A 288,358-nucleotide genomic window follows, 5' to 3' on the forward strand; every position below is an offset into this window, starting at 1 on the left:
CCAACAAGAAAAAATAAAAACACCCAAGAAAACCTCCAGGAGCTAGAGTTAGACAGAGTTAGTAGACTTAGCAAAACCACAATCTATAAATGGGAAAAAATGATAAATTAGACTTTATAAATACAAAAACTTTACTCCACAAAAATACCCCTTAAGAAAATGAAAAAGTAAGTCACAGGCTGGGACAAAATATTTGCAAATCACATATCCAAGAGTGAACTAGTATCTAGAATACATAAAGAACTCTGAAAACTTAGCAGTAAAATGTCAAGGAAGAAGAGAGGAGGAGGAAATGGAGGGGAAGGGGAGAGGGGTGGAAGGGGGAAAGGGGAAACTGGGCTCCATGTCTCATTATCCAGGAGGTTCCAGATGTAGTCACATGGCCGTGGAGGTCCAGGAGCAGCAGAAGGGGAGCCCCACAGGGCAAGCAAGTCTCCGCTTGCCTCACATGAGCTGTTACCCCGCTGGCCAGAAGAAGCCTCAAGGCCAGCTCAGGGTGCTGAAGAAAGACCCCAACAATGGATGGGAGGAGCGGCGAGTTACAGTGCCATTTTGTAATCTACCAGAGGAAACGAGCTTAATAAAAATAGCTGCAACCCAACAGCCCACTCAACTGCATCTCTGCTGGATTTCTGGGCCGCTCTGCCCTTCGCTTGCCACTGGCATCTCTTCTTGCCTCTCAGTATTTATTAATTTTAACTTGACCTGGGGTCTCAGCTCCCTCTAGCTTTTCATGCTTCTATATTTATTAGAGGGCTTCTCCCTTTTCTCGGGTTCCTGCCTTCTCTAGGCACGGGCTAGGTTGCAAACCCTCACTCACACAGGGGGACCTTTCTCCAGGCTGCTCCTCCTGCTCTCCTCACTATGAGTTGGAGCTCAAAAGGAAGGTTGGCAGCCAGGGATGCCAACATGAAAGGACACAGATACCAATTTTATGTGGATTATGTACCATTAAAATGCTCTCTCCCACCCTCCTACCCCTCTAATCATAGAGGAAGTGTGTCCATGGTTCTCAGCCAGGCTTTTGATGACTGCAGAAATGGATGTTAGTAAAGCCCTAAAACACAGACCCACCTTCCACCTATCCCCCACTGGGCACACTCTAGGACCCCAAGCCTGAGTGCCTAGTGGTCAACAGGGATCTAACTGCAGCTGCCCTTTAGATGCCCCAACTCAGTTTAGCCTTTTAAAGTTATACTTCCGGTACACGATTTCAAAAGTCCCCGATGGCCACGACCCACATTAAAGAACGCACCCTGTATTCCGCCTGGCTAGACCTATTTTCTGCTGGGTCTCCGTGCCAGGGAAGCATACGCAGTCATGGAAAACCTATTCGGTCCACAGTGAGATTCTGGATGACAGAAATCAGCACAAGAAATTCCCACAAAATACAAACAGCATGGAAAGCCCGAAACGCAGCCAGTCGCATTTCCGCCTGTTTTCCCAGGTGCCCAGGTATCCCTGCTGTTGTCGCCACAGAGGAAGAGGAAGGTGACCTGCTGTGCTGTGCGTTTCTGTATCCATGCCCCTGCTTCTTGGAAAGCCCCTTGCTGCTGCTGCTGCTAAGTCGCTTCAGTCGTGTCCGACTCTGTGCGACCCCGTAGACGGCAGCGCACCAGGCTCCCTCGTCCCTGGGATTCTCCAGGCAAGAACACTGGAGTGGGCCGCCATTTCGGTGTACGAATTCCACAGTGGAGAAGTGATGGCAAAATTCCTCCCTTTCCAAAGCATTCTAATGCTTTTGAGATCCTGGCTTCAAACAACACCACCTCACCAGCAATACCCTGAGCTGGGGGCGCGGGGCCTCCTGGGGGCTGTCACTTGATTGCTGACATGTGTGAAGGCCCAGAAAGCTGCTCTTTCCGTAACTTACTTGGAGAGATGAGCAGTAAGTTGAGCCAAAGTCCTATTGACAGCAACTTAAGAAACTGTGGGATGAGGGATCCTGGATGTTCCCTGATTCTGTTAGCAGGTACCAAAATGTGATCTGTAGACAAACAGAGCCTCGTTAGAACTCAGACCTCTGCCAGAGAGCTTCCTACAGCCAGCTGGGGCCTAGGGACTGCTCAGCTGATATCCAGACCACCCTGGGAATTAGAGGCATGGTGAGGGGCTTGCCAGCACCAGGACCACACCCCCAGACCTAAGTAAATGATGATGTAATTAAGTGCTTGGTCAAGGGGCTTCACCCTTCAGGTTTCTCACATGGAGCTGAGCTTCCTGACCCAGCGTTAAGCAGTTGGTGAATACGAAACTGTTTTGTTAACTTGTGAGAATGTGCTTAGAAGGGAGGATGATGGAAAGCAGATGAAGGCAGGAGTTGCTTGATGGCTGTCCTCCTGGGGAGCATTCCACTTGGGCAGCAGGGCCCGCCAGGCTGGGGAGGTCTTTGCGTCTCTAGCACCAGCTCCAGTTTGGCCAGATGCAAAGGGAATGTTCCCGTGTTTCCATATTGGGGGAACATCCCAAGAGCAGGACGGAGAGTTCCAATGCTACAGCTTGTTTTACACACCCCCGGACGTCCCTGACTGCAGTGTGGGCAACGGCCAACTCCTCCCTGGAACCATCTGTGGTCACAGATGGGCTCAGCCCCACCCCCTGGATGGAAGACTCTTACTTTCACAAAATGTGAAATAAAGACAGCTGGTCATCGCCTGACACCTCATTCCACTCCGAACAAGCTCTCATTCACTTTACAATGCACTACCCATGGACACCTCCCCTGGGAAGTCTTCCTTCCAATCAGTCCAGGCGTGTTCACTCCACACGGATCGCATGGCTTCAGCAAAGCTGACTGAAGTGCTTCCTCTGACTAGGTATCCCTTGCAGGCGGATCAGTGCTGAGTCTCTCTGTGTCCCCAAAGTGTAATTCTGGTTTTGGCATAAAGTAGGTGTTAATATGAAGAAGGCGATGGCACCCCACTCCAGTACTCTTGCCTGGAAAATCCCATGGACAGAGGAGCCTGGTAAGCTGCAGTCCATAGGGTCACTAAGAGTTGGATACGACTGAGCAACTTCACGTTCACTTTTCACTTTCGTGCACTGGAGAAGGAAATGGCAACCCACTCCAGTGTTCTTGCCTGGAGAATCCCAGGGATGGGGGAGCCTGGTGGGCTGCCGTCTATGGAGTCACACAGAGTCAGACACGACTGAAGCGACTCAGCAGCAGCAGCAGGTGTTAATAAGCATGTATTTGATCCATAAATATATATTTTTGCGATGGTTTCCTTGACTTCTAAATAATGGAGGCAATTCATAAGCTTGATGTATAACATGAAATCTTACTGCTTCTAATATTTACATTTTAAAATTGCTTGTGTTTGCCCTCCTCTCTCCCTCCCCAGGAAGCTTCCTTCCTCCTGGGATCAGGTCATCATCCATCCTTAGAACTCAGGGAGGCTGGCCCAATCCCAGGTCCTCTTGGTCACTTTCCCCCAGTCTGTCCTCGTAATACTCTCTTCTGGACATTGCTCTTGCTGCTTCCTCCATTTCAGAAACCCTTGTCGGATGCAGAAACTCATGAATCTGGTGATCTGGGGACACAGAGCACTAGGTCAGGGCAGGAGGCAGGGAGGGGCTTTCCTCATCTGCTCCACAGTGGACCCATATTCGGTGGATCTGGGCCTCTCGTGTTCAGTTACTCAGATAGACAGCTGCTTTGACTTACGTACACGGGGGTGCATACGACACCCACAATCACGTGCACCCCATACATGTTCCCAGACATGCTCAAGTGGACCTGGCAAGAGGATGTCCAGCCTCAGCCATAGCCTTTCCTAGGCCCTATGTTGCCCAGGGTGACCAGTTCCACCCTCTCTGCCCTCACAGTGCACCTCCTGTTAGGAGCTCTTCTATCCTTTCCCATCAGCTCTACCAGTAGGGACCCCCTAATTCTACTCTTTAACATTAAACCTCAAAAAGGGAGCCTAGGAGCTTGTCTTCTTCCAGGACCAAGAATAATATTGAGAAGAATGACCTTCTCAATGCAAAACAATAAACATAAGCAGAGAGCATTTATTTGCTACCATCCAGTAACCAAGAACAAAGGAAGTCAGCTCCAAGGTGATGTGGTGTCTCTACTGATGGCCGGGAGTGGATCTCACTAAGATAAGCTAAAGTTCATCCTCACTGGACAACCTCTCCCATACACTCATAACATATAACAGAGATTCAAGAGAATACTGGGACACATGTACAAGAGACAGTGTTTGTGAGCTCTGTATCACAAAAGACATCATTTTATTGTTGTTAAAACCATTGACGAAAAAAAGAGAAATACCAAGTGCATGCATCTCTATTTTCCGCACTACTTGTTCTGTTTGGTTCTGACACAGGCCACACTAAAAGGGCCATGGACTGAATTGTGTCCCCCTAAATCCATACGTTGAATCCAAACCCCCGATCTGATTGTGTTTAGAGACAGGACCTTTCAGCAGGTCATAAGAAGGGGATCCTAATCCTCTGTGGGCTTCCCCAATTGTTCAGTGATACAGAATTTGCCTGCCAAGGCAGGAGATGCAAGAGCTGCTGCTGCTGCTGCTGCTAAGTCGTTTCAGTCGTGTCTGACTCTGTGTGACCCCATAGATGGCAGCCCACCAGGCTCTGCCATCCCTGGGATTCTCCAGGCAAGAACACTGGAGTGGGTTGCCATTTCCTTCTCCAATGTATGAAAGTGAAAAGTGAAAGTGAAGTCGCTCAGTCGTGTCCGACTCTAGTGACCCCATGGACTGCAGCCTACCAGGCTCCTCCATCCGTGGGATTTTCTAGGCAAGAGTACTGAAGTGGGGTGCCATTGCCTTCTCTGGAGATGCAAGAGACTTGGGTTCAATCCCTGGGTCAGGAAGATCCCCTGGAGTAGGAAATGGCAACCTGCTCCAGTATTCTTGCCTGGAAAATTCTCTGGACAGAGGAGCCTGGTAGGCTACAGTCCATGGGGTCTCAAAGAGTTGGGCATGACTGAGCATCTGAGTGTGCACACACACACACACACACACACTGATCCATTACAACCGATGTCATGAATTAGGAAAAGGAAGAGACGTCAGAGCTCTGTGTCTGAGCTCCATAAAAAATAAAATAAAAAAGGGAACAGCGTAGTAGAAAGTGTGGGTATTTGAAAAAGAGGTTAAGATACACAGGAGGGCGTTGGAAATCTTCCATCATTTATTTCATGCAAGCTCCAGAACTAAGGAGTGGAGGGAAAGGAGAAGGGGGGATGTGTGGAGTGACAATAGACGAGTTGTGACAAGCACCGGGTTTCTGCAAGAGCACGTTCTCATCATCTGCAGAGGCAGGGGCTAGTGGCTGCAGACAGACTTTCTCGTGTGATGCTGCCTTTAAGGTGTTGTGTCCCTCAGGTAATTACTCATCCGGCTGCTCATTCATTCCTTCAACCTTTTCTTAGCACGTGCATTGTGCTAATCCTTTGTTTGCCAACAGGGAAATGGAGAAAAATAAGACCTGGTCTGTTCTCTGTGGATTAATTGTTTAGACTGGAAAACTGGCACATGACTAAGTGGTGGCCATAGAATGCAGTGGATACTAAAGTGCAACCAGTTGCAAGGTTTCTGGGATGTGAAAAGTGAGCTGGTCACTCCACGTGAGGGAACCACGGAGAGCTTGCTTGGGGAAGCAGCATTATAATCGCTGAGTCTTGAAGAATGACGAGGCTCTAGTAGAACACAGCTAGTGGAGAGACCTTCATACCAATGTCCAAATGCATGAACCCATAAGGTCATTGGAGGGTCATAAGAGTTAAACAGAGGTGGCTTCATCTTTCACGTTTTTCACAGGTTTGGAAATTGAGGACTAGAGAGGTTATGCTGATGTGAAGGCAGAATCAAGGTCTCCTATCCCCAAGGCCTTTGCTTCTTTTACTATTCCAGCTACATTCATTCGTGTCTTACTTTAATTCAAAGAAATGATAGTGAAAAAGCCTAACTTTCTGGAGTAAGGCATTCAGGGTGTGTGCCTGTACACGTGGGTGTGGGTGTAAATGTGTTGCAAATGACTGTGGTTCTGGGTGCTCTGTGAGCCAGATATCCATTAGCCGACCTCCAAAGCCATGCTGCTGTGGGTGACAGATGTTTGGATTCAATTATGATGATGAGAAAGTTGCTTTTCCTTCCAAGGAAAGAAAGCATTATTTGAGGGTGAAAGACAACCATATATAACATCGGTGATGAATATTGTTCACTGTGGAAACACTCTTTAAAAGTGCCCTGTTTCAAAGAGGGTAATGCATTCAGAAGCTTTTAACCCACTGGATTTAATTGCAACTGAGTGCCAAAATAAACCCCCTGTTAACAAACCTCCAACTTTCTGCTGACTTCTCGGGCTTGCCCCAGCTGTGAGTGGAGAATGGAAGTCAGATGCTTGGATTGCTTGCAGGGCATATAAAGAATTCACATGTGAGCCTCCGGCTGCTGTACAAGCAGCAAAGTGTCCTTTCGTGAAAAGGACGTCCAGGCAGGGGAGGAGGTGAAACAGCACCGCAGCGTTATCCATTGACCAGCTCTGGCTTTTTACATGTAATCAAGACTTAGCTAAATAACCGCCAATTACTGAACTGAATATGAGTAATTTGCAGGTCACCTAAGGTTCATTAAGGGTAAACACTTTTCCTTAAGCATTTGTGTTCCAAAGTTGTCCCAAAGGGCTCGAGTTTAGTTCAGTTTGTATTAAAGTACACTTTGTTCATCTTAGCAAATATTCATCAGGATCTAATATGTGCCAGACAAACTGAGCTGCCCAATGCTCTTCCTCAGAATTACAGGGGATTAGGACATAAAAACCGAGCACAAACTCTCTTACTGTCCATCTTGATTAGCTCATAAACTAGCATTTTAAGGAGTAAGAGTAGATTGAAAAAGTCGAGTGGGAAGTCAGTTGGTCCGATGTCACTGTTAAGCCGATGGCCCTCCATGCTTTCTGGCAGCTACAGATGCATGCTGGCATGTTTAGTGTGGCATTTAGGGTGATATCAGAGATGGTCTGCCTCTGGCTCTTCCTCTTACCTCATCTCCATTCTCGTCTATGTTCTCTTCCCATCCTCTAATTATATGCGGTGTCTTTGCTTATTTCACTCCCCCTGTTTAGATACACTTGTGTTTATCTTCTTAGATGAGGCATCCCTCAAGACACACGATGTGACCTTCTGTGTTTCCTTGCGCTAGCTTCTTAGAGGATTGATCCCTTTTATCATTACACAGTATCCCTCTAGACCTCTAGAAACATTCTTAGCTATGAAGTCTTAGTGATCTTAATATAGCCACTCCTACTTTATTCTGATTAATGCTTGCATGCTATATCTTTTCTCCATTCTTTTACTGTAAAGTTGCCTAGAGAAACATCTACTTTACTCAGTCTACTAGTTCACATATTAATCTCATTCAGAAATACCCTCTCAGATACACCTAGAATAATATTTAGCCAAATATCTGGGTGCCCCATGGCCAAGTCAAATGGACACACAAGATTAACCCTCACAGTTGGATGCCGCCAAGGGGTCATGTAAGGTGAGAACTGAACAGCACTTTTTGGATGGTCTGTGAGCCAGTCACTGAGGACCTCTTCTAGGACAGTTCTCTCAATGCCATAGGATGAAAATTTTAATTGCTATGGCTTGTAGGCTGGCCGAAAAAAAGAAAAGAATTATTATTTTCATTTTGCCGACTAGAAAGCGGAGGTTTTAGAAGGTTATCTAAGATTATCTAGATGATGTATCTAATGTTATTCAACTGATAAAGTGACAGCAAGAACATAAATTCAGATATTATAAAACCAAGCTTAGACTTTTTCCCGTGCAGAACAGGAAGAGAAGGAAAGAAGCATCAGCGATGAAGTCGTCCCGTCACTACGGTGACTGCGAGTCCTGAAGAATTCCAGTTTATGCTCATTATTCTGACATACAGATTAATAGCGTTCCCTTTTTCTTTTAAAATTATTCCAAGCTGAACAATAAATTATGTAATCACACCACCCATCTCCCAATTTGACCTTCAGCGTTGCATTATCTGAACATCTTTGCGGCTATCGCCATTTTCATTTGCTCTTTGATAAACCATCCAAGCTCAGTGGTGTAAAACAAGAGCTGTGTGATTATAGTCACAAATTTGTGGGTGAGGAATTTGGACAAGGCAGAAAGGGGTTTATGAGCGGTTTATACTCCCTGCTACCCGGGACTCAGCTCAGGCTCGAACCACCAGGAGAATTCTTCACTTACGTGTGGTGCCTGAGTTGAGATGACTAGAAGGCGGGGCTGCCAAGTATGTAAATTTTGGTTGCTGCAGCTGTCAACTGCCTTTTGTTTGGGTTTGGACTTCTCACAGCCTGGCATCTGGATTCCAGGAAAAAATGTTCCAAGAGGCAGTGTTGGAGAACAAGACAGGAACTGCAAGACAGGACCTCTGTTAACCCGTCACCGAGCCACGGAGCCTCGCTTCTGCTCCATTGTATTGGTTACCAGCAAGTCACTATGTCCAGTGTGGACTCAAAGTAGAGGGGGATCGACCTCCACGTCTTTATGAGTTCGTGCATGCTCAGTCATGTCTAGCTCTTTGAGACCCCATGGACTGCAGCCTGCCAGGATCCTTCTGTCCATGGGATTATCCAGGCAAGAATATTGGAGTAGGCTGCTATTTCCTCCTCCAGGGGGTCTTCCAACCTAGGGAAGGTTGACTCCTGCATTAGCAGGCAGATTCTTTATCACTCAGTCACCTGGGTAGCCCCTACCTCCTTTTGGGAGGCCAGCAAAGTCTCACCACAGAATTCTAAATGGGACAGAAACTGTTCATGCACTGAGGAAATAGCACCCTGCCACCACTTGATTCTGCTTCCAGAGCCACCAGGAAAGAAGATGAAGTGGGAGTGATGAGTCTGCCTTATGGGTGCTGCAGACCAACGTCAAAAAGACCTTGTGTTAGAACAGCCTGATGGCACAGCTGTCATTGGGGAGCTCGTAAGCATTTACATGAAGGAGCTCAGAGCAGGCCCCCCGCCCCGACCCGGCCTGCTTCGTTTGGACACTGTGTCCAGAGGAGGTATGTCCTCCTCTGGTGAAGGTGAATTTATTCTCATAGAAAATCTTTTAAGATGTTATAAAGTGACCTCATGGTTTGGTGTTCATATAACAAGTCACCTTCCTAAACCCAGTGTAGATGGGATGAGATCACACACCAAGCCCCGTGTGAGGCACTAGTTCTTGGACATGACCACTGCCTGTTCCACGAGGAGGGAGAAACACGGCCATGTGCCCAGGTTACACGTGAGGGATGGGAGGCTAGACTGTGAGCTCTGAACCTTCAGTTCTTAAGTGTTACTCTTCTGGGTAATGGGTGCAGCTTCCCAGGAAAGAATCAAGAAATTCACAGAGGCTCAGGAAGTCCCTGAGAGGCAGTGACATGTTTATGGGTAGCTCCAGACTGTGTGTGTGTGTGTGTGTGTGTGTGTGTGTGCACACGTGCATGCATCCCTGGGAGTGTGTGTGTGTGTGCACACGTGCATGCATCCCTGGGAGTGTGTGTGTGTGTGCACGTGTATGCATCCCTGGGAGTGTGTGTGTGTGTGTGTGCGCACGTGCATGCATCCCTGGGAGTGCGTGTGTGTGTGTGTGTGTGCACACGTGCATGCATCCCTGGGAGTGTGTGTGTGTGTGTGTGCACACGTGCATGCATCCCTGGGAGTGTGTGTGTGTGTGTGTGCACACGTGCATGCATCCCTGGGAGTGTGTGTGTGTGTGTGTGCACACGTGCATGCATCCCTGGGAGCACATTTTGCTGTGAATGTGTCCCCAGATCCCAGAGCCTTTTCCTCATTTCAAAAGCCCCAACACACAATCGGCACATTCAAAGGGAAAGCAGTTTTGGGCTCCAGCAGGGACTTCAAAGGGTTTTACAAAAGTTCTGTTATTTGGTTTATAGGCCTCTAAGGCTTCATGCATTTTTGGTTTTTTGTACCAAAGGGTGGAGAATGTAATTAAAAGTGAACATTAAAATGTCAGGTAGTAATTAGCAAAGAAAAAGAGCTTGTGCTGCCCGCTGGGGGTCCTTCTGCTTCAGGCAGGCCAGAGTGTGTAGGGCATGGCCAACGGGGGTGCAGACAAGGCCTGGACCTTCCAAAGAATACTACCCCAGCCCCCAGGGAGGAGCTGTCAGGACCCACGGTGCTGAGGCCAGAAGATCATCCCTTCCTGTGTGAGGCTGATAATTACCAAGCATCTGCTGTGCTGTGTGGGAGGCCTGGACTGGACCCTGAGACATAAAGGTCACAGACCTGACTCCCACTCTTGGGGACCCAACTCAACAAGCTCTCCCTAGACCTCCCCAGAGCCTCACCAGACCTAATGAGGGTCTCACTAGGGCCATCCAGGCCTCACTGCCTCTTTAGCTTCCACTCCTGATGCTCCTCAGGGACAGTGCAGCCATTCTGCACTGCCCACTCCTCCAGGCTGGTGGGACTCACCTCCTCACAGGCTGGTCTGTGCTGTTCTTTCTGCCTTGAAGACTTTTCCAGACTCTTTACCTGACCAGTTCCTACTGGTTTCAGAATTCAACTTTAAATCACCTGCTTGGAGATTCCGTTCTCTGATTCTCAGTCGCGTTATTAATAAGTCCCTCTGCCCACCCCTGCCCCCATCTTCCCATCTTTTTCTCTCCTCTGTTCTCTCCCCACACTTACCAGTTTGCTAAGTTCATTTTTCTGTGTGGTCCCTGCCTGCTGCCACCCCTCCAGGGTGGAGCTTAATGGAGAGAACCAGAGCAGAAGTGTGTGTGCTGTCTGGACAGATAGCTATGGGCCCTGCTGGCAGGACTGCTTGGCCCTGAGCAGGCCGTGGGCTTGGTCACTTCTGCGTCAGGTGGCAGCTGGGTGCTGGGCTCTGTCTTGCCTCCCTGTCCCTGCTGCCCTCCCGTGGGCTGGCCTTGATCCAGGCCTCCCCTCTCCTTGCTGGAGTGGAGCCACAGCCTGTTCTCCTTTTCCCACTCCAGGCCTCTCCTCCCCACACAGGAAGAGTTCCCTATGGCTGCCAAGGTCATCTTTCTTGCAGCAGAGTCTGTTTTCAATCCTTCAGGGGCTCTTCCTCTGCTGCTACCACAGAGTCTTAGCCTCTTCTCCTTGAAGGCCACCAATTATGATGTCCTGAATATGCCACTTCTGTCCACCCTCTGGGCCTTTACCTGCACCCCTCCCAAACGCGGCCCTGAAACATTGCCAGAGGCTGTCCTTCTGCTTGAAGATAAGTTCAAGCATTGTTTTTAATTGGGACTCGCTTGAGCTGTCCCTGCTCTGCAGAGAGAGCTAGTGGGGGTCACTGTTGGTTACTTCCCTACTCACGAAGCCAAAGGAGGTCAAAGGCCTTAAAAGCAGGCTGGCCCACTGTGCCGCTTTGGTTTTGGAATCTGAGCTCCAGGTTGTGGTTCAGGCTCTGCTTTAGGGAGAAGGTGAGGTGTAGCTCAGGGGTTGTCATGCACACTGTCACAGAGGGTGGATGCATTGCTCTGACAGGTGGTGTGATGCAGGGAAGGCCTCCTGCTTCTGTTTCGATTCCGATGCAAACCAGGAATCCTCACATCTTCTCTGGACACCGAGAGGTGCACCCAGAACTAAGAAGTGTTGACTCCCTGCACAGCCCAATGAAACACTATAGCTACAAGACATAGAAACCACTCTTCTAAGATGACAGAAACTTCTAGAACCTGAGTGCTTTAACTAAATCCCCATGGGCCTGGCGTTCCAGCATTTAGCACATGTTCCTGCCTCTGGCACGAGGCCCTGGGGTACCAGGGCTCCTGCCCTCACAAACATCACCCTCTAGTATGGGAGGGAGGCAACAATTATATCAGAAGGGACTCTCCTGCTGAAATTTTTTTAAAAGTATAGTCGTGGCGTGTGTACACAACGCACTTTAGGGTTGTTTGCTGGTCACAAAGACCATGTATCTGAAGGATGAAAGAGAAAACCATCTGGAGGGAGAGGAAAGACAGACTAAGGGACGACCGCAGCACGTGCAAAGGTTCTGGGCAGATGGGAATGTGGCGGGTGATTCGGGAAGGAAAAGACCAGGGTGTCTGAGGTGCGCAGGGCCAGGGAGGAGGCTAGAAGGGAAGGTAGGGCTGTTCACACATGGACGCTGGCCAGTCCAGAAGTGACCAAGCCTTGGCCTCCATCCCACAAGCAGCAATAAACTCAGAAGGGATGGAACAGAGGTGTGGCTGCTGTAGGGGAAGGGGGTGTGGGCCCAAGATCGGGGGTGGGCACAGCGGGAGATAGACGGCTTTGGCGGGCTGGAGTGGCACATGGTTCAAAACTGGACTGAGCGTGGAGTGCAGGCGAGCAGCTTGTGAATGGCGGTCTCTGGTGCACCTGTTTGTGGATGGTGGCGCCCTCTACCGACCTTGAAAAAAAATACAACTGCCTGGTTTTCCTTCAGTAGTTGACTGTTAACTCTGACGGAAGAACTTTCTCCCATCTCTCTGCTTCCCTCCTTCTTCTCTGCCTCCTTCCTCTCCAAGACAACGACCATCTGGGTTCCCCGTTCCTCTTCTGCCCCTACAGCAGCGTTTCAGGAACCCTCCAGGGAGAAATCATGATCCTTGCTTGACAAATGAGGAAACCGAGGCCCAGCGAAGTTGTCACCTTAGCTAAGTCCAGCCAGCCACGCAGCAGCAGCTCTGGGGCTCCAGTCCCCACAGCACAGCGCCCCAGGGAGGTGTGCAGGACCCTGGCAAGAACAGGTCTTTCTTGCTCCCAATCCTGAAGACTCAGTACAGATCTCAGTGCCCGATGAGCCACAGCCTGGGCACTGACCATCCTGAGTCTGGAGGCTAGAGTGGCACACTGACCCCTGATATAGTCCAGCCTCAGTGAAAGAGGCTGAATGGCAGGGGTCCCAGACCAAGAGAACCAGGCCAGATTGGGATGCTTTTTGGTTGAGAATTTGAAACTGGAGTTATTATTTCTGGGACATTGTTTAGAGAACACACGCTTTTGAAAGGTATCATCAGAGGTCTGTGGCATGCACTCTAGTCCTGTGGGGGTGGGGCGAGGGGAGTGGCCCCTCACCCTGCCCCGTCCTTCATGTCTCGGAACCACGAGGGTGACGTTGTCTGACCAGCTCATATGGCCACAGCAGCCTCAGGAGGGCCTCCCTGGATTTCGCGTGAAGGACGTCGTGTGCACGACCTGGCCTTGCACTGCAGGTAAGCCCCCCCTCAGCCCCGCACCCCGCTTTCTTAACCTGCTTCCCCTTCTGCTTCAGTGTCAGATTATTCGCCTGGGATGGCTTTTGAAGAATGTGCACTTTCACCACTTCCTGCATCTGGAGACTGTCAGGGGAGGATGTTAAAAGTGAAATATGTCAGGTTTAAAATTCGCTACATCCTCTCACCTCCAGACCCTCCCACAGTTCGTGGCATTCTGCCCTGGAAGATCTTTCTTCACATCTGCCAGTTTGGGGCTCCCTCCTCCCTCTGCTCTGCTTCCAGGCTCCGAGAGAGGATGAGAAAGCCATGGGACCCACCAATTGGAGCTGGAACCCTGGGTTCAAGTCCCAGTGTCCCAGAACTGCAGACCAGATCACTGCTCTGAGTCTCAGGCGCCTCATCTGTGATATGGAGATGGCAGTGGTACCTCTCTCACAGAAATGAAATGCTGAGAGGAGTCAGTATACAGAGCACCAAAACAGAGCCTGGCACGTGAGGCAACCAAACACGCGTGTTAGTTCCCTCCTAATTTCTCAGGTGCCTTTTAGGTGTCGGTGGTTTTGTCTTGTTTTCTACAATGCAAAACAGAACACATGTATTTGCACGCACAGCAATGATTAGGATCCAAGATGTAAAAGAAAAAGAGAGCAGTCTTCTGTCTATCAGAGAAGATCAAGATTCTTAAGCAAAGCGTACATGCTCTACTTATCCTAACAAATGTTCTCTACAGTTGGATGAGGTGAGAGCTGCTGCTGCGATTCTGCTGATTGGGATCCCCTGGTTGCTCAGTGGCTGGGTGAAGTCAGCACTGTCACCTTAGAAGGTTGGGATGACCCGACCATCAGCTTTGCAGAGAATTGTAGTCACATGTTGGGTGAGCTTAAACTGTTTTTGATCTTCTCTGAGGCTCAGTTTGCCAATCCGCATAATGGGCAGGTTATGGAATAAGGAGTTGGTATCATGCCTGGTCCTTTATAGATACCCATACAGATTCCTGCCCAAGGCTTAGAGAAGGCAGGGCCCCAGTGATTGCAGAGTCCTGGACAATGGACTCATCGGGACTCCACAGTGCTTCTCGTCCATAGCCTCTGATCCCAGGGAAGGTGGAACAAAGCAGAGTGGAGACAGAGAAAGTTTGTCTGCAGTAAAGAGCACACCCACATACCATCTGCAGGATCTCTCTTGGAGTGGGCCTTCTGCTCCCTCCCAAGTAGGCAGCTTAGGAGGTGGTCATGGCCCTCTGGGTCCACTGGCTGGATGCCTGGGGCATGTGACCAAACCTCTCTGGGTCTCATTTTCCATACTGCCCTCACAGGGCTGTTGTGAGGATGGCGTGTGTACCTGGCACAGGGCATGAGCTGATAAACACTGGCCCTGTGTGCTATGCTTGAGGGAGGCCTCTCCCTGCTCGCTCACTGCCCTCTGAAGATCCTGCAAGGTTTATGGGCTGAGCCCTGCTGGTAGTCTGCTCTCTTTGCCAGGGGAAGACTGGCAGGTGCCCAGGATACCCACAGGTCTCGCGAGTGCAGGAGGCAGAAAAAAGACTCCTCCAAGGCAGAGACAGTATCTGGGCCCCATTCTCACCAATGGGACAAAGGAGAAAGAGAGACCAGACACCTGCCTATCAGTTTTCACTGGGATTGTGATGCTTTTCACAGTAGGGAAAGTAGAGGATCAGAGGTGACCTGTCACTTGCTCCAGGCCACACATGTATCAGTTGCAGGGCTCAGCAGATCCCAGGCCTCATTTCCTCGCGCCGGGCCCTTCCAGCTGGAGACACTCCCAGCATCCTGTGTCTGCATTCATCCGTGCCTATTCTTGGTCCTTGCTGCACTGTTTTCACCAATGTCAAGGGTACTGGAAAGTCCGCCACCAGCCTTGCGGAAGCCCTGCCTTCCCTGGGACCAAAACCTCACAGCCCAGGAATCCTGCTGTGGGAGGAACACAGTTGCATGCTTTCTCCTGAACGTGGGTTAAAAAAAATTGCACTTGTATCTTCTCTCCTTTCTTTTTTTGCCCAGGAATAGACATATGTCAACACAATATATATACTTTTTAAATCACTGAGTTACTATCATAAGCTTCAGCAGCATAGGGCAGAAGAGGCTGTTGTGTTTCTTACAGTTTGATTACAGGATAAACTTTCCTGTGAACTGTGGTAAGTTGTTTCTGGAGCTACAGCACCTCCTGGGAGAATTGCTTTAGGAGGCATGGACTGTTTTGACGGCCTCCCGGGGAGGGAATTTCAGCTGGGCTACACACTCAGGAATCTATGGTCTTGCAGCTTGAGGCCACTGAGCCCCAGGCTCCCTTGCTTGAAAGAGAGCAGTATCCTTGGTCAGGGGCATGAGGAGGTGATTACTGAGTGATTGTGGTTGATAAGAACAGGAAGAGAGGAGTCCTGTATGTACAAAATGTGCCTATAAGGTGCTACACTCTACCAGGGACCTTCCTCATGGCTATGATTGTCTCCATTTACTTGGAACATGAAGGTATCATTCACTTGGCAAAGGAACCCAGTTATCAAGTGAGAGAACCTAGATTCAAATCTAGGTCAAAAAAAATCTAGATTTGACCCAAACACTGTGCCCTCATGAAAAGAGGTCCACTGGTTGGTGTGGGAAGAGGAAAAATTGCTTGAGAAAAACCATCTTTTTCAGGACATATGAGGCAGCAAACCAAGTGGAGTGAGGTAGAGTGGGAGCATTGCAAGCTGAAGCCAAACTCTGCTTGCCTTCCCAAAGGGGTCAGGGTTGGGAGGCTGGAGAGAGGCACGGGAGAGTGATGGGAAAGGAAGAGGCATCACAGCTGCTGTCCTGCCGGCCCCAGCAGGTCCCCTGGGTGGACTGGCACGGCCCAGGTAGGAAGTGGTGTCCTGCCCATTCTTCCTGATTCTCCCAACAGAGTGCAGCATTTAGGAGAAGCTCGGATAAATGTGAAAGGAAATGAAAGTGTTAGTCATGTCTCTTTGCGACCCGATGGACTATAGCCCACCAAGCAAGAATAGTGGAATGGATTGCCAGTTCTTTCTCCAGGGGATCTTCCCGACCCAGGGATTGAACCTGGGTGTCCAACACTGCAGGCAGATTCTTTACCGCCTGAGCCACCAGGGAAGCCCAAAATCTGCCTTTAATTATCTCCATAGTAATTGTCTAGGGACAGACATACACTGTCATAGACGCAACAGTCATTCTAAATGACTATCCTGGCAATGCCTGATGCAGAGTCAGAGCTTATAGTGATACTAAGCATACATAAGTCAACCTCTAAGACCTCAGCTCTGCCCTCTGTCTTTCTCCTCTGGGATCTCAGAAATATCCTTTGAATTTTCTTGGGATCGTCTCTCTTGAAAGAGATTTTTGTTCCAAGGTTATGAGAGTCATTAAAAGCATAGGAGTAAGCAGTGGAGAGCTTAACAATTGTAGACAGTGTACATATGTGGCCAGTGGCCAGAAATTAAGGAGTCTGGGTGGGCCAAGGATAAAGTGAGGTTTGGACTCTGCCTAGATTTGGGGGTTAGCTGTTTTTTTCAGGGATCCAGAGGTCAAGTACTTAGTCTTACTGCCTTATTGTTATAATGAAAAAGTCTGAAAGAGGGCTGAACAATTTTCCTGGGCAGATAAATGAGGCCAAAAGACAGAACCACGGGCCCTGGATAGCAGTAGTAAAGAAGCATATCAAACGATGGGTCCATTTCTAGTTCTCTTTTTACATCCGTCTGTCAGAGCCCTGAGTCATGGGGCAAGACTGGGGTGGGGGGAGGGTGTGAGGGTCTGGAATGTTCACTGACTTAGGAAGCCAGTTAGCCACAGAGAATCAAGTGGAAAAACTCAGCCAGCTAAAGTGGCTTCACTATGCATCCATTCTGGGAGTGAGGGGGTGGGTGAGCAGGCACGGCTTAAGTGAGGCAATGTCATTGCCAGGCCCCTGAAGCCCTCTTGCAGCCAAAACCCACTCAAGGGGCAGTGTGGAGGCTGACAGGGGCCCACCAAGCCTGGCATGTGTGATGAGTGATAAGGAGACAGAGGAGGCTCAGCCTGGCCCGGCATTTAGACTCCAGGCAGAAACCAAACAAATCCAGAGTGGGTTAGTTTCTCCTATGGCCAATCTCTCCCTACTGCGGGCAGAAAAAAACAAAGTGTGCTTGTGAACTCAGGCAAGAACTAGGGGTCATTAATAAACATGTTTTGTCTGAGCCCTGTGTGAAGGGTTTGTGACAAGGACTTAATAAAGCGAAGGTCTCATCTGGGCAAGTCCTACGTGTCCTACTGAGACAACAGGACTAGACATAAGACAGGCAGCTTTGGAAAGGGCTCATGCATTCCAGAGCAGCACATCTGAAGATCCCGAGGATCTCTAGGCTGGAGAAGAGCAAATGCAGGCAGAGGACTGATGCACAGGGAGGAAAATGTGTTCCTTATGACACGTATGGATGTGAGAGCTGGGCTACAAAGAAAGCTGAGCGCCGAAGAATTGGTGCTTCTGAACTGTGGTGTTGGAGAAGACTCTTGAGACTCCCTTGGACCCCAAGGAGATCCAACCAGTCAATCCTCAAGGAGATCAGTCCTGAATATTCATTAGAAGGACTGATGTTGAAGCTGAAACTCCAATACTTTGGCCACCCGATTTGAAGAGCTGACTCATTGGAAAAGACCTTGATGCGGGGAAAGATTGAGGGCAGGAGGAGAAGGGGACGACGACAGAGGACGAGATGGTTGAATGGAGTCACTGACTCAATGGTCATGAGTTTGAGTAAACTCTGGGAGTTGGTGATGGACAGGGAGGCCTGGTGTGCTGTGATCCATGCGGTCGCAAAGAGTCGGACACGACTGAGTGATTGACTGAACTTAACTGATGACACCCAGAAGTCAAGTTGGGGCCTACACGTGCAAGTTAAAGGAACCTCAATTCTAAGTGTAACGTTGGGGTTCACCCAGAGAAGCAGAACCAATAGGAGATTTTATATATCTATATATATTTATGCTCTGTTGTAGGGAACTGCTCTAACCCAGTCATGGGAGGTGGTTTGGCTAAGCAGTCTCTGCATGGCTGTTGTCCTCCAGGCTGATGCTGGAGCTTACAGTCCACAGGGAAGACTGTCAGGGAGGGACAATCACAAGGAGGCTGGAACCTACAAGTGGGAGGCTGGGCTAAAAATGTGTCCGCTCTTGTTGTCTCTGCCCTGGTGACAAGAACCTGCAGAAGCTGGGCCCTCCATCATGAGGTTAAACACATATATTTGGCCTTGAGTTTAGAGGAACAGATCAGGCTATGGCTTCATACCATTCTGGTAAATCACTAGTCAGCACAAGTGTCTGCTGCTACTTCCCCATCAATCCTCCTCAGTCAGTCAGTTCAGTTGCTCAATCATGTCTGACTCTTTGCAACCCATGGACCACAGCATGCCAGGCTTCCCTGTCCATCACCAACTCCAGGAGCTTGCTCAAACTCATGTCCATAGCGTTGGTGATGCCATCCAACCGTCCCGTTCTCCTCCTGCCTTCAATCTTTCCCAGCATCAGGGTCTTTTCCAATGAGTCATTTCTTCTCATCAGGTGGCCAAAGTATTGGAGTTTCAGCTTCAGCATCAGTCCTTCCAATGAATATTCAGGACTGATTTCCTTTAGGACTGACTGGTTTGATTTTGCTGTCCAAGGGAGTCTCAAGAGTCTTCTCCAACACCACAGTTCAAAAGCATCAGTTCTTCAGTGCTCATCTTTCTTTATGGTCCAGCTGTCACATCCACACAGGACTACTTGAAAAACCATACTAGATGGTTTTTACTAGATGGACCTTTGTCAGTAAAGTAATGTCTCTTCTTTTTATTATGCTATCTAGGTTTGTCATAGCTTTTCTTCCAAGGAGCCCCTTGTCAACCCTCCTAGTCTCCCAAGAATCTTCCTGTGACCCATGGTACTCAGAAACATAGCTGAAAATGAATTCTGAGAAAAGGAGTTGGACTCATCCAAGCTGACATCTTCCAAACTTATAACAGTAGGGAAGATTTTTCTTACTGTCAGAGCTATCCTGAGGTGAACTGGGATGCTTCTGAAATAAGGACCTCCCCTTCCAGTCCCGTCCAGTCGGAGTCTGAGCATCTGCTTGATGGGGATCATTTGGTTTGATTAGGAGGTTGTGAGGGTCCTTTAATGCCTATGACTGTGAGCAAGAGGAAGGGAAAATGAGAGCCAGGCACATAACACAGACTCAACCTCTGGAAGCCTCAGCCCCAGCCCCCCATATCCATCTTAGACCAAATTTCAGGTCTACAAGTAAGATAGTCTGGTGTCAGGGTGGGAGGAGAACTTCCTTTCACCTGCTGGGATCTCACTGTAAGTTTTGCTTCTTAGGACTGGCCCGTGTGGCACAAAACTGCTCTCATAAATAATCTCCTGAAGTGGTGTTTGGTGGCAGAAGTGAAAAGAGGGCTCCTGGCGTGACAGTCAGGTAGAAAGCAGGGGTCCCCACTAGCTCTCACCATGAGCATCAACCTGGCGGTATGGACAATGCAGCCTCCTGTCCTAGCCTTGAGATGTGTGTGTGAGAGCAGCTCTGGGTGCCCAGAGTGCCTACATGGGGATCCATATCATGGATGATCCATATCATCCTTGAATCTGGGGGCTATTATACCAGTTATTGTATAACTTGGCTATTACCCCTCCCCTGTTTAGTACCGGCTGACTTCGAGTTCAGCCAGTCCTAGGATGGCAGGCAGCGAGAGGTTTGCTGCTGCTGGAAAAAGGCCTCAAAAAGGCCCATCGAAGGAACCTTAGGAAGAGACTTTCCTGGGGAGGGGAACATTTATTTATTGTTTCAAGGACAACTGTTTAAGTTATTTATATCTCTCCCTCAGACTCACATATAGCACCGGCCAGACTGGCCCCATCCGTCTTCCACTTCCCAATTGCAGGTGATGGCCACATTGGCAAACCTCAGTTTTTACATCTGCCAATGAGGAAAAAAGACAAATAGTCAGTGCCCCATCTACAAGACTGGCTACAAAATATGCAGGACCTTGTGTGAAAAGAAAATGTGGGGTCCTTTATTAAAGAGTTATTAAGAAACTCAAGACAGAAACACCAGAGCATTAAGCTAAATATGAGACCCTTCTGAACATGGGGCTCAGTGGGGTTGGATGGGTTCTATGCCCGTAAAGCTGGTGTTGCCAACACAGTCCCACTGCCCACCACGGTGTTTGTAAAGCTTGTGAATATGTGCTGTCACTCAAAAGAAAAGAAAAGAGACAAAAATGCATCAGTGTATTGCGTCACACGTGCGTCAGTATATTGCACTGATGTGTGTGTATGTACATATATGTATCTGTATGTTCCCTACAAGCTTACATACCAATAGGCTTGACCTCGCTGTGATCCTTCTATCACATACGCAGTGTAAGAAAATCTGATGACAAGTGTTAATGGCCCCAAAAAAATTTGTTGACCTAGTATACAAATGGATTAAGGTTTATATGATATTGTAATCATTAGTCAACTTAAAGCAAAGTGAAAGTGAAGTCGCTCAGTCATGTCCAACTCTTAGCAACCCCATGGACTGTAGCCTACCAGGCTCCCCCGTCCCTGGGATTCTCCAGGCAAGAACACTGGAGTGGGTTGCCATTGCCTTCTCCAATGCATGAAAGTGAAAAGTGAAAGTGAAGTCGCTCAGTCGTGTCCAACTCTTAGCAACCCCATGGACTGCAGCCCACCAGGCTCCTCTGTCCATGGATTTTCCAGGCAAGAGTACTGGAGTGAGGTGCCATTAAGTTTCAAAAGTAATTAGGAACCAAAGAAAGCACGCAGTCCTGATTTTTTGACAGAAGTTTTAACTTTTTATGCTTGATGTATCTTTTTTCATTGGCTAAAATGAAACTTCATGGTTTTGAAAATCTTTGTTATAAAAGATGGAGTGAGACATTGACTGAAATGGCAGTCTTTTTAGCTATGAGAGTCTTAAGGAGAAAACATGGACCGTACATCCAATAGACGAATAATCATTTTAAAGTCATGATGGTTCTTTGGCAAAAACACTTGTGAATGCCAGGTGCTGCCAAATGAAAGTGTGGCTGATATGGCTCTAGCTGCCTTGGTGAAACCTACAAACATAGTGTAGTCAATAGGGCCTAATCCTGGGGATGTACTAAAATTTTCCTCCTCATAATTTATTATGTATGAATAAATGACCTCCTTAGCTGATGAGATGTGCAGAAGCTCTTGACAGACAGCTGAGTGGGTTCTCTATTCCTTTCCCCCGTCTCAATGCTTAAGCACACATAGAAAAGTAGTCTCAATAACCTCATATCCCTGAGAAACTACAATGAGCTGGATTCCATGCCCTGAACTCGACATGTAACAATGAGAAACAAGCTTGGCACTGACTCCCTGAGATTTAGGAACTGTTTGTCATTAAAATGGAACCTAGACTACACTGACTCATGCAACACTTGAGGTTTATTTAACAGTCTTGATCAAGAAAGCTGCTGCTCTCTACTTTGCTAAGAGAACAGAACTCAATGATGCAATAAAACATTAACTAAGTCCTCCCTTCCATAACTTATTTAAACTTTTAATCATTCAAACATTTAATTGCACTACAAATATTACTGAGAAGTTGTAATGGGTATAATCCCATTACCAATATATTCATGTAGAAAACTAGCAACTAACATCCAGGAGTCATTCAGTCATTCACGCTTCCATGAGGCTTATCGTTTCCCTTGCTGTTGGTGAGGACAAAATGTCATCACCATAATGAGGACTTAGTACCAACCAATAATGCTTAGGCAAAGATTGGCCATTAGGGCTGTCAGATCTACTTGAGTTCCAGAATCTTTCATTTTTCTCTTCCCATGCCCCAGGCCCACTTACACATATCATTATGTCTATCCTCGCAAAGAAACTTCAAGTTGAAAACCCTTAGCAAAATTCCTGGCACAGACTGATCATTCTATAAATGTTATCTTAAAGCATCAGTATTCATATTATATTACTATCCCCATTTTCAGATGAGAAAGCTCACACTGATTAGTTAAATTGGCCTAAAGTTGTAGGCTTACTAAAATTAGTAAACTAGGATTTGAAGTCAGGTTTTCCCACAGCCCATGTTTTTCCACAACACTAACTACCTTTCCAGTAGCTCATGTCTGAGCTCGTCAATGACTGCTCTCCAAAAACAAATGTCAAGGAGCCAAAACTGAAAGGAAAGTGTAAATAACTATAAAATAAATTATTGAGCCCTTGAACCAAAATGTAAAAATGATCAATCAGGATTTCTGCTTCTAGTCATCACGAAGTAATTGGTTCTAAAATTGTCCTCCTAATGAAAATAACTATAAGACTGCACAAAATATATGAGGAAAATGTTTACGAGTATTGAGCCAAGGAAAAGACAGGTCTGTGATCTTTTTAAAAAAGGAATCACATGGAGTGAGCTCCACATTCATGCTGGTTTTCTGCCTAGAAGCAAATTTTAGCCATCATACAAGGAGGTGGAGATGGAACTCAAACAGAGGATGTTTCACTGAGCTGAGGAGGCATACATGATATATTTGGGAGATTCTTGCTGCTGCTTAGGGGAAAATTTATATCTTTTAATATTTATATTATGGATTAAAGATCTAAACGTAAGACCAGAAACTATAAAACTCCTAGAGGAGAACATAGGCAAAACACTCTCCGACATACATCACAGCAGGATCCTCTATGACCCACCTCCCAGAATATTGGAAATAAAAGCAAAAATAAACAAATGGAACCTAATTAAAAGCTTCTGCACAACAAAGGAAACTATTAGCAAGGTGAAAAGGCAGCCTTCAGAATGGGAGAAAATAATAGCAAATGAAGCAACTGACAAACAACTAATCTCAAAAATATACAAGCAACTCCTACAGCTCAACTCCAGAAAAATAAATGACCCAATCAAAAAATGGGCCAAAGAACTAAATAGACATTTCTCCAAAGAAGACACACAGATGGCTAACAAACACATGAAAAGATGCTCAACATCACTCATTATCAGAGAAATGCAAATCAAAACCACTATGAGGTACCATTTCATGCCAGTCAGAATGGCTGCGATCCAAGAGTCTATGAGCAATAAATGCTGGAGAGGGTGTGGAGAAAAGGGAACTCTCTTACACGTTGGTGGGAATGCAAACTAGTACAGCCACTATGGAGAACAGTGTGGAGATTCCTTAAAAAACTGGAAATAGAACTGCCTTATGATCCAGCAATCCCACTGCTGGGCATACACACTGAGGAAACCAGAAGGGAAAGAGACACGTGTACCCCAATGTTCATCGCAGCACTGTTTATAATAGCCAGGACATGGAAGCAACCTAGATGCCCATCAGCAGATGAATGGATAAGAAAGCTGTGGTACATATACACAATGGAGTATTACTCAGCCATTAAAAAGAATACATTTGAATCAGTTCTAATGAGATGGATGAAACTGGAGCCTATTATACAGAGTGAAGTAAGCCAGAAAGAAAAACACCAATACAGTATACTAACGCATATATATGGAATTTAGAAAGATGGTAACAATAACCCTGTGTATGAGACAGCAAAAGAGACACCGATGTATAGATCAGTCTTATGGACTCTGTGGGAGAGGGAGAGGGTGGGGAGATTTGGGAGAATACCATTGAAACATGTATAATATCATGTATGAAACGAGTCGCCAGTCCAGGTTCGATGCACGGTACTGGATGCTTGGGGCTGGTGCACTGGGACGACCCAGAGGGAGGGTAGGGGAGGGAGGAGGGAGGAGGGTTCAGGATGGGGAACGCGGATATACCTGTGGCGGATTCATTTCCATATTTGGCAAAACTAATACAATATTGTAAAGTTTAAAAATAAAATAAAATTTAAAAAAAATAAAAAAAATAAAAGTCAGCAATCTAAGTTTCCACCGAAAAACTTGAAAAAGTATAAAAAAGTAAGTAGGAGAAAGCCTTGAATAGATACTTTTGCACAAAGAAGTTCAAAATGGTACAGCTACGTTGGAGCCCATTTTGAAGTTTCTTCTATTATTAATCAGCAATGGCTCAGCAATTGGATTCCCAGGTATTTACCCAAGGAAAACGAAAACGTATGTTCAACGAAAGACTTATGTAAGAATGTTCATAGCAGCTTTATTCACCTCCGTTCAAAAAAGCATAAAACTGGAAACAACCCAACTGTTTACCAATAGGACGTGGTAAATAAACGGTCACATATTCATGCAATGAAATTTACGCATCACTGAAAAAGCATGAAGTTCTGATCCGCACAACGACGCAGATGAATCTTGCAGGTATCCTGTTAAACAAAGGAAGCCAATCATGAAAGAATACATGCTGTATGATTTCACTTTCTTAAAGTTCAAGAGCAAAACAAATCAACAGTGATTACATTGGTTATTTATTGCTGCATAACAAATTATGCCAAAAGTTATTAGCTTAAACTGTCAAGCATGTATTATCTCATGGTTTTTGAGGGTTAGGATGTCTTTAGATTCTCACAGGCTGTTTCAAGGTATTGGCCAGGGCTGCAGTCATCTCCGAGTTTTACTTGAGGACTGCTTGTTTCCAAGCTCACTGGTGTGGCTGTTGGCAGATCTCAGCTATTTGATGGTTGTGGGCTGGTGAAATTAGTTCCTTGCCTCATGGGCCTCTTCTAATGGACCTGTCCCATGGCAGCTGGCTTCCTCCAGAGATGGGTGTCCAGGAGACAGTGCAAGAAACACAGAAGTTGTAGTCTCTATAACCCACCCTACCCACAGAAGGAGTAAGACGTCACTTGATCCAACACATACACCATTGGAGGGGATACACAGGGCATGAATGCTAAAATGGACGTCTTTGGGAGGCAATCTTACAAGCTGGCCGCCACAGTTGTAGGAGTCAGAACAGCAGCTGCTTACAGATGATGGAATTTACTGGAAGGAGGCACAAGTAAACTTTCTGGAGTGATGGAAATATTGTATAATGTGACTGTATTGTTGTATATGGGTGTATACATTTGTCAGATATCCTCAATTTATGCACTTAAGACCTGTACCTTTAACTACATGTAAATTTTTCTTCAATTTAAAAATACTTTAAAAGGACGATTTGTCATTTTAGATATCACTCTAATGAATGCAGACTCTTATACAGCAGACCAAATAGAGGTAAGCACAGAAAAACACATTCATTTATCATGCTACACTTCAAGTGTGTAAACTTCGTAAAGTCAAAGGAACACAACTGCTGTATTTTTACAAGGCTCTATTTACTCTCCTCTGGGAAGAGTGTTCAAGGTTTTTAGCCAAACCTCTAAGACTTGGTTGGGGATCTGAGGACAACCAGCCACAGCCTCTTCTTTTAAAGTCCCTGTCTACTTCTAAAAGAGGGGGAAAGACAGGCAGTACTCTTTAGGACCTTGGAGCCCTCCAGGGTGATGAGACATAGATCTGAAATGAGGGCAACTGCCCAGAACCAATTCCTGACTTAGGATGCAGACTTCCAGCAGGGGTCACAAGGACTTCTGGACAACAAATACCTCTTAAAACAAGAGTGTTTTGACAAATCAAGTATAAGTGAATCAGAAACAGGCAGCTTACATTTCTCTTAAAATAGACCAGGATTTAAAAATTAAGACAGGACTTTCTTGGCCAAGTACCTTTGAAGTTTTCCAGACCTAAAACATTTAGAAAAGCAGTTTCATCTACTTTGAAAACCCGGAGTGCATGCAGATTGTCATCTTTTGGATTGGATCCACTGATAATGAACTATTTTGCTCCTTTCCCCTTTGCCATTCTTGAGTGGTGACAATGGATAGGTCTATTATCATGGGTTCAAGTGTTCCCCTTTAGTCACTAAAAGTCATCCATGTGTCAGGTACCATGCTAAGCATGGTAAAAACCAGGCAGCTCCCCCACTCCCTATGACAGACTTACCCAGAGGAGGGGGCTTGAACCCTCCTCCCAAAATCAGATTGGTTGAACATGCAGTCAGTTCCCATGGTAACCTTGAGATTTTTTTTTCCTCTGGTGACTTGGTTTTAGCAGGAGAGACTTCAAGCACTGGTCTCCAGTACACTGGTGACCTGGGGACTCACGGCATAAAGATCAAATATTTCCGGGGTTATTGAACCCATCAGGTCATGTATCAGAAAGGAAACGTACAAAGGCTTATGTGTGTGTTTGCTGAGTCTTCAGCTGGGCTCCATCCTCCGCCTCTGAAGCAGTAGGGAAGGCTGCCTGACAGTGATACAAACTCAAAGTGAAGCGTGGTTTTGGAAAATCACATCCAATATCTGTGTAACACAATCCTGGGGCTGTTTGAAAGCCAGAGACAGTTCTGACTGGAGGAGAGTAGCCCCTCTCAATCTCAGTAGTGGTGAAAGGAACTGCAAGAATCACAGACAAGTCTCCTGGGACAAACATAGTCCCTTCTCTGATACTCTCTCAGGATCCAGTCCTTTCAGCAACTATAGCAGACATGGGGCAGTCTGGAGGCAGTAAAGCCCCAACTAGTGTGTTCTCATCTTCCTCCTTCTCCACAAACAAGTGCACACGTGGCAAAATGTGAGTAATCTTATTTTCAGTAGATCCTAGAAATACCTTCAGCGCCAAATTTCAAGGACCCTCTTATTTTCTATAACATTTTTTAACAGCTCTGTGTTGCACCACACTGTAGCAGAAAAATGCACGGACTTTGGACCACTCCCTGATGAATTTCCTTAAGTAGGAGATGTATCTTCTCTGAGGCTCAGAAAAGTGGTACTTGTAAGAAGTCAAAGACAAGAGAAGGGGCATCTCAAGACTGGAAATGGGTTACCATGAGGGCCATCTTATCGCACACTTCTAAAGGGCCCTGTTGACATTTTATTCCATGTAAATGGTGTCCCTAGGATTGTGTAACTGGGTGCATTCACAGGCCCAGGGACCAGGACTTCCTCTTCCCAAAGGGTAGGAACCCTGAGCCCTTTCATAAGACTGTTCTGAGATGCAGACCACAAGAAAGCTGGCTGAATTTGGAAAACCACCATGCAATAAGAAGAGAATTTGGAAAAAAAAACTTTAAAAATAATAACCAGAAAAATAAAACCCACAGCAAGATGAGCCTCAAAGCCAAAAGTATGAAACAAACAAGAAAGTATAACACTGTGAATGACAGTTAACAAATCCAATAAATGGGAGAACTAACCTCTAGAGAAAATGAAAATAACAAAGTCATTTGAAAAGGACTTTGAAATTGGTAAGCTTAAAATTCCCCTAGAGACAAAGGAAGGAATAAATGTAAATTTTAAGAATTTACATTCATAAAATAAGAATAGAAGGTTATGAGTCAAACAGCAGAGGCTATACGATAGGATAGGAGCATACAAAACAATTAGAAATCTGAAAGCAGAAAGTACAGTTGTTGAGACAAAAACAAATGATGTTAGAAGAGATAAACAGAGAAATAGAATGGAAGAGAAGTGATGGTTGAGAAAACCAAACTTAAAAATCTTTAATAAGCTAGTTAGTAAGAAGAGCCAAAAAAAAAGAGAGATGGAAAATATGACAAAGAAGTCAAGACCATGGAGGATAGATTAAGAATCTTCAACATACAACTAACAGGAGTTCTATAATAAGAAAACAAGAGAGACAATATTTCAATATTTAAAGAGATAATAGCTGATAATATTCTAGAATTGAAGAAAAAGCTTACAGAAGGCCAAGTTAGATCATTTTTTAAAAATCAATCTGGTACAATTCCAAGTACCCACAAGGGTATTTCACAGAGGAAAGACCACTGAAACAACCAACACCCACCAGGATAGTCTGCCTTATGCTCCACACATAGTCAACTCCCAATTGTATACCCCACTCATCCTCTCCACTGGGCACCCATATCCTGTATCTCCTGACACAAGCCATCAGTCATCCTCATAGTATGCACCCCCTGCCATCACTCCCCTAGAGCATCCCTCAACTGTGCAAACCCCACTTAGTCACTCATGCTGTACAGCATTGTCCGCGTGCTGGCCACTCCCTTTCAATGACCCACACAGAACCTCTCTTTGGCATCACCATCTTCTATTCCCAAATTCTATATCTCCCTTCATCAACCTCATATATTCCATGACTATTTCCATCAGAAATGGATCAATGATCATGAGGTTTAGTTGGTAGAAGGAGACATTTTGGAGTCAGAAAATTTCAGACTTCCCCCGGAGTCTTTCTTGGCAGCTGTCATCTTTCTATCTATTAAATTCATACAATCATAGAATTTCTAGGTGGGCCAGTTTCTGGACGCTGTGTGCATTTCTTCTAAGCGTCCTCAGCAAAGGTTTATCCAGTCCCTTCTGGAATATTTCAGTGACAGAGGACCTCTACATTTAGTACCTCTAGTGTTAGTTGCTCGGAGAAGGCGATGGCACCCCACTCCAGTCCTCTTGCCTGGAAAGTCCCATGGACGGAGGAGCCTGGTGGGCTGCAGTCCATGGGGTCACTAAGAGTTGGACACGACTGAGCAACTTCACTTTCACTTTTCACTCTCATGCATTGGAGAAGGAAATGGCAACCCACTCCAGTGTTCTTGCCTGGAGAATCCCAGGGATGGGGGAGCCTGGTGGGCTGCCGTCTGTGGGGTCACACAGAGTCGGACACGACTGAAGTGACTTAGCAGCAGCAGTGTTAGTTGCTCAGTTATGTCTGACTCTTTCTGACCATGTGGACTGTAGCCCACAAGCCTCCTCTGTCCACGGAACTCTCCAGGCAAGAATATTAGAGTGGGTAGCCATTTCCCTCTCTAAGAGATCTTCCAAACCCAGGGATCAAACCCAGGTCTCCTGTATTGCAGGATTCTTTATCATCTGAGCCACCAGGGAACTAGTGGGCAAAAAAAAATTGTTTCTTAACATAGAAAGCAGACTCTCAGTCTATAAATCCAATTCTACTTAATTTCTATTTGAAAGTCTCATGCTATTAAGTTTATGAAAAAAATTAAATTTCATCAGTTGTCCTTTCTTTTCCCCACCAAGGTCGTGGTTGTTTAAGAGGAGACTAAAAGCTAAGCAGCGCCCAACCCTTGAGCTCTCTGTCTACTTGGATGTCTGCCACGATGAGCATAGTCTCATCGGTTGCTGACCCTGGGTCTCCACCGTCTCCATGGAGGCCCTCTCCTGCTTGTTGCCATGGCTCCTGCAGACCTCAAGCTGTCCTCAGCTCATCTGCCCCATCACTGTGCCTTCCATCACTTGGAGTCTGCCTGTGCCTCTGAGGAGCATCCTGGGCACAAGAGGCTTGTGACATTCTCAGTTACTCTTTGGGGCTTCATTGCCTCCTTGAAACTCCAGCAGTCTCTGCCCAGGAAGTAGGCATGTCCATTCTCACTATGCATCCTGGTCTCTCCATGTGCCCACTCCCTCCATGCCTATATCACCAACCAAGATCTTTTCTAGCCTCTAGAAGAAGCCCTTTTTTTCCTTAGCAGTAACAGTTTTCTTCTCATAGGCACAAGATATTGCTTCTATACCAGACTAAGGTTTTGAGAAACATAAAAGTCAAGCCATTTCTTCATTGCTCCCAAACTTGGAAGCTGAGAGAGAAAGGGGAAAATACTCAAGAAAACAGACATTGATGGTTAAATGTGCAAACATTTAAGTTAGCACACTTACACTGAATTGAATGTATTAGTCATGATTCTCCAGAGAAACAGAACAAACAGGATAGATACACAGATACATCAGTTCAGTAGCTCAGTCGTGTCCGACCTGCAACCCTACGGACTGCAGCACGCCAGGCTTCCCTGTCCATCACCAACTCCAGGAGCTTGCTCAAAAACATATCCATCAAGTCGGTGATGCCATCCAACCATTTCATCCTCTGTCATCCCCTTCTCCTCCTGCCTTCAATCTTTCCCAGCATCAGGGTCTTTTCCAATGAGTCAGTTCCTCACATCAGGTGGCCAAAGTATTGGAGTTTCAGCTTCAACATCAGTCCTTCCAATGAATATTCAGGAATGATTTCTTTTAGGATTGACTGGTTGGATCTCCTTGCAGTCCAAGGGACTCTCAAGAGTCTTCTCCAGCACCACAGTTCAGAAGCATCAATTCTTCGGTGCTCAGTTTTCTTTATAGTCCAACTCTCACATCCATACATGACTACTGGAAAAACCATAGCCTTGACTAGATGGACCTTTGTTGGCAAAGTAATGTCTCTGCTTTTCAATATGTTATCTAGGTTGGTCATAGCTTTTCTTCCAAAGAGCAAGCGTCTTTTAATTTCATGGCTGCAGTCACCACCTGCAGTGATTTTGGAGCCCCCAGAAATAAAACCTCTCACTGTTTCCATTGTTTCCCCATTTATTTGCCATGAAATGATGGGACTGGATGCCATGATCTCCATTTTCTGAATGTTGAGTTAAGCCAACTTTTTCACTCTTCTCTTTCACTTTCATCAAGAGGCTCTTTAGTTCGCTTTCTGACATAAGGGTGATGTCATCTGCATATCTGAGGTTACTGGTATTTCTCCCAGCAATCTTGATTCCAGCTTGATTCCAGCTTCATCCAGCCCGGCATTTCTCATGATGTACTCTGCATATAAGTTAAATAAGCAGGGTGACAACATACAGCCTTGATGTACTCCTTTCCCGATTTGGAACCAGTCTGTTGTTCCATGTCCAGTTCTAACTGTTGCTTCTCGACCTGCATACAGAGAAAGAGATTATTATAAGGAATTGGCCCATGTGATTATGGATGCTGAGAAGATAATGATCTGCCATCCACCAGCTGAAGGCCCAGTAAAGTGGTGTCTTAACTGTCTAAGCCTGAGGGTTTGAGAATCAGGAGCACAAATACTGAAAGGCAGGAGAAGATGGATGTCTCAACTCAAGCAGAGAAAGCAAATTCATCCTTCTTCCACCTTTTGGTTCTATTCAGGCCCTCAGCAAATTGGATGATGCACTTGCATTGGGGAGGGTGGATCTTCCTTACTCATTTCACCGGTTCAAATGCTAATCTGTTCCTCACAGACGCACCCAGAAATAATGCTGTATAGCTCTCTGAGCATCCCTGAGCCCCGTCAATTTGACGTGTAGAACTAGCCATGACAATGTACCTCCCTTTAGCTTCCACTTGTGATGTCAGCTATTCCCCAGGGCATGCCACCTTAGGGAAAACAGACTCAGCTCTCTCAACCCTGTGACAGCTCTACGATCCTTCCCCAACTTGGAAAAATCTTTCTAAGAAAGATTGGCCCTGAGAGGTCTTTCTCTGTAAGATAGGGTAAGACTAGTGCAGGCCTTGTGGGCTGCTTTGAGCTCTGTGACTGGCATCACGTGGCATTCAGACGGCTTCTCTCCCTGAAATGCTCCCGTAGGTGACCTGGATTAACTCACTGAAACTTTGCAAAACCCACGAGAGGAAGGCTATCATTATCCTCCCTATTTTACGGAAGGAACCAGGCAGAACGGAAGTCAAGTAGCTTGGAGAGACGAGATGCAGATCCAGCAGTCTGGTTCTGAGGGCACCCCCACCCCGGTCCTCCCCCCCACCCCCCACACCAACCCCACTCCCCCACCCCCATCCCTGGCCGTTGTGTTTACTTCCTGAAAGTGTGTGCTGAGGCCTCAAACCTTTATATTGCTCCGAATTTTCATCAGCCTTTTTTCATCTCTAAGTATGTCAGCTTCTATTTTCTGTTAAAAATTGTTCCTGTGGCTTTGTTAAACATTTTTTTCTAGGAATTAACCCACATTGATTTGCTCTGTCTCTAGCTCAGTTTTTTCCTTGCCATTGGTCTTTCTCCCCCACCCCTCCTCTTGTTCTGCGAATCAACATCTTTGTTTCTTTGTTAATTTTTTAGGTCATTAAAGCTCCTTTAGCTTTTTTTTTTTCAAATTGGCATCTAAAGAAATGACTTTCTCTCTGAGAATGGTGTGGTCTGAGTCTGCACACTTTGTTAGAGTATCTACATTTTAGTTATATTCTCAAATGCTCTTACTTTCTTTGAATTTCCTCCCTGCCTGGTTGATATTTAGGAAACTATTTTTAGATCCTTTGTGGTTAGGTGCTTTGAGGTCCTGGTTTTTCTGCTTATTTCCAGGTTTATTGTTTGAAGCTTAGAATGCATGCTCTGAGAACTTCTTGGAAAGTTCCCTTGAGCACATTTAATCCCTTGCAGAGTCCACCTCTGGCCTTCACCACTTCATATTGGATGGCAGGGGGCCATTTCCCTGTGGATTTGTCCCAGCTGTATTAAGCCTCCTGAGAAAGGGGTAGGGCAACCACCAGGCAATGCTGGGGCCATAGTAGTGGACGAGCCAGGGCTGGACACACAGGGCAGCAGCGACCAGGACATGCCCAGTGAGGGATGAAGAGGCCGAGCTGTAGTGCTGCAGCCACAGAAGCCTGGGTCCCTCTGCAGACTGTGGGCAGATGACCTGGGACAACTGTGACTGTGATTAGGAACTGAGTGTTTGGATTCTGGGGGAGTTCAAGTGGCAAAGATGACGTGGGCTTCCCAAGGAGCCCATGGTCATCCTGGGAATCCACAGAGATGAGCAAGGACCTGGCCAAGCCTTTGGCCTCTGACCCGTCTTCTCATTTACTGACTTACATCCATATTCCCACATGTAAATAGTGAGTGCGGGGTAGGGGAGGGGGTCCCACCTCTCAGGGATCTTATAAGCATTAAACTGGAGATGAAAGAGAGTAGAGTGAAGTATCCACAACCACAGGCTGAGTGGCTGTTTTCATCAAAGTAGAAGCCCATGATCAGACCCAGCCATGCCATGACAGGTAATCCAGAGTTTGCAGATAGAGCTAAAGGCAATCCATGCACAGCTTGAAAATCCTCTTTGTCCAAGAAGGACCTGGCATGTGAAGAAGAGCTGTGGTCCTTCTCTTGTGCTCTGATTTCATTTCCAAACTGTCAAGCATTTTAAGTCATAATCACCTGAGAAGAGAAGCTGGATGCAGGAAGGGTGTGCCTGACCTGTTTCAGCCTGCCTCTGCCTCTCGCTCTTCACACCCTAGTCCTAGTGTCAAGTCGGGGCTTTGAGGTAGTCCTAACTCTTCACTTAGGGCTGTGTTGAGGGTCACAACTGCTGCTGGTCTAGTTCTGGCCTTGTGTTCTCCTTCTGGCAACTGAATTTCTGCCTGGTTCCTAAAAGATGATTCTCAATGAATCCCAGCTCTTCTTGAGTTAGAGCTAATTTTGGCTCGAGAGAGTAGCCCCCCAAGACTGGAGACCTAACTCTGAATCTTGCTAGGGGTTTAGGACAAGCCTACCACCTCCCAGCCTTCCTGAAAGTCTAAATGTCATCCACCCTGGCCACCCCGTGGACAGCCATCATACACTATCTTAGGACTCATGCATCTGGGAGCCAGGAGTGCACCCTTATGGTCTGTCCGTTGCTGCCTATGCCTGCTGAGCCATGTCACCTGGGCCTGTTGTTTTTCTTATAAAGCCAGATTCACCACCCCACCCCCACCAACCCTCATTGTCTCCCCATCTCAGTTTGGCAGGTGAAATTATAGATCTAGGACATTTCTGTCATAAGTGATCCCTCCATGTCCAGCTAATACAGAAATTGTCTCCATGTAAGTACCAGGGGGAACCTGGAAGTAGCCAATAGACAAGTTTTAAGAATTTCAAACTCAATAGCTCTTTTATAATTTTCATAGCTGATTTACAAATGGAGGTATGATTTATAGCAGTCTGAAGGCCAGACAGGGAAGTTCTGTGACCACACCAGAAAGGGGAGCTGAAGAGTGAGGAGGCTTAGTTACCTGAGACCTTTACTACAGGAAATAAAGGAGCAGGGGCGTTAGGCATTCATTCATTCTCCCTTTTAACAAATATACCAAATTAGAACTGTATTCCAGGTTCTAGTTGGATACAGTAGGAACAAAACAGACAGGGCCCCTCCAGGGCCTTCTGGAGCTCCCAGGCCAGCTGGTTTCTTTCCCTCATGGAAAGACCAGAAGGAAGAGGTAACGCAAATGTGGAATAAAACAAGAACCAAACCTGAAGCCCATTACTCAGAAAACCTGAGGCACAAATCAATAGCTTTGAACCACTGTCGCTAAGACCTCCATTGATTTTATATTTGGGTTTACTGCTAAGACCCCAGACACTTTCCTAGGTAAGCTCCTCTCTTAATCTGATTGTTTGAGACTAATCTGAAAACCATCTCAGCAACACTAAGACAACTGCAGATCACTGGAGGCTATAGAAAAAGTCAGAGCCTGCCTTGATTTCTAGTCCAATTCTAAACCCACAAAGAAACATGAGACAGGGGGAATTTGCCCAATTTCAGATTTCACTGCAAAAACGTTTATGTACCTCTGTTGAATTGTGTTGGCAATTTGGCCTTGTAATGGCTTTTTGGAAAAATAAATTAATGATCCTTGCTGAGTTGTTTCTTCAAAGGGACATAGAATCTAAAAGAACCAAAATGTAAGTATTGGCTAAAGAAGGCACTCCTTCTGTCTGTTGAAATCCTGCTGGATTGGGGGTTCTGGCCCTTTCTCAGATCTTTGGAAATCAGAGCTTGCTCACAGGAAAGCAACGCAACTTCCTGTCCTGAGAAAAGCGCTGTCCAAACCTTCAATAACTCTTTCACAACAGCTTTAGTGACCGAAGGGAAAATGGGTTGGAAACATACGGCTTGCATTTCCCTTGAAGTACAAAGGGGTTTAAAAATTAAGAGGCGGTCTGGAGGAAAAGGATTTGCTGACCCTAACACATTTTTTTTTTTTCCAAAACAGTCTAAAAAGGACCATAGGCCCAGAGCCAGCTGAGCTCAAGCACCTCAATTTCATACTAAGCAGATTAAGTTTGTAAATTGTACTGTTTACTACATTTTCCATGTAGATAAGAATCCCCCAGAATCCGTAGGAAGAAAAGAAAAGGAGCCATTTTAGGGTCTGCCCTTGGAAAGGAAAGGAGAACTGCTCCATAGAATGACGCAAGGCGTCTGGTTGACAGTGCCCACCCTCGAGAGCCCAGGGCCAGAAAGGGCCTGGAAGATGCCGGGCTCCACTGGGCCCTGGCATGGGGAGGGCTGCATGGCCAGCCATCTCTGATTCCATTTCAACTGGACCTGCAGAACAGTCAGAAAGACCCCCTGAGCAGCATGTACAGCATCTCTTTGGAGCCTCCAAGAACACTTGGCAGCATGTAGCACTGGCCCATTACACACGGAGGGAACTGAGGCCCTGGGAGGAAGTCAGTGATTCTCCACTGGCAGAGGTCTGTAAGTCCCGGAGCTAAATTCGCTGGTGTCCAAGAGCATTTTCTTTAAATGTCAATTTTAAGACAGGTTCTCAGGAACCATCTGTCTCCAGAGTGTGAATAGGAGGCATTTGCTGAGCCAGACCTGGTCCTGGGAACTCAGTGAGAAGAATCAGAAGGACTGGGTTTGATTTTCAGCCCCACCTGCTTCTAACACACAACCTTACACAATGTATTAGCCTCTTTGACTGGTTTTCCTCTTCAGCAGATTGAGGAAGACAGGACTTGCAGAGTTCGTGTGGAGATTAAAGGCAGTGTGGCCCCAGGCTGTGCCAGCACAGAGTGGGCCATCAGTCACTGAGCACCATGGTCCCCTTCTGGGCACCTGCTTGGCACCCACAGCAGGCCTCAGTCCCACCACAGGACCCCACAGCCAGGCTTTCCTACCTGGTCTAAATAGCAACTCAATCACTTTGATTTTGCAGCAGGAAAAAAATCTCTGCCTAGCTTTTAGCATCCTTGTGGCATTTGTCTTGTAATTAAGTATATTTTCAAAAATAAGAAAGAAGCCAGTAACAAAAGGTGTTTTAATCCATTTATGCGACAATCTGCAAATTGCCTGCAGATTTATGTGACAATCTGCAAAAGGAAAAATGACAGGGACAAAAATGTAAACCAATAGTTGCTGAGGCTGGGTAGGGGTCAGGGATTCTTCAGGATGTTGGGATTGTTCTATATCCCCCGTGTGATGATGGTTTTAAGAACCTATCTACGTACATTTATGTACATAGAACTGTAAGAATTATACACCCAAAAGAGTTAATTTTACTGTGTGCAAATCTTAGTATTTATATGATAGGGAAAAAATAAACTCATATACAATAAAAAATAAAAATTAAAAAAAAAATAGTTTTGACCACAAAGCTACATAAACCAGTCCACATAATCTGAATAAAAGTACTTTTAAATGACAGAAGCATGATTGGAAAGCTTGCTGAGATGAACTGCACTTCATAAAAAACAAAATTCATGACTCAACCCAACTCGGAGGGTGGGGACTGAGGAAGGGGTAGAAATCAGGGCCCAGGGAGAAAGAAAATCTCTCCTTCTTCAAGGGAACCCTGGTCAGGACAAAGAGCCCATTAGAGGCAGGGGTGTTGGGGAGCGGTTGTCACAGAGGTGAGGGCTGACAGGCTTGGCCTGGGACAGTCTCAGGGGAGCCCCAAAATCCTGGCCACAGGAAGCATCAGGGAATATGACATATGATAGCAGGCTTTGCAGATGGCTTACTGAGGAACTGGGGAATTGTGACTATGGGGGAAGCAGACATTGGGGGCCAAGAAAATTCTCTTTATAATGCTGAATTCAAGAGCAAGGGGAGTCCATAAAACACACAGGGGCCTCTGATTTCCGACTGCTGTGTGTTCAAATGTGAAATAGAGCGGTGTTTTGTGCAAGGCAGAGAAAACAATGCATTCAGCCAGCACTTCTCAGTTCACAAGTCATCTCTGACGATCACAGGTCAATGGATACCTTGGGCTCTCATCTTGAAAGTGTGTTTAAATGAGATGTATCGCCAGATTCCCAAGCTGTGTCGTCTAGCTCCCTCTTTAGGCATGTGTCCGTGTGTGGCACTCTGTTAAGTAACTCTGCTGTAGTTGCATTATCACATGGGCCTTTGGGAGGGTATCACGGCTCATCGTTCAAATGAAGAAGTCAAGTTTACAAGAGAGAGGACCTTCACTGTGATCGCTCAGCTAGTAAGGGGCTTGGAGCTGAGCTGCTGACTTACACGTGCCTAGCTCCATAGGCAGACCTCTTGCCTATATTCCAAGTATAACAAGTGTGAGGATGATGGGGCGGGTGCGGGTTGGGAGATGCTGTGAGGTTTATCTCCCAAGAGGTTTCCTGGCTTAGTTCAGGCTGCAAGGCCAGACACACTGAGGGGATATGAGTTCAGGGCTAGAGACAGGCTGCCTTAACTCAGGTAGACAGATAGATTCAACCTCCATTTGGCTAACTACAGTGCAGAAAGGACTTCGGAGTGCTACCAGGTACAGGATCCTCCCTTTCTCTAGAAAACTCATGCTCTTCCCATAGGAAATAAGTAGGAGCCTCAGTAAAATTAGAAGGTTGCCAACTAGCCTAAGGCTTCGATATTCATTGTCTGAATTTACATCTCCCCCAGGGACATGACGGATTGTGACCTGAACCAGCACCATCCCTCCCCAACGCTTTCTTCTCAAGGGCATTCCTTGTTGGATGTATAGACTGTAGGGCCGCCTAGGGCTGCTGAATCAAGCCCCCAGGAGATTGAGAGGCACCAACTTAGTTGGCACAGGAATGGACATGATTTACAAAGGGCAGCAGGATAATGTTCAGACTGTTATAAACCCTCACTAAATGCTCTCGACAGCCTAGTGGGAACACAAATTGTGCAGAAAGAGTTTTATAAACCTGGATGATAGGGGAAACCCTTGACATTTGCAAAGGAGTTATCTGGAGCTCTAGTGAATCCCATAATTCAAAAACAGTATTACAACAAGAACACTTTTTACGCCGTTCCAAAAAATGTTTATATATGGTGACAGAGGTATAATTTTTTTAACTTGGAAGTCCGACAGAGGGCAGGCGGTTCTCACTCTTGTCTTGTAATGCTCCAGACTTGCCAGAATGGTAAGAACGGTTTGCTCAGAGGAGAAGGCTGTCAGGTGGCAGTCAGGGCTGGGGCTGGCATCTCCTCATATTAACGTGCCTCAATTATTGAACCCTGCATCAGTTTATATCTTTTTCTTAGATGAGCTTCATATGAGTTGTCTGTAGCTGCATAACAAATTGCTCTCAAACTATAGTGGCTTAAAATAACAACAGTCCTTCATTTTGCTCATGAATAAGTTCAGCTGGACAGGGTGGCTCATTTCTGTCCCTAGCATAAGCCTAGGGGTTAGAAGGTCAGCTTTCAACATGGCTCATCCACAAGGCTGGTAAGCTGACTCTGGCTGTCAGCTAGGAGTTCAGCGGGGGCTGTGGGCTGGGGTCTCTTCATGGAGGCTTTTCCACAGGCTACTTAGGCCTTCTCACAATGAGATGGGTAGGTTCCGAGAGTGAATAACACCAGAAGAACCTGGAAGAACCTAGTTTTGTTACACTCTAGCCCGGGTGTCACATAATGTCACTTCCTCTGTAGTCTATGGGTCACCATATAGGTCCCTTGTTACTGGCATTTTGCTGTTTCTTCAGGCAGATCTACGGTAGCTGTATGGATGGATTGACAGGTGGCTACACATAAAATTATGAATTTGTTGTGATTTCCCAATTCAAATTTAATGAAATAGGATTTTTATTTTAGTTTTTACCCATATTTCCTTTGACATTAGTGAAAATCTTAGTTCTCAGTATTAATGTACGTACCTATTTGTTTTACGTTATAATATCCATTCTATTCTTGATTCACTAAGTATAATTAGTATCTTGGGATTCCAGTATCCTTGGGATTTTGTGCCCCTGAACTTCTTTCTACCTTCCTCAAACTTCCACCTCCTAAACAGAGCATGGCTTTTACATTTTCAAAGTTTTTATCATTTATATCTTGTTTGAAACTGCCATTGTGTCTCAGCTTTTATTTATATGTTGATTCTGAAAGTCAAAGCCCAACAAAAAGAACTTTTGACAGTATAATTATGTATTCAGTTGAATCATATGAACCATATGAAATTCCTTATATTCAATCTGCTTTTACCTCCCAAAAATGTGGCAATTTCCTGTGGTTCAGCCAGATATTTTTATTAGAGAAACATCAACATAAGGACAAGAATGTTTTCCTAGGTCACTGAATTTTTGCTGTTCTATTGAGAATATTCTAAGGTTTAAAGTCAAATAGATTCCCTTTTAAAAATGCCATTCTTTGCTTAAAATTATGCCAAGTTTTAGCTTGTCTCATGTTTGCACCATGACTTTCTTTCAAGCCTTTTGTTTTGTCTGGAGAATCTGGTTGTCTTTTTTTTTTTTTTTTTAGACAGGACGTATGGGAGAGAAAATTCCTGAATCCTTGTTAAGACTGAAAATATCTGACTTTCACTCTGACATCTAATTGACAGGGTTATAAGTATACAATAATTTTCCTTTAGGACACCGAAGTCCTTTCTGCCTTTAATTCCAGTTTGTAGTGATGCTGGCCAGAAGGCCTGTTGGATTCTCCCTCCATTGTAGCTTTCTCCTTTGTTCTCTCTAGAAGGAATTCGACTTTCCCTTCATTCTTCCCCCATCTTTCCTGCTTGGCACTCAGCAACTCCTTTTAATTTGAAGATATTTGTTTAGACTATGGAAACACTATTACTTCTTTACTTACTTCTCTTCATTTTCTCTGTTCCTATTTCCTGGAACGGATAGATGGCAACTCTTCTACATTTCATTTTCCAGTTCATTTACCTCTTCTCTAACACATCTGCATCTTTCTTATTACATTGTTCCAAGTCCTCGGAGAGTTTCTCTGCATTTTCTTTTAAGCTTTATGTGGAATTTTGAAAATTGGGAATAATAATGCACAATATTATTTTAATTTATGTATATGTTTTCATTTTTGTAAGTCTTCTGAAATTTGTTTCATTGAGGTATAATTGACATACAACATTATGTTAGTTTCAAGTGTACAATATAATGATTTGATATAATGATATATATCAAATATAATAATTTGATATAAACAGTATAATGATTTGATATTTTTATATATTGTGAAATAACCATTACAAAAAGTCTAGTTAATGTTAGTTACCACACATAGTCACACAAAATGTTTTTTCTTAAGATGAGAACTTTAAAGGTCTAACTCTCTCAACACCTTTCAAATGTGCAATATGGTATTAAATATAGTCACCAAGCTGTATATTACATAATAATTTTGACATTGGGATAATAATATTATTATTTTCACTTCTGTGTATACTTTCATGCTCTCTGCTAACAGACAGAGAAGTTTTCCATAGAAAATATTTTTCATGGTTTTGGGATGAAGTATCTTAATATATTCTTTGAATGTTTCTGAGAATAGTAGTAAGAATTTTATAGCTCATCCAACTAAATGTCAAGCAACTGACATATAAGACAGATCTGTTTGAAAGCAGATAGAAACTGTTAAGAGAAGATAATACATAAAGACAATACAACGGGGGGAAATTGATATTTCAGAGAATCATAATATAGGAGCAAAACATGTATTTGAAGATACAGATGTTTTTAGTTTACTGAAGTGAAGAAAAATTTCAATCTGCACATAAAAGTAGCTATCGTATAACAGACAAAATAACGGCAATCTAAACAGACCTTTCTAAAGAAATGAAATATAATGGCTAACGAAGGAATAATTCAATCCGAGAAACAAACAAAAAATCAAGCTATATATACCAAGTACAGTTCAGTTCAGTTCAGTCGCTCAGTTGTGTCTGATTCTTTGGGACCCCATGGACTGCAGCACGCCAGGCTTCCCTGTCCATCACCAACTCCCAGAGTTTACCCGAACTCACGTCCACTGAGTCGGTGAGGCCATCGAAACATCTCATCCTCTGTCATCCCCTTCTCCTCCTGCCTTCAACCTTTCCCAGCATCAGGGTCTTTTCAAATAGTCAGTTCTTTGCATCAGGTGGCCAAAGTATTGGAGTTTCAATTCAACATCAGTCCTTCCAGTGAAAATTCAGGACTGATTTCCTTTAGGATTGACTGATTGGATCTCTTTGCTGTCCAAGTGACTCTCAAGAGTCTTCTCCAACACCACTATTCAAAAGCATCAATTCTTCAAAGCTCAACTTTCTTTATAGTCCAACTCTCACATCCATACATGACTACTGGAAAAACTATAGCCTTGACTAGATGAACCTTTGTTGGCAAAGTAATGTCTCTGCTTTTTAATATGCTGTCTAGGTTGGTTATAACTTTTCTTTCAAGGAGTAAGCGTCTTTTAATTTTGTGGCTGCAGTCACCATCTGCAGTGATTTTGGAGCCCCCAAAATAAAGTCAAAGACTGTTTCCACTGTTTCCCCATCTATTTCCCATGAAGTGATGGGACCAGATGCCATGATCTTTGCTTTCTGAAGGTTGAGCTTTAAACCAACTTTTTCACTCTCCTCTTTCACTTTCATCAAGAGGCTTTTGAGTTCCTCTTCACTTTCTGCCATAAGGGTGGTGTCATCTGCATATCTGAGGTTACTGATATTTCTCCAGGCAATCTTGATTCCAGCTTGTGCTTCATCCAATCCAGCATTTCTCATGATGTACTCTGCATATACGTTAAATAAGCAGGGTGACAAAATACTTAATGTACTCCTTATTTGGAACCAGTCTGTTGTTCCGTGTCCAGTTCAAACTTTTGCTTCTTGACCTGCATACACATTTCTCAGGAGGCAGGTTAGGTTGTCTGGTATTCCCATCTCTTTCAGAATTTTCCACAGTTTGCTGTGATCCACACAGTCAAATGCTTTGGTGTAGTCAATAAAGCAGAGGTAGATGTTTTTCTGGAACTCTCTTGCTTTTTCGATGATCCAACAAATGTTGGCAATTTGATCTCTGGTTCCTCTGCCTTTTCTAAATCCAGCTTGAACATCTGGAAGTTCACAATTCATGTACTGCTGAAGCCTGGCTTAGAGAATTTTGAGCATTACTTTGCTAGTGTGTGAGATGAGTGGAATTGTGTGGTAATTTGAGCATTCTTTGACATTGCCTTTCTTTGGGATTGGAATGAAAACTGACCTTTCCCAGTCCTGTGGCCACTGCTGAATTTTCCAAATTTGCTGGCATATTGAGTTCAGCACTTTCACAGGATCATCTTTTAGGATTTGAAATAGCTCAACGAGAATTTTATTACCTCCACTAGCTTCATTCATAGTGATGCTTCCTCCGGCCTGCTTTACTTCACATTCCAGGATGTCTGGTTCTAGGTGAGTGATCATACCATTGTTATTATCTGGGCCATGAAGATCTTTTTTGTATAGTTCTGTGTATTCTCACCACCTCTTCTCAATATCTTCTGTTTCTGTTAGGTCCCTACCATTTCTGTCTTTTATTGTACCCATCTTTGCCTGAAATGTTCCCTTGGTATCTCTAATTTTCTTGAAGAGATTGCTAGTCTTCCCCATTCCATTGTTTTCCTCTATTTCTTTGCACTGATCACTGAGGAAGGCTTTCTTATCTTTCCTTTCTAGTCTTTGGAATTCTGCATTCAAATCAGTTTATCTTTCCTTTTCTCCTTTGCTTTTCGCTTCTCTTCTTTCCTCAGCTGTTTGTAAGGCCTCCCCAGACAGCTATTTTGCCGTTTTGTATTTCTTTTTCTTGGGGATGGTCTTGATCTCTGTCTCCTGTACAATGTCACGAACCTCCGTCGACAGTTCTTCAGGAACTCTATCAGATCTAATCCCTGGAATCTATTTGTCACTTCCACTGTATAGTCATAAGGGATTTGCTTTAGGTCATACTGAATGGTCTAGTGGTTTTCCCTACTTTCTTCAATTTAAGTACGAATTTGGCAATAAGGAGTTCATGATCTGAGCCACAGTCAGCTCCCGGTCTTGTTTCTGCTGACTGCATAGAGCTTCTCCATTTTTGGCTGCAAAGAATATAATCAGTCTGATTTCGGTATTGACCATCTGGTGATGTCCATGTGTAGAGTCTTCTCTTGTGTTGTTGGAAGAGGGTGTTTACTATGCTAACCTATGGGTTCTCTTGGCAAAACTCTATTAGTCTTTGCCCTGCTTCATCCCATATTCCAAGGCCAAATTTGCCTGTTATTCCAGATGTTTCTTGACTTCCTACTTTTGCATTCCAGTCCCCTATAATGAAAAGGACATCTTTTTTGGGTGTTAGTTCTAGAAGGTCTTGTAGGTCTTCATAGAACCATTCAACTTCAGCTTTTTCAGCATTATTGACAGGAACATAGACTTGGATTACTGTGATATTGAATGGTTTGCCTTGGAAACAAAGAGAGCTCATTCTGTTGCTTTTGAGATGGCATCCAAGTACTGCATTTTGGACTCTTTTGTTGACTATGATGGCTACTCCATTCCTTCTGAGGGATTCTTGCCCACAGTAGTAGATATAATGGTCATCTAAGTTAAATTCACCCATTCTAGTCCATTTTATTTTGCTGATTCCTAAAATGTCAATGTTCACTTTTGCCGTCTCCTGTTTGATCACTTCCAATTTGCTTTCATTCATGGAGCTAACATTCCAGGTTCCTATGCAATATTTCTCTTTACAGCATCAGACTTTACTTCCATCACCAGTCACATCCACAACTTGGTGTTGTTTTTGCTTTGGCTCCATCTCTTTATTCTTTCTGAAGTTAGTTCTCCACTGATCTCCAGTAGCATATTGGGCACCTACTGACCTGGGGAGTTCATCTTTCAGTGTCCTATCTTTTTGCTTTTTTATGCTGTTCATGGGATTCTCAAGGCAAGAATACTGAAGTGGTTTGCCATTACCTTCTCCAGTGGACCATGTTTTGTCAGAACTCTCCACCATGACGTGTCCATCTTGGATGGCTACATGGCATGGCTCATAGTTTCATTGAGTTAGACAAGGCTGTGGTCCATGTGATCAGATTGGTTAGTTTTCTGTGATTGTGGTTTTCAGTCTGTCTGCCCTCTGATGGAAAAAGATAATGGGCTTATGGGAGCTTCTTGATAGGAGAGACTGACTGAGGGGGAAACTGGGTGTTGTTCTGATGGGCGGGGCCATGCTCAGTAAATCTTTAATCCAATTTTCTGTGTTCCCTCCCTGTTATTTGACCTGAGGACAAACTATGGTGGAGGTAATGAAGATAATGGTGACCTCCTTCAAAAGCTCCCATACAGGCACTGCTGCACTCAGTGCCCCCGACCCTGCAGCAGGCCACCGCCAACCCCGACCCTGCAGCAGCCACCGCCAACCCATGCCTCTGAGAGATTCCTGGACACTCATGAGGAAGTCTGGGTCAGTCTCTTGTGGGGTCACTGCTCCTTTCTGCTGGGTCCTGGTGCACACAAGGTTCTGTTTGTGCCCTCCCAGTGTCTGTTCCCCAGTTCTGTGTAAGTTCTGATGGCTCTATGGTGGCTTAATGGCGACCTTCTCCAAGAGGGCTTACGCCATACCCAGGTCTGCTGCACCAGAACCCCTGCCCCTGTGGCAGTCCACCGCTGACCCGTACCTACTCAGGAGACACCCACACACAGTTCTGTCTCAGTCTCTTTGATGTCTCTGGGTCCTGGTGCACACAAGGTGTGTTTGAGCCCTCTGAGCGTCTCTGGCGGGTATGGGGTTTGATTCTAAATGCTATCTTGCCCCTGCTACCATCTTGCTGGGGCTTCTCCTTTGCCCTTGGGTATTGGATATCTCCTCAAAGTCACTCCAGCACCACGCAGCCACCATTCCCATCTTGCTGGGGCTTCTCTGCCCTTAGACGTGGGGTATCTCCTCACAGTCACTCCAGCGTCACGCAGCCACCATTCCTGTGTCTGTCATCTTGCTAGGGCTTCTCTGCCCTTAGAGTGGGGTACCTCCTCACAGTCACTCCAGCACCACGCAGCCACCATTCCCGTGTCTGTCATCTTGCTGGGCCTTCTCTGCCCTTAGAGTGGGGTACCTCCTCACAGTCACTCCAGCACCATGCAGCCGCTGCTCCAGAGCAGTGTTTTTAAACAATAGCAAGTATGGGCTCCCCAGGTGTCTCAGTGGTAAAGAATCTGCCTTCTCCTGGTAGACTGGTAGAGGTAGAAGAAAGCAGATATTGTGGAAAGGTAATTTCAATTCACAGATTTTAAGTAGTTTTAAATTTTCTTTTTCAAAAATTTTTGTAATAAAGTACACTAAGAGCTGCTATAAAAATAAACTTAAATAGATAACTGACAGGAAGAAGTTGTTAACTTTTGGCAGTAGAATTACAATTTTTTTCTCTTGTACCTTTACGCATTTATCAAGATTTTTGGTAATCATGTAATTTATCTAGATTTTCGTGATTTTGAATACTAGACTTGCCACTTGGGCAAGTTAATTACCCTCTCTGTGTCTGTTTTCTCATTTCTCTTTAAAAGCCTCAATTTACTTGAGGCTTATAAAATGTGGTTTATAATGAGATCTACCTCCGTAACACTTTAATTCTTATAAGTGTTATAAGAATTAAGGAAAGTGATGCATGTTTGAGTGCGTAGAAGAGGGCCTGGTAGAGCATAGAGAATGCTCAATGACCAAACAGATGTACCTAAAGGAGTTTCTTTCTTGGATTACATTTTCTTTCAGAATATCTTTCTCATCTATGTTTTCCAAGCTCTATCCCCTCCCTCCCTTCTTTCCTTCCTTTGTTATTTCTTTCCTTCCATCTTGTTTTCTTGCTAAAGTATGTTTGTATCGGTGCCTGGATATTTGTTAAATCCTTCCCATGCTTTATGTAGTGGCTTTCTCTAGATAGTCTATTTGTTCCCATACAGATGGTAAAGAATCAGCCCGCAATGAGGGTGACTTGGGTTTGATCCCTGAGTTGGGAAGATCCCCTGGGGAGGGCATGGCAACCCACTTCAGTATTCTTTCCTGAAGAATTCCATGGACAGAGGAGCCTGCTAGGCCACAGTCCTTGGGATCACAAAGAGTCAGACATGATTGAGTGACTAAGCACAGCCCAGTATGGATAAATCTCCCTGACTTTTTCGCCACGTAGTTTGAGGTCTTTCTTCCCCTATGAACTGCAGTCAGAGGGTTGGATTTCCTGCAGATTTACCAGAAGAAAGGCATATCTGGGCCAGCACGCAGCCTTCACAGGGTAGGTAGGCTTGTCGCTCTCTTTCGTAGTTTTACTGTGGCTCGTGAGCCTGGATTTCTGGTACCTCGTGCAGTCTGAGGAGACCTTTGAGCTTCCCCCTAGCTCAATGAGGGTTTTACTGACATTCAGAGGAGCCCATGGGCTGTGGGTTTCACACTTGACTTCATCCATCTCTCTCCAGCAGCTACCTCACGAGTTCCAAAGACAAGAAGGGAAAACGGGCAAGGCTCTGCGGGCCTGTGTGTGAAGAGTGCGAAGAGGGCAAAGGGGGAAAGAAAACTTGGGGAGCTTTGCAGTGTCTTCTCTCTGCTCGCTCCCTTCCAGGGGAGCTTAGCTCTTGAGGTTTCGGTCATCACTTTGGCTACAAAGGTTCTCCTTGCTGGAGAAACTGAGCTCTCGAGTCCACACCCGCTCTGGGTCCAGTTTCCCACCTCCCTCCCAGCCGGAGGCCGCCTCACTGGGGAACCCGGGTGTGTGCCTTTCCAGGGTGAGGCTGCGGGAAGCTGGGGAGGACCCTGTGTTCGAGCTCTCGAGTCCACACCCGCTCTGGGTCCTGTTTCCTGCCTCCCTCCCAGCCGGAGGCCGCCTTACCAGGGAACCTGGGTGTCTGCCTTTCTAGGGTGAGGCCGAGGGAAGCTGGGGGGACCCTGTGCTCGGGGCCACTGTGGCAGATTCCTGGCTGCCTTTCTTTTACTCTGTTCCCCTCCCAGCTCCTTTCTCTCTTGACATCCTGGGTCAGGACTGGCCCTGCAACAGGTGGAGGCCAGTTTCCTCTTCCTCTGGCCCCCACAGCCTCCCCTGAGGACTGAATATTGCATGTCCCTTAGGATGCTGGAGACCACCAGCCCCCAACTCAATTTTAGCAGGTCAAGTGGGCCTCTGGCAGAATGAAAGGGGGTTGAACGATGGGATTCAGGACAGTGATGAAAGGCCTCCATTCTCCCAACTCTCCCCCAGCAGACCCACCCTAATGCCCAGAGCTCGCTCCCAAGCTTTCCTGTCCAACCTAAGTACACTCATCCCCACTAGCTCCATGCTTCCATGCCTAGCGGCACCTCTGGTCTCCTGACCTGGAAGTTCTTCCCCTTCCTCATGGAAGTCAGGAAACTCTCCTAAGCTTGGTTCAAACAGATTCTGTTTTGCATTAGAAACTCATCTTTCTTCTTCTGGGAGTTTGGCCTGTGTTGTCAGAAAGGGAAATGGAAATTGAGAGCGAGGCCAAAACCTGATTGAGGGCAGGCTGCTGACTCCCAGGAGGAGAGCAGAGTGTGAGTGAGAGGAGTCCTCTGTCCTCACTTTTCTGGTCCTGCTCAGGACTGCCCGTCGCCAGCGGCCTCCCTCCCAGGGGTGGGTCCTGGATGAACAGCCCCAATCAGGGCCATGGTCCTGGCCTTGGCCCCACAGCAGGAAGCACAAGGCCACTTGGTTCCACCTGGTTTTGTGTATTCTTACTACAAACACACAGCATCCAATTAGCCTTCTTTTACCAGGACTCTCAAAGAAAGAGATTATATGGAAAAGAACATAATCACATCTTGGATAAACTTCAAAATGAGATTTGCTGGGCAGTTTAAGTTCAACAGAAATGACTAATTAGGAGAAGAATTTTCCAGCCTGAGTTCGTTGTGACTAGCAGTCTCCACACACTCATAACGAACTCACACACACCCACCTGCTCACACAGCCATCAGCTTCAGGGAAGAGATGCCCAGGGGCTGGACTCAGGCTTGGTCTTCAGTCCTGTGTCTATGATCAGTCCCCATGTTGTGGTTCAAATCCTGTTATGCTACTCCTGGGCTTCCCCACCCTCATTACCAACCTTTTCGAAAATGCTTTTTCTCCTGGCTATAATTTCTGGTCTCTAATCATAGAAGATACAATGACATTGCTCCTTCCCTGCCCATAGCAGATACGGTGAACTTGGTGCATGCTGGAGCCCTCCTCTGTCTGCTCTGATGCCATCTGCCACAGGGAGAAGGCCCTCAATGTTCCAGGCATTTCTGATACACTATTTCATTTAACCTCCATGGTGGCAGGAGGCAAGTAGTGTGTCCCCTTTCTAGACAAAGAAACAGAGGATCTCAGACGGACCTAGTGGAACCAGATGTGCCTGGCCTGCGGGAGCAAGGGGAGTGGACACTGATGCTCCGGAGTCACCTCTACTTCTCTTTCCCACTTCTATGGCTGCAGCTCCCCAGCCTCAGCACACCCTGGACTTCTGCTAAGGATTTCTGCCTGGCTTCCAACGGCTCTTCCGTGCTGGTAAGAGCAGTCGTGCTGCCCCTTGGGTGGCAGAAGTGAACCTCCTCTGTGTCTGGTATCAGAGAGCCCAGTCTCTCAGGACCCAAAATAAGCCCTTCCCCGAAAAACGTTCCAGACCCTTGACCTGTCTGCCTCCCAGTGACCTGTGAGAACTCGGGGGTCCTGGGTCACCTACCTCTGGGACCTCCCTCACGGGTCAGAGTGATATCTGTGACACACAGGCCTCGGAGATCCTGGGTCCCAGCCATTCCCACAACTTTCTTTCACATGGAGGAAAAAAAAAACAAAACTGAGAATTTTATAATGATAAGTTCGGGAATGAGCCTGGCTTCCTCCGCAGACCCACCGGGCAGCGTCCAGAAAGCAGCCCTGTTGCCTCGATGGAAGCCCGTGTGTTGCTGTTCTTTGGTCACCAAGTTGTGTCCTATCCTTTGCGACCCCATGGACTTAGCCCGCCAGGCTCCTCTGTCCATGGGATTCTCCAGGCAAGAATACTGGAGTGGGTTGCCATTTCCTTCTCCAGGAGACCTTCCTGACCCAGGGATCGAACCCACATCTCTTGTTTGGCAGGCGGATTCTTTACCCTTGAGCCACAAGGGAAGCCTATGGGAGGCCAGTAGTTTGCATTAAATTCCTTCAATCCTTCACCCAGAGGGAGGAGAATTCCCCACAGAGATATTGGGATGAGGAAGATACGTGGATATTGGGCAGGAAAAATGATTAAATATGTACTATTGAAAGAGACCACGTTCCCAGCTGGGACCGTGGGTCACAAGTAGAGGGGCCAGTGGTATGCATGGAAAAGTGACAGTGAAAAAGCTGCTGGCGTGTCCTGAGCAGCTCCAGTGTGCACTGGAGGTTTATCTACTGAATCCTTGTGGAATTGCTGTTATGCTTACCTTGTAGGCTTAGAAACTCAGGGCTCAGCAAGGTGATAAGATGTATACAACCATGGGCTCCAGTCTATGAAACCAAGCATATTAGAAAATGACTGAGCAAGTTGAAAGTGCACATGATTTGAAAAGCTTGGTCATGTGTTTTAACACATTACACACGTGTCAAGAGTTGCACGTGCATAAGGAGCGTGACAGTCTTGCATATCAGAGGACCGTCTTTGAATTTAATATGTGCCTTCCTGTGGTCATATTAGAATGAAATCTATCAGTAGGTTGTGGTATTCTGAAGAATGAGCCCATGTCTTCCAGGACCTTTGCCACATGAGCAAGTTTGAGAATCACCAGTCAACAGGATCCAGCCCCAAGTCCTTCCCAGATATCCTAACTCCCTCCCCATCACTCCTGCCCTCGCCCAAAGCAGGGCACAGGAAGGGTGTTCCAGAAAGCAGTCACAGCGTGTGCACAGGGAGAGATGTGTGCACAGATTTCCACCTTGAGAGACCTTTCCAAAAGCCATGTGGAAGGTGCACTGGTGGAGAAATATGGCAGAAGAAGCTCTTATGAGAAGTGGTAAGAGAAGAGATAAGGATGTAAGCTGGGCAGAGCTGGGACTGGCAACCAAAAAGTGGCACTCACCAGGATGGGAGGGTGGCATCCATGTGGGCTTCAGTGGGCCTAGGAGGACTCTGGGCTGTTCTAGGATATGGCTGTGAGGTGACATCTTTAGAAAACAAAGATAGATTTCACCTTGTGTCTTTGGGAGCCATGAGGACTCTTCTACCCTGGCTATATCACACTTGCCCCTATCCTGACCCTCCCCCAAAGGGATGGAAACAAATGTGACTTTGCTAATGGAAAAGGGGCTTCAGTTCAGTTCAGTTGCTCAGTCATGTCTGACTCTGCAACCCTATGGACTGCAGCACGCCAGGCTTCCCTGTCCATCACCAACTCCCGGAGTTCACTCAAACTTCTTTTCTTCGAGTTGGTGATGCCATCCAGCCATCTCATCCTCTGTCATCACCTTCTCCTCCTGCCCGCAATCCATCCCAGCATCAGAGTCTTTTCCAATGAGTCAACTCTTCACATGAGGTGGCCAAAAGTACTGGAGTTTCAGCTTCAGCATCGTTCCTTCCAATGAACACCCAGGACTGAGCTCCTTTAGGATGGACTGGTTGACCTTGCCTTTTTTCCCCCACATTATGGAGGCAATCTGGGGGGTAGCACTGACCTCTTGGCCTTCGTCTGCTGGGAAGTAGATGATTTTAAACCCATCCAGTGGGGCAGTGGGCCTGGCTTGCCCTGAACTGTGCTCTCCTCCACACCTGGCTGTCATGGCTTCTCCCCTTCGTCTGATTGCTACCCCCAGATTTTCTATCCCCCCACCCCAGTGACCATTATGATTCTAGTCACAGTGCTTCTCTTCCCTTGGCACTGCAGCTCCTGGCATCTAGCACGACCTCTGGGGTGGAGCTGTTCTGCTCAGCCACTGGAGGGGAGCAGCCTTTGAACAGAGACCTGCTGGGCCTTTCTGTAGAACATGGGTTTCTTGGTAGAGCATTAGTCCGCACCCAGAACATGAACCAGGCCACCTGCCCACCATGGCCCTTGTCAGAACTGTGCCAAAGTGAACTTTCTGAAATGAATGACTGTAGCATGGTGCCTCTGGAGGTTTCTGACCTTTGAGAGAGAGAGCTGGAGTGAGGAGAGGACCCCAAGTGTGGCTAGGTCTGGGCTATGTGTGTGGCTGAGACCCCAGTGGGCATGGCCAAGGGTCGACAAGACACAGAAAGGAGTCAGGATGGGGTGAGGGCTGTGCTTCACGACTGCACAGCTACAAGGACAAGCTCCCCACACACATCCAAGGTGAGAGCAGCTCGGTCCACCTGGAGGTACTTCTAAAGGCATCAGAGGGCACCGCAGGAGAAGTGGCAAAGCCTCCACAGGCATAGCTCATCTGATCCCTGAAGCTGAGATTTGCCTTCCTCTTTTTTTTCTCGGAGACTCGCACCTTTGACACAGATGTGAGTACTCATGTATGTTCCACTGGGATTACATCAGACAGCACTCCATAACCTGCCCTGGAAGAGCCAGATAAAGGCTCTCCGTCCCCTTGCACAGGACTCAGCAGATAACCCCAATCGCTTACCCTGACCAGTTACTCCTGTCCTTGCTCCAACCAGTCACCCTAGTCATTCGCTCCAATCAGTTAGCCAGCCTTGCACGGGAGCCACAACCCGAGTGCCTTCTCTGGCTTCGGTTTTCTTCTCTTTCACAGTATCTTGTCCTATTCCACCTTCACCCACTACCTCAGAGATGCCAAGCTTTCTGGGGAAGCCACATGTAAATCCAGTGTGAATTATAGCACGAGTCCCTGTTCTTACAGCATTTATTCATCTGCTAAACACCCTCTAACTCACTGTCTGCACCAGGTCCCTTGGGTGGCCAGCAAAAAGGAATGGAAAGAAGATGAATAAGCCATGGTCTGTTCCTATGGAGCTCCGTGGAAGGGAGGTGTGTGAAGCTGCCATGACAGAGGCACAGATACCCATGATGGGGCTACAAGGAAGCAGATGGAATGTCACAGGCGAGGTGAAATGGGAGGCCTATGGAATAGGAGGCCTTTGGAATAAAGGCCTTGGAGGATAAATACACTCCTGTAGACAGAAGTAGGAGATACCAGGGAGTCTGGAAAACCATGAACCAAAGCAAGGAGCAGGGCAGTGCCAGAATCATTGAGAAATAGCTGGATGCTGAATTGGTTAAACACAGGGTAAGTCGATGGCAGAAAGAAAGAGGAGATGATCTTGGACACAGACTGCAAATGGCCTGGAATGGTCAGCTAAGCTTGGACTTTACTGATCAATAGGAGGAAAGGGAATCATTTGCGGTGAGGCAGGGCAGACCCCAGGGTACTCCAGGGAATGGTCCAGAGCACCAGCCCCTGAACAGGCAGACGAGGGTTTGGGTGGCAGAAGATCCCATGAGAGTGGCAGGAAGCCAGGAAGGCAGCGAAATCTCTCAGCACCCCTGCATTTCCTTCCGTGTGGCCGAGCAGGAAAGGGTGGCATGAGGAGCTCTTATCAGGAAGATTGGGCAAACGTCTTCCTTCCCCCGTAGACGTTCACCCAACCATCAGAAATCTCAGTTCTTTGTTTCTGATATATCCCAATGTATTGTTTTTGTTTAAGCTAAATCGTATTTGACTCTTTTGCAATACCATGGCCTGTAGCCAGCTAGATTCCTCTGTCCATGGGATTTCCCAGGCCAGAATACTGGATTGGGTTGCCATTCCCTTTTCCAGGGGATCTTCCTGACCAAGGGATCGAACACGCGTCTTCTGCTTTGGCGGGTGGATTCTTGACCACTGAGTGCCCCATTCCAGAGTATCTCTGCCGAGGAACAGATAAGGCAATCTCTGTTTGTTTTTATTCTGTCTTCTCTGTCTTAGTCACCTTAATTCGTTTGAGCTGGCCACATTCACAACAAGGTTGAGGAAAGGATATTTCATCTTCTAAGCTGGTCTCGGAGCACATGGTCAGATCCAGGACTCATCCCGTCTCCAGCCTGCCCACCATGCTGTCTGTGCGGTCTCCCTCCATCTGAGAAGGGCACGTCTAGCCCAGGCAGGCCCAGCTGCAGCTCCACCACAGGGAACCCTCTGCTCTTCACGCTCCACTGAGAGTTTTCAATGGACTGTAACTTCCTTTTCAGAAATCCTATTTGGCTTCAAAGTTACAGAAGATTGTTCTCCCTGGGGACTGCAGAGATGTTCAAAGTTTGCCTCCCAGAGATGGCCGGAATCTGCTTGAAGTGTTTTTAAAGAGCCATCATAATACCACCATTGTCCTTGTTCCTCAAATGCAAAAATTAAAATCCTCAAACATCAAACGATCTTGAAAATCTGTTGGAAATGTACGCTAGAGCTCGGGCCAAAAATTAAATATCCCTTCCTCAGGAGGGTATTGATCAGTTTAGAATGGGAGATGCAGAAGGCACAGATTGTAAGAGATTACCCAGGTACTGAGACAATTCCAGGCCCCTCAACCCAAAACTTTAAGACCTCACAAACTTAAATATGGAAGAAGATGGGAAACACGCAAATGAATAAAATCTGTATTGTAGTGTCAAGGGCAGAGGAATATGACAAGGAATGCAGACAAGATTGAGGGGTTGCTATTGTAGGGGGGATCAGGCAGAACCCTCTGAGAAGGTGGTGCTATCAGAGAAGAAATCAGCCATTCATTCCTGGAATAAATAATGTTAAAAAGTGAAGGAAGAGGCTTCCAGGAAGAAGGGTGGAGTGTGCAATGGTCCTGAAGTGGGAGGGACCTGGACAGTTTGGGAAATAATAGGCAGTCCAGGATGGCTGAAGGGAGGTAGCCACAGGGAGTGAGAAGAGATGAGATTGGGGGTCGGGAGAGGCAGAGTCCAGGTCTTTCACAATAGGAGTCAACAAGCTGTCTCTGTAAGGGGGTAGTTAGATATTCAAGTTTTGCAGCCATACAATCTCTGTCATATCTACTCAGCTTTGCCGCTGTTTCATGAGAGCAGCCACAGGCGATGTGTAAATGAATGGGTGTGGCTGTGTACAATAAAACTTTATTGACAGAGACAGGCTGTGGACCAGATTTGGTGAGAGGACTGTAGTGTGCTGACCCTTGTTTTGGAGCCTTGTAGGCCAGGGTGAGAGCTTTTATTTTTACTGTTAATGTCATGGAAGCTATTTAGGACTCTAAGCCTGAGAGGAAAGTGATCTAGGTTTTAGATCATTCTATCTTTACATGAAGAAAGCCTTGGAGGGCAAAGGCAGAAATAGGGGGCTGGTTTGAGGTTGTTAAAGTTCTCTGTGCAGGAGAGAGCGCAGACTGGACCTCCAGGGGCTGCGGCAGTGATGCTGCTGCTCTCCCGTGTCTCTAGGGCTCCCCTGGGGCTGTGATAGAGCAGCAGCCCCCAGTCCTGTGAAATCAGGCATGGACATGTGATTTGCTTCAACCAAAACATGCGAGAAGATACTTCTAAGAGCTTGCACACACCTTGCCCTTTCTTTGCCACACTTTCTGAATTCTAGAAATTCTGTCAACCTGCCTCCTTGAGTAAGGATAATATGGAGCAGAGCCCTATCAACCAGCAATGCATGTAGAACAAGAGCAAGAAAACTTTTGCTATTTTAAGCCACCAAGAATTAGGATCTACTTGTTACTGAGGCATAACCTAGCTCTTTCTGACTGATGCAGTGGCAGGTTGGGGGATAAGGCTAACTGGCCATGTTGAAGAGAAACTTTGAAGGTAAAATTTATGAGACTTGCTGATAAATTAGTTATAGAATGTTTACAAATAAAAGGACTAAAGGCTGACTCCTAGAAGATTTGGCTTGAGCAGCTAGGTGAAGGATGGCACCCTTTAACGAGAAAAGGAAGACTTGGAGAGGGGCGTAGGGTCTAGTGTAAGACTGGCCAAGTTTAAATAATGGTTCACCACTTTCTGGCTATGTGACTTGAAGAACTTACCCAGCCTACTCATGGTAAGTTTTCTCTTATAAAGGATAAAAATAGTATCTACTTTAGAGGTTTATGAAGAAGATTTGCAGAGATAGTTTATGCAAACTACTTAGCCTAGACCTTGGCACAAAGAAGTTCCAAAGTACATGTTAGCTATGTCATCATCATCATCATCACCACCATGATTGTAATTATCATCAATATCTTAACAGCTTGTTTATTTTTAGTCAATCCCTTGTGCTCAGACAGTCCCAGGTACCCTGAGAAGTTAGATTTCTGTATCTGTATCATTACCAAAAAGAACCCTGCCTGGCATGGCCTTCCCTGGCCCTTCCTTCAGATAGACCAAACGCAGACACTAGCCAGCCCTCTGGCTCCCACTCTCTGGCTAAGCTTCAGTTGGCTGTTGCTTGCTGTCTACAAGGGAACTGGTGTTGCTTCTGTCTGCTTTTCCAACTCCAGATGCCCTGAACAGACCAGCATGGGGGATTCTTATTCCCACAGTCAATCCTGAGTGAGAACAATCCCACTGGCATGAGGCTGCCATTGTCTTCCTTTATCCTGGATTGCCCCTGTTGGGAGGCAGGTAGAATTACAGCAGAAGTTCTAGAAAGTAGTGGCAGCTTCTTGGTCATTCAGAGGAGTGAAAATATGAGCACAGGCTTTGTGTACTGGTCCTCAAAGCTGAATTAAATGGTTACTTTTCTAGGTCAAGTGCTAGTTTGAAGGATTTTCTAGTAGAGGCTGTGGTGCACCAAGAGCCCCCACCTTTTCACTACCAAGTCCCTATTGTGAGGGAAATTAGTACACCATTTAACGGCTACAATAGCTATTATTGTTGTATTACTGTTATTATTATATGTTTGTGTAAATAAATGAGCACACAGAAATGAATAGGTTAAGTAGATAAATTTGCTAAAGACCACAAATTTGTCATTGGGTAAGTTGTCTTGCACTTTCTTTCCAAACATCTGATTATTGTAAAACATATCTGTGGTTTTTAAGTCAAGATGAATCAATGACCTTATGTAAGATAAAACTACTGAGCTCTTAGAAGAAAACACAGGCCTAAATCTTCAAGGCCTGTCATTTGCAAAGGAGTCTTGGATATGACACCAAAAGCATTAGCAACAAAAGAAAACAACTGATATTTTAGAATTCATTGAAATTTAAAACTTTGTGCTTCAAAGGATACCATCATTAAAATGAAATACCAACACATAGAGTGGGAAGAACTTTCTACAAATCTTATATTTTATATGATGCTGCTAAGTCGCTTCAGTAGTGTCCAACTCTGTGTGACCCAATAGACGGCAGCTCACCAGGCTCCCCCATCCCTGGGATTCTCCAGGCAAGAATGCTGGAGTGGGTTGCCATTTCCTTCTCCAATGCATGAAAGTGAAAAGTGAAAGTGAAGTCGCTCAGTCGTGTCCGACTCTTAGCGACCCCATGGACTGCGGCCCACCAGGCTCCTCCGTCCATGGGATTTTCCAGGCAAGAGTACTGGAGTGGGGTGCCATTGCCTTCTCCGATTTTATATGATACTTGTATTCAAAATAAACAAAGAACTATTACAACTTAATAATAAATTGACAGATAACCCAATCAGAAAATGGGCAAAGGATCTGAATAGACATTTCTCCAAAGAAGACATACAAAAGGCCAATAAGCATGTGAAGAGAGAGGCAACATTAGCCATCAGGGATATGCACACCAAAACCACAATAAGACAGCACTTCATAGGTACTAGGTTTGCTATGATCAAAAAGTCGGATACTAACAAGTGTTGGCAAAGGTAGAACCCTCAAACATTGCTGATAAGAATGCAAAATGGTGCAACTGTTACGGAAAATAATCTGGCAGTTCTTCAAAATGTTAAAAATAGAGTTACTATGTAACCAAACAGTTTCACCCCTGGGTATATACTCAAGAGAAATGGAAACATATGTCCACACAAACATTTGCATATAAATTTATTAAAGCATTATTCATGATAGACAAAAGGGGTGAAACCCAAATGCCCATCAAAAGATGAATGGGTAAAACAAGATTCAGTATATCCGTACAACGGAACACTATCCAGCCACAAAAGGAATGCAGTACTGACACACTCTACGGTGTGGGTGAATTTAAAAGACACGATGGTGAGTGAAAGAAGCCAGTCACGAAGGTCCACGCACTGTATGTGTTCATTTATATGGAATACCCAGGACAGGCAGATCTACAGAGACAGAAAGTAGCTTACTACTTTGTTACAGCTTGGAGAATGCAGGAATTAGAGCTTAAAAATGAAGTATTTCTATTTGGGGTGATGAAAATGTTCTAAAATTGATTTGAAATTTCATAGCTTGTAAATATATCAAAATCATCAAACTGTACACTTTAAATGGGGGGATTGTGTGATATGTGAATTATAGCTCAGTAAAGATATCCATGGTTTTATTTGACAAGGTCATTACTTTTATGCCTTCATCGATCCTGCTACAGATTTTATGTACTTGAGAGCCAACTAGACAAAATGCTCTAACTCCCCTCATATCAACTTCTCTGGTGGCTCAAATGGTAAAGTGTCTGCCTGCAGTGAGGGAGACCCAAGTTCGATCCCTGGGTCGGGAAGATCCCCTGGAGAAGGAAATGGCAACTCACTCCAGTATTCTTGCCTGGGAAATCCTCATGGACAGAGGCGTCTGGTCGGGCTACAGTCCATGGGATCTCAAAGAGTCAGACACGACTGTGCGACTTCACTTTCTTTCTTTCCCTCATATCTCTCCGCTCCACTCAGTCTTCTATAGTACAAACATTTTTGTATTTATTCTCTTTGGTTCCTGGAAACCAAACCAAGCCCACCCACCCCCTATGTTGGCAAAGGCAAAATGTAATGGACTGTGAGTCTTTTAGAGGCAAGGGCTTATCAGTTGCCCAGGAACATGTCTGACCCCAAGGTGTGAGGAGAGCCTGTCTGAGGCTCACTTTCCACTGCTCTGGCCCATGTGTTCTAGGCTTCAAATATGTCATGCCCAAGGTCAGGTACTCAGGCCCTGGAGCTGGCAAACCCAGGATGGATTTGGATCCCACTACCCAGATGATGTAATTCAAACCTCGTGATTTAGGAAGAACCCAGAGGAACAGTGCCCATGTCCCATTATAAAGATGCTCTGTCATTACCAAGGAAGACCTCAAGTTCATTCTCGATATTGAGGAGCCATGCCTCCCAGCCTGCAGATGCTACAGCGGCTTGCAGAGTGTGCAGAAAAACAAGTATTTACTAACTTCTGAGAAACCTGGATTTGAATCCAACCCTTCTCTCTGGATTGTCAGTGAAAGAGTGGGTCTCCTCTCTCAGGAGTGAGCCCTTGGCCTTTCCTTGCTCCTCCACAACTTTCTGCCATAGATCAAAAGGCATCAACTTGCTCCTTCATGGAGCCCAAGGAAGTCAGGACAGATCCGTTAGTGAGGAGGGCACACCAGGAGCATTATCCCAGCAATAGCTGAAGGCTGAACGGGAGACACCTCAGCTGTGTAGGGTCGGATTGTAGGCTCTCAAATTCATGTCCTTCCTGGAATTTCTGAATGTGGCCTTATTGGGAAGTATGCCCATTGCAGATAGAGTTAGTTAAGTTAGGATGAGGTCATACTGATGTCAAGTGAGCCCTTAATCCAATATGACTGGTTTCTTTACAAGAAGAGGAAGAGACACAAATAGACATAGGGGAAGAATGTCAGGCAACAGTGGAGGCAAGGACTGGAGTGGTGTACCCACAAGCCGAGCAACGGCAGGCAAGGGTGGCCACCAACCTCAGAAACTGAGAAGCAAGGCCGGATCTACAACCTTGAGAGGGCACACAGCCCTGAGGATACCTTGATAGCAGACTTCTGGCCTCCAGAATTGGGAGAGAATAAGTTTCTCTTGTTTTAAGCCCCACAGTTGTGATGATTTGCTTCAGCACCCTAAGACACTGACGCATTCTTTATTCTTTAAGCAGCAAGATGAGCATAGACGAGCAACTTTGATGGATCATCCAGGCATCAGGTCTAGGCTGGGCTTTGAGAAAAGTGATTAACAAAATGCACAGTGTTTCTCTTCTCCTGATACAACTATACGGGGAAGACAGACACCAAATAAATAATCACGAATAAATCTATACTTAACAGCTTTCCTAGGAACTAAGATTAACCTCCCAAGAGAGTGTAACTGAGTTATGGGAAGCAGGGAAGCCTCCTGAGGCAGCGCCATCGTGCTGAGATCTGAGGGAGCAGGCGCCCGGGCAGAGGGGAGACTTACTCAGCAACACATGTGTTTGTGTCCTGTTGGGGTTTTGAATGCTGCCCAGGTAGTAGATGGAAAACACAAAGCCAGATGTTCTCCAGGTTAATACCAGGGGAAAGCTCTGTAGGCACACGAGCTGTGTGCCTGTGTGTGTGAATGTCCTAAACAAAGGAGCAGGATGCAGGGAGGAACTGAAACTTGAGAATTTGTTTAGAGCCCAATGACAGATAAGAGACTAAACTCATGGAGGCTACAGAGGCAAGTGGGGGAGAGGGTCTATAGGACAAGACCTCCCTATGTCTGCTTCCCCTTCATCCCATGGTCATGCACTCAGCACGGACGCTGAGCTGTCAGCAGAGAAGCTGCCCTTCCCAGCTAACATGGCCACACCCAACAAGTGCGCTACATGTAGGCACTGCAGGCACCTCTGCTCCCATCGTATCACAAGGAACCCTTTCTTTCAATCTAGCTCTCTGCCCTGCTGCTGCTGCTAAGTCGCTTCAGTCGTGTCCGACTCTGTGCGACCCCAGAGATGGCAGCCCACCGGGCTCCCCTGTCTATGGGATTCTCCAGGCAAGAACACTGGAGTGGGTTGCCATTTCCTTCTCCAATGCATGAAAATGAAAAGTGAAAGTGAAGTCGCTCAGTCGTGTCCAACTCTTAGTGACCCCATGGACTGCAGCCCACCATGCTCCTCCGCCCATGGGATTTTCCAGGCAAGAGTACTAGAGTGGGTTGCCATTGCCTTCTCCGAGCTCTCTGCTCTACTACTTGGTAAATACTGTTTATTCCAACTCATAAAAGCTGAAAGTAGGGACACCTTTATCCTTATTCAGTGCTCAGAGTGTAGTGTAGCACAGGTCTTCCTCACCACATGCCCTGAAACAGCAGCCCAGTTTAACACATAGTCATCTACTAGTGTTTTACAGATGATATTTACATCTACTGGTCCCCTTAGAAGTGTGACTGTGACTTATCACTCTATAGACCCAGACAGATAGCAGCTGAAACTTGTTTTCCATCTTAGCAGTCATAACATGTTTCCCCATCTCCTGGAAATAGGTAAAGTTAGTCCCTCCCCATCTAGGAAAACTTACACATGCAGATTTTGCTATGGCCTATTGAGAGGCTTCTCATTAGAGGCAGACGGGATTTTGCCCGAGGTTATGTTATGGTTAAATTATCACCAGTGACAAATCCATATCTATTGAGACTATGGACAAAAGACATGGATTTACAAAAAAACAGCAATCCTTCCCAAATCCCATATTAAAATGTCACACATCAATCTTCCCTCTAATCTTCCCTAAGCTTCCTGTCTGTGGACAGTAGCTCTCAGGAAAAAAAGCTATGTCTCTGCCCTTTTCTTTTACATGGAAAATCAAAACCAAAGCAGCACTGATTGCTCAGTCCTTTGAAGGAAAGAAACAATGGTTCACAATTTGAGGCTGCAGCTTTCCATGCAAAGGTGTGACGGCCTCTTCTCTTAAGCTCCTCTTTCATTTCTACATCTAGGAAATGGACACTACAGCACATGTCCGAGGCAGCCAGCGTCACTTCTATCTGGGTCTCCCTCCCTTCACTGGCCTTGAGGTGGCTTAATAGTGCCTGGCATGTTTCTCGCAATGGTTGTCTTACTCAGGGTCTTCCTGCACATCTGAAGCACTTGCCCCTAATTAACCCTCCCCTCACATGCCAGCCTTTCCAAAAAGACATTTGGTGTGCTTGTAGGCCATAATGAGGGCATCCCTGGTGGCTCAGTGGTAAAAAATCTGCTTGCAATATAGGAGACTTGCAAGGGATGTGGGTCCCATTTCCGGGTCAGGCAGATCTCCTGGAGGACGAAATGGCAACCCACTTCAGTATTCTTGCCTGGGAAATCCCATGGACAGAGGAGCCTGGTGGGCTGCAGTCATGGGGTTTCAAAAGAATTGGACACGACTGAGCGACTGAAGGACGACAGCAGTAAGCCAGGATGAAGGGGAGGCAGCCTCTTGTGTGCTCAGAGCACTTATCATACCTTGTGTGAACACTGATCGTTGGAAGCTTCTGAGGCAGGAGGCCCTGTAGTTCTTCTCACTGGGATGAACAACTTTCTTTTCTCCCCCAGCCCTGGTTCACACTTCAGAGTTGATGCCAGTATCTGAGTCCAGGGGATCCCCATTCAGGTAACCAAACAGACCGGGCAGCACTAGCCATCCCTCAAAGGGGAAAATAAATATCTTCAAATCCCAAAGCAGGAAAAACATCACTTGAATGTATAGTTACACATTCTTGCTGCTACTGCTTCTGGAAATAATTCTGCATTGTCCCTGATTCTTTACATCACTGGCTCCCAGTTTGGGATGTCAGACAAGTGATTCTGGGCCATATAGCCTAGCAGCAGGGAACCTGGAAAGGCAAATTTACAAAATGATCAGCTTGTATGAGGGTTGATTCTGGGCTAAGGGAGCCAATAATGGTGCACAAATCTTACTAGGTATCAGATATATTATAATGCTGTAGGAATCAGAACATAACAGCTTTAGGTGAGGAAAAGACAAATTAGTGAAAGGGAATAGAGTCCAAGAAAAAAGTAGCTCCTCTCTGTTCATGAAATTCTCCAGGCAAGAATACCAGAGTGGGTTGCCATTGCCTTCTCCAGGGGATCTTCTGGACCCTGGGATTGAACCTAGGTCTCCTGCACTGCAGGCAGATTCGTTACCATCTGAGCCACCAGGGAAGCCCACAAATGAAAAAAGAATAATGAAGTAAATAGAACTAGCAGAATTAGGTATCAACATCTGTGTAACAGATCAAAGATGGTTATAAAGTCCTTGATGCTCTTCCCATTGAGAGGCGGAGTCTCTGCTTCCACTTGTGAATCTGGGGTGGATTTTAACCGCTTTAACCACTAGAGGGCGGCAGGAGTGACGCTATGTCCGCTGTAGTCCTGGACGTTTAAGAGACTGCTGGCTGCTGCCTCTCTCCTGGAGCCCGGAGCTGTCGTGTGAGAAGTTTGATACCCTGCGGCAGACATGCTGTGAGGAAGTCCATGCTCACCACATGGACAGCCAGTGAGAAAGAGAGGTGGAGGAAGATCCTGGGTCAGCCCCCAGCTGTATGAGGCATCCTAGCTGAGTTCCCAGACATAATGGACCAAGAAGAAGTCATTGCTGCTATGCCCTGTCCCAATTTCTAATCCCATAATCAGACGATGTAGTAATAACAAATTATTTGTTTTGGCCACTAAGTTTGGAGATTAGCTTGCCATGCAATAATAGCTAACTGGAAGACTTTAGGGTAGGAGGGTAAAGTTAGACCTCTAGTCTATAATGCACTCCAAAGTTAGTTCCATAGGGATTTAAATAACTTAAAAAATAAAAGATTAGAATAAAATTAAGACTGACAGTTTACACTACTAGCGAGGAAGTGGGGAAATGGCCAGTTTCACACATTGCTTGTGAGACTGTGAATTCCCATGATTTTTTGGAAAGAAATACGGCACATCTACTAAATCTATCAATTCTGAAAACCCAGCCTGTGGAAATCAAGGCCAGTGTGTAAGACTCTCTGTAAGAGGAAGCGCATCACAGCATCACTGACAGCAGCAAAATACCAAGACAACCCGAATGGTGGATTCAGCTGCACGACATCCACACCATGAGACAGAGCTGCGAGAAACAAAAAGGCTCGATCTGCGTTTAGGAACCCCGAAGGGTCTCAGACAATATTTTTAAAAATAGTTTCACAGTCTGGAAAATGGAAAACGGCAAATTTTTATAAAACTAACCATGCATTACCATACGACCCACATCTTTTCATTCCTGGGCGTTTTTCCAGAGAAATCAAACTCGTGTTCACACAGAAACCTGTACTCAAGGATTCATAGTAACTTTATTCACAGTAGCCCAAAACTAAAATCCAAACCAGATGTCCTCTAACAGGTGAATGTTAAACAAACAGTGGTCTGTCCATTCTATGGAATCCTACTCAGCAGTAAAGAGGAAGGAGCTATTGCGAGACCCTGGATGATCCAAAGAATTACGCTGAGTGAATAAAGCAATCCAGAAAGCTACTACACTGTAGGTTTCATTTATATAACGTTTTGAAATGACAAAATTATGGGAATAGAGGAGTTTACTGTTGCCAGGGGTTAGGGACTGGAGGAAGGTGGATGAAGTGTTGCTGCAGGGAGCATGCAGGAGGGAAGCGGATGTGCTAATAAAAGGGAGACAGAAAAGGATCCTGATGGTGATGAACTGCTCTGTATCTTGACTGTGGTGGTGGATACATGAACCTGCCCCGTGGTAATGTTGCACACCACACACACAGAGAAGTGCAAATAAAGCTGGGAGAAGACCCCTGGGTCATCCTTGGAGCCACTACCCCGGCTGTGGCACTGAGCAGCTTTGCAAGATATTACAAGATATCTCACAGTTTTGCAAGATATTACCGTTGGAGGAAAATGGATGAAAGATACACAGTACTGTTTACAAGTACATGTAAATCTATAGCTATCTCCATTAAAATTTTTATTAAACATGTTCTTAAAGTGCAACAACAGAATCTATAATAAATAAAGCTTTAAAATTAGTTTCAGAGATATTAAAGTGCCATCTTCCGATTTTAATAAAAACAAAGCAAAATTAAATCCCATAAATCTGAATTTGCATTGGAGAAGGAAATAGCAAGCCGCTCCAGTGTTTTTGCCTGGAGAATCCCAGGGACGGGGGAGCCTGGTGGGCTGCGGTCTCTGGGGTCGCACAGAGTCGGACACGACTGAAGCGACTTAGCAGCAGCAGCAGCAGCAGCAAGAGAAGGGGTGGAGAAGGTAATGGCAGCCCACCCCAGTATTCTTGCCTGAAGATTTCCATGAATAGAGCCTGGCAGGCTACAGTCCACAGCGTTGCAACAAGATTCGGACGTGACTGAAGCATCTTAGCACTCAGAAGAAGGGTGTGGATGACCTCAAACTGCTAAGGCTGATAACCTGAAGAAGTTGACCTGGAAGTAAAAAGGGAAGGATTGTTAACTTATCCTGTGACACGTCTCTGTGTTGACTATTGGGGTACATTAGGATGCATTCTTTGACGTGAAAAATTGGTATTTTAAAAGGCTAAATAAAAAAGCCATGAAAGCTTTAGGGAGAGAATTATTTACACAACTTTAGGGTGGGGGTGCCTTTCCACAGAAAGGAAGATTCAACACCCAGAATCCATAAAGGAAACAACTGTGTAATCTCACAAAAATTAAAACACATCATAAAGAAAGTTTAAAAAAAAAACAAGCATTTGGAATTTTCTAGCAAGCACAGGATTCATAGCCAAAAACAACTCTTACAAATCACACAAAGAAAACAATCTGATGGAAAAATAGGTAAAGGATTGGAAGAGACCATTAAGACGAAGGCGATGGTGCTGGATGCTCCAGGGGGCTCTTTCTTTCTTGGTTTGTGCAGACGCCAAAGGTCGAGCACAGCACCGTGGATGCCAACTACCCGCCAGGGCCCAAAGGCTGGGTGCAGAGCCTGCCAGAAGTGCTTTCTAATCACTCATTTCCCACCCACCTGCGAGGCAGAGGGAGACAGGGGCTCGGTCCTGGGCTGGTAGGGGCAGGGCAGGGCGGGATGGAGGAGTCTCCAGAAGAGAGTAAGCAAAAGAAGATCCGTGGGCTACCCAGGGTGTTAATCCAGTCTCTCCCGGAAGTTTCCTAAATGACAGCGAAGGAGGGAAAATAAGGTGAGGACAAAGAAACGGAGAGGAAGCAACAGAGACAAGAGCTTGGAACCCGGAAACCAGCTGCCTGAGTGGCCGTGATGCAGCAGATGTGAGAAGCCGGAAGCCTACCCAGGTGACAGGCGGAGCCTGGAAGCAAAGCAGGGTCTGCCAGTAAAGGATCAAGATCCAAGCGGCAAGTACTTCTGCAGGTGGTAATATGAGTGAAACCAAAAACAAAGGGCTAGTTAAAAAACAGTATGAGAATGTTTCGGCCCATGGTCCCTTGCCCTGATTTGTACAGGTCAGGAACTACTTCCCCGTTATCCTGGCAGAAGATGGGGCTCTGCTGTCTAGCAAGAGGGAACTGGGGGCTCTGGATTCAGGAGCCATGGGCGCAGATGCACGTGAGGGTACCAGGCTGACCACAGAGATAAAGTGAACGTGCTGAATGCTGAAACTCACACCCTATACCTCTTTCTCCTTGAGAACTAAGAACTCAGTGGGATTTTGGATGACTTTTCTCTTGGGGATACTGGGCCAGCCCAATAGAATCTATTCAGAACTGGCAATTCAATCCCTCACCCCCATCCAGTAAAATGGCCCAGACTAGTCTTTCTCCAACAAAGCCCCACCCAGACACACAGAACTTCCAATGTGTTTGTTACAGCCTTACTATTACATCAAGTCACAGGAGAAAACTATCAAACAGCAAAAAAGAACTTAGAAGAAACAGAGACACCTCAAAGAGTGGGGGAGAAAAAAATGATTAATATATGTAAATTACAAGTGCTATATCCAGGAAATAAGAAGATAATTCTTGTATCCATGAAATGAGTGAGCAGGATGCTTACAAAATAAAGATGGTTTTAAAAGAATCGTTCAGAATTTTTAAAGTGTTTTTGGAAATTAGCATGGCAAATATGTAAAACAAATTAGCATACAATAAGCTTCAACAGAAAGGTTAAGCCATCTTTCAAAAGACAAAACACAACCAAAGAGATGAAGCATAGGAGAGAAAAACTGCAAACTCTAGAGAATCAGCTCAGGAGGTCCATGACTATGAAGCAGAACGGGTTAGAAATGAGAACCAGAGAGAAAAAATTGGGAGGATGAGCTGGAGGGGTAGAAAATAATAAAAGAATATTTACCAGATTGTGAGTAACAATCATGAGTCTCCAGTTTGAAAACCCCCATGTGAAATGATACCCCACACCCGAGCAGCACAAGAATGAAATATCTGAAAGATTTCAGAGAGGAAACTGGCCTGAAGAGAACAGCCTCTGACTTCTCAACAGCAGCTCTGTGAGCCGGAAGGCAGTGGGTGACAGCTTCAGAGTCTGAGGGTCAAGCATCTCACCCAAGCTGCCAATAAAATGTGAGGGTAGAATGGCTAAGTTTTGCCTGAACAAACTCTCAAAACACTGTATTAACATAAAACGTTTCTCAGGAACCTCTTGGAGGAGGCAGTTCATCAAAACAGGAGAAAACCAAGAGACTCAACTCGGGGAAGTCAAAGGGGTGCCCAGGACCCCAAGACCATGAGGTGGAGGGGGTCAGTACAGGGAGTGGCCAGTCCACGCTGGAGAGCACATGAATCTGTACAAAGAGCAAGGAGAGCCTCCTTGAGCCCAGAGTCTACGAATGACTAGTAATCAAACACTAAACAAAGAGAAAGCTTGGCAACTCTTTATTCCAAGCAAAACAAAATGCTGTACAAGATAGGAAATGTGCTCTACATGGTTTAGCTGTGAATAATATGAACATAGTCATAACTACATAAAACCGAGTATTGATTTGGCCAAAAATCACGCTATAACTACCGTGACGGGAGGATGAAGAGAGTGTGCATTTGCAGGGGGGGAGAGGTGGAGGGTGGCTTTAGAGTGCTAAGTCCTCCTCTTCTATAGTCAGAATTCATCAAATAACATTTAAACTGGAAAATCAAGAAATGCAAGTCTAAGCATGTTATTTTAAAATTAGAAGGAAAGCACCAGAAGGATTCAAAGTGATGGCCTCTGGGGAGGAGGGTCGGCAGCGGGGAAGGCAAATGCTGGTTTTCATTATAAGTCATGCAGAACCCTTTAACTTTTAAAACTATGTACATGTATGACTTTGATAAACATAAATTAAAAAAAAAATCTACCAAAGAAACAACAAGGAAATGATTAAATGGGTGAAGTCAGCACATTTTGAACTTTTTATCCAACGAATCTCTAGTGAATGAAAAAGTCACTTGGGGCATTTGGGGCACAGACAGAAAGAAGCAGCAATCCAGAAAATTATTTGAAATCTTGTTTATAATCCTTAAAATTCATGCACAAGTTTCATTCTCCCTCATGATACATCCCTGCTTGTTTTTATAGTATGTGGAAGATTTTTTTTTCTTTTCTTCTTTCTCCTCTTCCTCTGAGTCAGGAACACACCAGGCTAGGATGACAGAGACGGACACTTGGTTAGCATAATAAGGTCCGGGGGCTGGCGTAGGGGAGCTCCAGGTGCCTGGAGGATTGCTCACCAGGGAGAGTGAAATGTCTGAGCATCTTTCCATTGCTCTCGGCTGAGTTTGACTGCTCTGCTGGCCCACACAGTCCCTCAGGTGGGCTGCCCCTCGATGTGACCATGTGATGGGGAGGATGCTGGCAGGTGCAGACAGGTGAGCACCCCATGTGGACTGCAGAGCTAAGCCTGCTGTCCATCAGCAGGGCCGCAAGGGTGCCATCGCTCATCCACTTCTCAGTTGATCTGGCCCCAGTGTCTCATTTCTCAGTTGGATGTGAGCAGAGGAGGAGCGTAATGGTGTGTTATTTATGAGTCCCTTAAAGCCTCAACAGCCATGTGTCAGGCACGGTGCCTGGTGCTTTATAAATGCAGCATGTCATTGGATCTCCACTTCTCTCAGGGGTCAGGATTAGTACCCTGTGAATCAGACCCTCGGCCTCTGTGATTCCCGGCCCCACTCTGTCTCCCCTGCACTGCAAAGCCTCCCAGTGGGTACAGGCACGATTGCCTCTAAGGGTCTGGTGAGGAATCACAGCGACATGGTTTGGTGTGAGGCCTTTGTCACCTGGAGAGCAAGGAGCAAATGCAGGCTCCAGCTTTGGTTGCTGAAGAACTGATGATGTCTTGACAGGGGACGGAGGCGGCCGTGGGGGCCCTGTTCCCTGCTGGTCTCAGCCCACACGTTCCCCTTAGATGATTTCATCCGCCGCATGGCTCCAATTACTGTCTATCTGCTCAGAGTTATGTCTCCAGCCCAGACTGCACGTGGGGGTCTGGCTACAAGCAGCCCATCTCACTCGGCAGATCCACAGCGACCGCCTCATCCTCATTCCCAGGTCTCCTCCACTCCAGCGTCCTCTGTCTCAGGATATAACCCCATATCTCTCTGATGCTGTCCCCTGTCTAAGAAGCTCTCCTGGCTCTGTCCATTTCTCTCTCACCACACTGGCCAACATGCTTTCCTGCCTCGGTCACTGCGGTGTCTCTTAACTAGTCTTCCATATCCACTCTTTCCCCTACCTGACCCATTCTGGGCATTAGCCAGGATAATATTTTCGAAACACAGTCCAATCATGTCCACCCCTCACTAAAGCCTTTTGAATATTTCTGGTCCATTTGGAGAGAAAGCAGAGCCCTGGTGCAGCCCCTGGCACAGCAGGGCTGGCCCTGCCCCTCCGCAGAGCCCTGTGCACAATCACCCGCTCTGGACAGCCACCCCCTTGCAACTTGAGCTGCAGCCAGACTCCTTCTCTCTGCACCTCAGAGCCCCAGCCCCTCCCTGCTCAGGGCCTCCTACAGATCTTTTTATTCCCCTGGCCTCTTGCTGCCGCTCTCTTGACCTGAGTGACTCCAACCACCCTTCAGGTCAGATGTCACTTCCTTGGGAAAAATGCCCTCATCCTGTAGACTATTTCGTGTCCCCCGCCCCCACCTCGCTCATTATTTCTGTGAAATACAGATAACTGAAGAAAACACTTATGGCTATTATGATTATTTCGGTTATTTTCATTTCTGGATGATGGTCTTTCTGCAGAATTATATTGTGACCCTAGGAATCTCTTCAGCCTGTTTCTTGACTATGTCCCTTGGGCCTCAGAGACCGATTAATAAATATGGATTGAATGAATTACTTAGAAGTGGCTTTTAAGCATAAAATCATGGAATATATTGTTTTTAACAGCTTTTTATTTTTTAGAGAGGTAGGTTCACGGCAAAATTGAGCCGGGAGTAATGTAGAGATCTGCCATGTGTTCTTGCGCTCATGTGCTTACCATCCCCATTATCGACACCCACCCCAGCAGAGTGGCACCCTCATTACAATCGACGAACCTATACTTACACATCTGTCACCCAAAGTCCATGGTTTACACTCGGGCTCACTCTTGGTGCTATACATTCTATGAGTTTGGACAAGTGTACACAGGCATATCGTGTTTTATTGCATTTCACAGATACTGTGTTTCCTACAAACTGAAGGTTTGTGGCAACTCTGCAATGAGCAAATCTATTGGTGCCATTTTTTTTCCAACAACATTTGCTCACTACTTGTCTGACATAGTTTGATGATTCTTGAAATACCTCAAACTTTCTGATTATTATTATATTTGTTGTGGTGATCTGTGACCAGTGATTTTTGATGTTACCGTTCTGACTCACTGAAGTCTCAGATAATAGTTAACATTTTTTAGCAATAAAGCATTTTTAATTAAGGTATGCACATTGTTTTTTATACATAATGTTATTGTACACATAATAGACCACAGTAGAATGTAAGCATAATTTTTATATGTGCTGGGAAACCAAAAAATTTGCGACTTGCTTTTTGCAAAATTTACCTCATTGCATTGGTCTGGAGCTGAATACACAGTACCTCCAAGGTCTGCCTGGAATGACATGCATCCACCATTGTCAGTCATCGGATCTTCTCTAAAAAGCCTCTGTGCTTCCCCTCTTCATCCCTCTCTCCTCAGAAGGCCCTGACAATTACTGATCTTTTTTTACTATCCCCTTTTCTACAATATCACTTTCCCTTTTCTAGGGTATCACTTGGTTAGAATCATACTGTATATACAAATTTTTGCCCATTTTTACTTGAGTTGTTCACTTTCTTACTGTAAACTTTTAAGAAGTCGTTGTATATTTGACATTGTCCTTTATCAGATATGTCTTTTGAAAACATTTTCTCCTAGTCAGCGGCATGCATTTTCTTACTGTTGTGAGAGTTCCTTGTATAGTGTACATAAGTCTTTTATTAGATATACCTTCCAGTCATAAGCTTGTCTTTTCTTTTTCTTGAATTATATTGATTTTTAAAGACAAAAATAACCTGAAACTATTTTAAGGAATTTATAAGAGATATAGATCCATAAAATATCTTCAGGCCTTCTCCCTCGCTCTTGAACCCAAGCACAAACACAGATTGGTACGTATTCCTCAACATGAGAGAGCAGGTTTGTCGGGATTACAGAAATGTCTTCTTAGCTCCCCTGGTGAAGCTGAATAACGAACATGGTCAAGTCCATCTCACCTGGCCTGCTAAGCCACTGTCATCAACTCAGGCTAAGGCTTTGGAAAGACTGAAAGTCCTTTGAATAGCGATTCCAAAGTGCACAGGGATGGCAATCCAAGATCAATGCCACAGGTGGCCTTACCTTCAAGCTAACAACACTTGTAAGCCAGGCTCTGAGTTTGCAGGAGCCCCTTTCAAGGCCCTGTGTTAGTCGCTCAGTTGTGTCCGGCTCTGTGACTCTATAGACTACAGCCTGACGGGCTCCTTTGCCCATGGAATTCCCCAGGCAAGAATACTGGAGTGGTTAGCCATTCCCTTCTCCAGAGGAGCTTCCCAATCTAGAGATCAAACCCAGGTCTCCTATATTGCAGGCAGATATTTTTACCATCTGAGCCCCCAGGGAAGCCCAATACAAAAAGTGAGATTGCCTTCTCTTTGCACGGGGGATGCCCCTTTGTCACGTACATCCCCACCCCCACTACGTGGCCCTGGTGGGACTCCAGGCATTTTCATATCCAGCTAAGGAGAGATTCAATTGGGAATACATTGTTTAAATTATAATTTAAGAAGGCATCTTAAAATGTTGCAATAAAACAAATAAGTTATTTGTACAAATAAATTTTTGTACTTAAATTTTTAATTAAGAAACTTAGAGATGAGGCATACTCACGATATAGAAAACAAACCAGTAGTTACCGGTGGGAAGAAGAATGCAGGGGCAGGAGAGCAAGAGGCACAAACTACTAAATAGAAAATAAGCTACAAGTAGGCATTTATCAGACAGCATGGGGAATATAGCCAATATTTGATAATAACTATAAATGGAGAGAAACTTTAAAATTGTGAATCACTATATTGTATATCTGTAACATATAAAATTATACAGAAACTAGACTTCAATTTAAAAAAAAAAAGAAACTAAAAGACACAGATGTATAGAACACTCTTTTGGACTCTGTGGGAGAGGGAGAGGGTGGAATGATCTGGGAGAATAGCATTGAAACATGTATATCATATGTGAAACGAATCGCCAGTCCAGGTTCGATGCATGATACTGGATGCTTGGGGCCGGTGCACTGGGATGACCCAGAGGGATGGTATGGGGAGAGAGGTGGGAGGGGGGTTCAGGATGGGGAACACGTGTACACCCATGGTGGATTCATGTTGATGTATGGCAAAACCAATACAATATTGTAAAGTAATTAACCTCCAATTAAAATAAATAAATTTATATTTAAAAAAAAGAAACTAAGAAAAATATCACATTAAAAAATCAAATGGACTATGACAAGTTTTAAAGATGTGCAATGGAATCAATAAAAATATTGTTAATCATATTAAAATTTTAAATGTTCAGGTTTTACCATGAAGAGGAAGAGCTAATTCTCTAATGAAAAGCATAAATAGGGTCTTGGAATGTTGAAAGGAGTGAATTAAAAGCAGTGAATCCCAGGAAGATAATGGGAAGATATTTAAATTTCCTGCTGAATTCACTAAGACTGACAATGAAAAAAACACAAAATAGTGAAATGCGGCTATAACACGGACGAAGATGCGAATATCATCATCCAAAGACTATTTAAGAATAAAAACCATGCAAAAGCTTGCAATGCCCTAAAATTTTATTCCTCAGATACAAACAGAAACATAAAACAAATATTCCCCAAATCTGATAATATCCTATAATTTACATATCATTACCAGAGAGTTATGAAATTGAAAGCAATTTTTCTAAACTACTCAAACACTTTTACTATTTTTGATCAGCCAGGCTCTGAAGAAAGACTAAATTATCTTTTTATTATGACTATAGAAAATCATTGTCACGTGACGAGAACAAAGACTGCTCAGCCAAATGTAAGGAAAGTGTTATAGAAGGATGGCTAGAAGTGAGTCAAAATTATGTGTTTGAAGGGCTTAATGGTATTTATGTTATTTATCGCCTTTTAAAAATGTCTGATTTATTGTGATTCTGGTCACATTGGAAACGTTCATTTTTTAGATCTAATTTTGTGCTCATACTCCTGTGTTTTTTCTTAAAGAAGTTTCCCAAATTGAAGAAGAACTACTAGAACCCAGGTCTACCGTGACTGACATGGCCGGAATGGGGCTCACTTGCCCCCAGACTCGCCATCGCCTCAGTCTTTCGTGGGAAGTTGCCTGGTTGCCAAAGGCACACAGAGCCAACCTAAGAACCTGCAGAAGTGCAGGCTTTTCTACAGGAGGCCAGCTCTCTGTCCCTGACACTTGAGCAGAAGGACCCCTGCCAGGCAGCTCTGCGTCACGAGAGGATCGGATTGGCATCAAGTCACTAGATAACTAGGCACCAGGCTCACTTCTGAGTCATCTCCAGCCCTAATCCTTTCTTAAAGACTGGTGGTGGTACTATCACCCTCCTGGAGACAAAATAAAGTGGCTCACACTTTCTGGAAGACAAATTGGCAGGATATAGTCAACATGTTCACACCCTTCAGCCCTGTGATGCCCCTTCCAGGAATCTATGAACAGAAATGATTAGAAATGCAGGCAAATATGTCAGCAAAATGAAGCTCCCATGGCATTACATGGCACAATGGCGATATGATAGCAACAGTGTTTTAAAAAATTCCTCTCCTGTGTGCAGTTAGGTGTCTAGAACTAGAAGAAATTTACCAGAGTATTGCTAAAATGCTTCTGAGTGCTGCCATTTGTGATTGTTGATTTCTTCTTTATTTTCTATCCGTTTGTGTGTGTGTGTGTGTGTGTGTGTGTGTGTGTGTGATGAGCATAGGTAACTTTGATAATTAGAAGAACATGCTTTATTAAAATGAACCAGTCATAGAAGGAAATCAGACACCTACACTAAGAGACTTACACATCTGCTCCCACAGGAATGTCTGTCATCTGTCTTTCTTTAAAATAAATTTCTTTAGTCATCAAAAAAATGATGACTAAACCCATCTCGTTTCTCCAGGATACCTGAAGCCTTTGCCCACTTTGATTCAGCAACTCAGGTAAGTTAGGAGCCACTCTGCAAGATTCCTTGCTTCTAATGTGGGCTTTCCCCACTGTAGGTAACCTATTGAATGCAGCCCCCAGGCATACTCTTGGTCATCACTGTCACAGGAGTTATGGACATACCTGGATGGGAATGTCTAAGAGAATATAATCTGAAAATGTCTTTCAGCTGTGGCGTTCTTTAGACCTTACAAAGACCAGGAAGCAGAAAAAGAACAAGAGCCCATGTGATGGACCTCATTCCCCTCTCCGTAAAGTGAGGGACTGAGTTATTTCTGGGAACCTGGCTCTGCCCCTTTGGGTACTGCTATCACAGTGGTACATCATGGTAACTATAAAGCGAGGACATAGACTCCACCCCGTCCAGTGGGATTCTCATGGCTCCATTTTAGGTTGAATGGTTCAATATTATTCATCCCAAACTCAAACTAGCTTCTCTAGGCTGCTCAGTCTTTAGAAATAAGGCTGGGATTATGGAAATATATAAATTAAACATGCTGTACAGTTATAAGCTTTTAAACAGAAATAAGCAAGGGGAAAGGAGGCAAAAATCCTACGTGTCTTTGTGTGCCTGGTCCATGAATGGCACCTGTGTACGCGTGAGACGAGCCCATGAGCTGGCTCATCGCCCCTGAAGCCAGGGAGGAGATGGGCAAACACGGTGGTCAGAGCAGGGGTGGAGCTGGTGCCACTGGCTGGTCCTGCCATGGGCGCCTTTGTGCAAGGGCCAGCCATGAGGAGATTCTTCATGGGACTCAGGGCCATAGGAAGTCTTCACAGGTCAGGGGAGTCCTGGGGCCCAATCCCAGGAAGAAGGGGCTCCAGAGGGAAAAAGGGGGGCCCAGAGAGGTCAAGCTAGATGCACAGCTCTGCCAGGTACAGAGAAAAGCCAGGAAACCCCAAGGGCAGCGTGGGCTCAGGGCACTTTGAGGCCACCAGCCAGGTGCAGCCCGGGAGGAAAGCCCCCGGAAGTGGGTACCTGAACATGGTGTGGCCCACAGACCCTGTCCTGCCAAAGGCTCTGCACCCACACCCTCTGATCTCCCTTATCCTGGTATTCATACAAAAGGAGTTTCTATATGTCTACCCAGCTAGCAAAGGCCATGAGCAGCCACAGAAATGAGGTGAAACAGAGCCCTTCCAATGCCTGTAAGTTCTTTGATCCTTTACTCAGTGTTACTCAGGCCGGTTCATGACACAGGGAACCATCCACTGCAAAGGCTCTACCTCCAGGAAGCCTTGGGTGCCTCCTTCGAGCCTGCTTGGAAGAATGTCCGCATCACAGAAGGTTGGCCGATGTCTTGGAGAAGCTGGGGAAACTGAGATCCACGGGGGGAGGCGTACCACACAGTCCCAGCTGGCCAAGGCAGACTTGGAGGCAGCTGGAAACCACACTGAATAACCATGGTCTGTTTTGGCCACAACTCCCAAGAGGGCATTCCCCCCACCCCAACATGGCCTGCTCGTGGGCTTCCAAACCATCCACTTGGAAGCGCCCCCCCACCAGCATCTAGTGAAATGCACTCAGCGTTCCCAAGCACGGCCCCACCTTAACCGATTGGAGCAGCCCCTGGTCCAGGCCACACACAGCTGGGGGCAAGCCACTCCGGCTGGTGTGCTATGAGATGCCGGGAAATGGTCTGCAAAGCTCTGATATTTATTACTTTCCAAATTTATCACAGCTCAGTCTTCCAACACAGAAAAATATGGTTTTAATTTTGTCATCAATGCCTCCCAAAACCTCTGTCTGTGGGTCCTCAACAACAAGCCCCTCTCGGTGGGCAGGGCCTGAGACTGGGCTCAGACAGGTTGCCGAGCCTTCCTGCCCAGCCCAGCTGCTTCTGAGGACAGCACTGGCCTCGCCCGATCTTACTGGGCATCAGCAGAACCCACACAGCCCCCGCGGTGCTTTCCCAGATGCCTGCAGGCTGGCTGAAGCTTCCCTGGTGTGCTTTCCCTGGAGGGCAGGGATCTCCTAGCAGGAGACAGAGCTGCAATCATCATAAGGAGAGTTCTTGGACACCTGGAGCACGCCAGCATCATTAGTACAGGACAAGCCCTGACACAGGCCACGAGCCAGGCCTTGGAGGGGAGACGAGAGGACCAGCTGTTCTCAGGTCTTCAGTGCAGAGGGGTGGGCCCCCAGCTGCTCCCAAGTCAGGTCGAACCGACAGGTCCCAAGAAGCTCATTCAATTTCCTTTTCTTTCTTGATCTAAATCTATGTCTCCCTGTCTCTGCAGATCTCTGTCTGTCTCCATCTCTCACCTGTGTCTCCCTCTGTCTGTCTCTCTGTCTCTCTCCCTCTCCCCTTCTCGCTCAGTCTCTCTCTCCTGTCTCCTCCCCACCCCGTCACCTTCAGGCTCATCTCTGTGCCCGGGGTCACCTGGGGCCTGCCATGGTGGGTCCGGCTGCGTTGCTCAGCCCAGGCTGACCCAGCGCATGCCTCTGTTCCTGACACCAGGGAGCTCTTCTTGTGCTTCCCAGGCATGCCTGCCCCAGGGAACTGTGGAGCTTCTTCTCCACATTCCTGCCTCCCCCTCAGCTTGGGGTTAACAGCAGTTGCTCCCATGTCTGTTGTCTGTCCTGGAAGCTTGTGATCTATCTGGAAGCTTCTGGAAAGTTTAGGAGCCTCTTTCTGCCCTTTCCCTTCACCTCCCCAGAGTCAGTGGAGCATTCCTCCCTATCACTGTGACTGGGGTCACTCAGCTCCAGCCTTCTCTCCCCCAGAACGAGAGAATCAGAGGTTGAGCCACTCACAGGGTCCTGGGGTGGTTCCTCCCATCAGGGTTTCCAGCCCAAACCTGAATCATTAGTTCTGAGGTGGGGAAGCCCTCTCTCACTGCTCCCCCATTCACTCCCTACTCTACTCTGGACTGCTGAGACCAATGACCTTGGGCACCTGTCACCACCCCCATACTCCTCTCCAGAGCAACTAGGATCATAGATTGAGGGTCCTGGGGAGGGGCCAAGGGCTGGAGGAGGGCACCCCATCCATAGTGGGGGCTGCTAACAGAGTGGTCCAGTGGGGGACATGTAAGCAGTGAAGAGGGGCAGTACAGAGAGCAGTGCGGTCTGCAGGAGCCCTTTCCCCAACTACAGAGGCTGTCTCTTCTCTCGCAGTGTGGTTAGATCCTCCATTTTTTCAAGAGAAACTTCAAACCTGGATTTTTTGATAGCAAAATGTTGGGTGGGACATAACCAAAAATTTTTTGAGACGCACTCTGTAAGTGAAATCAAATACCTTGACTCGACAAATTTGACCTGCACACTACGTTTATGCCCTACCTCCGTTTGGTATCCCCTAACACCCATCCCCTAACCTCTAGACCACCCTGAGGATTGGCAGGAAGGCTCCTCACATATCCCACACTCTTCCTTTGCCCCCACCTGGGCCTCATGCCCTGTGCCCCAGAGCCATCGAGGTACTCAGATGCTCCCCACGCAGGGACCAGGACAGCCTGCAGCCTCCAGGCTGCTCAACCTGCCCTTGGCCTGCAGACCCCTGGGCTGCTCTTCCTGCCTCTCACCCAGCATGGCCGACCACAAACTAATCCAAGGCAGCAGGATGGTCCAGGGCACAGGGGGTCCCTGGAGGGCCAGGCTGCTGATGACATGCTTGCTTGGGTTTCTTTCCCCTTCTTTGCTGCTACCAAAGATGATGTTTAAACGCACAGCTATCTTCTGTCTCCACTCAGGCAACCAGGTCTGAGAGCCTGCCAGGGGCTGAGTCCCACAGCACTCGAAGCTGGTCCTGCCACGCACAGCTGGCCCCAGCGAGGCCTACCCCTCAGGTGGTGAGAAGCGATGTATGTGGGTCAGTTACCAGCTTTGCTGAGCTAAGGCTGAGTGGCCAGGGTAAGTGACTAAGCTCAACTGACCTTCATCTTCATCCATAAAACTCATGCTAGATAAAAAGACACAAAATTAGATACCATACTTAAATTTCGTCCCAACTTCCTAACTTGCAGAAACCCTGGAATAATAATAATGGTTAGCATTTGTTGATCCCTACTATGCGTGAGGTGCTGATGAGTGATTATGAGTGTCTCATCTAACCTTCACAACTGCCCTGTCAGGCTTTATCATCGCCCCACCCTACTCCCATTTCCCGTTTACAGTTGGAATTCCCAGCTCCAGAGAAGCTGGCTAGTTGTCCCTGGAAAGGCTCAGATTTGAAAGTTTAGTTTGTCTTAATGTTGACTCTAAAAATACCCAGGTAGGATTCGGGACCACCCCTGCTGGCTTCAGTGATCAGCCTCCATCCCTTCCAGCCCCCTGGTCCTAGGAGTGAGCCCCTCCCTGAGAGTCTACCGTTGGTCCTGGGGTCCACCATGTGTGAGTTCAGCTGCCTGAGCGCCCCATGGCGGTGGTTGGCCTCAGCTCTTGGCACGGACCTGTGACCTTCTACCACCTGCCCCCAGCCACCCGGCTCATTCTTCCTGCTTGTGCAACACAGGCCTCGATCGTGGAACGCAGCCCAGCCAACTCTTATTCATCCTCCAGAACACAGTTCAGACAGACCTTCCACCAAAGCTGTGCCTGACAGCTCCCCCAACCCCCAGCCGAAGTGAACCCCTCCTCTGGGCCATCTGACACCCACACTTGCCTTGTTGGTGCATTCTTCATGCTGCATGCACTCCAGTGTTCTTGCCTGGAGAATCCCAGGGACGGGGGAGCCTGGTGGGCTGCCGTCTCTGGGGTCACACAGAGTCGGACACGACTGAAGTGACTTAGCAGCAGCAGCAGCATGCTGCGTGAGTCCACAATACAGTGAGTACAAAATTAGCAGAGGCCAAGCAGCCCCCTCCAGGTGTGACCTGAGGGTCCCAGCAGCGTTCCCAGGGCCCCATTCTTACTGTTTGCCACTCCCAAGAAAACCACACCCTGCCAGGCGGCCCTGAGGCCCCCAAATCTGGGAGGACAGAGGCCTGGGTGTCCTGCTCCAGAGAAGCCCCTGGCCTTCAGGCTCCCTGTTGCTCCTCCTGTGTGGATGGAGGACTTCCCTTTCTCTGACTTTATTTCATACACGCTTCAGATGCCTTTTAACAGGGACTGTCTGTCCCTTCCTCAGGGCTGAGAAGGGTTGAGGGGACCAGGAACCCCAGGCTGCTCCGGGTGCGACATCCTGTGGTATTATTAGCACAGGAGGCAATGAGGTGTGGACGGCTTGCCAGCTAGGACGGGAGTTAGATTACCATCCAAGCGATGCCAGAGATGGGCACCCACTCAAAAATGTAAAAGTATGTATTTCAGCTGTTGGAAGTGTTTCCTGGAAAGATTGGGGGGAGGGGCCACTCAGTGGCATAGCTCCCCCTGCTGGTCATGATGAAGATGACGCTTCAACCTTGGCCACAGGGAGAGACGAGTGGTGCACACATACACCACTTCACTCAATCACACACACATCCGTCTTGAGCACCCTGTGCCCACTGGCACCACAAACCAACCAGTCACATAGCCAACAAGTCTCTAAGAACCTACTGCATGCAGACACTGCCCCAGACTCACCGTGTCTGGGGTGCCCCCAGCCTTCACTCCCTGTCTTCACTTTGCTGTGGGGTCCCCTGGCCCTCCTCCAATGGCCCCCGCCCCACAGAACTGGCCCTCAGCCTCTTCCTTCAGGCCATCGCCCTCACAGAAGGAGGGCCTGGGGCCCAACTAGTCACCCTGCCTCTGCGGGCTTCTGCACTCCACCCCACACTCCACAGGCGTCCGCTGCTTCCTCCCAAGCCTTGAGGGCTCCCCATGGCAACTAAAGCCTTGCGTCCTGAGACCAGCCTGCTCACCGGCTTCCTACTCGCTCACTCATCCACCCTCCACTCAAACCGCAGCCCTGTTTCCTGGGAGCACCTCCTACCCACAACCTCACAGACACGGCTCGCCTGCCAGGCACGCCTACTTTATGCACCCCTCACAGCCCCCAGCCCTGCTGCCCGCAGACAGACTCACACCGCTTCTCTTCGCTGCTCTGTGCCGCGTGCGTCCCCCTCCTCTCACCTTTCTGCGTAAGACCCCTGCTCCCAGAAGTCCTTTTCCCTGACACCCTCTCATGCCCAGTCTCTCCCCTGAGCTCAGGGCTCTGCGGAGAAAGGAGGAACATGGGGCAGCATGAAGGTCCCAGGCCCCAATGCCCAGTTTCCCAGGAGGAGACTTTCAAAGGCACTGCATTCAGAGGGCAGTTGTTGGCCGCCAGGGCCCCTCATCCTGGTGGTGAGCCGGGCAGCCAGCAGGACCATTGTTCAGGCCTCAGCTGCTGGAGCCCCTTTTCCATTTGTAGAGGCAGTGGGAAAACGAGACCTTGAACCCAGAGGCCCAGGGGCGCGTTTGAGCAGCTCTCCTCAAGCAGAAGTTTCCCACATCGCCTTCCAGCTGGGGCGTTGCACCAGGCCCTCCTGCCTCCCCAGCAACGCCCGCCTCCAGCTTGCTTGGCCTCGGCACTGGGCCCATCAGAGCAGGGAGGGCTTGGGAGAGGTGGGTAGGTAGGAAGGTTTAGCAGCCTGGCCGGGCTCCTGGATGGTGGTGGTCCTTTCTGGCCCCCAGACCACCTCTTCCCATCACCCAGAGATACCTCAGCCTGCATGGGCTCGAGGGGTGCACAGAGCCAAAGTCCACATTACCGGGTCCCTTCCAAGCCACTGTGTGACCCCAGTCAAGCGAGGGGACCTTTCCTGCCCTGTCTCCTCACGCTCTCCCCACTAAAGCAAGCTGGGAGGGCCCACGTGGAGATTCAGAGAGCAATCTTGTGTACAGGCCCCAGAGCAGCATCTGGCACCAGCGAGAGCTCCTTCTCAGATATTTGCTTGCCCAAATCTGAGCATCCTCAGCACTCAGAGACCCCCACACCCAGGTGGAACGGGCTGCTGTCTCACTTTCCCCTCTGGGGGCTCTGTTCCAGCTACACTGGGGAGGCTGTGTCCTCAGCCCTTACAGTGCCCACTGCCCTTGGCCTGCGAGACTAGACGCTGGCTCTCTGTGTCCCCACTCTGAGCCCACCTCTTTGCTCTGGTCGCCCCAGCCCACTTGGCCACCCAGGACTTCCTCTGACAGGTTTGCCTCCAGCCCCAGGGTCTCACCTCTACACCCAGCCCCTCAGCAGGGCCAGGTTGCCTCAGCAACAGCTTGGCAGAGGGCAAGGTGGGGGCCTTTAACACACAGATGCCTTCTGTGTTACACTAAGGAGAGGGGACCCAGAACGTACTAGCAAATCAGCTTTCTTGTCCCCAGGCCCTTTTGGAGAAACGCTTTCTCCCATGGGATATCTTGGGACCCATCCCCCATGGCTGTTTCCCATTCAAGCTGTAACCTAGCCATCCCAGTGGGTCCTTGGGCTCCCTGAGCCCATGATTACATGGAGGCCTGGCTGCTGTGATCCTTGGAGGCTCAGGATCCAGGTGCCGAGAGCTCAGGGCCACCTCCTGAAGTTCTCTCTGCAACGGTTCCTCCCATCAGGCCTGCCACATGGGTGGCTATTCACAAGAACATAGCCAGGCTATTCCTGCCTGGCTGGTCCCAGGACCTCTGAGCCCACCCCACCTAGCCAGGATCAGGAGGCCCTGCGATAGGCTAGAAAACTGTGCTCCTCCAGGGTCACCTGTCACCGTGGGAAGTACCACCTGTGAGTGCCTGGCGCACAGTGGTGCTCATTAAATGCTGGGAAGTGTCCACCAACTTGAGGTCAAGCGGAGGAGTGAGACCTCCCTTGCTGGCTCGAGTCCCATCTGTGCCACGCCCACACGTGTGCCTGCCTCATCTAAAGCCGAGGAGGGAATTGCGTCCGGACAACTGGAAGGTTTCTCCCCTGTCCACGGCCAAGTGGACTGATGCCAGAGCTGCGATCCAGGGCATCCCTGCCAAGTTTCCAGGCTCTTGTCATATCCCCCTCTTACCCAGGAGGAAAACCCCTGCACGTTCTCACTTCTTCTGAGACAGATCAATTTGAAGAGAGTTGGCTCGCATCTAAGATAAGGCCTATTTTTTCTATACCTCTTTTGGAAGAGCGAACAAATTATTTTCCTTATTTTCAATGGGTTGCTTAGGATGGGCTCTGGGGCACACATTCCAAGGCACCTGTCGCTAAATCCCGGGGCTGGGAGGAGATAGTGCAAACTGCCAACTGCCGTGGGCTTTGGGATTAAAGAGAGAAGGAACCACTCAGGTTCTCTGTAGTCCAGCAGCAGCATCTTTCAGGAGATATGGCAGGGGTGCCCTGAATGTGCAAGCTGCAATGATGAGGCTGAAGGGCAGGTCTCCACTCAGCCAGGAGACCCTGTCTTGGGCCCATAAGAAATGCACCATAGGTCAAACCCACAGTGGGTAGAAGCAGAAGTGGGGTTTGAACCTAAGACTATCTGGTTTCAAAAATGCACTTATGAACCACTTTGGTTCACAGCCAGATGGTGCTCTCCCGGGCATCTGTCTGGCAGGCATGGGTACGGAGGCTGTGCTGGGCTGGCATGTTTTCATCCTGCCCACCTACAATGGACCGTTGATGTTCATGTCACAGCTCTAAAATATTATCACTGGAGGCCATGAGATTTCAGAAAGAACTTCCTTTCCAGAGCCACGTTGCTGTCTATAATTAGCACAAGTTTCCATAAGCATCAAGAAGAGGTGGGAACAGCTGCCCCACGAGCTAGGTTTGTTAATGTAAGGCATTCCTGGGGCTTCTGTGCAGTCCAGGCTGTGCTCTTCCATCCCTCCCTGCTTCCCTGGCCCCTGCCCTCAGCAGCCACTAGGCCCTCATTAAAGGATTAGCAACATCGGCTGTGCAATGCCTTGGCCGTGGACGCGAGAAATGCTGGGCTTTCTGCTCTGGCCCTTCTGCCCCTTATCAGTAATCCCTGAGCCATGTTTGTGCTGGAGAAATCATAGCAGGGCTTGGGCGGAAATTATGGACAATTGGTGTCACACACTAATTAAGCACTCCAGGGTCAAGCATCACGGAGGGGACCGGACTTCAACCTCAGTCCCTCTGCTAATGGGATGTTGAAAAGCACAGCTGGGGCTTCAGACTAAGAAAGCCCACTTTGCCAAGTGAGAAAGAGAAAAAGGTGATGCAGCCTGCTGTGCCTCAGGAAAGATGACAGGTCTTCCTTAACCAAGTCCAGAAGAGGGGCTCTCCTACCTGGACCCCATGCCTGGGTCACAAAGGATGCCACTGCCAGAGCCTAGCCACATGCTGCGAACACCACCACCGTCAGCGGCCCTCTCCTCTCAGTGCAAGGAGACTGGAGGGGCCCTGCGGGATATTCTCACGTTGATCACAACACACTTATGACCTAATAGGATACTTGGCGGAGAAGGCAATGGCAACCACTCCAGTGTTCTTGCCTGGAGAATCCCAGGGATGGGGGAGCCTGGTGGGCTGCCGTCTATGGGGTTGCACAGAGTCGGACACGACTGAAGCGACTTAGCAGCAGCAACAGCAGGATACCTGGGATAATTCTGAGGGTCTATATCGCTGTCATTAAAAACAAAACAGATTAAAATTCAAGGACAATTCTGAATAATGGGAACTAGCCAAACATACAGGGGAGAAATAAAAATGTAATCCTAAATGGCTTCTCTTGTTGGTTATTTCCCAGACTCTCAGCCCCCTAGATCATGAGCAACTCCATCAATATGATCTTCCTCTGTTCCTATACCCAAGAAGGGCAGGTGAAAGGTGAAAGCCTGGGGCCAAGTCAGTTGCTGAGCACAAATCCTTGCACAAGGGGTGAATAATACACCCAGGTATCAGTCATATCTCCTTTTGCCTCCCAAACTCACTCAGTCCTTCTTGTGACCGGGGGCCCTTGCTCGAGCCTCCTCCCAGCTCCCAGCCCTTGCTCTCATCTTGCTCTTATCTTGCTCCAGATCCCAGCTGAGGACAAACGGACAGAAGACTCCTTTGCTGATTGCAAAACAAAGGCTATAAATATGAGACCACTAAAGTTAAGACCTGGCAATATCAGCCTAGATGAAAGAGTTGGCATGAGCTCCTGCATAGAAAGTATTTATATGTTCAGGAACTAGCTCTAAAGTGTCCCATGGGCCCGGAAAATGTCCACAGGGCATAAGCAAGGATGAGCAAAGATGCTCACTTCCAGGACAAGGTAGCACGGGCAAGGCTCCAGCTCAGATCCCCTGCCCCACTCACTGTCCTCTGGTCAGGACTCCCAGTGGTGGCACTTCCGTTTTGGAGTGATGGTCAGCCCTGGCCCAAGACTTATCCCTACTCAATGCAGCCATGTGGCCAGCCTGCATCTACTGGCCCAGGATATTCTCCAGCCTCTTTCTAGACCCCTGTAGGAGAGACAGCGTTCAAGTTAGGCCTGCCTGTGGCTGGTGGTGCTTATGTGTCAGGGCAGATGCTCTATGGTACAATCCAGTCATTCTTGAGGAAACCTTCTGAACCCCTTTCTCTTCCTCCTGCCTGATCTCAAGCCCCACTTTTGTTGAACACGTTATTCAGCTTCTTTATCATCCAATTCAGCTTCCTCTGATAGAAGGGACCTCACTTTTATTCAACACCTACTATTTTCAGTCAACTAAGGCCTGCAGGTTGAATTCTGCCCACTGTCGTTTGTCAGTCAAGTTTTATTGGAACGCAACCAGGTCCATGTTTTGTCTTTGGGTGCTTTCAGGCTACAACGTCAGGATTAAGTATTTGCGACAAAGACCGTATGGCCTGCAAAGCCTAAAATATTTCCTATCTGACTCTTTACAGAGAAATTTTGCCAACTTTGTTCCAGGAAGTTTACAACAATGGTTTTGTTGTATCTTCATAGTCACCCTGAACACTAGACCCTGATTTCTATTTGGAGAGACGCCTCTGAAGCCTGGCAAAGTCAAGTAAAACCCACAGTCAGTAAGGAGGGGACACAAACCTCAGTCCACCACACTCTTGGCACTTGGCTTTTATTTTGTGTCTTTGGTAGAACAAGCTGAGGGTGAACAGTTGCCTTGGTCTTGTTTGGGCAGCTAAAACTATGGCTCACAAACCAGCAAAATGTCTGGTAGCAGACTCCAGCTTTTCTCCATGGAAATCTTAATTAAAAGAAAAAGATAAATGACCTCCTAATTATCTCCCAAGATGCCCAAATTAATCACCCAGATGACTAAGTCCCTCCTTTTACCCTTGGGTTTGTGACATAAAAGTCAATCAATCAATTAGCCCCTTTCGTTTTCCCTCTGATCCAGGTATTAGGCATTTGGACCCCAAACCAATTGGGTAAGGCTAGGCCACACACCCCTCAAAATCTTCTCCGGGAAAATCAGAGGATTCCCCACGGGCCATGAGACTCAGCCTGAGGAAGTTGATGGGGAAAGGGCCTTCAGGGCACCCAGAACCCTTCAGACCTTATCTTTAATCACCAGGGTCCCCAGAAAACATGTGAATTGACACCAGGCTGCTTCTCATTCTCTCAGCTGGCTGCCAAGCCTCTGGATGCCCTTTCACGCTTGGAGAACCGGCCTTGGCCTGAGGCTCAGGGGACGCAGGGCACAACCACCACTATCAAAACTGAGCAATTCACGCACAGCTCTTCAGCCTTTCTCCTCCCCGCCCATAGGCCATGTCCCCACACTCCTCCAGCCAGCAGTGGGAAAGGGCGGGGGCGGCAGCACGGGGCAGTGGGGCCAGCGTGGTGGCAGCAGTGGCCTGGGCCCACACCCTCCCAACCCACATGCCAAGGTCATGTAGCTGACCTTGGCAGCGCCACCTGCCTTGATTCCTACCTGTTCTCCAAGCCCATGCACCAGGCTTCTTTGGCCCTGGCCTGATCTCTTCCAGTAAATTCAACTTCTGCTGAAGCTGACTCAGGTCTGCAGAGAAACAACTTGAAGAGAGTAGATGTCTCTCCAAAGTGACACCAATAGTAACAGGTGGATCTGGGACTCAGTCCCCCAGCTTCTCTGGACTGAATAGGCCATGCCTTTCCTCCAGCCCACACTGCCTCACAAGGAGTCACACCACTTACTGTAGAACCTTAGGAACCGGCCACCACCCAGATAAGGCTGGGACTGTCTCATGTCCCTCCTCACTCAGCTCCCAGCCACGGCCTCCCTAACAAGTCTTTTCAGGTCCAGGGCAGCCTCTTGACCTAACTCTGGACTTCTCAGGAAACACAGTCAAATTTCTGGACTACCAGGTAGGTTCCAGAAATGAAAATGGAATTTTTAATCATGTTTGGAATGATGAAAGGAGGGATGGGCTTGGAAAGTACCAGTTAGCTTCAAGATCGGCAGCCTCACCCACGGGCAACAGCCACGGGAGGAGCTGAGTGGGGGATGGAATTCCTGGAGGGCCTGAGACCAAGACAAAGCGTGGAGAAAGCGAGCCTGTGGTGGCTTGTGGTCGTACTAGAGCAGCATGATCAGGGCTTGGCCACTGGGTGGGTTGTGCAGGTTGGGAGCTGAGAGTGACCTGGGCAGAGGCCACAGTGGCTGCATGAGACAATGCCTCTGGCTTGCACCCCAGCAGGGCCCCTGTACGCCAGGAGTCTTGGGACTTCGGACATTTATTTTTTTTAACCCTCTGAGCCTAAGTTGTGCGGACAGGACAGGTCTGGACTTTATATCGTTCCTCTTGCTCTTGTCCAGACACTGTGGTAGGGGGAAGGGTGGCATTCTGGCTTCTAAGTTTGGGAACCCATGGGCATTGATTTTGCTGTCCAAGGCCAGGCATCTGGGTCTATTGGATTTGACTATGTTCGCTTGGGGTGCTCCCTCAAAAGGTGAGCGTGACAGCCCCATGCTGAGTACTTCACATAATTACATGATGGATCAGACAGATATATTTGCTGGTCTTCTAATCATCTCATTTTTATATCACAAAAGTGAAAATAAATAGGCTTTTAAAAAAGAATTTCCTTATCTTTGCACAGAAACTTAAGAAATGATCACACTACCTCAGGCCTCCAAGTTGCCTTAAAATTTCTGTTGGAAACTTGAAAGGGGACTCGTAACATCCTTGTCAGACTGACCTGATTAACTCAACATTTTATTTAAATTGCAGTTAGCACCTGCCTCCAATTACTCGGCTCGGGGCAGAGAGCAGAGTTCTGAATAAATGCTTGGCCCCGTTTTTGCACACCATTACCCCAGGCGAAGGCCCGGCAGAGGAGGCGTCATCTGTCTTCATCAGGCCCGTGCTCCCACGCTCTGACAGCAGCTGCTCAGGCGGTACGAGGACCATCAGCCCTGGGAGGCCGAGATGCTAACGACAGCCTCCGAGGTGGCCAGGGAGCGATTTGTATTCATTACTGTTCCCCCCAATCACTGTCCCTAGGTTAACGTAGAGAACAGACCGCAAAGACAAGGAGGTGGGGAGGTTAATGACAGCAGTGATGCTGATGATGGTGATGGTGAGAGAAGGTGGCGGCCACCGACGCCAATGCCCATGAGCCCTGTCACTTCAGGGGCACCTGCCATGACCAGGTACCATGGCCATTGTGTGGTCCAGTTCTTCCCAGGTCACACCCACACCAACTCTGTGGGATTAGGTTCTTGGGTTCTCCTTCCATTTTATAGCCAAGAAAAGGAAGATGGGTGCGTGATCACTTCCCTGGACAAATTCAGCCATGTGTCTTGGCTTGGAAGCCCAACTGAAACTGCTTCAAAGCCTTGAGCGCTTGAGCCTGCCCCTCATCTTTTCCTGCCAGAAAGTGATCCCTGGGCCAGTGGGGCTGGCTTTCTGAGGTCACAGAGAAGCAAGTACGCTTGGTGACTCTGGTCACAAGCTGGCCCCTCAACCAACCACTTGTTTCTTGATTCAAACAAAGCCGATTGTTTAGTGTATTCAGTGTAGTTAGGGTGTGTGTGTGTGCGCGTGTGTGTGTAGCTGCATTTAGAGCTTCAACGCTGGGAAGGCTGTGGAATGAGTGAAAAACATCATGATTCATGAGAGCAACACAGGTTGGAGGCAGAGCTCTGCTTTCAACACTGTGACCTTGGGCAACTCACCCCTGACTAACACCTGCCTCAGAGCCATGCCCAGGAATGAAGCCCCAGGGCTCGACTCTACCACCAAGGGAGCAAAGATCTTTCTCTAATCTTCCAGGCCAGATTATGCACGTGAGGAGCCAAGCTTCCCATCAGCTTCAGAGTACCGCTGGCCCCACCTCCTATCTCTGCCCACCCTCTCCTCTCCTGACCCGTTTCCACTGACCTGGTTGCACCTTCCTTACCCATTATCTAGACCACGGCTGCTGAAGCAGTCTTGAGAAAATGCCCATGGTGCCACTTCCCTGCAGAAAGTCGTGGAAGAGCTCTTGTCTCCACCAGAGCAGAGCGAAGCAGGGCATGGGGCACGTCACCTCACCTCTGCCCCTACTTAGCCCCTGGCCTCCTCTTTGCTACTTCAGTCACACTGAACCACTGGAAACTCCACAAACCTGCTTGAGGGCTCCACCACCTGCACATCCCAACACCAACTACTCCCTGGCTTGGAAGGGTCTTACTGCTTTTATTTATCCATCAATTATCAGACAATATCTAAGCACTCTGTGCCCACCGCAACCCATCCACCACACCAACCCTAATACCATGCTTTCTGCCTGCTGTTTCCCGTGTCCATGTGTCTCTCATCACCACCAGTCTAGAGGGGCCAAATATAGGAACTGTGACACACACACGTCCGCATGTCTGCTCGGCACATGCCTTCTCAGGGCTCCCGGCTCCCGACTGGCCCTGGGCCACCCTTGCATCACATGCTGCCACTTAGCACGTTCACCTCAAAGCTGTATGAATGGCTTTGGAATTGCCTGTGCCCCCTTCTTCATCCTCAAAATAGTCACGGGATGCTTATCTCCCAGTTTCTGATTTCCTTTTAATAAAAAGGCCACTAAGCAAATATATCTGGAGAACCAGAACCATAACAAAGAAGCAAATGAATGGAAAGAAAATAGGATCAAGTCTGAAACCCTTGGCCCTTCATTCGGGGAAAGCTGTCCCAAGGTGCCCTCCCAGCCAAGAGCCATCCAGTAAGCTGTCATGACCACCACGACCAAGACCACAACCTGGACCACCTTGCCAGCCAATACTTGGTGTACAGCTGCCTGGAGAACGAGTCACAGAACCACCCCCTTCTCAGCGCAGAGGCAATTTCCAAGATCCATCGGAACCAGTTCCTGCAAGAAGGGCCACTTCTGTATTATCCCCTAAATGGAGTCCAGCTTCTCAAGACATCCCTGGGGGACGGGGTCCTGGGAGGGACTGCAACTCCACAGTCAGAAGGCTCCTTCAAAGTCTTGGCAGCCCCCTCCTCTGGCTGCCTTCTCCACGAGGTACAGAGCCACCCAGAGGAAGTGCCACCAGGAAACAGACGCATCGGCTCCCTCCCTTTACCCTGCTGTGTGGGCAGCACCATCCACTCAGCCACTACACTGGGTGGGTTCCGGGCCCTTCTCTTTTTCTCTCAGGCTCTTCTGGGACACCACCTCTGTGGGGCCTGAGCGGCCCTGAAGAGGCCCCATGCCCTCATTCGAGCGGTTCCACCTCTATGGATACAGCGAGCATGGGGATGGGCTTCTGGCAGCCCTGATTCACACTGAACCTCGTCTTCATCCCCCGGCCCCACCCAATCAGAGGAGCAGAGCCTTGCTCCCCAGCCTCCACACGAGATGTCCCTGACCCTTTCACATCCTTGAACTCAAGCCACAGTAGATTTGGTGACGTGCAATGGTCTCAGGGGCTGTGCTTACAGAAGGCCCAGCCAGGGGCCCCTGCTCAGCTTATCCCTGACACTCCCGGGGGGTCCTCCCACCTCCCTCCACACCTCCAGCCCATCTCCTGTGGCGCCAGACCTGCATTTCAATCCAGAATTTCCAAGGGCCGTTCAAACTCACCATGTCCCAAACTGAACTCATTACTGGTTCTTCCAAACTCACTCCTGTTCCTTGCTCCAAAGAATGACATCACCACCACCCAGTCCCCTCGCCAGAAACCTGGGACTCATTTGAGATGTCTACCCCACCAGTGAGTTCACATTTACCTAATTTTTCTCAGCTCCAGCCACCCTCTGCCCTTCCCACTGCGCTTCCCCTAACTCAGACTCTCGTCATCTTTGGTCTGGATTATTCATGCACCAGCCTTCTAACCGGTTGAATTCCAATCTGGATCCCCTCCAAGTCACCCTCAACACAGTACTCAAGAAGCTGTTCCTAAATGTCCAGCATGGACATCAGTGGTTTCCCATACATTTCAAGGAAAGTAAACTTGCTAACCTGGCTTTGCGCCTGCTTCCCTAACTTGGTGCCTTTCTTCGCTTTCCCGCACTCTTAACTCTCTTTTTATTTCCCTATGACCCACTTTGTCCTCCACCCTCAGCACGGAGCACGCTGTAGGGAAGTGACTGTCAAACCTAAGCGTGCATCAAAAGCAACTGTAAAGGCCTGTTAGAGCACAACGCTGGGGCCGCTCCTGTTCACGGTTTTTGATGAGTGAGTCTGGATAGTATCTGAAAATCTGCATTTCCAACTTCAAATCTTCTTAGTGATGATGCTGGTGGCCACATTTATAGCAGCACTGCCCCAGGGCTTCAGCGAACACTCAGAAAGGACTCAGAAAATGTCAACTGAGTAAATGAGTTGCACACACGCTGACCAACTCAAGTTTTTCAGCCTATCACGAGGACTCTATTGATCAGGTCTTACACGTATAAGTAATCTGGGGTGGAATTTCTGAATAAGTTAAAAGAGACAAACTACATCATGCCCTCTCCACATTCTGGAGGGCTCATCTGAGTTTCTATGATTGGAGCCTTGCTGTGTGCCTGGAGGAGTCAATATCTTTCCCAGGCACAGGGATGGGAACTGGAGGGTCTAGGCCTGGGATCTGTGACTGCTTCCCATTACACCATTTGGAATTCTTTATAGACTGGAGAGCTTACAACAGCATCATCAAAACACGTTTTTGTGATTTTCCAACAGCCCTGATTCTTGCTACCGTGTCCTGTTCCCATTTCCAGCCCACTGCCAAGCTTGGAGGACAAAAGCCAGCAAGCCTCAGAGCTCTCAAATGCCCACAGCAGTCCCTTCTCATGGAGGGAGTCTGGAAAACAGGATGTGAAAGACCCAGAAAATGCCAGAGAAGGTTCTTTAGTGAGCCAGCCTGTAACCACACAAGCAGGAATTGTGCAGACACCATGCCTGCCAGAGTCACGATCAGTTTAAAGAAGACCTCAATGTCCAGAATAGCCATGCCAGCCAGGCAGGTCCCCTTGCTTCACTCATCATATGCCCTCAGTCCCAAGCTGGTCCACTTTGATTTTGAAACGGTAAACCTAACTGGAGGGACATCTGTTATCACATTCCTCAGTTTACCTTGACTCCAGGTGCTGCCAACCACCCTGGGACTTCACAGAGGGTGTGCGGGTGTGGCTGCTGTATCCATGGCTGCGTGTCCCCTGGGCACCACGCAGCAGTCACTGTGGGAACCCTTTCCCTGGCCTGAGATTTAGTGCTGAACCCTGGGCAAAGGGCGCTTCCCAGGTGGAGCAGTGGTAAAAACATCTGCCTGCCAATGCAGAAGAAATGAGAGACAAGTTCAGTCCTTGGGTCGGGAAGATGCCAATGCAGAAGAAACAAGAGACACAAGTTCAATCCTTGGGTCGGGAAGATCCCCTGGAGTAGGAAAGGGCAATCCCCTCCAGTATTCTTGCTTGGAGAATCCCCATGGACAGAGGAGCCTGGGGGGCTCAAAGAGGGGGTCGCAAAGAGTCAGACATGACTGAGTGACTGAGAACATGAGACTGAGCACTTGGGCAAGGGAAGCCCTCCCCAGGGAACTGTCTCCGTTCTCTCTCCCTCCTCCAGGTAACTCCAGATGACTCTACCACAGAAGGATGTGTTGCCCTTGTGCTCCCTGATTTTTCTCCCGTAATACTTGGGAGTTCACTTTGCCTCAGGATGGCACCTGGATCACACACCAGTGTGTCTGGAACATCGTCATGGAGGGGATGAATGAAGGCGGTGAGGTTGGTGAAGAAGGCTGCAGGCTTGCACCGTTCCAACACCAGCTCTCCACATTGATGGGGTGCCTACAATTCATTTCATTTCTGATGCTAACTGCCTGATGTCAGAGCAGACCCCACAGGATAAGGACAAGGACTTAGTCCCCCTGGACTTCCTCTGTTGCCGATGCCGGCCCCAAGTTGGCAGGTGTCCTTAGGCTACCCGCACTTCTGCTCAGCAGACCACACACTGGGGATTCTCGTGAACCACCCCCCAGATTTGATACTTTGCTAGAACAACACAGAGAACGTGGGAAAATCCTATGCTGACTAATACAGTTTAGAGGCCACAAATGAACAACCAGAAGAAGGGCACAGGACAAGATCGGGGTGGGGGGACGCAGGGGTCCAGGGGTCCCTCATAGCACGTCCACATGTTCACTAGCCCACAGACTCTTCAGGCTGCCTTGGTTCAGGATCTTTTCTTGGGGTTTCATCACATAGGAAGATTGAGCAAATCACTGCTCAGCCCCCCATGCCCACCCTCCAGGGGTCAGAACTGGTAGGACTGAAAGTTCTCAACCTCTAATCTCTTGCTTGGTCTTTCTGATGGCCACCCCCCCCACCACCACCATCCTGTAACTCTCTTGAGGGCCCACCAGGGTGCCATGTGTCTCCGAGACATAATGCCAGGTACAGTCAAGGTGCTCTTTACAAATAACTAGAGACATTCCTATGCTCGGGAAATTCCAAAGGTTTTAGAGCTGTGTGCCGGGAACTGGGGGCAAAGTCCAAATGTATGTCCAAATTTATTTTACCTCAAGGCCCCAAAGACAAATGTCGGGGGCTTCCTTCCCTTGCAGGGTGACCTCCCAGGTCCTACCACAGCCTGCACGTTCCCACTCCTTGACCCCCTGGCAAGGCCCATCCAAAGCAGAGGCAGGAACCCCACTGTGGCTCATGGCTCAGATGCAGACCGTCCAGGCTGCTGGGATGCTGGGGCGGGGCACAGGCTGCAGAGGCAGGCAGGGGCCAGAGGGCCTGGGCCTTCGGGGCCTGGAGAGACGTGCTAAGGCGCCCCCACTTTAGATTCTAAGTGGCAAGCAGCCCTGGGAGCAAAGGTGCTTCAAGTGCAGAAAGGCCCCTTTCCTGCTGCGTGGGAACCATTCCTTGTGGGAACACGGAGCATGGCTTCAGGACACGTTCCCACTGAAGCTGTCTTGAGTGGAACTGGCAGTTAAAGCCTGAGAGAAGTGATCCTGGAGTTGGGACACCGACTAGGGAAACGTCCCCCTGTTCAGGCAGAGCGGTGGGGAACAGAGCGAAGGGACTGCAGTGTTTCAGTCAGAAAGCCAGGCATAGCTGGACAAACGCTGTCGGGGGTGGGCAGGCAGAGGGCACTCCAGGTATCCAGCATGGGGCTCTGTGACAGGCCCTGGGGACACAGAAGTGCGAAAGGAAGGGTGGCAGTGCAGCTTCCTTGCAGACAGGCTGAGGATGAGGAAAAGGGACACTGAGCTTGGGTGGACAGGGCCAGGGGAACAGAGAGCCTCACACGGAGACCTGAGCCAGGCGCTTACCCTCCTCCAGGGCAGTACGTGATCTTCTGTTGTCCGAGTGAGCCTGGGCGGCACCCTCCCCACCCTTCCTATGCCGTCCCTTCCTGGGGTAAGGTGGCTCCGTCATCAGGTTTCTCGCAGGAGTTAGCCAGGCAACCTGTCCTGCACACCTGGCTCAGAGGTGGGTGTAAATCAGGTGTTCCCTCCCCTCCTCCAGCAGTGCTTGCTCAGGCTGGGGCTGGGTCCTGGTCACCCACCCCCCTCTGCCCCCTGCCATCCAGCCACCTTTGCTCATCTCAGGCAACTCAGGGGAAACCTGGATTCCCTGACTAGGGGACTGCAGAGTCTTCAGAAACGCAGAGGGATCAGCCTGCCTCTCCCCCTCCCCCAGCCCCCACCCTCAAACTCCCCAAGAGCTCCTTCCCAGCTCCACTGCCTCTGAGCCCAGTCTGCCCGTGTGTGTCCCACTGGAAAGGGTCCTGCCTTGCTAGACTCAGGACTTCAGAACCGTGTGTCAGGGGCTTGAAGGGCCGCCCATATGGCAGGAACTAGCAGCTGTGGAAACACGCTGGGCAACCCTAGGGCATGCCCATGGCTTCTTCCCCTTAAAGAAAGAGGCCATTAATGTCCACTCACACTGCTCTGGGCTCACAAGCCCTACAGGCACTCCCACCCCAGGAGGCAGAGGAAGAGCAAAGCCCTGATCACAGAAGCCCCTCCGCCATCTGGCCTCAGTCTTCTCTTGGCCCACGACCCTCGATGCGCCCACAAGTTCCCTGCCCTGCCCCCAGCACAGCCCCCTCCACTGAGCCTGGAGCAGGACCAAGGTGAGGCCATAGGAAGAGACTGAAGGCAGTCCAGGTTTCCTTCACCTCCCGGCTGTGTGACCCTGGGCAGCTGCTGAACCTCTAAACCTCAGTGTCCTCACTGGACAGGTTATTTGTGAAGATCCAAATCAGTATTGCCTGAAAAGTGCTTTCCTGGTGCAAGTGAAGACTTCCTTCCTCCCTGAAATTAACAAGTGCAGCACTGGGAAGTGGACTATTAAGCCCATCCTCAAATAGAATTCGGGTGGGTCTGATGGCAGCAATTTCCAGATGAGGCTCATTTGTTGGCCACAGACTTCTGACTGGGAACACAGCTGGGAGCACAGACCTGATACGCCGCAGTCAGGACTCACCGGCTCTGGCCCTGAGCTGCGGCTGCACAGGCGCGCAGCGCCACCTCCTGGATATAGTTGGCACCACGCATCAGTGCGCAGCTTTCTGGGGTGGGTGTTCTAAGCACCCTCCTATCCCACCTCTCTCACGCGTGACAGGCACACATACACCATAGCGAACGCTTACCCCAACCCTTCCCCACACCTGCACACACACGCAGATGTTTCCCAGCCTGCCCCCTGCTGGGTCTCGCCTTGGGGCTGGCCATCAGCATCTGTAAAACAATGCTTCCTTTTTCTATCCAAAAACGGATTCTGGGACTTGTGAGGACAGCCAAAGTGTCTGAAAGGGAAATGGGGTGAGGTCACATTTGCTAAGGGCCTAGCACTGCCAGGCTTCAAGCCGTGACGTAGGCGTCACCATCACACAGAAAGGACGGCTTATCCAAGCCCACCCAGCCAGGGAGGGACTCCAGACACCGGGCCCTGCAGCTGATGCCGCCGCTCCTCTGAGCTCCAGAAATTACTGCATTTTCTAAAATGTTGCTAGGGAGCCTATAACTTCCTTCTTGAACTAATACTTTTATTTGTGCTTGGCCCAGCATCCTATTTTTGGTCCCAAGGTGATTTTCTAAGTGACAACAGAACCCCAATTCTCAGTGCTCATTGCTATAGCTGCCTTGTCCTCAGCCTCCTCCTGACAACGGGGTGTGAGTGTGAATGTGTACATGTATGTGGTTTGGTAAGTGTGTGTGTGTGTGTGTGTGGTTTGTGTGAGTATCTCCGAATGTGTGTAGGTATGTGTACATGCAGATTGTGATAAGTGTGTGGTATGAGTGTGTGGTGGGTGGGGTGGGGTTTATGGCACAAAGGCTGCAGTCAGAGACAGGTGGGGTCAAACCCAGCTCTGGCTCTGGGTATCCTGGGTATCCCATCTCCTTTGTGTAATTCCTCTCCTTGAACAGAAGGTGCCCCTAGTGATTTGCTTCTAATGAAGAGAATATGGGAAAATGATGTGATATCACTTCCAAAATTGTTACAAAAAAGACTCTGGGTTCCATCCTGAGTGCCCACTCTTGCTTTCTCGCTTCCTTGTTCTGAAGGAAGCCAGCTGCCAGGCCCTGAGCTACGCTATGGAGAGGCCCACGTGACAAGGAACCTCACAAGAGGGGCTTCAGTCAACAAACAGCACGTAAGTGAATGGTGCCAGCATCACTGGGCGAGCTCGCAGGCAGGCCCGCCCCAGTCGAGCCTTGAGATGATACCACAGCCCCCGGCAACACCTGAATGAAGCCTGTGAGAGACCTCAGCCAGGGGCCAGCCAAGCCACACCTGGATTCCTGCCGCACATAGCTGTGAGCTGATAAATGTTTAAGTTGCCAATTGGAGTGATTTGCTGCGCAGCCTTGGATAACTAACACCTGGACCTTTCCTTTGCCTCTCTAGTGCCAGTTTCCCTGCTACAAAATAGGCATTGGATCAGAGGACACATTTAGCACAGTGCCTGGCACGAAACAGACTCAACAAAAGTTTCCTTTTTCCTTTCCACACCGAAGCCTGGCTTGGTGTATTGCTCTCCCAAACAGCTTGAAGTGATGGAAAACTCTAAATCAGACCCTGTTTGGGGGCTGGAGGCTGATGGAGAGCCCACCTCTTCCCAGCTGGCGACTGGAGTGCAGACTGCCATCTCTGGAGAATCAGGACCTGGCAGCCCAGCCGCCAGGAGAGCAGATCTGATGGTGTCAGCATGGGCCTCCCTCCGCTGAGTGGGGCTGTGGTGTCGCCTCCAGCCACAGACGCCCTTGACCTCTGCCCTTACTGGAGGCAGCAGGACCCTCTCCAGGATGAGGATGGGGCCAGGGCTCCAGCACTCTGATGGTCTGCTGGGAGTCCCCTGGACCAGGTGCTAACAGCCCCACTAGCGGGCTGACTCTGCCTTTCTCCCAGGGAGCCCAGGGATGCACTCAGTCACCACCCACAGCTGTGGGAGGCACACCTGTCCAGCTTCTACTGCCCCAGCAGCACTCAGGCATCTCTAAGTCCCTGTCTGTCCTCCTGGCTAGAGTGGGAGAGTGGGAGGAAGCCTCCCAGCTTCCACCTCTGCTGCTGCTCTAAAGCAGCCCACTGGCACGCTGACCTGCGGCCTCTCTGCAGGCATCCCAGGACGTGGCTCTCCAAAACAGGCCCTGGGAGCCATGTTCAAGGCGGCTATTGGGTCTCCCCTTGTGCGCGCCTAGCCAAGCCCCTTTTCTCCTGTGGCCCCTCGGATCAGGTGCAGCAGCGGCACAGCTCTGCAAAGCGCAGAGAACTCGCCTCTGAGTCCCAGGCTCCCAGACGGGGCTCGCACCAGCTTCGTCCTTCCTCCCAACAAGAGGAGGAAGTGTTTGTCCTCTTTTCTAGATGAGGTTCAGAGTCTTTGGCTAGGTCACACAGCATGGGTGGCCCTTCTTAAACAGTCTTTGTTCCCCCAATTTTATGATACTCCTGGCACCTAGAGGCTGGGATTCTGCCCTCTCTCCTTGAATCTGGTCCTGGAATGGCTCGACCAAGAGAACGGGGCAGGAGCAATCCTGTGCCAGTTCTTCGGGTGGGCTGCAAGGAGCTGGTAGCCTCCACTTCTTGGAATGTTGCTCTTGGAACTCAGTCACCATGTGTGAGGAAGCCTGAGTGGATGCACAGGAGGAACCCAGACCCCGGGCCTCAGCTGCAGCCCGGACCCTGCCACCAGCCAGCGCCTGCTCATCAGCCACAAAATGAGACTCCTTTGAAGCTGACCCTTAGTCCCAAGTCAAGCTGCCCCTGCTGACACCTCCATGCGGAGTCCTGTCCCAGCTCGCCCTGCAGTGTCCGAGCTAAATAAACATTGGTCTTCAAGCCAGTAGGTTCAGGGTGACTTTAAGTAACAGATACAGCAAGAAGTGGTGAGCACAGCTCAGCTGACAGCAAGGTCCAGGCTTCTAGATTCCCAGCATGACAGGAATATCACCAAAATCAAACTCCACAGCTCACCAGGGGCCAGGAAACTCCTTTCTGGCTCAACCTGACCATTTCACCTCCAAGCCCTGTGGGAAGGGTAGAAGGCCGAGGTGGGCCTGAAGCCCCTTGCCCTGTACAACCTCTGTCCCTTGAGTGTGGGTAAGACTTGTGACTATGATGAAATACCCCTCCCTCGATGAAGTTACTTATATGGCAGAGGGACTTTACAGATGGCACTGAGGCTGCTAATCAGGTGACCTTAAGACGGAGACTTGGAGGGATCTCGTCAAACCTAACATAATTGCCTGGGACCTCTAAATGCGGTTTTCTCTGGTTGGTGGGAGACAAGGCACTCGGAGAGGTCTGACATGTAAGGGGGCTTAGGCATGAAGGAGGGGCTCCCTTGCTGAGAGAGAGGAGCAGGGGGCCAGGACCTGAGGACGGTTACTGTGAGCTTAAAGCAGAACCCAGATCGTGGCCAGCAAGAACATAGGGACCTCAGATGGAAATTCACAAAGACCTAAATCCTGCCAGCAACCTGAGACAGCTGGGAAGCAGAATCCGCCAAGAGCCTCCAGATAAGACTCTGGCCTGGTGATTTCAGTCTCGTGGGACCCTTGGCAGGTGACCCAGCAGAGCCCATCTATACTTCTGACCTACAAGAACTAAGATATGATAACTGGGTGTTCAGTTGCTAAATTCGTAGCCTGTTACACAGCATAGATAATTAATATACCCCATTCCTTTAGCTTCCAGACTCTTCCTTCCCTGGAAGTAGCCTTTCTTTCTTCACTGAAAATGGAGTGTCATGTAGGCCTTCAAGCATTGGCTGGGGTGGGGATCTACCCCACCTGAACCAGGGCCCCTGAACCAGCTCTCAGGAGTAAGTGGTTCCACGCATCGGTGGGTTCAGGCGTGGGCCCAGGATGGAACCCGTTAGTGTCCCAGGGCCAAGCCTCTGTGGCCTGGCAGGACCTCAGGGGATGGTAGCATCAAGTCCGCTGGCCTCCAGCTATCAGGCTCCCAGACTTCCTGTTAGGGTGACTAAGTCCAGCCTTAATTAGCTGGGCTCTGATGACCTGGACACTCCCAATTCCCTCATTTCCAGGACAATAATAGCTCCCTGTTCAAACCAGGCTTTCCTCCCAAAAGACCAATTTCAAACTCTTGGTATGGCTGATTTATTCTGCTCCCTGTCTAACTAATCCAGCCATGATTTGTCTCGTACCTTCTGTGAACACAGTAGCATTCTGGTCTGAATCCACAAGAACATCTCACAGCATCAGGACACTGGCATATGCATGGAGCTTAATGGGCTCAAAGCCTATTCCTTTCCTCCCCTCCTCTTGCCAGTCTGTACTCCCAGTTAGCAGACCACACACGGTTCCCATGCCCATTTTCCAGATGGGAATCCTGAGGCTCAGAGCACTAACCCAGAACATGACACTTAGCCTGCCACCCAGACAGGTTTCTAGTTACTTCATGTCAGTGCCATTACTTCTTAGGTTTTGAAGGACAGTGATTTTTGTCTTCTGTTACCAAGAAAGCCATCTCCATCAGAAAGAAGTGCCAGCCTGGCTGTCCACCAGAGTTTTCAGAGAACTGCCCCAACAATGATTCCAAGGTGGCGTATTTATTTATCAGATTATGCAGGGGGATAGTGTTTGGATTCTCTGTCTACTAATTTTCTTATCTGTTTATATAGAAGTGAATTAAAATCTTACATTATGGTTATCGCTTTGCAATTTTTTATCATTCTGTTCGCTTTTGCCTTATGCATATTGATACAATATTGGTTTTGATACTCCAGGGCTATGCTATTCAAGAACATCCAGCTCATAATTGCAGACAATTATTTTAGGATAGTGAATTCCCATTACCCCCAAATGCCATTTGCCTAAATTCTATTGTATCTGTGATTAATATTGCTTCACCATCATTATTGAGGTTTACATATGCCTGATATGTGTATTTTTTCTATCCCTTAATTTTCTGCATAATTTTATTTCAGTTCTGTCGCTTGTAACAGCATATGGATGGATTTAAAAATTTTTTAACCTGATGGTATCTATCTTTTAATAAGTAAGTTAATCGGTTTGCTTTTTTGTGATTACTGATGTAACTTGGACTTACTTCAGCCATCTTATTTTATAGCTTCTTTTTTCCATACCTTCCTATTGCTTCTCTTTTTATTTATATTTTTCCTGCACAGGCAATTTTTGCTTTCTTGATGGTTTTGAAATGATGACATTTTTCTGTTCTTGCAGTTGTTACCCTGGTCTTTCCAATCTGTATCCCTGACTTACCTTCTCCTTTGAGCTGAGAATAATCTGCATTGTTATTCATCTCAATCCTTCCTCTCAAGTACAATACGGATCTTGCCAGGCTCAGCCACCCAGCCATGGAGCCCTTGTCTTCAATTGGTTATTTTTGCCGAAGTCAGTTTTACCTCTTATCCTGAGATATAAAATATGACCTTTAATTTTTATAATCAAAAGTGCATTATAGACTCTGACATGCGTTATAGATTCCATGCTGTATGACTGATGTGTTGTTTAAATTATTACCAGTTTCCTGGCCCAACAGATATTCTTAGTACTACATGTTCACATTTTCCTAACCATTAACTCTTGAGCCTTTTGAGATTCAGGGGAGGCCTGAAGCAAAGGCTTTTACTTCAAGAGAGGGGGGATGTGGTTGGGGGAGAAGTATTCTTATACCCAAGCGTGTCGCAAAGTGTCCTGTTCAATTTCAAAGCTAACACATCTGAAAACTAAAAAAAAGAAAATCTTGAAAGCAGGGTAACAGACATTCATGCGTATTAGACCATGCAAAGTGAGGGCTACATGCACTTTCATGGAGCAAAATTGGCCTGAAAGGGACCCTTGGGGTAGCGAAGACTTAGGTGAGCATAGAATCTTAAATAGTAAGAATCACTCCATCACCAGTCCCTCTGATGTAACCCTCATTGACCACAATCTGCTCCTACTTCCATCTCTCCCCAGTCCTCCTTCATCTGCTCTTTATCTCCCTAAAGATCACCCATTTTCTCATCCCACAAGTTCCGTTCGAAATCAGTTTCAGCTCTAAGCTCACATATGGTTCAAAATCCCTGGCTCTCCTGGCATTTTGCCATTCCCACCTTGCCAGGCTCCAGCACCGGCAGAGCCAGCACCTCGCTTCCCCTGTGCCCCTTGGTCCGTGCAGCGCAGAGAGGGAGGCTGTGGAACTGCACGCCTCGGCTCAGCAAGCCAGGCCTTGCAAACCTCCCGGGTCCCTTGAGGCTGCTGCATAACCCAGTTTTTCCTCCCTTGCTGGCCTCCAGCAGGTTCCTCCAGCAGCTGTTCCCAATCTTTCTCCTCTCTCCAAGCCCACACACGCACCCCCACTTCCTGAGGAATGAGCTTCGTAATTTATTGAGATTTCATCTGATAATGACGTTCTTACTTTCTCTCCCCTTTGCCTCAGAATGTCTCTATCTTCCCCCAGTGGGTCTTTATGGAGAAATAGTCTTCCTCTTTTCAAGACAAACTTTTCCTCCTGGACTCTGGATCCCTCACCTTCCTGATTCCTTCTTGACCTCTTTCCACATTTCTGTCTTATAACTTCTTTTTTTCTTTTTTAGCTTTACTGAGATATAATTCATATACAAAAGCATGCATATATTTAATTTATACATCTTGATGAATGTGGACATATGCATACTCCTGTGATACGATCCCACAACCACAGCACCAAGGCACTAAAAATAGACATCACTTTCAAGAAAATTTCCTTGTGTTCTTTTTTTTCAGTAAGAATATAACATGAGATCAATCTTCTTTACATATTGTAAAGAGTACAATACTAAGGGGCTTCCCTGTTGGCTTAGTGGTAAAGAACTTGCCTGCAATGCAGGAGATGCGGGAGACCCAAGTTAGACCCCTGGGCGGGAAGATCCCTTGAAGGAGAACGTGTCAGTCCACTCCAGGATTCTTGCCTGGAGAATCCCATGGACAGAGGAGCCTGGCAGGCTACGGTCCATAGCGTTGCAAAGACTTCAACACAACTTGAAGTGACTTAGCAGCAGCAGCAGCACGCATACACACACACACACAATACTATATTGTTAACTAACAGGTAAGATGTTGTATAACAAAATCTCTAGAATTTATCATCTTGTATAATAAATTCTATACCCATTGAAAACAACTCCTCACCCCCTCCTACACCCCAGCCTCTGACAACCACCATTTTACTCTCTGCTTCTCTGAGGCTGGCTATTTTAGACGGCTCATATAAGTGGGATCATGCAGTGTGTGTCCTGTGACCAGCTTACTTCATGTGGCATAATGTTCTCTAGGTTCATCCACGCAGTCACAAACGGCAGAATTTCCTTTTTTAAAGATTCAGTATATACATATATATGATACATATCATTTCTTTGTCCATTCATCTGTTGATAAACATTTGATTTGCTTCCATATCATGACTATTGTGTATAACGCTGTAGTGGACGTGGGGATACAGGTATCTTTTAGGCTTCTTGATTTCATTTTTTTGGATATACACCCAGAGGTGAGAGTGCCAGATCATAGTTCTGTTTTTAATTTTTTTGAGCAATCTCTGTGTTGTTTTCCATAGCAGCTGTGCCATTCTACATTCCCACCAACATTGTATAAGCATTCCAATCCCTCCACATTCTTGCCAACATTTATCTTTTGCTTTTGCTAATTATCATCCTAACAGACATGAGGTAATATCCCACTGTGGTTTTGATCTTCATTTCCTTGATGACTGGGGATATTGAACACCTTTCCATACGCCTGGTGGCCATGTGTACGCCTCCTTTGGACAAATGTATACACAAGCACTCTGACCATTTTCTAATTGGATTATTGGAGGGGGTTGCTGTTGAGTTGAAGTAGATGTTTATGTTTGGGATAACCCCCTGTTAGATGGACGGTTTGCATGTATTTTCTCTCATTCCATAGGATGCCGTTTCACTGTTGTCTGCTGTTTCCTTTCCATTTTTCCACTTTGATAAAGTCCCACTTGTCTGTTTTTGGTTTTATTTCCTGTACTTTTGGTATCAAATCCAAGAAGTCATTGCAAAGACCAATGTCAAGAAGTTCCCCCCACCCCCACCAATGGTTTCTTTGAGGAACTTTATAGTTTCAGGTCTTACACTTACATATTTAATCCATTTTGCTTTGATTTTTATTTATGGCATCAAATAGAAGTCCAGTTTCATTCTTTTGCACGTGGATATGGAGTTTCCCCCGGAGAAGGCAATGGCACCCCACTCCAGTACTCTTGCCTGGAAAATCCCATGGACAGAGAGGAGCCTGGGAGGCTGCAGTCCACGGGGTCGCTAGGAGTCAGACACGACTGAAGCGACTTAGCAGCAGCGCAGTTTCCCCAGCACCATTTTTTTTAAAGAGACGATGCTTTCTCGCTATGTTTTCTGTCTTGTGACTTCTCTTCTTCTACAAAACTCAGGAAAACCGAGTTTACCCCCTTGAAATAAACTATGTCCTTAGGCTTGTTGCCTTTCGGATTCCTGCCCATCTCCATCCCAGCTTCTCTCCGTGATTCTAACGCTGAGCAGTGAGCTGTGCAGTCACCACTTCCCACTCTGCCTTCTGCGGCTGTGCTCACTTCCTTTGGCTTCTTCACGAATTGTTACTTTTGTAACTTTCCAAGTCTCAGTTTCTCTGATGTGACAAGTTCTCCCACTTCACATTGACCCTGTTTCCTTCTCACAAATCTCTAGGATTCTGCCGTTGACCCTCCTCTTTTGCTCCATATCACCTAGGATTCTCAATGAGGAGACACGGCCCTTTAAAACTTATCATCCAGACTGGGACACTTTGGAGAATTATAGAAATTACGTAGAGCAATAGGTGTCAGGAAGGACTGTCCTGGTCAGACTACCCATAGAGCTGTGTAAGGGTACTGGGACTTGTTTTAATCCGGTATGATAAGACACGCAGACTTGGAAATGATTGTCTTGAAAGACTTTGTTGTATCCACAGATCCCTAGAAACAGGAGACACAGCCTGCCATGTAGGGCCACCAGGGTCAATCAGGAGGCAGAGGAAGGGGGAAATTGTGGGCAAATGCCTCTATTGTGGTTTTCGTGGGAATGACTAGACAGGGCAGAATGAGGTTGCTTAGGATTGGCTAGTTTGAACAATTTTAGTAGTTCTGGGGCATGTTTCAAGTATGTGGCCCTGGGTGATTAGGGCAGATGGATACTGGCCCAAAGTGTGAGAACCACTGAAGGAGGTAGTCGGGTATGGGCCCTGGGCTGGTTGGTTTGCAGTTGAAAAACATACTCTCAGGTAGGTTGTTTACTACCTTTGGGAACTGGCAGCAAGGTCCCAAGGTGTCCAAGCATCAGAATACAGAAGCTAAAAGACAGGATCAATAACTTGATTCTGGGTTAAACAGTTACAGTTTTGCTGAACCACGACTTCTCACAGCTTTAGCTACCAAGGAGACTTTAATAAAGACAGTCCTCCCAAGGAGAGAAAAAGGGAGTTTGGAGGCTGTTTTTGGTTTTTGTTTGTTTGTAATTTCCTTGGCCTTTTTTCTCAGACTCATGGGATTGATGATTCTGAAAAGCACTCTAGTCTAAGAGCAATGCTCTCAGGAGGCTGTGGGGCAGGTGAGTCCTCCTGCATCCTGCAAGTCACATCAGCTGGACCAGTTCACTGGCGTGCAGTCATCCCCAGCCTCCAATTAAGGTGACCTTTATCCTGAGAAGCTAATATGACCCATCTGTTCCTTCTCTTTAGTTACCCTCGGGACATAAACTAAGCCAGCCCTTCCCCCTCATCCTTGGCTCCAGTCAAGCTGATTAGCTTGCAGTTTCCAGAATGCAACACATTTCTCTCTTCTGCTCCTTTTCTCATACTACTTGCTTCAACTAAAAAAAAATATACATATATATGAAGAGCATAATCTTAATATATATAAAATCTAATATATATAATCATATGTGTTCATCTGTATAAAGAACCGTATATATGAAGTTTGAGGTGCACATACATATGGAGATGTTCAGAAAAGGAAGAGAAAATGGACTCTGCTATGGACCCACATTTCAATATCCCAAAGTCCTGTATTTCACACCCACCATGTCTTTCTTGTCAACTTGCCCTCCTGCTAAACTCTCCCACTGTGTACAGTCCCCCTCACTCCAAGCAGATGACACTGCCCCTACTTTCCAGGAGGAGCCTTCTGGAAAGGTTCCAGGAGAAACTGTCTGGTACACAGCCCCCAGCTGAGCCCCTGAGCCCAGCCACTACCCTCCCTCAGCTCTCACCCGCCACCCTTGCTTGACTAGCTGCACTGGTCTCTCAATTCCCTGGACACAGCTCGCTCCCCCTGCATAGGCCCATTGCAGGCAGCTCTGTCTCTGCCATTTGCCACATCTGGTGGGCCCTCAGCAAACTAACTCTTATTTGCGCTGCAGATCTCAGCTCAGACGTCACTGCCCCCTTGTCACTAGCCCTGAACCCTAAGAACGGATCCCCTCCCTCTGTCACATTCTCCAGGCGCCTGCTTCCTTTCATACCTTGCATCTCCTCAAATAATCATCATGAGACGATGTTTAAATTATAGGCATTGTAATCTTCCTGAAGTGTTTGAAAGCACCGTGGGAACAGGCACCTATCTGCTTCTACTGCTTAGGCTGTCTCTGACACTTAAGAAATACTCAGTAATCTTTATGACATGAAAGAAAAGGAAAAGAGAGTAAGTCAATGAATTAATGAATGAAAGTAAAGTCTTTAATACCCATGTTGGAGAATCTTGATCTGATACGAAATAGAAGCTGTGGCCTGGCGGAGACTCCCTCCTTAACCAGACTGTAGCCAGGCCCCTCCGAGCTCTCCTCTGGACTAGGCCTTGTCTTTGGCTGGCAGAACCTAGGGTCATGTGCCGACAGACTCTGAATGGGATGAGGAGACTCGGGACCAAATTTTGGGACGAATTTATACTCGCTTACAGTAAACCCACCTGTCACGAACCCAAGATGGCCCTGGAGAGAGAGCCCTGGCCTCTTTCTGCCCCAGGTCTGGCTGGCCCTGGCCAAGCAGCCAGCCTGCCAGTTCAGAAGGTGCCTGGGGACCCGTGGAAATGGCCGTTCTCATGCTCTGGTAAGGCTGACTGGGAGTGGAGATGTATCAGGCTCCAAACCTCACCTTTCAAGCTTTCCTAGAACAGAGCCTCTGAGGCAAAAACACCTCCTGGTTGTTCTCATTCCCTAAACGGCTGTGTTTTATGATGTGTTAAGTTTGGGGGGAAAAAAGAAAATTCCTCCAGCTGTGCAGTTATCCCAGCTGAAGGCCTTGCAGGACGGTGATTTATGAACTGCTGAGTGCCAGCAGCGTGCTCAGCTCCACGAGAGAGCCCGAGAGGGGAGGCTGGGCCAGGGTACTGCACTGCACCCTGCTCAGCAGGTACGCCCTCCATGGAGACCCTTCAGCCTGAGCGGCCCCTGTGGGCTCAGGGCTCTCCGCACACTGGGACTGTCTCCAGGCCTGGGAAACTATTGGAGACCCTTCAGCCTGAGCGGCCCCTGTGGGCTCAGGGCTCTCCGCACACTGGGACTGTCTCCAAGCCTGGGAAACTACTGGCTATTCCAGTCACCCTGAGAGTCCAAGCCTGGCCTTGGTTCATGGCGCTTCTTTGGCTTGAGCGATGGCCTCCTGAGCTGAAGGCCCCGTGGGCAGCTGTTCCTGGCCTGGGGCCCTTGCAGCTTTGCCCCCCTCTCGGTGCCTGGGCCCCGGGTAAGCAGGGCCTGTTTGTCCTGGAGGCTGACCTGGCGACCTCAGAGCAGACTTGGTTTGCCAGCACCCCATTTCCAGACCTAGATGTGAGGGCTGCTGTCGGCCAGTTTCCTTCCCCAGGAAGCAGAAGGCTGTGCCAGTGGAGAAGGCTTCACAGTTGGCCTACCCAGCCGGTTTGGAGCTTTCTGGTTACATGGAGGGGAGCCAGGCCAGGCTTTGAGCAGAGTAATATCATTAGAGGTAACAGACTCTCCTAGATGGGCACACACTGTGACTGCTGGCAGGGGTGAGTGGGTGCCCTGTGGTGGGGGGATGACAAAGGTGGGACTGCCTTAGTGGCAGGAAACCATTTCGAGGTGGTTATAAAGGATCCAGGCAAACACTGATCCAACGGCCTCCCACCTTCCTTCTTTGATAGAGCACATCCCACCCTCTCAAAGCTAACTGTAGAAACTGCCTGTCATTCCAGGTCAGCCTTTACCAGGGAGCGGGCTGAGCAGCCCAGAGGGGTGAGAACGTGGGGCTTCCGGTCACACAGAAGCCACCTGAGTTCAAACAATAGGTGCCCTGGGCACTGTGGGCTCTGGGGGCCAGTGCTGCTGCCAAGTGGAAAATCAGCCCACACAGGAAGTGTCAGGGTGGCTGTGTTTCTGTCCAAAAGGAGGCTCATTGTCAGCTCCAAATCCAAGCAGAAAAGCAGGGAACCCTGAGCCCCAGTGAAGAGCTCAGGGAGTGCAGAGGGACGGAGAACCGTGGGGCCGGCTCTGGGTATAATTCCATGTGACTTAGAGTCTGCCTCTCCAACAAAGACCAATTAACCTCTCTTTCGGGGGTTCCTTTGAGCTTCAGATGGGGTAACAGACCGAAGCAGTCCCTGTGCTGGGATCTTGCTCAGCAAGGAGACACTGCTATCACACTCCAGGGTGGCTGTTGCTGCTCTCCCCGGCAGGTCACACAAAGAACAGGCTTTCAACTACATTTAAAGTTGGAATAAACTCACCTCTCTGCCTCTTCTGTCTTTTATGCAACCGCTCATTTAATTAACGCTTCGGGGCACAGAAAATACTTTAAGCACTGACAATACAGAGTGAATACAATGAAGTTGGAAATGTGTTAGACCAAGGTTAATCCAGAGGTGAGCAGTAAAATTATCACTCCAACAATAAACTTTTAATATTGTGGTCTGTTTTGGTTTTTTTTTTTCTTTTCTGTCCTCAGGTGGGATGGATTGTTTTGTAAGAGAAAAATCACATGGAAAATTAGAGCATAACAATTCTGAGAGGAGCTGTGTCTGTTCTAAGCCTGACCCAGTGCTGACCTATCCTCTCTGAAGGGACCCTGAGTTAGAAAGAAGTTGGGAAACAACCAAGAAACAGACAAATGACAGCTGATCCCAGCAACCGGGGCCTGCCAATTCTGGTACCCACCCTTCCTTTTCAGCAGCCTGGAATACAATGATGGCTTGTTCTCAGCTTGGATCTCTCAAGCCAGGAAAAGTCAGTACAAGGAACAGGCCTCAGGGTCTCACTACTGTCTGTGGAAAGATGAACAACCACTTCCACTTAAAAGATGGCCGTGATCCTCCTCTCGTAGCAGGAGGAACGACATATGCACCACACCCATGCGAGAGGACGCCTGCACTGCGCCTGTGCGAGGCCAGAAGCACACAGCCGGGCCGGCGTGGACAGTGTGCCGCAGCCAGCAGCAGGGTTCTGAAGGGGCCTGGTGAGCCCCTGTTCTGATGCAATCCTTGTTTTCCTTCTGATCATTCTCTGTGAGTGAGTCATGTCTTCCCAGGTTCCAGGGTGAAAAGGGCTCTGAATCAGAAGCTCACCTTCTTACCCCTGTTTCTGGGACGCACAGGGCTAGGCACTTTCAGCATACCCAAGCACTATGCATGTGGAGAGAAGACTCTGGGGTTGACCAACACTCTGACTTATCTTTAGCCAACAACCTTTGCTTTACCTGTTATCAACAGAAAAAGCTAAGCAAAAGGGAATCCCCAAGTCCAGAAGGATTCGCTTAACAGTGGTTCCCAAAATGCCTTATACAAAAGAGCAGCAGCAGTCAAGATGGTGGTTGTTGTTCATTGTTACCAGACTGCTTCTCTTGAGAGATGGTCTGGGAGATAGTGTCAAGTGTTATCTACTAACAATTCTAGTCTTTAGCACTGCAGCATGAGAAGGCAACATCTCTTTTCACTTCATGAAGAAGGAGAACTCCTGAGGGCCCTCTGTGACAGCACTAAGCTGCTTATTCACTTGGTTTCTCTAACAGTAAACGAGCGTTTGTGGTGACTGGCTTCACCGAAGCATTGGGAAAATGCACCCGAAAAATAAGGTATGGACATTCATTCACTCATTGAAATATATGAACTACTTGAAATTGAGGAGCAGGGACATACGAGAAGTCAGCGCCAATAAGGACAAGTTGAGAGGCAGCAGAGTGAAGTCCAAGCTTCCAGCCCTGACGATACCCACACCACCCTTGAGTGTTCACTGTAGACAGCAGGGTTTCCTGTCCAAGTGGAAAGGAGCGACCATGGGAAACATTCAAACACCAGAGGAGAGGAGACAGGCAACCAGCGGCTGAAGAACACCTGACAGATGAGAATCACGGACCCACAAAACAAGAATTAGAGGAGACAGAAGACCTCAGAGAGGAGGAGGAGGAGGAGAAAAAGGCCATGGGAGAACAACAGAAGTTTAAACGTGAGTACATGGTGCTTGGGGGAAAATTTCGTTTCTTAAACCCAGCCAACCCTTTTGTCTTCCTGCTGGTCTGGCCATTAATAAGTCAAATGGAACAATGAAATATGTTACCTGTCTGTTTGAATGAGAGTTATGTTTTCAACACAATAGCTTCCTCCATAACAACATTCAATGCTATGCGGTTAGGTGCATATCTACAAAATGTCTACAAATCTCTACAATATCTACAAAACCCTCCAAATGAGAAAGGAACGACATGTGAATTTTATGCAGACAAACATCATACTACACGAGAAAGACATTTTCAAATATTCCAGACATGGAATATAGAACTCATGAGCCCCTCTTGGGAAAAGCGATTGGAGGATAAATGCTAATAAATGCAATAGAATTCCTATGTAACCACTAAAGAGACAAAAGTAAGTTTTCTATTACAACCCAATATTTAATTCATTCATCCTTCTTCCTGTAATCATAATTTCATACCAAAGATCAAGAGAGATGGCACTTTCTGTGTGCAAGTCCTTCTTCTGGTCCATCTGATGCTAGTATACTAATCTGTACTATGGAACTCCTGCAGAATGAAGTTAGTCACTCAGTCATGTTCGACTCTTTGCAACCGCATGGACTGTAGCGCCCCAGACTTCTCTACCCATGGAATTCTCCAGGCAAGAATACTGGTGTGGGTAGCCATTCCCTTCTCCAGGGAATCTTGCCAACCCAGGGATCGAATCCAGGTCTCCTGCGTTGTACGCAGATTCTTTACCAACTGAGCCACCAGGAAGCCTATGGAATGCAGTATGTCCCAAGAACTCTTCTCGTATTGACTCTCATGGGACTGGTCTCTGTGGAATATGCCTAAGCATTTCTGGATAGTATGCTCATGTCATAAACCAATGCCTATGATACGAACATTGCTCCAGAATACTGACATTACATGCTAGGTATGCAGACAACTTTTCTGTTCATCCATTCTCCATTCATCTGACTTTTACTGAGAACTTACTCTATTTAGGCATCACACTCGGTAATAATGACTCAAAGCAGAGGAAAGCACAGTTGAGCCTATGACAGCTCATAAGAAAGTCATCCATCAATAGTTGTGATGTTGTGTTTGCTGTAGTATATAAACAAGCTGTGATATAAACAATCACTCTAACAGTCTAGGGGTGAGGGTGAGAAAAGTGTGTAATGCTTTGTAAGTCTGCACCTATTTCAAGGAGAGGGCTTTAAGTGCAATATGACACTGTCCCTTCCTGCTCTGCTCTGAAGAAAGGTGGGTGGTGGGGAAAGCAGAGAAGTACCAGGAGATCACACCTGCATGACACTCCATGCATCTGGGTGTGGACAACTAGGGAACTTGTGAGTGAGAATAGACAGAGAGGGCACTTCAGTTCAGTTCAGTTCAGTCGCTCAGTCGTGTCCGACTCTTTGCGACCCCATGAATCTCAGCATGCCAGGCCTCCCTGTCCATCACCAACTCCCAGAGTTCACCCAGACTCACGTCCATCGAGTCAGTGATGCCATCCAGCCATCTCATCCTCTGTCATCCCCTTCTCCTCCTGCCCCCAGTCCCTCCCAGCATCAGAGTCTAGTAGTGTACACTTGTGATTCTCCAGCAAAGCAGCCTACTCAGCAGGGTGCCCCCTGCCCACAGATCTACGGAGGCTCTCTCGCTGTCTCCCAGCATTACCGCTCAGGTTGCTGCACTTCCCCAGACGCCTTCCGAGTAGGACACCATCCTGGCCACAGGCACAGATCTAGCCCTGGCCTCGGTATTACAGTGATGAGCAGAGGCCTCTTTTCTTCTCATTTAATGAATCCCAGCAAAGGTGTATTCCCAGATTATTTGTTATTATTGTACTGCTTTCTATGACTTGCTTTTATAGCTTATCTTTTCATCAACATACTTCCCCTGAAGGTCAAGAGCCAGAGGAGATGTGAGTGACCCTGCTCAACCCCAGGCCTCCTTACAAATGCCTTACTCAGGCTCCTTGTCTCCGGCAGGAGCCTGGCAGTCTCTCTGCCCCCTCTCTCCCCCACAGGACTTGACCAGAGGAGCTAGGGGGTGGCCACTGTGGCCAAATGCCATCACTCAGCTCTGAGGGTAGCAGTTAGTGCCAGTGGGCAGAGACATTGTCTCCCCTTAGAGGTCATTAGAACACTCATAAAAATAAGCTGCTCACAGTAGTATGCCAGCTCAGGCATCCCGGGCAGGCCACAACAGACCCCGATGCTCAATGACAGGCCAGCTTGGACAGTCCCTAAGGGACTCACGCACCGTTTTGTTTTGTAGGGCCAGAACTGCTCAGACTCTGACTGCTGTGTCTCTTTGATCTGGCCCTTTGTTGCAAACAGCTTTAATGTTCTGCTTCATTTTCTGCTTCATACAGGCGGAATTCCCTGTAAACAAGCACCCTAACACTACAGTACTGAGCTCTTTAGATGTATTTTTTGAGAGAATAAAAACACTAACAGGCATTTCTGTGAAGTAAGTTTTCTACGTTGGATTTGTGAGAAGATTGGTTCTGGATTGCTGACATCCCAAGTGCGGATACTGAGCAGAAAGGATACTGTTTGAGAATATTAATGCTGTTCTATGGTGTATAATTAACCAAAGCCCTCAAATATCTAGAAAGAATCATCAGCAGTAAGGAAGGCATGATCTTTCCCGTGAAGGGACACTGAGTCATTTCCTTGAAGCTACTATCCAAGCGTGACTGTGTGGCGGACTCGGTTCCCCAGTTCCACAGCTCCCCAGCATTTCAGAAGACAAGTCCGAAGCAGCCCTTGACTTGTCGGAGGGCAGCCATGTCTTACTGTTAAATGAGCATTTCCTCTAACTTTGCTGCATCTGTTTGCTAGCAGATTAAAGCAATTCTCTTCGGTTCCTAGTTTGCTAAGAACTTTCTTTTTAAAAATCAAGTGGATATAAAATTTCATCAAAATTTTTTTCTGCATTTATTGAGCTGTGTGTAGGATTTTCCCTTTTAATCCATTAATGTGATGAATCACATTCATTGATTTTACATTGTTAAACCAATTTGGCATTCCTAGAATAAGCCAAATTTGATGATGATTCTTTTTATATTGCCATGAAAATTCATGAAAGACTTTGAAGTGGACCAAAAGGATTACTTGGTGTTCTCAATGGAGGTTATAATCCGTTTATATTAATAGTTATTGTAAAATATTGGCTATATTCCCTGTACTATAAATTTATTCTTATAGCTTATATTTTACCTAATTATGAATGATTTTTTAAATTTTTCCTGAGAACTAGGTTAGGGGTTCCCTATCATTAATTGATAAGATAAACACACATTTTGACTTGTGTATATTTTGTAATTAAAGTAATAATTACGCTGTCTTTAAACTGTCTTCTAACAGTTTTTTCCTGGGCTCAGTTTGCCGCCACTTTGTCTCGGATATGTGCATACATGTTCATATGTCAGACTGACCTGGTGAGTTCTCATAGTTCCTTTCTGGGTTTCGCTAGCAACGTTATGCTAATCTTTTTTTCTATCAGAGAACTGGATAAGATTGGAGAAATTTCTAATTATTTTTTTAGAACTTGCCAGTGAAGCCACCTACCTGGTTTTTATTGAGGAATGGTTCTAATTAGGAATCTGTTTCTTTGACATTTTAAACCTACTTACTATGAATTTCTATTTTGATTATTAGTTTTAGTATTTTTCTAGGAATCTGTCCATTTCAAGTGTATTGGCACAAACTTATTGATATGCTTTCATTTTCTTTTTTCAACATTTTTATTGAGGGATAATTGACATATAACATTATATGAGTTTTCAGGTATACAACAAAATGGTTCTGTATTTGTATATACTGCAAAATGATCACCAGAACAAGTCTAGTTAACATCCTTTACCATATGTTTAAATTTTTTTTCTTGTGATGAGCACTTTAAAAATCTACTCTCTTAGCAGTTTTCAGATAATTTATTGGTGACCATATTATTATCAATGGTCACCAAGCTGTATATTATATCCCCATGACTTATTTTATAACTGGAAATTTGTACCTTTGACCCCCTTCACTCATTTCGTCCACCTCCCAGCTATGGCTTCTGCTGCTGCTGCTAAGTCACTTCAGTTGTGTCCGACTCTGTGTGACCCATAGACGGTAGCCCACCAGGCTCTGCTGTCCCTGGGATTCTCCAGGCAAGAACACTGGAGTGGGTTGCCGTTTCCTTCTCCAATGCATGAAAGTGAAAAGTGAAAGTGAAGTCGCTCAGTCATGTCCGGCTCTTAGCGACCCCATGGACTGCAGCCCACCAGGCTCCTCCATCCATGGGATTTTCCAGGCAAGAGTACTGGAGTGGGGTGCCATTGCCTTCTCCGGCTATGGCTTCTAGTAGACACCAATCTGTTTTCTATATCCATGAGCTTGGTCTTTGTTTTGTTTCATTTTTTAGATTTCACATTTAAGTGCGGTCATGTAGTATTTGTCTTTCTCTGATTTATTTCACTTAGCATAATGTCCTCAAGGTCCACTCATGTTCTTGCGAATAGCAAGATTTCCTTTTTTGTTGCTGAATAGTATTCAGCATTGTGTGTATGTTTATCTGTGTGTGTGTGTGTGTATGTGTATCTCACATCTATATCCATTCATCCATCTATGGATGAACACTTTGGTTGTTTCCATATCTTGGCTATAGTAAATAATGCTGCTGTGAAGATGAGGGTACATATATTTTTTTCAAATTAGTGTTTTAATTTTCTTTGGATGAATACCTAGAAGTGGAACTGCTGGATCATAGAATAGTTCCATTTTTAACTCCTTAAGGTGTTCCCTTGTGGCTCAGCTGGCAAAGAATCCACCTGTAATGCAGGAGATCTGGGTTCAGTCCCTGGGTTGGGAAGATCCCCAGAGAAGGGAAAGGCTACCCACTCCAGTATTCTGGCCTAGAGAATTCTATGGACTGTATAGTCCACGGAGCGGCATGGCAGCTGGAGCTGCAGCTGCATGGTGCTTGAGCGGTGGCTGTGCAGCGCTGGAGTGACTTGAAGGAGATACCCCATGTCCAAGGGCAAAGGAGAAGCCCCAGCAAGATGGTAGGAGGGGCGAGATCACATTTAGAGTCAAACTCCATACCCACCAGAGTTGCTCAGAGGGCTCAAACAAACCTTGTACAAACCAAGACCCAGAGACCCCACAGAGACTGAGACAGAACTGTGTTTGGGTGTCTCCTGAGGAGGTACGGGTCAGCAATGGACTGCTGCGGGGGCAGGGGCTCTGGGTGAAGTAGACCTGGGTATGGCATAAGCCCTCTTGGAGGAGGTCACCATTAACCCCACAATAGATCCTCCAGAACTTACACAGGACGTGGGGAAACAGATTCTGGGAGGGTACAAACAGAATCTTGTGCAAATCAAGACCCAGGAGAAAGGAGTCGTGACCCCACAAGAGACTGACCCATACTTGCCTGTGAGTGTCCAGGAGTCTTGGTGGAAGCACGGGTCAGCAGTCGCCTGCTGCAGGGTTGGGGGCACTGAGTGCAGCAGTGCCTGCATGGGACCTTTTGAAGGAGGTCTCCATTATCTTCATTACCTCCACCATAGTTTGTCCAGGTCAAATAACAGGGAGGGAACACAGCCCTGCCCTTCAACAGAAAATTGGATTAACGATTTACTGAATATGGCCCCGCCCATCAGAACAAGACCCAGTTTCCCCCTCAGTCAGTCTCTTCCATCAGAAAGCTTCCATAAGCCTCTTATCCTTCTCCACCAGAGGGCAGATAGACTGAAAACCACAATCACAGGAAACTAACCAATCTGGTCACATGAACCACAGCCTTGTCTAACTCAATGAAACTATCAGCCATGCCATGTAGGGCCACCCAAGACAGACGGGTCATGGTACAAAGTTTTGACAAACATGGTCCACTGGAGAAGGTAATGGCAAACCACTTCAGTATTCTTGCCTTGAGAACCCCATGAACAGTATGAAAAGGCAAAAAGATAGGACACTGAAAGATGAACTCGCCAGGTCAGTAGGTGCCCAATATGCTACTGGAGATCAGTGGAGAAATAACTCCACAAAGAATGAAGGGATAGAGCCAAAGAAAAAACAACACCCAGTTGTGTGTGTGACTGGTGATGGAAGTAAAGTCTGATGCTGTAAAGAGCAATATTGTATAGGAACCTGGAATGTCAGGTCCATGAATCAAGGCAAATTGGAAGTGGTGAAACAGGAGATGGCAAGAGGGAACACTGACATTTTAGGAATCAGCAAACTAAAATGGACTGGGATGGGTGAATTTAACTCAGATGACCATTATATCTACTACTGTGGGCAGGAATCCCTTAGAAGAAATGGGGTAGCCATCATGGTCAACAAGAGTCCGAAATGCAGTACTTGGATGCAATGTCAAAAACAACAGAATGATCTCTGTTCGTTTCCAAAGCAAACCATTCAACATCATGGTAATCCAAGTCTACACCCTGACCAGTAATGCTGAAGAAGTTGAATGGTTCTATGAAGACCTACAAGACCTTCTAGAACTAACACCCAAAAAAGATGTCCTTTTCATTATAGGGGACTGGAATGCAAAAGTAGGAAGTCAAGAAACACCTGGAGTAACAGGCAAATTTGGCCTTGGAATACAAAATGAAGCAGGGCAAAGGGTAATAGAGTTTTGCCAAGAGAACGCACTGATCATAGCAAACATCCTCTTCCAACAACACAAGAGAAGACTTTACACATGGACATCACTAGATGGTCAATACCGAAATCAGATTGATTATATTCTTTGCAGCCAAAGATGGAGAAGCTCTATACAGTCAGCAAAAACAAGACCAGGAGCTGACTGTGGCTCAGATCATGAACTCTTTATTGCTAAATTCAGACTTAAATTGAAGAAAGCAGGGAAAACCACTAGACCATTCATGTATGACCTAAATGAAATCCCTTATGACTATACAGTGGAAGTGAGAAATAGATTTAAGGGACTAAATCTGATAGAGTTCCTGAAGAACTATGCACAGAGGTTTGTGACATTGTACAGGAAGCAGTGATCAAGACCATCCCCAAGAAAAAGAAATGTGAAAAGGCAAAATGGTTGTCTGAGGAGGGCTTACAAACAGTTGAGAAAAGAAGAGAAGTGAAAAGCAAAGGAGAAAAGGAAAGATATACCCATTTGAATGCAGAGTTCCAAAGAATAGCATGGAAATATCAGAAAGCTTTCTTCACTGATCAATGCAAAGAAATAGAGGAAAACAATGGAATGGGAAAGACTAAAGATCTCTTCAAGGAAATTAGAGATACCAAGGGAACATGTCATGCAAAGATGGGCTCGATAAAGGACAAAAATGGTATGGACCTAACAGAAGCAGAAGATATTAAGAAGAGGTGGCAAGAATCCACAGAAGAATTATACAAAAAAGATCTTCATGGCCCAGATAATCACGATGGTGTGATCACTGACCTAGAGCCAGACATCCTGGAATGTGAAGTCAAGTGGGCCTTAGAAAGCATCACTATGAACAAAGCTAGTGTAGGTGATGGAATTCCAGTTGAGCTATTTCAAATCTTAAAAGATGATGCTGTGAAAGTGCTGCACTCAACATGCCAAAAAATTTGGAAAACTCACCAGTGGCCACAGGACTGGAAAAGGTCAGTTTTCATTCCATCCCAAAGAAAGGCATGCTAAAGAATGCTCAAACTACCTTACAATCACAGTCATCTCACATACTAGCAAAGTAATGCTCAAAATTCTCCAAGCTAGGCTTCAACAATACATGAACCGTGAACTTCCAGATGCTCAAGCTGGATTTAGAAAAGGCAGAGGAACCAGAGTTCAAATTGCCAATATCTGTTACCATAGACAAAGCAAGAGAGTTCCAGAAAACCATCTACTTCTGCTTTATTGACTATGCCAAAGCCTTTGACTGTGTGGATCACAATAAACTGTGGAAAATTCTTCAAGAGATGGGAATACCAGACCACCTGATCTGCCTCCTGAGAAATCTGTATGCAGGTCAAGAAGTAACAGTTAGAACTGGACATGGAACAACAGACTGGTTCCAAATAGGAAAAGGAGTACATCAAGGCTGTATATTATCACCCTGCTTATTTAACTTATAAGCAGAGTACATCATAAGAGATGCTGGAATGGATGAAGCACCAGCTGGAATCAAGATTGCCGGGAGAAATATCAATAACCTCAGATATGCAGATGACACCACCCTTAAGCAGAAAATGAAGAACTAAAGAGACTCTTGATGAAAGTGAAAGAGAATTAAAAAGTTGGCTTAAAACTCAACATTCAGAAAACTTAGATCATGGCATCTGGTCCCATCACTTCATGGCAAATAGATGGGGAAACAGTGGAAACAGTGACAGACTTTATTTTCTTGGGCTCCAAAATCACTGCAGATGGTGACTGCAGCCATGAAATTAAAAGACGCTTGCTCCTTGGAAGAAAGGTATGACCAATCTAGACAGCTTTTAAAAAGCAGAGAGATTACTTTGCCAACAAAGGTTCATCCAGTCAAAGCTATGGTTTTTCCAGTAGTCATGTACAGATGTGAGAGTTGGACTATAAAAAAAGATGAGCACGAAGAATTGATGCTTTTGAACTGTGGTGTTGGAGAAGACTCTTGAGAGTCCCTTACACAGCAAGAAGAACCAACCAGTCCATCCTGAAGGAAATCAGTCCTGAATATTCACTGAAAGGACTGATGCTGAAGCTGAAACTCCAATACTTCGGCCACCTGATGCAAAGAACTGACTCATTTGAAAAGACCCTGATGCTAGGAAAGATTGAAGGCAGGAGGAGAACGGGACGACAGAGGATGAGAATGTTGGATGGCATCACTGACTCAATGGACATGAGTCTGAGTAAACTCTGAGAGTTGGTGATGGACAGGGAGGCCTTGTGTGCTGCAGTCCATGGGGTTGCAGAGTCAGACACGACTGAGGGACTGAACTGAATAGTCCATGGGGGTGCGAAAAGAGTCAGAAATGACTGAGCGACTTTCACTTTCACTTTAAGGGGCCTCCATGGTGTTTTCTGTGATGGCTGCACCAATTTACATTCCCATCAATATTTTACGCAGGTTCCCCTTTGTCCACATGCCAAAACTTATGTATCTCTTTGGTAACAGCCAATCTGCCAGGTGTGAGGTGGTGTTTCACTGTGGTTCTGATATGCGCTTCCCTGACGATTAGTGATGCTGAGCGTCTTTTCTTGGACCAGTAGGACATCTTGGGTGGAAAAAACGTCTGTTCAGATCATCTGCTCATTTTTTAAAAATCAGCTTCCTTTTTGGTTTGTTGTTACTTGTTTGTTATTGAGTTGTGTGAGTTCTTTATAAATTTTGGGCATTAACTCATTTTCAGGCATGATTTAGGAATATTTTATCTCTTCCTATAGGCTGCATTTTTCATTTCGTTGACAGTTTTCTTCGCTGTGCAGTAGCCTTTTAGTTTGATACGTCCTCACTTTTGTTTTTGCTTTTGTTGTCTTTACTTGGAGCCTGCATTTTCTTTCTGTAAAGTCTCCAGATTCTATAATAATTTTTTCTCCATTCATGCTCTTCATTATTTATGCCTTCTCTCAGCTTTCTAGATGTCTTACTATTAATAGAATCAATGTTGATCAAGCTATATTGATTCCCCTTATTATATATTTGTTATGTCATTTGTTTCTAGTCTTAACTTCCTCCAACTTTACTTTGGCTAATGTTGCTGTCCTTTAACTTCTTGAGATTAATGCTTGTTTATCTTACTAATTTTGCCCTTTCTTTCCTAACATATGTATCTAAGGCCACAAATTCCCCTCTAAATATTGCTCTAGCTCTCTCAAAAAAGTTTTTCAAGTTTCCTCCTAAACTTTGTCACTGCATCTTACAAGCTGATATTCTTTTGTTTTCATTCATTTCAAAATATTTTCTAATTTCTCTTTTTTGTTTGACTCATAAGTTATTTAGAAGTACATTGATAAATTTCCAAATACCTTGGAATTTTCAAAATACTTTTATATTGTTGATCTCCATTTAATTCCATAAACATATAGTTATTTTCCTTTTAATTATATTGAGACTATTTTTAACCCCAAATATAATCTGCTGATTAATATTCCACATGCACTTTAAAAACTGTGTGTTCTGCTATAGTTTGGTGCAGTGCTCTACAAATGTCAATTAGGTGAAGCAGGGTGATATTGCTCCACAACTTTTACAACCTTACTGATTTTCCGTCTACTTATTCCTATCAACTATTAAGAGGTAAAACCTTTAACTATAGTTGAAGATTTTTCTATCTTTCCACTTTTGTCAGTTCTATCAGTTTTTGGCTTCATATATTTTGAAGCTCTGGATTTGAAATGCCATTTTTCACATATGATATGTATTAAATGAAATGGGTTTCTCAGGCGGTGCTAGTGGTAAAGAACCTGCTTACCAATGCAGGAGACTTAAGTGATGGAGGTTCAATCCCTGGGTCAGGAAGATCCTCTGGAGAAGGGCATAGCAACCCACTCCAGTATTCTTGCCAGGAGAACCCCATGGACAGAGAAGCCTGGCAGGGACGATGATCAATAGGGTTGCAAAGAATCAGACATGACTGAAGCACCTGAACGTGCACACACATGCATTAAATATTCACAAATACATATGAGTCTATGGAGTCTATTTTTGACTATTTTGTCCCACTGAACCATTTATGTATCCCTATACTAGCATCACATTGTTTTAATTACTGTGACTTTGGACAATACCTTGATTATTGCTAAGGCAAACCCTCTCCCTTCCTCACAATTGATTTTTCTTTACAAAATATCATGGTTCATGCATTTATATTCATTCAGAATATCAGCATTGGTTGGTCAAGTTCCCGCTAAGTTTAATCTTCAGTATTTTATACATTTTATAGAATATATAGGATACATATCCCTATTGCTCAGAGATACTTTTCCCATTAGAGATATATATCCAAGGTTAGCTAACTTCTTCTTTAAAGGGTCATGATGATAAATATTTCAGACTTTATGGGCCATATGATCTCTACCACCTTGCCACTGCCATTGCAGCACAAAAGCAGCTACAGACAATATACAAAGAAGAACTCTATTTACAAAAATAGGCAATAGGTCAGATTTGGCCTGCAGGCTAATTTGCTGACCCTTGATATGCTACTGCTGCTGCTAAGTCGAGTCAGCCGTGTCCGACTCTGTGCGACCCCATAGACGGCAGCCCACCAGGCTCCCCCATCCCTGGGATTCTCCAGGCAAGAACACCGGAGTGGGTGGCCATTTCCTTCTCCAATGCATGAAACTGAAAAGTGAAGGCGAAGTCGCTCAGTCGTGTCCGATTCTTCACGACCCCATGGACTGCAGTCTACCAGGCTCCTCCATCCATGGGATTTTCCAGGCAAGAGTACTGGAGTGGGCTGCCATTGCCTTCTCTGGACCCTTGATATAGAGAAAGATTAATTTTTGGTGCATAGATATTTTTTATCCATACTTCATAATGAGTTTTCTAATACTATACTTGAGTTCACTATTTCTAGGTGGGCAAAATATCCAAACAAAAGATTATATGTTCCAATTTGCTAACATTTATGCCAATTATACCATTCTGCAATCTTATTGTGTTGGCTGGATAACTGTAGAGCAGTTCTCACTATAGTGCTAACAGGAGGTTCTGTTTTGTTAATCAGAAGACTCTATTTTTTCATCTCCAAATATGATGTTGCTTGCTAGTAGTATTTTTAAAATGTTGAGGTTTCAGATATGATGGTTACATCAGATATCTTTTAAAATTCCTTCTAATTCAAACTGTCTCATTATGAGGTCATTAGTATTGCTTTGTGATTGTGGCAATGGACAAACTGAGTGCTCCCCTGAATGACTCATTGTCCCATCATTGACCTATTTAATGAATACTTTCCAATCTTCTCGTTTAGTTACTTGAAATTCAAGACAACATTGAGGAAAATTAATTTTTTCTGGAGATTAAGAAAAAGTAAGTAGAACATGAAACTTATTTGTTTTAAAGTTATTTAAGCTGTTTTCCTTGAAATTTTTCAGTATAAATAAATCACTGAAATGACCTTTGAGTAACAATTGTAAACTTAATAAAAAATTCAATAGTCCTTTAGACAAATTGGGGGTGAAAGGTCTGCCGGGAGCCAGCATGAGGAGCTCCGCCCGTGGCAAAGGTCATGAGGAAGGAGGCTCGGCATACGCAAAGGCGGGATCGAGCCTCAGGAGTCCCCCTGGAAATTCTCGAGCATCTACCCCCAAAACCAGAGTCTGCCTACTTTCTGCTTTGTGCTCTCACCTACACCTCTGACTTTACGGGGGGCTGTCCCCCACTACCTCTCTCTGAAAAAAGAGTTAACTTACAGCTCCAGTTAATAATTCCTGGGTGTGACAGTGTTTCAACCTACAAACTCCTTTGGAAATCCTCTAGCCTGCCTGAATAGGTTTTTCCGGCCACATGTGATTGTTCAGAGCCTCCCAACTGTGAGAGGCATGAGGTGTTCTAAACTGTCTGAATACAGATTCCTTTGAGCAGTTAAAAGATTGATTAGAAATTGTATTGGTGAAGGGTTTTTCACTTGTTGGGCCAATGTTTGCTGCTAAGTTTCCATATCCCTTACCTGCTGTGTCCCTGGCAGTGTATTGATTAATATAATTGGTGTAAGTAGTAGCTTTAATGTTTGTAACCTGGGACCCTTGAGTTAATTCTTTTTCTTGTTATAGCCCACCACACCTTTGCCCTGTAGGAATGCAACTTTATCTAATACTTTTGGAGGGTGTCGCCTGACTAATCACCTTTAGAGAAAAATAAGTTTTCTGAAGAAAGGGTCTTAAAATGTTAACAGGCCTCCGGGCCAGAAGATGATGCAAATCACTTAAACTTTTGCATATGATAAGTTTGCAGGAAGAAAGCCTGGCTTGCTGCCTGACTCTACCCCTTCCCCCATTATCCTCTATGCATAACTTAAGGTATAAAAACTACTTTGGAAAATAAAGTGCGGGCCCTGTTTACCGAAACTTGGTCTCCCCATGTCGTTCTTTCTCTCACTGAGGCTGAGAAATTATTCAGCCTCTTTTCTCCACTGAATTTCCTCACTGAGCTATCCTTATTTAACCACTCTTTATATCTTTAATTAACATTTAAATAAGCTGTTGTTTCCTGATTGCTGATGCTGCCTCCCCTTCGAATTCCCTGGATCCACCGGGGCTGGACCCCGGCAAAGGTGCAAAAGAAAAATAAATTGGTGAGACTTACATGAGCATAAAATCTACATTTATTCCTGAAAAGTTCCGGTCCAATATATAAATTCACCAAGAGCATGTGATTTAAACTATATTTAAAGTTGAAGCTAATATGTACATATATGCTTATATTTAAATGTTGTAAAAGTTCCTCTAAATAAGCATTTATATACTCATATAGGTGTTAGTTAGGGCTTTCCTGGTGGCTCAGAGGTTAAAGCGTCTGCCTGCAATGAGGGAGACCTGGGTTCAATCCCTGGGTCAGGAAGATCCCCTGGAGAAGGAAATGGCAACCCACTCTAGTATTCTTGCCTGGAGAATCCCATGGATGGAGGAGCCTGGTGGGCTACAGTCCACAGGGTTGCAAAGAGTCAGACACAACTGAGCGACTTCACTTTCACTTTCATAGGTGTTAGTGGGAGTTTCATATTCATATCCTAAGGCAAAAATTGATTTATTATTGGCATAAAACTTTGTATTTCAATTAGTCAAAAATTTTCAATTTGGGATTCACTTCCCCAAAATGAAATAAAAACAAATGCAATTAGTATTTTCATATTTACTTATTTCCCTCAAAAACTAAAAATTAGTCCAGCTATAAAAATATGAGGCAGACATTAAAGAAGAGACATGTTTCCATCAAGAATTGTGGAAATTTTCTTTATAAGAACATTTCAAGGCCCAGATAATAAAAATACTTCAGGCAATACGTAGTAAATCTTTCAATTTAAATAATAGCATAGAATCCTTTTCATAAATATTACTGTACATTATATTTATTACTTTACTATGAGAGAAGAGAAAATTAGTAATATAAATATTAAACGCCAATCATCAAAATTAATGTTTACCACAGATTATTATTTACAAAAATAATGTAAATCGGCAAAATCAATTCATTTAATATAAATTACATTTCCAGCATTTAATTATTTTTAAAATGAGAAGTAGCAATTTTAATTCAACGTATTCAAGTGTTCATTCAGCTAAGGGAACAAAATAAGCTCTTAAAAATTCAAGACTTATGGGTTAATATTAGAAACCTTCTCAGTACAATGCAAAGACTTCTCTGATCTCAACTGAATTACATCATAGAAAGACATGTATCACTTGCTTTATAATCAAGTGTAACTGGTCACTAAAAGTCCTTGACAAAAATATCATTATAACTGTATGAGGCAAAGTCCTATAATAAGATGAATTTAATAATGGCCACATCTTTTGAAAAACAGAATATGGAAGTTTTCATTTTCACAACTACAAATTTGGTTCTCCAGAATCTGGTTCCCAAAGCCAACTTCTAAATGTCACGGCAGAGGTGGGGCAGTAATGGAAATAAATGATTTAATGGAACACTGAAGAAAAAAATAATCATCATAGATTTTAGTTTGAAAAATATATCTGGCGTAACAGATACCTGGAAGTACGTAATAAAGCTTATATCAAAGTTTATTGCCCTCTAAAGCTAAAGGGAAGAGATTAAGAGGCAAGTAAGATGTAATGTTTGCTTTTAACAAAGCAGACTAACATGTAAAGTGTTAGGGTGGGATAGGAAAGAACTCAAGAACGGGCAAAAATTTCCTCTTGGACTTTCTACATAAACATCTATTTTAGTTTTGGACTGTCCACCAGTGTGCTCAAGTGATGGAGAAGAGGAACTCTGCCCACCCATGAAAATTCCCAGACCTTGTCCAGCTGCTCTAGAAAGGCAGCTTGTCCTTTGAGGTCCCTGGGGCTCCACAGGAGTAGAGAAATACAGTGAAAGGGAATCCAATTTGCATAGAAAGTTGACCCTTTCTAACTGGGTTCTTTAGTGACTTAAGCTATTCAAATACCACCTAAAAGTACAGACTCTAGTTAAAAAACATGGATACGTATCTGTCTTGAAAATGCTTGTAAGAAATCATGATATAAGCTCATGATCTTGTGATCCTGAAAATTCTCAGCTCCCTCCAGCTGTCTTTCCAAATAAAATCTTAAATAACAGAGTTTAAATCCTTTACTGGGTTCTGTAATCTCTTCAACCAAATAGACGGAAGTCGTTTTACATAACTTTCATTTCATGGGAAAATATGGGAAGGTATTTGATATCACCTAAGTAAGATCAGTGGGTAAACACCATTTACCCCAAACCAAATGGCACTGCCTTCAGGGAACTGTCAGAAAGTCAAACGATATACCAAGAAAGCACATTTGTATAAGCAAAGCCCTTCAAGCACAGCTCGAACGTGTTCTTTAAGAGGAGGCTCCAAGCCACTTGCTTACAATTTCAAGTGTGAGGCAGTAGTTCTTACTTTACAGTCCAAAGCTTCTGAAGAACTTCAAGCACAATTTTATAACAAAACATATACTGCTCCTAAACACACACACACGAAAACAATGGGATGTCAATTGAATACCAATATCCACTTTCAGAAAAGACATTTGTACTTGTTAACCACAAAGTGCCTAAAAAGAGTGCCTTAACCTAAAAAGAACTGCCTAAAAAAGGTTAACATTTAACCAAGACCTTCTTATATGAATACATTTTTTAAAGCATCAGGAAGATAAACGGTAATAATATAGTCTTTGGTCTAGAATTAGTTAACTGAACAGAGGGGAATCTGACTCAATATCAGTCTCTTTATACCTTCATTGGATGAATCAAATTTAAACTTTTTAAAGATGTAGCCTCAGATCTCTTAGGCAACCCTAGTTCAAAGGAAATACTTCATATCACTGAACATTGCCTTAAAAAACCATAAAAAAGATTTAGGGGTACCTGTCTGTTTTTATTATCCATATTCTCTTGACCCTTCAATAATTAGTATAACTAATACCTGTGATATTTATGCTATCTTTTTTATGACATGCCAATGACTGATACTTTAGTTGCAAATAAATGTCCTAAAATTGCCATTCATAAATTTATGGAAAATAATTTAGATATGTTACTTAAATAACATGGTATTATGGACTAAGCATGTGTTTGGGCATTAGGAGACTTCAGTTTCAGATTTGGCTCCTACACTTGCTCTCTGATAAAACAAACTTCATTGCTCTGAACTTGAGGTAGGTCATCAGTAATGTCAGAGCATAACTTATGTTTACCTCAAACAGTGAGAATTCAATGAAATTGTGTAGGTAAAAGAGCTTTACAAATTGTAACGTGCTATACAATGTATGTTACAATGTAATATTCATCTTTATATCATTATTGTTCTTATGAGAATTTATGTGGCGTGACTTACCTTTGTTTGGACCATTCCATGACGCTGTTCTCTCATTTGGCTCACTATATTCATGATGTCGAACTGTAACAGGATGACAGTAATTTTGTATTATCCAGAGAGGGGGAAAACACAAAACCCACAGATGCCTAAGGAGTATGCCATACTTCTTTCCAGTAAAAGATATCTCAAGATTTAACTGGCAAGTTCTCGTTTTCAGTCATAAGAGCATGTACTATGTTTAACCTAGTCTAGTGGATAAGGAAGACTTGTTCAAATGGGTTTCCAGGAAAAAGCAGGAAGCAATCATTTATAATAAGAAATGTTCTCCAAAAGAAATAACAACAAATTTGCCCCTGTGTATACTTTTCTGTTCTCCAAAGGGAGAACTTAAAGCAGCATTGTGATTCTGCAAGAGTCTGAAGCATAGAAAACCTTTTCTGGCCACAACAGTAACACAGCTGTTTCTCATATAAAGAGCCCTCTCAACTCAAATGGAGACCCTGAGCAGCAGCTGGCCCAACCCCAGATTCTGCACCTGTGCGTGGAGAACAGCACTGCCCAGTGTGGTCACCAAGCTGGGGCAGGTCTGCAAAAGGCTGTTGCCAGACCAAAGTGAGCTAAGTCCAGAAACTGGTAACAAGTGTTTAGAAAATCTTAATGGCAATCTGACAGTGGTGCCATGCCAAGCAGCCTCATCAGTGGAACAGGATATAGACCAGCTCAGGTGTTGTTCAACTTGCTTGAAAAGTCACACGTGGTGCAAGCTGAGGACCAGACATGTGCAATAAGACCACATGAAATTTAAGATTTGTCAACTGTCAACTATCATCCAAAAGCACATAAAAATCAGAGAAATGTTAAGTATGCCTTTATTTTTACAACTTTGTGTTACTATAACTTAAAAGTTTAATTACTCCTTTAAATATTTTTATATTGAAATAACTATAGATACATAGTAAGTTGCAAAAAATGTACAGGGATAGTCTGTGTATCTTTTCACCTAGTATTATACCAATTAGAGTATAATATCGAAACCAGGAAATTGACATTGGTATAATTTACTAGCCTTTTCATATTTTGCCAGTTTTACACGCAATCATTCGTCAACATAGGCATACATGTATTATTGTATACAAAGTTATCACACGTGAAGATCCATGTAACTGCAGCCACAACCAAGACGCATAACTATAGCACCATAAGCCTTCCTCCTGTTGTCTATTAGAACTACCCACCCGCTCCAACTGCCTCAACCCTTGGCGACCAGTAATCTGTTCTGAATCTCTACAGTTTTGTTATTTCAAGCAGATTACATAAAGGAATCATTTAATATCCAATTTTTTGAGACTTTTTGTCATTGCTGATTGCTTTGAGATTCATGAAAATTGAGTATATCAATAGTTCATTCCTTTTTGTTACTAAATAGTATTCCACAGTCGGAGAAGGCAATGGCACCCCACTCCAGTACTCTTGCCTGGAAAATCCCATGGATGGAGGAGCCTGGTGGGCTGCAGTCATGGGGTTGCGAAGAGTCGGGCACGACTGAGCGACTTCACTTTCACTTTTCACTTTCACGCATTGGAGAAGGAAATGGCAACCCACTCCAGTGTTCTTGCCTGGAGAATCTCAGGGACGGGGGAGCCTGGTGGGCTGCCGTCTCTGGGGTCGCACAGAGTCGGATACGACTGAAGCGACTTAGCAGCAGCAGCAGCAGTATTTCACAGTATGGGTGTGTTGAAGGACATCTAGGTTGTTTTCCAGTTTAGGGGGATGATAAATAGATGTGCTATGAACACATACATACAGGTTTTTACATGAACTGAAGTTTTCATTTCCATGGAATAAACACCCAAGAGTATTATTGCTAGGATTATATGGTAAGATTAGTTTAATTCTGCTTTTGTTTTTTTTTTCTAAGAAATTTAAAAACTACTTTCCAGACTGGATGCACCATTTTACATTCATTCCTATAAGCAATGGATGCTGCTGCTGCTCACTCGTGTCTGACACTTTGAGACCCTATGGACTGTAGCCCACCAGGCTCCTCTGTCCGTGGGATTCTCCAGGCAGGAATACTGGAGTGGGTTGCCACTGCTCCTCCAGGGGATCTTCCTGCCCCATGGATCAAAGCCATGTCTCCTGCATTGGTAGACAGAGTCTTCACCACTGAGCCACCTGTGAAGCATAAGCAATGTATAACTAATCCAGTTTTTTTCAAATCTTCATCAGCACTTGGTGTTGTCATTATTTTTTGTATTGGCCTTTCTAATCAATACCTAGTGATATTTCACCATGGTTTTAATTTCATTTTGTTGTTGTTGTTCAGTCGCCAAGTTGTGTCCGACTATTCTCAATCCCATGGATTGCAGCACGCCAGGCTTCCCTGTCCCTCAGCATTTCCTGGAGTTTGCTCAAACTCATGTCCATTGAGTCAGTGATGCCACCCAGCCCTCTCATCCTCTGTCACCCTTTTCTCCTTCTGCCTTCAATCTTCCCCAGCAACAGGGTCTTTTCTAATGAGTCAGCTGTTTGCATCAGGTGGCCAAAGCATTGAGCTTCAACATCAGTCCTTCCAAAGAGTATTTAGGGTTGATTTCCTTTAACATTGACTGGTTTGAAATCTCTTTGATTTCATTTACCTAAAGGCTAATGAAGTTGAGCCTCTTTTCATGTCATTGATTCATCCTTATCATTGAAACTTCATGTCTTTTACCTATTTTCTAACTGAATTGCTTGCTTACTTATAAGGTTTGAGGTCTTTACAAATTCCAGGTGTGAGACCTTTGTTGGACATGTGGTTGCAAACAGTTTCTCTGAGTCTGTAGCTTGTCTTTCCATCTACCTCACAGGGTCTTTCACAGAACGAATTATTTTCATTGGCTTTCCCCCTAATATTAGCGACGGCAAAAATGTACGCTCTACCCGTTTTCAATACAACACTTGAAGCTCCAGGTAGTGCAGTGAGACCAGATAAAGAAATAAGAAGCAAATGCATTGGGAAGGGAGAGGCATGTCCCTGCTTGCGGCTGGGATGATCATCTATGTAGAAGATCTCAAGGAATCTAAAAACAGAACAAAGCAGGGCAAAACACCCTCTTAGAACCAAAAAGTGAGTTCAACAAGATCACAGGATACAAGATCAACATGAAAAAATCAACTGCACTTGTATATACATGTACATACAATGAACACAATAGTAAAAACACAATACCATTTACTGCTTGAAAGAAAATGAAATAAGATAAATCTAACAAAACACGTACAGAAGCTGTATGATGAAAATAACAAAATGCTGATGAAAGAAATCAAAGAAGATCAAAGAAGACCTAAATAAATTGACATACCACATTCATATTGGAAGATCCAACATAGTAAAATTCATCCTATCAAAATTCATCAAGCTTTTTTTATAAACATAGAAAAGCTAATTTTAAAATTTATATTGAAAGGCACAGACTTATAATAGCTAAAACAATTTTGAAAGAGAAAGAATCACTCTCCCTGTGTTAAGATTTCCTATATAGCTGCAGGAATCCAAAGTGTGGTATTAGCAAAGGATAGATACATAGATCAGTGAAACGGAATATGGAACTAGAATATTCAAAATATTCAAACGAAATGATTTTGAACTAAATATTCAAAATCATTTCTGACAAAGGTGCAAAAGCAATTCAGTGGAGGAAGAATAGCCTTTTCAACAAAGGAAACTTAACAGCTGGACATCTTTAGGCAAAAAAAAAAAAAAGTGAACCTTGACTTAAGCCTCGCCCCTTCTAAAAACAATGAACTCAAAATGGGCTACAGACTTAAATGTCAAACATGAAACCATAGAACTTGAAGAAATGACATTGGAAAGATTCTTTGGGACCCAGGCAAGGTGAAGAGTTCTCAAACTTGACACCGAAAGAATGATCCATGAAAGGAAATATGATACAAATTCAACTTCATTGAATTTAGAATCCATTGTTTCTTGAAAGTCTGTTTTATAATTTATATTTTAAGATTAGGCAAGTTATGGAAATAAATTTGTATTATTCATTTTTAACCTTAATTTACTGATAGCAAAAGAAGTGTCACTGGATTGTCTTCTCAAGAAAAGCACAGCTTTTCTGAATATAGCTTTAGTGGTTAACCAAATAATAATAATGGAAGTAACTGCAAAGAAATGAAGACCAAAAGAGTTCATGTTAATTTTACCTGGAATTATGATTCCTCATATATTGAGTTTTAGAGCCATTATTGACTGTGAAGTGCTAAAACCACACTTGTATTAACTGCAAAGATGTACTGGCTAACATAGCAAAGAAACACTTAAAATTTACTTGTCACATACAGAACAAAAGAAATAGGCTCCAAGACAAAAGAATTATTTTAAAGAATACTAAATTAAAAAGCTCATGTTCAATATTTCACATGAAACATATATACTTTGCAGACTTACAAAATTATGCTTTGAACGGCTAAGATTAAAAACACATACACGACAACCAGACAATGGTGATAGAAGTCATACTGAAAGTGTTTTATTGAAAATTTGGAGTGAAGGTGTGGCAGAAAAAGGTCAAGCTCCATTTTTCTAATGAAATCACAGTGTGACAAATTCAGGGACTGGCGAGTGATACAGAGCAGTACCAGCTCACAGAACAAACGTAGCAAAGTATTTACCATCACAACCTATTGAATAAAAGATACTGCTGACATAATGACTCAGTATATGCGTGATTTGAACATGAAGTGATAAGAAAGAAGAATTTTTCCTTTTCTGTTTTATTACTGGCAATTACAACTAACTAATTTTAAATGGCACAAAATTGCTCACAAATATGGTTTTTCCAGTAGTCATGTATGGACGCGAAAGTTGGACCATAAAGAAAGCTGAGCACCGAAGAACTGGTGCTTTTGAACTGTTGTGTTGAAGAAGGCTCTTGAGAGTCCCTTGGACTACAAGGAGATCAAATCAGTCAATCCTAAAGAAAATCAGTCCTGAACATTCACTGGAAGGACTGATGCTGAAGCTGAAATTCCAATACTCTGGCCACCTGATGCAAAGAACTGACTCATTGCAAAAGAGTCCTCATTGCTGGGGAAGACTTAAGGCAGGAGAAGAGGACAGAGAATGAGATGCTTGGATGGCATCACTGACTCAATGGACATGAGTTTGAGCAAGCTCAGGGAGTTGGTGATGGACAGGGAAGCCTGGTGTGCTGCAGTCCATGGGGTTGTAAAGAGTCGGACACGACTCAGCGACTGAACTGAACTAATTTTAAATGGCATGAAATTGCAAAGTACGACATTGTCATCAAATGTAATTTGGAGCTTAAGTTTTGTGTAGGATTATGTTCTGGTCGTAGAACTGCAATGACAAGAAAACAGTCTGAGACAGTTACACAGATTAAAGAATTTATCCCAAATGTGAGTCAGTTCTAGTGAGGTGGATGAACCTAGAGACTGTTACACTGAGTGAAGTAAGTCGGAAAGAGGAAAACAAATATCATACGTTAACGCATATACGTGGAATCCAGAAAAATGGTACTGATGAATCTATTCGCAAAGCAGGAATAGAAACACAGCCGTAGAGAACAGACTTGTGGACACGGTGAAGGGAGGAGAGGTTGGGACACGCTGAGACAGTAGCTCTGAGACATATGAATCACCATATGTAGAACAGACAGCTGCACGGGGAGCTGCTATACGACACAGGGAGCTCAGCTTGGTGCTCTGTGACAGCCTCGAGCGGCAGGATGCGGTCGGAGGTGGGAGAGAGGTTCAGGAAGGAGGGTGCATATGTATGCTTGTGACTGATTCACGCTGTTGTATGTCAGAGACCAATACAACACTGTAAAGCAATTACCCTCCAATTAAAAACAAATTTTTAAAAACAGTCTTGCTACCAAAAAAACAAAAACCAAAGAACCCCTTCCAGATGAACCAGACAGTGTGTTTAGTGATAGGGTAAGTATTTTTGATTTTGTGAAGGTTAATGTGTTAAATTTTGGACTATTCACTTCGTTACATAATAATATGGTAACTGATATTTAACTGTCGCTGTATGATGAACAGCATGTTAGAGGGGAAAGTTCTATCAAGAATGTTTCAACTACAGAACAATCTCAGGTTTTCCTCAAGAGAAGAGCCAGCTTGTTCCCACTGTTTTAAGGATTTTTACGCAAGCTTACTTAAAAATAAAACTGACTATAAAATAACAGTAAAAAGAAATAAAGTGTTATATTTTCTCAGATCTTCATATCCTTTAGAGTTGTAACTGATAAACTAATCTTAAAATGTCGGTCACATGTGGCTGAAAGCAGCCTGCAGCACGTAGGACTCTGTGTGAGTTCCACGGCACACAAACCGGTCTGCATCCTGTTTACCAGACCAACCCACTGTCACACTCGTGGATGTCTCTGAAATATATCAAACTGCTTTGAAAGTTTCTAAATGCTTACTCTCAATTTCAGAAAACTTATCTTTCTGCAAATAACAAACATTCACAGATTGGTACTGGTCTAAGACCATACTTTGAGTAGCTCTGGTGAACAAAATTTCTGAAAAGAGTAGAGATGGGCATCAGTAAGGATACTGGACATCTCAAGCCTCTATGAAAAGCCAATAAGGCAACATTGGATGCATTTCCTATTTCTGAACCATTTTCCATCAAATCTGCTGCTAAGTCGCTTCAGTCGTGTCTGACTCTGTGCGACCCCATAGACGGCAGCTCACCAGGCTCCCCCGTCCCTGGGATTCTCCAGGCAAGAACACTGGAGTGGGTTGCCGTTTCCTTCTCCAGTGCATGAAAGTAAAAGGTGAAAGTGAAGTTGCTCAGTCGTGTCCGACTTAGCGACCCCATGGACTGCAGCCCACCAGGCTCCTCCGTCCATGGGGTTTTCCAGGCAAGAGTACTGGAGTGGGGAGCACCCTTAATTGTAAAATACATCACTATTTTACATACTGCTAAGAAAAACACTGTTATTTAAGCTGATGGATGACTTATTATAAAGCACATTTTGAGTTTACAAAAGGTATAATGGCAGGGGAAAAAAGTGCTCTGTAGAAGCATAAAATACAATATTTATAGTTTTTACAATTTCTATAAGTTATATAAAATGAGAACAAATATAAACAAATTAATTATGATGAAGAACCTATAAAATAAAAATTATGCTAATGTATTTTCTATTAAAAGGATAAAACAACATTAATTACAGGAACAGGTAACATCAGATTCATACTACTGAAATTTTCAGCATTTTTTAGTATTTTTGTCATTTTTTGACCACCCAGTTTATATTCACTGTTTGTAATAAAACTCTCAGCTTGCTTTGGGAAACCGTTACTTTTTTATCCTCAGCCTTATAGCCTAGAGTAGTCCTGACTTTAATGGACCAGTATCTCCCACAGTGGTTAGTTTAAGGAAAGGGTTATAGCTGAATCACAAACAGGGAAATGCTAGGAGATACTGGCTCAAGCTTCTGAGAAGAAGAGACTTCCTCCGTCCTTTAGAAAGTCCCTGGTAGAGGCCATTTTTCTATCCCCGACATAATGCGACCTTAGGATGTAAACATGTAGAACTTATGCAACCCATTTGTTGTCATAGGGGTGGCCTGGTCACTGCTGGGGTATAACTGCATATAGCCTGAGAGAGCAGTGATTTAACATTTATGCTGATAATAAGATAACCGCAGAATTTGCCTATCAGGGCAAATGCCTCCCAGCCCTTGTTGCCTTTTGACTGAGCTGCCGACTTTCCTATTCCTTGGAGACACAGTAAGAGGCACCACCCTCCCCAGCCCAAGTGCCTGCTAAGTGAACAATGTCTTCCCTCACCTCGGCAGCACAGGAAAGCAGTTCAGTACAAGCAGGCCTTCTGGGGCACAAATCTAAAGTCATGCTCCCTAATTAGTCAATCTAAAGGTAACAGTAAAATCACTACATGTCTAATTCTTGTGTCTGTCTCTTAGCTGGTTCCAAATTTAGGAAGAAAGTAAAGAATTGTTAATGGTTGACTAACACCCAGCAATATTATTATCCTTATTTTATGTAAGAGAAAACTAGATTTCAGAGAAAATGAGCAATTTGTACAAAGTCACCAAAATCTAAAGTGTGTGGCAAACTAGCAGTCAGACCCAGGGACCTCTCATTAACTCTGAAGTCTACTTTTTTCCCCAATGTGCTCACATGCATGTATTTCTATTCATTAAAAACAGACACACCTTTGGGCCTTCCCCAGTGATCCACTGGTTAAGAATCCATGTTTTCACTGCGAAGGGCACAGGTTTGACCCCTGGTCAGGGAAGTAAGATCCCACATGCTGTGCAGGGCAACCAAAAAATAAACAGGCACACGTCACTGACATTCTTTAACAAGACTCTAAAAACTGTACATGTGGGTGGAAGCAAGAAAAGAAAAATGGACTCATATTTACTGTACTCCAGACATTGTCTGAAGCCATTCATTTGCATTATCTATTTAGTTTAATCCTCAGAACCACCTCTAAGAACCTGCAGCCGTTAAGTCAGAAGCAGGTATCGAAAGCTGACACGCTTTCTATTGACTCAGTTGCTCTTGAAGGCCAAATATTAGTCTCCAGCTATGAGAAGGCTGTTAGAAATAGTGTTTACTAACAGCATCAGTTTGGGTGCTTAATTCACACACTTACCGAAAAGTTCTTTTCAATGGCACAGAATACGACATCCACACACAGGAACACCCCTGTCCGGCCCACGCCTGCGCTGCAGTGGACGACGACGGGCCCTGTGAGGTGGCTCTTCCTCACATAACGAACGTACTTTATAAACCCTTCTGCTGAAGCAGGAGTGCCATGGTCTGGCCAGTTGGTGAACTGCAAGTGTTTCACAAAGTGACTAGCTCCCGTCTGTGGGGGCGGGGGTGGGGAGGGAGAGAGACAGGGAAGGGGAGAGAGAGAAGAGAGATTTATCAACTCTTCATATTAGAGAGCTTCTCTTAATTTCTAATATGCCACAAATAGTAATAATAATGGCCATATGGTAATACATTAATAAAAATAGGACTACTAACAGGTAACATGAATTTAGGACTTACTCTGGAGGAACGGTACCAAAGACTTCACATGCATTATCTCATTTAATCCTCACATCAGCCCTGGGGTGGCAGACACTGTGTTATCCTCATTTTACAGATGAAAAGTAAGAATTTGAGTGACTGATAGATGTATGCTAGGTCAGGAGGCTCATATGTTTAGAGCTGGGACAATAATGTAGTCCTTCCAAATCTAACGCTACCATCTTTCTTCTGCACCATGAGAATGCAGAAGAAACCAAACAAACCAGGAATCCAAAACAGAGTGGAAATGAGCTAACATGTTGGGAATAATGTAGGAAAGCAATATATCTTGGATTCAATATTATGATGTGCTGTGCTTAGTCGCTCAGTCATGTCCAACTCTTTGCGACTCCATGGACTGTAGCCCGCCAGGTTCCTTGGTCCATGGGGATTCTCCAGACAAGAATACTAGAGTGGATTGCCATGCCCTCCTCCAGGGGATCTTCCCAACCCAGGGATATAACTGAGGTTTCCCGCATTACAGGCTGATTCTTTATTCTTTGTTCTTCACCAGAGAAGCCCAAATATGATACTAAATTTAATTAAAACAGGTAGGTGCTGTCAAGCTGCTTATTCAGGGTTTGATGGGAAGCAACCTCTTCTGGCAACCAGGACAGGGTGGTTAATGACCATGTGAGTAGACTTTGGTCCTTATTCTTTCGCTGAGCCCCCTGAAAGTGGAGTTATGGACTCTCCCAGAGGTTGACAGATAAGATGCTTTGAGTTTACCCATCATTCTTTCAGAGGGTTCACCCCTTCCCCAGTGTGGAACCCTCATTTTACTCCAGTGGGCACGCTTGTGAAGAAATTCAGGAAGGATTTCTCACTCCTTCTCTACTTCTCCTTAATGCACCACTTTTTCCCCCAAGTTCCAAATAAAAATACCATTTTCTATGGTGTTAGAAAATAGACTCAAGTTTGAATCATTGGTACATGAAACTGGACAAGGCAAACGATGCTTAAAAATCGCGTGAAGGAACCAGTGAGGATAGGTCTCACTCCATCACGTATTTCAGGAATTAAACCTTTCCTACACTGTTGACCACTGAGAATCTGCACAAAGGTGGGCATCACTGCTTTCCTGACCCAGTACCATGAGGCAGATTCTTCAAACATTAGCCCCATGGTCTTGAGATCTGGGAACATCAGCCCAAAGGCCACCATTCTAGATCGCCTTGCCAACTCCACAGGTGGACCTGAACATTTGAATCTTTTCAGACAGATTGTTCCTCTGGGCCTCCCACCTGACCTATATTCTCCAAGCATGCTGTCCTTCTCTGCCACAGCACACATCACATGCCATTTAGAACTGGTGTCTTCCTTCCCCACTAGACTGTAAGTACTCTAAGAGTGGAGCCTGTGCCTGCTTTCTACCTCCAGCGTCTGACACAGTACTTGGTTCACATCGGGGAATCAAATGTTAGGAGAGGGAGGCCTCAGGCAAATCCTCGGGCATACAGAGCAAAGGCAGGGCCTCAGCGCAGAGCAAATGCAGGGCTTCACACGCAGCTAGCAAGCCCGACGTCAATGTCAAACACTGTTATTATTCTCGGCCTCCCTGGTCACACCACTGTGTACTCTGATCCTCAGACTCCTCAATTCTTTCTGTCTCTGTCCCGACTTTATCTTTTCAACATCTCCCTTCTCACTCAGACCCCCAGCTCCGTTCAGTCACTCAGTCGTGTCCGACTCTTTGCCACCCCATGGACTGCAGCGTGCCAGGATTCCCTCTCCATCACCATCTCCCAGAGCTTGCTCAAACTCATGTCCGTTGAGTCAGTGATGCCATCCAACCATATCATCTTCTGTCATCCCCTTCTCCTCCTGCCTTCAATCTTCCCCAGCATCAGGGTCTTTTGCAATGAGTCAGTTCTTCGCATCGAGTGGCCAAAGTATTGGAATTTGAGCTTCAGCATCAGTCCTTCCAGTGACTGAATTCCTTTAGGATTGACTGGTTTGATCTCCTCAGGCCCCCATGCTACAGTGAACTCTTGGAAGGCATCATCACTTCCCTAAATGCTGCTTCTACTTCCTTGCCTTGCCTCCATGGGTGTTGCACTCTGCAGTCCTCTCTAATCCAGGCAACCTATTCTCCTGTGCTCCAGGTACTACAGAGTCTAGAGATTAGTTGCATTCTCCTTGCTGCCCAATACAATTTCCAACTCATTATTTCTTCTCCTTGTACAAAAACTCCACTTCTTTTTAAGTTTCATACCTCTTAACTTCATCTTCTCATCACTGTCATCTTACCACAGATTCTGACAGGGCACATTTGGGATCTCAACAGCCAAACCGACACGCTGGCCTCACATTTTTATTTCTCTCTTACAGAGGAGGCCATTCATGTCTTCTAGTCCTCACAATGTGATTACTCCTTGGACTCACCATCACCTATAATGGCCAGTATCAAAAATCTTCCAGTTCTCAGATTCCAACATCATTTTCTGAGCAGAAACTCTTATGCTACTGCTATATCTGTGCTTCACCTCCAACAATGTGACTAGATGGAATTCTGCCCTTGACGTCCTCTATTTCCTCCTAGCTGCTGATTCTATTCATCTCCCTAAGTTTAGACTTTATGACTGATTATCTAAATCATTCTTTTACCAAACTGTCAACTCCATTCATCCTTTGAATCTTGCCGCATATCTTGAGCAACATCCCTCCCTGAATCAGTCCCATAATCTCTGTTCAGGAATCCCATGGTTAGGAAAAAAAAAAAAAAATCACATAGTTGCATATTTTATTGTTATTGCAAGTTATGGGTTCCAACCTCAGCACCTTCAGCAACCTTTTCCTGATCATTGCCTGTGCTCCAACCAACTTCTTCGGTGATGATTCCAAATCTCATCACTCCTCAAGTTTCCAATTTAACTCCCACCCCTTCACTCCTATAGAACACACGTATTACCTACTTGCTAATCAAATCCACTTAGAGCAATGTAACATCACTTTCTCTTATAACTCATTCCTTTGCTATTTTCTGAGTCTGTTAGAGCAAGACATGAATTGTTCTATGGATTGTTCTAGACCAATACTTCCCAATATTACTTTCTACAAGAATGCAGACGCTCTGTATCTGTGCTGCCCATATGGTAGTCACTAGTAATATGTGATTAAACACTAGAAGTATGGCTATTGCAAGTGAGGAACTAAATTTGGTATTTTATGTAAGTTTAAATAATTTAAATCTAAAACAGTCAAATGTGGCTATCACATTGGACAGTATAATTTTTGAACACTCCTTATAAGTCACAAGTCATAAGTCATATAAAGTCTGCCAATTTTATCGGAAAAGCATCAAAGTCTTTGCTTTCTATCTAATTGCTAGTTGCCCTAAGTTGATCATATACCCTTCTTAATAAAATTCTTCAATGTCTCCTAATTATCTTCATAATAAAGTTTGTGCTCCTTAGCTGAAATCCAAAACATTTCATGTTCCGGCTTTCTCTACTTATTTTCTATAGCCTCATCTCAACTCTCATTTCTCCCTGGCATTTGAACTTTTACATTCCAGAAACTCTTAACTACCCACATCTCTCTGTACATATGCCCCATGCTATTTTATACCTTCATCATCTACTTACTGTTTTCATTTTTCTCACTTGGATAAATTCAGATGTCACCTCCTCTAGCAAATCATCTGTCCAAACCAAAAGAGAGCCTCCTTTCTGCAGCTCATACAGATCTCGGTATTACCATCCACTGAGCGCAGTAACTGCAGGTGCCAGTGAGCGCCCCGAACAGCTGCTGCCACGCCCGGCCCAGTGATTATCAGCACATCTCAAGGACTTCATCACATCTGTCCCTCTCAGCAGAGATAGCCAAAGTACACCCCAGGATTAGGTAACTTCCAGTACTCTTTTCTCAACCGCCCCAACTCCCCTTTTCAATTATTTCGTCTCTCCAGTCAGAGTTTGGTTAGGCAGAAGAAGAAATGGCATTGTCTTAGTTTCTGGTAGCAGGGAGAAGTAAAAACAAGTTACTTTAAACAAGTGTCCCCAGCTATGGCCCACCTTACTCCTAACTTCCTCTCTGACATGTGTGCATATATAAGGAAATATATATCTAATGCTGATTTTATTTTTTAACTTACAGACTTCTTGACAACTTGAAACATTCGAATGATGAAATACCGAAGTATCTGGTAGTTCTCCAGGAAGATACGACAGCTATTCAATTCCAAAGGTTTCTTCATAGAAATAGGCCAGTAATGGTGGCATTTGGTAACTCCACCTTCTTTCTCTTTGGTTATCATGGCAATAACATTAGAGTTATTTTCCCAAACCATTTGCCAAAAGTCATTCGTGGTAGTTGGCAGTGGCCCTTGGGTAGCAATATAGTAATACTCTTCTCTAGAATTGGCTATTTTAATGTAACTGGCATTGATGTAGTCCTTGTTTTCTCCAAGAGGAACACGTGTTGAATCATCTATTACAAAAACAGAAACATATAGTAGATAAAGGAAAAGCAGGATGTGCAATACACGCAGATTTCATGAAACCATTTCACAAAAGTAAATCTGTTTATCTCTTTGACTAATAGAAAAGATGGCATAGAAATTTCTAGCAATATACAATTAGAGTAAAGTTTAGAAAAAAATCGGTTTCTACTAAAAAGAGAAGAATGCCATCAGTATCCAGACATCTTGAGAGATTTCTGTTACATATGGCACAAGTAGGAATAGGCCAAGGGAGGTATCTCCTAGCCTATAACTAAACACAGCAAAGGAGGAGCTGTCTGAAGGAGCAAGTGAATGAATGGCGTTCTCCTACAAATCCAGAGAACCTGAAAGCTCAGAGCAGCAGTGGCCAGAAAGGAACAAATGTTTTTGGAAAAAAAAAAAAAAAAGACTGGGATAGTTTATACAAATTCTAGGATTATTAGAATTCTATCGACTGCCTGCACACAGAGTGGCCATCTTTTGTGTCCATCCTCAGCTTTCACCGGTGAAGCAGCATGCTCATGAAAGCAGAAGTACTGTGGCAAAAGGATGCTACAAAGGGGACTTGCTCAAAGTATGGACGACTATTAACAAATTTGAGAGGGGAAAAGCCAATTACGTGGCTCAGTGGCCCGGGAACTCTCTCTTCACTCTACATGGACATCTGGAGCTCTGGTTCCACCACTGCTCCTACAGAGAGAATAAAAAGAGGATCTTTTCCTGCCATGCAGGGGTCTCACCAGTAGCCCCTCCCTAGTACTCAAGTCAGGAAGCCCGCTCATCTACCAAACACACTGTGACGAGATCTCTGAACAGGGCTTACACCAGTTCTGACAGAACCTTTCTCAAATTCAAAAATAGCAGACATAAATCTCTCCTTGTAAATATGAAGAGACAAAACAATCACTAGATATATAAAGATACCTAGTACTCCACAAAAGGATACCATTCTGAGAAATCACAGCAAATATCTTCCTTTCTATAAGAGAAGAATACTTTAAAAACTCTTATTTGTATTTTAAATAAAATCTCAGCAAACATTATTTTATTATTTAAAGGATGATATACATATATATGTCTGTTTATTGATATAAATTTGTTACATTATTAAATTACAAAGGAGGTAAAAGAGCATTAAAGTGAGATCTTTCATCATATATATGTATATATACATATATATCATATATAAGAGCTTCTCTGGTAGCTCAGAAGTAAAGAATCTGCCTGCCAATGCAGGAGATGTGGGTTCAGTTCCTGGGTGGGGAAGATTCCCTGCAGAAGGAAATGACAACCCACTCCAGTATTCTTGCCTGAAAAATCCCATGGACAGAGAAGACCGGCAGGCTGCTGGAAGTCCATGGGGTCACAAAGAGTCCGACACGACTGAGCACAACACAGCACAGCATTTATCCAAATGCTAGTAGGGACTGTTTTATTATCTAAATTTTTACAGTGAATATGTACCGTTTTGTAGTAGGAAGTAACTTTTTATTTTCAAAGGGGGAATTTAATAAGTAAAAATTAAACAATCTAAAGTAATAAAAGCTTGCTTTCAAATAAAAAACACAATTTATCAATTAAAAATCCCTAAAGTGAGAAGAAAACAGAAAAACAAATTAGTGATTTAGAAAACAGCTTAAGGAATTTTCCCAGAACCAAAAAAAAAAAATAGATGAAAAGAAGGACAATAATTATTAAAATACTGAAGGATGCAGAACATACAAAGGGAATATATAAAAGGAAAGGATTTCAGAAACAAACTATAGAACACAGGCATACGTCGGAGACCACATAGGTTTGGTTCCGGACCACCACAATAAAGGGACTATCGCAATAAGTAAGCCACATGAATTTTTTTGTCCCCTAGACATATAAAAGTTATGTTTACACAACACTGTAGTCTAGTAAATGTGCAATAATAACATTATGTTTATATAAAATGAAGTACATATTTTAATTAAAAAAAATACCCTACTGCTAAAAAAAGATGCTGACCATCATCTGAACCTGCAGCAAGTTGTACTGTTTTTGCGAGAGTAACGTCACAGTCGCTGGTCGTAGATCACTGTAACAGATACGATAATAATGACGAAGCCTGACACATGGCAGACATTACCAAAACATGGCACGGAGACATGAAGTGAAGAAATGCTGTTGGAAAAATGGTGTTCAACACAGACTTGTCACAAACTTTCAATCTATAAAAAAAACACAGTGTCTGCAAAGGACGATAAAGTGCAGCACTATAAGACCAGGTATGCTTGTATTCAGCAGGAAAGAAATAGCTCTGGCGGCCACAGGAGAAAGGTGGAGGTGGCGGTTTAGTCTCAGTTCCCCTCAAAGAGAATTTAGCGCAAACACGCAAGCCATGCATCACCTCATCTGAACTTCAAAACAGTCCTTTGAAGAGTCATATTATTATTCATGCCTTTCAGATAAGGAATATTTATTCAAAGCACCTAAGTCATTTGTTTCGTATTATGCGGCAATTCTTCTAGACTCCACAATCTACAAATAATTCCATGATTTGCTGCCCTTCAAGGAAGACTCAAGTTTTCAGGTGGAAAGTCCTTACCAAATACCAGATGCCATTAATGAAGAGAGCCACTAAGACCTTGAGACCAGCAGAGCACAAGGTCACAGCGACAGGAAGCAAAACCTGTGTTAGTGGATCACTAGCAGTAACTAGCGGTATCGGAGAAGGAAGTGGCACCCCACTCCAGTACTCTTGCCTGGAAAATCCCATGGGCGGAGGAGCCTGGTAGGCTGCAGGCCATGGGGTCGCTAAGAGTCGGACACGACTGAGCGACTTCACTTTGACTTTTCACTTTCATGCACTGGAGAAGGAAATGGCAACCCACTCCAGTGTTCTTGCCTGGAGAATCCCAGGGACGGGGGAGCCTGGTGGGCTGCTGTCTATGGGGTCACACAGAGTCAGACACGACTGAAGTGACTTAGCAGCAGCAGCGGTAACAGTGAGGCTTCCCTGGTGGCTCAGACGGTAAAGAATCTGCCTGCAATGCAGGAGACAGGGGTTCGATCCCTGAGGTGAGAGGATCCCCCGGAGAAGGGAATGGCTACCCATGCTACAGTCCATGGAATCACAAAGAGTCAGACACAACTGAGCCACTTTCACTTTCAGCTTTCACTTCAGAGGTGACAGTGACTGGGGCCACTCTCATCTCCATCCCTTGACTCCTGACTCCTGGCTGTGGCAGAAATACATCATGTATTGGACCCTAATTTGGAGCAAATATAACCTCTTGGCGAACACTGCTCCAGCCCTGTGAGGTACTGCCACCTAGCTGGCACTGTTACTGTGTCTACAAAAGGTCATTCCGTTGCTCTATCAAGCCAGCTCCCTTGGAATGAGGAGGAGTGTGTCAAGGCCAGTGAATTACATGATCATGGGCCCATTGTCACAAATAACTTGCCTCTAAGTGAGTTCCTTGATCAGAAGCAAGGCTGTGTGGACTACCACGATGGTGGTAAGGCATTCTTCAGGTCCATTTGGTAGATTTGGTAGAAGTTTGTATGCAGGGAAGGCAAATCCATATTGTGTCTATTTTAGACTGCAAAAAAGCAATTGTTCCTTCTATGACAGAAGCAATTCAATGTAATCAACCTGTCATCAGGTAGCTAGGGGGCTGGTCACTCTTGGAAATGCTGTCATCTTAGGGCCTCAGTGTCAGTCTCTGCTACTGGCAGATTGGGCACTCAGAAATGGCCATAGCAAGGTCAGCCTGGTGAGAAGTCCATGTTGATGAGTCCATGCATAGCCTCTATTCCTGCCAGCAAGTCTACTTTATTCATTAATCCATTGGGTAATGACAGGAGTATTTGGAAAGAGGCTGACTAATATCCACAGAATAGGTCATCCTATCCACTTGATTGTTAAAACCTCTTCTTAAATCACCCTTCAATGAACGTTCACAAAAGACACAAATATATTCATGTTTTCGCCCTTTCAGAGAGATCTATACACACTTATCTCTCCCAGATTTCCTTATGATCAACTTCCCAGTTATGTTTCTTCTAAGTCTCTGACAATCCAGTCAAACAACTGACTACAGCCCATGAATTAATAAAGATTTGTGCCTCTCGCCATTTCTGCTTCCAAGCAGAATGAACAACCAAGTACAGTGCTTAAATTTCCACCAACTGAGAGGACTTCCCTTCACCACTGTCTTTCAGGCATGTCCCAAAAAGGCCCTGTGGAGCAGCTGCTAGCTACTCTTAGGTGCTGCCTGCATGGCACGCAGCCTGCATGGCATGCAGAGCCATCTGTTACCCGGGCCCAGTTCTCCTGTCCTTGGTCACCTGATCGTGGGGAACCTGTCATGAAGCCGCAGGTGCAGGCTGGGAAAGAGAAGGTCATGCAGCAGAAGTGGGGGATTTTGGCCACTTCGTGTAACTTATTTGTGCCTTCAGAGCTTTTAGGGGGATTATTTCAGTAGCTACTCTGAGTAGATGGGAGTAGAGGCAGTGAAGAAGACAGAGACTGGCTGAGAGAGAAAGCAGGCTCAATCTAGGCTAGCGGCAGTGGCAATCGAGATGCGCGAGGACTCCTGCGGTATTAAGAAGGCAGGATTGAAAGGACTTTGTGACCACTTTGGATACTGCAGCTGACGCGGGTTCTCTGGCTTGAACAAATGAGTGGTTAAACTAAACAAGATACAGGATAAAGAAGAAGGTCATTTTGTAGGAAGAAAAATGTTAATTTAATTTGGGAAAATTTTTTTGACTTTGAAAGGAATGTGAGGCATAAAAATGAGATTTCCACCCTAAAAGTAAAATTGTGTTGCTTTATTTCTGCTCTTTGGAAGGTCTGAGACAGATGAATCTGTAACTGGGTGGGAAAGAAACTAGCCCTGGAAAGCAATGAGTAAGTCTTTGGCAACGATCAAAGGGAAGCCTCCTGTTGGAGGGTAGATTGGCAGCTTCATTGTTCAGGACAAAGGATAGAAATAGCACCACCGTATTTGTGTGTCTAAACAAAATGATCAGGGAAGCTGGTAAGGGCTTAGGGTAGCAAAAGGGGAAGATGTCTCAGTAATAAACTTTCTGTTTTAGCTGCAACAATGCATAAGATGTTTTATTTTTTTTTAATTAATTTTATTTTCTTTTTTAACTTTACAATATTGTATTGGTATTGCCATATATCAAAATGAATCCACCACAGGTATACATGTGTTCCCCATCCTGAACCCTCCTCCCTCCTCCCTCCCCATACCATCCCTCTGGGTCGTCCCAGTGCACCAGCCCCAAGCATCCAGTATCGTGCATCAAACCTGGACTGGAGACTCATTTCATATATGATATTGTACATGTTTCAATGCCATTCTCCCAAATCATCCCACCCTCTCCCTCTCCCACAGAGTCCAAAAGACTGTTCTATACATCAGTGTCTCTTTTGCTGTGTCATATACAGGGTTATTGTTACCATCTTTCTAAATTCCATATATATGCATTAGTATGTTGTATTGGTGTTTTTCTTTCTGGTTTACTTCACTCTGTATAATAGGCTCCAGTTTCATCCACCTCATTAGAACTGATTCAAATGTATTCTTTTTAATGGCTGAGTAATACTCCATTGTGTATATGTACCACTGCTTTCTTATCCATTCATCTGCTGATGGACATCTAGGTTGCTTCCATGTCCTGGCTATTATAAACAGTGCTGCAATGAACACTGGGGTACATGCGTCTCTTTCCCTTCTGGTTTCCTCAGTGTGTATGCCCAGCAGTGGGATTGCTGGATCATAAGGCAGTTCTATTTCCAGTTTTTTAAGGAATCTCCACACTGTTCTCCATAGTGGCTGTACTAGTTTGCATTCCCACCAACAGTGAGAGAGGGTTCCCTTTTCTCCACACCCTCTCCAGCATTTATTGCTTGTAGACTTTTGGATCCCAGCCATTCTGACCGGCGTGAAATGGTACCTCATAGTGGTTTTGATTTGCATTTCTCTGATAATGAGTGATGTTGAGCATCTTTTCATGTGTTTGTTAGCCATCTGTATGTCTTCTTTGGAGAAATGTCTATTTAGTTCTTTGGCCCATTTTTTGATTGGGTCATTTATTTTTCTGGAGTTGAGCTGTAGGAGTTGCTTGTATATTTTTGAGATTAGTTGTTTGTCTGTTGCTTCATTTGCTATTATTTTCTCCCATTCTGAAGGCTGTCTTTTCACCTTGCTTATAATTTCCTTTGTTGTACAGAAGCTTTTAAGTTTAATTAGGTCCCATTTATTTTTGCTTTTATTTCCAATATTCTGGGAGGTGGGTCATAGAGGATCCTGCTGTGATGTATGTCGGAGAGTGTTTTGCCTATGTTCTCTTCTAGGAGTTTTATAGTTTCTGGCCTTATGTTTAGATCTTTAATCCATTTTGAGTTTATTTTTGTGTATGGTGTTAGAAAGTGTTCTAGTTTCATTCTTTTACAAGTGGTTGACCACTTTTCCCAGCACCACTTGTTAAAGAGATTGTCTTTAATCCATTGTATATTCTTGCCTCGTTTGTCAAAGATAAGGTGTCCATATGTGCGTGGATTTATCTCTGGGCTTTCTATTTTGTTCCATTGATCTATATTTCTGTCTTTGTGCCAGTACCATACTGTCTTGAGGACTGTGGCTTTGTAGTAGAGCCTGAAGTCAGGCAGGTTGATTCCTCCAGTTCCAGAAGGAACATACCACAACATAATAAAAGCTATATATGACAAACCCACAGCAAACATTATCCTTGATGGTGAAAAATTGAAAGCATTTCCTCTAAAGTCAGGAACAAGACAAGGGTGCCCACTTTCACCATTACTATTCAACATAGTTTTGGAAGTTTTGGCCACAGCAATCAGAGCAGAAAAAGAAATAAAAGGAATCCAAATTGGAAAAGAAGAAGTAAAACTCTCACTGTTTGCAGATGACATGATCCTCTACATAGAAAACCCTAAAGACTTCGCCAGAAAATTACTAGAACTAATCAATGAATATAGTAAAGTTGCAGGATATAAAATCAACACACAGAAATGCCTTGCATTCCTATACACTAATAAGGAGAAAATAGAAAGAGAAATTAAGGAAACAATTCCATTCACCATTGCAATGAAAAGAATAAAATACTTAGGAATATATCTACCTAAAGAAACTAAAGACCTATATATAGAAAACTATAAAACACTGGTGAAAGAAATCAAAGAGGACACTAACAGATGGAGAAATATACCATGTTCATGGATTGGAAGAATAAATATAGTGAAAATGAGTATACTACCCAAAGCAATTTATAGATTCAATGCAATCCCTATCAAGCTACCAACGGTTTCTTCACAGAGCTAGAACAAATAATTTCACAATGTGTATGGAAATACAAAACACCTCGAATAGCCATAAGATGTTTTAGAAGTAGTAATGCATAAAAACGGAGAAGGCAATGGCACCCCACTCCAGTACTTTTGCCTAGAAAATCCCATGGATGGAGGAGCCTGGTGGGCTGCCGTCTATGGGGTCGCACAGTCAGACACGACTAAAGCGACAGCAGCAGCAGCAATGCGTAAGAACAGGGTTGAGGACTTGTGAAAAGAATCCTGTGACAGTGAGTAGATTTACCTGGGATAGAAGGCTGGACCTTCTTCATGACCTAAGATAACCAAGAATATGCCCAGGTCAGCCGGTGCTAGCTTCCGGAGCTCTTCATCATGGCCACAGGTCAAAACGGCTAACACTGAAAGCCATACAACCCACTTCTTACCTTTTATCAAGTGTAAATAGGAAAGTAATTAAAACCATTGTTAGCTTACATGGAAGAATATCTCGATATCTATTTTTGTCTCTGTTGTGTAGTTCATTCCCAGAGTGGAAAACAGCAGGCAGATTCTTAACTTCCAAAGCCTTTAAAAGGTAAGAAATATACGTAATATATTTACTATGACAGAAAAAAAAGGAGGGGAGAAAAAATATCTGTCTTTGTGTAGTGTTCATGATTCTCAAGTCCCTTTATGACATATCCTGATATTAAATGAGTATATGGTAAGTAAAGAAGTCAGAGCTCCACTGGAAAAGTCCTATATAAAATATCTCGGATTTGAGATATGAATCAGCAAGTTGCTTGATAAGGAAATGCTCAACTCTCTGGAGATACTTTTTCCCTTGAACTCCAAGATTTTTCGTTTTTCATTAAAATAAAAAGCCAATACAGAACATTAACTTCATAGGACCAACCCCTATATCTATCATTTTATAAATGAAAATAATAAAATAACAGAAACAAAATATAAATTCTCACAATTTACTCCTTGCCCCATGAAGAAATTAGAGTTAGAACACTAAAGAATTCTTCTTTTCAAAACTTTATTACCAACTGTGAATTCGACATTAAATGAACATTTAGTATGTACTCATCACTGTCCCACATTCTGCAGTACAACGATGACTTTGAAAATGGCTTTATACGTAAGAAGTTAACAGCAGCTAGAGAGGTAGCCACGTGATCAATGTAGAGACATGCTAGCATAAAGGACTAGACTGCACTCGAAGGTACGAAAAGGAAAGCTCCTCGAAGGAAAGCAGCACTTGAACTGAGCCTTCGAGGCTCAGAAGTTAGCAGCATGGAAATGGGTGTGTGTGAAAGGAAAGAAGAGGCGAATGGGTATCACACCAGGTAGGGGAACAGTAATAAAGGCATGGGTGTACACAGGTCCTCTTAGAAAACAATCAGCAGCATGGCAACACCAGCACAGGACGCAGGCACGCAGAACACAAGGGGACTCAAACTAACCAGGAAGGCCTCGTCTCACACACAGACGGAACTGGCGCGCACCCAGCCCTACCCTAGTTGAACAATTGCGGAGAAAGCCTGAGGGTGCACACTTTTGAAAACCTCTTCAGTAACTCTTGGGTAGCCAACTTGGCACTACCATAAGTTAATGTTGGCCACTACTGCAACGGAGAATGAGGATCCAGCTTTTAAGCTATAAGATAATATCAGGGCAGCACATAGATCTTGGTTAAAACCAAAATATTTACCACAAATTCCTGGGTGATTTCATATTCTGATACTTTTTTTGGTAAGTATTTTAAAATAATCCCTGATGGTTGACTGCTCCTGAGTATTGAATATTAATGGTCGAACTACAGCTAACTGAACTAGCTCCTTTTCAGAAACAATTTCCACACCTATTTTTACAGTTTAATCTTTCTACAAACCAATTCTAAAAGTAGTCTAGAAAAAAGCAATTGTAAAAAGAAGCAGAACAATTCTATAAAAGAAGAATGATGAGGGAAGACGAGCCTTAATCGATGGTAAAATATAATACAAAGCTATGTTAATTTTAAAAGTTTGGTACATGAATAAACAAATCAATTTTAAAAACCACAAAAATAAAATACATGTGGTGCTTCAGTATATGAAAAAGTAGCATTTCACATCCCTGAAGAGAAGTTGCGACAAGAGGATCATTGGACAACTGACTAGCTATAGAGTGTTGCATCCCTACCAAATATCTTATAACAAATCAAATGCTAGCTGGATGAAAGATTTATGCATTGAAAAAAATCACAAAATATTAGGGAAAAAAGCAAGAAATAATTTCTATGTTCCTAGATTGAAAGGGGAGTCCCTAAAGGATGCAGAAAACCCTGAAGCCCCCAGAAGAATGACATTCAACCATTAAAAATTAGCTATTTCTTCACAGTAAATGTACATGCATACACATGTAACACAAAAAACAAAGTGGAAAATTTTACCGTCTATACAAAACACGTACAAAGCGGGTAATTTCTTCATTATATAAACAGTTAATAATTGATAAGAAAAGGAATAAATAGAAAACTAGACAAACAACTGGAACTAGTTCACTGAAAACAAATATGAAAGGCTTAAAAGCATATGGAAAGCTATCTGTTCTCAAATTAAGAAATGCCAATTAGAATATCAACAAGAAATCATCTGTCACTTAAAAGATGAGTAAAGACCCAAAAATCTAACAGCACAAAATACTGGTTGTCTTTCCAGGAATTTGTTCTAAAGACTATGCATAGGAACACGAATGAAGAGGGGCAATGTTTTTCATAATAACAACATCTGTAATAAGCTAAATGTTCATCATAGAGGACTATTTAAAGAAAAAAAGTCTTCATTCATATAACTACCATGCAATACTTAAAAGAATGAGATAGAGCTATATATGCTCATAATATATTTAGGAATTATTTCTTATTGGAATTCTTTATAAAAGGAAAGAAAGAGCAAAATAATAAAGTACATGCCAGCAATTTTTCTGAAAGTTTATATGACAGATTTAATAGTGGTATAGGGAATCAAGAGAGAAAAAGAGACTTTATCTGTTTTATAACATTTTATGCTATTTTATTCTTTTACTATGTACACCCATTACTTTAGAAACAAATTTAATATTTAAAAATAAAAACAATATATTCAACCTGAAAAAAAAAGAACAGATATTCTCTGATCGAGAAGTAGAAAAACAAACCACATATAGACCTTGGTTAAAACCAAAATATTTACTTTAAATTCCTGGGTGATTTCATCTTCTGATACTTTTTTTGTAAGTATTTTAAAATAATCCCTGATGGTTGATTCCTCCTGTGTATTGAATATTAATGGTCGAACCAGAGCTAACTGAGCTAGCTCCTTTTCAGAAACAATTTCCATACCTAAGAAAGAGAAAAATTCACATCTCTAAGTTACTTATATATGTGTGAAGGGAGATTTTATTTTTATTGTTTTCTTTTAAGAAAAGAGTCAGCCATTTAAGAATTAATGAAATTTTATTTTTCCAGAGGTGAAGAGTCTATTATTACTTTTAAAGGAAGGGTCCTTATTTTGGAAAAATCATGACTATACGCCTTGAAATTACACAAAATCCACTATTCTTAGAAAAAAACTATTGCGTTATAAATAGATATGATAGACTGAGAAGTGATCTGTTTTATAATGTGACTGAGTGTATATATTGACAATTATGCCAAGGCAAGCAAGGCAAAAGAACCAGAGATCAAATTGCCAACATCTGTTGGATCATAGAAAAAGCAAGGGAATTCCAGAAAACCATCTATTTTTGTTTCATTGTCTATGCTAAATTCTCTGCATGGATCACAACAAACTGTGGAGGATTCTTAAAAAGATGGGAATATCAGACCATCTTACCTGCCTCCTGAGAAACCTGTACACAGATCAAGAAGCAACAATTAGAACCAGACATGGAACAACGGACTGGTTGCAAATTGGAAAAGGAGTACATCAAGGCTGTATATTGTCACCTTGCTTATATAACTTATATGCAGAGTACATCAGGCGAAATGCTGGGCTGGATGAAGCACAAGCTGGAATCAAGATTGCTGGGAGAAATATCAATAACCTCAGATATGCAGATGACACCAACCTAATGGCAGAAAGCAAAGAGGAACTAAAGAGCTGCTTGATGAAGGTGAAAGAGGAGAGTGAAAAGCTGGCTTAAAATTCAACATTCAAAAATGAAGATCACGGCAGCTGGTCCCATCACTTAATGGCAAATAAATGGGAAACAATGGAAACAGTGACAGACTTTATTTTGGAGGGCTCCAAAAGCACTGCAGACAGTGATGGCAGCCATGAAATTAAAAGATGCTTGCTCCTTGAAAGAAGAGCTATGACAAACTTAGCACATTATAAAGTAGAGACATTACTTTGCTGACAAAGAGACATTACTTTTGCTGATACAGTCAAAGTTATGGTTTTTCCAGTAGTCATGTATAGATATGAGAGTTGGACCATAAAGAAGGCTGTGCGCCAAAGAATTGATGCTTTTGAACTGTGGTGTTGGAGAAGACTTGAGAGTCTCTTGGACAACAAGGAGATCAAATCAGTCCACCCTAAAGGAAATCATTCCTGAATATTCATTGGAAGGACTTATGCTGAAGCTGAAGCTCCAATACTTTGGCCACCTGATGCGAAGAGCCGACTTATTGGAAAAGATGCTGATGCTGGGAAAGACTGAGGGCAGGAAGAGAAGGGGGCAACGCAGGATGAGATGGTTGGATGACATCACTGACTCAATGGATGTGAGTTTTAGCAAACTCTGGGAGATACAGAGGGTGTCCCTGGTGGCTCAAATGGTAAAGAAGTGGGGAGATACAGAAGGACAGGGAAGCCTGGCATGCTGCAGTCTATGGGCTCACAAACCATCAGGCACATCTGAGTGACTGGACTAAAACAAAACACATACAAGACATGGACGGGAAAAAGAAAGAACTTTTGTCCTCTCTGGGACCAAGTGTTTAGAAGTCCCTGGATCCTGGAATCTGAGATGAGAGTATATGCAGAGTCTAACACACCTCTGACTCTAATTCTAAAACCGATCAAGCATGCACGTGTGCATACACACACACACACATCACGAGGATTAAGAGGACCTATATAATTGATAGTACTAAAATAAATGTATAACATACATCTCTATATGCTATATACAATTGTAAGTAATTTGGATGGCATCACCGACTCAATGGACATGAGTTTGAGCAAGCTCAGGGAGATGATGGAAGACAGGGAAGTCTGGAATGCTGCAGTCCATGGGGTTGCAAAAAGTTGGATATGACTGAACGACTGAACAACAACAAAAACAATAATGATATATTATACTACAGATACAGATCTATATTATATAGCTGTATACTTGTAACCAATCATAACAAAAGAGAATACATTCTATTTAATAGTACATATGAAAATTTTCTGAAAAACTAATGGTCTTTTAGGTCATGTCAATAATCTAGATTCTAAACATCTAAAATTTTAAAGATCATGTACACTGGCCAAAATGCCATAAATCTAGAAAGTCAGTATTAAAATAATTTTTTTAAATATAAATTTTGAGGGATTTCCCTAGTGGTCTGGTGGTTGAGAATCTGCTTTCCAATGCAGGGGGTTCGATCCCTGGTTGGGGAACTTGGTTCCCACATGCCTCAGGGTAACTAAATCCACACACCTCAGCTACTGAGCCCAGGTGCCTCAACTAGAGAGACTGCACGTCACAATCTACAAAGTCCATGCGCTCTGGAGTCCATGCATCACAACTAGAGAGAAGCCTGGCGCCACAACAAAGATCCCACATGCTGCAACTGAGACCTAACACAGCCAGAAAAACAGAGAGAAATCCTGATACATAAAAGGGCTCTCATTTAAAAAAAAAAAAAACAGAATAATTCTGAGGTAAAATGCGTAAGTGAAATCTCTTTCCAAAGCCAAATCTTATAACAAAAATCAAGTAAATACCAGCAAAAATACACAAGAAGCAATTAAACAAAAGAACTGGCATAAAGAAGAGATAGAAGTTTCTAAGAATCTGCACTGCCATGAGAAACTCATCTTGTCTTGGACCCTATTATACCCAAAAGCTCTTTCTAGAGGCGAAAATGAGGAACTGTTGGTGGGGAGAGGCAGTCACAGAAATCCTAAAATTTCCCACAATTATCTCTAGGAAGCCTAGAAGTGAAGTCACTCAGTCGTGTCCGACTCTTTGCGACCCCGTGGACTGTAGCCTACCAGGCTCCTCTGTCCATGGGATTTTCCAGGCAAGAATTCTGGAGTGGGTTGCTATTTCCTTCTCCAGGAGATCTTCCCGACCCAAGGATTGAACCCAGGTCTCCTGCATTGTAGGCATATGCTTTACCATCTGAGCCACCAGGGAGTAGCCACTAGGAAGCCCAAGGAGCAGACAAAATTCCCATTCAAAGCCATTTTGATCATCTTCCATCCCCAACAGAAACACCCGTTTGGCTTCTCAATGTGTTCTAGCCTTGCTGGGAAAAAAACTGCTGAGAGAAGGCAGAGACAGTATTATGGTTTACTTTATTATTCATACCTATATTTTCTTTTTTCCCCACATATGATAATGTATAATCCCCCCAAAAATCTATTATTTTACTTACAAAGTAACTGCTGCTGCTACTAATGCTAAGTCACTTCAGTCGTGTCCGACTCTGTGCGACCCCATGGACGGCAGCCCACCAGGCTCCCCCATCCCTGGGATTCTCCAGGCAAGAACACCGGAGTGGGTTGCCGTTTCCTTCTCCAATGCATGAAAGTGAAAAGTGAAAGTGAAGTCGCTCAGTCGTGTCCGACTCTTAGCGACCCCATGGACTGCAGCCCACCAGGCTCCTCAGTCCATGGGGTTTTCCAGGCAAGAGTACAAAGTAACTATTGTGCAACAAATTCAAATTAAGTAAATGAAGAAGCAGGTCATATTTACTCTATAAAAGTTGTTAAGAAATAAACAGCTCATTTTATTAAATTGGCATGTTTGCTATACTAAAATACTTAAAGAAAGAATAGATAGAAATGTAGCCTTTATTAATGTGAGGTATGGAACAGTTTCTTCATTTTTAAAGGAAAATCCTAGAAAATCATCTTTTTCCCTTTTGAAAAAGTTTTTCCTAGCTCTTTTCCTGCATCTCTATTAGAAATTTCTTTGTGCATACCTCTGAAATAGAGCCTCATCAAGAATCTGCTAATAAAACGGGATGAGGTCATACCCTGAAGTGCAGGATGGGAAGGCCCTGCAAGCTCTTCATCTTCACTGCTCGACTTCTGCTTTAGAAAGAAGCTACTGGTTTTCCGCAAGGTGCCGTCATTCTCACTAGAAAAGAAATTTATATTTGTCCATGGCTTAGAGAATGTACGTGTATTTAAGAGAGAATCTGATAATCTACATTAACTAGTCAATTGACATTCACCTCCATTTCAGTTCAACCACCCGCTTCCATTGTCAACCCCAGGAACTGGCCCAGTTTCAAAGAGAGAGTTCCAAAGTCCCAACGTCTGATCACAAACTCCAACTTTAGCTTTCACTTCGCTTGCAAACCAGCCACCTTAGATCAGTCCCCCTATTCATTTCTTTCGTGCTTTATCCAGGCTGCGGTAGAAGAAAAGTACGGGGGTCACCGGGCTTTCTAGCATCAGCGGAGAACCGTAAGTACGGGGGTCACTGGGCTTTCTAGCATCAGCAGAGAACCGTTTGGAAAACACTGGTGTGTCTACTCCGTTTACTCTACCACTCCTAATTTCTGAACTACCGTTCTCATGTGCTACCTTTCCCAATGCTCTGCCTTAGCAACAGTGCAGCCCCTTCCATGAAATGTAAGCCAGAAAGTAAGAACTTTTTCAACTTACTCTCTTTAAAAGTGTACACTTAAGTGCATCAACATTCTTCATTATTCCTTGTTTTCTCCACGTTCAGAATTAATCCTTTCAGGTTTTCACCTCTATGCTGTCTCCTCTGAGACACCTTTCTAAAATTATGTTTTCTTCAGTTCAGTTCACCTCAATTCCGTCGCTCAGTTGTGTCCGACTCTTTGCGACCACACGGACTGCAGCACACCAGGCTTCCCTGTCCATCATCAGTTCCCGAGCTTGCTCAAACTCATGTCCATTGAGTTGGTGATGCCATCCAACCAGCTCATCCTCTGCCGTCCCCTTCTCCTCCTCCCTGCAACCTTCCCCAGCATCAGGGTCTTTTCAAATGAGTCAGTTCTTTGCATCAGGTGGCCAAAGTATTGGAGTTTCAACTTCAGCATCAGTCCTTCCAATGAGCATTCAGGACTGATTTCCTTTAGGATTGACTGGTTGGATCTCCTTGCAGTCCAAGGGACTCTTAAGAGTCTTCTCCAACACCACAGTTCAAAAACATCAATTCTTCCACATTCAGCTTTCTTTATAGTCCAACTCTCACATCCATACGTAACTACTGGAAAAACCATAGTTTTGACAAGATGGACCTTTGTTGGCAAAGTACTGTCTCTGCTTTTTAAAATGCTGTCTAGGTTGATCATAGCTTTTCTACCAAGGAGTAATCATCTTTTAATTTCATGGCTGTAGTCATCATCTGCAGTGCTCTTGGAGCCCTCCAAAATAAAGTCTGTCACTGTTTCCATTGTTTCCCCATCTATTTGCCATGAAGTGATGGGACCGGATGCCATGATCTTAGTTTTTTGAATGTTGAATATTTTCTTAATATAACTAATTTCTCCCTACCTACAAATTCTTCCATATCGTAAGAATAGACATGAATCAACTGATTCTCTCTCATCTTAAAAATAAAAAACCCTTAAAAAACCCTTTAATCTTTCTATCTCCATCGAAATACTGTGCTATATACTCTATCAGGTTCTCAAATACCAGCCCACGTTCCCTTTCCACTTCCTTTCCACCTTCTCACTACTCAGTGTACTCACTTACGCTATCAGCTGGGCTCTTTTTGCACTTTCATTTGCAAGCCCATTTAGCAAAAGGCTCCTAATGTGATTTCTGGGTCTGCTCTCCAATTTCTGAGAAAATTCTCCCCTAAATGAAAATTTAGGTGGTGTACTTTCCCACCAACCTCAGGATAGACTCAGGCTCCTCACTGAACCCATAAATCCAGGAGGCTAATAGTCTCACCCTTGCCTACTTTTCTGTCCTCATCTCTATTAATTTCCTTTATGTACTTTATGCCTCAGCCTTAACAAAGTAAATGTCTTTCCCTTTTGTTTCTGTAGGTCATAACAGGTTCCTAACTCTTTGCTCCTCCCCCCTTTCTTGAGTTACTGTAAACATCCACTTTCTCCATTTCCTACCAGCTGTCTTTCAGCATCAAGCCTCCTTCCTGATAGATAACAGATAGATGGATGACTGATAGACAGATAGGAAGATGCAAAAAGACTCCATCTGTGCTTTATTTTCATTCTAACAGACTGAATAAAATGTGTACTCCTTGGTTTCACATATATTCAGTTCACTCAAACTATGGCCCACTTTATATTTTCTGTCTCTCATCTTCCCAAGCTTCCTGGAATTCCAAGAAACGTATATCCTATAACTCTTGACACATAACATTTCTCACCAATAATAAGATATTTTCACGGCTCCTTATTTTTACTCAAACTTCTTCCCACAGCTTGAAATTTTCTTCCCTTGTTTCACCTGCTGAATCTCTGTTTATTTAAGATCCTAAATCCAACCAAAATCTCTTTTCCTCAAAACAGCTGCTGGAGAACTCTCCCCCTTGCATAGTTTTTGTTTTCTGTACCCACAATCCTTGGACTCTGATTCTATAACAATATTTACTACTGTATTTAACTTTGTCTTTTAGGTGTCTGAGCCCCAACAGTAAACTACAGAACAAGAACTATTAATATTTTGTATTTGTATACAGTGCTTAGTATGTAATTAGTATCTAATAATTAGTATATATTAGTAACATATAATATTATCTCAAAACACTTTTGAATTAATGTTATTTATTATTCATTTAATGCATTTCTGAAAGTTGTTTATACAACTGTATACTATATACCTTATTATGCAGTGCTCTTCCAGTGACTGTAGCTAATATTACTTACAAATCTCTAAGAAAATATGACTCAATAAAATATTTTCTTATTTAATGTCTTTGTACATAACACCTAAATTAGAATATTTTATAAGCATTAAAGTTGCTGTTTCTTTTGTTTCTAATGGAAATTTACTTTTTCTCCAAGTTTTTAAATTTTTTCATATATAGTATTCACCATGATAATAGTTCCATTTCTAGTATACATTATTTTCTTTCTGGAAATATGTAATGTCTTATAAAACTTAATTGTGTACTAAGCTTTACCTTACTTCAAGTACACTGCCCCATCCAAGAACTCAAAACACACTTACAAAGGTTTTGGAACTGGGTAATTGTTGAGATGATAGAGAAACTGAATTCTTTAGGAATACCTTTTTCTTGTGTTAATATCATATTTAAGAGATCATAAATACATCCTATTTCTAGATAAGTCAGATTGTACTTACTACAAAGTACTATATTTTTAAAATTAATCAAACATTTGAGGGCCGCTATTCAGCCTCCATCAAAGGTTTAGCTATGAATATGAATAAGCAGAAAACTTACTAAATAAGCATATTAGTTATACCTTTCAGCCTCGTCTTTAAACTGATCTTCAAAATCATCACTATGTTGGAAATCTCGAAGAAAGACTTTTAGCTTCCTTGAGTTAACTTCATTTTGAAAAACCTATAGGCATATGAAAAAAATTATAGCTATGTTTTAGGAATCAATAGTTTAAGAGAAAATGATTTCTATAGCTTCTCATGATGAGCAATAAGGTCTTCAATAATAGAATTAAATCACAATCATGGTGTGATTTCTACTCTTAGAAAATCACTTGAAATGTATATCTCCCTTTCAATATTTTCCAATCCATCAAAACAGCATGTAGAGTACCATGCACATATAAATTATTTCTATTGAATCACCCAAGTTTTAATCATCCAAGTTATTTTCCAAAAGTTCATAAAAAGAAAGCTTATTTTTCTTTAAAAAAAAAAAAAAAAGATTACTATTGCAGCCAAGAAGAGATTCTTATAATGAGTGCTTATTTCATTTAGCTTACTCAGATGACCATTATATCTACTACTGCGGGTAGGAATCCCTCAGAAGAAATGGAGTGGCCATGATGGTCAACAAAAGAGTCCGAAATGCAGTACTTGGATGCAATCTCAAAAATGACAGAATGATCTCTGTTCATTTCCAAGGCAAACCATTCAATATCACAGTAATCCAGGTCTATGCCCCAACCAGTAACGCTGAAGAAGCTGAAGTTGAATGATTCTATGAAGACCTACCGGACCTTTTAGAACTAACACCCAAAAAAGATGTCCTTTTCATTATAGGGGACTGGAATGCAAAAGTAGGAAGTCAAGAAACACCTGGAGTGACAGGCAAATTTGGCCTTGGAATACGGAATGAAGCAGGGCAAAGACTAATAGAGTTTTGCCAAGAAAATGCACTGGTCATAACAAACACCCTCTTCCAACAACACAAGAGAAGACTCTATACATGGACATCACCAGATGGTCAACATCGAAATCAGATTGATTATATTCTTTGCAGCCAAAGATGGAGAAGCTCTATACAGTCAGCAAAAACAAGACCAGGAGCTGACTGTGGCTCAGACCATGAACTCCTTATTGCCAAATTCAGACTGAAATTGAAGAAAGTAGGGAAAACCACTAGACCATTCAGGTATGACCTAAATAAAATCCCTTATGATTATACAGTGCAAGTGAGAAATAGATTTAAGGGCCTAGATCTGATAGAAAGAGTGCCTGATGAGCTATGGAATGAGGTTCATGACATTGTACAGGTGACAGGGATCAAGACCATTCCCATAGAAAAGAAATGCAAAAAAGCAAAATGGCTGTCTGGGGAGGCCTTACAAATAGCTGTGAAAAGAAGAGAAGTGAAAAGCAAAGGAGAAAAGGAAAGATATAAGCATCTGAATGCAGAGTTCCAAAGAATAGCAAGAAGAGATAAGAAAGCCTTCTTCAGTGATCAATGCAAAGAAATAGAGGAAAACAACAGAACGGGAAAGACTAGGGATCTCTTCAAGAAAATCAGAGTTACTAAAGGAACATTTCATACAAAGATGAGCTCGATAAAGGACAGAAATGGTATGGACCTAACAGAAGCAGAAGATATTAAGAAGAGATGGCAAGAATACACAGAAGAACTGTACAAAAAAGATCTTCACGACCCAGATAATCACGATGGTGCGATCACTGACCTAGAGCCAGACATCCTGGAATGTGAAGTCAAGTGGGCCTTAGAAAGCATCACTATGAACAAAGCTAGTGGAGGGGATGGAATTACAGTTGAGCTATTCCAAATCTTGAAGGATGATGCTGTGAAAGTGCTGCACTCAATATGCCAGCAAATTTGGAAAACTCAGCAGTGGCCACAGGACTGGAAAAGGTCAGTTTTCATTCCAATCCCAAAGAAAGGCAATGCCAAAGAATGCTCAAACTACCGCACAATTGCACTCATCTCACATGCTAGTAAAGTAATGCTCAAAATTCTCCAAGCCAGGCTTCAGCAATATGTGAACCATGAACTTCCTGATGTTCAAGCTGGTTTTAGAAAAGGCAGAGGAACCAGAGATCCAATTGCCAACATCCGCTGGATCATGGAAAAAGCAAGAGAATTCCAGAAAAACATCTATTTCTGCTTTATTGACTATGCCAAAGCCTTTGACTGTGTGCATCACAATAAACTATGGAAAATTCTGAGAGATGGGAATACCAGACGACCTGATCTGCCTCTTGAGAAATTTGTATGCAGGTCAGGAAGCAACAGTTAGAACTGGACATGGAACAACAGACTGGTTCCAAATAGGAAAAGGAGTTCGTCAAGGCTGTATATTGTCACCCTGTTTATTTAACTTATATGCAGAGTACATCATGAGAAACGCTGGACTGGAAGAAACACAAACTGGAATCAAGATTGCTGGGAGAAATATCAATAACCTCAGATATGCAGATGACACCACCCTTACAGCAGAAAGTGAAGAGGAACTCAAAAGCCTCTTGATGAAAGTGAAAGTGGAGAGTGAAAAAGTTGGCTTAAAGCTCAACATTCAGAAAACGAAGATCATGGCATCCGGTCCCACCACTTCATGGGAAATAGATGGGGAAACAGTGGAAACAGTGTCAGACTATTTTTCTGGGCTCCAAAATCACTACAGATGGTGACTGCAGCCATGAAATTAAAAGATGTTTACTCCTTGGAAGAAAAGTTATGACCAACCTAGATAGCATATTCAAAAGCAGAGACATTACTTTGCCAACAAAGGTTCATCTAGTCAAGGCTATGGTTTTTCCTGTGGTCATGTATGGATGTGAGAGTTGGACTGTGAAGAAGGCTGAGCACCGAAGAATTGATGCTTCTGAACTGTGGTGTTGGAGAAGACTCTTGAGAGTCCCTTGGATGCAAGGAGATCCCACCAGTCCATTCTGAAGGAGATCAGCCCTGGGATTTCTTTGGAAGGAATGATGCTAAAGCTGAAACTCCAGTTCTTTGACCACCTCATGCGAAGAGTTGACTCATTGGAAAAGACCCTGACACTGGGAGGGATTAGGGGCAGGAGGAGAAGGGGACGACAGAGGAGGAGATGGCTGGATGGCATCACCGACTCGATGGCCATGAGTCTGAGTGAACTCTGGGAGTTGGTGATAGACAGGGAGGCCTGGCGTGCTGCGATTCATGGGGTCGCAAAGAGTCGGACACGACTGAGCGACTGATCTGATCTGATCTGAACACACTAATAAATTAAGATTATTTATCTTTATTTCTGTGCTTGTGTAATTTAATCCAGTAATTCTAGGCATGTCTCTGCCGTGAGACTTTGTGCTACTAAATGGACTTCAGTCCACATTGTTGACTTTGCACTGTCCTGTCCAGTACCCAGACCACTGGTAAATAAATTGAATATAATTAAAGGGAAAAAACACCTTAAAATAAGGAATAAGTAATCAATATTTTTGCCCTCAATTCTGCTTCAATTAACCCATTCATCTGACAGTTCTTTTCTGGGTCCAAATACATGGAGATACTGTCCTAAGTGGTACAGATAAAACACTGAATAAGAGGCATGATGTGTTCTGCCCATGTGAAATGCATACATTCTCATGGGGAAAGAGAAAATACACAAGCAAACATATAAAAGCTAAAATAATGCAGTAACAAAGTATGGTGATACTTAATCACCATGTACCTAAAAGATAGAAGGAAAGTTAGACAAAGAGACAGGAAAGCATCCTGACCAAAAGGAACAGCGGGTCCAAAGTCCAGAAGGCCGCCATGGTCCGGCCTCTGCCTAATTTTCCACCCTCAGCTCCCACCTATTTCTTAGGCAGCATCTCCAGCCATACACTGTGTTATGTCTTGTCATCTTTTTGAAGTGTCTTTTGATGATTCTTATTTTGTGAAACATTAATCCTTTCCCCTCTTCTTAGTCCATATTCATGTGTATGTGTTTTGCTTGATTCCACGAAATTTCCTAGACTTGAAATACTTCTTGTGGGTATGTATACACTTGTGGACATATATACAGCTGACATTCTAGAACATGGACCGAAGCACAATTAATTTTAAATACAAGCATATTAATGGTATAACTACCTAGAACTCTTATCAAGCACATTCGTTTTGCAGTATAAGTCAAAACATATCACTTATTAAGTTTTAACTTCACATAAATAGCCACTAGTGGAGGTGATGGAATCCCAGCTGAGCTATTTAAAATCCTAAAAGAGAAAAAACAAACAAACAAAAAATCCTAAAAGAGGATGCTGTTAAAGTGCTGCACTCAATATGTCAGCAAATTTGCAAAACTCAGCATTGGTCACAGGACTGGAAAAGGTCAGAAGGGCAATGCCAAAGAATATTCAAACTACCCTAAATTGTATTCGTTTTGCATACTAGTAAGGTTATGCTCAAAACTCTTCAAGCTAAGCTTCAGCAGTAAATGAACTGAGAACTTCCAGATATACAAGTCGAGTTTAGAAAAGGCAGAGGATCCAGAGATCAAATTGGCAACATTAGTTGGATCATGGAGAAAATAAGGGAATTCCAGAAAAATACTACTTCTTCATTGACTACACAAAGCCTTTGACTGTGAGGATCACAACAAACTGTGGAAAGTTCTTAGAGGTGGGAATACCAGATCACCTTACCTGTCTCCTATGAAACCTGTATGCAGGTGTAGAAGCAACAGTAAGAACTGGAATGGAAAAACAGACTGGTTCAAAATTGGGAAAGAAGTACAAGGCCGTTTATCGTCACCCTGCTTATTTAACTTATATGCAGAGTACACCATGGGAAAATGCCAGACTGGATAAATCACAAGCTGGTCTGGTTGGTGATGGCCAGGGAAGTCTGGCGTTCTGCAGTCCATGGGGTCACAAAGAATCGGACATGACTGAGTGACTGAACTGAGCTGCATCACTAGCCAGTCCCTGAATTCGTCACACTGTGATTTCATCAGGAAATGGGACTTTATCTTTTTCTGCCACACCTTCACCCCAAATTTACAAAAACAAACCCTTTCAGTACAACCTATCAGCACTGTCTGGCTGTTGCGTATGAGTTTTCAGTCTGAGCAGTTCAAAGCACTATTTTTCCTCTCGGAATAACCAGTTGTATCCGCACCATAAATTGAACAGACCATTCTATCCACAATGCCACTTGTCACAGAAGGAGTTCCCATATATGCATAGGTCATCTTCTGTAATCTCTAAGCAGTTTCATCTGTCTTATTTGCCACTTCCTAAATTACTACCACATTTCCTCAACTCTTAAGGTTTATAATGAGTCTTGATAATCTGCAGTTATCCCAGTTCTCATCCCACCACATACACACTTCGCCTTCCTTTCCTAATACTGCATATTTTTGGCCTTCTGTTTCCCCAAGTAAGTTTGATTCAGCTGATTAAATCTCTCTCTCCCTCACCTACAAACACACAAAATTTGAAATCTGTATTAAAACTAGGTTAAAATAACTTTGTAATTTAAATTAAGAAAAACTGTTATCTTCATTATATTAAGTTTTATTATCCATTAATATGACATGAGTTCAGTTCAGTCACTCAGTCATGTCTGACTCTTTATGACTCCATGGACTGAGGCACACCAGGATTCCCTGTCCATCACCAACTCCCAGAGTTTGCTCAAACTCATGTCCATCAAGTTGCTGATGCCATCCAACCATCTCATCCTCTGTCATCCCTTTCTCCTCCCACCTTCAATCTTTCGCAACATCAGGATCTTTTCAAATGAGTCAGCTCTTCACATCAGGTGGCCCAAGTATTGGAGTTTCAGCTTCAACATCAGTCCCTCCAATGAACATTCAGGACTGATTTCCTTTGGGATTGACTGGTTGGATCTCCTTGCAGTCCAAGGGACTCTCAAGAGTCTTCTCCAACACCACAGTTCAAAACCATCAATTCTTCGGCGCTCAGCTTTCTTCACAGTCCAACTCTCACATCCATACATGACTACTGGAAAAACCATAGCCTTGACTAGATGGACCTTTGTTGGCAAAGTAAAGCCTCTGCTTTTTAATATGCTGTCTAGGTTGGTCATAACTTTCCTTCCAAGGAGCAAGCGTCTTTTAATTTCATGGCTGCAGTCACCATCTGCAGTGATTTTGGAGCCCCCCAAAATAAAGTCTCCCACTGTTTCCACTGTTTCTCCATCTATTTGCCATGAAATGATGGGACTGGATGCCATGATCTTTATTTTCTGAATGTTGAGTTTTAAGCCAACTTTTTCACTCTCCTCTTTCACTTTCATCAAGAGGCTCTTTAGTTCTTCACTTTTTGGCATAAGTGGGTGTCATCTGCATATCTGAGGTTATTGATATTTCTCCCGGCAATCTTGATTCCAGCTTGTGCTTCTTCCAGCCCAGCATTTCTCATGATGTGCTCTGCATATAAGTTAAATAAGCAGGTGAGAATATACAGCCTTGATGTACTCCTTTTCCTATTTGGAACCAGTCTGCTGTTCCACGTCCAGTTCTAACTGTTGTTTCCTGATCTGCATACAGATTTCTCAGGAGGCAGGTCAGGTGATCTGGTATTTCCATCTCTTTCAGAATTTTCCACAGTTTATTGTGATCCACACAGTCAAAGGCTTTTGAATAGTCAATAAAGCAGAAGTAGATGGTTTTCTAGAATTCTCTTGCTTTTTCCATAATCCAGTGGATGTTGGCAATTTGATCTCTGGTTCCTTTGCCTTTTCTAAAACCAGCTTGAACATCTGGAAGTTCACGGTTCACATATTGTTGAAGCCTGGCTTGGAGAATTTTGAGCATTACCATGTTAGCATGTGAAATGAGTGCAATTGTGAGGTAGTTTAACATTCTTTGGCATTGCCTTTCTTAGGGATTGGAATGAAACTGACTTTTTCCAGTCCTGTGGCTACTGCTACATTCTCCAAATTTGCTGGCATGTTGAGTGCAGCACTTTCACAGCATCATCTTTTAGGATTTGAATTAGCTCAACTGGAATTCCATTACCTCCATTAGCTTTGTTCGTAGTGATGCTTCCTATGGCCCACTTGACTTCACATTCCAGGATGTCTGGCTCTAGGTGAGTGATCACACCATCGTGATTATCTGGGCCGTGAAGATCTTTTTTGTACAGTTCTTCTGTGTATTCTTGCCACCTCTTCTTAATATCTTCTGCTTCTGTTAGGTCCATACTGTTTCTGTCCTTTATTGAGCCCATCTTCGCATGAAATGTTCCCTTGGTATCTCTAAATTTCCTGAAGAGAACTCTATCTTTCTCATTCTGTTGTTTTCCTCTATTTATATTTCTTTGCAACGATCACTGAAGAAGGCTTTCTTATCTCTCCTTGCTATTCTTTAGGCTAATAGAGTATTGCTGAGAGAATTCACTGATCATAGTAAACACCCTCTTCCAACAACAGAAGAGAAGACTCTACACATGGACATCACCAGATGGTCAACACTGAAATCAGATTGATCATATTCTTTGCAGCCAAAGATGGAGAAGCTCTAAACAGTCAGCAAAAACAAGACCTGGAGCTGACTGTGGCTCAGATCATGAACTCCTTATTGCCAATTCAGACTTAAATTGAAGAAAGTAGGGAAAACCACTAGACCATTCAGGCATGACCTAAATCAAATCCCTAACGATTATACAGCATAAGTGAGAAATAGATTTAAGGGACTAGATCTGATTGACAGAGTGTCTGGTGAACTATGAATAGAGGTTTGTGACATTGTACACAAGACAGGGATCAAGACCATCCACAAGAAAAGGATATGCAAAAAAGAAATGGGGCCATGCTTACACTTTGACAAGATCCCTCCCATCTCCAAAAAGACATACTAAAAAACCATTTGTATATAACTCATTTGCTAAGAAAAAGTGACATCAACTGAGTGAGAAGTCCTACCATAATTTAAACCTGAGGTATACTTTAAGTCATGCTTCAAAATAAACTAGATTATATTTATCAAAGAAGCAAACTGTTCTACATAGCTGTAATTCAAATAAGGCTCACTCAGGACTCTAACATGTCTCTGATGGAATGAAATGTGATTTGGTTAACAATGCCAAGAAGGCACAAAGAGAAATATTTTAAATTATCAAGATGCCAGGTCTTTTTGGAGAGTGCTCTTTTTGTCCAATTAATATCAAAGAAAAGATTGGATACATTTTTCCAAGGAGCCTAAGTTAACTGTTCAGCACTACATATCCCAAAGATTTATGAGTGAAATTTGAAAATAGTCATGCTAAGAGATTGAAGCCTGGTTTCCAGTCTTTTTTATGTGACTTGAAGAGCTGTGTGATCACAGACAAATCATTTCAGCTCCCTGGGACTTAGTTTTTTCACCTTTAAAATGAGTGTTGGAATAAAAATTTATTTATCTATCTACTAAATCTAATCATCAACACACAAGTCTATGAAGTCTAGACAATTCCTAGGGACAGCATCATAACTGAAAGACTATCAACTGACTATAATACCAAATTAATTCATGAAATGTAAGCAAGGCAAATTCTAATAAAACTAGCTGATTTTCACAACATATTCTAAAAACACCCAGAAGTATTCTAAGATATTCTTTTCTAAAAGGAAACTTTAAAGAGTATCATAACTCATCCTACAAAAGTCAAGTCACAAAATACAGAGGAAAAATCCAAACTATAAAATATACTCAGTTACTCAAAAAAAATCATATACATTTTCTTTAAATAGATAACTTTGAAAAATTTTTAAAAATAAGATATACTCAGTTCTAGAAGGCAATCAAGTATGGTTATGTAAAGGATCTACTCGAGACAGTCCATGAAGTTTCTCACTTCCAAATATTTCTCCAAGTAGAAAATCATTCAGATCAGAGAGAAGTATCAGCAGCGGAACTGAGAACCGTGGATTACACTGAGAAAGACTGCCAGCCACAAAGGGGATGGCTGCTTAGATGTGGCCATCTTACATGTCCAGAGGAATGGACGGGCTTCTACATGAGGGAACAATCAAGCCACAGTGATGTTTTTCAAAGCAGGAGCATACCTGTCAGCCCTGGGTGGCAGTGGCAACCAAATTGGGAAAGTGGAGGAGACAGTTCCTGCTCTGGGCACTGATTTTTATCTCTATTAATTCTGGAACCTACTGGAAGTGAATATGAGGACAGCAACATGATTGAAGTCCCAAAGCTCCAATAGATCAGATAAGAAAAAAGGGCAAGGCACCCACCAGATGAAAATGCATTTCCCTTTTCGTAAAGGACAGAAACGGTGTGGACCTAACAGAAGCAGAAGGTGTTAAGAAACAGTGGCAAGACTACACAGAAGAACTATACAGAAAAGATCTAGTGACCCAGATAACCGTGATGGTGTGACCACTCGCCTAACGCCAGACATCCTGGAGTCTGAAGTCAAGTGGGTCTTAGGAAACATCACTGCAAACAAAGCTAGTGGAGGTGACGGAATTCCAGGTGAGCTGTTTAAAATCCTAAAAGATGATGCTGTGAAAGTACTGCACTCAATATGCCAGCAAATTTGGAGAATGCAGCAGTGGCCACAGGACTGGAAAAGGTCAGTTTTCACTCCAATCCCTAAGAAAGGCAATGCCAAAGAATGCTCAAACTACCACACAATTGGACTCATGTCACACGCTAGCAGAGTAATGCTCAAAATTCTCCAAGGCAGGCTTCAACAGTACGTGAACTGAGAACTTCCAAATGTTCAAGCTGAATTTAGAAAAGGCAGGGGAACCAGAGATCAAATTGCCAACATCCATTGGATCACAGAAAAGCAAGAAAATTCCAGAAAACCATCTACTTCTGCTTTATTGACTATGCCAAATCCTTTGACTGTGTGGATCACAACAAACTGGAAAATTCTTATGGATATGGGAATACCAGACCACCTTACTTGCTTCCTGAGGAACCTGTATGCAGGTCAAGAAGCAACAGTTAGAACCAGACATGGAACAATGGACTGGTTCCAAATTGGGAAAGGAGTACATCAAGACTGTATACTGTCACCCTCCTTATTTAACTTATATGCAGAGTACATCATGAGAAATGTCGGGCTGGATAAACACAAGCTGGAATCAGGATTGCCGGGAGAAATATCAGTAACCTCAGATATGCAGATGACCCTACCCTTATGGCAGAAAGCAAAGAGGAACTAAAGAGGCTCTTGATGAAAGTGAAAGAGGAGAGTGAAAAAGCTGGCTTAAAACTCAACATTCAAAAAACTAAGATCATAGCATCTGGTCCCATCACTTCATGACAAATAGGGTAAACAGTGGAAACAGTGACAGACTTTATTTTCTTGAACTCCAAAATCACTGCAGATGATGACTCAGCCATGAAATTAAAAGACACTTGCTCCTTGAAGAAAAGCTATGACCAATCTAGACAGCATATTAAAAAGCAGAGACATTACTCTGACAACAAAGGTCGTCTAGTCAAGGCTATGGCTTTTCCAATAGTCACATATGGTTGTGAGAGCTGGACTATAAATAAGGCGGAGTGCTGAAGAACTGATGCCTTCAAACTGTGGTGCTGGAGAAGACTCCTGAGAGTCCCTTGAACAGCAAGGAGATCAAATCAACCCTGAATACTCGTTGGAAGGACTGACGCTAAAGCCGAAACTCCATGATTTTGGTCATCTCATGGGAACAGCTGAGTCATTGGGAAAGTCCCTGATGCTGGGAAACATTTAGCACAAGAGAAGAGGGTGTCAGAGGATGAGACGGCTGCTGGCATCGCTCGTGCAATGACATGAACCTGGGCAAACTTCAGGAGACGGTGAGGGACAGGAAGGCCTGCTGTGCTGCAGTCCATGGGGTGGCAGAGAGTCAGACATGACCGGGTAACTGAACAACAGCAACAACACAGCCAACCAGCAGAGATCCCTCTCCTTCCAGGCTTACCTTATGATTCACTGGTCTAGGTGTCGTCTCCTGACTCGATGAATGCAGGTCGTCGTGACATGATGAGTAATGCAGGTCTTCACAGCTTGATGAATGCAGGTCGTCATGACTTGATGAGGGAAGGTCATCATGAGGTGATACAGGCAAAGGTACACTCAGGTTTTTCATATCAGAGTCCTTTCCTCGCTGATCTTCTCCTGAACAAAGAAAAGGAAGGAACTGATTAAATGTAAAGGGTTACAGAGGACAGGTTGACACTTAGTGAGAAAAGTGAAGTTACATGAGGGGAATTTTCATCCACTTTTCCATTTTAGAGTCACCTCATCTTAATCTATATTAATCACTTTTTTCCTTGCTTTTAAAAAATAACTTAGCAAACATGATCCTACCTCTAGGATTTTCCTCAGAAAGTGGATTTTTGAGCAGTCCCTTTGTTCCTGCTTCCATATTACTCAGTACAGGACTCTTCAGGAAAATTCTAAATATATACCACCTACAGAACCTATGCACTGGGATCTATAGAATTCAATTCTTCTGTGTTTCAGAGTCTATTTCTTGGATAAAGAATAGTGTGTTATGTAAGTCTTATTTTTACATTTTGTATTGTTAATAATAAATCAGAAATATGTTAGTGTACATAGAAAGCTGTTTTAGACTTTATTGAAGAATGTCATATGAATCATCCCCACCACTATTGGCTTTATGTTAAGATTTTTGGTAATTACTCTGCTAATTTCACCCCACAGAATCTTTCATAGAAACCAAGGGAGTGATTTTTCTCTGATCTTAGAAGTGAGCACTCAGAGTACTGCTTCTTATGTCACAGTAAACTTAAACATTACGATTTAGAAATTTATAACATAGCATATTAAAAAATCAACAATAAAAAGTAAAGCATAGTAAACAAGTACAGTAAAATGGAAAAATGCATTTCTTAATGTGTCAAAAAAGGAAATCAAATAGAAATTATGAACTATAACATGAATTAACTTTCTAAGTATATATTAAGAAATATCAATGAAACACAACATATTAAAACTAATGTGAAGTGGCTAAGGAAGTGTTTAAAGGGGAAATGTATAGTTGGAAAAACAGTTTTTAAAAGACAGAAGAAATGACAAAAATGTATTTTGTATTCAATGACAAAGGCCAAGAATAACTGAGGAAACCTCGCAAAACAGAAAGATATCACAAAGAAAAATAACAAATAGAAAATAAGCTAACAAAACATAATAAGAATAATCAACAAAATCAAAAGTTGTTTCTCTGAAATCAAAGACTTAAAAATAACAAATTTGTTTCACTACACCTTATAATAGCAAAAATGAAAAAAAAAAGGCACAATCACAAATCCAACTATCATTTTAAGAGCTAATAAGAAAATTCAATTAGACAAACTTGATTAAATGGAAACTTTTATAAAATTATAAATTATCAAAATCTACTCAAGAACATACAGAAAGTCTGAATAGTATAACTATTTAGAAAGTTAAACCAATAATAAAATGTCTCACACCCTGGAGGAAAAAGGAATCTGGACCCAAACAGATCCCCAGATGATATTTTACCAAATTTCCAATGAACAAAAATCTTTTTCTTATGCAAACTGTTTTAACAAAAATGTTAAGTACTGATATTTCATTTATATTAAAAGGTTAGCAAATCCTGACATGAAAACAATGTATGTAAAATACAAGTAAGAAAATTATAAGTCAAATTCAAAAATGAACATAGCTGCAAAAGTCCTAAATAAAATACGACTAAATGATACAGTGGAAAAAATGCATGGATAAAGATTTATCTCAAGAATTCAAAGTACGCTCAGTTTCACAAAAATCTGTCAATGCAAAATGGCGTATTAACAAAAAGAAAGGACAGAAGTCCTATTATCATCTGAACATAAAAAAGTCATATGAAAAATTCAATAGTATTTCAAGGTAGAAACAGAAGAAAACTTCTTTAATTTATAGACAAGTTTATCTAATCAAAATATTGAACCAACATTATCCTTAATGGCAAAACTTTAGACACATTCTCATTGTTTTAAAGAAAATATAAGAAAGCCTACTACTTATTTAACATTAAAGACATAATGACTGGGGAAAAAGCAAGTAAATTGTTATCTGCAAATACTGTAATTGTCTACATAGAAAATTAAAGAGACTCCAAGGTCAAATACTAGTAAAAACAAGAAAGTCTGACGGAAGAGTTGACAAGAGATCAATAAATTAGGATCATTCATAGGCCAACAACCAGACACTGCAACTGCAAAGGAAAATGTGTCATTCACAGTAGCAATAAAAATACAAGGTAACTAGAAAATAGACCAAACCAAAAATGTATGGTGAAAATTGCAAAATTTTGTTAAAAGTTACAAAAATAGAATAAATAACCTATATTTCATACAAATGAAAACTCCTATCATAATAATGGTAAGTACCCTTTAAATTAAACCACAGATTCAATGCAAATCTGATAAATATTCAAGTAGGGTGTGTGGGGGTATTTGCGTGTGTGTGTGTGTGTGTGTGTGTGTGTGTAAACAAACTAGGAAACAGAAATCTAAGAACAGGAAAACCAATTCTGGAAAAGGAGAAGACTGGGTGTATTTGCCCTATAAGACAGCAATACTTACTATAAACTAAAGTCATCAAAACAGTGTGAATTGGTGAAAGGATGGGAAAGCAGGTCAGTATAAAGGAACTGAGATTCAAAAACAGTCCTGAGCCTGTAAGAGCATCTGCCATCTGATAACAAGGGCAGTGCAGATTAGAGTGGGGAAAGTACTAAAATAAATGCGGACAACACAGGAATACACAGGGTCATAAGAGACTATTAGCGGCAACTACATGCCAATAAAATGGACAACCTGGAAGAAATGGACAAATTCTTAGAAAAGTGTAACTTTCCAAAACTGAAACAGGAAGAAATAGAAAATCTTAACAGACCCATCACAAGCACAGAAATCAAAACCATAATCAGAAATCTTCCAACAAACAAAAGCCCAGGACCAGATGGCTTCACAGCTGAATTCTACCAAAAATTTAGAGAAGAGCTAACACCTATCCTACTCAAACTTTTCCAGAAAATTGCAGAGGAAGGTAAACTTCCAAACTCATTCTGAGGCCACCATCACCCTAATACCAAAACCAAACAAAGATTCCACAAAAAAAGGAAACTACAGGCCAATATCACTGATGAACATAGATGCAAAATCCTTAACAAAATTCTAGCAAACAGAATCCCACAACATATTAAAAAGATCATACATCATGACCAAGTGGGCTTTATCTCAGGATGCAAGGATTCTTCAGTATCCACAAATCAATCAATATGATACACCACATTAACAAATTAAAAGATAAAAACTGTATGATTATCTCAATAGATACAGAGAAAGCCTTTGACAAAATTCAACATCCATTTATGACAAAAACCCTCCAGAAAGTAGGCATAGAAGCAACATATCTCAACATAATAAAAGCCACATATGATAAACCTACAGCAAAATTATCCTGAATGGTGAAAAATTGAAAGCATTTCCCCTAAAGTCAGGAACAAGACAAGGGTGCCCACTCTCACCACTACTATCCAACATAATTTTGGAAGTTTTGGCCACAGCAATCAGAGCAGAAAAAGAAATAAAAGGAATCCAGATTGGAAAAGAAGAAGTAAAACTCTCACTGTATGCAGATGACATGGTCCTCTACATAGAAAAACCCCAAAGACTCCACTAGAAAATTACTAGAGCTAATCGATGAATACAGTAAAGTTGCAGGATATAAAATTAACACACAGAAATCCATGCATGAGGCAGGGTGCTCAGGGCTGGTACACTGGGATGATCCTGAGAGATAGGATGGGGAGGGAGGTGGGAGGGAGGGTCATGATAGGGAACACATATGCACCCATGGCTGATTCATGTGAATGTATGGCAAAACCACCACAATATTGTAAAGTAATTAGCCTCCAATTAAAATTTAAAAATAAAAATAAAAAAATAAAGTATAGGCTGCACACCAGAAAAATAAAATAAATGAGGCTGGGACAATTGGTTTACCTACCATAAAAGAAAGATCATATCCCTTCCTCACTGCATAAGATCAAAAATCAAAATATACAAAAGAAAAGAGACTATTTTTATTATTTCAGAGTAGAGACAGATTTGGGAATCATGAAAGCAGAGTTTATATAAGAAAAAACTGATATTTGAATATTCATTTAAAAGATAGTATCAAAAAATAAGCATTTACTAGGGGAAAATGATATAACTGATGACAAAATTTATCTAGGATATATAAAGAATTCTTAAAATTCAATAAGAAGAGAAACCAACTATTACTGATTTGAGAATAGAGAAAATTTACCTCATGTCCTCTGGGAAACTCCGTTAACCATTAGAAAAAAAAAAAAAAAACTGAGCAATAAGATATGGTCCTCTGAATGCTGTGGGATACAAGTCTAACACTCCTGACAATGAATGTTAAAATTGCACTGTAGCTCCCTAAAGCCCCTGACATTGGATATCACTGCCACCATTGCCTCATATCCAGATTTAAACAACAGTGAGATCTTCAAACCTAAGAAGGAGCTTCAAATGCTACAGAGGTCAGTTACATGGAAAAAAATGTCTAGAAGAATTATTAACAAGCAATTCATAGAAGAAGAAGAATTAAAGACTAATAAATGTATGAAAAACTGTCCACCATCAGTTAATAAAGAAACTGACTTTCACTTCTGCCCATGAGGGATTCAGTGCTGCAAAACTTATTCACAACCAGAAAATAGGACAAAAGTACATGTGACAACAACTTTCAGATACCGTAAGATAAGCCTGGAGTATCTTATCACACAAATAAAGTCATTAAACACTCAGAAAACAAAAGGATGGGTTATGTCAAAGAGACACAGGAGTCAACCTGAAAGAGCTCCCAAGGGCCCAGACTGGAACAATTTGAACAAAGTAAATAACATAACTAGATTATAGTATAAATTATAAAATACATATGCACGAGTCCATACTGATATGCTGCTGCTAAGTCGCTTCAGTTGTGTCCGACTCTGTGCAACTCCATAGACGGAAGCCCACCAGGCTCCCCCATCCCTGGGATTCTCCAGGCAAGAACACTGGAGTGGGTTGCCATGTCCTCCAATGCATGAAAGTGAAAAGTGAAAGGGAAGTTGCTCAGTCGTGTCCGACTCCTAGCGACCCCATGGACTGCAGCCCACCAGGCTCCTCCATCCATGGGATTTTCCAGGCAAGAGTACTGGAGTGGGGTGCCATTGCCTTCTCCGATACTGATATAAGCAAATTAATAAGTAAATAAGTAGGGGAGTAGAAACAAATCTTCTTTATAAGGCAATCCCAAATAATATACATATACTAATATTACTCCCTCCTCTAGGAGGTAAAGCTTCTTGCTCCCTTCCCACCTATGGGAGCAGCCTTATTTTTTGACCTCTTGAATATTGCTTTCCTCTTCTAATGCCACTGCCATTGTTCAAGTTGTCACCATTTGTCTTAATTACTGCCACTGCCTTTTAACAAGCCTGCTATTTTCACACTCACTATCCATCCAATACATCCTCAAGACTGAAATGAGAGACATGACAGATAACAGAAACAGACATATAGGAGTTCTAGATGTTGGCATTAACAAAGGCTTTTAAAGTAATATGTTTGTGTATAATATCATGTATGAAACGAGTCACCAGTCCAGGTTCGATGCACGATACTGGATGCTTGGGGCTGGTGCACTGGGACGACCCAGAGGGAGGGTATGGGGAGGGAGGAGGGAGGAGGGTTCAGGATGGGGAACACATGTATACCTGTGGCGGATTCATTTCGATATTTGGCAAAAGTAATACAATATTGTAAAGTTTAAAAATAAAATAAAATTAAAAAAAAATAAAGTAATATGTTTAAAGCATAATCAAAACAAATGAAAATCTACAAAAGGAACTGAATGAAAGATTTCTGTGGTTTAAAAGCAATACAATAGAAGCAACCTACAATAAATTCATCAAAAGAGGGACGGATAAAGAAGATGTGGCACATGTATAAGATGGAGTATTATCATCTTTATTACCACTTTTTACATCTTATTATATTTATTACATCCTATTACCGTTTATTCAGTTCAGTTCAGTCACTCAGTCGTGTCCGACTCTTTGCAACCCCATGAACCGCAGGACGCCAGGCCTGCCTGTCCATCACCAACTCCCGGAGTTCACTCAAACTCATGTCCATCGAGTCGGTGATGCCATCCAGCCACCTCATCCTCTGTCGTCCCCTTCTCCTCCTGCCCCTAATCCCTCCCAGCATCAGAGTCTTTTCCAATGAGTCAACTCTTCCCATGAGGTGGCCAAAGTACTGGAGTTTCAGCTTTAGCATCAGTCCTTCCAGTGAACACCCAGGACTGATCTCCTTTAGGATGGACTGGTTGGATCTCCTTGCAGTCCAAGGGACTCTCAAGAGTCTTCTCCAACACCACAGTTCAAAAGCATCAATTCTTCGGCACTCAGCTTTCTTCACAGTCCAACTCTCATATCCATACATGACCACTGGAAAAACCATAGCCTTGATTAGACGGACCTTTGTTGGCAAAGTAATGTCTCTGCTTTTGAATATGCTGTCTAGGTTGGTCATAACTTTCCTTCCAAGGAGTAAGCATCTTTTAATTTCATGGCTGCAGTCACCATCTGCAGTGACTGTAGAGCCCCAAAAAATAAAGTCTGACACTGTTTCCACTGTTTCCCCATCTATTTCCCATGAAGTGATGGGACCAGATGCCATGATCTTCGTTTTCTGAATGTTGAGCTTTAAGCCAACCTTTTCACTCTCCTCTTTCACTTGCATCAAGAGGCTCTTTAGTTCCTCTTTACTTTCTGCCATAAGGGTGGTGTCATCTGCATATCTGAGGTTATTGATATTTCTCCTGGCAATATTGATTCCAGCTTGCGCTTCTTCCAGCCCAGTGTTTCTCACGATGTACTCTGCATATAAGTTAAATAAACAGGGTGACAATATACAGCCTTGATGTACTCCTTTTCCTGTTTGGAACCAGTCTGTTGTTCCATGTCCAGTTCTAACTGTTGCTTCCTGACCTGCATATAGGTTTCTCAAGAGGCAGGTCAGGTGGTCTGGTATTCCCATCTCTCAGAATTTTCCCCAGTTTATTGTGATCCACACAGTCAAAGGCTTTGGCATAGTCAATAAAACAGAAACAGATGTTTTTTTGGAATCTCTTGCTTTTTCCATGATCCAGCAGATGTTGGCAATTGGATCTCTGGTTCCTCTGCCTTTTCTAAAACCAGCTTGAATATCTGGAAGTTCACCGTTCACGTATTGCTGAAGCCTGGCTTGGAGAATTTTGAGCATTACTTTACTAGCGTGTGAGATGAGTGCAATTGTGCGGTAGTTTGAGCATTCTTTGGCATTGCCTTTCTTTGGGATTGGAATGAAAACTGACCTTTTCCAGTCCTGTGGCCGCTGCTGAGTTTTCCAAATTTGCTGGCATATTGAGTGCAGCAGTTTCACAGCATCATCTTTCAGGATTTGAAATAGCTCCACTGGAATTCCATCCCCTCCACTAGCTTTGTTCGTAGTGATGCTTCCTAAGGCCCACTTGACTTCACATTGCAGGATGTCTGTTACCGGCCATCAAAAAGGACAAAATAACGCCATTTGTAGCAACATGGAGGGACCTAGAAGCCCTTATATGAGGGAGGTGAGACAGAGAAAGACAGATATCATATGATATCGCTTATATGTGGAATCAAAAAAAGGGTACAGGTGAACTTATCTACAAGACGGAAGTAGAGCATGTAGAAAACAAACTTCTGGTTACCTGGCGATGAGTGGGGGAAGAGGCGAATTGGACGACTGAGGCTGACACACACAGACCACTACATACAGAGTAGAAAGTAATAAAGGCCTCCTGTGCAGCGCGGGGAAGCCCTCAGTGCTATGTAATGGCCCATACGGGAAAAGAATCCAAAAAGGAATGGATATACGTATAACTGACGCACTTTGCTGCACACCTACACAATATTGTAAATCAGCTATACTCCAATACAAATTTTAAAAATAATAAAGTAGTTTGGCTCTTGCTTCGTCTCTCTCTTATTTTGGATTTTAAATTCATCCATATGTTTAACTTTTCAATTTTACAAAGAATCATCTTTACTGGAGAAAAGAGGTAGTTCACTAAGTGGCAATAAAGAATAAAAGTATAAATTACTATAACAATGTAGTTTTTTTGAATATAGAAAAATACATTCAGAATCTGAAAAGTTCTACCAATAAACTATGAGAATTGCTAATTTTATTTTTATTTCTTTCAAGAAAGCACACCCAGTTGAGTCACTTGCATATTAATTTGCAAGTGTCTTAAGAAAATTAATGACAAATATTCTTTGTATACTGTTTTTTGTCCTTTGCCCAGAGGCTAAAACAAAGTCATGGAGTGCGTAGGATGTAATAGGAAAGAAGCTGAGTCAAATTATAATTTAAAAGATTCCTTTAAAATTTAAATTTCATCAGGTTCTCAAATAGAAGGTCAGAAGATAACTGATAGAATGGTTAGTGCACAGTTAGCTTAAAATGGGAAAAGTATCAAGCAGACTTTTTTTAAAAATCCGGTTACACAAAAGGAAATAAATAATCCTGGACAGTAAACACAGCAATGTAAATTAAAGGAAGCTCAAGGCATCATTTCAAAACAAATAAATTAACCACAATTCTTTTTGCTATGATAACACCAAATGTGGTGAGATTACAGTATAACCAATATATTGCTGGTAGTGTGATATAAACTCTTCTAATAATAAAAAGTAATACAAAATTCAGATCCATTAGCTCAAGGATCCCCATCTGGAGAATTTATCCTAAAGAAGAAATTGGGCTTCCCAGGTGGCGCTAGTGGTAAAGAACCCGCCTGCCAATGCAGGAGACATAAGAGATGCAGGTTCGATCCCTGGGTCAGCAGGATCCCCTTGAGGAGGGCATGGTGACCCACTCTAGTATTTCTGCCTGGAGAATCCCATGGACAAAGGAGCCTAACAGGCTACAATCCGTGGGACTGCAAAAAGTTGGACACGACTGAAGCGATTAGCACACATCCTAAAGAAATAATTCAATGAAAGAACAAAATCTATAAACATTATTAATAGATCAATAATAGTATTTATAATCAAAGCGAACAAAAACTGGAAACGACACCCATGTTATGGATAAGTAATATCACAATGAGAAAGCAAGAGGCCTCCAGGCCTTTCAGATTGCAAACAGGACCAGAATACTTGTGGAGTCAGACCTGCAAGGCTAAAGCGGCAGCCTGGCAGGGAACGCCCTTTGTAGAGCTCTGGCTTAAACCTCTAGCTGGAGGGAGCAACACCCACACCGATAACAGGGCGGCAGCATAGAAGAGCAACCACAGGCTACGCTGAACAAGGAAGGAGTGAAAAAGGTACAAAAGAAATGTTGAAAACTGACGGCAAGCTCCTAATGTGTGAGGCATGCACGACAGTGACAACAGGGGTCGGCTGGGGACAGTCAGCCTCTAATCAAAACACTGCGTTAGTGTTATACACAAAATCCTCTTCTTTGTGTTTCTGTGCTTTTATATACTTTCTAAAGTACAGAGGTATTTCTGTAATACATATATAGTACACCTACAATCAGAAATAAACATTACGTAATCAGAGTAAAATAAAACACAAGCGTCTAATCTTTGCTATTCTCAGCACGGTGGCTTGTTAAGAGATGCAGACTCTTGGGCCCCACCGCAGACCCAGTGAATCAGAATGTGCAGGTTAACATGTTCACAGGTGGTTCATACGTATTTGCAGTCTGAGGAGCACTGCCCTGACTCTCCTGCTCCCGCACCCGCCACAGCACAGTGCGTAAGAACCTACCAGACGCTGCTGTAGCATTTTCCGGCGAAGACATGCCGTCATTCCCAAAAGAGATGGGTAAAAGGCTTCTCCAGGTACTGAGCCTTGTGTTCTGAGAAAACAATTGTTTTTCACCTGGTCAAACATACAACGTAAAGGAATTTTAGACAACTCGAGTTCTCACAGTTTTAACATATTATTACTCATTTATTCAGTCACTGTTATTCGGCAAATTGAAGGCAGGGAGGAGGAGGGGACAACAGAGGATGAGATGGTTGGATGGCATCACTGACTCAATGGACATGGGTTTGAGTGAGCTCCGGGAGTTGGTGATGGACAGGGAAGCCTGGCGTGCTGCCGCCCACGGGGGCGCAAAGAGTCGGACACGACTGAATGACTGAACTGAACTGATTCAGTGCATTAATTCTTTTATGCCAAACTTATTCTGAATTAGGTGCTGGGGACACATTATTGAAGGATAAAAATTAAGTTCAGAGCCTGTCTTCAAGGAGTTCATTTTCAACCTATAAAACAGCCCTCACATAGGATAAACATTTTTTTCTTTTCTGATCTTTGCCGTAGTAGGCCTGTAAGATGATGTTATATTGTTCCTATTGGTTAAAATTTAGAGGGATTTTTTTTGTTTTGTTTTGGTCTGGAGACTTATAGTTTACTTGCCAATGAAATGAAGTGAAAGTGCTGGTTGCTAAGTCATGTCTGACTCTTTACCAGCCCATGAACCATAACCTGCCAGGCTCCTCTGTAGAATACTAGAGTGAGTTGCCATTTCCTAAGCCAGGGGATCTTCCCAACCCAGAGATTGAACTCTTATCTTCTGCACTGCAGGAAGATTCTTTCCATTCCACTACAGAAATAAGGTTACTATAACTGAACCTAAAAGTTATTATTTTGAAACATATATTTTAAAACTTTATGATACAGTATGTTAAGAATGATTATTTAAAACATGGAAGTAAGGCAAAATCATAGGTGGCATGTCCTTCCAACGTTATATGAGAATGGTGTTTAAAAGGCCCTCCCAAGGATTATTTAATAATATAAAGGGATTGTACTTTGTACAATTCATTATTTACTGTTGATTAAAAGTCCTAGACTTAGTAAGAATACATGTTAACCTATAAATCTTCATCCTGTAGGGATACAAATAATTTCCGTCTGGACAAAGAAAGATAATACCAAAGATTATCATTTATCGCCCTGTTGGACATAGACCAGGCTTTTAAAATCTGACCTAGCAATCTTCCTCTGACATTTGTTCAAAATACGTATTAAAACCTAGACCCTCGAAATGTTCTCAGAACCACCTTTGCCACGTTCCAGGCTGCTTCACTAATAAATAAATTGAATAAAATCCTTAACACGGTTTCATTTCAAATTTTAATGAGATACATTTTAAATTTTTTGAAACTTCTACTTTTATGAAGGGGGCGGGGGGTGGGTAGATTTCTTCTTTTTAAAAAGACATCAGGACTTCCCTAGAAGTTCAGTGGTTAAGACTCTACATTTCTAAAGCAGCAGACGTGGGTTTGATTCCTGGTCAGGGAACTAAGATCTCACATGCCATAAGGCCAAAAAAATAATAAAAGGACAGCAGTGGCCTTGTGACTGGTACTGAGGTGCTGGACATAAGTGATGAGCCTCCTCTGGAAATAACACTGAAAAGTCAAACATTTATTGTTAAATGAAACCCACCAAGAACGATGCCCAAGCTTCTGCCTCCCAAATATATGACCGAAAATATTTTAAACGATACAATCTTTATAAAAGTTTTTGAAGTATAGTTGGTTTACAACATTGTGTTAGTTTCTGGTGTACACCAAAGTGAGTCAATTATAAACACACACACACAGAGTATTTTCCATTTCACCTTCTTACAGGGTGTGAGTATAGTTTTCTGTGCTATACCATAGAAGCTTGTTGCTGATCTATTTTATAAACACTGCACTGTGCTCAGTCGCTCAGTCGTGTCACACTCTTTGCAACCCCATGGACTGTAGCTTACCAAGCTCCTCTGTCCGTGGGGATTCTCCAGGCAAGAATACTGGAGCAGGATGCCATGCCCTCCTCCAGGAGATCTTCCCACCCCAGGGAATGAACCCAGGTGTCCCACACTACAGGCAGATTCTTAACCATCTGAGCGCCCAGGGAAGCCCATTTTATATATAGTGGTTTGCATCTGTTAATCTTAGACTCCTAATTTATCCCTGCCTCGCCCTCTTCCGCCTTTGGTAACCGCAAATTTGTTGTCTACGTCTGTGAGTCTGTTTCTGCTTATAAATAAGTTCATCTGTGTACCTTAGATCCCACAGACAAGTGACATTATGCATTTTTCTTTGTCTGACTTAACGTGATACAGACAAGTGACATCATGTATTTTTCTTTGACTTAACGTGATAATCTTTGGGTCCATCCATGTTGCTGCAAATGGCATTATTTCGTCCTTTCTTATGGCTGGACAGCAGCCCACTGTTTATATTTACCGTATCTTCCTTATCCATTCATCCATCAGTGGACACTTAGGTGCTTCCATGTCTTGGCTATTGTAAATAATGCTGCTATGAACACTGATATGCATGTATCTTTTCAAATTAAAAGTTTTCTCCAGATACATGCCCAGGAGTGGGATAAATAAATAAGTATTTTTGTAAAAATCAATAAGAAAACAAACCAATTCTAAAATAGGGAAAAAAGCAAAACTGACACTCTACCCAAGAATACGTACAGATGGCAGGGAATTCCCTGGCAGTCCAGTGGTTAAGAGTCCATGCTTCCACTTCAGGGGGCACAGGTTCGACCTCCAGTCAGGAAACTAAGACCCCATATGACACTCGGTATGGCCAAAAAAAAAAAGGTACAAATGGCAAACCAGCATATGAAAAGACGCTCAACAGCACATGTCACTCAGTTCAGTTCAGCTCAGTTGCTCAGTCGTGTCCGACTCTTTGCGACCCCATGAATGGCAGCATGCCAGGCCTCCCTGTCCATCACCCCTAGAGAACTGCAAAATAAAACTACAATAAGAGGTTAAGAGCTAACTATCAGAATGGTTAAAATTCAAAAACGTGACAATATTAAATGCTGGCAAGAATGCGGACTCACTGCTGAGAACACAAAATTACAGTCACTCTAGAAGACTATTTAGCAGATCCTTATAAAGCTTGAAACAGTGTTGCCGTATGACCAGCAATCGTTCTCCTAGGTATTTACCCAACTGATCTGCAACTATGTCCACACAAAAACATGCGTTCAAGTGAATGTAGTTGGTTTATTCATAATCAGCAAAAACTGGAAGTAATCAAGATCTGATTCAACAGTGGCATGGATAAACTATGGTATATCCACAATGAAATATTATTCAATGATAAAAAGAAATAAGCTATCTAGCCAGAAATAGACATGGAGGAATCTTAAGTGAATGTTGCTCTGGGAAAAAAAGCCAGTCTGAAAACGTATGATTCCAGATTGGCTGTATGATTCCAACTCTATGATAAGGCCTTTATCAGATATGTGTTTTGCAAACATTCTCTCCTAGTGTACAACTTGTCTTTATTTTCTTAACAATATCTTTCACAGAAATTTTTAATTTTAATAAAGTCCAGTCTGTAAGTTTTTTCTTCTTTCTTTTGGTGTTGTGTCTAAAAAATTCATTGCCAAAACCAAGGTCATCTGGATTTCTCCTATGTGACTGTGTCCTTTAAAGAGCTATTTTAAAGTCCTAACCTCCAGTCTCCGTGAATGTGAATTTATAGGGCCATTTCCAGGTATACCCAGGTGAGGATGAGTTTCTAACCCAATGACTGATATCCTTAAAAGACGAGTGAAATTTGGACACAGATACAGAGGAAGAAATCCATGCGATAACAGAGGCAAAAATTGGAGTCAAATGTCTACAAACCAAGGAACTCAAAGATTACTGGCAATCATGAAAAGAGGGAGGCAAGGAAAGATTCTCTCATAGAGACTTTAAAGCCAGCAAGGCTTGCTGACAACTTAATTTCAGAATTTTGCCTCCAAATGTGAAAGAATGTATTTTTCTTTTTTTAAATCATCCAGTTTGTAGAATTCTGTTATGGAAAACCTAAGAAACTAATATATATTCTGGCACCAGAATGTTGTGCTGATGTAATAATTACCTAAAAATGTGGAATTAGGTAATGGGTAGAAGATGGAAGAGTTCTGAGGTACAGAAAGAACTTAGATTGCCTTAAAAACACTATTGACGCAAATACAAATGTTAGGGATTTCCCTGGTAGTGCAGTGGCTAAGACTCCAGCTCCCAATGCAGGGCACCCAGGTTCAATGCCTTGTCAGGGAACCAGGTCATACATGTTGTGTGGCATGGTCAAAAAAAAAAAGAATTTAATTTTTTAAAATTAAAATATATAAATACAGATGTTAAAGGCAATTCTAGTAAAAGGGTTGGAAAGAAAAGAGGGGAATTTTAGAAAAAGAACATATCCCAAACATATAAGAAGTTTTACAACTCAAAAAGAAAATCAACACAATGTTTTTTCAAACGGGCAAAAAATTTCAAAAAAATAATTTTTTTTTACAAAGTAAAAATACAAATGGTACACAAACAGATGAAAAGATGCTCATCACCATTGGCCAACAGAAAAATGCAAAAGAAAACAATACTAAGATATCACCACATACCTATTTTTAGAATGGCTGAAATGAAACATATGCACACAAAACAATATAAAGTAGTTTTGGCAACAATGTGAAGCAACTGGAATGCTCATTACTGCTGCCTGGATCACTTATTACCCTGTTTATTTTCCTTAGAAGCACCTGTCATTACCTTAAAATTTGCTTACGTATGTATGGAATAAGTCAAAATTTATCTGCTTATATGTTTACTGTGTATCTCAGTCTATATAAGGACCATGAGGCTGGTGACTTGGTCAGTCTTGTTACCATTTTTGTCATCTCCGCACCAAGAAAGATGGCACAAACTGGGCACTCAAAACATATTTATTAAGAGGCAGAAAAGAAAAGAAAGGACACTAAGATAAGTGAACGTGTGGGGGAAGGAGCCAGTCACAGAGCACAGAGGACGACATGCTGTTAGACTGTACCCTACAGAGGACGACATGCTGTTAGACTGTACCCTACAGAGGACGACATGCGGTTAGACTGTACCCTACAGAGGACGACATGCGGTTAGACTGTACCCTACAGAGGACGACATGCGGTTAGACTGTACCCTACAGAGGACGACATGCGGTTAGACTGTACCCTACAGAGGACGACATGCGGTTAGACTGTACCCTACAGAGGACGACATGCGGTTAGACTGTACCCTACAGAGGACGACATGCGGTTAGACTGTACCCTACAGAGGACGACATGCGGTTAGACTGTACCCTACAGAGGACGACATGCGGTTAGACTGTACCCTACAGAGGACGACATGCGGTTAGACTGTACCCTACAGAGGACGACATGCGGTTAGACTGTACCCTACAGAGGACGACATGCGGTTAGACTGTACCCTACAGAGGACGACATGCGGTTAGACTGTACCCTACAGAGGACGACATGCGGTTAGACTGTACCCTACAGAGGACGACATGCTGTTATAAAAGAAGATGAATGCAGACCACCAGAAGGCTCCATGAAGAGGCCGTTAACTTCAGCTGCGTGTCAGAATTACCTGGAGAGCTTTGCAAAGTGCCGATCCCTACACCAGATCAAGTTGGGAACCACTGAGGAAACGGAGCCTAAACCACAGAGCTGCCTGCATCTGGGTGTAAATCTGGGACAAGTCACTTAACTTCCCTTTGCCCCAAAATTCTCACCTACAAAGTGGAAATAATACACACTTCCCGGAGTCACTGTCTAAAACTAAGACTACAGATAAAGTTCTCAGTAAATGATCATTCTCCTCCCCAGGGAAAACTTGATGAAATCTTCACTGCCCGGTGATAAATGCTAATTCAATCATTAACTTATTTCAGACAGTGCCTGAAGCCATGAAGTTAAAGACACTTGCTCCTTAGAAGAAAAACTATGAAAAACCTAAGCAGCATATTAAAAAGCAGTTAACATCACTTTGCCAACAAAGGTTCATATAGTCAAAGCTACGGTTTTTCCAGCAGTCATATATGGATGTGAAAGTTAGACCATAAAGAAGGTTGAGCGCTGAAGAATTGTTGCTTTCAAACTGTGGTGCTAAAGAAGACTCTTGAGAGTTCCTTGGACTGCAAGGAGATCAAACCAGTCAATCCTAAAGGAAATCAACCCTGAATAATTTTTGGAAGGATTGATGCTGAAGCTGAAGTTCCAATACTTTGACTACCTGATGTGAAGAGTCAACTCATTAGAAAAGACCCTGTTGCTGGGAAACACTGAGGGCAGGAGGAGAAGGGGCAACAGAGGATGCGGTGGTGCGATGGCATCGCCGACTCAATGGATGTGAGTTTTAGCAAACTCCGGGAGATGGTGAAACACAGGGAAGCCTAGTGGGCTGCGGTCCATGAGGTCTCAAAGAGTCAGACACAACGCAGCAACAGAACAACAATCATCAATTCGTATTTTTCTTTCTTACTTGATTATTAAATTGAACATCTGCATTGGGCACATTTAGAAATACAAACTTTTTTACTCTCCTGATAAGATGATGTCTGAGGCCACATGATTCTCAAACCTGGCTGTAGGTTAATTACCTAAGAAGACTTTTTTTTTTTTTTAATATCACTTGGCCCAAGTCAACTGACTTAGAATCTCTGGGGTGAGTCTAGAACATCAATATTTTTTTAAAAGTTTAACTCAACAGTGATTTTAAAACACAGGACTGAAAAGCACTGATTTGCATTAATGATATCCCATGCTAACTGCACATAAGAATCATTCAGGGAGCTCTTAAAAAACAGATTGAGTCCAGAACCCCATCATGACTTACTGATTCAGAATCTGTGGATGTAAAGCCTATCATTTTGCAAAGCTTCATAAAACTCCCCCAATTATTCTGGTGCAGACCCACTGGGAACCTTTACTTTATGCCATGCATTCAGTCTCCCTGTTGTCCACCAGAAAACATCCTTTAGGACTTTCACTGGCCTCCTGTGCCAAGCCTGCTCAGTGGCTCTTAGTCAGCAGATGAAGTGACACATCACAGTAGGTCTTGATTTTACAGATCTTTTCAGAACATGTTCCTGTGATGCCCCTTGACCCAATCATTTACCACACACTGTGCCCAGCACTAGCTATATACTCCACTGTCCTTTCTAACCAAACCCCCATGAGAGGCTGCTGATCTGGTGAGGACAAAATGGAATCACATTACTCCCCAAGCTTTATTTCCCTCTAAATAGTATTGCAATGCCAGGACAAATTAAATGAATATCACTGGTCAGATGAATCTGAATGAAATCCAAGTTGTTCTCTGCACTGAGAAGAAAACTGATATGTTTGCTTCCCTCGGAGAGGTCATAAAAGTAGGGAAAACAAAGATGATCCCTGAGTTAAGAGCATTTCCAAGCTCAACCTAAATCCAGCAGCAGAAACCTCAGAAAATGATTTTAGGGGTGTCAGTCAGTACACACACCACCATGGCTGCGCTACCAGGCATTAATTTAAGTTTATTAAGTATATTAATTCATGTGATCCTCACAAGAACCTTATAGATAGGTATTATTATTATTCTTATTTCATGGATAAAAACAAAAAAAGGAACAGAGGTTAAATATTTTGCCCAAAGTCACATAGCTAATTGGTAGCAGTTTCTGAATCCAGTCAACCTGCTTCAGTCCATTATCTTGTCTACTCCACTAGTATGGTATAGATGAGTGATGGCTAAGTTCTTAGAAAAAAAAAAAAAGTTGAAGTCTGCAGCAGAAACTAGATATCAGACCATGTGTACCCAGGGCAAGTTACTTAACGCCTCTGAGCCTACTTTTGCATCTGAAAAATAGAGATGATAATAGTACCCGCCTCGTTGAGTTGAGGTGACAATTCAACAAGACTATGCATATAATGTGCTTCTAGACAGTGCCCGGCACTTTTAAGAGCTGTCAGGGTCAGCCATTATTATTATCTGTATCATAATACAGCCCAAGCAGTCAGGGAGAAATTACAACCTATGAGGCTGAACATTTTCCCTGCTGATCTTAGATCTGTGGATTCCCATTACAGCAGAGCCAATAGAACAAGTAATAACAGACGTTCACAAAATCTTACACTGTCACTGAGGAAAACCCCCAGCCCCTCCAGTCCAAGGTTATGAGTTGGTCGGAAAATGGAAAGCTCTATTTGCTACAGTTTGGCTGTTTTTAGAAAAACATGCTCAAGTATCAAGTTGTATAAATGTAACCACACCAGGAGCTACACTTTCAAGTAGCTGCAGACTGTGGTGGATGTTGGTTAGAGAATATGTCACAGGAGAAGATTCCCCTCTGGTGGTAAATGTCGTTTTCCTCAGTCACATTTGTATAAACAAAAGAAAAACAAAGTAAGGACTCAAACAGGTAACAGTCACCATATGCTTGCGACCATACTAAATGTTTTCCATGTATTACCTCACCTAATCTTCACAACACTTTTCCCACCCACAGGAAGCCAACAACCCCACTGGGTTAATCTCACTTTTAAGTTCATGAATACACATCCCAAACAGGCACTCAGCGCTGCCTAGCAATCCAATTCCATTTCCCTTAGTTCAGTTTCCCACTCTCCAGAAGGGCTACGTCACATGTATCTCCTAACGCCTCTTCTCCTCTCCCCTGCTGCCCTTACTCTCAGCCGGTGGCTGCCTTCATAGATTGTGCCTCTACCACCTGTCTGCATCTGTACTTTCCTCAGCTTCCCCTCTAGATACGATGGAATGTATTTTCCTATTCATTTCAAAGCCAACTGCTCACCAGCACTGGGGTCTCCTCTCTGAGGTATTCAAGTACTTCCCCTGAAACGTTCCCCTTTCTCATCTGCATCTCATCTGTTCCCCTTTCTATGAATTCAATCCCACGCAATGGCACCCCACTCCAGTACTCTTGCCTGGAAAATCCCATGGATGGAGGAGCCTGGTAGGCTGCAGTCCATGGGGTCCATAGGAGTCGGACACGACGGAGCGACTTCACTTTCACTTTTCACTTTCATGCATTGGAGAAGGAAATGGCAACCCACTCCAGTGTTCTTGCCTGGAGAATCCCAGGGACGGGGGAGCCTGGTGGGCTGCCATCTCTGGGCTCACACAGAGTCAGACACGACTGAAGCGACTTAGCAGCAGCAGCAGCAGCAGCACATAAATGGAGAAGCAATGGCACCCCACTCCAGTCCTCTTGTCTGGAAAATCCCATGGACGGGGGCACCTGGTGGGCTGCAGTCTATGGGGTCGCTAAGAGTCGGATGTGACTGAGCGACCTCACTTTCACTTTTCACTTTCATGCACTGGAGAAGGAAATGGCAACCCACTCCAGTGTTCTTGCCTGGATAATCCCAGGGACGGAGAAGCCTGGTAGGCTGAGTCCATGGGGTCGCACAGAGTTGGACACGACTGAAGCAACTTAGCAGCAGCAGCACATAAACATATTCTAGTTTCCCTTATCTTAAAAGAAAATTCCACTTGACTTTAAGACCCCTCTATTCTACCAAAGTTTTTCTTCTTAAAATGATGAAAATCCTCTTAAGTGCCAAACTATTCTTGCATATTCACCATGGATGGCCACCATCTCCCTCCGGCTTCCCTTCCTCTTCTCTATGTACACTCCCAACCTAGGTGGTCTCACCTAGTCCTTTAATTTAAATCCCACCTATGTGGTAATGATTCCAAAGACCGATTCTAGCCCTAAAATCCCCTAGGACTTTAGACTCAAATTTCCAATGGCATATTTGACATACCACCTTAAAAGTTGACTAGGTGGTTTATATTACATATGTTTTACCACAATGAAAAAAAAAATATACCAGGTGATTGACAGATAGAGTGATGTAGAGATGAAAAACAAGCATAGCTAAATATTAATAGTAGGGTCTAGGTGGTAAGCATATTCAATGTAAAATTCACTGTAAAATTCTTTCCAAGTATATTGTTCCTATGTTGTATGTTGGGGAAAAACCTATTAGGAGTCTCAACATAATATATTCAAAACAATCTTTGATTCCATCCACCTACAGCATTCTCCCATCTCATTAAATAGCAAGGCAAAAGCCCAAAACTCAGCCTTGAGTGGCTCTCTCCCACCTGGAATATAATTCTATGAAGGCAAGTCCTAGCACACAGGAGGTGTTCAAAAATACCTTGGAATTAATCATGAATTAATGCTCTGTTTCTCTCTAAGTCCTACAAGCCTCACTAGTCCTTGAGTGAGAATGGAGCTCTTGGCCTCCAAACCTGCCCAGCCCAAGGAGCAGAAACTGTGTCATAAGACCCGATTATGGCTTCTTACCAATCATAGCAGTTCCATGCTCGTCAGCGAGAGTTCAACGCCTTTCTTTACCACAGAACCAACGTGACTCCTGCCCCAAACCTGTGACACACAGGACCCATGACACACGTCACAGCACAGCTGGGCATCACACTGCCCAGGCTATCTTCCCCCAAGGATTCAGCGGACTCTGACCTCACTTTGCCCAGGGCCTGCCCGAATCCAGCCCAAAAGACCTCTCTGGGGCCACAGTCCACTCTTCAGTGGGCACCAGTGGCATCTTCCTCTCAAGACCATTGGCTGGACCCAAGTCAGCCCTCTCACGCTCCTGTGCAGCAGCCCCTCTGCCCTCCCCCATGTCCCACCTGGCCCCCACTACCTGTCCTCACCTGGATCATACCCCGCCCAGCCTGGCCCCAACCGCCCCGCCCGCCAGCCTCCAGCCCCCTCCCTTGCCAGTTGGGTTCACGCGGGAGCTCTCCGGCCGGGCGAGATCGGTGCCATCCAATCCTGGAGGTTCCCGTGGGCCTGCGCACGGAGCCTCGCCCTGCTCCAGAGCCTCTGCTAGAAGTGCTTCCCTCTGCTGGCCTTCCGAAGCACTGCCGCGATCACCGCGGACCCGGTGATGGATTTCCTGTGGTCCCTGGTCCGCTCCCCTGTGTATGCTCCTTCCCAATGCCAGCAACTCTCTGAACTATGCCCACATCCACTGAACCACTGAGGACTGTGTTCTCTGGGGGTGACCGCCTGGTTCACACCTGCCCCTAAGTTTCCTACTGAGTTGGAGAGGAGCCAGGATAGGGTGCTGGTTTGCAGTGTCAGGATAAGGAAGGTAGTGTTTAGGCACTTCCGACAGGATAGACTATTGGAAAAGGAGTCACTAGCCTGTGCCAGAATGCGAGGTCATTTAGCTGCTAAGTCGAGTGAGACAGTTTCAGCTAGGGTGGTCAGTGTAGGGGGAATTCAACGTATAGACATTGTCTCAGTACTACAAGCCAGAATTGTTTTATCCTAACAAGAGCACCTCTCTTCATTTGGTCCTGACCAGAGCCACTCTAGTGAACCTAGTTCCTTAAGGCATGATGAGACCTGCCTCACTTAGCCCACAGCCTGATCCAAGGGAGCCATATCATTGAACTGAGCTGGAATTGAGCAAAACAGGTCACCCTCTGTCCCGGCATAGGGGTCAATTTCCTGCTTGGTGAGTCACAACAGCTGCCTACTCTCCACCAGAGGCCTGGCCATCCCTCCAATCTCAGGATAGGATTCCTCCTTAAAAGATGGGCTCCTGTTGGTGTTTCTGTTGTTTCTCCTAGTGTCTAATGCCAAAAGTCTGCGCACCATCACTGTTTCACAAATCTGAGCAGCACAGATGAATCAGAATGTTCTATTGATGTGTTCCTACATATTATATGGCTGTCATGGGGAAACACAGAGAGAAGTGTCACGCATGGCATAGGGAAATCACTGAATGGAGACTGAATGACCACTTGGTGGAAGTGGTCCCCGAGGTCTCATCCTGTCCCTCAGCTTTCTCTTAAACCATATCCTATTCCCAGTGGTTACATACCCAAGAGGCTGCTTCTGTTTTCACCAGTGAAAAATTTGAAGAATTATAAAGTTAGTTTTTCATCAAAATGTCTGCCATTCTTTGGCAGTCTTGCTATCACAAGTATTACAAGGAGTCTTGCAGGCCAAGATTTAAGTTCCTCCTTTGCTACTGAGAGGTCCCCTTTCTAGCCTGACTGAGGAGTTGGTTGTCCAACTCCGTGGACAATTGCAGAGCAACAGCTTGGTTGTCCCCTCCCTGCTGCCCCCAGATACTATCTTTTCATACCCTGCTCAGTTCCAGGTCCACTGTGGATCCCTCAGAAGCTCAACTAGTGTAGCAGCAGTGAGCAGCACAGAGGTGATGCAGATTCTGGAACCTCTGTCTGCCTTCCTGACCCTGGTCTGAGCACCCAGACTCCCTCAGGATGAACTCTGAGAGCCAGGCATACTCTGCTCTCCCCTGAGCTAAGACCCATCTGCTCCTTTCAAGTGCAAGAATTTACTGCCCAAATGGCCACTCATCTCAAGCTGTGAGTCTCCAGACACAGTCAGAAAGGACCCTTGAGGGCCTCCCAGATTCCAGTAAACAGCTTGCACCCAGAACCTCAGGACCCAAAGTCATGTCTTCACAGCCCCTAAGGCCCATGTTCAAGTTCAGGGTTTTCTAAACCTTTCTTGGGGCCAGGGAAGAGCAGATAATTAAGAACAAGCAACGCTGACCAAAAAAACAAATCATTTCAGCCACACTGCCCTTCCACAGGCTCCCCGTGGTACAGACCTCTACTTTACAGCCTGGTTTATTTTTGGATGGTGCTCTTCACACCCAGCACCACCAAGTGTGAGTCAATGGGGACTGTGAGCTTGGAAGAAGCTACGGGCCTTTTCTGTGTGTTTCTATCTCTCTGTTCAGTCTTGAGATACTTCACATAAAAGACTCTATAAAAATAAATTGTGGAAAGTACAAGGCCAATAAAAATCCCAGTGGAAGCTGAACACTAGTTTATTTAAAAAGCCGAAGAACATGCACTTACCTCGTTCTGGATTCCCAGCTGCCTAGTTCCTGGGCCTGGCACATGGTCAATGCCCCATAAATATTAATTGATCGATCCATTAAGTTGGTTGCTCACCCATTTGCAGAGCAACAGTCTACCGCTCTGCTTGCACACACACACAAGCCTAAGGAGAGAGTCCTTAGGCTATGATGGGAGAGTTGCTAAGTTGGCGGGGGAGCCTGCCACAATGCCCTGCCTTCTACTTCCAGCTCTGCTTATTAAGAGTCAAATAACGATGTGGCAGGAAATGAATTGCAAACACTGCCAAATTCTAAGAGAGGAGCTGGACACATGCCTTTCAGGCTTCATGTATTTGGTCTTCTTGGTCTGTGCCAAGCCCTGTGCTTTGCAGCAAAAATCCAGATGTTGCCATCTTACTGCATCTTATTAGCTGGACAGAATAGGGTGCATGCAGAAGGCAACTTCTTTGTTCCTTTCTAATGTCTTTTGAACTCAGTGCTCAGATGCATTTTTCCCCGTGGGGTCTTGCATATAAAACCTTGGGCAGGTCTAACTTTGAGCACCCAGAATAGTCCTTTTCAGTGAAAGACTCCTTCTGACTTCTTATCTAACTCCTGGGCTCTCTCTATCTTGAGGCCAGAACTGCTTTGGGCTAGAAATTGGCATGGGAAATGGGCACTTCAGTTTCTCCTTTCTTACCCAAATTCACACCCACATTCTACCCTCCAGACCCAGCATCTGACACCTCTGCATCTGGAATCCAACACAGGGCCCTCTGCTGACTGTTTGTCCTGAGAAAATCCTGGGCTTTCCCTAAGAATTTCCCCAAGAATTCCTTTTTGAGACACCTCCAATGGCAGCTCCGGATCTTGGGTAATGTTGCCATTCGCCAGTTGTTTATAATGCCCTCCCTCTTTTCAAATGAAGAAAGGGCCACCTTCAGGTCATTCTGAAACTTCCTATAGAACACGCCCTGCCAATACATGAGCAGTCATGGCATGGTTGAAGCAGAGTAAAGAAGACCACTTTTCAAAATTAAACTTTTTTATTTTGAGATTATTGTAGATTCACATGCAGTTATATGAAACAGATGATCTCCTTACTCTTCACTCAGCTTGCCCCAATGGTAGCATCTTACAAAACCAGCAGGACATCACAACCAGGATATTGACATTGATGGATCCATCCTGTTGTTCAGATTTCTTTTGTTTTACTTGTACTCATTTTTATGTGTGTATTTTAAGTTCTATAAAACTTAAAATTTACATACATAATACTGTACATCAGCTGTGTTTCAATTTTTTGAAAAAGCTCTACATAATTTTATCATAGGAGTAGGTTCGTGTATCCACCACCACAGTCAAGATACGAAACACTCTATCACCATCAGAATGGCGCCCCTTTATAACCACACCCACTTCCCTCCTACCTGCCCCTCCTCCCCGCTTCCTCCTAAATCTAGAGTAACCACAAATCTATTCCCCATTTCTATAACTTTGTCACTTTAAGAATACTATATAAATGGAATCATGCTGTGAAAACTTTTGCGATTGACTGTTTTTTCAGCATAATTCCCTGGAAATGCATCCAAGCAAGTTTACTCCTCTTGGTGTGAATGTACAAAAGTTTGTTTAACCATTGACCTGCTTGAAGGGCATCCAGATTATTTGCAGTTTTTGGCTCTTACAAATAAAGTTGCTATAAACATTCATGTACACGATTTTGTGTGAATATGTTTCCATTTCTCTGAGATAAATGCCTAATGTGCAGTTGCCGAGTCCTATGGAAATTGCATATTTGTGTTTTTATAAGGAATTGTCAGTCTTCCAGAGTGACTGTATAATTTTATATTTCCACCAGCAATGTATGAATGCCCAGTTTATCCATATCTTCACCAGCATTTGATATTGTAATTATTTTTTATTCAACCATTCTGATAGGTGTATAAAGATATCTGTGGTTTGACTTTGCATTTCTCTAATCACTAATGAGATTTAACATCTTTTCATATGCTTCCTTGTCATTTATATATAATCCTCAGTGAACTATCTGTTCATTTGCTATTTTCTAATTGGATTTTTTATATTCTACTGTTAACTTTTGAGAGTTACATTCTAGATACTAGTCTTTTGTTGGATACATAGCTTGCAAATAATTTCTCCCAGTTTACAGTTTGTCTTTTCATCCTCATAATAGAAACTTTCACAGAGAAAAGGATAGATTTTTCATTTTTCCTTTTATGGACTGTGATTTTGATGTCAAGTGTAAGAACTCATTGCCTAGCCCTAGAACCCAATCCAGGGTTTCCCAGGTGGCACAGTGGTAAAGAATCTGCCTGCCAATTCAGGAGACACAAGGGATCCAAGTTTGATACCTGGGTCAGGAAGATCCCCTGGAGGAGAAAATGGCAACCACTCCAGTACTCTTGCCTGGAGAATCCTATGGACGGAGGAAACTGGAGGGCTGCAGGCCATGAACTCGCAAAGAGTTGGACACGACTGAGTATGCATGCAGCACAACAACACGAGAACCCAATCCTTTCCTTTTATTCTTCTAAAATTCTCACGGCTTTACATTTATATTTGACTCTGTGATCCATTTTGAGTTTGTTTTTGTTTAAGGTGTAAAATCAATAGGGTTAATGGGGGATTTCTGTTGTTGTTTGGTTGTGGTTTTTTTTTTTTTTTTTTTTGGTCTATGTATGTTGATTTATTGAAAAGCCATTTTTTCCCCATTAAATTTCTTCTGTACCTTTGTCAAACATTAATTGGGAATACTTGTGCAGGGTTATTTCTCCATTCTTTATTCTGTTCCATTGAACTATATATTTATCTCTCTGATAGATTATACTGACAAAGTATAGATTATACTTCGATTATTGTGGCTACATAATAAACCTTATTATTTAGTACAGTGATTCTTCTCACTTCAGTCTACTTTTTCGAGATTATTTTAGCTGTTCTAAGGTTTGCACCTTTTCAGAACATTTTTAAAAATAAAAATATAAAATAAAATTTATAAAATGGATTTCAAAATAAACCTATCTATGTCTACAAAATGTTTTCCTGGGAATCTGATAGGAATCACATTAGACCTGTAAATTAATTTGGAGAGAATTGACATCTTTACCGTGTTGAGTTGGGAAGGCCATTTTTGCTCTGCAGTTTAGTGATGAATGTGGGTATGTTTGAGCAACCTAATACAAATAGTGTGCTGGCAGATAATAGAAGCTTAATAAATATTTTTGGCAGAAAGGAAGGATGGGAGAGCCTGGCAAAATCTTGAAAAGCTTGCATCAGTGGTTCCCAAATTTAGCCACACATACAATCCTCTGCTGACAGTAAAAGTACAGATTTCTGGGTTTCACCTCAGCCTATCCTGCTGGTTCCGACTCTCCAGGGTTGAGGCCAGTGGACCTCTATTTTTAACACTCTCTATAATTGATTCTCAGGTACAGTCAGGTTTGAGAACATACGATACAGAAACTAGACATGGAAGCAGTTTGCAGGCAATGAGCTGAGTCCCTTAGGACCACACTGTTCTTTTTGATATTTGCCCTGAAACAAAAGAAGTGGCAGCTGAAATCAAGTTCACTTAAGGCAAATGAACAAGTCCTTCAAGAAATATGGCTCAAAATGAGTAAACAGCCCTGGAGGGAAGGGGAAGGTCCTTTCCTATAAGGAGAAAGATTAAATTCATTTTGAAACTGTAGCCACCCATTTCTTTTTCAAAGACAAAATAAGAAACCAGAGTTCAGAAGACTGCAAGCAGTTGCAAAGTTGTAAATACTGTTATTTATTCACTGCATTGCCTACTTGATTAATCCCCTAACCTTGAGGCCCATGAAACTGTGCATTAGGGCCCCCAGGGAGCTGACTCCAGCCCCCAGAGCGTTGGAAACATGACTGTTCAGATGCCTGCAAACTTCTTTCCAAATAACCTATCAGTGCCTGCAAACTTCTTTCCAGATAACCTATCAGACTTTTCTATTATAAAAGAAAGTGAAAGTGAAGTCACTCAGTTGTGTCCGACTCTTTGTGACCCATGGTTTGTTGTCGGCCAGGCTCCTCCGTCCATGGGATTCTCCAGGCAAGAATACTGGAGTGGGTTGCCATTTCCTTCTCCAGGGGATCTTCCTGATTGAACCCGGGTCTCCTACATTACAGGCAGATTCTTTACCTTCTGAGCCACCAGGGAATCCCTTATATTATAAAGAAAACAGGAAATTATAAATAAAATTACATAGAGAAGAGCTCATAAATTAAATTTTTAAGCACAGGTTCCTTTAAACCTTTGTCATTGTTTTTGTTTGTTCTTTCTCTCTGCTGCTTCAATTTTTTTTTCAGTGTAAAATTCATTACTTAAGTAATAAATATATAAAAGTAAAGGAATTTTTAACAAAATATTCCCCTAATTCCATCACCCAAACACTGGGCAATTTCTACTAATATTCCTTTGGTTCACCTTCCCTGCTCTTCACTGTATTCCTCTGTGTGCATACACACTTTTCTGTTGCTTTTTATTCAGTTCAGTTCAGTTCATTTCAGTTGCTCAGTCGTGTCCGACTCTTTGTGACCCCATGAATCACGCCAGGCCTCCCTGTCCATCACCAACTCCCAGAGTTCACTCAGACTCACGTCCATCGAGTCAGTGATGCCATCCAGCCATCTCATCCTCTGTCGTCCCCTTCTCCTCCTGCCCCCAATCCCTCCCAGCATCAGAGTCTTTTCCAATGAGTCAACTCTTCGCATGAGGTGGCCAAAGTACTGGAGTTTCAGCTTTAGCATCATTCCTTCCAAAGAAATCCCAGGGCTGATCTCCTTCAGATGGACTGGTTGGATCTCCTTGCAGTCCAAGGGACTCTCAAGAGTCTTCTCCAACACCACAGTTCAAAACCATCAATTCTTTGGCACTCAGCTTTCTTCACAGTCCAACTCTCACATCCATACGTGACTACTGGAAAAACCATAGCCTGGACTAGATGGACCTTTGTTGGCAAAGTAATGTCTCTGCTTTTGAATATGCTATCTAGGTTGGTCATAACTTTCCTTCCAAGGAGCAAGCGTCTTTTAATTTCATGGCTGCAATCACCATCTGCAGTGATTTTGGAGCCCAAAAAAATACAGTCTGACACCGTTTCCACTGTTTCCCCATCTATTTCCCATGAAGTGAGGGGACCAGATGCCATGATCTTAGTTTTCCGAATGTTGAGCTTTAAGCCAACTTTTTCACTCTCCTCTTTCACTTTTATCAAGAGGCTTTTGAGTTCCTCTTCACTTTCTGCCATAAGGGTGGTGTCATCTGCTTTCAACTAGCATACAATTTGGAGTTCTTATGTCAAACATTTTCCTAAGTTGTGACTTTTCAGTATTTACTTTAATTACTCTCTTGGCTGCATAATATTCAATAGTGCTAATATACCAGAACTGCTCTCTTTCACCATGTTGTCTTTAGTATTACCATATTTTATTCTATTACCATTTCTATTCTATACTTTTTTTTACCAAAAACAATTGTTTTTATACTATTACTGATATATTCTAAGGCATTCCAGCCATTTTTAGTTTGTTGTTTTAATCAATAATAATGAGATGAACATCTTAAACAGACATTTTCTTTTTCTGAATTATTTCCTTGGGATAAATTCTCAGGAATATCATTGTTAGGTCTTTGGGCATAAGTATCTTTATGACTTTTGATATTTCTTAGAATACCAAAACCACCAAAATTTTGCCAAAATTGGATAGTATTTTTTTTAATTTTGCAAATGTGGTGGATGCAAATGTATATATTGGCATTCATTATTTTTTATTAGAATGTGTCTATCATTTGTATTTTTATCATATACATTGTCTATTTAAATACTTTATTACCCTATTATAAATTATAATGACCTTTCTAAATATTATAGATATTAATCTGTATTCACAATTATGTAAATGTTTCCCTATCCACTGCTCCTATTTTTGCATTAATTTTGTCATTGTTACTAAACAGAAGTTTTAACTTTTCCAATATTGTCAACTTTGCAATTCTTGTTTGTTATACGCTTTGTCTATTGCGGGCTACCAGAGAAAGTTACTATGCCTCTGTAGATCTGATAAAGCCAGAGTCTATTTTCTACCAGTTTTCCTATGCTTGTTTTAAATCAAACCGTATGTAGTTTTCGTGGATGAAGTGAATTTGGAATCTAAGTCATCCCTTCCAGCTGTTTCAGTTCTGCCTGTGGAGCTGGCCTCTGCCCTGCCCTGAGGCCCTGACTGCCGTAAGCCCCCGTCACAGAGCACTCGGTGCTCCTTGGCTCACACTGTGGTCCACCAAGCCTGTTTCTTCTGTACACTTGAGAGCTCCAAGTTTCAGGACTTTAGTTTCGCTATGGTGGTGGCTATCTGGTAACAGTGGATCTGCCATTTCACTCTTCCTTTTTTCCTATAGGGTCCCGTCTTATTTTTCTTTTCTGTAATTTTTAGAATCAGAGCCCCAAAAGGAAAATGTTCTTAAAAGAATGTATAACTATTCAGAATTGCATGGGAAAAACACAGACAGATAACAAAACATATTACTCCCATGGCCTTTGAGCCAAGTCTCTCATCAGACTCCTTCAAGGAATCTGGGGGCACTTTGAATACCATGGAAATTCCTTCAACCAATGGAGAACCCAAAAGTACCAGCTGCAACAAATCATGTGTCCCAGAAAGTGTGACCAGTGCACACTTGTGGTACAGTGAGAATGTACCCTTTACTGGTTTATCTTGATGTGAGAGGTTGATTCTCAAATTCTTTCACCAGAGGAAGTCCCACTTTGAGCTCGCAGGGGCATGTGCATGCGCCTGCATTCACACACACACACACGCAGAGCTTTATTCAACATAAACCCCAGAACTAAAGAAGGTCGCAATCACTATTCAAAAAATGAGTTTCAGAAGTGACAGGCATGGTTTGTTTGTTTGTTTGTTTTGAAGTTACTTCTTAAGTGGGCCAGACCTTCCATCCCAGGTCACCTTCTCAGCTGGCCTCCTTCCTGATTGTAGAGTATGTGGGTACATTCTTTAGACCAACATCTGAGGCTCTTCCATGTGATCAGGGTCAGAAGTATGTCCAGGCAGAGACCCTTGGGTTCTGCCTCTGGAGACTGTCCTGCTTTTTCTGTTCACCTAAAACAATAGCAGCTTTTACTGGATTGCTTTGCCATTTGGCCAGCAGCCTTCCCTAAACAGAACAGTTCAATTGTCTTTTTAATCTTACTGGACAGCAGTGGTTTTTTTAGCCTCGGAAGAGAGAAGCAGGAGGACGCATGACATGTGATGGAAAGACGTCTGTGTTATACAAGTCCACGTGGACAGGCACATTCTAGGGGAAATGCAAAAATGCACCAAAAGGGTAATCAGACAGCAGAGGTGTGAATCTGCCCCTCATGGCTGCATGATCTAAGACAAATTAAATAAACCTTCTAAGCTCCATTTAAAAAAGAGGAATAAGAATACCACTCAAAGTTGAAGATTCAATGAAGTTATTTATAGAAAGTACCTATATACTATTACCGTCTTAATATCTAAAAGAACCAAATAAAATAATTTGTTACACAATTTTAAAGGATGCATGACTCCATCCATAAGCAAAGTCCCATTATACCCTCCAAAACGTCTCCGTACTTCCAGGATGAAAGAGAAAATGTATACAACAGAGACCCTTAACCTTTGGGAGATTTATTCTCCTGGAGAACTTGGAGAATGTTAAAAGTTACTTTTTCCAAAGATGCAGCAAGTCAACATTCTAACTGTAGAGCTCCCCACCTGCCTCGAAGCACACCTGTGGGCAGCTCCATGGAGCCCAGGCTGGGAACTCACGCCTTGAGCCTCACCGCCCACAGGCCCACCTTCTGTCAGCAGGGAGAATAAGTGATCACGACAGGAGTTGGCTTAACTACACCCCAAGCCATCGTCCATCTGAGGGCTATTCAGGCACCCTGAATCTTGACATCTCTGCCATAAACCAGTGCTTCTCCTCACCCCAACTCACACCCCATGCTCGGGCACAAGCTCTTTGTCTACAAGGGAAAAAAGAAAGACAGTGTATTGAATGCACTAATAAGGCTGCATCATCTCACTGCTGTAATTTCCTCCTTTATGATTTATGATTAAAAGCAGCTAACACTTTTTGAGTTCTTACTACATGCCACACAGTGTGCTAAACGTGACTCAAATTGTCGTCTAGCACGCCCAGGAACAGCATGCGGTGGATTTCATTATCTCCACGTGGCAGTCAGCTAGCTGCATCTTAGATGCTTTAAAGGGGCTTCCCTTGTGGCTCAGCTGGTAAAGAGTTCGTCTGCAATGCAGGAGACCTGGGATCGATTCCTGGGTTGGGAAGATCCCCTGGAGAAGGGAAAGACTACCCACTCCAGTATTCTGGCCTAGAGAATTCCATGGACTCTACAGTCCATGGGGTTGCAAAGAGCTGGACGTGACTGAGCGACTTTCACTTCACTTCATTTCACTAGATGGTTTAAAGTCTCTTGCTGCAGGTCATCTAGTCAGTGAGTGGTGGAGCCTAGCTTGGAGCCGCGCTCTCACGACTCTGATCTCTGCCTCCTCCCTTCAGGGCACTGCAGATCTCCTAGGACATTCCGTAAGTACTGACACTTTCGGTCCTTAACTGTTTCCCCATGGATCCCCAAAGCATTGCTCACCCTATTTTCTTTAACTCTCCAGCCCTGAGGAGCCCCCTCTAGGAAGACTGCCCTCCATGTATAAGCTGCTCTCTGCTTGCTTTACACTTTTGTGAACCCATAATGCATCACTCCTCAGAGAAGGCAATGGCACCCCACTCCAGTACTCTTGCCTGGAAAATCCCATGGACGGAGGAGCCTGTTAGGCTGCAACCCATGGGGTCACACAGAGTCGGACACGACTGAAGTGACTTAGCATAGCATAGCATAATACATCACTCCTAAAGTTGCCAGAGTGTCCAACTTTCCCATAAATGGCATGCAGGGTCTTCAGAGCCTCCATGTCATCCTCTCTATTAACGTGTTGCTTCCTATTTCAGATAAGAGCCAGCCCATTTGTCATATTTGAATTTCAAATATCCACCCACCTTATCAGCTTGCCTGCCACTGTCCTTTGAGAGTCCAGTTCAGTCATTTGTGATGAAAATGTAGCTGGGACACAATATAAATGAAAGTGAAAGGCTGTGTTTCAATTATACCTAAATCTTCACAGCCAGTGCCTTGGTAAGTTTCAGTGTGTCATGAAAATGTGTTGATGCGAACGCTTCTTGAACGTTCAGCATTTTTCAAATACTGGAACTACCTGTGTTGTAGGCACGTGAACAGAATTCGAGAGGTTAACCCTCTCTACTTGCAGCCTGACAGTTTTTGTGACACTTACTCCTCCCGTGTCTTCATCAGTCTGATCTGACTCCAGCCTGGTCATCCCAGCTTCTGGTAGCAGTTCGTGTAAATAGTTTGGCTTTCTTGATCAAGAAAGAGCTCACTGTGTTAAAACCACAGGGGCTCTTGAGAGGGGCCACATCACATGTCACCAAGACTCTTCTCTGAAATACACTTAGCCCACGGGAAGGCATAAGCGCACAAAGTAACCCACCGAGAGACAGCGCTGAGGAGGGACAGAGGGCCTGGCCGCGTGCTGCGGGCAGCAGAGGTCCATGAAGGGGCCCTGAAGTGGGAGGCCTGGGGCTGGATTCTGACTCCATCACTTACTTACTGATGACCCTGGGAAAGTCCTAAATGTGCCATCGGAATAGCGTGAAGTGTCAGGGCATAGGGCTGTCGCCTTGGAACATGGAATATGATACGTACCACGAAGAGGTGTGACCCCAGGGGGGAAGCAAGGGGAATGCTATAATGCCCATGGACCATCACCCAGCCAAAGTAGAGACGCGGACTCCCTCTAGAAGAATTTAGCCCAGCCGTATTCCACCCAGAGTGCTACCCACCTGAGGGGGCCCTCATCTGCGTCCTCAGCCTCCTCGAAGTCTTCCCACTTGCTCTCACTCTCATGGGACACTTCTGGAGGCAAAGACTGTGAGAAAGTACTCCAGGAACAGAACTGTGGTAAGGGAATGGTCCCTGAATCTGCCTCCAAACATTCTCCACAGGGTAGCTGGTCTGCCAGTGAAGGGTTGATAGTAAGATACACTTCATCCTTGGAGGTAGGAGAAGGGGTCCCAGGTGGATGGTGCATGTCCCGTTCCTCATTATCACTGTACAGTTCAGGACTAGAAAACAGAAATCCATGTTTCTTCCAGGGTTGATCACAAATCCCGCTCCCCACCTTCCCTTGCCTTCAGGATGCGGTCATGACATGTCACAGGCAACTGTCACAGGCTTCAGACAGTTGCTGCCAGAGCCTCCTCTGGGGCCAGGAGGTGAACAGTGGACAGGGTGCAGCCTTGACCTTGAGGAGTCCGTGATTTAATGAGAAGAGTAAGCGGTGAACAGATGTTACAATCAGGTAGTTAGTGCTACAGTACATAATGTTATGAGGGTGGGCGAGCTCCTTACTGAGTCCAGGAGATGGTGGGGGGACTCACTAGAGGACACGGATCAAAAGCAGAGCTCTGACCCATCCTTCATATGGGAAGAGAGTCAGACCTCAGGCAAGTTTATTAACTTCTCTAGAGCCTCAGTTTTTTCATCTGAAAAAATGGGAAGGTCACAAAACTTATGGGAGTGTTGGAATGCTTAAGTTAAATAATTCTGATACAGCCAGCCATGGCTCCTGGTACAGGGTAAGTTCTCAGTAAATGGAGGAGGCCGTGATCACTACTATGATTATAGTTCTTTCAACAGAAGAATTAGATGGAAAGGGCCAAAGCAAGAGGCTCAGAACAACTCCAGCAGGTGACCTTCAAAGCACTTTGTGCAAATATCAGGTCCTTTTCTGAGCATTGCAAAAGTGCTTATTTGGAGAGGCAGCTAGCTGGAGTGACATTTATTCCCTGTGTGACATAGGAAGCAGGTGAACGGCGAGGCTCATTGGCGACGAAGATGCAGAAGCAATGGTGAAATAATAAGGCTTCCAGGGGTTTCCAAAAGTCACCACACACTCCTTTTTTGATTAGAAAGAGCAGTTCATGAAGATGACAGAGCATTTTGCACAGGGCTTCCAACATGCAAAGAAGGTGCTCAGAAAATATCTGTAGAGAGTCTGGTTAGAGAAGATGAGTAGGAAAATCTACAAGAAATGCAGACAGGTTGATCTTTGTACCAAACACACAAGTCCTTGTTTATCAGCCTCCTTACCCACACCCATATCAACAGGTTGGTTTTGTCAGTATCCCCTGCTCTCCCCTTCCCTTTCCTGCAATACGTCTTTCCCTTAAAATCAGCACTGGCAACTCCCTATAGCCAAGAACTCCCAAACACCCATACAGGTGGCCCTCCTTCTGGTAGAGCCAGAGTAGCTGTCTCAACCTGAGTTTTGCTGTCAAAGAGACATCCTTTCTGCTCATGAGAGATACAGGGTTCAAGTAAATGTGCATTTCATGTAAATATATACACACTCATGTGCTTAAAAAGGGACTATATTCTGTAAGGACATTCACTTTAAGGAAATATTTTAAAATCCCTAAGCACTTGAAGAACTTGGTTTAAAACCTTAAGCTACTCGACCAAATTGTGTAGAAAAATGTGTTTCTTTGTAAGTATAGGGAGGGAACATCATGGAAGCTTTACCAAAGGGCAGGAAATCCAGCCTGGTGCCCAGGCACACTCTGTCCCCCTCCCTCAACCCCCTCGGCAGCCAACCTGTCCCACCTTCCCTGCCAAGAAGCAGGTGGCAGCAGGGCCACGCCTGGCTGTCCGCACTTCACCTCCCACAACTGTGCTCCTCCAGTCTTTCTAATGATCTCCATGCTCTCCAGATTGGATCTGGGGCTCTACCTGCTGGCCCCACCAGGAGAGAGATCCAGGGAAGCCATCAGCCTGAGGGGCAAGAGGCAAAGCTGCTGGATGTCTGGAGAAGGGATGGTGATCTCCAGGGTGGCATTCTGGCCATTCTGGTGACACTCTTACCTCAGGGAGAATCACTGCCCTTCCATCCACCCTTCCACCCAGGCTCCCGACTGCTCTTGGAGCTCTGACCTGGGGTTTGCTTGTGGATGTGGGGAAAGAGAGGGGAGGCAAGAAGAGGCACAGGAAGTCAGATACTGTGTTGCTTTCTTTCTTGTTTTGCAGAGCCCTACTCCTGTGTGGCAGTAGTATGTGTACAGTGCGGTAAAAGAAGAGAACAGGGCGAGAAAAGTAGAATTTCGTCTTCTCCATGAACACTCTGCGTTTGCAAGGGTGCTGGTAGCCGCTTGACTGTGGAAAGTAACCACCTGGTAGATGGTAAGATCTGGCAGTTTGCTGGGAATTTCAATTGATTGGCATCTGTCTTTAGCTGGAAATGGCTGAGGAAAGAGAAGGAAAACTGACTGGTGTTGAGTTGCTGTGTGCCAGGCTCTGGGCTAGCGCTCTGCATGTGTTATTTCTTTTGAAGGCCACAGCACAGTTTGGAGTTACTGAGGTCTTCATTAACATTTGAGAAGCCTCAAGCTCAGAGAAATCAATTCGTCAGACACGCTAGTAAGTAGTAGAGCTGAAACCGAGGCTATATGATCAAGAAGTCAGTCATCGTTTTGATCTAAACCACTGAAAGAAAACTTCACTCGTGGATGCCAGAAGCAAAGAGGCAGTTACCTGGGGCAGTCGCTTCAGAACTGAACTGCGGACATTCAAGGGAGATCCACAAAGAACCACGATCCCACCTTGGAATCCTAATTCTGACGCTGCCCAGGAGCTGGGGGAACTGTGTCCAGAGATTGCTGGTCGTGTGCCATGGCTTTCCTTCTGTAGGGCGCAGCCACTAATTATGCGTGCTCTAAGTGCAAGCTAAGGCTCTCTTGGAAGAGAAGCTAACACAGTTGAATTTTGTTTGCTTGGCACAACACAGTATACTTTTAAACAATCCTATCTGGATGCTTCTAGGAAACACGCCTGGCTTCTGTCTGTCACAGATCGAACCCTGTCTAATTGCATTACCCCAGCTGCTTTACACTTCCTGTTACTACTAGTCCCTGTAGATTTGCCCTTATCAGCCTTCTAGGATGCCAACAGTTAAGAGCCATTTAGTGTCAGTGGGTTTATACAATGTCAAACATGAAGCATTGTTCCCCGTTGTTTGGCTGCTTTGTGCCCGTGCATCTAACTAACAACATGCCTAGGAGCAATATCGTACCCTCTCTCCATATCCGTACCCCTCTCTTTGCTCCTGACAGGTTTCTAAGCACCTTGGATACGTGTAGTAAGTACTCATCCAATTGAATGAAAGAGTTTGTTTTCGATCAGAACAGGACTGAGAAGGACTCATCCACCCACTCAGGGGTGGATGAGCACAAAAATGCAGACTAAGTTAAAAACAAATGGCTATTAAAATGAACATCACAGGGCTTCCCTCGTGGTCCGGTGTTAAAAATCTGTCTTGCGGTGCAAGGGACACCGGTTTGATCCCTGATACAGGAAGATCCCACATGCCTCAGAGTAACACACCCAGGCACCAAACTCCAAGCCAGCACTCTGGATCCTGTGAGCTGCTACTACTGAGCCCATGTGCTGCAGCTACTGAAACCCAACTGTCCAGAGCCCGTGCTCTGCATGAAGAGAAGCCACTGCAATGAGAAGCTCTGCACACCGCAGGAAAGAGTAGCCCCTGCCTCACTGCAATAGAGAAAGCCTGCGAACAGCAACAAAGATGCACCACAGCCAAAAAATACTATTAAATAAAGAGATCTTTTTTTTAAATGAAGGTTTCAGTCTGGTTTTGAAGATGTAGGGTTTTTTTTAAGCTTCTGTTGATTATGAAGCATCATATTAGCTATAGAAATGATGATGCACACAACGGAAACTTTCTTATCACAAAGCTTCAGGAGGCCATGAGGGACGCAGAACAAAGGCTTGTATGCGAGGAAGAAATCCCAAGGCCTGCCATCTGTAGCCTGCAAGGATACTGGAGGACCACTGGGTGGGGTTTGCTTTCCCAAAATCTCACAGGTTGTGATTACCTCAGCTCCAGATTTCATGTTTCTCTTCTTTCATCCTCCTCTCTAAATGCCCAGAACCCTCCTGGCCCAGCAAGCATCTGAGCTATGTTATTAATTGTTTGCTTGTAATTTCTAGCAATGACATGCATACAATTTACAGTATGTCTGAAAATGGACTGAGCCTTACCTTCCAAGTCTCCTGATATCACAAACTGAATCACAGTTTTGCCTCAAATCCTTCTCCAAAGAGGTAGCCAATGTTGATGCCTCCATTTCTTGGTGAAGTCTGCATAGATGAGGGAAGGAATCCCGAGGATCAGTCAAGGAAGTGGCCCAGGGTCTCTCGGTGTCTTGGTCCCATTGTGCCTCTTGGGTGGCTTGTTGGAAAGACTCTGGCCGGAGACCCAGGCCCTCCCCTGTGTCTGGGGAGGCACTGTCCCTCCGGCTGTCCCCCTGATCCAGGCTGGGGCTCTGCTCCAAGTCAGTGCATGCTGCCCTGGAGAATTCTTTGTCTGCTGCGAGCACAGGTGTCTATTGAAAGAAATACTACGGATTATTGGATCCATGGTGCACATTGAGCAAAATCTAAGTGTTGCTTTTGTACCAGTGGGTACCACACTTGGTACCAATCCACCCCTTTTCCGTGCTCTTAAATGAGAGCCTAGCCTTGCTAGTTCTGTGTCCACCTCTTCTTCCTCGCACCCACTCGAACCAGGCTTCGGTCTCCATCACTCAACTGAAAGATATCTAATTAGGATCTCTAGTTACCTACATCTTTCTGAAGCCAAAAGATAATTCTCTGTCTTCATCTCTACCTCTCAGCAATGTTCAACATAATTGGACCCTCCTCCTTCCTGAGAATGTCCTTTACTCGTTTACTCTACTTAAACACTGAGTTTACCCTAAGCTCCACCTTTATCCGAATCACCTCCAAAACTCCTTCTCAGTCTCATGCGTTATCTCATTTCTTTGGGGTGTCGCATCGCTCAGCCCTCTTCTTGACTTTTTTGGTATTCCTCCCCGAGAAGATCTCATCAAATTTACAGCTCTCAGTGGCATTATCTGCTGGTAATTTCGAATTCACATTTTCCAGCCCTAGCAGATATCCCCATTGAATGCTCTATAAACATTTGTTTGCAGGCTATCAAGAACTGCTGCTTCTTTCCACGTACCTTAAAGTGCTCCCTCAAGCACATCCTGTCTCGGTAAGTGGCGCCACCTTCATTCATTCAGTTACTTGAGCCAACTCCACTCCCGGTCTTCACACCAATGTCTCGTCCAAAAATCATCCCATGGGCTCTACCTCCCAGAGTATCCTAAATCAGTCCTTCTTACAGCTATCTGGCTACAGCCCGAGCCTAAGACACCATATGTTACGTGAATCACTGCCAGATTACCTGCTCCACTCCATCTCTCCCGGCAACCTAAGTGACCTCTCCGAAGTGTGGACCAGATGAGGCCACATTTCCGCTTCACCCTTCATCCTCCCACCTCCCCAGCCCAGTGGCTTCCCATGGCAGCCAGGATGGGATCAGCACATTACCAAAACCTCCAAGCCCTACCTGATGCGGAGCCCAACCCCTCTACAACTCCTCCCCCTCCACAGTTTCCTTCATTAACTACTGTCCAGGCACAATCCTTATCTTTGTGTCCTTCAAAAATCTAGGTCATTCCTATCTCAGAGCCTTTGCACTTGCTATTCCTCCTGCCTGAAATGACCAACTCCAGATGTTTACAGAGCTGCCTCCTTCTCGTAACTATTCTAGTTCTAAACCAAAGTCTCCCTTTCTTGTTCTTCAATCAGAGCTCTGGAACCAAGCGAATGAATGAAAATTCTTCTTCCATGTGGCCCTCAGGTATGAGGAGAGAAGAAGCATGCCCACCATTCCTCGCCTCAAACCCTCTCCATTGGACACTTCTGGGTTCTCTGGTAGAAGCTCTTCTCCAGGACAGGACAACTGTTTCCCTGGCATTTACCAGATATCTGAACAAAGACACAGGGTACCAGCCCCTTGGCCTGCTGGTCTCTGAGTGTGTGAAATGTGACCCTCTCCCACCCCGTTCACTTGCCTAACACAAGTGCTGTCATCTACCTTCTTTCCAAACTAGCAGCTCTCTGCTTTCCTTCCTATAGCTCTTGTCTCACCAAAGTTGGTATAAAACGACCTCTTAGAGTCCAAGCATCAAGAATACGTGGGTCACCAAGTCCCTGTGCTGTCTCTACCAACTGTCACCCTCAGTGAAAAGTGACTGATTGTGACTGATAAGCCATGGACACGGCTTGTGCACGTCTCAGATGAGGCATCATGAGACCTAGAGAAGTTAGGCAAGTGCCCAAGGTCCTTGCCGCAAACATAGCAGGTACAGATGATTCCGGGTGTCCACGCAGACCCTCCTCCATGGGCGAGGTCTGCTGGTTGCTGGCAGCTCACAGCAAGCCCCTCCCCAGGAACTGTGCTCAGCTTAAGGGAACTGCCTCCGCCAAAGCTAGGCCCCTCCCTTGGGCAGCTCATACCCCAGTGCTGTTTGGTGCAGATAGCAAAGGTACAGGCTCTTCTGTTCCAGTTAAGGACAGCTCTAAGGGGCCATCTCAGCTTCAGAGTTCCCTCTGGGGCCAGCTGAAGCCCCTGTTGCAGCTGAAGCTCATTTACTTCCCCTTCCGCCCAGCCCTGCTTCTCTCACCCTCACAAGGGTGTCCCGAGAGCTGTCCCCGTCCACCTCGGGCACTCCAGTCTCTGTCACAGACTCTGTGTCCTGGAAGCTCAGCAGGTGGCAATGTGATGGGTAACACTAAGTGTCATCCTGGCTAGGCCGTAGAAAGTGAAAGTGAAGTCACTCAGTCGTGTCCGACTCTTTGAGACCCCATGGACTGCAGCCTACCAGGCTCCTCCATCCATGGGATTTTCCAGGCAAGAGTACTGGAGTGGGTCGCCATTTCCTTCTCCAGGAGACTACCCAGATATTTGTTCAAATACAAATCTAGATGTGACTCTAAAGGTATTTTTTAAATGAGAGAGTTGTCTATAAATCAGTAGACTTTGAGTGACACAAATAACCTTCTATAATGTGAGAGAGCCTCATTCTGTCAGTTGAAGGCCTTAGGAGAAAAATGACTGAGAGCCCTAAGAAAAATGAGTCCTGCCTCTAGACTGCCGTAAGAGTCACACTGTGACATCAACTCTCTGCTAGATTTCCAGTCAGCCAGCCTATTCCACAGAATTTAGACTGGCCAAGCCCCACGACAGGGAAGCCTGGTGTGCTGCAGTCCATGGGGTCACAAAGACTCGGATACAACTGAGAGACTGAACTGAACTGAAGCCCCACGATTACCTGAGTCAGTTCCTTAATCTCTCTCTCTCTCTCTCTCCACACATGCACACACATATCCTATTTGTTATATTTCTCCCAAGAACCTAATACAGGCATCAACATAATAATCTGAATTTTCCAGATTCCAATGCCTGTCTTCTCTGCACCAGACTACACATGCCTAATCCATGTTTTAGAAGGGTGGACTTAGATCCTTCCTATTTTCCCCTCCATTTCATTCTTCAGAATGGAAATTCTTACCTCCCCTTTGTCTGGTTTTATATGCACTCTCCTTGTTCCTGGTTCCCCTCTCTGATGCCTGGCTGCCTCTGATGCCAGAGAACCCAGCTCTAGAAGTTTCTCAGTTAAGATTTAAGTATGTAATCAACTACGGGAAGACCTAAATATTGGGAGAGACAGAAGCAGGGAGAGGAAGGGAGAAACAGGGCCTTATGAGCTTGTCACAGACTCACTGAGGTTAGGGTGGTGAGCTACATTCCTGCCCCAATGAAATAAGATGGCATTGAACCCTATTGAAGGCAAAAGTCAGGCTTCTCAGGACCCACCAGACAAGAAAGGGGCGCCTGAAGATGATGCATGTGGAGAGAGCAGAGGGCAGCACCCCTTACCTGCCAGCCCTGGTCCATCTCAGGCAGCGCACCTGGAGGGGGTCGGCAAAGCAGGAGCGTGACTTCCTGTGAGGCGCCTCGAAGTAAATGGAGCACCTCCTACCAGAAAGCAAAACCTATGGTTAGTTATGGGGCTGGCCTGGCTGTGGGGGTGTCCTCCTCTGTGTTCCCCACTATCTCTCTGGCCCCTCCTCTCCCTACCTCGTTCTGTGTCTTGGCTGCAGAGAACTTTGGAGAGCAGGGCTGTGGGCCTGACTTCCCCAAATGCATGGATCTAAGGCCACAAAATGATGAGCCAATGCTGAGCTTTAAATGACCAAGGTCTGCTCAGGGCCTTTTCATAGCAGCGTCTGCCAATACTGATGCCTCTTCTTCAGAGAGAAAGAGTGATTCTAGCAAATGACTCTTCCCATCTCAATGTTCATTGCTTCTCTACCCGGCTCATATCAGGAGCTATGGGTCACAGAAACACCACCACTCCAATCTCTAAAGCCTGACCCTCAGCCCCAAGCTTTTGCCCAGGCTCAGCTCAGGCCCTCGGAACTTCTCACCTGTGACACTGCAGTGACCTCCCCTCTGCTCCCTGGCTCCTCCACCCTCACCACCTCCCTTCCTACACATTGCTAATGTGCAATCGTTTTAAAATGCAGATATCATCAGGTTCTTCTTCTGCCGAACCCCCTCTCTGGCTCACCTCACCCTCAGCATAAGCACAGCACCAAGAACCTGGGCTTACCTGCTGTCTCTCTCCCACTTTCTCCTCCCTGCACCCACATCTGTAGCTCCCACCATAGTGAACCTCTTGCTCCAAGCCATCCTCTCAAAGCCCCAGGCGTGAGGTTGCCTGAGGAGCTCTTCTTACCTAACTAGACCAGGACTTCTCAACATCTCAGCACTACTGGCACGTTGGGCTGAATAACCTCATTGTCTGAGCTGTCCTGTGCATGGCAGGATGTTGAGCAACATCTCTGATCTCTACCCACTAGATACCATTAGCTGTGACAACCACAAGCATCTCTGGGCTTCACCAAATGTCCCAAGAGGCAATTTCACCCCTACCTGGGAACCACTGATCTGGATCCTACTCAGTGCCCCCAGCTACAATGGACTGCCACAGAGGGGGCTCCTTCCCAGCTCCCTTGTGCAAGCAGTGGAGCGGGGCTTTTCTCTCTCACTTATTTCCTGCAGTGAGTGTTGTTCTTGTCTATCCCACCAGCCCCATGAGCTCTGAGACCCTACAAACTGTCTGTCTGTGTGTCTCCAGTTCCTCATACAGTTGCTGGCCCAGCAGCAGTTCTCAGAGGACAGTTCCTGGACCAGATGAAGGATGCAGGGCGGATGGAGACATCCCCCCTCTAATCTTGTTCCGAGGATTCTCCACCCTTCCCCATCCCTCCTTCATGCGCCTTGCTCTGTGCCCTGGAGGTGGACCTGCATCATGAGCTACAGAGAAGCTTTCTGCTGGGTTCAGCCAACGAGTGGGTGAGAAGGGGTCAGATCTGAGGAAGAGGGGGATGTCCAGGTTGGCTTTCCTGCCCATGCGGTTATCATGGAATCATGATATCTCTCAGCTAATTTCATAGCTCATGTCAGCGAGTCTACTTCACCCAGCTCACTCAGTTTCTGCACTTCGGTAACTGCTTCTACCCACTCCCTCTGGACCGGGGGGAGAGGGTCGATAACTGCATCCTCTGCTCTCAGCCCCAGGGCTCTACACTTTCCCTTGAGTTTCCCAACAACCTCCACACCTTCATTAAGCTTTCTCAAATGGTCCAATTTCTGCCAGGACCTTGACTGATACGTACAATATTTCACTGAGATGTTATGCCATAAACATCGTTGTTGTTGTTCAGTCAGTAAGTCGTGTCCAGCTGTTTGTGACCCTATGGACTGCAGCACGTCAGGCTTCTCTGTCCTTCACTATGTCCTGGAGTTCACTCAGATTCATGTCCATTGAGTCAATGATGCCATCTGACCAGCTCATCCTCTGCTGCCCTCTTCTCCTTTAGTGTCCACTTTTTGCCTTCTTTTTTATTACGTTTTTTATCATAAACACAACAACCTACACAACTCTACATGTCAAAGCTGTAAATTTAATAGAGAAATGGGAAAGAGAGCAGAAAAGGACCTACCGTGGCCCACTGAAACTTCACGCCCACTTCTGGGAGTGAGTGTTAGGAGACCTTTAGCACAGAAGTCAGAGTTTTATCTCGAGTTTCATTACAAACCTAACTCGAAACAAGGTTTACTCAAGGTCAGATACTTAAGAATTGAGATGAAAATTTTAACATGAGGATGTTCTGCCAGTTTCTGTCTTTATGTGATTCAAGCTCAGACTCCAGGTGTGATCTCCAGGAGCCCACAGTATTCCTCACTGAGGGTGGGTGGCCCTGAAGGGAACGTCCTCAGCCCACAAACCTTAGTCCACAAACAGGACTGCATCCCTCACGTCCTCCCACCTGGAAGTCCAGGCCTTCCGTGGACCTTCCATTCACAGCCAGGATAAGGTCACCAACTGCCATGGCCCCATTCTCCTCTGCCGGCTGCCCAGGGAAGAGCCGCTTAATCATCACGAGATCACTCTTGAGGTGGCCGCGGTGCTCGCTCTCCATCTGCACAAAACTGAATCCCAAACCACTGGCATTCTTTTTTAGCTTGACTTCAAACTTGGGGCCTGTATCACGGGATGTGAATGAGATCCATCCTTCAGTAAATTACAGATGAAATTTGCCAGCCTCAAAATGCAAATTGTCAAGTAGATGAATTATTTCTGTTTTATGTTAAAAGATTTCACTTTGTTCACTTTTATACAGAGTCTATTATACATTTTATAGGTCAATGCCATCCAGTAGAAATATGTGAGCTGCATATGCAAACTACATATGTAATTTCAAAGTCTAACCCAACATATCTAACGTATTACCTTTTCAACATGCAATCAATGTGAAAAAAATTATTAATGAGGTATTTTACATTCTTCTTATGAACTAAATCTTTAAAACTGAGTATGTATTTTATCAGTTTGGATTGGCCACACCTCAAGTATTCAATAGCCACATGGGCAAGTGGCTATCATATTGGACAGAGTAATTATAGATAGCCAACAAAGTTATATGTAAAGATACAGTGTATAGCCATCTACAATAGACACATATCATTTAGTAGAACTTTTATCTCATATATTCCTGTTACCCTTTTAGAACCCCAGTCATCTTTTAGTGTACTTGAAAAAAACTTCTGGAATAACTAGACCATGACAATAATTATGGCCAACTCTATGAAAATGTTTTTGCTGCCATTTTGTTTGGCCCTATGAACTGACCATAGAGAAAACAACTGCTTCTGGGCACCAAGGTGGACACAGACTCAGGAACTTTCTAGTCTGGCAGCTGAAGAGGTCTCTAGGCCTCCCCTGGTCTGCCTGTACCACCCCAGTAGAGGGACAGAGCACTAATTTATAAACTCGGATTTGGGGCGAGAATGAAAGTGTCTGAAGCAATTAGGTTCGGGTGCGTCACATGACCAACTTCAGCAGCATCGTCATCTGACCACCGTAGCTCACTCTGAAGTTGGTTTCTCAAAGGCCCTCCGTGGAAACGGGCTTGTTTTACGCACACGCCTCCCCCTCCACCACGTGTATTCAACCTGACTTATGCCTTCAGAAAAATCTCCATAAAGGGGTTGAAGCTCCAAATCATGATATTTTAAGGGAATAAGTGTATTCCAGCAGGAAACAAACCCATAGGAAAGTCAGAAAGGCAACCCATCAGAAGATGTGCTACAGCGTCCCCGTAAACTGATCATGGGTTTGCTTTTTTAAATGCTAATAACTAGGCTAGGTTTCTGAGCACCTTCCTCTCCTCACCCACCTCAGCATTCCTCAGATTTTGCCACAAAAATCTTGGCTGAAATATGGACATTTGGTCAGAAAAGGCATGACCCTTTCATTTCAATTTCAACCCCAAACACTTATACACAAGCATTCCAGCAGCTGATCAGAAAACCTCAGAAGGCTTTGGGGCAGAATTATACCTGGTCATCATATTTTGGACACTGCATTTTTTTCCCTAGAAATATTTCATTAGATTGCCTTCCATCACATCAGAAAGTCGGCCCCATTATAACCACCACTGCTCATTATCTTTTGAGAACCCAGATGAAGCCTTCCTGCTTTCCCTTTGGAGATGACAATTCAAAAGCAGCACAGGATGACAGGACAATAGTAACACTCAACTCTCTCTCCTCTCACCATCTGTCGCCGAGACACTGCTTGCGGGCCTTCCAGGCAAGACTGTTGCCAAGGAAACAGCCGTGCACTCCTCTCCCATCCTGTCATTAGCAGAAGGACAATGCTGTGCAATCCTGGGGCCTCTTCTCTCTAAGACCAGTCTTGCAACCTAGAAGTGTGGGTGGATGAACTCAATTTACACCTCATATGGAAACCAGGAGGCTCTCCCTCCACATTGCAAATGCTTCATAATTTTTTTGATACTTCTAGTAGCTGCCTCATTTGAATCTCAAATCAAAATCTCCAATCTAGCCTATTTGTTGGGGTCCAGAGCCACATTTCCAACTGTCTATTGGACAAATGATCCTGGAAGTAATGCATGTACTTCCATTTCAGTATATTCAAGTCCAAATCATCTTCTCTGTCTCGCTCACCCTCCCTGCCCCTTCCTCATTCTGCCTAAAACACTCCTATTCTTGCCTTTGCTCTCTCAGAACCCAGACCTGTCCCTCAGCTAACCTCCCAGGGGCCACTCTTGCAGTAGCCCAACTCTCTTCCTTCCACCTTCCAAATACACATCTGGCTTCCAAGGCTTGCATGTTCTTCACCAGAAACATCCCCCACAATGTTCCCTTCTCCATTCCCTTCTCCCTTGCCAATGGCCAGCTGAACTGGAGCAAGTGCCCTCTCACTTGACGTCCTGGACCCTATCTCCTCTTCCTTCAGTCCATTCCCCTCAAGGTTATTGGTGGATTAAAATAAGACAGAGTTGAACGTGCAACACTCTTGATTAAAAGTCTCCAGTGTTTTCCATCACCTAAAATTCAACCCCTCGGGACAGTATCCCAGGTGGCTTAAGTCCATCCAGCTTCCCCCTTTATTTCTGGTTCAGTTTCCCACCCTCCTCCCCCACACCATATGCTCCCATTACCCAGAGCATGACCCCATCACCTGGAAGCTCTTGATTCTAAGCTTCCACTCAGGGAACCCAACCCTGCCAACATCCTCCTGCAGCAATGGTCATTCAGCACCAAGCCTGTGACCCCAGAGTGACAGTTGCTACCTGTCATCACCGCTAGTAGGTCGGCCAAATACATTCTCTGAGCACGCCCATTAGCAAAGTTCCAAAGAATACAGAATACTAATAAATGATGACTCTGTTTTCAAGATACGTCAACCATGGTCACCAAGACAAGTAAATCTCACCACAAACTAGAAGAATGCTTTGGGCGAGGAAGCAAAAGGAGGCCCTTCCTTGCCTCTATTTGCCAGAGGGGGTCCTAGGGGTTCTCTGCATTTCTGCCAATTGCTCAGTTGCCAAGAGGGAGACCCCAGCTCTCTGGCTTAGGACACTGTGGCAAGCAGAAGCTCCCACTCCCAGGTGGAGGATGGGACAGAGAACAATAACATCCAGATGCTGCCTGGATACTGCACAGAAAGAGAACTTTGAAGTTAATGCTCTGTGCATCCTGATTTCTACGTCATTGTTGTTAAAGGACCCCCAGGACAGTGTGTCCTATAATTACAAAAGATGATGGGACTGTCACGAACTTGGGGTGTGCTGGGGTGTCAGTGCATGCCAAGACCAGTGCTGAGAGGCCCTGAGAGCAGATGGAGGCATTGGCCAGCTACGGCTGGAGCTGAGGGTATGAGAGGACGGCCGGAGCCAGGCAGGAGAAACCCCTTCACTTCATCAGCTCAGTCCAACTGTCTGATTCCAGACTCTAGGCAAGTGACAGGAAGATTTTCAGGGCTCTCTGTGGGAGGTGAGCTTCCCTGCCTGGGAACATCTGCCTGCTCCCTCCTGACTTTGACACCTCCAGGGAAAGTGCTGCTGAAAGGTAGATGTGAAAGGAAAAAAAAGCAAACAAAAAAGAAAGTCGCATTTGTTTCCTGCCTACCACTCTCGCACCCAGAGGCAACTGCAGCTTCCGATGTTGCCAGGAAATCTCTGGAGGGATGGGAAGCCCCTCAGTAACCAGTAATGTTGCACTCACCTGTCCAGAGCCCTTGAGGCACTGCACGGCCTGCTTGTGGGTGAGGCCGCACAGACTCACTCCATCCACCTGCAAGAGCCGGTCACCTGGGAGGGGAAGATGTCATGTCCCCGAGCTCCTCAAACTGCAGGAAGAACTTGGGAAACCCTGCCCAGCACCTCTCCATGCAGCCTCAAGGAGGAAGCTGGGAGGAGCCCCGACTAGGCCTGAGTACTGGCCCCTATGAACACCTCCACACTCAGTGGTCCAGAAACTTCTGTCATTGGCTCAGCGTAGTTAAGCCAACTAACAAGCACGGCCTTGTCCTTTTTCTCAACTTCCCATGAGACTATTTTTGAAAGTTTTTGCAAGTCTCTTACAAGTAACATTCATATCTCCAGGACATTTTTTATTTCAAAAAAAGGTCAGGGAGACCCAGTTGATGCCAGGGACACTGAAATTCTAGTGGAAATGTATGTAGGTAAGATCTCAGTGCATTTTTTAGCTCCATTCTGGCCATTTTGGAGAGCAGTGAAAACTCTCCCCCTTCCTTCAGAGCAATGGGCTTGAGGAAGGCCAGATAGAAGGCTTGCTGGAGCACTACTCCCATGAAAGCCAAATGGCCACAAGCTTATTTAAAAATCTCATATTTTTAAATCACCTGTTTCCCAAGTATTTTGAGCCCCATGTTACGTGTCAGGTAGGTGGGCTTTTCCAGGTGAAGAGGCTGAGAGCTAGAGAGACAATCATTTGTACAGGAGAAAGAGTGAGAGTTGGGCAAGCCTTGCAGGCTGCAACCCCCAGGCCAGGGATCCTCACACCACAGAATGCAGAGCCCATCCCTCACCCTGCAGGATCCGCCCTTCCTTGGCAGCTGGCCCTCCGGGAACGATGGATTTCACATAGATACCTCCACAGAACACACTTGTGTTAATTCCTCCCTGGAAAATACAATAAAAAAAAACAACTCACCAGCCATTTGCTCCCCTCCTAAAGGGGCTTCCCCAACCTCCCTGACTCAGAGAACCCCCATCTGCCATGCAACTCTACCTATCATGTCCTATTTATGTGACACCATCTTATATATTCACTTGTTCGTTTAGGCTATATTATCCCCTGAGCAGGAAGGTGAGATGCTCATAAGAAGTATAACAATATGAGCTGGATGAGAGAGTTGTGCTGTGTCCAGCCCAGCACTGGCCCATGGCAGATGCTCAGAAATGAATCATATCAATGCTGCACTTTGTGTCTCCATAAGCAGAGACCAGCAAAGGTGGATACAGCTATGATCCAAAAGGCTGGTGCCTGGCCTGTCCCACACACTCATGTGTTGATCTGTGTATGCAAAGGTAGAATTCAACTACACAGCGTTCTGCAGTTTACTGTTTTTTTAACTTAACAATAGATCACTAAGGCCCATACCATCACTAGACAAAGACCTAACCCTTTTTCTTCTAGTTTTTCCATGCATGTATGTACACACGTATAAAGATTCAGTGGGGTTATATCATCTATGTACAATTTTTATCCTCACTCCTCCAGGGTCCGCCAGATGGAGCTCCAGAATCAAATGCAGTGTCCATGCTGAATAGAAGTCTTGCCAACCTGACTTTGTCCTGGCCTTGGACATGGGAGCATGAGGCCCCGCTGTGTCCCTGCTGCAGATGACTGGAGACAACCCCACCCATCTTCGGCTTGTGTCCCTGAATCCCCACCCTGCCACCCTCTCCTTATTGTCCAGTGTAACCTTAATCCCAACCATGCTCCTTGGAGTGTCTGCTCATCCCAAGCTTGTCATTAGTCCTGCAATTTCACCTTCAACTCCTATTCCTCACTGAGGCTCCCACAGATTTCCTTGGTTCATCACTTCTGGCGTGCTGCTTGTACCCAATGGGCACTGGGTTATTAGAGACTGGCATATGAGTGTAATGCCCACCAAGCTCCAGATGAACATCTTTCAACTATTTACTTTTCAAACTCTCTTAGAAATTCTTACAGTCACGCTGAATCCAAGTGTCCCATCTTCTTTAACCAGCTCCACAAAGTAAATTTCGCTGGCATTGGTTTCTGAAGGTGATGGAGGACAGGAAGAACCAGCACCCTGCACAAACAAACAGAAGGAGAGAAGGTGTGAAGGCACGGGCCCTGCCTGAGCAGATGGCATCTCTTACCTCTCCCTCACTCTCAGGAGATAGAGAAAAAAAATTGCACACTAAAATAATCATAAGTTTCAGGGTTGGGCCAACAGAGGATTCCTTGTATGAAACTTGGACTTGTCTCCTGGTCACTCCAGCCTTGTTTCCCAATCCACAGGACTGGAATGAGCGATCTCCTTCTAACAGTGAGTATGAATGATGCCTGATGCCTAACAAGGACTCAATCGATTCCCTTCTGTTTCTACTTGAGATGCAAATATTGTTATGAGAACTGAAGTCATTCAGACACTTCCTACACACGACACCATTCAAGTGAGGGCATGCTGGATACCAGACACATAGCAGCTGCCCCAGCAGAAGAAAACCTCGGGAGGATCTTCAGCCATGTCTAGCGAGAGTAGCTGCATGGGTCTCTACTCTACAGTGAGTGAATGCGTGAGGAAAGGACAGAAGAGAAAATCATCGACCTCATCCCAGGCATTCTGCTCAGTGCTGTGACGCATGATATGTTAAGTCATCCTTCCAATCATAACCTTAATTGAGCACCCACTATATGCCAGGTACTGTAAAAGTTGGGGAGGTGGCAGTGATGAGACACGCATGCCCATATCGAACACTTCTAATGGGGAAGGATCTTCCAATGAGCTGTGCCAAGAAGATGGGGCCACATACTCCCAGCCTTTTGTCCTATCTGCCTCCTTGACTTAGCTTCTTCTTGGTCTGCCTTGTCAGAAAATACAATTAGCACATAGAAAATAAATAGGCTGAAGTAAGCTAAAAAAAAAATCTTTGATACTAATATTTGGTCTTTGACTTTAGTTCCTGACACAGAGCTCTCAAATCCCTTGGAATTTTCTGGGTGAGGAGAATGTCTTTGGTTCTAAAGAGTGGACTCTGACTTCCTGTACAGTTTCAGGATGGGGACTGGTGACCAGAAAATCAAACCATGATTAGAAGCTTGGAACTTTCCACTCCACCCAACTCCCCATGCTCTGGGGAGGCAAGAGGAGCTGGAGGTTGAGCTAAAGATCCATCATGTCTGTGTGCTGAAGACTCCATAAACATTTTAAAAGTATGGGATTCATAGCTGCTGTGTTGATAAACGCATCTACGCAGGAAGTATGGCACACCCGCACTCCAGAGGGAGAAGATCGCGTTCTCAGGACCCTTCTAGACTCCATCCTGTACATGTCTTCATGTGCCTGTTTCCATTAAAAACATCCTTTACAGTAAATCAGCAATGGCTGATTTCCATTTGAAACTGAACCGTTTCTGAATGAAACTCTTTTCCTGGGTTCTGTGAGTTGTTCTAGGAAATTAACAAACCCAAGGAGGTGGTTACAGAGAACTCCAGTTTGCAGCCGCGTCGGACAGGAGTGTGGGTAACCTGGGACCAACGACTTGACTGTTATCTGAAGTGGAGCCGTTTCAAGGACCTAGTCCTTCACCTGTGGGATCTGGTGCTAATTCCAGCCCATTAGTGACAGAATTGCTCGATGTGGAAAATCCACAAAACTGGGGTCACGGTGAGATAAAGGAGAACAGAGGTTCATTCTAGACGCAGGGCTTTGAGGTGGAGTGAGCCAGAAGACACACAGCTGACAGCGCTCCATGGGGCCCAGAGCAAAAGGGAAAGAGATCTGTGGGGCAAAGAGCCCTTTCCATCAGTGAAACACAGCTGGAGGGTGGTGGCCCAGGATCTAAGGCAGACAGTTCTCTGCACCCCGAAGCCAGCCTTTCTCTTCTTCCTCCTTGGTGTGTTGTCAAGAGCAAAGCCAATGAGTTGCAGCCTGAGGGCCAACTAGAGGCCAACAATGCGAGAGGTCTGATTGTCCCTGCATTGGCCGCAGCAGCAGCCAGTCATTACCAGCCGCCGTTTTAATTAGTGGCCGGGGCCACTGAAACCTCGAACACTGGGCCCTGGCACTGCACGCGAAGTTTTCCTTTTTGCCTTTTACATTTTTCTCAATAAGCATGTACTGTGAGCATTTATTTCCATTTTGAAGATGAGAAAACTGAGGGTCAGAGAAGTTAAGTAACCTCTATCCGCCTGACGTGGCAAATAGAGAACAAAGAACTTGTGAGCCAAGGCTGCTGGGCTCCACAGCCTGTTCTCTTTACTCCGGGCTCTAGAGTGAAGCAAGAGGATGATTACCTTTAACGGCAGAGCAGACAGCTGAGGGCTCAACCCGGGCATTACGCTCTGAGTCTGAGCCATTTCCAGTTCTTCGATATTTCTCTCCCGGTCTTGTGTGTGTGATGAAAGACTTCCCTGGTGCCCATTGCTCAGGCTGTCTGTAGAGCATACCCCTGAATTGGCTGTGCTGTTCTTCTCCTCGCTTGAGGTATTGCCACAAACACCTAGAAAAACAAGCCAAGAGGAAACTGACAGCCTGGAAAAAGGCTGGTGTCTCGGTGGCATTTCTATGTGGGGCACCGTGTTTTCCTCCAGTGATGGAGAGGTCTTTCATAGCAGCTGGGAGCCGGGTGAGTTTAGCACCTCACAAAACATGATGCATTCAGAGTAGAGGAAGGGAGGATTCTGGATGTGCTCTAGAAGCTTAGATAGAGCTCGTGTGACCCAATTATGAAAACGCAGGAGCAACGGACAGCTATAATGGCAGCTCCCCCTAACTAAGCTCTTGTCATGGGATGAGCACCAAACACACACATATATATGTACCTTTCCATCTGTTTTACATGCCCGCCAGGAAGGTGTGACCCCAGCTCAAACATAAAAAAGCAAAGTGAAAAGGATTAAATCTTGCCCAAGACCCCATAACCAGCATGCACTCTTAAAGCTGGCCTCTTCCAGGGTCCCTGCTGATCGCACCTGTAATCACCCTATGATCCAAAGACCAAAGTGTCCAGTCACTGGGAGCAGCTTTGCACTAACTGATGGTGGACTCCTTTCTGGTGAAGACTGGGCCACTGATTGCCTTTTACCCCATGTCTTACCCGTGAGCTGACATACAGCAGAGGAAAGAACCTGAAGAACCAATAGGCAAAACCCTGGGCAAGGTGATTCCCATTTCTGGACCTTGACTTCCTTCTATCTAAAATAGAAATAGTATCAACCACTTCACAGGGCTGGTGAGGCTTAGAGATTACATACATACATATATAAACATGGAGAGAGAGGGGGAGAGAGAGATTACAGCTTAGTACTTGGTACCAAGAGCCTGGATATGTGTATTTACTATTCATGCGTTAGTATCAGTGATTCAACTAGATCCCCGTATATACGAGAAAGGAACACAGTTAGATTTTCTTTAAATCTGGATATATAGACACATAAGTAAGTTTACGACTTTTGATACAGACTCATTACCACCCAAGAAGGTGCCCAAATCCAGTGAATGAACTTAATTTAATGAATTAGATTAGAAGTTGTTCAATCCTAAAGGTATTCGGTAGAGAGTGGTGGAGCCACCATTCGGTAATGCCTTATTTCTGGCCATTTTATTCAGATTCTGCTGCCATTGTCCTCTGGCAACGTTGGCAGCATCGGTTCATTTTCTCCCGTACCCTCGACAAGAGATGAGGACAGGACTTACAATTGTATTAAAATGTCAAGCTGTGCAACGTATGTCCTGCCTAATGGAAATACAAGCTAGGAGACCTTCTACGGGTAATTAACTCATTTTATTGTAGATGGTGATGACTTCTCCTGAGAGAATGATACCTGTCTTGTTCCTGACCTCCAATCTAGAGCACCTCCCCCAGTAGCACCTCAATCACATAGAAACTCCTGGCGACCAAGCCTCTGCCCACAGTGACCAGCTGGAGTCTCTGTGAAAACATTTTCCTCCAACAAAGGCAGCAGCTGTGTCGAGGATCTCCAGCTGTGACCAGGCAGAGTTACTCACAGGTGACAGGTCCCCAGGATGAGAGTACGTGTAACTCAGAGGCACTGTGGCTGCGCTATCATCTAAAGTTCTAATGTGAGACTGTGATTTTGAGCCTCACAGATTTGGGGTGCCACCCTCCAATCCTAGCTGGCACCCTTAACACAAATGACTCCAGCTCACCTGCATTATGTTTCTCGATTTAAGAAAAGGATGATTTGATTTCTCCTTTCTGTCCCTCCTGTGGAACGTGTAGAGGGAAACCAAGGACAGCTAAAGTAATGTGGGAAGGACAGTGACAATATACAAAAGCCAATACAGCGGTGAGCTGCGGCTGGTATTTTGGAAGGGCTGGGCAGGCTCCTGGGTCAGCTCTAAACACAGGGTGAAAGGCATACGTCTGCGGCCCCAGCTTTGCTGCCTCTCCCACTCCCCGTAGCTGCTGGGCCCGGGGGGGCTGCGGCCCCGGGAAAGCCATCTGGGGATGGTGTGCACACGTGCAGGAATGAGAGAGATTTTTCGGTGGGCACAGCAAAGGGGCAACAACATTCAGGACCCAGCACTGCTGGCTGGTGTGGCTTGAAGCGTTGCTGTGCACGAGAGGGAATATACAAAGCTCCTCGAGCGCGAGCCTTGCTTTGCAGGCAGTCTGCTGGCAAACAGGATCATCCAACCAAAAAGCAGTGGAGGGCCTAGGTGACTGGGAGGGAAAGAGATGTTAATACGCCCCATCACTTCCATCAAGCCCCCACCAAATCTGCCCCAGATAAACATAGTAATATCATTTTTTGATAGTAGATAGTCGTATAGTTATCTAAAGGATGAATAAAAACATCTTAAAAAGAGAAAAACAAACCTTTACTCGATTGATCTGTAACACGCTAAGCCTTGGTGAAGTAAGAACAGAATGCTTGTTATGTGAGTAGCCCCCACCCCCGTCTCCTTCCCTTTTGATTGCCACACCTATGCCCCCAGCTATGCAGAAACCCCGCAGCAGCCACTTTCAATAAGGACTTGGGTGACAGAAAGCAGATCCTCCCTTCTCATGCAAGAAAACTGGCACCGAAACACGCAATGGCTGCATCTGATAAAGAACCAAGGCAGGCTTCCCCCGTTCAGCAGGACAAGCAACGGTAGAGCCTGTGCTGGCCCTGAAATTGTGGAGTTTATTGATTTGTGCCAAAGCCATTACCACGGGGAAAGTAATGAACAAGACCTCCATGACTTAAAACCCCAGTCCCAGAAGGTAAAGATGCACGCCTGAGAATAAAGAAGACTCTCCAGCTTCTGAAAGCAGATGAAGACATACCTTTTGACTGAGAAATGATTAACTCTATGTTGTCAGGAGAATTCTGAATCATTCTAACAGCCATATCGAATGTGAAGCCCTCCAGACTGATGCGATTCAGGGCTAGGATCTGCCCTCCTGGAAGAATAGACATCTCAATCATCCCATCAAGAAAATGAAAAAGAGCAATTCCTTAAAGCAGCATCTCTTGCAATTTAAAAAGACATACCTGGTTTGATCTTTTTGGCTTTTTCAGCTGGTCCCCCAGGTATAATAGAAGATATAAAGATGCCAGGATCCACTTTGCCTACATCTTCCCCCTCATTAATCACAAAACCTGTAGTCCAATTACATTAAAGAAGATGATGATGATTTTGCAGCTCAGAGAGGTTGGGTTATTTACTTGAGATTATGCAGCTGATATTTGTACCTAGGCCCTCTGATCTTCAAACAACTCTTTCTACTCTGCCATGACGCATGGAGAAAAGTAGATGGTCTCCCTTTCAGAAGCACAGCTAAAGCCCATGAATGTACATGGATTTTGCTCCAGTACATAATCAGAGATAAGAAAAAGATGATATTTAATCAAGTACTTTCTCTCAGTGCCTTATTTCTTGTAAGGTTATAATAAGGTTCTTAGGGGTCTTCAAATGTGGTAAATTGTAAGAGGTGAAAAATATTGTCTATTCTTCTCCATCACTAAGAATTTCAATATACTAAGATATGGTGTTAGGTGAAAAATTGTTTTTCTACCTTGTTCTTAGATTTTCAAGATACACACTCCAAAATCTTATAGGATCTAAAAAGAAACTTTTGTCCCCAAAGTCCCATTACTCATTAGGGATATTTAAAGGGAAGAAAAAGAAGTGATCACTGAAAAAAGGCAAATTGGAAGAGGACAGGCAGGAAAAGGGAGTAGGAAAGTCTAAAGGGAAGATGGTACACACTTCCTTTCTGCCCAGAGAGAGAGAGACTGGGACTCCTCTACCGGGGGCCCTCTTACCAAAACCACGGTGTGGGTCCCGGCTCAGAGTCACATGCACAATTTCTCCATCTGGTTCAGCTATAAAGCTCCTTCTCCTGTTATTTCGTGATCCTAGATATGAAAATAAAGCCACACATTGTGCTTTTCCCCAAAATTATCTGAGAGGTAATGCAAAGGGTGTGAACAGCATTTCACACACACACAGGTGTGCACGTGCATAATACTGTGCACCGACCACGGAGCACATACCGGATGAGCTCACTGGGCCAGCGGTGGCTCATCAAAAGCAGAGGAAGGCAGGGTGGGCCATGTGCTTGTTCTGCACGACTTATTACAGCTATTCTTTTTCTGCACTGGTCTTAGGATAAGACAGAATTTGAGCAGAGGTGACTTTGCTGACAGGGCTTCCCAGAGAGTACAATGGTAAAGAATCTGCCTGCTGATGCAGGAGATGCAGGAGACATAGGTTTGATCCCTGGGCTGAGAAGATCCCCTGCAGGAGAAAATGGCGACCCACTCCAGTATTTTTGTCTGGATAATCCCATGAACAGTGGAGCCTGGAAGACTACAGTCCATGGGGTCACACAGAGTTGGAAACGGCTGAGCAACTGAGCCTGTACAACCCTGCTGACGATGAAAGCCAGAACTAAAGTTGAGCGCAGAGATGACACAGCAAAGCCTTCCTCTTGTTGGCCCCTCGCCACCAGGCGTGATGTGGCCTCAAAGTCCAGCGGAGGCACCCTGCAAGTTTGCCCCCAGCTTGGGTCTTGCAGGGGACTCAAGACAGAGCCTTAAGGGGCATTCCAATTCTGACCACAGAGCACATGGACAAATCCCCAAACGGTAACCCACCCCTCAACGATTTCCACATCACGCCCTCCCACAGGGCACCATAATAGGACTGGCACACAGGTCATGTAAAGAGCCTCCTGGTGGTATTCCAGATTCAGCCCCCAGGCTTAATGCTCACAAATAATATACATACTAATATTTATCTATATGTATATTAATATCTTCATAACACAAATATCTTCTCTAACTCAGGAACTTTTATGTCCCACTGGGGACCTTCCTAGAGGATATATGACGAAGAGGGAGGCCTTCTGCCCTGATTGTGTTTTCTGATAAGAGAAAGTGAAAGTGTTAGTTGCTCAGTCATGTTTGACTCTTTGCAACCCCATGGATTGTAGCCCACCAGGCTCCTCAGTCCATGGACTTTTCCAGCCAAGAATACTGGAATGGGTTGCCATTTTCTTCTCCAGGGAATTTTCCAGGGATTGAGCCCAGGTCCCCCGCACTGTGGGCAAATTCTTTACCATCTGAGCCCCGAGGGAATCCCCTTTCTGGTAAGTAGTGGGAGATGATATTCTGGGACTGCATGAAGAGTTGTAACAAAAATGAATGAAGCATTTTTCTAACCATGCCTCTCCATGGCAGGTGTTCCTCACACTGGACCAGAGTGCTCAGAATCTTGGCCAGTGCTCACACATTTCAGATCAATGTGCCCAGCCCAAGCCAAAGGTGGACAATAAGGGCTCTTCTCAACCATAAGGACTTTTGAGATTAATGGAAAAGCAAAAAGACTGTGAACATTGTTGGAGAAGCAAAATGAAGTGATGGCAAAAGACTGAAAGCAAGCTTAACGGGTAAGGTTTCCTTTACCCCTGCTTGGCCGATGGTTGGCCTGTACCTGTGCGCATGCTCTGAGCAGGCTGCCTAGAGAGAGGGTCACAAGTTGTTGGCTTCTGAATCAAACAGAGGCGCTCCAGCTGCTCTCGGCCAAGGCAGGGGCTGTGGGGAAAGACAACAAGTTTAGACAAGAGGCCCCTGGGAGGCAACTTCCCACCATTCAGAGTATGTGTGGTGGTCCCATGCTCTATCGGTCAGCAGATCTCTAGATGCCATCAAAGGCTGACCTGGTTATTCCCTTTTCATGGAAAGTTATCAGTAACCTCTGATGAAAGAGATGGGAATACCAGACCACCTGACCTGCCTCTTGAGAAACCTGTATGCAGGTCAGGAAGCAACAGTTAGAACTGGACATGGAACAACAGACTGGTTCCAAAAAGGAAAAGCAGTACATCAAGGCTGTATATTGTCACCCTGCTTATTTAACTTATATGCAGAGTACATCATGAGAAACACTGGGCTGGAAGAAGCACAAGCTGGAATCAAGATTGCCAGGAGAAGTATTAATAACCTCAGATATGCAGATGACACCATCCTTACAGCAGAAAGTGAAGAAAAACTAAAGAGCCTCTTGATGAAAGTGAAAAAGGAGAGTGAAAAAGTAGGCTTAAAGCTCAACCTTCAGAAAACGAAGATCATGGCATCCGGTCCTATCAGTTCATAGCAAATAGATGGGGAAACGGTGGAAACAGTGGCAGACTTTATTTTTGGGGGCTCCAAAATCATTGCAAATGGTGACTGCAGCCATGAAATTAAAAGATGCTTACTCCTTGGAAGGAAAGTTATGACCAACCTAGACAGCATATTAAAAAGCAGAGACATTACTTTGTCAACAAAGGTTCGTCTAGTCAAGGCTATGGTTTTTCCAGTGGTCATGTATGGATGTAAGAGTTGGACTATAAAGAAAGCTGAGCATCGAAGAATTGATGCTTTTGAACTGTGGTGTTGGAGAAGACTCTTGAGAGTCCCTTGGACTGCAAGGAGATCCAACCAGTCCATCCTAAAGGAAATCAGTCCTGGGTGTTCATTGGAAGGACTGATGTTGAAGCTGAAACTTCAATACTTTGGCCACCTCATGCAAAGAGCTGACTCATTTGAAAAGACCCTGATGCTAGGAAAGATTGAAGGCAGGAGGAGAAGGGGATGACAGAGGATGAGATGGTTGAATGGCATCACCGACTCAATAGACATGAGTTTGGGTAAACTCCAGGAGTTGGTGATGGACAGGGAGGCCTGGCGTGCTGCGTTTCATGGGGTCACAAAGAGTCGAACACAACTGAGCAACTGAACTGACTGACTGACTGATGTGAGTCATTAAGGGTTGTGAAAACCTGGCATTCATAAACTAAAAGTAGAGGAGATTACTGAGGACTCTGATTCAGCTTTCGATTGAGAAGGCCGGCTGCCATGCAATGTTGCCAGTCCCTCATGGGCATGTCCACTAGTGAGAGAGTCAGTTCCTAGGCAGGTTGATAAGGAGTCTAGGGGTCCCCAAGGAGAGAGGGGTCTGGAATTCTCAAGGAGGAAGAAAGGACAAACTTTTTTTCTTTCTCCACATTCCTTAGGATTATATAACAATAATGTATCCTACCTGAGGACAGTCTCTGGATTAAACCTTCTGGCTAATTCTGTTATCTTAAAATGTAAATTATGGGAGGTCTTTACAACCTCCAGACATTCTTTGGATTATATAACTTCGTTGTTAACACTAGCAAGCGGATAGTCTTTCTGCTCCCTTCTGATGCCTATGTCAGAAGCTTTCTCTATCTCCTTTATACTTTAATAAAACTTTATTACACAAAAGCTCTGAGCGATCAAGCCTCGTCTCTGGCCCCAGATTGAATTCTTCTCCTCCGGGGGCCAAGAATCCCAGTGTATTCGCGTGATTCAACAACAACCTTTCACTAGCAGGTCACTGGAAGGGTATTTTGCAGTCAAAGCATTCTCAGATGGCCTCGAGTCAGTCATGGCTTCTTTGAGCTTTTAATCTATCAGGTGAGCTGAGCTCACCGTCCCAGTCATCCCCAGCAGAGGGCTGGGCATGTAAATAACACAGTCTTGGAGGCTTCAGACCAGTCCAGATGAGTACCGTCAAGAGGAGAAGAATCAGCCAGCCAAGCCCTGCCTTAAATTTGTAACCCAGAAAATTGTGAAATAGAATAACGCGATGCTTGCTATTTTAAGCCACTGTGCTTTGGGGTTGTTCGTCACACAGTAATAGATAGCTTGGCTTCATCATTACTGATTGGGTTTGCAGTATATGGTGATGCATATTTGCATCAACAGATTGGGAGCCATAATTTTCTATGAATTGCTTTAAGATATAATATATGCATCACAATCCAAATCAACCACCCTTTCCTCTTGCTGAAACAGATGTATAACTCATTCCAAAGAACAGCTCCTGTAACATCTTCATTGCTCCTGTAACGTCACATGCTGCCTGTGAATCTGTGCTATTTTTATTGCACCATGTTAGTGCAATCCAACTGATAGGCTAGTTTAAAATGTATGGATCATTGTGTTATAATGTAGAGTTATGTTGATAAGCTCATTATTTTGCCTTGCAAATTAAATTACAAGTGATTCATCAACAAAGAAAGCAGCAGTAGTATAGCAGTTAGGAGTGCAGATTCCAGGGCCAGTTGTGTGTGTTCAAGTCCCAAAATGGGAGAAAATAGAAACTACTCTGTAGGGTTGTGAAGGCTAAAGTCTTTGATGGATACAGTATTTAGAACAGTACCTGGTTCATGACAAACCTGAAAAGGTACTACAACTTGTTTATTTCGTTCTCATCAATTTCGTATCATCACCTAGCTCTTTCTCCGCCAAAAGATAGAGCAGCATAGCAGGGAGACACGGGATATCGGCCTTAGAGTGTTTAGCATAGATTTGGCCCACAGACAGCCTTCGGGAAATCTCTGTGGAATTAACTGGTAATTACCCAATGAACACGTACTTCCCTGAGACATCTGACCGCCTTTAAACAAGGTCTTCACGTAGGGATTGCTCCTGAGCACCAGGTACACGGCGGTTCAGGCCCAGAGAGCAGACGTGTCAACCCACCTGCCTCTGAGTCCTTGGGCCCTTGTCCCCTTGCTGGTGTCCATGGTGAAGTTATCCAGCGACCTGCGCAGCAGGCCCCCCGCGGCGTCCTCCAGCCCAGGTATGAACAGCGCGTTTTCTGAGCTCGACAGTCTCTGAATCCAAGTGAGTTGGTTGGACTGGGCCAGGTGTGCAAGACTCAGACTGGCCATTTGCACACACTTATCGGAGTCTGAAATGTGGCAGAAACAGATAAACATAAATACCCACAAGAATGATGCTGCCTCCATCACTCTCATGGCAGCAACACATCACAGGCCCCAGGTGCTGTCCTGGCTTTACTTTGTCTGCAGCGAGGGACCTATTTTTCCTCATGCTGGCTCGTGGAGCTGCTGTGATGAGCCCTGAGAATGCCAAGTCTGTCTAGTTAGCACTCACTAAGGAAAGAAAACTCAGACACACAGGTAGGAAGAGACGGGATACCCTCCATGCCCCGGCAGCTGAAGGACTTTGAGGCACAGTTCACGGCAGTGTCACAGCGCCAGCAGAGCCTGGTGTAAAATTAACTGCCGCCACCCGTTCTGCTCGCTGCCTTTACAAACCATCCTCCAAACGTTAACAAATAGGTCTGCAGATTACCTGAGCTCCCAAGACTCCTCTCTGCCCTGTGGAACACAATCTTTCATCTTTACACAGCTTAGTTTCCTTACTAATAAGATTTAAGATCCAATTTTCTGAAATATGAATAGATCAGATGTGTTGTCTTCCAGTTTTAACAACGCCCTCCCTCCCTTCTTACAGAAAGAGGTAACAAATGGTTTTGATGAAATCCCTAACGTGAGCCCAGGAATGTGAGTGACTCTCACCACTTCCTTCGTAAGAAACTGGATTTGATAGATAGATTCCTTAACTTAACTAGGATTTATACAAAGTCCAGTTTGTAATTTGAAAAAAGAAAATGATGACTATGTTCTGACTATCAACAGATGGCACGACCCTGTTACGACCAAGAAGAAAAGAATACTCAGCACATGGCACTGGTGTGGCTCCAAGCTGTGTGTGAGCGCGTGTCTGCACTCGTATCTAAAGCAGTGAGGTGCCTTCAGTGAGAGCTTGTCCGTGAGCGTTTACTTCCTCTAGGAGACAATCCCCCTAACGCACAGCGGGCCTGGTTCACTGTCCGTACCGCACCCACTGAAAAAGGTAGCTCTTTTTTTCTTTTTGGCCGCACAACATGGCATGTGGGATCTTAATTCCCTGACCAGGATCAAACTTGCACCACCTGCAGGGATCGTAACCACTGGACTGCCAGAGAAGTCCCAAGGTAGCCTTTAAAAAATATTTTGGGGAAACGTTCTGTGTCTAGGAGGCACTCAGCACCATCATTCACATACAGCAGGCAAGGGAGATGGAGAAGGAAATCGCAACCCACTCCAGGATTCTTGCCTGGGAAGTCCCATGGACAGATGGGGCTGCAAAAGAGTCAGACACGACTTGGCGACTGAACACAACAGGCAAGGAAGAAAAGAAGACTGAACGCAATTTGAATATGATACAGCAGCAATGGCAGTGATATCCACACTAGCAGCCCACCCGTCCTGTGTGCTTGTCACATGCCAGGCACAGTGGTAAGCATGTTATCTGTATTGTCTCACTTAATCCTCACAAGAACCCTGTGGGTTAGATATTATTATACCCATTTTATAGATGAGGAAAAGTGAGGCTAAGAGAGAGTTGACAATTTGCTCAAGGTCCCCAGGGCTTGTAGGTGGTAGAGCAGGACTCACTCAGCTGACTTTATAGCCCATACCAGAAAATGGATGTACCGAGGCCGTGGAGATGAAAACAGCACGGGAGATTCATCTGAGGCGTTTCCAGCCCCCTCCGATTGCCAAGGTCTAAAGGGACAGTGACCTTAACCTTAATTATGGTGGATATTTAATACTCACAGGGAGACACTGTAGAGAAAGAAAGTGATGACAGGGACTCAGCTCAAAAAGGTTTTGTGGGATTTCAAAGAACCCTATGTACAGAGGTTGGCGGTACGGGAAGAAGAGGTGTGCCCAAGAGAGGAAGGCTCCAGAAGGTAGCAGAGGAGTAAGATCACAAAGGGCCTGCATTCCCAGCAGAGTTCTGTCCCCAGCAGAAGATGGGGAGCATTGGTGCGCCAGAGAGGAAGCCACAAGGAATCAGAGAAAGGGACTAGGGCAGGACGGCGGCTGGTCACTGCAGGTCTGTGGAGTCTGACAGCCAGAAGCTTGCGGAAGGGCCACAAGCACCCCTGAAGCTTTCGGCCATCTGTCTGAAAGGACGAGAAAAGGCCTGTGGTCCCCCTCTGCGATGCTGACAGATTCTCTCTGATTTAATCCTGAATTTATGCACTTGTAGAAGCTCGGTGATTTTTCTCTCACCCCAGGGAATCAAATATAACTATAAAGTAATATGCTTGTTGAGACAATTCACAGAAGAATGACTAAGAAACATTTGGAAAACGTCCAGCTTCCCAACAGTCAAAGAAATGTCAAATGAAACAACACCAAGGAATCATCTCTCCCCATAAGTGAACAGAGATAAACATGATGATGTGTCTTCCAGCAAAGATGCAATGAAGCAGGCACGGTGATACTGGGCACGGGGATGGTGCTCAGAAAACCAGCAAAAGCCCTAAAACTGCCCCTGCTTTGTGTCCCAGATTTAAATGAAATCTAGCTTAAACAAATAATACAAGATACAAAAAAGTTTTTCTCCCACTGATGTTTGCTGCAATATTATTTATGATACTGGAAACTGAAAACCAAATATAAAATCAAAATAGAGGCACAATGAATTAAATGGTTGTATTTCCACACCAATTATCCATCCATTCATTCAAAAAGCGTGTGTTAATATTAACCGTCTCCCACTTGATACACCTCTGTTTCATGTTGGAACAGTAAAGGCGGGGACCCTCTCCCTACCCTCTGGGAACTCCCAGCTCACTGAAAGGTGGAGGCAGACACATCCACAAATCAAAGGGGCTGAGCACCACGCGTGAGAAGGTGGAGCCTGCACGAAAGGAGGAGCAGTCAGCTCCATCTGGGAAGGGAGCACAGAGGCGGTTAACTGGCAAGGACTGCAAGGAGCGGATTGTCCTTGAACTTATTCTTGGAGAATCAGACTTATCTTGGTTGTCTGAGCCTGGAAGAGCATGGCAAGTAGAGGCCATGCAAATATTAGATTCCCCAAAATTCCTATTATGGTCGAATCTGTAGTTTGAGAAAACAGTGTATTATGAGCAAGACAGGCTTAAAAGGACTAATTTTGCTAGTAAGCCTATGGAGTCTTTATAAATATTTTATGTTCATTGATATCAGGCAATAAAATAGATACGGATGATGTCTCACACTTTATTTTAGCAATAGCAGGTAAAACATAATTTACATTCATTATTTCTAGCTCCCTGGAAACATCATAGAAATGCTAGTCTGTGACTTCAAAGACATATTTATATATTTGTTTGGTTTTGCTGAAAATAATAGGCCACTTTTATTTTCTGTATTTGGTTCTGCATCTGAATGCTCAACAATTTTGTTTCCTATTTGATCCCCAACCCCAGGATGCCAGGACCCAGTGATGCAGCTCCCCTGTGAATTGACTGGTGTCAAACAAAACCACTTGGCATGCTACAGTCTATCGGGTCCCAGAGAATCGGACACGACCGAGCGACTGAAAACAAACAAAACCCCCACAAGCAGGAGCTGCCGTCACGAGTCACGTGGAGCCATGAACATCAGACATTCATTCTAGATGAGTGAGAACAGCATGTCCTGTTGGGGCACAGCACGAACCCGCTGGATGGGCAGTTGCTCAGTTGAGGACACCGAGGCCCAGAAAGGCAAGTGAGTGTTCACAGTCACGCAGCTAGTACCTGGCATAGCTCTGAGTCTGCTGGACTCCAGGGTCCACATTCCAAGCCTGGGGTTCATCTGCGTCCAGATCACCTGGGTCTTCACAAGGGCAGATTCTGACTCAGGGGCCTGAGACTCTGCCTTCCTAACTGGCTCCCAGGTGACGCACACACAGGGACCACTCTGGGAATATGAATGGTGAAAGCACTATATTATATTGCTCCCTTTTATAAATGAATAGGAAATAATGGTGAGAGCTCAACAGTAACCAGGATACACCCAGCCTTCAAGCCCAACTAGCTTTAGGCTGAGAACGTAGTGTGTACTCACCACTCGTAACTCCAGGAGAACTCATCTGAGCATTAAACCCATGCTGGGCGCAGCACAGGCCCAGCAGATATTTACAGGTCTTGACTGAATCAGCGACAAATGTGTGCTTTTTCCCAGTGACGCTGCTTGTGATGATGAACTTCTTCCGCTGCGGGGAACAAATGCGGACTTTAACACATTGACCATTCTCACCCATCCATCGAAGTATAACTATCCAGAAAATAACCAAATGCAGGAGCTGTCAGCTGGATACCAATGTAGGCATCCAGAAGGGTATGGCGGACATTGTCTGACTATGGCCCAATATTTTTTCTTAGTTTAAATACAACCCCTCTTTTTTCCCCCTTCATTCATAAATCAAATGTTTCTTTATTGAGCAATTGGTATCTGCCAAGGACTGTGCTAGGTGAAAAGAATATGAAATGAGCTCAGTACAGGCACTTCCCTCAGCAAGAAGTGAACATAATCTCCACGTGCGTCGGGAAAGGCCACTGAATATACTCATAGTTTGCATTGTCCAAACTCCTGGGCTTGGAAGGCAAAATCTCAGCTAGCAGGTTTATAGAAAAGATAAAATCACATCAGCAATCTCATGTTTTCATGCTGTTATGTGCCAGGTTCTGTTCTAAATCCTCTCTGTGTCTTAATTCATTTCGTCCTAGAAGCTACAGAATGAGAGCAGTCCCATCATTATCCTTATTCTACAAATGAGGAAGCGGACGGAGACGCCTCAGAATGCAGCAGGAACTGAGGTCATATCACCAAGAAACACTTCCTCAGCATTTATACCTTCAAGGCCCATGCGCAAAGGGATAATTTTTGTACCGCTCACTGAGATAAACTGGAGAGGAATATCTATCTGGGGCTATCTATATCGAGCTTCCAGGAAAAGATCCTTAATGTTTGCAATATATAACTCTAATAAGAACAATGAAATATACAGTAATAGAAATGCTATTAAATACAAATTTATATATAACTTCCAAATAAAATCTCTATTCTAGATATTTCATAAGAACCTTGAGCTTGCTCCTATAAAGATAACTTTATAAATACAGGTTTTATGCTTGAAAGGGCATTCTGAAACTCCTGCACTTCTTTAAGGCTGCTGCTGCTGCTGCTGCTAAGTCGCTTCAGTCGTGTCTGACTCTGTGTGACCTCACAGACGGCGGCCCACCAGGCTTCCCCGTCCCTGGGATTCTCCAGGCAAGAACACTGGAGTGGGTTGCCATTTCCTTCTCCAGTGCATGAAAGTGAAAAGTGAAAGTGAAGTCGCTCAGTCGTGTCTTACTCTTCACGACCCCATGGACTGCAGCCCACCAGGCTCCTCCATCCATGGGATTTTCCAGGCAAGAGTACTGGACTGGGGTGCCACTGCCTTCTCTGTCTTTAAGGCTAATCCCTTTTAATTTTTGATAATTGCCATTCCCAAGAACCTCCATTCACACAATCAAATATTAACAAAGGGTGACAACTGTTCATTACTTCCCTTTTAAAAAACTTTTTTTTACCATTAACCTAATTTCAGATAATTTAAGCATTCTCTAAATATCCTTTACTTTTATTAACAAATTAATGTTGAATCTATACTAATGTGAATGGATTTTGAATTCAACTGAATTATATCTAGTATTTTATATTTAATGCATTTTCTCAAACATTAATAGATGCTATCTAACTATCCTCACTAATTTTTTCCTCAGTATTCAAATTATAATGTCTAAACTCCACTGGCTGATCATTTTATCCATACTTTTCCAAAGTTGAATATTTGCTTAGAATCCATCTACTTTGTCAATATGCATTGATATGCTTATATACAGTCATGACAATTTTATATTAAATTCACTCAGGTATTAAAAATCTTAGATAAGTCATTTTCTAAAATTGAATAATTCTTCTTTAACAAATCTAAAAAAAGAGAATTGTTCACACGTGCACACGTATACACCACATCTTTCTTTCAGACCATAAACTCTTGCCAAACCATTGTGCTTTCGGACCCCAGTGCCCTAAGGTATTAAACACCCCAGAGAGGAGAACTGCTATCTCATTTCTTGGCATGAAGCTGAAAATAGTCTTGACTGTAGTGGTTTAGATTTTTTTTTCCCACTTTGATAACATCATTTAATGGGAAATCCATATCTTCAAGCCAACTTTCGCACAAGCAAACTGCTCCATGAATAAGATGATGAGTAACTTGAATCTCAGGGTTTTCAGCACAAACACAAAAAGTGTATTTACATCTGTGTTGTTACAGAATAAAAATACTTGGTGTTTCTGTAACATCATGCTTGTTTCAAAGCATGTTTTATCATTTCAAATATTTCTTCCCTTGTAATTTTATTGTTGTTCCTTTGCAGGCTCATTTATTTGTTTGGCTTGACACATCTTTGCAGGATAAGATTCTCTCAGACAGAGGCAGATGTGCCCAGCTAAGGAAGTTGAAACTCCAGACCCCTACTTGGGAAGGCCATTTCCTGGAAGGGACCCAGCAACAGCTTCCTGTGTTTTTATAAAATGTAGAAAGAAAGATGCTTTCACCACAATCAATTAAAATCACTGACTCTTCTTTCCACTGGAACTCAGTCTTATTTTTCTCACCAGAGATAACACTGCACGATGGAGAAGCAGACCCCGCTAAGGAGAAGCAGAAATGAATGGGGCTGCTTTCAATGTAGAGTTAATGGGATTTATTTACGTGATTTACAGTCTCTTCTGCAACAGTGTATTGCCAGCCATCCCAGAATATTCCTTCCATTGGACCAACTCACCCAAAATCTCAGCATAAAGACAGGACCAGTAATCATGTAAAATTGACTATGCCCTACAATAACCAGCCTCAGAAGTATGTGGCGTCAGCCCCAGAGAGGAATAAGATTTGAGATGCAGAGCCAGAGGCCAGTCTGCAGGAAACATTTTCAATCATCAGAAATGAAAACCTGTAATTTAATTCTCAAAAACATCGAATTAAGTGGAATTTTTATCCTATCAGGAATGTACTTTGTAATTGTACATATACTGCCTTATCAATACAGTGCACATTTTTTTCTTTTTCTTTTCTTGATGGGAATCACACAATATGAAATTTATTTGATTTTCCTGTGTTGGTAGCCTAGAAACCTGCAGTGGCGCTTCAAAGAGCAAGAATGTCTGTCGCAAAGCTGCATGTTTTATGGATCTCATCAACAATAAAAACAACTTTCAATCAGATGTGCTAGATTTCTCTTCTCTCTAGAAAAAAAGATATTACAAAAGTATCATCCTATGGAAAAGTACAAAGTGTGTGCCACCAAAACATTGAAAGAGAAAAAAAAGAATTATAGAGTTTATCCGGAAATTCACTAATAAGAATATTAACTTTTTACTTTGGGGATTTTGCAGTAGTTGATCTTTTACAATTCAAGAGTTGTGGTGATTAATTTTTTCATTCTACATGAGCAGTCACTTTAAAACCTTGTTTGTTTTTGGAAATTTGCATCCTTGTTTTTTAAAGAGAGCCCTACAAATGCTATATCCTCCCAGGCTTCGCGCATTTCTCTCCAGACATTTTTAACTACTATTAATATCCAAGAACAGTTATTAGCATGGGTAAGTTCATTATTTCACAATGAATGCTTTCGTGATTGAATAATCTTCTGAATTGATGTCTCTGTCACAGGCGGGCTGCCAATGTACCTACAAATCATATTCATTGTAAAAATGGCATTTTTTTCCTATTTCCTTGGCTACCTCTCTTCAGGATGACAAAACAAATGTTAGCAATTGTCTGAAGCATTCTGGCTTCCTCTAGTAATTAAGCTAATTTGAAACTAGCTTCCTAAGTCGTAGCATGAAGAGCTCAAGTCATTTTCTGTGTAAGATGCTGGGTTTGTGGCAAGCAGCTGGTGATGTTACTTCCCATGATGACTTTTCCATAAAAAAGGATATTTATGTTGAGGAAGAGACTGGTCATCAGAACATGGAAATCCTAATTAGTGACTGGGTGTTTTTAAGCTACAAAGTTTGTTCTGTGAACCAGATGACTTTCCAGCTTTAAACAAGAAATTCTTTGTGGTCATGGGGAAAACAAATATCTGTAAAAGTTAAACCAACTTAAATATAAAATACTTCAGGGGGCTGTTAAATTTATGGCTTCAAAAATTCTAGTTTTCAAAATTACTTGGTAGGTTGTCTGCACTTCTACAAATGTTTTAAAAGAAATTACACTGAGAATTGAGAATTTTGAACAATCAAATATGAGATAGAGAAAATAGGAAGTAATAACAGTATTGAATATTCAATAATCACGACCCCACTGTGGCCTGCCAGTCTCCTCTGTCCATGAAATTCTCCAGGAAAGAAAACCGGAATGGGTAGCCATTCCCTTCTTCAGAGGATCTTCCTCACCCAGGGATCAAAGCCTGGTCTCCTGCATTGCAGGCAGATTGTTTATCATCTGAGCCGCCAAGGAAGCCCTCATTGTGAGTCGGCTCTTCACATCAGGTGGCCAAAGTATTGGAGTTTCAGCTTCAACATCAGTCCTTCCAGTGAACATTCAGGACTGATTTCCTTTAGGATGGACTGGTTGGATCTCCATGCAGTCCAAGGGACTCTCAAGAGTGTTCTCCAACACCACAGTTCAAAACCATCAATTCTTCAGTGCTCAGCTTTCTTCACAGTCCAACTCTCATATCCATACACGACCACTGAAAAAACCGTAGCCTTGACTAGACGGACCTTTGTTGGCAAAGTAGTGCCTCTGCTTTTTAATATGCTGTCTAGGTTGGTCATAACTTTTCTTCCAAGGAGCAAGGGTCTTTTAATTTCATGGCTGCAGTCACCATCTGTAGTGATTTTGGAGCCCAAGAAATAAAGTCTGTCACTGTTTCCACTGTTTCCCCATCTATTTCCCATGAAGTGATGGGACCAGATGCCATGATCTTAGTTTTCTGAATGTTGAGCTTTAAGCCTACTTTTTCATCAAGAAGCTCTTTAGTTCTTATTTGCTTTCTGCCATAAGGATGGTGTCATCTGCATAGCTGAGGTTATTGATATTTCTTCCAGCAATCTTGATTCCAGCTTGTGTTTCACCCAGCCTGACATTTCACAGGATGTACTCTGCATATAAGTTAAATAAGCAGGGTGACAATATACAGCTTTGATATACTACTTTCCCTATTTGGAACCAGTCTGTTGTTCCATGTCCAGTTCTAACTGTTGCTTCCTGACCTGAATACAGATTTCTCAAGAGGCAGGTCAGGTGGTCTGGTATTCCCATCTCTTTAAGAATTTTCCACAGTTTGTTGTGATCCACACAGTCAAAGAATTTGACATAGTCAATAAAGCAAAAGTAGATGTTTTTCTGGAACTCTCTTGCTTTTTTGATGATCCAGCAGAGGTTGGCAATTTGATCTCTGGTTCCTCTGCCTTTTCTAAATCCACCTTGAACATCTGGAAGTTCATGGTTCACGTTCTGTTGAAGCCTGGCTTAAAGAATTTTGAGCACTACTTTACTAGCGTGTGAGATGAGTGCAATTGTGCGGTAGTTTGAGCATTCTTTGGCATTGCCTTTCTTTGGGATTGGAGTGAAAACTGACCTGTGGAAGTGCAGGTCAACAGTGGCCTGCTGCAGGGGCTCTGGGTGCAGCAGACCTGGGTATGGCATAAGCCCTCTTGGAGGAGGTCACCATTAACCCCACCATAGAACCACCAGAACTTACACAGGACTGGGAAAACAGAGTCTTGGAGGGCACAAACAAAACCTTGTGTGCACCAGGACCCAGGAGAAAGGAGCAGTGACCCCACAAGAAACTGACCCAGACATGGCCATGAGTGTCCTGGAGTCTCCGGCAGAGGGGTGGGTCATCAGTGGCCCGCTTCAGGGCCACCTGCTTCAGGCTGCACTTGGAAGACCCCGAGGGCAGCAGTGCATCATGGGACCTTTTGAAGGAGGTCGCCACTGTCCTTATTACCCCCACCATCGTTTGGCCTCAGGTCAAGCAACAGGGAGGGAATACAGCCCCGCCCATCAACAGAAAATTGGATTAAAGATTTACTGAACATGGCCCTGCCCATCAGAACAAGACCCAGTTTCCCCCTCAGTCAGGCTCTCCCATCAGGAAGCTTCCATAAGCCTCTTATCCTTCTCCATCAGAGGACAGACAGAATGAAAACCACGATCACATAAAACTAACCCAACTTTTCACATGGACCACAGCCTTGTCTAGCTCAATGAAACTATGAGCCATGCTGTGTAGGGCCACCCAAGATGGACAGGTCATTGGGGAGAATTCTGACAAAACATGGTCCACTGGCGAAGAGAAGGTCAAACCATTCAGTATTCTTGCCTTGAGAACCCCATGAGCAGTGTGAAAATTAATTGTAACTAAATTCAAATAAATGATGTTCAAATGTTATTTCAAACACTGTACATTTAATAGGTGTGTTATTACTGTAATTTTTTTTTAATGACTGACAAATGTTTTCACATCTGTAGTCCATGGGAGACAGGCCAGATGCCTCCCCACTATGTGTGCAAAGGGAAAATTAAAATAAAAGGAAAATGTTTCAAAAGCATGCAGACTCCATTGCACCTACTTCAAACTCTCCTTCCCCATCTGCCACTCCCAACCTTGCCACTCCCAAAATCAATAGATTCCCCAAACTAAAAGAACTTCACCCAGAGGGAAGGTGTAGTCCTTTAGGCTAGTGGCTGCCAGTGGAGGTGACAGGGGCCTGGGTGAAGGATGGCAGAAGAAGTGGCCTCCAGGGGACTCAAATCCCCTGGTAGACTTCTCCCAAACATGCCATAGTCAACGGAGTACAGGTTAGCTGACAGGCTGTGAGCTTAACTTCTTAGGAGAAGATCATCTGACCTATTGTTCCTTTAAAGGGGTAAGAGATCAAAGGAAAACAAAGCCGGGGTCATATCAACTGAGTGACACTCACGTAAGCCAAAATCTTTTCAATTTCTCTCCACTGGAACCGTAAAGTTGCAATTCGGCTGTTGTTTCTCACTTCGTATACGATAACACCCTTGGCACAGATCCCCAGAGCCATTTCCCCCTCCAGCCGTGTCTTCTCTGGAAGAACTTGGTACACCAGCACACCATATTCCGGGAGCTGCTGAGCGACCTAGAATGAGAACAAGGTCAATTAAGAAGAAACAGGCACACTGGTCTAAAATAATGGATTTCAAACCATTCCATGAGGAAAAAAAAAAAAACAAAACCTTAACAGATGTTCTGAAAAAAAGAGTAAGATTGCCAAATAAGTTTCGGAAACACTAAGCTACACATATCTCCTTACTACAGCACTTCTCTGCACCTCTAATATGATGGTGTTGTTATATTTTATTAATAGAATGAAGGAATCCTTCCCTAATGAAGTACCTTGAGACGCTAGGAACACTGATATTAATTATGAAAAGGATACCAGAAAATAATAATATCCTGAACAAGGTTGTAGAATTCAGACTCTTCTGAATCATCTCACAGGGATTTCTTTTTCTAAAGCCTACTGCAGTACTACTGATACAACCCCTTCATTTTACAGGGGGAAAAACTGAGGCCCAGGCACAGAAAGCAGCCTTCCAAATGATCAGCAGCACTATTAAAACAAGATAACATCCTGCAGAAAAAAGGAGCAATCACTGGCATTTCTCAGCATGTGGCAGTGATTGGGTGGGGTCCCCACAGTCCAAGATCTGTCTTCAGTTTTCCAGTTTAGGAGACAGAATTTTGTCAGGAACCTGAGGGTCAGTCAGAGTTGGGAACTGCAGCAGGCTAACCAAAATCTTCAGAGACTGGTGTGTAAACCTAATCCAGATATTCTTTTTTTATGTCTGAATGGTAATCATGTCTCTGTTCTGGTCTCTGCCATCTTCATCCTCACCTGGTAGACTCCAGTTCTTACTAGAAGACTGATGCACCTAGGCTCAAGGCAAGTGGGCTAAGAATGTGTACATGTGCTCTCCACACATTTGAAACTCTCTCAGAAGGGTTTCAGGGGTGAAATCCGGTGCTCATCCTACCCCAGAGCAGAGGGGACAAAATCCTGCCCAATCTCTCTCATCCTCACAAAACTGAGGACAAATTATGGCTTTGGAGAGCTCCTTTCTCGAGCCCTTTTCTGTCTTTTCTCCCTGTACTGATAAGTAATCTGTGCAGATAGGTCACACTGCCTACAAAACCTATAGCCTTTTGCATGATCTTGATTACATTTCTGCAGCCAGAATCTTGCTGTTTCTTTCAGCTTTGGAAAGAGCCTGTCATCGTCACTGTCATCGTCATCGTCTAAAACAGTATTACCAGACATCAGTGCTGAAATGTCCAATGGCCAGACTGAGCATGTGCCTAAAGTACGACAAAGCAGGGCCAACCCAAAACAACTGCATAAATTCTTTTAAAGAATTTGATGTGATATTTCTAAAAAAAAAATTAAAGCACTAAAATAGTCATCATTAGAATAGAATCAATAGAATAATAGAATATTCGATAGAATAGAATTCTATCGAATATTCATCATCAGTAGAAGATTCTATTCATCAATAGAATAGCCTCTATTAGACTTTCTTTTATTTTTTAAATTGTTTAGTTTTGATTTTAATTTTTAATTTTTTAATTATATAGAAAGGGATATGATATTGAAGTACTTGGACCCACAACATTTTTAAAATGGTTCAGTGCTGTTCTGTAACAGAGCAGGACCCTACGGGGCTTTCCTGGGACAGACTTCCTCATCCGGTCTCTTTCGCCTGCTTCTCGTTTGTAGAAAACCTTTATCTTCCTAGGCCTGCCCTTCTTTGACCTATCATTGCACTTCCGGGAATCTGTCCTAAGAAAATATACCAAATGACCAAGATCAAAACCCTTTGATCAGAGTGATGTTTGGTGCAGACTTCCAGAGTTGGGTTGAGAAAACTAGTTCCTTGCAATAAATGTTCCTAAAGGCCCCGCCTTATAGAGTACTTGGAGAAGGAAATGGCAACCCACTCCAGTATTCTTGCCTGGAGAATCCCACAGGCAGAGGAGCCTGGCTAGCTAGTTACAGTCCGTGGGGTTGCAAGAGTCGGACACGACTTAGTGACTAAACCACCACTTATAGGGTCCTACCTAAAAGGTATCCCCTAAAGGTAAGGGAAGCTGGTGGCTCAGAGGTAAAGAATCTGCCTGCAGTGTAGGAGACGCAAGAGATATCAGTTTGATCCCTGGGTCTGGAAGATCCCCTGGAGAAGGAAATGGCAACCCACTCCAGTATTCTTGCTCAGAAAATCCCTTGGATGGAGGAATCTGGTCCAGAGGGTCACAAAGAGTAGTACATGACTGAACAACTAAACACAAAGGTACCACCTTAAAAGGGATTATTGGGCAAGCTTTGCAAGGGATATTTACAGAGCATTTGTATTTGTCTGGGGAATGCATAGGTTATAATGCTAAGTGGGAAAAAATACAAGGTACAATCAGTATGACTTCAACAACAAAAAGAAAATATTTTAACAGCATATGGCAATCCCTAGTTATGTGGGAAAATGGCTCCATGGTTGAAGAAGTTTGGAAAACACCAAGTTAACCTTGAACAAGTTGTTCTGAGATTATATGCTAATATAGGTGTGAATCTTGCCAGCAGCAGTACTCAAACTGGACTCTCGCCAAATCTGATGAACTAGCAGCATTAGTCATCAGTGAAGCACAGGCCAATAGGTGTCATCTGATAATGGAAAAGGGAGCCACCAGGAGCTATAATTAAATAATCCAGGAAATATTTATTGGAGTAACTGGTCTCTGTGCTGAGTTCTGGGGATCCAAGGCCCTCTGGACATTTACAACCTGGAAGAAGGGACAAGAAATGAACAGAGATGTCTGTGATGTAGACTGTCAGCAGTATATGCCAACATTGTATAAAATGTTTCTAACCTTTGACCCTGTGATTCTACTCATGAGAGTCTATCCTTAAGAAATTAAGCAGAAATGCAGCTAAAGACATATGCAGAAAAAAATATGAATCTCAGTGTTGTTTAAAATAGTCCCATATTTACAATAATTTATGTGCCAAATAACAGGATACTGAGAAAAAATTTGGGGTACCTCATGTGTTGATTCAAAAGAAAGTTTCAATAGTGAGATGAGATTTAAAAACAGCCCACAAAACTGACTATATAATATAAATCCAGTTTTAAACGTAAGTGCATGTACACATGTGAATGCACAGACAAAAGAGGGAAGGATGAACACATACAAATGGATCGTGTTGTCTCATTGGGGAAGAATGAAGTGAAAAGTGAATGTGCATTCACTCAGTTGTGTCTGACTGCAACCCCATGGACTGTAGCCCAACAGGCTTCTCTGTCCATGAAATTCTCCAGGCTAGTATACAGGGGTGGATACCCATTCCCTTCTCCAGAGGATCTTTGTGATCCCAGGATCCAACCCAGGTCTCCTGCACTGCAGACGGATTCTTTACTGTCTGAGGCATGAGGGAAGCCTATTTGCGTGTGTGTGTGTGTGTGTGTGTGTGTGTGCGTGTGTGTGTGTATGTTAGTCGCTGAGACATGTCTGACTCTTTGCAAGCCCATGGACTGTAGCCCACCAGGCTCCTCTGTCCATGGGATTATCCCAGCAAGGATACTGGAGTGGGTTGTCATTTATATATATATATCTCACTTTGCTGTATATACTTGAAATTAATGAAGTATTGTAAATCAACTAATTTGAAAAAGATATCCCCCAAAAAAGTTTCCACATTTTTCCTTGAGTTGGTGGCTTCCTTTACAACTACTGGTCATCTTTCAATGAGAGGAAGAAGGGACACAACGAGCCAGGCACACTAAGCCAGGGCTGCGCAGAGGCCTGCAGACCCAAATCCTTGGCTTCTCTGCTGGCTCTGTGGTCCTGCACCCTCTCTCCACCAGAGGTGTGCTCATGGCTTTGAAGTCCTCACTTGTTCATTGTCAAGGGAATGCTGCACCCACTTAGCAAGGAACCGGAACAAAGGCTGGATTGGGGAACACACTGAGCGCCTTTCTCCCAGAGCTGCTCAAACGAAACACTCAAGTGTTTATACTGTACTAAGTGCTGCAGAAAGTTCCAAGTGACTGACCAAAAAAAATATAGCCCTCACCTCAGTAGTTCTGCTTTCAAAAGACTATCTCTATCAAAAGCTAGAAAACAGAATATTTTTGTCTCAGGAGACATTGTAAAAAGAAATATAAAAGCCCTGGAGTTCCCTTTTGAAACTGCTCCCCAACTCTAGAAGCCCCACCAGGGACATCACCCTGGGGATGCTCGGGGGCCTCCTCCCACATGTCTCTCCCCCACCCCCAGCTCTATCTGCACAGGCAGAGCGGCCAGCCCCTCCCGTCCTGAAGCAGAGTAACTGGTACTGTTTCTGTTGTCACTGGGCAGCTATCAGCTCTCACAGTGCTGCAAGCCTCTGGGTCCCCTTCTGTCCTCCCTGCAAAACTTAAACTCCCCAGAGGCAGAAAGCACGTCCTTCCTGTCTGTTTCCTGTAGTGCCTGGTCCACTCCGGGTGTTAAGTTGTGAACTGAGCAAAAGCTGTGCATTGGAGGCTCTGTGCACCAACATAAGAGACTTCGCTTTTGGCTCACACTCAAGTTTGCACTTCAGATGTCAAAAATGTCTCTACAGTAAATGTGGCCTGCCCCCACTCACAGAATATTGACAGTGTGAGCTCCAAGGTTGAAGAAAGGGCCTGCCACGCCCACCCTGGCCCAGTAAATCCTGCTCATTTGGGGGATCATCTCCAATGCCATCTACTTCCAAAAGTCTCGGGCCCTGTGCCTGTATCTCCCTGTGGCTCTGAGCACACCCAGCCCCAGGGAAATCTCTGGAGGGTATTGCTGACTACGTGCCCCCTCAAGAGTCCAAAGGCCTCACCCTCAAGAACTCCAACTCAGCATCCTCTCCCCAAAGCATGGGGCTCAGACGATGCATCTCTGAGACTTCGACTTGGGCCCGGAGAGCCGTCATCCTCTCAATGAGACTTGCAGGGATATAATCTTCAACTCGAAAATAGGCTTTGTTCTCTACCTGCTGGAAAGATGCAGAAGAAAAGGGACACAGCCAAGACAGCTTCTATAAGACTCTGAGCAGAACAGAAGCCTGTCTGCAGTCGCAACTCAGTTAGGGGCCCCGGGAAAAGATGCTCTTTTGAAGTGCCCACTGGATATCATATTCTACCATAGTAGAGACTGAGCCAAACCACGTAACAGAAACAGAAGGGAAAGGGGAAAGAAGCCACCTGTTTTTGACCCCCTTCTGTATGCCAGGAGGTCCCCAGAACATATTAGCTCTTTCTATCCTCCAGGTAATCGTAAGAGGACAGTATTATTATTGGCATTGCCAACATGAGCCAAATGAACAAGAAAGAAAGTCATTTAACAGAACTAAGTTCACACCATTTGGAAGTGACAGAAACAAAGCCCTCGCCCGTTCCGCAATGTCACGCCACTTCCCCAATGGCACAGTGAAACCCTGGCTCTAAAGCTGTGTTCCTATATATTCACTCAGCACTTCTATCTGCATGCACTACCAGCACACTGCCCCCTCTCTCAAGGGAGGTTTGTCTATGGCACCATCTCTTCACAACAAAGTGATCAAGAAGCGTCCCCCAAACAAGAGAAGATCTGGCACCAACAGCCCAGGCCTGAGCCTTCGGCGCCGACTCTTCTGGAAACCTGAGGCTGCAGCCCTGCTAACACTGTGGCTCGCCATCACTCACTTTGCAATACTGAGTTCCCTGGTACGGACTCTGGGGCACGGAGAGGTACACAGACATTTTGGAGGAGTGGTCTCAAGGTTCACAGGAAGGAGTGAGGAACGTAGAGCTTGGCAGATAGAGAAGCTGACCCTTCCCTGGTGTTCCTGAATTAGCCCATCCTAGTCTCAGGAAGCCAATACCAGCCTAATCTTGGGCAAGACGCAAGCTGAGGGCAACTGTCCATGGGGAAGGCAACTGGAAACTGGGAGCATCTGGCCTTTTCGGGGCTGGGAATGGGCACGTTGGTCTGATGAGGGGGTCTGACAGGAACGGCACAGCATCCACTACATCCCCATGTTCCTGGTCTGGCACAGGAGTCCCCATGTGGCTGGAGACAGAATCCTCCAGCCTAGGGCTGGCCCATGCCAGTTCTGAGCTCAGCTCAGAGGAAGAAATTGCTTGGTAATCCAGTACACAAAAAAGCGTTCAGAATGCTGTTAGAATGGCCCCTACCCAGAAACTGACACCAAATGCTGGCAAAATGTGGAAGAGCCGGAAGTCATTCAGTTACTGGTGGGAGTACAAGATGGTTAAACCTCTTTGGGAAGACAGTTCTTCAATTTTTTATGGAACTAAACACATTTGTGCCATATGATCCAGCAATCACCTCTTTGGTATTTACCCAAAGGAGCTGGAAACGCGCGTCCACACAGAAATCGGCACATGGGTGTTCACAGCAGCTTTATTCACAGCTGCCAAAACTCAAGCAAAAGAGGTCCTTCAGTTGGTGAGTGAATAAATAAACTCTGGAACATCCAGACAATGGAATATTATTCAGCACTAAAAAGAAATAAGTTATCAAGCTGAAAAGACATGGAGGAAACCTACATGCATATTACTAAGTGAAAGAAGCCAGTTTGAAAAGGCTATGTACTGTATGATCCCAACTCTATGACATTTTGGAAATGGCAGGACTATAGAGACTGTGAAAAGATCAGCAGTTGCCAGGGGTAGGGGAGGGGGGGGGGGAGCACGGAGGAGTTTCAAGGCAATGAAAGTACTCTGGGGAATTCCCTGGTGGTCCGGTGGTTAGGCCACTGCCAGGGCCAGGTTCAGTCCCTGGTAGGGGATCTAAGACACTGTAAGCCACGTGGTGTGGCCAAAAAAAAAACCACTACTCTGTATGATTCTGTAAGAGTAGATATCTGTCATTATCAATTTGTTCAAATGTAGAGAATGTACAACACTAAGAGCGAACTCTAATAGTAACTGTGAACTCCGGAGGATAAGGATACATCAGTGCGTAGGCTTATCAGCTGCAATAAATTGGAATTGATAGAAGGAGACGATGGGAGTGGGGGAAGCGTATGTGGGGCCAAAGGGCACGTAGGGAATCTCTGCATCTTCCACCCAATTGTGCTAAGAACCTCAAACTGTTCTAAAACAGAAGTCTATCAAGCATTTTTTAAAATCATTTAGGACATTAAACATTTTTTAAAAATGTAGGAACTTTGACCCAGCATCCTTTTGCTAGAACTAAAGAAGTCAGATCAACAGAAGTCAGCGTGAAACTAAAAGAGCTCCAGCACCAGTATTTCTTTCTTTGTCATTTATTTTGAAAAGGAAAATTAGAAGCGACTGGAACAATAATAGTAGTGGTTATGCGCACTTCCATGGAGCCTCTAGGTGACGCCCACGAGCGAGAAAACAAATAAGAAAGCCAAGTTCCGGCCCTAGTGAGGCACGCCACGTGGTTATCCCAAAAGCTCATTAGGAAGGCCAAGGGAAGACATACTACTGAGTGAGAAAGCAGAATGCAAATCAAATGTGGCAACATTTACAACTGCATAAAATCCCCGTGTGTGATCAAAGGCTGGAGGAGAATGCACCCAGAGGAAATTTGTTCTGCTGCAATGATGTGATTAAGGAGATTTATTTTTGTACCAAACTGTCTTTGTCTCCCTTTTTAAAATGCAAATGTAATCATGTTACTTACTTCCCAGCTTACAATTCATCAGTGCCTCCAGTCTTTCACTGCAGTGGTTTCCAAATCATGTTTTTTCCCCCGGCACCAGAACCATTTATCAGACAAAATATCCACCCCTTAGAAGGGCACACGAGGTTCCTTCCTGGATCTGACTGGCAGCGCTGCCCAGCCTCGAGGCCCATTAACTAAGGCTGCCGTGAAATCCTTGCAGCTCCGGACGGGCCAGCCCCCTCCTCTTGCTCACTCAGTGACCCAGATGTAGGGAGAGGCCTGCACTCTGAGACCTCCTTATGCCCTTTGACATGCCCACTGCAGTGCTGGCACATAGGATAGCAGGGCCCTAGAAATGAGTCCCAACTGTGCTCTCACTAGCTTACCTAACCTCACAGAAGCACAATTCTTCAATCTGCCTGCCAGTGCCCAAGACACACTTTCGTTCCCTGATCCAGGAAGATCCCACGTGCCTCGGAGCAACCAAGCTCGAGCACTGCAATGACTGAGCCTGTGCTCTAGACCCCGGGGGCCACCACTGCTGAGGCCACGCGCCCAAACCACTGAAGCCCTCGTGCCCTAGAGCCCGTGACTTGCATCAAGAAAAGCCTCCACAGTGAGAAACCTGTGCGCTAGAGAGTAACCCCCACTCACCACAACGAGAGAAAAGCCTGCACGGCAGCTAAGACTCAGGAAAGCCAAAAACAAACAATTAAATAAAATTATTTAAAAAAATTTTTTAAATAAAATGCAACGGAAATAACACCAGCTTTGCAGGGTTGACACAGGCTTAGATGATGCAAGCAAGGAGCAAGCCCTCCATAAATTAGGGTTGAGCGAGTAGATGCCCAAATGAACGGGTATGTGTAATCTGTTGCTTTCACACACACGCATGCATGCACACAGGCGTGCAAGAAAGGGAAAAGGTCCGCCTTTAGGGGCCACATGGGGGCAGCAGAGAATACCTTGGAACCACACCGGTGGCCAGAGCAGAAGCAGAGGTGGTGAGACAGGATCTCAAGCAGGAGCTGAAGGTGAAGGGTGAGATCCAGGCTGAGGCAGAAACTAGGTGAGGCCAGTCAGAAGCCGGGCAGCTGATGGGCGCAAGGGGCACCAGAATGGGGTGCCCAGGGTGAGGTCTGGGCCCGGATTGCAGAACGTGTGGGAGGGTCTGGGCCTGTGTGCTCCCGGCTGCCTTCAGTGGACCTGGCCTACTGTTTCTGTCAACTCTCAGCATTATATCCCGGGCATCAGGTTGAAACTGTATGTCTGAATCCACAGACTGAAAGCTGGTCTTTGTTCTCCAGCAGAGCGCTCCTGGTCCAGGGCGGGGCAGGAAATCTCCAGCAGAGCGCTCCTGAGTCCGGGGCAGGGCAGGAAAACTTGCAAAGAGCAGCTGTGTCGCGGGGCCTCAGCATACATCACCACCTTCCACGCTTGCAGTAGTTCTGACCTACTCTTATCTCCTATTTCCATTTTGCAGATAAAGAGCTGAGACAGAGAAATAATGTCTAATGCCACGTGGCTACTTAACAAAAGAGGCAGGGTTTGGATCTCATTCCGTCTGACTCACAAACTCCTTCAATCTATAGAGCCTGCTAAGGTCAGCCCAACACTGCCCTGGGAGGCCACACTTCCCTGTCTGTAGGAGCCATCACAGGGCTGGACTAGAGGCTGCAGCAAGGATGGTGACTGTCGCCAGGGCACCCGTGGCTTACAGCACCCTCCATGTGCCTGGGCTGTTCTCCTCCCAAGACCCCCTCAAAGTAGCAGCACACGGGCAGAAGTGAGCAGGCCCAGGCGTGGATGGGACTCCAGCTCTAGAAGCGAGGAGACACAAAGGGGCTCCAAGCAGTGACAGGCCTGGAGTTTTGCCAAAGGGGCAGGGAGGGGCTATGTGGGCTAGGCTGGCCCTGGGAGACTGCCTGCCCAGGCAGGGGGTAGGGTGGGGACGTGCCAAGACAAGAAAGTGAGGTCTCAGTCCCTGTAGATGAAGTGGGAGCAGGAAAGTGAGGGTCAGAGAAGGCTGGGTGTTGGGAACTGAACTACATTTCCCTGACAAGCAAGGTGCTGACTTTCCTGATGGATGACTTTATCCACAGTGTTATCCAGCCAAGAGCCTGTACTCAGTTCATCCACCCACTCCTCAGATCAGTTGGTCTTGAGCAAACTCCCCATGTTTGAGGCTCTGCTTTGGCGTGAGGGAAACAGCAGAACAAAACAAACAAAATCTTTACTGTCTGGTGGATTCCATTCTAATGGAGAGACTGACAGCAAGACTGATAAGGAAATGGATACTCCACACCAGACGGTGAAAAATGCAAGGGGATAAAGAGGGACTTAGACGGCTCCAGACATAGAGGCAACTTCTGAAGATGTGCTGGGAAGAGAGCGAGATATTGGTGAAGCCTGAAAAATGGTTTTCAAACTGCTGCCTGTAATCCATGGGTGACCTGTGAGTGCTTCATAACCAGCACTTATAAATTAACTAGACTATAATAGGAAATACCAGTGTGTATCACATAAGTGCATCTTATTTCCTAAACTTTTGCCTCACTTCTGTTACATGGACACATGTGTACAGGTTGAGTTATAATGTTTGTCTTTTTTTTTTAATTGGGGTCATGGCACAAAACATCTGAAAGCCAGTGATGATGAGCCCAATAAATTAGTACATTACTGGTTGTAGGCAAGACTTTAGGTTAGAACTACCTTACAATGTATAAACTTGACCTGTTCATTTTTGTATCCCCCAGAGCCGAGCAAAGAACACTTGATGGATACTTGTTGGATGGATAGGTGAATGGATGGATGGGTGGGTGGGTGGGTGGGTGGATGCAGTTTACCCCAATCTCAGTGGTAGGTGCTAAGAACACAGGCTCAGTCTTCACATTTACAACAGCTCTCCAGTGTCCCATAACTGCCTCTCTAGTGACCCCACCCAAGGGCCCCTGATATCCACACCTACCTCCTCTGGGTAACTGCCAAATTCAGCCTGCAGAGCAAGGACCCCCAGCTGCAACAGCGTCTCATCGCTGCAATACAGCTTCTCCTCCAGGATGTCTTTCCGAAGTTGCAGGTAAAATTGATGCCTTGTCCAGCTGTGCCTGCCAAAGAGATGCAGGAATAAAGGTTACCGGAACGCTGAGGACAAAGGAGAGCACTAAAGCCAGAGGGTTTCCTCAGTCTGCGAAGCAGAAAAAGGAGAGAAGATGGGATACAAGTCAGTGGAACCCAGAGGGCAATGCCAGTAAGGCAAGGGTGAGCTTGTCTATCCACACCGTGCCTCCTGTCACTTGTTGAGGGCTATTCTGTGCCCAAGACACAGGGTTACTCACTTCCCACCATATCCATGGAGATGTTTGTTCTTGTGGCTCAAGTAAGAAAACGAATACTTAGTCAGATGGTATGTCTAATAAGCAAAGGAATAGAGAGAGTGATCCAGTCCCAAAGCCGTGACCCTCTCCTCCCATCCTCATCACTGAGCTGCTGGGAGGTGGGCATGTTGGGGTCAGGGGAGAGAGAGCTTGACCTTGACTGGCATATGTTTGAAACAAAAGGGTAAAGCTTTCATTTTGACCAGGGCTTGTCCCCAAACACTGACTTTTCCCCCTTTTCTGTCATATTGGAACCCAGGAAAAAGAAGACCAGGTGCAGTAACTGTTGTAATGTGTGCACACATTAACTTGCCAAGCACTTGCCTACCCATTATCTCTAATGTCAGCCTGAACAGACATAAATGACCTAAGGAACAAATCAAGAAGTTTGCAGCACTCACTGGAGCAGCCCGTAGTGACTCACGAAGAACTTTATCCTTAGAAAGAGCACAAAGGCATTTGGGGAGCTCTTCTTCTGGGGCTGCTCACTCCAGCCTTCAGGGGCTATTTTGCACAACCTGGTTTCAGCATCCAAGAAAAAGAACTCTTTACCTGAAATGGAAGTAGAGAGTGTTTAGAGGGAAAAGCAGCCGGGCAGGCACCACGCTCAGACTCACAGCCCTGAGCTCTGCCCGAAGGGTGAGACAAGAGCCGACTGAGTATAGGAGAAGCAGGTTGTCTGGATTTAGTGCACAGGACCTCTGTCGGGTCCATGAGGGGCCAAGAAGAGGGAACAAAGACGAGAGTGCCAGTGAAAAGAAACTTAGCACCCAGAAAAGAAAGTATGAATGTTTATCTCAGAGGAGATATCACTTATCTGCCTCCCAGTGACCACCTTATCAGAAAAGGCAATGGCATCCCACTCACTCCAGTATTCCCGCCTGGAAAATCCCATGGACGGAGGAGCCTGGAAGGCTGCAGTCCATGGGGTCACTAAGGGTCGGACACGACGGAGCGACTTCACTTTCACTTTTCACTTTCATGCATTGGAGAAGGAAATGGCAACCCACTCCAGTGTTCTTGCCTGGAGAACCCAGGGATGGGGGAGCCTGGTGGGCTGGCATCTATGGGGTCACACAGAGTCGGACACGACTGAAGTGACTTAACAGCAGCAGCAGCAGCAGCAGACCACCTTATAAAAATAAAATTAGAAAGCACAGAGCTGAGCATTTATCCCATTTCTGTCTCGGGCGGGCGCTCTGTATCTAGCTGTGCAAGTGCAGCATCCTAGTCTTGGGCAGTTTTGTTAGAGGGCACAGATCTCGGGGACCTAGACATTGGGCTTCCCAGGTGGCACAGCGGTAAAGAATCGACCTGCCCATACAGGAGACCAGGGTTCAATCCCTGGGTCAGGAAGACCCCCTGGAGTAGGAAATGGCAACCTGCTCCAATACTCTTGCCTGGAAAATTCCATGGACAGAGGAGCCTGGTGGGCTACAGTCCATGAGGTCACAAAGAGTCGGAACAAATGTGTGACTGAGCACACTTAGCACACACACACCAAGACACCAGGGCTGCCTGAGGCATCAGGCCAGCTGTGGGCTACCTGGGAGCCACTCACCTTTCATGTAAGCCAAGCCAAAGTAGGTGAGCTCCCCAAGGCTGGCAAAGGATGCAATGGCACTGAAGACAGCTCCCACTGTTGATGTGATGTCACATTTCACCTCCAGGCACTGCCCGCTCAGCAGCACCACACAGAGGTCCCTGAGAGCCAAGTAGGACTTCGCTCTTTTGGTCTGAAAACAAGAACAGTATAAACCGTAACAATAACTGAAAGACGTGGAGTCTTTACCACGGGCTAGTGACTGTGCTCGGAGAAGGCGATGGCACCCACTCTAGTACTCTTGCCTGGAAAATCCCAGAGACAGGGGAGCCTGGTAGGCTGCTGTCCATGGGGTCGCACAGAGTCGGACACGACTGAGCGACTTCACTTTCACTTTTCACTTACGTGCATTGGAGAAGGCCATGACACCCACTCCAGTGCTCTCGCCTGGAGAGTCCCAGGGACGGGGGAGCCTGGTGGGCTACAGTCCATGGGGTCACGAAGAGTCGGACACGACTGAGAGACTTAGCAGCAGCAGCAGCAGCTACCGTGCTAACCACTTTATGCGTATTTTTTCATTTAACTGACAACCTAAGAGACAAGTATGTTTATGATTCCTGTTCAGCAGATTAGAAGCGAGGTTCAGAGATTGTAAGGGACCAGCCCAGAGTTGCACAGTTAGCAAAAGGCAGAACTGGACTCAAATCCCTGCTCTTTGCCAGGCTCTGCAGGGGCCAGGAAGGCTGGGGGGCCTCATGTAGAGGATGTCTCTCCCCTGCAAAAATCCCTGGGGCTCCACTTCCCAAGAGGACTGCCCAGGGCCACAACGGTGAGCCATACCCCCTCAGAGTAATGAACCATGCAGTACTGACCCCAGGTCAACGCAGAGCACAACAGAGAGACCTGGGCGGGCACCTGTCCAAGGAGGAGGGAGGGCTAGAGCTTAGCGGATTGCTGTGAACCGAGCAGTTGATCGGCAGAGGTGCATCCAAAGATGTGGAGCAGCGTGTGCCTTCTGGCCCTCGCCCTGCTCAGATTAATTCCAGATGCATCCGCCTCTGTAGCCCCACCCCGACCACTGTCACCTCCGCCGAGCCCATCGGTCGCACCGCATCTCTGCACACACTGCCCACTGCCCCTGGTGCCCTCCCCTCCATCCTCTCATGCCAGTTCCTACCAGGTTTCCAGGTCGGGCTCAGGACCTCTCGTCTTCAAGCTGGAGGGTTGAGCCACCCACTCCCTTCTCTGCTCCCCTGGTTCCTAGTGTTCAGGGGCCCTGCTCCCTAAGGACGAGGGCTAAGCATCCCCTGTGCCCCAAGCCTAGCCTGAGGCCTGGCCCAGACCGCCTCAGAATGTCTTCACTAAAAGACAGTCATGGATGGACACTGCGGATGGCTTTAGTTCCAGTGAGACCAAGCCTGCCACCACACCATGACCCTCCCACACCCGCGGCAGCTGCACTCCCCAGCACTGGACTGGGGACCCTGTGAGAGTGGTATTCCCCCTGACCCCAGGCAGGCACGGCCACGGGGCACACTCTAAGCCACTCTGGCTCCTGCTCATCCGCACCTGTGTGTCCTGGTTGTTGTGTAACACACATGCCCATGCTTGAGTTTAATGCTTTGCAGTTGTCCTCTTGAAACTTGTAACGATTGTATGTTTGAATGTGCATTTTCTAAATGACGTCCCATTATGCACAAAGAGCTTGGATCCACGGCGGCCCTGCCTGCCCACCTCTGGTAGCGGGCTCTGGTAGCGGGCTCTGGTAACGGGCTTTGGCTGCAGCTTCTCTGTTCCCTGGTGCCCCGGCCCCTTCCAGTTTCCTCCTCCGCCTCCCTACCCTGCGACCTCTGCCAACCTTCACTCAGGGCAGCTACCCGCTTATATATTCCAACATCTCTCCCCTCCTCCCCGAGTGCTGGTTCAGGAAGGGTCCCAGTCAAACATCTCAGAGCAAGGCCGGCAGTGGCTGTACCCACAATGGACTAACACCACCAAAGCTCTTTTCTTGAGCCTCGGGCGGGACAGCCTGTCACTCACCCCCAGCCCAGGTCTGCCTGGGTTGAGCCAGCAGACCAAGGGGAGGGAGATTGACTTTTCCTCTCCAGAAAATAAATGCATAAGGCTGGAACACAGACTCCGTGTGAAAAGGAATATCTGGTTTTTTTTTTTCATATCAAGAGATCTGGGGTGTGGAGCATTGCCTGGCACCTACTAGATGCTTCAACAATATTTCCTGACTAAGTAGGATGATGAAGACAGAGCTCGTCTGGAAGGACAAGCAGGACTTGGTGAGAAGTCACGGAGGTTTCTTCCAAAAGGGGAAGAGGATGCTAAAGGATGGATGTCAAGTAGCAATGTGACTTGGCAAGGGCTGGTAGGCTCCTGGAGGAGAGGGTAAGCCCCTCAGAACTTGATCAGCCTCGGGTACTGCTCAGCTGGCCACTCACCACCCTTCAGCCCGGCCCAGTCTAACCCAGAGGTTACCACAATTGATCCAGGCAAATACAAGGTCACCGGGGCCTCTCCAGCCATCAGGACAAACTCCGGCCTGGAGAACTGAGGAAATAGGCAGAGTTACTCTCAGTAAAGAAGAGAAATCAAAGTCAAGTTCCATAGGGCTGGACTCCCAGCTTCAGAACTAAGCTTCTCCCATGGTTTCACCTCCTCCTACCCACTATCAGCCTTCCCTTCCCCAAAACCAGCAGGAAGCAAGTTCCAATCAGATGGGGTCAACTGCGCTGAGGCCCTAGCTAGGCTAGGCATCTCGGAGCAGATGTCTTAAACAGGTAGGTGTGGCTTTGGTGATGTTCTGGCTCTTCATTTGAGTGTCCACTTCATTTTAAGTGTCGTAATTCATGCATCACCATATAATCTCTTATGTATCTCAAAATTATACGACACGTTGTGTGTATAAATATATGCACCAAGAGTGTTTGAAAACAAAAATACTTTGGGATTTAGATTCAAAGTAAACATTTCACCTTGTTCTGGATGTTGGGTCGGCAGTGTGCCTGAGTATTTATTCTCAGTATCACAGTACTTCATGTTCATAGCACACCTGTGACCCAGGAAATGCCTTGATGCCATTATTATTTATACCCAGCCATCATCCTGTGGGGTGCACATTCTCAGCCCCTTTGCAAGAAGCGGAGGTTCCAAAAGGTTAAGAAATTCACCCAAACTAACACCAGTGAATCACAGGATTCGGTGGGCCTTTTTCTTTAAGATTTTTTTTTTAATGTGGATCATTTTTAAAGTCTTTATTGAATTTGTTACAATGTTGTTTCAGTTTTATGTTTTACTTTTTTGGTGACAAGGCATGTGAGATCTTAGCTCCCCAACCAGGGATCAAACCCACATCATTGGAAGGTAAAGTCTTAACCACTGGACCTCCAGGGAAGTCCCTAGGTGGGCCTTCTAATGTGTCCCCCAAGGGTACCCATCAGGACTCCTGTCTCAAGAGGCCAAAAGTGCAGCCATGGGGTAATGCATGTCCTGAGAGAGTTGCTAGTATTATAGAAGCATTCGACCCCCATCCCTCCAAGCTCATGAGGACCTGAGAGTGGTCTTGGAGGGCAGCAGGGGCTGGAGCAGAATATGGCGCTCATTGCCACACAGGAGAGGATGTCCTGAGGCTATGCTAGGCTCCGCTCATCCCTAATTAGTTGAGCACATCAGGAAAATCTCTTCACAACAGAAAGACAAGCAGACAAAGCCTGCTGGGGGCTTCAGGGTCTGACATTCCCAAAGGGCTCCTGATGCTCAAACAGAAGGCCAGGCAGAGGCGGCCTCATCCGTGAACAGCCTGCTCTGGAGGGCTTGTCACAGATCCAGGGGTGCCTATCCCCATGGCCCCTGTGGCCTTGTGTGGTTAGTTTTTCAGCTAATGTCAGTATCACACGTGGACGAAGGGGTGCTTTTTATCTAAACACTGAGAGCGGCTCTGACTGCTGGTGCCAGGGCTGTTTTGGGCAGAAGGTACAACCTGGGACCATGCCTGATCTCACCCTCCAGCCCGGGAGCTGGCCCCTCAGCAGAGACCAGACTGCCTGCCAGGAGTCTCGGGTCCCCGGAGCCATGAGCAGGGGCCCCCCGACATGGTCTCTCCTGTCAGCCTGGACTTCCCAGCGGGGCAAGCCGGGAAGCTTGAGCTCCAGCTCCCCACACCATCCAAACTCCCCTGCTCCTGTGCCAACCAGCCTGGAGAATCTCTCTCCCGAACTATCCCACCCACTCCTTTGCTTCCACATGTCACCTGTTCAGAAGGCCCTTCCAAGCATGTTCAGCCCCGTCAGCTCTCTGACCACCTCCTTTGTTCTGTCCCCACCGCACATCAACAGCTGTGAACTTCCTGAACGGTGGGACCTGGTACCTTCAACCTGCTATCCTACAGAGTTTATAGCAAGGCCACTCCATAACACCTATCGCCCTGGATTGCCAGGTTGGAGGTTATTTCAGTCCAGCTCTGTAAGTCTCAGCCCGGGGAGGCTGGCCCTCAGCAGGATCCTGCCCATTTTCATTTGCTGTGTCAGCCGCACACGACTCCTCTCTCACACCGCCTGTGGCAGTGCCCTTCGATCCTCTTTGCTCACCTTTCCCTTTCTTTGCAAAAAACCCCTTTGGGAAGGAGTTGCCGGCTGTGAGTTTTCCGGGAGAGCAGAACCGGAGCTGAGCCGTCGGCCTTCCTGAAGGTCTGGGGGAACTTGAACTGGAAGGGCGCTGGCCAGCAGTCAGAGAAGAAGCAATAGTTAACAGTGGAAATAGCTTCCCTCTAGGCTGAACGGAGCCTAAATTCCTAACACGGAGTCAAAAGCTAAATAAATCATTGTTTTTAACACTATGTTTTGTGGTTGTTTGTCGTGCAGCTCACGTAATGTAGACAGTCTCTATGTAACAGCACGCTGTTTCCAAACTGAGCCTAACTTGGTTCCTAGAGGACAGAGAACACCCTGACGGGACAACTGCCATCAGGTCCCTCGTCACCCCGAATCCAAATCTGCTTAAACGTGGCTTCCTCACCTGCCACTGGAACAGGGTCGGGTTGTCCTTGAAAAGCAAGAGACTTCTCATTAATAATCAAAAAGCCCCGGTGGCTCAGACGGTAAAGCATTTGCCTACAATGCCGGAGACCCGGGTTCCATCCCTGGGTCGGGAAGATACTCTAGAGAAGGAAATGGCAACCCACTCCAGTACTCTTGCCTGGAAAATTGCATGGACGGAGGGTCGCGACACGACTGAGCGACTTCACTTTCCCTTTTCTCATTAATAATCAAAAAGAGAAGAAGCAGGGTTCAGCCGCTTCCATGCCAATACCCAACCCCAAGCTCACAGCTCTGTGCCTACCTGTTCACAGCGAGGCTACAGCGACCGCGTGCTGAGGTGTTCAGTCCGGGCTCCAGGGAGCTCTGGGTCTCTGTGCTTCTCTCTGAAACTAACCAGACATCATAGTGAAAGGCGCCGGCAGAAGCAAATAGCACAGTTTTCTTGCATTAAGCAACTTAGGGTACGGATATCAGCGTCACGACTTCATAGCCGTGCGATGTTGACAAAGTTGCTTGAACTTTCTGTTTCCTCATGCAAAAACGCAAACAGAAATAGCAGTCACAGAGGGTGGGGGGAGTTTGGGAGAGATAAAGGCTAACAAGAAAGAGCACTTTGTTTTAGGGACGACAGACAGCAGCATCACTTTCTTTTTCGAATCCCACATTCAGTTGAAAAGTAGAGAACAGGAGAAGATTGGAAGATTATTCTAAATGCCATTCTTCCAACACACTTAGAGCAACAATAAAAACTATCTTTACAAATTGCTTCTCCTTTCATTCCGCCTAGAAATCAATTAAAGGAAAAATTTTTCTTTCATGATGTTTGCTTAAATTTGTTTTTATCAACTCGGACAGTTAAAACTCAATATAAAAAGAGTCTACGTTGGCTATAAATAACTCAGCTAAATTATATCTCCAAGTGAAGCTTTCCTCAGGACACCGGAGGAGTCCTAAGCTCAGTCCCTTCTCTTCAGGGGCAACCTGGAAGAATGGGGCTTGCCTGGGCTTTCTCTGAGCCCACAGCATGGACGTCAGGCCATGAAACAACAAAAGGAGCAGGAAACGATACAGTGGATATCATCGGCCTACCCAGGGAAGGCTCAGGGTGCTGCACCCACCTCTGCAGCGATGCGCACACCCCAGAGCCCACGCCGCCTGGCTCTCACAGCTCGCTTGATGCAGCCTGTTCCTGAGCAGGTGGCTTCTGTCTCGCTGCCCAGAGGAGCTCTCCTCCACGGCCCTCCTCTCCACCTGACGGCCAAGTGCATCACACATCCACATCCCAAGGTCAAGAGGGAACACTTACATAAAGACATACAGCCTGGCTGTCAGTTTGAGTCAATGTGGAAGAGTCTGTCCTTCACACTGGGAGTCCAGCAAGGAGTACAGTAGCCACCAGGGCGGGCTCACCCACACGCTCGCCCACCAACCACACACTCGCCCCCACCCCCCAAAACCTGCCCACTCACGCACACCTGTGCCTTGGCTCACACGCCCCCACCACAGGCCAGGGTCTCCCTGATGATCGCCCTGTGCTTCCAGGACTCAGAGCTACATCGTCTCCACCTCTAAGCCTCTCCACCTCTGGCCTCTCCATAACCGCTGATACGAACGTCTTCTCATCAGCTCCCTCAGCACTTTGCTCACATCTGCCTCTATCACACCACATTCCAACAAACTCACTTGCTTGTCTGCCGCCTGCGACCTCACTGTGTGCTTCACACACCCCTGTAACTCACCTAGCTCGGTGCCCCGTTAGAGCTGAGTAAGTGATCAAAATCACTTCACAGTGTTCTGGTGACGATGCTGAGCGTCATCACAGTGTCCGTCAGGGCACAATGGCACACTGATGGAAGGCAGGCTCTAGTGTTTTTCAAATAAAAGAGCCCCTCCTTCGCCACTGAATCCTGCGGCTCAGTGGACAGGAGTAACGTGTTTACACCCCAAGAGAGAAGTTCAAAACAGGAGGACAGGTTGGGAGAGGCAGTTTTTGACTCTCTGTGGGCAGCTTCCCCAGCTACTCCCTGCTCTCCACCCACATGGCTCCTTGTTAGTCTTGGTCTCAACTCTCCAACACGCCCCCTACTAAAAGGGCAGCGCTGCACAGCTGGCACCTCACTTGCCCCACCTGAGTCCCAGCTCTGACCTGGCCTCAAGGGGAACCAAAGCTGGTCCGATTCCTGCTCTGGAGCTACCCGTGACACCAGGCTGAGGCCGTCTCCACCTGAGACCACCACCTTACTCAGCTTGACCCACCCACACATCCTTCCATCACTCCCTCTCCTAGGAGCACCTCCCCAATAACTGACTTGCACAAAAATGCCCTGACTTTGCTTCAGGGTCACCCAGCCTAAGCCAAATGCTTAGTATGTGCCAGACCCCTCGTTAGGTGCTGGAGAACACACAAAGGGTGCAACCACACAGCGTGGCAAGCAGCACAGCGAGACAACCACAGCAAGGGGCCCCCCTGCAGGCATCAGATGGCAGAGGAGACGGAGGGACCAGGGACCACGTGGCACAGGCAGCGAAGGCTTCTCATGTCAGGCCTAGATTTGAATTTTGACAAGAGAGCTAACTCATGGGTCATAAATATAATCATTTCAATGCAAAGAGGCTCTTTTAAAGATCGCAGAGGTCTTGGCCACATTAGAAATCTAGGCTCCCACAAAGGTCTTCACCAGCGCTGCCCAACAGAACTGCAATAACAGGAAAGTTCTGGATCCTCCCTGTCCAGCATGGCCCTCGCCAGCTGCAAGTGGCTAATGAGCACTGAAGTGTGGTAGGTGTGACTGAGGAATTGAATGTTGTATTTCCTTCTGATGAACTATAACTTAGCTCATTTGAGTTTTAACAGCTGCACATGGCCAGGGAAAGGCCCCAAGGTTGAAAAGCACAGCTCCACACTGACCTCAGAGATGGTGCCCAGGACCAAGCCGACTAGCTGTCTGACGTGGAGATTGGCAGAAGTTGGGTGGACAGCTGCTTCTTCCCAATGAATCTGACAAGCTTCCAGGACAGACTGCAGCGGCAGCCTCCTGCCAGGCTGGTCTTCGCACATGGTCAGCAAGATGGAGTGCAGGGGTTGGCAAAGCTGCAGGGGCTGGAGAGCGGGGCAGCCCTGTGAGAGGCTGACAGAGCTGCAGCCACGGAGGGCAATGTCCGGTCAGGCATGCCCGGGGACCAGCAAGAACGGATGTTCTCATTAACTAGACAGATGCCCACTCCTTCTGCGTGGCTACTTCACCGAGACCACAAAATGCAGAGCAATTATCTCTGCACCAGCTGTGTGCAGTTTTCTGCTCTCTAATCTGGAACGCCCTTTGGTGCTTGGGGAGCCCAAACACATGCTTAAAATCCCTACGAAAAACAGGTGCTTGACAAAGTGGATTTCTGCCTATGCAAGGACCCAGATCAAACCAGGATCAGCCTTTAACTCACATTCACTTGGGCAGCCTATCATTTTCTCAGATTATTTAGGTGGTGCTTACTGGGTCTTTCCCCTAGTATGTGAGCTCCAAGACCATAAGCACTGTGGCTTTTTCACTTTGGAATCACCAGTGGTAAGCATAAAGTAATAATTGTTGATTGAACTTCATGTCACATGAACTCATCAGGCAAAAGGAAAAATGGATATTTCATTAAACACTTTCCTCATGCGTTTAAGTGGCCACCATTTATATGGAAAGGGTGCCAAGTTCAGACTCACAATCAGATGTTTTTCTAACGCTCATCCACACTGCAAGTCATTTTTCAGATGAAGGCTGTTCTAGCATTTTCTGCCATGGAGCATCAGCTGTGAATTTCTATCCTCACATGGTTGCAGACTGCTGAGTCCTACACTCATACAGCACGTCCGAGGGCCTCTAACATGCCTAAACTGCACAGCTGCTTGAGATACAAGGTGGGAGACAGTCCCTGTCTTCAAGAGGTTCAAACTCTAATGGAGAAGATGGTCACTAAGAGACAAGCACAGTGCAGGGAGACAAGGGCTTTGATCTTGGGAAGTACAAGACAAGGTCATAACACAGAGGAAGGCACTCGGCCCATCATGGGGAGGGAGGAGGGAGATGGGGAAGCAACTTGAACTAAACATCAAATAGCACACTCGCATTGATTGGGAGAAAGGCGGGAGGTGAGCCACAGATGGAGGAAGCAGTGGGGGCAAAGGCTGGCACGTGTCTGGAAGGAAGGGGACCACGGGCAGAACCAGGCCCAGGGCAAAAGGACAATGCCCTTGTTCAAATGGCTCAGAACTTTAATGCAGAGCATTAAATCAAGTGTGGGGCCCTTGCAAGTGCAGTGTGCTATTATGTAGGCCACACACTCTGTGCTGAGGAGTGAAGTGCAACCCCCTGGGGAGTGGAGAGCTGTGAATAATTCCACAGAAGAGGAAGGTGGCCAGGTCTCTGGGAGCACCGGAAGCACTAGAATGTTGAACTGGAGAAGACAGGGGTGAGATGGAAAAAAGGAAGGGAGGAAGGAAGAGAGAAGCCAAACAGACTAGATAGAGTTCTCCAACGTGTATTCTCATCACACTAGTTTCCACAAAATAGTCATAGTGTCAGATGAATATTTACACATACAAGCAGACACGTATGTATTCTGTGGTCAAAATTTTTATAAAATGCTATGATAAAGCTTAAAAGTTTCTGCACTTTAAGCCTTCTCAGAGTCTCTAATAAACTACTCTGATAAATCTTCAAGAAGAAGACATTGTAGGGAATATTTTCCCAGATGGATTAAGCACAGAACCCTTTTTCATGGAAGCATATCACTTCAGTAAGGGCTGCTTTAAGAACTTTTCTATAAATTGGTATCTTCCGCATCTATAAAATTCTCTAGCTTCCTACTTCCCCTGGACTAGAGTGGCATATAAGCCTTATCTTGCTTGCCAATCCCAAATTGTGGCTGCCTGGAGTGCCATGTCGAGTAGGATTCTGAGGTTCTTTCTGGATTCAGCAGAAGCAGTTCTTTAAAATCAATTGGCAATCCTTCCTAGAACCCAGGAGGACAGAGTGATGGTGCATAGCTCAACAGATGTGGTCCCTGCCCTGGGGAAATAGACTAAATAAATCCAAAGACATCACCTGGCAAGACTTTGAGAATCCTGTTCACAGACCTGATTTGATGGAACGTGAAACCCTGCTGACCAGTAGAGAGTCATTCCCAAAGAATAGACATGCATCTATCCAAGAAAAAAAGCACATGATTAGATTTGTCATTTCTGTTATTCCATGGTCCTGTAAATGAAATATAATCTATTTTCATGTGTGGCAGACATTGTTGGCTGCCTAGCCTAACAACCATCTGCAACTCCTTTAAATATTGCTGCATCTTACTCTAGAGACTAAAAGTCTCAGTGACCATGACACTCATTTTTTGTGAAAGACATGAAGTAGGGGAATTCTGAAAAAGTTTGTTCTTTACTGTCAACAGGAACATGTGCATCTGGTCCCATTCTTTCCCCCCTTGTTTCTGTCTTGAACACTGATGTGATACATGGAATCGTGGCAGCCACCATGTGACCATGAGGCAACAAGCATAAAGCCAAATAGTCAACAGCGAAGGAGGATAGAATGAAAATATACAGCTTTAGTAAATGATGACATTCACTAAAGCTGATGACCAATCTCTTGACTTCTTGTTACATAAATAACTCATCTGTGGTTCCAGCCACTATATTTTAGGCTTTTTTGTTTCTTGTAGCCAAAACTGTCTCTACATGACAATCTATGACTCAGCCTGATTAAGAAGCATCATATGTTGTCAGAAAGCAGCATGGTATAACATCTCCATGGAAAAACAAAAATCACCACTGATTTGACATCCAGAAATAATCGATGCAGACATTTATTTTTAGAACCTTGGGCATGTGTGTGTGTGTGTGTATGCACAACTAAGATCACATACATGTAAATATATATACATATAATATAAATTATAATACATATAGTTAATTACTTTTCAAGTCATTAAGCTTCTACAGTTTCATTGTAATGCTGTCTTGTTTCATCTCCTCTCTCACTGGACATTTAGTTTGTTTCCAGTTTATCCCTAATGTCAACAATACAGATAAACATTGGTGCAGCTACATCAATCTTTACTCAAGCCTTGGGATACATTCTATTTGAGGATTTGTTGGGTCCTTTTAGGGTTCCTGCTACCTGCTGCAAGACCACTTACCTATAGTTCTTCCAGCACTTCCTTTTGAGTATTTATAATAAGCTGATTGATTAGGTAATACTACCCCCGCTTTACAGATATAGAACCTGGGGCTCAGAGAAGTTGACTTGTTCTCACCTAAGAGCTAATAAATTACTGGCAAGACAGCCTGGGAATTTTTAAAAAATCATTTAAAATTCATTAAAACATTTGTTAAATCCATTCTGCTTCAGTACTCCTTGGGGCTGAGCTGGGAGCTGGGGATGACCTGGGACCAGGCCCTTCCCAGAGGACAGGCCCAAGATGCTGCAGAGACAACATGTGCCTTACCTGAGATGCACCAAGCTGCTCATCATTGCTCTGTCCCTGTAGCAGTTCAGGGGCCTTGAAAGGAGCTGCCTCTATATGGGAAACATGGTCTTGGAAGGAAAGACTTCCGGTCGCAGAAAGCAAGACTGACCAGGGGCAGACCACATAGTTCGAGGAATCTGAAACCAAGGCAGTGATGGGGCTGTAGAGACAGGGCCACCATCTGGAGCACCATCTGTGGGAGTGTGCCCAGCAGGTGTCTTCCAAAACCCTCTCTGAGATGAACTGTAAGCAAGACCCAGGGAGTGGAAGGAATTCAACCCTGACACGTGCAGGCACAGGAGCATGTGTCACAAAATGTGGCTGCAGCAGTGGCTGGGAAACTAGTAAGCACATCCAAGTTCACAGGTGGCCCAAGAGTCTCAAGGCAAAAGGTAAAGAGCGATCAAATCGACTTGGAAATTAGCACAAGTCTTATTTCTCTGGAGTCAATTTAGAAACCAAGGCAGCTGGTCTTCTGAACATACTCTAGCTGTTCATTAAAGCCTCCAGGGCAGGGAAGAGGAGTGAAGACTAGGAGGAAGACGTAGCGGTAAGTACAGGTGCACAGCCTCCCTTCATACAGCACAGCCAGGGTCCTCACCCTGATTGCGTATGTGTGATCTCCCACATGGGGAAACTCCACCGCGGGCTGGCAGGAGTGTGAGCACTGAGTGTTAACACTCAAGTGTTTGTCCCAGTTATCAGTTCAGTGCCTGGAAACTGCAAATCCACGTTTCAATACCTGCTCTCTCCTTTGACTGCAAGAGTTCTCGCTTTCACTGCGAGAGTAATGTACAGCTTTCTCAGTAGAGGGCGCTGGAGAGACATTAAGGGAGGCGGGCTCTCCTGCTGTTTCTTTGGGGTTAGCGGCGTGTGCATGAAGAATGACGCTCTGCTCCTGCACACGCCCTGGACTCTGGGTCCCTAGGCCACCCCTCGGCCTGACCTTGTGAAGTGATCGCTTCGCAACCCTATCTCCAGAGACAGCAGGTTCCGGGCCTCCTGCAGGCATTAGCTCCTGGAGCTGTGGCTCATCTCTGCCTGCCCACATCCGGGGGGTCACCCTGCCCCCGTAGGCGATGCCTGTACCGTGAGTGTCCCGTGGCTGCAGACACCCATAGCCAGGTAGAGCAGAGAACTTCTCCATCATCGTGGTCTGCAAGCACAGCTCCTCCAGCAGATCTGAACCCCAACTTGGAGAGGGGGCTTCCCTTCAAAGTCTGTCCCTCACTGGGTATGCCCTCAGTCCTAGGAGACCATGTCAATCTTTCTCATATCTGACGGTTACTCCTCTATCTTAGTTTAACAATTCTTCATATTAACCTCCCCTGTTTAGACCACTGAGTGTGTGGGTTCTATCTACTAACGGTTGCAGCATCTGGCAGGGGATGATGTGGGAATGCCAGCCATCCCGGTGATTGCCCCCTGCCTCCTGTCTCTGATTCTGCCCAGGCTGCCCAGGTATTGGGAGAGCCCCATAGAGCTCCCAGCCTCTCTCTCCCTAAACACCATGTCTGGAAAGGCTACCGTACCAAGGCAAAAAGACTTTCTTCCAACTCTGTGTCATTCCATGGATCCAAGAGACAGGGCAGCCCTCCCAGAGCAGCTTCATGGGAGTGGGGTAGGGGTGTCCCGTGCCTGCTCAGTCTAATCAGCCTGTCACCTAGGACTGATGACACACCAGTAAGCTGTGTGGGAAGCTTCACATTCAACTCCCTGTGACTCAGCTGCCCCAGACACACTCTCTTACCATCACAAAGGTCCTCCAGGAGCCGCTCAGTTGCCAGGGACAGGAGGGACCAGATGTCCTCCTCAGATAGAGCTTCACCCCGGACCTGGAGGGCACTGGCCAGAGTCACAGAGGCCGGGCTCATACCTGCAAAGACACACATGTGGCAGAGCCCTGGCATCGTCCAGGAGCTTATGTGACCATGCCAGCCTGTGCGGAGTCCAGCCCCTCTGCAGCACAGCCCCATGTTTTGCCACGTGTCCCCAGGGCTGGGCTCAGGGCCAGGCACACAGGAGAAGCTAAAGAAATGTTCACTGGGAGGCTGGCTGGCTTTGGCGGGTTCTCAGTGAATGAGCACTTCAGTAAATAAATAAACTCCCAATTAAGGGTTAAGTCAATAAATGAATGAATGAACAAACCATGAGAATGGCTCCCGCTGAGCTGGGCATGCGCTGTCACAGAGAGCTTCCTGCTGGGGACTGTCTCTCGCCTGCTCCCCTCTCTGTCTGGGAAAGTGGGTTAAAAACCTTTTTTGCCTCCAGTACGTGATTCATGTCTGCTCCTCACTGGCTGCCACATGCAGAGTTGGATTTGGCTCCAGCAGCAGCCCTGTCTCTAACGATCACTAGCACCTGCCCAAAGGGCGAGAATCACTAGAAAGAATACTAAGCCCTGTGTTTTGAAAAGGTGCAGACTCACAAGAAGGCACGGGCCTGATTTGCTGGAGGAGGAGGTAAGGAAGGAGGCTCTCCTCTTCCCTCTCTCCTTAAATATACTCCTTTAAAGCTGACATTTAAATGTCTGTCCCCCTGACAAAGCTGCCACCCACTAATCTCCAACGTGGAGAGCCCCAGGTGCCGTGGCAGTGGGAAGAGGCCAGGCAGGCTTTCCCTAATCCATTTACGTCACTGATCTCCTCCACAGCTGAGCTCGGAGGGCGGATGTGCAGAGTTGGGGGTGGGGTGGGGAGCACGTTATTGCCCCGCCATCCCTCTATCCAACATGCTAATCCAAGCTCTCCACTTGCCAGCTGCTCAGCTCTCTACATATGCCTCTAAGACCAGCCTCCTGCAGCCTCAGGAAGAGAGATGGTTTCCCAGAAGAAAGTCTGGCTTGTCCATCTATCTATCCCCTGGGGCGAGAAGGGCATTGCAGCGGGACCTAGACGCTTTCTGTACGTGATGTTATTTATCACAAGGAATCTGTGAAGAGGAACTGTTGATCCCATTTACAGGCAGGAAAACAATCCAAGGGAACCCAAGAAAAAAATGATGGAATCAAAGCTGAAGTCCAGGCCCTCTCTTGTCTTTCTTTTCTTTTTTCTTCCTCCGACTTCTTTCACACTTTTCTTAGGACTCATGGACTAGGCATTCCCACTGTGCCACATTTTTCTAAATCTTTATAACCACAATGAAAGGCTGCTTAGTAAAGGAAAACCAATGGGACAAGATATTGATTCTCAAATAGGAAACGAGACCTCTGAATATCAAAATCAAATATCTCACACAAATATCAAATATGGTTTTTTCAAGTTATTTTATGACTAGAAGAAAATTGCATTAAATGTATAGAAAGGCTGCAGTCATTAATTAATACCATCTTTTCAATATGGTAATTGAATGGAGGAAGGGCAGACTTTTCAACAAATAGTACTGGATCCATCATGAAAAAAACTCACACATTATACAAAAATTAACACTAAGTGGATTATAGATTAATGTAGAACATCAAACTGTATTTTTTAGAAAAAATACAGATAATATTTGGATCTAGGACTAGGCAATGGGCTCTTAGACTTGATACCAAAAGCACAAGCAATGAAAGAAGAAATTGATACATTGGACCTCATCAAAATTCAAAGCTTTTGCCCTCAGAACAGTGCTGTTAAGAGAATGAAAAGACAAGCTAAAGACTGGGTGGAAATATTTGAAATACGTGTGAGGTGGTGAATGTCGCCATGTCTGCTTTTTCACTAGATATATCCTGTGGCAAAATTCTAATATCACCTTTTGAATAGCTGCAATTGAGCAGAAGAACAATATTTTGCCCATCACAGGTTTTTGTTCAGGGTTTTAAAATAAGGAGGCTGAAAGTGGGGAATTAGTGATTATTGCACATAATGTAGATGACACTTTCCAACCCACGTGAATAGGAGGAGCTAAATATATATGCTGTGTGTATCCACATTTGCAATTTACTACAAACCAAGCAGAGACAAATGAAAAATGCACACACTATGCAAAAGAGGGTAAGACAGGGACTTTCCTGGTCGTCTGATAGTTGAGAATCCGCCTTCCAATGGAGGGGATGTGGGTTCAGTCCCTGGCCAGGGAACCATGATCCCATATGCCACAGAGCAACTAAGCTCATGCTGCAACTAGCAAAGACCCAGTGCAGCCAAAATAAAAGTAAATACATTAAAAAAAAATTAAACGGGGGTAGGATAGTGCCTAGCACAAATAGGCACTATATGCATAAGTATTAACTTTTAGGATCATTACTGGGTAGCACCAACCCAATATTCATAGGGAATTAATACACTGTATGGAAATATTATAAAAGTTATTATAGTTATAGATGTTCTTAGATCCTAACAATTCTATATTAAACAAACCAACACATTGAAATTTTCCAATGTGTTAGCTGGCTGTCCCAATAGCCAGCTAAGAGGGTTTAGGCATCGTTGAATGAGATTTCTGCTCCTATTTTAATTTTGGAGCTTCCCTGACAGCTCAGTTGGTAAAGAATCCACTTGCAATGCAGGAGACCCCGGTTCGATTCCTGGGTCAGGAAGATCCACTGGAGAAGGGATAGGCTACCCATTCTGGTATTCTTGGACTTCCCTCGTGGCTCAGCTGGTAAAGAATCTACCTGCAATGTGGGAGACCTGGGTTAGCTCCCTGGGTTGGGAAGATCCCCTGGAAAAGGGAAAGGCTACCCACTCCAGTATTCTGGCCTGGAGAATTCCATGGATGGAAATGTATTTACCATCCTGTCTGAAAGTAAATTTGTTCACGTGGTAGGTTTGCCCTAAAAATTCATATGTTGTGTCTCCCGCAGAAGGAACACAGCACCCGCTATAGTCTTACAAAGGGCTTAAACCTGAGTCGGGTCAGGTCTCTGTATCTGACTGCCATCTTATGACCTTTAGAGGGTAAAGAAGATATTGAGCTACACAGAGAGTATGCCATCACAAAATCCATACTTGGGAAGCTGGGTCAGTCAAACTATCTGGGTTCTTCAGTAAATAAATTATGTAAAAAAGAAGGAAAAAAATAAGGGAGAGAGGAAGGGAGAAAAAGAAAGGAGAAGATGAGGTAATGGAGTGGCAAAGTTAAAAACCTCCACAACCCCTCTCCTCCATAAAAGCAGTGAAGAAACACGCAGCCTCGTAGACACTGTGAGGGTCAAAGCATAGTTGTAAGCTCTTTCAAAGCCCCATAACCAGAGAGTTGTCATTATCTGACCTGTCTGACAGTTCTTTGGAAAGCCCCTCTCATGATGTTTGCTTTTACTTAACCCAATTCAGAGTTTGCCCCATGCAAGCAGACTTTTCCCAGGGGACATTTCTCAAAACGAGTCAACAACAATTGTTTAACGTTGTACCTGCTGGAGGTAGCAATAACAGTTGGGCAAACAGCAAGCTAATTAAAAAAAGTCTTGAAGAAACTGGGAAGACTTCTCTGACATTTCAATGGCTAAGAATCCATGCTTTCACCATACGGGGTGTGGGTTCCATCCCTGATCAGGGAACTAAGATCCTGCATGCCATGCCGTGCCACCAAAAAAAAAAAAAAAATTCTAAAACTGGGAAATGCAGTGACCTTATTTATCTTTGAAAAGCTGCAAAATATCCCTAGAGGCTAAAGGTCACATGTGTAGATAGGGCTGTGTACATGGCCAAGGTTGTAAAACATGAAAAGGCCCTAAACACTCACCTCTGGCTGACCATGAGACTCTGAGCAAGTCTAAAGTGAGCTAAGGCAGAGTGTCTATGCCTGACTCAGTGTTGAAGGCACGTTCTCACATCAAACAAAGCCCTTCAGTGAAGACTGGGAGAATTGTTGGTTACAAGCCCTTAGAGAAATCCTTGTCCAGTCATTAGGTACCCTCTAAATTAACTGAGTGGAGACTTCAGCGGCCACACAGAACAAAGAGTAGAGACTTAGAAAGTTAATTCAGGAAAGTAAATAAGCTAAATGGCATACGGGCTATGAAACACTCATCGTCAGCCTTTCGCCAGCATGCTGTGATGCCTCTGGGCTTTTCTCCAAGTTTTTCTAAGTGGTCTGGTGGGCGAGTTCATGCTACTGCTGTATCATGGACTAAAGAGGGGGCTGTTAACTGCAAAAAGGATGGAGGGATCCAGCCATACAGATAAGCCTAGTCCCCCTGTCAGTGAGGATGCTTGGAGAAAGTGTCTAGCCAATGAGCATGCCCTAATGGGGGAGTTCCATGGCTGCACCCTCATCTCTCAAGCAGCTTGCTAAATCTCACCTCCACTGCCTGAGTCCTCTGTATCCACTCCATTCTCTGAAGACTTCTGTGGTCATGTAATAACCTAAAAGTCTCTTTTTCCACCTGAAACCCCGTTGCCCGTTCAGAAGTCTCCTAGGGCTCCCTTCCATAAGTTCTCATGCTGTAATGCATCTCTCCTGCCACCTTCCAGCAGCCTCACACTGGGTCTAGCTTGGCACAGAAGCGCCATCCATGACTTTGCTCTTTAGTGCTTCTTCTGCCCCCTCACATGGGTGGCGGCAGCCCTGAGCTTCATCTGTGATGTTGTTCCCACACCCTTGCCTCAGCCATCCCTTTACTTAACAAATATTTATACATTATAAGCCCTGGCAACAAATAGAATAGTAGGTCCGATAGAACATCCTACCCTCGTGAGGCTTATATCCTAGGGAGGACGGGGTTGGGTGGAGGGAGCAGTCAATGAATAAGTAAACAGATAAAATTATTCCACAGAGAGAAGACTAGACAGAACAAATAGACAAGGGGATGCTCTACAGCATCCTGTGGTGTGGGGACACCTGCTGTTCAGTCACTCAGTCGTGTCCAATTCTTTGTGACCCCGTACATGGCAGCACTCCAGGCTTCCCTGTCCTTCACCATCTCTCTGAACTTGCTCAAACTCGTGTCCATAGAATCGGTGATGCCATCCAACCATCTCATCCTCTGTTGTCCACTTCTCCTCCTGTCTTCAATCTTTCCCGGCATCAGGGTCTTTTCCAATGAGTCAGCGCTTAGCATCAGGTGGCCAAAGTATTGGAGCTTCAGCTTTAGCATCAGTCCTTCCAATGAATATTCAGGGCTGATTTCCTTTAGGATAGACTGGTTTGATTTCCTTGTTGTCCAAGGGACTCTCAAAAGTCTTTTCCAACACCACAGTTCAAAATTATCAGTATTTATTTAATAGCTTGCAGCAGAAATGCAACCCAAGCTGCTGAGTATGGAGCGGAACTGAGGGAACGACAGTGCCTGGGGGCTAGAGTGTAACACCTTATCTTCTTGAAGCCCCCACGCAGAGATGGCTTTTCTCAAGGGCAAGGCTCACATCTGCCTCCCACCCCCTCAGGAAGAATCATGTCCGAGTTACCTAGACAGCTGCTGAGTGACAGTCACCAGTGCCAGCTGGCGGATCAAGGCAGCTACCTGAGGGTGTGCCTTGCTCATTTGTTGCCATGATATTTTACAGTGTTTATAAAGTGCTGGCTTCTAAGGAACTAAGGATCTCTACTAATCTTAATCACAGACTGACTGTGTAATGGCTTTTGAGCTATGGGATTTTAATCACGTTCCAATATCCTGGGCTCATTTCCCTCCCCTCCCTCACCCTCTGCCAAGGCACCAATGATGATCTCTGGCCTTGAAACATGTGTAGTTGGTATCATTCACAACCCTCTGCGATGCCCTAGAAGACACCCCTGTATTGGGACAGAACTTGGACCGAGGTGTCTGGAGTTTCAAAAACTACAGCCTAGGAATAGAGGGCATAAATGTGGAAGTGAGGGCAGCAGAGGAGACCTGTCCAGTGGGGACAAAGCACAGCCTCTGGTCTCACGGGGACAAGCCAGTGGGGGAATACACCCTCCAGGAAACTCTCCTTGTTACTTCAGATTCCTGGTTCCCCCTAACTTCCTCAGCATTCTTTCTCATTCTCACTGTCCCTGAAATGCTGTCCTTTATGACTCTATCTCAGATCCTCTAATAGTTTCCTGTGGCTGTAATGATAAGTTACTACAAACTTGGTGGTCTGTAGAAATTATTATCTCAGAGAAACCAGTTTCATGGGGCTAATACCAGTGTGGGCAGGGCCACACTCCCCCTAGAGGCTCTCAGGGAGAATCTGCTCCTTGTCTCTTCCAGTGTCTGTGGCTGCCAGCATTCTTTGGCTTGTGGCCACATCACCCCAGTCTCTGTCTCTGTAGTCACCTCACCATCTCCTCTTCTGTCTGTTTTGAATTTCCCTTTGCTTGACTCTTAAAAGGACATACGGGATTAGGGTCCACCTGGATAATCCAGAAAAATCTTCCCATCTCAACACCCTTCAACTTCATCACATCTGCAGAGTCTTTTTGCCTTGTAAGGTAATATTCACAGGTTCCACAGACCAGGATGTGGATAATTGGGGGATTGTGGGTGGAAGGAAGCATTATTCAGCCTACTATAGGTTTTTTCATGCAACAATTTCTATCTGTTGGCTAAAAACAGACTTGAGTTCGGGGAGGTTGAATCCCCAGCCAGGATATTGTGCTATGTGAGCTTGGGCACAGAGCACATGTGTGGCTTCGCTGAGCCTCAGTTTTGTCATCGGGGTAACAGGGTTAATCATGGCAGCTCCCTCATGCAACTGTTGGGGAGATTCTACCAAAGTGCTCTGTATGCAAAAAGTGCTGAACCCATCTTATTTCCCTTCTCTTTTCATCTCTGCTCCAACCACCCAGAGAGGAATTTTAAGCATCAGGGCTGCTGAGCAGCTTCCAACTATGAGAGTTTTAAGCTATGGTGTTAATTGTTTCCATCTGTCTGCCAGGATTGAGGCACTATAAACTTCCCATTTTCAACCTTCACAAAAAGCCTAAAATATCTCAGTGTCCCCAAAATGACACCCCAAGGAGGGACCAGAGAAGGATGCGGGGCTCCCAAAGAATCAAAGCTTTCAGAATGATCCTTGTTTCTCTCCTCCCCTTGTTCCATGTGTCTCCCTTCATTCCTCTTCCTTTGAATGCTCATTAAAAACTATCTACCTGCATTCAGGCCAAAATCTGAGCAAAACTTTACAGAAGGCAAATGCCAGCTTCCCCTTCAGGAGGAAAAGACAGATTCTGCTTCATCTGGGCTCTGTTTAAAGAGGTAAAGGTCAGGGTTCTTAACCTTCCAGAAGTCTCCCAAAGTGAGCTAACCTGACCTCACAGACCCTGGCCTCCTCCCTGATCTAAATACTGGCTGCAGCACCCATGCAGTATGACCATGAATACATTGATTCTCAAAATCTTGTTCCCCTTATCCATGAAAGGAAGATGATGCTTCCCACTTTACAAGGTGGCTGTGAGAAACAGAACAAACAAGTGGAAAAAGCCATCCAGCAGGTGGCCTACCTTTTCCAGCACTCCGAGGTAGAGTCTTGCCTTTCTAGACAAGAGAATGGATATCGATGTCCAGAAAAACTTCCAGAGCGTCTTACAGTAGTGGTACACCCATCTTCCACTTTACATACCATTTCCCCAGTATCTGCCACATTCACATGTTATCTGTCTTAATGAGACAAGTGTTTTGGTTTTGGTTTTGTGTTTTTTAACTTCATAATGTTTGTTTTATACTCCCTTCCCTGTTGGCTCAGATGGTAAAGAATCTGCCTGCAATGCAGGAGACCCCGGTTCGATCCCTGGGTCAGGAAGATGGAGAAGGGCATGGCAACCCATTCCGGTATTCCTGCCTGGAGAATTCCATGGACAGAGGAGACTGGTGGGCTACAGTCCATTGGGTCACAAAGAGTCGGACATGACTAAACGACTAACACTTTTGTTCTCCAGGAAATCTTTCCAACCCAGGAATCAAATCCTATTTCCTGCATTGCAGGCAGATTCTTGTACCATCTGAGCCATCATGGAAGCCCCATTTTAGAAAGAAAATGTATAATATACTTAAAAGAAGTGAAACATTAGTATTATTGGACATAGAAGGTAATTATAACTAATTTTTTAAATCACTGAATGCTTGCTAGATATTGCCTTCCAAATTCTCTGAGCCCAAGACTTGATCTTTCACGGTAAAAGGAGCAGTTTGTTCAGGAAATGTGAAAGGCCTTTCATCCTGAACAGACTCTCTTCTTGACAGAATCTGAAGAATCAAAGTGAAATGTCAAAAACATAATTCAACCTTATTAACGCAGCTTGTGTTCCACCTCTGCTCTTTGCTCCTGTGTATCCTTTGGACCCTCGGTTACCCTTTTATACAGCCTCAGGGCCAGTTATGATGCAATCTGTACTCAGAGGACACCAATTTTAAATACTTAAATCTGAGAAGATTTAGATACTTAAATCACCTTCTCAGTGTTGGTATTCTGCCAGTTGCTGAGTATACCTATTCCGATTACATATTTCGAAACTGGGTAAAGACGCACAGGATGCATTAGGGCACCACGTCCACCAAACACTCTCACAGCAACAGCCAGATTAGTACTGACTGAGCAGCTGGGTAATACAGCCAGCCAAGTTGACACATCATAGAGTAACCATACACCCATGATTAACATATTGTGTGCTGTGCTTAGTCCTTCAGTCACGTCCACAACTTTGTGACCCCATGGACAGAGGAGCCTGGCAGGCTACAGTCCATGGAGATTCTCCAAGCAAGAATATTGGAGTGGGTTGCCATACCCTCCTTCAGGGGATCTTGCCAACTCAGGGATCCTACCCAAGTCTCCTGCATTGCAGGTGGATTCTTTAACATCAGAGCCATCAGGGAAGGCAGATCAACATATTAAATACTCCTAAAAAGTTAACTCTGTTTTCAAAATTAGTTAAGTAAATTCCTTTGAACATTTGAACTGTATTTTAAACTTTAATACTTTTAATTACGCCAAAGTAAATTTATAAACTTATCAGTCCAAGTCTTATATATATACATATATATATATCTCCTATAAATGTAATGAATGTAGGTAGAATATCAAATAAAACAAGTTTTCTTAAACATTTCATATTTTTTTGCTGCTGATGCAATTGATATTATGTTTATAATTTCAAATTCTAGTCATCAAAGAGCAGTTGACAATTTTTGAATTGTGTCTCCCTTAAATTTCCACATGTAAACACCATATATAAACTTAACTAGTTACATTCGTATAATTTCATATTAAACCAAGGTTGTTGAGTGTTCTCTTATACATCATATTTTCTTAGATATTTCAAATATCTTAAATATATAAATATATTTCTTCATGATTACAAGGCTTATCCCTAACACAACATTACAAATATTAGTGCTCTTTGTCTTTCCAAACGTTTTTTTACTTCCCCAGTGAAGGCTGCTAGGTCTAAATATTTAATTTATGTATGAGTTATAGACAGAACACGTGTCGAGTTTTCGCAGAATAACTGGCTGAACTTTTAGCTTTGGGGCTTTTTTATTCTACAACACAACCTCTTAAAACTGGAAGTGAACACTTTTTCATGGTGTTTGTTGCATCAGTTGGATTCCTCACTGGCTCATTCTGACTCTTATTAAGTGCTTCATCATCCAAGTTACACCATTAAAACAGTATGCTATCTTTATAAAGCTTTCTTATCTATCTCCTGTATCTACTTTATCAACCACTTCTCCACAGTGTTTTAACTTCCTACAGGTGGCTGAGAATACTCACAGCCCACCCCTGTCCTAACAGGCCTGTGCTTCTCAGGGCACATCACTGCCATGCAAAGTGAAAGCAAAGAGAATGAGAAGACCCCACGTGACCACAGTCAGGCCGTGTTTGAACTCAGCCCTTGTGGCACTTCGGCACTTTTTTTGGAAAGTCCTTCTTCTATTTATTTGGAAATTGTTTGCATTCTATGACAATTTCACAGCATATGAAAGAAAATTTGGCTTTGGTGGACTCTCTCTCATAATCAGCTCACTGAATAGAAGAAGAAAGCTCAAGACTAGAGTTTCTGTCCACAGAAATGCAGTGCCTTTAATAGTCACAGTTACATATTCCAAAGAAAGGACAAATCGTGCTATGATAAGTAAGTGGTTGTATTAACACCATTCCTCTGCCCTCGGCAGCTCCCTGTGAGCATTGCCCTCCTGGCTGAGAGCTCGATGTAGGTCAGCAGGAAAGAGGGTCAATGACAATAACTTACTCTTGTCCTCCAGACCACAGATTAACAATAATAATAAAGGCTACACATATCAACCCTGTAGCAAGAATTATAAACAGACATGCACACATAAACATTTATCAATAAGTAACTACATGCATGTTTGTGGGTGTGTGGTCAGTTGTGTCTAACTCTTTGCAACCCCATGGACTGTAGCCTGCCAGGCTGTACTGTCTATATTTTCCAGGCAAAAATACTGGAGTGAGTTGCCATTTCCTTCTCTGGGGGATCTTCCCAACCCAGGGATCAAACTCACGTCTCCTGCATCTCTTGCGTTGGCAGGCAGATTCTTTACCACTGAACCACCTGGAAAGCCCTATACATATATGTTCATGCATTTATAATTTCATTTAACCCACCTAGCAACCCCCTATAAGGTAGTTATTAATATCAGCATTTTTTCCCATTAGGAATCCAAAGCTCAGAGAACTGAAGTAACATGCTCAAATGCTCACAGTTGGTACATGAAAAAAAAAAAAATTTAAATCAGGTCATTGAAGTCTAGTTAATGATATGCATGTTGAAGTGTTTAATGTCTGTAACTTTCTTCAAAATGCATCAAAAAATAAGAAGAATTGATGGATTATAGAAGGAAGATTGGAGAAGGCAATGGCAACCCACTCCAGTACTCTTGCCTGGAAAATCCCATGGACGGAGGGGCCTGGTGGGATGCAGTCCATGGGGTCGCTAGGAGTCGGACATGACTGAGCGACTTCACTTTATTTTTTCACTTTCATGCATTGGAGAAGGAAATGGCAACCCACTCCGGTGTTCTTGCCTGGAGAATCCCAGGGATGGGGGAGCCTGGTGGGCTGCCGTCTATGGGGTCGCACAGAGTCGGACACGACTGAAGCAACTTAGCAGCAGCAGCAGCAGCAGCAGCAGAAGGAAGATTAAAGGACTATCCAATATCAAACCAACCCCCCACCAAAATAACTGAAAATACTGGTTAACGGTTTTAAAATATATTTGAAGACATCAAAGAGCTAATGGTACAATAAGGACTTGAGAATGGCAAAAATTAAAAATAATTCCCAGAATTGGTGAGAATGTTGGTTTACTGGAAGCTGATACAATCACATTAGAATATTTATTTTAGTGATCTACTAAATAAATACATGAGCTATGACCTTCTGATACTTATCTGAAATATATGTGTGTGTACCAAATGGTGTGTACAAGCACGTCCATGGCAGCACTATTTATAATAACCCCAAATGGAAACTATAGAGTTAGCCATCAACTATACAGTGGGTCAAATGTCACCTCTAACAATAAAATACTAGGCAGCAAAGGAAATAAACTATTTCTATAGCATACACCATGGAGAAGGAAATGGCAGCCCACTCCATTGTTCCTGCCTGGAGAATCCCATGGACAGAGGAGCCTGGTGGGCTACAGTCCATGGGGTCGCAAAGAGTTGGACACAATTAAAGCAACTTAGCATCATAGCATAGAATAACATGGATAAGTATCATAGATATATTTAAAGGAAATAATCTGAGTGAAAAATAATACAAGATTCTATTTACATAAAGTTCGCAAAGTAATCTAAGTGTTAGAAGTCAAAATTATGGTTATTTTTAGGGAGAGGAGCATACTGACCTAAAAGAAAAACAAAGGAAGGGGGAATCCTGAAGTACTGTTAATGTCCCCTGCTGATCAGGATGGTGGTTACATGTGTGTGCTTACAGTACGTTATGTTTTAATTAAAAGGTATTAATTTCCAGTATTCTGGGAGGTGGGTCATAGAGGATCCTGCTGTGACGAATGTCGGAGAGTGTTTTGCCTATGTTCTGCTCTAGGAGTTTTATAGTTTCTGGTCTTACATTTAGATCTTTAATCCATTTTGAGTTTATTTTTGTGTATGGTGTTAGAAAGTGTTCTAGTTTCAATCTTTTACAAGTGGTTGTCCAGTTTTCCCAGCACCACTTGTTAAAGAGATTGTCTTTAATCCATTGTATATTCTTGTCTCCTTTGTCAAAGATAAGGTGTCCATATGTGCATGGATTAATCTCTGGGCTTTCTATTTTGTTCCATTGATCTATATTTCTGTCTTTGTGCCAGTACCATACTGTCTTAATGACTGTGGCTTTGTAGTAGAGCCTGAAGTCAGGTAGGTTGATTCCTCCAGTTCCATTCTTCTTTCTCAAGATTGCTTTGGCTATTCGAGGTTTTTTGTATTTCCATACAAATTGTGAAATTATTTGTTCTAGCTCTGTGAAGAATACCGTTGGTAGCTTGATAGGGATTGCATTGAATCTATAGATTGCTTTGGGCAGTATACTCATTTTCACTATATTGATTCTTCCAATCCATGAACATGGTATATTTCTCCATCTATTAGTGTCCTCTTTGATTTCTTTCACCAGTGTTTTATAGTTTTCTATATATAGGTCTTTAGTTTCTTTAGGTAGATATATTCCTAAGTATTTTATTCTTTTCGTTGCAATGGTGAATGGAATTGTTTCCTTAATTTCTCTTTCTATTTTCTCATTATTAGTGTATAGGAATGCAAGGGATTTCTGTGTGTTGATTTTATATCCTGCAACTTTACTATATTCATTGATTAGTTCTAGTAATTTTCTGGTGGAGTCTTTAGGGTTTTCTATGTAGAGGATCATGTCATCTGCAAATAGTGAGAGTTTTACTTCTCCTTTTCCAATTTGGATTCCTTTTATTTCTTTTTCTGCTCTGATTGCTGTGGCCAAAACTTCCAAAACTATGTTGGATAGTAATGGTGAAAGTGGGCACCCTTGTCTTGTTCCTGACTTTAGAGGAAATGCTTTCAATTTTTCACCATTGAGGATAATGTTTGCTGTGGGTTTGTCATATATGGCTTTTATTATGTTGAGGTATGTTCCTTCTATTCCTGCTTTCTGGAGAGTTTTTATCATAAATGGATGTTGAATTTTGTCAAAGGCTTTCTCTGCATCTATTGAGATAATCATATGACTTTTATTTTTCAATTTGTTAATGTGGTGTATTACATTGATTGATTTGTGGATATTGAAGAATCCTTGCATCCCTGGTATAAAGACCATTTGGTCATGGTGTATGATCTTTTTAATGTGTTGTTGAATTCTGATTGCTATAATTTTGTTAAGGATTTTTGCATCTATGTTCATCAGTCATATTGGCCTGTAGTTTTCTTTTTTTGTGGCATCTTTGTCAGGTTTTGGTATTAGGGTATAGAATGAGTTTGGAAGTTTACCTTCCTCTGCAATTTTCTGGAAGAGTTTGAGTAGGATAGGTGTTAGCTCTTCTCTAAATTTTTGGTAGAATTCAGCTGTGAAGCCATCTGGACCTGGGCTTTTGTTTGCTGGAAGATTTCTGCTTACAGTTTCAATTTCCGTGCTTGTGATGGGTCTGTTAAGATTTTCTATTTCTTCCTGGTCCAGTTTTGGAAAGTTGTACTTTTCTAAGAATTTGTCCATTTCTTCCATGTTGTCCATTTTATTGGCATATAATTGCCGATAGTAGTCTCATGATCCTTTGTATTTCTGTGTTGTCTGTTGTAATCTCTCCATTTTCATTTCTAATTTTACTGATTTGATTTTTCTCCCTTTGTTTCTTGATGAGTCTGGTTAATGGTTTGTCAATTTTATTTATCCTTTCAAAGAACCAGCTTTTGGCTTTGTTGATTTTTGCTATGGTCTCTTTTGTTTCTTTTGCATTTATTTCTGCCCTAATTTTTAAGATTTCTTTCCTTCTACTAACCCTGGGGTTCTTCATTTCTTCCTTTTCTAGTTGCTTTAGGTGTAGAGTTAGGTTATTTATTTGACTTTTTTCTTGTTTCTTGAGGTATGCCTGTATTGCTATGAACTTTCCCCTTAGGACTGTTTTACTGTGTCCCACAGGTTTTGAGTTGTTGTGTTTTCATTTTCATTCATTTCTATGAAAATTTTGATTTATTTTCGCAGCACTGTTTATAATAGCCAGGACATGGAAGCAACCTAGATGTCCATCAGCAGATGAATGGATAAGAAAGCTGTGGTACATATACACAATGGAGTATTACTCAGCCATTAAAAAGAATACATTTGAATCAGTTCTAATGAGGTGGATGAAACTGGAGCCTATTATACAGAGTGAAGTAAGCCAGAAAGAAAAACACCAATACAGTATACTAATGCATATATATGGAATTTAGAAAGATGGTAACAATAACCCTGTATACGAGACAGCAAAAGAGACATTGATGTATAGAACAGTCTTTTGGACTCTGTTGGAGAGGGAGATAGTGGGATGATTTGGGGGAATGGCATTGAAACATGTATAATGTCATATATGAAATGAGTCGCCAGTCCAGGTTTGATGCACGATACTGGATGCTTGGGGCTGGTGCACTGGGATGACCCAGAGGGATGGTATGGGGAGGGAGGAGGGAGGAGGGAGGAGGGTTCAGGATGGGGAACACATGTATACCTGTGGTGGATTCATGTTGATATATGGCAAAACCAATATAATATTGTAAACTTAAAAAATAAAATTAAATTAAAAAAAAAATTATCTATAACAGAAAAAAAAAAAGTATTTTTAAACCATCCAACATGCTACATTTGCAAGAAAACTGACCTAGTGGACAATAATAAAACACTTGGGTATGGCTCCTACTAAAAAAATAAATAAATAAAATAAAAGTTATTAAAATATCAGGAGAATTTTAAATCTAGCATTATTGTTTCATTCATTCAGTCCATGAACATTGATTACTTGCCAGTTACATGAAAGACACTGGGGATATAGCAAATTCCTTTCTTCATGAAGTTTATGTTCTAGTGAGGAAGAAGGAAGAAAAATTAAATAAATGACTAAAGAAACAACACACTATAAAAACAGAGTTTGGTAAGTGTTCTGCAAAGATAAAAACATGAATGAGAGTAAACAGCTAGCTTTTTTAGAGAGAGATTTCTCTAAGGAGGTAATATTCAAACTGAGATCTGAACAACAATAAAGAAGTTAGCCCTGCAAAGGTGGCAGAGGAGAATTGCTGACGGAAAACCTCATGGCAGTAATGAATTGGAACTGTTGAGGAGGGGGTATAAAATCTTAATACAACCTTACTAAAAATTTCTGTTGAAATCATGATAATGTTAATGGTGCTTAATGAAAGACTTCAAATAAACAAATTGTTGACCCAGTGTTTGAAATCTCGAGGTTAGAAAGATAAGGGAGGAGATTAGTGATTTTCCTATGAGGTATTCCAAAATTTAAGTTGAATTTATATTTATGCTATAGCTTATTAAAAGGGAAGTTCTGAATAAGTACTTATTTGCTTTTATAGTTAGTCTATAATCTCTGTGACTTCTAACCTTGAAACTATGTATGCTTGGAAATTAAATCACAGTTGTTTGAAGGTTTGCCATAGAGAAGCATGTTTGTTTCACTCAAAAATAACAACAGTGTTTGCAATAGGAAGTTAGGTATTCCAGTCCTGTAATAACTGATTCACTATAGTGAATAACTAATTCACCGAGACCGCTTTACACTGTCTGTATATCTATTAAAAATACATAGCCAAAGATGCTCTTAAAGGTAAAAATGTATATTAAAGCATTTGTCTCTGTGAAATTTAGGAATTTATTTGCTTTTATAGTTAGTCTATAATCTCTATGACTTCTAACCTTGAAACTAAGTGTGCTTGGAAATGTCTTTGTGAAATTTTGGAAATAGTACAAGAGATTTTTAAAATGGACTTTAAAATATTATGCAATACCTTATTCCTTCACAGGTCTCTAAGATGTGTGTGGGTGGTATTTCCAAGACCACACCTAGGTTCCATGATTCAGGAGGAGGATTCAAAGACTCTGCATATAGTCCTCATCATGTTATTATTTAATGCAGAGAAAGAATACAAAGCAAAATCAGTGAAAACAAGAGGTACATAAGGCAAATCCTGGGGGGAAAAAGGCACAAAATTTCCAGAGTCCTTTTCCAGTTGTTAGAAAGGATGTGCTCGCCAACAATGAGTTGTAATGACATGAGTGAAATATTGTCAACCATGGAAGCTCATCACCCAAGGTTTTTTACTAGGGAATGATCCCATATGCACCCTCCGCATAGTAAGTACCAAAATTCCAAAGTTCCAGAAGGAAAGCGTGTTCTCAGCACAAATCATATTGTTTGCACCATCTAAGCACAGATAACCACTCTGATCAGTTAGGGTGATGGAGACTTTCCCGAAAACTAAATTCCCAGACATCAGTCAAGGGCTAAACTTATAAGCAGCCTTTTCAAAGAATAGCAGTCAGTCGTGCTTGTTGTCTTTTGTGTGCATGAGGCTAATCTGGCTAGTGTACGACAGAGGCAAGACTGAGGAGGTAAACAAGTCACATCACAGAGGAGTGTTCAGGCCATGCTAAGGCCTTTGGAATTTTTCCAAATAAAATGGTAAATTAATGAGGAGTACATCTGTCAGAGATCATTCAGGATAACAAAAAATTAGGTTTCTCAAAAGGAAAAAAGTTAATACAAAAAACTGACTGTGTAAGTAATTGAAGAGCTAGAAAGTCCAGAGGGTGGTTAGGAAAACGTCCAGCACAGAGAGTTGCAAATATGACCAACATAATAGAATTCATACTTTTGAAAGATCACAGTAGCTGCAGGGTATGTTGTACAGTTGGAAGGCTCCAGCATTTTTCTAGTGTAAGTTCCAGAAGGGAATGGAAGGAGAAGAGAGGACTATTTGAAGAAATAAATGAATTGCTGAAGATTCTCCAGAGTTTAAGAAATATGAGTCCTTAGACACAAATGGATAAATCAAAATAAAATCACACCTAGACACATTGCAGCAGCACTATAGAACATCAAATACAAAGTCTCTATGTTATCAGATATAAAAGTAGATCATTTATAAAGCAATTATACTCGCCCTAGAAATTATCTTAACAGTAGCATATAAAGCTAAAAAAAAAAAACTTTAGGGTACTCATCTCAAAAATAGAAATCCAATCAATAGTTTCCAAATAACAGAGGATTATAAAAAAAAAATACAAAAAAGTTTATCAATCCAACAGAAAGCAGAAAAAGGAAAAAATAGGATAAATAATGATAAATAAATAAAACACAAAATATGGCCAAATACATCAGTAATACATCAGAAATCAGTACATGTAAAAAGGTCAAATGTACCTACTAAAAGGCTGGTGCATTTACTCTGTTTAGCAAAAAACACCATTAAAGAGTAAAATGATAATTCAGAGGAGGAGGTGATATCTAGAATACATATATCAAAAAAAGCAATTTTATCCAGAATGTATTTTTAAAACTATCACAAATCAGTTTTTAAAAAACAGACCAAATAGAAAAAAAAAGGACAAAACTTAAGCAAGCAGATTACAAAAGAGTATACACAAAAATGGCCAATAAACATATTAAAAAATGCTCAACTTTATCAATCATCAGAGAATTACAATTAGAATCACAATGAGATACCACTATACAAGTGTCAGAAAAACTAAATGAAAAAGACATAAAGTACCAAGGGTTGATGAAGATATAGAAGAACTAGGACTCTCCTACCTCATTGGCAGAGATATAAATTAGTGCTGAGTGCTCAGTTGCTAAATTGTGTCTGACTCTTTATAACTCCATGGACTGTAGCCCTCTGGCTAGGCTCCGCTGTCCATGCGGTTTCCCAGGCAAGAATACTGGAGTGGGTTGCCATTTCTTTCTCCAGGGGATCTTCCCAATTCAGGGACTTAACCCACATCTCCTGTATTGGCAGGCAGGTTTTTTACCGCTGAGCCACCAGGGAAGCCCCATAAATTAGTACAACAATGAAAAAAAACTATCTGGCAGGGTCCACAAAAGCTACATATCCATGAAGTCAAATTTCTACTCTTCATATATACATGTCCGAAAGGCATGCAGTGAATGGACATAGCAACAGTATTCACAGTACCACCGAACTGGAAACTACTCAAATGCCTATAAGCAATAGGATAGACAAATCTTAGTGTATACACCACATAATAAAATACTCAACGGCAAAGAGACTAACAAACTACAACTAAACGTACCTGATAAATAGAATGGTGAGCAAAATAAGCCATGCACAAGAGTACATTATCTGAGTCAATCTACAGTCATTTAAAAAGAGGGGTAAGGGGAGGTCAGTTATCAGTTAGAGTGGTGGAGACTTTCCTGGAAACTAAATTCCCAGAAACCAGCCAAGGGCTAAACTTGTAAGCAGGCTTTTCAAAGAATAGCAATCAGTCATGCTTGTTGTCTTTTGTGTACAGAGGCTAATTTGGCTAATGTGCGATGTAGGAGAGGTAGAACGGAACAAGATGAGGTTGAGGAGATAAACAGAGTTCATGTCCTAGAGGAATGCTCAGGCCATGGAAAGGCATTTGGAGTTTTTCCAAATAAAATGGTAAATTAATGAAGAATACATCTGTCAGAATTCATTCAGGATAACAAAAAACCATGAGAGGTCAGGATAGAGGTTACCTGGGATAGGGATCATGTTGGAAGAGGCACAAGGAAGGGTTCTGGTAATGGTGCATTTATTGATCTGCGTGTTGGTTACTCGAGTATGCTCAGTTTGTGAAAATGCATCAAGATGAGCACTTACGATTTTTGTACTTTATATATCTTTAATATCAAAAAGAAGCTCTTCTAAAACCTGAGTTTATCAGATTAGAGGAAAAAGAAAACTCTGCTAAAATTGTTTAAAGGAAGCTATCTAAAATAGAAAAGTGGAAAAGATAGAATTAAGCATAGTAGTTCTATGGAAGCACCAACCAAAATAAAGCTATTAATAGCATAGCAATATTAATAAAGGACAGAAGTCAAATTTTTGTCAAACTTATGACCAAGAAAATCCTTAAAAAAATACCAATCATGAACTTAAATTACCAAAAATACAACCAGAAAATCTAAAAAGAAAATATTGACAACATTATGCAGAGAAATTTAGAAATTGACAGTCATAGGAAGAGATAATAACATTTTTCTTAGAAATTTGTTAAGATAAAATAATAAAAATATTGAAGATAAACAATAACATGAACATATTTCTTCTAATACACTCCAATCAACAAACACATCTCTATTATAAAAATAACATGATTGGCAGATCGGGGAAATAAAGTCAATGTTATATGGAAATAAGATTGAAAAACCCTTCACTAGTCTTTTTCCTAGAGAAATTTCACACCAGCAAGTAATAACAAACGACATGAAGTAAAAGAACGGAATTCAGCAAGCTGATAGGCTACCGAGCTCCTATCCCCACTCATTTCCTGTACTTCATCTTCATTCACCGCGCTCTTTTACTCTGCTTCGGAAGTATTCTGTCTCAAAGTTTTCTCTGATCTTCGGGCAACATTAGCCAAATGTTGAACGCCAAACATTAAGCATGCAAAGTGGTTTGAAAGTGTCACAGAACCATGCTGTGACATATTTATTCTGGCAAGTGTAAGAGAAGACAAGTTTTAACAATAAAAAAAGCATGAAATTCTAAATCATTTTTAAAAATTAAAGAACATAGGACATCCCTTGAGCTACTGAGTCAAGGGCATTAACATGCTTGTGCACAATTAGAGACAGTGTGAAAATAAAAGAAAGTTACTTAGCTGGAACAATTGATTGTTTTTCGCTCAAACAAAAATCTAAATGAAGATGAGAAGAATAATAAAGGCAATGGAAAGACCAAAGATCAAACGCAGATGTCATCAAGGGAAAACTCCACAATTAAAGAAAAATCCTCAGCAACATATAAAGACCTTTTCATTAAAGCTAAAATATTGCAGGTATATTATCCTTTAAGTTCACAGTGGCTGATTTAGTGGCTTCACACCTGGTATGTTCTCCACAATGCTAGGCTCCCTGGTGAAGCTGAAAGTGCAAAATAAGGAGCTGCAGAGACTTTTTACTCAGTATTAAAACAAAGAATAGTTGTATTATAAAACCCCTTTGAATAAAACAGTGTGGTATTCACATATGAACAGAGTAACAAAATATAAAATAAACCAAGTTGAATAAGAAAATTTACTCATTTAAACCAATGAGGAAAGATGCACTGACTAATGAACTGAGTTCAGTCACTCAATCATGTCCGACTCTTTGCGACCCCATGAACCGCAGCACACCAGGCCTCCCTCCATCACCAACTCCTGGAGTTCACCCAAATTCATGTCGATCGAGTCGCTGATGCCATCCAACCATCTCATTCTCTGTCGTCCCCTTCTCCTCCTGCCTTCAATCTTTCCCAACATCAAAGTATTTTCCAATGAGTCCGCTCTTCGCATCAGGTTGCCAAAATATTGGAGTTTCAGCTTCAACATCAATCCTTTCAATGAACACCAGGACTGATCTCCTTTAGGATGGATGGTTGGATCTCCTTGCAGTCCAAGGGACTCTCAAGAGTCTTCTTCAACACCACAGTTCAAAAGCATCAATTCTTCTGCACTCAGCTTTCTTTATAGTCCAATGAACTGACTATTCAGTGGCTAATTAATAATATTAGGATAATAGTTGTTCATTTGGCAAAAATAAATTCAGATTCATACTTCATATCACACACAATATTTAAAATTAATTAAAGTACTAAGTATTATATATCTATATAGGAAAGAGAAAGAAAAGAGAGGAAGAAAGGGACAGATTTAGGATATAATAATACTGAATTTATAAATGAAATGGTGAAAATCTTCTTTCTTAAACAAGATAAAAAATTAAAAATCCATGAAACACGAGTGATATATTGGACTACATTTTTTAAAAAATCAAAGTTTGGTATGGCATTTACATGAATTAAGTCTTAAAATATGCAACAGGCAGTCTTCCAGTTTCTGCTGCAGCATGTGACGAGCTTGGAAGTCATCACTCCCATTCTCACAATAAGAAAAAAAAGTGTCTGGAATCAGTACCAGGAAGGGAAACAGACTATAATTGACATGCTGCATAGGCTTAGGGTAGACTAGCTATCTTGACAGTTAAAAATTCTGCAGAGCCCCATCTTAGAGGAACCTCACATTTTGTGAGTTTTATCTCCAGGAGTCCCACCAGATTCTCGTGGGGAATATAAGAAAATCCTCTTATGCTTTCCAGCAGGAGAAGGAAAAACATAACCATTTAAAAAGAGGCCAAAAGCGTCCTGATCTCCTCCTCAAGGAAAACTACTTTACGAGTCTAACCAAGATAAGGGAAGGGAAATACCCAAATCCAGTGCCTCCAGCCTGCCTGTCTCACCACAGGGGAGAAGGAAGCTAAGAAGAATGTGTGAAGGTCAGAGCCCAATGGAGCAACAAAGTTACTGAGATTGAGATCTAATCATAGGATTATGGAACATAAATTGTCTTCTGCGTTTCACCATCTGGACTTCCCAGCTGGAACTAGTGGTAAAGAATCTGCCTGCCAATGCAGGAGGCATAGGAGATGTGGGTTCGATCCGTGGGTCAAGAAGATAACGCTGGAGTAGGAAGTGGCAACCCACTCCAGTATTCTTGCTTGGAAAATTCCATGGACAGAGGAGCTTGGCAGGCTACAGTCTATGGGGTCGCAAAGAGTCAGACATGACTGAGCAACTACCATTACACTTCACCACCACATCAACAGGACTCCTGTATAAAAACAGAAGATGACAGCAAAAGGCTTGTATTTAAGAAGTCATTTTTAGAGAAACCCAAAACAACTGGGGAAAGAAAAGCAAAGATACTAGAAGTTGAAGCCTTAGACACCTATGGCTACACCAAATGGTGAAAACAATGTAAATCCCGGCCAGATTAATGTAAGTGCTCACACTAAGATCCTGATTACTCAATACATAATGTCTGGGTTTCAACAAAAAATCACCAAGTCATATATAAAAGCAAGAAAAAAATCAGTCTAAAGAAATCAAGCAAGTGATAGAACCAGGCTCAGGTAAGACGGATCTCTTGAAATTACCATACCAGGAATTACATAGTATTATAATGAAAGAGTCAATATTCCAAGAAAACATGACCATCCTTAATACGTACGTACTTCACAAGGGAGCATTCAGAATGATATTAGAATGGCCAATATCCAGAAGACTAACAGCACCAAACGCTGACAAAGATGTGGAGGAGCAGAAACTCTCATTCATTGCTGATGGGAATGCAAATGGTACAACCACTTTGAAAGACAGTTTGGGGATTTCTTACAAAACGAAACATACTCTTACTATGTGACCAGCAAGTACTTATCCAAAGCAGTTGAAAACTTACATCAATATAAAAACCAGCACACGAGTATTTATGAGAGCTTAATTTATTATTGCTAAAACCTGGAAGCAACCAAGATGTCGTTCAGTAGGTGAGTAGGTAAATAAACCATGGTACTTCCAGACACTGGAGTATTATTCAGGGCTAAAGACAAGTGGGAATACCAGACCACCTGACCTGCCTCTTTAGAAGTCTGTACGCAGGTCAGGAAGCAACAGTTAGAACTGGACATGGAACAACAGACTGGTTCCAAATAGGAAAAGGAGTTCTTCAAGGCTGTATATTGTCACCCTGCTTATTTAACTTATATGCAGAGTACATCATGAGAAACACTGGGCTGGAGGAAGCACAAGCTGGAATCAAGATTGCTGGGAGAAATATTAATCACCTCAGATATGCAGATGACACCACCCTTATGGCAGAAAGTGAAGAGGAACTCAAAAGCCTCTTGATGAAAGTGGAAGTGGAGAGTGCAAAAGTTGGCTTAAAGCTCAACCTTCAGAAAACAAAGATCATGGCATCCGGTCCCATCAGTTCATGGGAAATAGATGGGGAAACAGTGGAAACAGTGTCAGACTTTATTTTTCTGGGCTGAAAATCACTGCAGATGGTGACTGCAGCCATGAAATTAAAAGATGTTTACTCCTTGGAAGGAAAGTTATGACCAACCTAGATAGCATATTCAAAAGCAGACACATTACTTTGCCAACAAAGGTCCGTCTAGTCAAGGCTATGGTTTTTCCTGTGGTCATGTATGGATGTGAGAGTTGGACTGTGAAGAAGGCTGAGCCCCGAAGAATTGATGCCCTTGAACTGTGGTGTTGGAGAAGACTCTTGAGAGTCCCTTGGACCGCAAGGAGATCCAACCAGTCCATTCTGAAGGAGATCAGCCCTGGGATTTCTTTGGCCACCTCATGCGAAGAGTTGACTCATTGGAAAAGACTCTGATGCTGGGAGGGATTGGGGGCAGGAGGAGAAGGGGACGACAGAGGAAGAGATGGCTAGATGGCATCACTGACTCGATGGACGTGAGTCTGAGTGAACTCTGGGAGTTGGTGATGAACAGGGAGGCCTGGCATGCTGCGATTCATGGCGTCGCAAAGAGTCGGACATGACTGAGCGACTGAACTGAACTGAACTGAAGGAGAAGTGAGCTATCAAACCATTAAAATACATGCAAGAAACAAATGCATATTGCTCAACTAAGTGGAAAAAAATCTGAAGAGGTTACATACAGTGTCATTCCAATTACATGACATTCTGGAAAAGGCAAAACAATGGACACAGAAAACTACCAGTGGTTACCAAGGATTAGGGAGGAGGGTGGGATGAACAGGTGGAACAAAGATGATGTTTAGGGTTGTGAAACTATTCTGTATGACATTGTCGTGGTGGATACATGTCATTTTACATCTGTTCAAGTCTCTGGAACGTGTAACACCAAGTGACTCCTAATGTATACTATGGACTTTGGGTG

General features: G+C 44.5%; 2 protein-coding genes across 11 annotated transcripts in view; both read right to left on the reverse strand.

Moving 5' to 3' along the window:
• Positions 1–63,942: 63,942 nt before the first annotated feature.
• PTPN20 (protein tyrosine phosphatase, non-receptor type 20) lies at positions 63,943–187,812 on the reverse strand. Of its 7 annotated transcripts, XM_027530779.1 has the most exons (11): positions 187,477–187,812; positions 177,089–177,202; positions 167,171–167,367; positions 156,330–156,430; positions 152,925–153,028; positions 148,918–149,066; positions 146,192–146,282; positions 138,055–138,389; positions 133,534–133,749; positions 124,896–124,958; positions 122,312–124,021 (listed from the first exon to the last, which is right to left on the reverse strand). In XM_027530779.1, the coding sequence occupies exons 1-11, from the start codon at positions 187,481–187,483 to the stop codon at positions 123,956–123,958; spliced, it is 1,443 nt and encodes a 480-aa protein (XP_027386580.1). In that variant the 5' UTR covers positions 187,484–187,812; the 3' UTR covers positions 122,312–123,955. The 7 variants fall into 7 exon arrangements, with proteins under 7 accessions (XP_027386577.1, XP_027386574.1, XP_027386576.1 ...); XM_027530773.1 differs by lacking the exons at positions 122,312–124,021; positions 146,192–146,282; positions 148,918–149,066 and adding exons at positions 63,965–64,079; positions 64,642–64,784 and having other exon boundaries at positions 187,477–187,811; XM_027530776.1 differs by lacking the exons at positions 122,312–124,021; positions 146,192–146,282; positions 148,918–149,066 and adding an exon at positions 63,943–64,079 and having other exon boundaries at positions 187,477–187,808.
• A 7,440-nt stretch (positions 187,813–195,252) lies between these two features.
• Positions 195,253–288,358, reverse strand: part of FRMPD2 (FERM and PDZ domain containing 2) — a 104,340-nt gene continuing 11,234 nt past the window's right edge. The window contains exons 2-30 of one of the 4 annotated variants that reach the window (XM_027530799.1): positions 264,339–264,464; positions 262,568–262,725; positions 261,195–261,260; positions 258,984–259,175; positions 257,194–257,326; positions 256,377–256,464; positions 255,626–255,752; positions 253,518–253,589; positions 251,049–251,223; positions 249,889–250,039; positions 249,079–249,217; positions 243,310–243,465; positions 238,363–238,548; positions 231,433–231,580; positions 227,237–227,447; positions 224,172–224,272; positions 222,500–222,592; positions 221,726–221,833; positions 221,518–221,634; positions 218,516–218,721; positions 216,201–216,305; positions 215,052–215,145; positions 214,226–214,311; positions 212,250–212,397; positions 210,460–210,674; positions 208,001–208,099; positions 204,250–204,593; positions 199,977–200,258; positions 195,253–197,173 (exon numbers count right to left, since the gene is read on the reverse strand). In XM_027530799.1, the coding sequence (XP_027386600.1) occupies positions 197,170–197,173; positions 199,977–200,258; positions 204,250–204,593; positions 208,001–208,099; positions 210,460–210,674; positions 212,250–212,397; positions 214,226–214,311; positions 215,052–215,145; positions 216,201–216,305; positions 218,516–218,721; positions 221,518–221,634; positions 221,726–221,833; positions 222,500–222,592; positions 224,172–224,272; positions 227,237–227,447; positions 231,433–231,580; positions 238,363–238,548; positions 243,310–243,465; positions 249,079–249,217; positions 249,889–250,039; positions 251,049–251,223; positions 253,518–253,589; positions 255,626–255,752; positions 256,377–256,464; positions 257,194–257,326; positions 258,984–259,175; positions 261,195–261,260; positions 262,568–262,725; positions 264,339–264,462 (4,128 nt within the window). In that variant the 5' untranslated portion in view covers positions 264,463–264,464 and the 3' untranslated portion in view covers positions 195,253–197,169. Of the gene's footprint in view, positions 197,174–199,976; positions 200,259–204,249; positions 204,594–208,000; positions 208,100–210,459; positions 210,675–212,249; positions 212,398–214,225; positions 214,312–215,051; positions 215,146–216,200; positions 216,306–218,515; positions 218,722–221,517; positions 221,635–221,725; positions 221,834–222,499; positions 222,593–224,171; positions 224,273–227,236; positions 227,448–231,432; positions 231,581–238,362; positions 238,549–243,309; positions 243,466–249,078; positions 249,218–249,888; positions 250,040–251,048; positions 251,224–253,517; positions 253,590–255,625; positions 255,753–256,376; positions 256,465–257,193; positions 257,327–258,983; positions 259,176–261,194; positions 261,261–262,567; positions 262,726–264,338; positions 264,481–288,358 lie in introns of those variants that run through there. The other 3 variants (XM_027530798.1, XM_027530797.1, XM_027530800.1) reach the window with 3 other exon arrangements.

Source organism: Bos indicus x Bos taurus, chromosome 28 (genome assembly GCF_003369695.1).
Source record: "Bos indicus x Bos taurus breed Angus x Brahman F1 hybrid chromosome 28, Bos_hybrid_MaternalHap_v2.0, whole genome shotgun sequence".
In the NCBI taxonomy this organism is placed as follows: domain Eukaryota; kingdom Metazoa; phylum Chordata; class Mammalia; order Artiodactyla; family Bovidae; genus Bos; species Bos indicus x Bos taurus.

Excerpts from the sequence above, each read along its gene's own strand:
- PTPN20 (XM_027530779.1), bottom strand. Across the intron at positions 146,283-148,917 it reads AAATCACCCAGGAATTTAAA|GCTTTGGAAGTTAAGAATCT; the intron begins GTAAATATTTTG and ends TACCTTTTAAAG. Across the intron at positions 138,390-146,191 it reads ATATCGAGATATTCTTCCAT|ATGATTCAACACGTGTTCCT; the intron begins GTAAGCTAACAA and ends TTTTTGTAATAG.